Raw genomic sequence first — 284,129 nt, forward strand, 5'->3', positions numbered from 1 at the left:
TTCTGATAACAGTGCATGCAGTACCACAGTTGGCCTTGAACTTCAATGGCTTTAATTATTTTTTTATTTAACTGGAGAAGTCAGTTAAGAACAAATTCTTATTTACAATGACGGCCTACACCGGCCAAACCTGGGCCAATTGTGCGCTGCCCTATGGGACTCCCAATCATCGCCGGTTGTGATACAGCCTGGAGTTGAACCAGGGTGTCTGTAGTGACACCTCGAGTGCTGCGGTGCAGTGCCTTAGACTGCTGTACCACTCGGGAGCCCTCAATGAGAGGGGGCAGTAGTTCTCCCCTGGAACCTGTTTCCCTCATCCATCCCCCACCTTGGCCTTTCAGCAGTGATTGTAAGTGGATGATTTGTAGAGCTCGAGGATGTCGTAGTACATCATCCTCGCACGTGAGAGTGGAGGAAGAATTCAATTTGATTTGATTTTGAGTGGAAAAGGGGTGGAGAAGGTAAAAGTGGTCGTGGACCTAGTACAATATGTTTCCAAGCTTTTTCCTGCATGTGCTCGCCGGGCTAGCTAAAGTTGCCTCCTCTACACTCCCGCAGGCAACTCTCATCCCATTTATGCATATGTGCTTGCCCTTGACATTATCATCAGCAGATGTGCTGAGGCCCTGAGGTAAGGTTGAAATACTGCTGAGGCTTTCGAGAACGAGTGACCTGCTTCAGAGTGTCCGAGGGCTAAATACGCGCCGAGAGACGGAGGAGATGAGGAGAGGGAAGAGAGGAAGAAGGAAAAGCTCAGTAACCGAAACCAGCAGAACGACCCCTCTGGGGACGGCAGTAATTAAACAGTGATTAAATTAAGGGGCGATGCAGGCAAAACGCTGGCTGATTGACAGGCAGCCTGTATGGCTGTTCCTCTACTCTACTCTCTGTAGGGTTAGGTTCTGTAGAGGTGGCGGAGCAACTTACCAATGACTATTTAAGCATTTGTTTCCATTGACCTCCAATTACTCTTTCAAAAATCTATTCTCGAAAACAGTTTTCTTTAACTGTGTCGGGTCAACAGATTAGTGTATGTATATCTGCTGAGACTGCTGTGTCGTGGAGAACTGAGAGTACATTGAAAACAAAATATTCACTCAAATAGACTGTATACAGGCATTGCGTCTGCAATGCGATCAGTGCTCTTTCAGATAAACTCACAAACTACACAGACCAATCACTTGGAAGAATGCCTTTATAGACTTTGCCCAGAGAATACAATTAGTGTATACTTCAGATAAACTCACAAAGTACAATCCCAAGCCACCAGTGCACTCACTCCACCGGTCTACTTGCTTTCTCTGCAGTCTGGAGTAGGTCAGCTTTAGAAACACCTTTATAAACACTCTCCTCCAAGGAGTAAATGCCATAAATTACCTTTGTCAACCGAAAGCAAATACATACAGGAGCTGGAGAAAAACACTAATAAAAACCGATTTTACAAAACAATCAGACAAATCTAAACACTGAAATTGCCTTTGGGTGGGAGAACTAGGTGGGAAAACTAGGATTCTCCACACGTCCTCTTTCACCTGTTACCAGGCCGCCTCAGGACCTCAGGCTGTATTGTATAGATTTTAATAAAGCAGGTCTTGTGCTTATGAAACTGCGTACTGAAGGTCCTTAAACAATCCTTTAAGTCATCTTACGGTAAAAGAAGATCCTCTTAGCGTCTAATGCAAATTCAAATAACCCTATGGTGATGGATTATGGGGCAGACTCAGAATGGTGGGCTACTTTGGAGGATGACATGGACATGACGGCTATTGATGAAGTGCTCAATGAGAGGTGCGCGTGCGAGAGGCCAGCCAGCACACAGCTCATGAAGGAATCATACACACACAAGGCTCAGCAAACAGACAGAGAGCCTGGCTGTAGCAGCTCCCTTATGTAATGTTGCGAAGGCACGTTTACTGTCTTGTATGTGCCATAGTGAGGTCAAACACGTCTTGTTCTTATTTTCCTGTGTCCTTTCTTTGAAGTAACTTGTCGTTTTATGCTTGCTGACCGCACAAGTTGAAGTTGCACAATATTGTAGGCTACTCTAGGCCCTTTAGTGAATTTTTAGAAGACAATACCATACTGCCATACAAAGAACGTGTTTTCTGAATGTGTTTTGTCGACTTAGTTTCAGAAGTACTCGTCTAACCACAAAGTAAAAAGTTTTGAACAACATTCCAAAGCCTAAGTTCTTTGCTCATTGATTTAACAACAGCACAGTGGGGCACCTGGCCCTTACCTACTCCCGACGCTGGCAGCAGGGCGATGAGGGAGGATGTTCTCAAAGATAACATGTGTATCTAATTTCCCGGTGAAACACAGCGGGGTTCGGAGGAGCAAGTCTCTAAAGCATGCGTTACTGGGTCTTACTGCGTTTTGTCAGAGTTTGTGATGATGCCATGCGAAGACGACTGCTGCCGTAATGGCAACAGCGCTGCCAGCCTGACCGACCTCATCATCCTTGACATTTACCACAGCGCTGAGCCTGCACTCCCTCAGTCTCTCTCTGTCTCTCCCTCTCTGTCTCGCTCTCTTTTCTCAGTAAACAAACGCTGATTTACCACAGCGGTGAGCTGCACGCTCTCTCTGTCTCTCGCTGTCTCTCCTCGCTCTCTCTCGCTCATCACAGTAAACAAACGCTTTTACCCTGATTCATATCAGTTGTGTAACAGGGCCCCAGAAGTAGAACCTAAGAGCCGAGGAGGACTTTCTTTCAGGGAGGAGGGGAAACAGCGGGAAAACTGATCTGTGCAGACTGCCATCTAACAAGGGTATCGGAGACTAATCTCAAAGGAAAGCTGTCTGATGAAACCAAGCTGTAAATGCTTGATAAAGCTTTCATATTTTGTGCAATTGCTGGGGCTAATAGCCATTGCTAAAACCTGGCTCAGCCCTCATTATCCGTAAGCTGTTGCTGCAAAGGGTGAAGGGGAATAAGTAAAATCCCTACATTAGCTTTCGAAGACTTACAGCCCTCTTTGATCAGGTGCTCGTGAATCAGTCAGATTTTCAAAACAAAACATAGGTTAAGCTACTGTGTTGTGCTGAGTAAATCTTTAAGTAAAGAGATGTTCATCTCATTTCATCTAAAAGGTTCATCTCGTGTTTAGCTCAGGTTAAATGTAAAAAAAAAAACAACAACCTACATTTTCTTTCAAGCATAATGATCTACACAGACTAGCTATGAAGATAACGGATAGTGAAGATGTAGGATTATTTGCATAGCAAAGTTGAGCAAAACTTGCAAGGATCTGGAACATTTGTCCAATGTGGGAAAGAAGGGGAAAATGCTTTCAATATGCAATTTCTCGTACAGGAATAGCATTGATAAAGGCGCTATGTGACTTGATTACCTCTTGACATTTCTATTCATGAGTAAAGGCGGTGCTAGATAAGGCAATCATCACATTGACACAATGTAAATATATAAATATGTATAAATATGCTTATTTATCCCTGGGCTCCAGATAAAAGCAAGGGAAATGCCTGAATGGACAATGTCTCCACATCTCTGCACAGGGGCTTGCCTGCTGGTAAGAACCTGACAGCAACATCAACGTAACCTTCATTATCACCGAGTAATGTTCATCGCAACGGCTGTATTTATCCATAAACCCAAAGTCACACACACAATGAAGAAATGGGGGAGATAAGGTGCGGGAGACCATTTCTCTTGACATTCACGACAGAAAACTCATCAGTCATGTTGTCAGAGGCAGTGGTCTGGACTAGTTTGGGATTTATGAGGAATAATGAGGGGTTGGAAATAGCTGTAAGGCTGTGCCTTTACTTTGGTACAGAGCTGTTGGGAGTGTTGTGTATTGAGGCACATGCTCTGCATAAAAACCTATTTCTTTTGTCAGTGACCCTTGCACTGATTTCTCATCCAATCTTTCTCCATGTTTTGGGGTTTGGATGTTCTCTGTTGGAGTTGTGGCTGTAAAAAAAAAAGAAGAAATTTCCGCCTCACATGATAAAGTAGTTGAGTGCTTCTCATATGTATATTTCAAATAGAAGGGGGAGAAAATTGCATACTTTATGCTTTCCTTTGATGTATTTTATGTTTGTGTATTTTTATCTTCCATTTATTGTCTATCAAATAGATGCTTGATGTTGGTAACCATTGACACGTTCTCCATTTTTGTGACAGAAACACCGACAGGATCTCACGCATTCTGATAACAGCTTTTGTCAAGTTGTCAAGTTCTTCCTTCAAGAACGTGAACGTCAATGACAGACGGCCCCAGTGAAATTGTAAACGTTGGACAAACTAAAACTACCGTCTATGTAACAATTAGCCATTGTGATAATATGAATATGGTCAAAATACAATATTTACTGCAATGCCATTTGAAAGTGGATTTCAGTATTGTTGTAAGAGGGGGATAATATGGCCAAACTGTACAAATGGCACAACTATATAAACGTAAAATATTTTATTGAAGAGGCCCCTAATGGGGTCCCTATGGAACCCTACAGCGGGGATGTCCTCCAGCACCACATTATTAGTCAATTTCACGATACTGAATTATCAGGTTTGTTAATTACTATTCTTAATATATCTTCCAAGTGTGCCAGAAGATATAGCCCAACTACCTATTACATCCTAATGAAGTGTTCGACATACATTTGTATCCTATATATAACTGGTTTACCGGATTGCCTGAAAGCATGTCTGAGGTTTTATGTGGTATTTTACAGTGGCTACATTAGTGGGCAGAGAGGTTGGGGCCATTTCAAATTGAGTGCATTAGTGAGGCCCCTTGAAGCTCTGCGGCGCTTTGATTAGAGGAGAAATTCAGCCAAATGTTTGTCACAGAGGAGAAGAGATGGTGGATAGACAGTGACATTATTACCTTACAACGCAGGTGAACACTTGATCACTTCTGTCTCGTGCTGCTCTGGGAGATAGAAAGGCAGTAATAGCAAGTAACGCATTAAGGATCAGAGGGAAAGGCAGAGTAATTGTCAATCATGGGCTACTATATGAAGATACTTTTGAGATAGTGTTTAGTCAAATAGAAATAAGTGCTTCTGTAGGGTTTTGGTTCATGGAGAGCTATTCAAACCAAAGTCACATTTAAGAGGCTGAGCATATTAATATTTGTTTGAAGCCTTATTTTTCCATGTAAATTATTTTTAAAAATCAAAGACTGCCTCATTGTTATGTTTTGTCTGCATTTACCCTCATACTTTGACTAACTCATATATGCATATTACTCTCTGTGCTGTACATGTAAAAGTTTGAGCAATTTTTATACAATAACAGGCGTGGCATTTTCCTTCAATTCATTGTTGACGATACACCGGTCAAATGTACCTGAATGCACTGCTGTGAGAACCCTCTAAAAGCCCATATGTTTTATTTTTGCTGTTGCTTTCCTCCAGCCGTTTAGCGCCCGGGTTCAGCGACACCATATTGCTTTGTCACAGTGCTAACATTAATGTAGACAAATCTCAGCGCTGCGAGCGCACACACACAACCAACCCGTTGCTTTTTTCAGCAGGAAGTACACAGGAGAGCAAGGCATTTTTCCAATGCATTTAGATGAGACCTTTTAACAAAGGTCTCTAATGCAGATATCAATGATCCCGGAGAGAAGCTATCGGAGCGAAATTGGCTGTCGGGTAGACGTCACCCTGTGCATGAAAAATGACGGATCCCATTTGTAAAGCCGTGCTCTTCCAGCCCCCATCGTTGGGCTTTCAACAGAGGTCTGCCAGTGGTCATTAAAACAGGAAGTGACCCAATGACTTTGCCGGCAAAATAACAAGTGAACCAGTTAAATTGGCACTTTAGCCCTGCCATTCCATCTGGTTGTCAGGGAATTCACAGAGGACTTGGAGAATTCAATGAATTCAACACAGATTAATATCATGCCCTTTGTTTTTCATCTACCATTCATTTGTTGTATTCCCCAAAGGAGAAAAAAACAAAACAATATGCATCAGCACCAAAGGCAGACAAGACTGCAGACTTTCAAGGATCCTTGACAAGATGGTGCGTTTAGAGTTTGACGGTTTAGGGGTGCCATTGACACTACTGTAGTGTTTGTCCTTTGTTATGATGACTGTAATAGAGCAAACATCCTAAACCAACACACTACATAAATACAATACTACACGATCCATAGGGCCAGAAGACATTTTGTATTACAGTACAGAACATACTGTCCTTCAGAATATCAAACTAGCCAAAGCTCCAACTAGTAGTGCAGTTCTTTATGTTTGTTATTGGTTATTTGGTTGACATAACACATTTATCATAGAGTTAAGCCATTGGGAATTGAGAGTCAAACTCATTAGTGCTACTGTAGCCACACGTCCAAAACAATATTGCTGAGGCCTTGGAAATGTTCCTCAAACTTCATTTCCAATGTCCAACAGCAGCTCTTCTACACATGCTGACACTGCGGTTTGTATGATGGAGACTTTGGGAAGCATCTTGGTCTGCTACTGTTAAACGTTGTGCCCTTGAGGGGAAGAGGTACATTTGCTAAGTTAATCACATAATGAGGCCAATTAAACATTGGAGAACTCAGGTGAAATGAGAGCCACCTCAGAGCCTGCAGCTAAATGAGCCTGATTGCCCCCCTCTGGCCAGGGGGTGGAGTAGACTGCCCAATCTCAGCTGCTACAACCTCCACTAATCACAGCTAAACTAAAACGATCAAATATGCCGACATGGATACTGACATACTGTTGATCTTAATAATAACGCATGTATCCTGTATTATATTTGCTGTTGCCATAGTTTACAGGCATAAATGTAAACATTATTATTGTGGCTGATACAGATTATCGGCCCCCAATATTTAAGAGCTGTCATAAAAACCTTGACCCCTTCTTGACCTTTGAACAAACGCTTAAATCCATAATCGTTATCGGCACTTTATCGAGACGTGTCATAAACAACCACTTGGTTAAATCCTTATCCAGAGAGACACTATTTACTCCTTCTAATGTATACCCTCCCTAATATAATTTGGGGTGTGTGCTGACAAGAGTGTCTCTCTGCTGGAGTGCACTCGGATAGCCTACAGGTGCATAAATCTCTTCAGCTTCATTTATGGGCTTAAGTGGTCTCATACCTGCAGGTACAGTGAGTGATCTCAGCACATACCTTTGACGAGAAGGACTCTGGAATGGCCGAGGGGAGAGACGGTCAGGGTTATAAACTGAAGGAGAAGATATATCATCTATTTATATTCTCCTGCTGACAGCCACTCCTCTTGGATAGAAGAGCACTAAAACAAACTGGAAACTGGAGTGGATGAAGAGGGAGACAGCCATTTTGAATCCACTTCTGCCCTGTCCCTATCATTTTGACAACACCTCCATAAGAGGCAATTAAGGAAGTGAGGACAGCATTACATTAAAATATGAATAGACCAAAGAGATATAGGGCTATAATGAAAGGATATTTCATCACCATTATCAGAGCTTTATAAAATACCTACTGCCCAGTCTGTCTACCAGTAATCTGGATAGTAGAGTAAGATGGACAAGGAAAATGACACGGGATACATTTTACCAGATCATATTGCAATGATTTGTTAATCAAATGCACAATGACAACGGGAAATGTAATGCAGGGACTAAACCATTGCCGTGATTTAAACTTAATCCGTCATTATCCCGCCTTTGAAGTAACCTCGCCGGGCATGTTCCCATGGTGACCCAGAAGCACTCTCACCGTTTGCTCATTAACCAGGATGAAATAGTGCCGGTGCGTGGCGTGCTGCACAACTTTGATGCCTACACACGTCCAGCATTCAGCCCAGGCGAAAACATGATGGTTTTTAATCAATTATGGCACTCACCTTTGTGGCAGTACCTTTATTAGATCTGATAGGAAGAGCTAAGGAACGACATTCTGATCGCGTGCTGATATTGAAATGAAGGTTGTGGTGGTTGGGGTTAAGCATTCTAGACAAAGATGTCAATATCACAGAGCATAGCATATTGTAAAAATCCTCACTTTAAGAGCCAGGTTATAATTCCCACCAAGTGGATTAACCCTATTGGCGCGATGCGTAGGATGCTCGCCTTTCACCCCGGAGACCCGTGGTTCACAATAATATGGCCGCTTGGGCCTGACTGAATTTACAGTTGAAGTCGAAAGTTTACATACACTTAGGTTGGAGTCAATAACATTTGTTTTTGATAAATGTCTTGATAACAAACTATAGTTTTGGCAAGTCGGTTAGGACATTACTTTGTGCATGACATAAGTAATTTCTCCAACACACTTAATTCATTGTATCACAATTCCAGTGGGTCAGAAGTTTACATACACTAAGGTGACTGTGCCTTTAAACAGCCTGGAAAATTCCAGAAAATTATATAATAGCTTTAGAAGCTTCTGATTGATTGCTAATTGACATCATTTGAGTCAATTGGGGGTGTACCTGTGGATGTATTTCAAGGCCGAGCTTCAAACTAAGTGCCTCTTTAGTTGACATCATGGGAAAATCTAAAGACATCAGCCAAGACCTCAGAAAACAAATTGTAAACCTCCATCATTGGGAGAAATTGCCAAACTCCTGAAGGTACCATGTTCATCTGTACAAACAATAGTACGCTAGTATAAACACCATGGGACCACGCAGCCGTCATACCGGTCAGGAAGGAGATGTGTTCTGTCTCCTAGAGATTAACATACTTTGGTGCGAAAAGTGCAAATCAAACCCAGAACAACAGCAAAGGACCTTGTGAAGATGCTGGAGGAAACAGGTACAAAAGTATCTATATCCACAGGAAAACGAGTCCTATATCGACATAACCTGAAAGGCCGCTCAGCAAGGAAGAAGTCACTGCTCCAAAACCGCCATAACAAAGCCAGACTATGGTTTGCAACTGCACATGGGGACAAAGATCGTACTTTTTGGAGAAATGTCCTCTGGTCTGATGAATCAAAAATAGAACTGTTTGGCCATAATGATCATCATTACGTTTGGAGGAAAAAGGGGGAGGCTTGCAAGCCGAAGAACACCATCCCAACTGTGACGCACGGGGGTGGCAGCATCATGTTATGGGGTGCTTTGCTGCAGGAGGGACTGGTGCACTTCACAAAAAAGATGCCATCATGAGGTTGGAAAATCATGTGGATATATTGAAGCAAAATCTCAAGTTGGGTGAGTCAGGAAGTTAAAGCTTGGTTGCAAATGGGTCTTCCAAATGGACAATGACCCCAAGCATACCTCCAAAGTTGTGGCAAAATGGCTTAAGGACAACATAGTCAAGGTATTGGAGTGGCCATCACAAAGCCCTGAACTGACAGAACTGAAAAAGCGTGCGTGAGCAAGGAGGCCTACAAACTTGACTCAGGTACACCAGCTCCTCAGGAGGAATGGGCCAAAATTCACCCAACTTATTCTGGGAAGTTTGTGGAAGGCTACCCAAAACATTTGACTCAATTTAAACAATTTAAAGACAATGCTACCAAATGCTAATTGAGTGTATGTAAACTTCTGACCTTCTGACTGGGATTAAAAGCCACATCTTTGATTTATTTAATACTATTCCATTTACTCCACTCCAGCTATTATTATGAGCCATCCTCAGCAGCCTCCATTGGAACACACATAAGGCATGACAAAATGTGTAGAATTGCATGTAATTAGCTTAAAACTGCAACAGTGTCTCTCCACCCCATGTGAAAATGTGTAGAGTTGTAGGAAAAGATCCTGGTTAACGGCAACATTTTCTTTACGCCAACAAGAGGGGTGTGAACAGTTTTGGGTCGCATGTGACGGTTTGTTACTATGCCGATAAATGAAAAATATCCATCCGGACCTTTCCCACCTCGGAAATCCTTCTCAAATTGTAGAGTCCCTGCTGTATAGTACCAACTCTACTATCTTGCCATATCACTTACTGAACCACTAGGAGTTTGAGAACAGGATTACCCCCCAAAAGGAGTGATCACTCTTGCAGTTAGTAACACTACACAGATGCAATGATGTGGTAGACTAAGGTTACTGTACTCTCCCCAGGCTCAGCAATGTAATCAGCTCTGAGAAGCAGGCATAATTTGAATATGGTTGCGTTTACACAGGTAGCCCAATTCAGATTGTTTTCTTCACTAATTGACATTTTGACCAATCAAGTCAGATCTTTTCACATCAGCTCTTTTCACATCAGATCTTTTTCAGAGCTGATCTGAAGATCAGAATTGGGCTACCTGTGTAAATGCAGCCTATGAGTTTTTTCCATTTTTGATGGTATGGCAGTATTTGACGGTATTCTACATGTTTGCCCTCAGAAAATCCTCAATTCATCAGGGCATGGACTGTACAAGGTGTTGAGTGTTCCAAAGGGATGTTGACTCCAATGCTTCACACAGTTGTGTCCAGTTGGCTAGATGACGTTACACCAATAAACACTTTACCTTGATGAAAGCCCCCAACCTAAAGATGTTGGAAGTGTATTTCTTCTGGAACCAAGTTACATATTCCTCAGTATACAAACACGCACACAACAAAAACAAGCCATACGGACGGTGCTGGGCCCAGTCAGGTCTTTGACACATTCACCCATTCCCCCACTGAAAGATTAGCCACAAAATATTGGCACCATTGTAACAGGTTGTAATCAAGCCCTGGTCTCCAGCATGGGAACAGAAGAGGAATACCTGGTAATCCAAATCATCTTGGCTCTGACAGACACACAAGCTTCACAGGTCTATCAACCCATTTAAATACCTCTCACAACCTACAATAACCGGTGGATCATGAGAGAACCCTCATAAATCAGCAGAACATTAATAACCTATTTATTGACATTTTATGTAGTGTCCTGTAATATATCGTTTGAAGTAAGACACCTTCGGCCATTCATAACACAGCCATAAAGACTCTATATTGCATGATACATTACGTAATTTAAAGTCAGATACCGTTGGTCAATCATAACACATGCATAAATGCCTTATATCATATGACGCTGTACTTACTATAAAGTAAGACACCTTTAGTCATTCATGACACATACACTACTGTTCAAAAGTTTGGGGTCACTTAGAAATGTCCTTGTTTTTGAAAGAAAAGCAAAAAAATTTGTCCATTTAAAATAACATCATATTGATGGGAAATACAGTGTAGACACTGTTAATGTTGTAAATGACTATTGTAGCTGGAAACGGCAGATTTTTTAATGGAATATCAACATAGGCGTATAGAGGCCCATTATCAGCAACCGTCACTCCTGTGTTCCAATGGCACATTGTGTTAGCTAACCCAAGGTTATAATTTTAAAAGGCAAATTGACCATTAGAAAACTCTTTTGCAATTATGTTTGCACAGCTGGAAACTGTTTTACTGATTAAAGAAGCAATACAACTGTCCTTTAGAACATGGGACGGCAGGGTAGCCGAGTGGTTAGAGCGTTGGACTAGTAACCAAAAGGTTGCAAGTTCAAATCCCCGAGCTGACAAGGTACAAATCTGTCGTTCTGCCCCTGGACAGGCAGTTAACCCACTGTTCCTAGGCCGTCATTGAAAATAAGAATTTGTTATTAACTGACTTGCCTAGGAAAATAAAGGTAAAATAAAAAAAATTGTTGAGTACTTCCAGGTCATGGAATTTTAAAACTTTTCAAAATAAAAGTCGCAATAGTATAAAATTATCAACAACCTGTATTTATTAATTATATATGAAAAATAATTGTCTAAACATTAACATTCATTCCATATTTAGTTCATATTTAAGTGACATTTGCGTTAACTGTGGGTTGTAAAAAAAATCCAAGGTCATATAAATGGCCCCATTGCTAATCACTGCTATCAATGCCCCAGTAAAAGTATTGAAGGGTGTACTCCATAGGGTCTGTAGAATGTATATATGGTGTCACTTCATGGGACTCTGAATAATAAGGAGTGGCTTTTTACTCCACCCAATCCATTGGCAGCCACAATGTGAATCACTGTATGGAACACATAATCATCAAATGTGCAATTACTGCGCTACAGAAAACCCACTAACCAAACAACAGTGCAGGGCATGCTTACTGAATTAAAGGGCAACTACACTAAAATATATATATATATATATATTTAGAATATATAGAAAAACATTCACAGGCCTCAAAAGTCATCCCCTGATGTGGTTTAAGCATGATTGTGAACACAGAAAATCAAACGTTGTATTTCTATCAGAAAAAGTGTGAGACAAAAAAATAAAATGATCCGCCATGTTGGAGTCAACAAAAATCAGAAATAGCATTATAAATATTCCCTTACCTTTGATGATCTTCATCAGAATGCACTCCCAGGAATCCTAGTTAAATGTTTAATAAATGTTTGATTTGTTCGATAATGTCCATTATTTATGTCCAAGTAGCTACTTTTGTTAGGGCGATTAGTACACAAATCCAAACGTTTGTGCAGGTCCAGCCGAACGTCGGACGAAAAGTTCAAAAACTTATATTACAGGTTGTAGAAACATTTCAAACTAAGTATAGAATCAATCTTTAGGATGATTTTATCATAAATCTTCAGTAACGTTCCAACCGGAGAATTCCATTGTCTGTAGAAAAGCCATGGAGCGCAGGTCGCTCTCATGTGAAATGCGCGTGACCAGGACCTGACTCTCTGCCAGACCACTGACTCAAAGAGCTCTCATCTGGCCCCACATCACAGTAGAAGCCTCGTTCAAGTTTCTAAAGAGGGTTGACATCTAGTGGAAGCCCTAGGAAGTGTAACTCGAACCATATCCCACTGTGTATTTGATAGGGCTGAGTTCATAAACTACAAACCTCAGATTTCCCACTTCCTGTTTGGATTTTTTCTCAGGTTTTTGCCTGCCATATGAGTTCTGTTATACTCTTAGACATCATTCAAACAGTTTTAGAAACTTCAGAGTGTTTTCTATCCAAATGTACTAATAATATGCATATATTAGCAACTGAGGAGCAGGCCATTTACTCTGGGTACCTCTGGGCACCTTATTCATCCAAGCTACTCAATACTGCCCCTGCAGCCATAAGAAGTGTTAAACAAAACTATAAACACCTATACAGTACAACAATTACATATTACAAAAGAAACACAAAAGTCTTGACTAAAAACAGCTGTCCTAAAGATAATTACACTCTTCTATGATATATACATCGATCAATTGTTTAAAATTCACCAACGAAACTAGATCATAAAATTTTTAAATGTTCAGGAGAGAATTCCAGGACCACGGAGCTAAGTAACTAAAACTATTCTACCATGACCTGTTCTAATTTTTGGTACTGTTAGAAGCAAATGAGAATGGGACTGTAATTGATATTTATTTACCAACATGACTAAAAAAGAACAGAGAAAATTCTATTTTACCCAATATGGCCTTATAAATCAGTGAATACCAGTGTTTAAGCCTACACAGGGTCAATGACGACCAGCCAACAGCGCTGTAATGTAATGTACACCGTACCAGCTCCTTGCTGGCCTCCAAAGAAAAACAAGCCTTATGCCGGTAATAAAAACCTATTCTCAGCTTGAGCTTCCTTATCAAATTCTCTACATGCACAGTGAAGCTCAGCTTATCATCAGCCCACACACCCAAATATGTGTACACTTTAACTTGCTCTATAGTATGTCCAGTCAATGTAGCAGTGACATGATTAGTAACATGCCTAGCATTTGAAAATACCATGCATTTTGTTTTACCCCGAATTTAGAACCAGCTTTAAATCATACAGATTCTGTTGTATGACGTTAAACGCTCTTTGGGCATTTTCAAAAGCTAAAGATAAACTCCTACCACTTGAATAAAGAAGAGTATCATCTGCATAAAAATTAACATTCACTCTTTCATACAAAATGAACAATAGTGGGCACAAAATAGAACCTTGTGGAACACCCGCCATTACACATTCTGTATGATTTGATAGTTAATTTATAAACCAATCTAAAGCATGACCAGTAATTCCACAACATTTTAGACATTGCACTAACACAGCATGGTCCACAGCCTTTGACAAATCAATAAAGACAGACACATAAGGAAACTTCTTATCAAGATAGTGGATCATAGTGGATCACAATCATGGTTTCATCAGACCAGAGAATCCAAGATTCTCATGGCCTGAGAGTCTTTAGGTGCCTTTTGGCAAACTCCAAGCGAGCTGTCATGTGCCTTGTACTGAAGAGTGGCTTCCGTCTGGCCAATCTACCTGATTGATGGAGTGCTGCAGAGATGGTTGTCCTTCTGGAAGGTTCACCAATCTCCACAGAGGAACTCTAGAGCTCTGTCAGAGTGACCATCGAGTTCTTGGTCACATTTGACCAAGGCCCTTCTCCCCCAATTGCTCAGTTTGGCTGAGTGGCCAGCTCTAGGAAGAGTCTTGGTGGTTCCTAACTTCTTCTATTTTAGAATGATGGCCACTGTGTTCTTTAGGATGTTCAATAATGCAGAAATGTTTTGGTACCCTTCCCCAGATCTGTGCCTCGACACAATCCTGTCTCAGAGCTCTACGGACAATTCCTTCAACTTCATGGCTTGGTTTTAACTCTTACATACATTGTCAACTTTGAGACCTTATATAGACAGGTGTGTGCCTTTCCAAATCATGTTGAATCAATTGAATTTACCACAGGTGGACTCCAATTAAGTTGTAGAAACATCTCAAGGATAATCAACCTAAACAAGATGCACCTGAGCTCAATTTCGAGTCTCATAGCAAAGGGTCTGAAGACGTAGGTAAATAACGTATTTGCACACATTTCTAAAAAACGGTTTTCGCTTTGTCATTATGGGGTATTGTGTGTAGATTGCTGAGGATTGTTTAAAAAAATCCATTTTAGTATAAAGCTGTAATGTAACAAAATGTGGAAAAAGTCAAGGGGTCTGAATACTTTCCGAATGCACTGTATACCTTGATTTGTCTCTATTTTTGCTATTGTCCTGGCTAGAAGAAGGTTCAGTGAATGGGGAGGTGCAGCGTGAGGTCACATAGTAGGGGGAGAGCTTCTCTAATGTAATGTTTTATTCATTCTCCGCACTCTCGGCCTCACAAAAATGCACTCAAAGAATGTCCTCTGAGAATGCACTCGGAGCATGAGAGTGTGAAGCACGGTAGTATGGATTAGAGGTCGGCCGATTAATCGGAATAACCGATTAATTAGGGCCATTTTCAGGTTTTCATAACAATCGGAAATCGGTATTTTTGGGCGCCGATTTGCCGATTTTGTTTTATTTTATTTTTATTTTATTTTTTAAATTTACACCTTTTATTTAACTAGGCAAGTCAGTTAAGAACACATTCTTATTTTCAATGACGGCCTAGGAACGGTGGGTTAACTGCCTTGTTCAGGGGCAGAATGACAGATTTTCACCTTGTCAGCTCGGGGGAACCAATCTTGCAACCTTACAGTTAACTAGTCCAACGCAATAACGACCTGCCTCTCTCTTGTTGCACTCCACAAGGAGACTGCATGTTTCACGAATGCAGTAAGCCAAGGTAAGTTGCTAGCTAGCATTAAACTTATCTTATAAAAAACAATCAATCATAATCACTAGTTAACTACACATGGTTGATGATTTTACTAGATATTATCTAGCGTGTCCTGCGTTGCATATGGTATGACTGAGCATACAAGCATACAAGTATCTAAGTATCTGACTGAGCGGTGGTAGGCAGAAGCAGGCCCGTAAACATTCATTCAAACAGCACTTTCGTGCATTTTGCCAGCAGCTCTTCGTTGTGCGTCAAGCATTGCGTCAAGCATTGCGTTGTTTATGACTTCAAGCCTATCAACTCCCGAGATGAGGCTGGTGTAACCGAAGTGAAATGGCTAGCTAGTTAGCGCACGCTAATTGCGTTTCAAACGTCACTTGCTCTGAGCCTTCAAGTAGTTGTTCCCCTTGCTCTGCATGGGTAACGCTGCTTCGATGGTGGCCTTTATTGTTGGGTAGCACTCCAGAGGGACATCAGAGACTGTAACATTCTTTGCTTCACGGAAACATGGCTCACTCGAGAGATGCTAAAGGAATCGGTGCAGCCAGCTGGTTTCTTCACGCATCGCGCCGACAGAAACAAACATCTTTCTGGTAAGAAGAGGGGCTGGGGCATATGCCTCATGATTAACGACACGTGGTGTGACCACAACAACATACAGGATCTCAAGTCCTTCTGTTCACCTGACTTAGAATTCCTCACAATCAAATGTGGTCCACATTATCTACCAAGGGAATTCTCTTCAATTATAATCACAGGCGTATATATTACCCCCCAAGCAGACACATCGATGGCCCTGAACGAACTTTATTTGACTCTTTGCACTGGAAACCACATATCCTGAGGCTGCATTCATTGTAGCTGGGGATTTTAACAAGGCTAATCTGAAAACAAGACTCCCTAAATTGTATCAGCATATCGATTGCGCAACCAGGGCTGGTAAAACCTTGGATCATTGCTATTCTAACTTCCCCGACGCATATAAGGCCCTCGCCTGCCCTCCTTTCGGAAAAGCTGACCACGACTCCATTTTGTTGCTTCCTGCCTACAGACAGAAACTAAAACAAGAAGCTCCTGCGCTCAGGTCTGTTCAACGCTGGTCCGAGCAATCTGATTCCACGCGTCAAGACTGCTTCGATCACGCGGACTGGGATATGTTCCGAATTGCGTCCAACAACAACATTGACGAATACGCTGATTCGGTGAGCGAGTTCATTAGAAAGTGCATTGATGATGTCGTTCCCATAGCAACGATTAAAACATTCCCAAACCAGAAACGGTGGATTGAAGGCAGCATTCACATGAAACTGAAAGCTCGAACCACTGCTTTTAACCAGGGAAAGGTGACCGGAAACATGACCGACTACAAACAGTGTAGCTATTCCCTCCTCAATCAAAAAAGCTAAGCGTCAGTATAGAGACAAAGTAGAGTCACAATTCAACGGCTCAGACACAAGAGGTATGTGGCAGGGTCTACAGTCAATCACGAATTACGAAAAGAAAACCAGCCCCGTCACGGACCAGGATGTCTTGCTCCAAGGCAGACGAAATAACTTTTTTGCCTGCTTTGAGGACAATACAGTGCCAATGGCACGGCCCGCAACCAAAACCTGCAGACTCTCCTTCACTGCAGCCGAAGTGAGGGTAGGTAACAACATCTCCACCCCGCTGATCCTCAACACTGGGGCCCCATAAGGGTGCGTTCTGAGCCCTCTCCTGTACTCCTTGTTCACCCATGACTGAGTGGCCATGCACGCCTCCAACTCAATCATCAAGTTTGCGGACGACACTACAGTGGTAGGCTTGATTACCAACAACGACGAGACGGCCTACAGGGAGGAGGTGAGGGCCCTCGGAGTGTGGTGTCAGGAAAATAACCTCACACTCAGCGTCAACAAAACAAAGGAGATGATTGTGGACTTCAGGAAACAGCAGAGGGAGTACCCCACCTATCCACATCGATGGGACAGTAGTGGAGAGGGTAGTAAGTTTTAAGTTCCTAGGCGTACACATCACTGACAAACGGAATTGGTCCACCCACACAGACAGCGTCGTGAAGAAATCGCAGCAGCGCCTCTTCAACCTCAGGAGGCTGAATAAATTCAGCTTGTCACCAAAAGCACTCACAAACTTCTACAGATGCACAATTGAGAACATCCTGTTTGGCTGTATCCCCGCCTGGTACGGCAACTGCTCCGCCCACAACCGTAAGGCTCTCCAGAGGGTAGTGAGGTCTGCACAACGCATCACCGGGGGCAAACTACCTGCCCTCCAGGACACCTACACCACTAGATGTCACAGGAAGGCCATAAAGATCGTCAAGGACAACAACCACCCGAGCCACTGCCTGTTCACCCCGCTATCATCCAGAAGGTGAGGTCAGTACAGGTGCATCAAAGCAGGGACCGAGAGACTGAAAAACAGCTTCTATCTCAATGCCATCAGACTGTTTAACAGCCACCACTAACATTGAGTGGCTGCTGTCAACACACTGACTCAACTCCAGCCACTTTCAAAATGGGAATTGATGGAAATTGATGTAAAATATATCACTATCCACTTTAAACAATGCTACTTAATATAACGTTTACATACTATACATTACTCATCTCATATGTATATACTGTACCCTATATCATCTACTGCATCTTTATGTAATACATGTATCACTAGCCACTTTAAACTATGGCACTTTGTTTGTTACCATCTACTACATCTTGCCTATGCCGTTCTGTACCATCACTCATTCATATATCTTTATGTACATATTCTTTATCCCTTTACACCTGTGTGTATAAGGTAGTTGTTTTGGAATTGTTAGGTTCGATTACTCGTTGGTTATTACTGCATTGTCGGAACTAGAAGCGCAAGCATTTCGCTACACTCGTATTAGATCTGCTAACCATGTGTATGTGAAAAATAAATTTGATTTGATTTGTTGTGCTGCTGGTTTGAGCCCAGGTAGTGGCAAGGAGGCGGACGGAAGCTATACTGTTACACTGGCAATACAAAAGTGCCTATAAGAACATCCAATAGTCAAAGGTTAATGAAATACAAATGGTATAGAGGGAAATAGTATAATTTCTATAATAACTACAACCTAAAACTTCTTACCTGCGTATATTGAAGACCACCAGCTTCCATATGAAAGAAATGGCCGGCCTCCTGGGCTTTTCACGCACGACATTATCTAAGGTTTACAGAGAATGGCACACGTTAGGTCCCTTGATACCAATTGAGCAACATTTGAACTTGTAGAATACATGCCCCGAATAATTCAGGTTGTTCTGGAGGCAAAGGGGGTGTCTGACCCAGTACTACTGTAGATGGATGTACCTAATACACTCTGTTTATCTACTGCTTGAATAGTTCCATCTGAGCCACTGGTTGAATCCCATTATTTAACTTTTATTTTTTGTTGAGTGGAAGAATCAAACCTGTGTAAAAACCTGTGCCTTAGTCTTGCTTTTATTCCAGTTTGTCTACAAATTAATAATTGGTATGTTGGATTCACGTCAACATCTCAACCAAAAATGTTAAAGTTAAAGAATAGAACTAAATCAAATCAAATAGTTTATCATTAATCAAAACGTAAGCTAATTTATGGGATTTGAAGATTTAAAACTTTAGTTTAGCCTATTCATATTGATAGTGATCACCCTCTCACTCTCTGACCGGACGAGTCACAACTCACGAGCATTGGGGTCACGAGTCACCTCACCTGAACTTGAAGGCTAATTGGAAGGGCTTGTTACAGGTGAAAATTCTAAAGGTTCATCAACAACTTAGGGTTACTGTCGTATTGATATATGATGTATTTACTGTGATGTATATTTGTCGCCAACAGTTCGAAAATTATTATTTTTCTTTAAAAACAAATTGGGTGTGGGGAAAGGCCCCTAGAGCCCAGTAGACCACTGGATCTCGGTAGTCAACTAGACCTGGGTAGGCCCATAGTGTGTCAGTCCTGCACACTATCTGTGGACGGGTGGCCTCTCCTCATGCTATTAACTAGCCTTACTAGCACCCGTTTAATCTTCTAACATATTTCTCTAAGGTCAAGTCATTTAAGGAGGCAGAGAAGTTGTCATCCCCCACACTCTCCTCCCTCCAATTGCTCTACAGTCACCATTGTCAGCAATCTGGGGATGATATCATCTAGCCTTTTCCAGTTCCTCATCACAGAGTAATCAGTACATAAGCATTTCACGGTAAGGGGAATACCTGTTGTATTCGGCGCAGGTGACAAATAAAACTTGATTTGATTTGACATACAGTTGAAGTCAGAAGTTTACATACACCTTTGCCAAATACATTTAAACTCAGATACATAAAAATAAAAAATAAACATTTAAACTCAATTCCTGATATTTAATCCTAAAGTAAAAAATCCCTGTTTTAGGTCAGTTAGGATCTCCACTTTATTTTAAGAATGTGAAATGTCAGAATAATAATAGAGAGAATGATTTATTTCAGCTTTAATTTCTTTCATCACATTTGCAGTGGGTCAGACGTTTAAATACACTCAATTAGTATTTGGGAGTTTTGCCGTTAAATTGTTTAACTTGGGTCAAATGTTTCGCGTAGCTTTCCACAAGCTTCCCACAATAACTTGGGTGAATATTGGCCCATTCCTCCTGACAGAGCTGGTGTAACTGAGTCAGGTTTGTAGGCCTTTTTGCTCGCACACGCCTTTTCAGCTCTGCCCACAAATTATGGGATTGAGGTCAGGGCATTGTGATTGCCACTCCAATACCTTGACTTTGTTGTCCTTAAGCCATTTTGCCACAACTTTGGAAGTATGCTTGGAGTCATTGTCCATTTGGAAGACTCATTTGCGACCAATCTTTAACTTCCTGACGGATGTCTTGAGATTTTGCTTCAATATATCCACATAATTTTCCTACATCATGATGGCATCTATTTTGTGATGTGCACCAGTCCCTCCTGCAACAAATCACCCCCACAACATGATGTTGCCACCCCGTGCTTCACGTTTGGGATGGTGTTCTTCGGCTAGCAAGCCTCCCCCTTTTTCCTCCAAACATAATGATGGTCATTATGGCCAAACAGTTATATTTTTGTTTCATCAGACCAGAGGACATTTCTCCAAAAAGTATGATCTTTGTCCCCATGTGCAGTTGCAAACCGTAGTCTGGCTTTTTTATAACGGTTTTGGAACAGTGGCTTCTTCCTTGCTGAGCGGTCAGGTTATGTCGATATAGGACTCGTTTTATTGTGGATATAGATACTTTTTTACCTGTTTCCTCCAGCATCTTCACAAGGTCCTTTGCTGTTGTTCTGGGATTAATTTGCACTTTTCGCACCAAAGTAGGTTCATCTCTAGAACACAGAACGCTTCTCCTTCCTGAGCGGTGTGACGGCTGCGTGGTCCCAAGGTGTTTATTCTTGCATTCTGTTGTTTGTACAGATGAAAGTGGTACCTTCAGGCATTTGGAAATTGCTCCCATGGATGAACCAGACCTGTGAAGGTGTACAATTTAGGCCTTGGCTGATTTCTTTAGATTTTCCCATGATGTCAAGCAAAGAGGCACTGAGCTTGAAGGTAGACCTTGAAATACATCCACAGGTACACATCCAATCGACTCAAAAAATGTCAATTAGCCTATCAGAAGCTTCTCAAGCCTTGACATCATCAAGTGAAATATTCTGTCTGAAAACAATTGTTGGAAAAATTACTTAGTAGATGTCCTAACCGACTTGCCAAAACTATAGTTTGTTGACAAGAAATGTGTGGAGTGTATGTAAACTTCCAACTTCAACTGTATCTGGCCCAATGATACAGTCTCCCTCTCGCTCTGTCTTTGACTCACATCTATTCACACTGGGGGCTTTTAGCTGAGCCTCCAGCCATTAGCAGTAGCTCGCCGACCGGAAGAGAGCGAGGGGAAAAAATAAGTGGCTCCTGGTAGCTCTGGATGATGTCAGTGTTGACCGGGATTGTAAGACTTCCTGCTAGGAGGACCACTTTAGGCCTTTCAGCAGCTGGTACATAGGCAGCATACCGGTTCACATACACTCTCTCACAAATACACACACACACACACACACACACACACACACACACACATACTACAACTATATCTTGATCCATCATTTATGTAAATCTTGATGCTGGTTGCATTTTAAAATGTCACCGCGGCTAGTGGACCTAAGCATTGACTGAAGCCAGAGAAAGTAGGATCAGTCACCCAGTGATCTGTTTCAGTAAAAGCCTTGGTTATGTGTTGACTTTTACCAATCTGTGATCCTTTGCTTTCTTCTACTATTGTATTTCTTTTTAGCCTGTTCCAGAATCTCTTTCAATGTTAGACAAATATTCTGTCAGGATGTCTTCAAACTGTCAAAGAGTAGCTGGTTGTTCAAAAACACACAAACGAAGTGGATAGCTAGGTGATGTCTTGCATGTCTAAATGTCTTGCATGTCTGTAGGCTATAAGACCACTGACACATCATTGACAGACTGGGTATAGGAGAGTTAAGCCAGACCAAACACTGCTGGACACACTCAAGTCATCCTCACATTGATCCTGATCAATTATTCAGCTATTTGTGCTGGTCTTGCAAAAAGCAGCTGGACTGGATTTCGTAAGTGCGAGACTGCAATGCATTTTGCAGGAGCCATTTGATCCATTACTCTGAGTTTGAACCTATTGTCGTGCCAAGCTACTGTCCACACGGCAATATCTTGTCTTGGGTAGACTGCATGGCACTGAGTATTACAGGTCAGCTGTCAACATGATTATTGTTGTAGTTATAGAAGATAGCCTATAAAGTTGCACTTATGTCGCAACATGAGATAACTGTGGAAAGGGGCTCTAAAAACAGCTATTGACCTCCATTATAGGCCAAAGTGGCTTCCATTTTTTTTCACACAATGACATGCTAATGGGTGTTAAAGGAGACGTTGGGTGGCCTCTCCCATGCAGTTCACCAAAAAAAATAGTAAAATAGATAATGTCTTACAACCATTGTGGAACAGTGGAAGTAGGTAATGGAGCAACCCCTGTACAGTAGATAGGCCATTATTCATTTGTGGGGAGGAAATAGTTTTTGGGTAAAACAATCACTGTCAATGAGTCAATTTAACAATCAGAGAGCCTCCACTGGAGGCTTCATTTCACAGATATATAGATATAATCTACAGCTTTCGCCGCATTAGTGTTGGAGGAAAAAGTGAATAATTGGTTTCCTTTCTCTCTCCTTGATTGCTAAGTATCTCCCAGGATTGTGTCAGGAAATAAATGGTATTTACAACTAAGAGAAACTGCTTTTCTAGGGAGTTTTTCCTAGCCACCATGCTTCTACACGTGCATTGCTTGCTGTTTGGGGTTTTAGGCTGGGTTTTTGAACAGCACTTTGTGACATCAGCTGATGTAGGAAGGGCTTTATAAATACATTTGATTGATTGATTAGTTCTGAATTTTTCTCTAACCAGAGTACCCCTAAAGTACCCCCTCATGTGCATTTTACCAGTAGGCCAATGGTCTCATGAGTCTTCTCAAGTACCCCTTGTGAATTTAAAAAAAAAAATTATTTCACCTTTATTTAACCAGGTAGGCAAGTTGAGAAAGTTCTCATTTACAATTGCGACCTGGCAATAGGAATAGGCCAAGTACTCCCAGGGGGTCCTAGTACCCCTGGTTGGGAACCACTGACATAGAGTCCTCTGCGCTCAGGCAAACAACAGAAGGTCAATGCCAACAGATCTTATTCTTCCCATCACAGCGCCTCTGTATTTTCATAGCATTGACTGTGAGAGGAGTGAATCATTTGTTTGATCCACCTCAATATCATTTTGTTATTTGTTGATTCCACCGAATTTGAATCAGCATAGTAATTCCTCTCCCCGGGAGGACAAGTCTCTCTCAGCAGTGGTTACACTGTCCACTATGCCCGCTGATGAGGTACCAGCCCCAAAATAATTCATCAGGAAAACCTCCAAATATAATTTATCAAAAGTGCTTCTGTGAAACCCACCCAGGATCTTTGCTTCTTAATAATTAAACTTTGCAATTAGGCATCTTACCATGCGCTCAGTGTGAGGCACCATGCAATATTCATAGCCATACATAATTATGCAATATAGTCCCTGGAATAAGAGGCCATATATCTTCGGTGGGGCTGCCAAGACGAAGACATTTTTATTTGGTTTATAACACGTTTAATCCCGTACATGGGGGCCTCACAAAGGAGAAGGGTGCATTGTCCTCAACTGTTTATGCTACTATAGGACTCCCTGGCTCTGGTTCTTTCTGTGTAGAGAAAGAGAGAACAGAGATGCTAATGCATTCGGAACCACAGGGTCCACCCATGTCAAAGTGCATCCAACAACACAACAAAGCCATACCTCGTTGCAATAGGTTGACCACACAGTCTGTCAACGGGAGAAATTAAAAATGGCATTCAATTAAAATGAAGGAACAGAGATGTCACTGCTGTCATATATGCATGGTATGATAAATTATACATAATGCTCATCGCAGCATGCCCTTGATGGTGCAAAGAGCAAACAAAGAACTGGAGGAGTAGCTACAACGGATGGACACACTGGACAAGGACGGCTTTCATCTCGAGATGCAGTCCAAAGCGGACCGCGGCCAGTGCAACTGGCAATCAAAGCTAATGTGCAACTGGCCAGTGTTGCACTTCACAGGGGCACGTCATCACAATGGCAGCTGAGATCACACGCAGACATCCCCTCTCTTCTCCTCACATCACAATGGCAAATTCTTTGGAACTTATTATTTTTCCATGGCGGAAACATATTGCTAGTGGAGTTGCTTTGAAAGGCTCTTTCATGCCATGTAACTGATGAATGAGAAGAATACATTTTCACCCATAGTTAATGAAATGGGTTTTTTTTTCCCCTCAAGTGTTCAATTCCATAGGGATATTATTTGCTCTGAGCATAAACCAGTACTCAACTTGAGTATGAAAAGGAGTATCATGAAATTAACTGTGTGCTCAAATATCCATGGAACATGCAATTACCAATGTGAAAAATATCATGACATTCCACTTTTATAAATACCAAGAGTGGGAGATTATGTTAAACTATGGGTGCATTTCAAATTAGGGAGGTGTTAATGAATTTACCTGCAAAAAAGCAGAGAACCATTAACACAGACCCAATACCTGTATTTTAGTTACAGGGTCTGTGAGAATGCGGGAATCATAATTAGATCTTTAGGTGGCTTTTAATTTGCCATGTTTTTTACCCTCTACCCCTCACAACCTACCTCTGACTGAAAAAATGGTATGTTGGTCTAGAAGCTGGTCACTTTTAGCTTTTCTCTGTAAAAAATTTTTTTTATAAAAAAGACTAAGTTACAAACATTGGAGCATTGCATCGCCAGGGTTGTGGGTTCGATTCCCACGGGGGACCAGTATGCTGGGGGGGGGTATGAAAATGTATGCACTTAAGTCCCTCTGGACAAAAGCGTCTGATAAATTACTTTCTTTTTTTTGTTACTGTAAATTACTTAACAGAAGACTTATGGTAAAATGAAAAACAACATGTTTTTGACTTAAACAGTACCATCATGACCTTTTGATAAATATGACAGCCTGTAACATCAGAACAATCAGTCATGATGCTTTACAACTTCTGTCAGCAGCCCTATCATTCACTGTACATTACCAGGCCATTGTTCATGTTGCCAATAACTTTTGAGGGAGAATCTCCAGCAAACTGAACACTGTATTGTCTACTGTTAAACAAGGACACCCAGGACAGAATGCCCTAGTATAGAGGCAATACCTAATCCAACCTGAACGCAAATATGAAGAAAAACCTTTTTGAAGGTAGATTTACATTTGCTGAACTGAAGAAGGTTTCCTATTTTGACCAATTGGAAAAATCCCATTGAGGATAAAGACTGGCACAGACAGATGTAGCATAACCCGGCGGTGTTGAGTTCCCTTACTGTTAGAGTAGATCCCATGAATTTCCTGTATTTCAAAATCCCCCTTCACTTCAGCTCTGAAGTGGTTGTGGCATAGATGATCTATGCTTCTGAACAGATGTGTAGATGTTGTGTGATTGAATATGGGGCATATACACCAAGTCATTAAGTCTCGTTGACAAATAATGACAATTAACAGCAATGTGCATACAAATAGAAAGGACAAGTCTAGAGTTCACAATGCCAATGATGAGAAGTCAGGATTCCCTAATGGGAATATCTCTATTCCACACAAAGCAAAGGACTTAACGGACAATATTTCTATCCATTTGCTAAAATTTCCCATCTCTGTCATCATGCCAGAGCTCCAGTCCAGTCAATATAAAGCAAATGTGAATATAAAGAAAATATGGGTGAGACATGGAGATGAGACGGGTTCTGTAAATTGCCTCCTGTTAGCAACACAGGATGTAGTTATTATGCTGCGCCACCTCAGATCAGGGACAGTAAATAACCACATGGAAGGCCCTGGTCTGTCATTATTCACTAATGGAATTCTCACGGGACAATGGAAAATGCTGGAACACCTCTGGATCACTGAATGGCCTTGCTCCTACAGACTATGATTTGTGGCCAATTAGAGAAAATTGTTTGAGCTAGGTGTGAGGCACATCCTCCGACATAGAAGAGTCTCTTTCTGTCATGGTATATCATTCTAATCATTGTGCTCATCTACACATGATTTGAAGTCATATTCAAGAATCTGACATTTACATTTTTGATAGTCATACATACTATTCAACCCATTTTAAAATACTGTATCCAAAATGAAATACTTTAGAAGATACAAGCAATCTAAACTAAGACCATATACAATATCCAAGATTCTCCCCAAATAATCTAAGAGATGTGTTATCATATTAACACATTTTTTTGCTCTAGATTGAAGGAAATTGCAGATACAGGTGTTCGAAAATCTCTGAGTCCTATAAGGGGGGCAATGGCCCCCTCCGGGACTCTCCCCTAGCCATACTCAGCAGCACCACCATGATTACATGAGGAAAATAAAGGTGAATAACCCACAGTACAGGACATACTGTATGGGGCATTTTGTGAAGTGCAGGTGTGTTTAATACTAAATAATAAGTCATTTGAGATCAGGGAATGTGACTTCAACCTCTCGACCAGATGGTAAACATAAAGTACGTTAGCTCTCCCAGATGTGTGGAGCTGCGGTTGGGGATCCGGTGACATGCGAAGGGGGAAACCGGGTAACGCTGAGTGTATTAGCGGTCTCTTTATGGTCTGTTATGGGCGCATTATGTTCAATTGTGTTGTGGAGGAAACGCGGGGCTACTAGCTTGCGGTGCTACTATGCTTTGATGAACCTACCCTTGAAGAACTTGGAGATCCGTGACCTTTATTCCGCACAGCTTTGAGGACGACACCGCCTCCACCTCCTCTTTAGTCTCCTGGAACGAAGGCACATAAATCATATCTCATATCATCATCCAGCCAGATTCAATGCATATGGGCCCGATTCACAAAATCCGTCTCCTCCAAATGATCTATTTGATTCCTAATACTGCGGTGCATATGCGATAAATCTCTAGCTCGCTCTGTTTCTTAATCTGGCATTCCAAGACTTGTGGAGGAGATGTAAAAAAACAGAGACATATCAAGTGGGAATCCCAGAGTGTCTCCTTTGTACTCCTACAGTATCTCAAAACAGGAAACCAGGATAAACAGCATGTGTTTTTCCTCCCTGGTCCAACGGCCCTTTGAGGAATAGCAGAACATCTCAGTCTGATTAATGGCTGTACACTGTCTAATGAACAGTAATTGAATGGTACAATGCAGTAGGCCCTCCAAGCCCCAGAGGAATTGCCTGGTTGCTGCAGAAGCCAGTGACATTGTCTGGGGTTGATTATAGTTGACCTTGCACGAGAGGAGAAGCTTTAGAAACAGCGAACCTAAGCTAGGGAATAGTAGCCAGGAAAACAGGACAAGACAAATGAAAAGGAATTGCATTGGCAAAGAATAGGGGAGGTCGATGGCACAAACGATAACTCTTTGATTTCTTATCACAAAATTCTGAGGAAGAAGATTGATAAAACGCCTAGTCCTATTGGCATTTCTAGTGATATTAATTAAGATAAATGGCAAATCATCTGATATCATTAACACAACAAACGATTGTTAAAAACAGAAAATTACAACTCTACCCTTGTTTAACATCCAGGAACATTCAGCTAACCTTTACCATTTCTACATTGTTTCTAGGCTAAAGGAAAACAGTATATTGCTGAGTTAGGGAGAACATAACTAAAGGTGTGACGTTCCAAAAGACCCATCTGGAAACAACTACTGTCAATTCAACTCAATGGTCATGTTTGAGACCGACTGCATTGCAGTCGGCATCTGCACAATGACTGATCTACTAATCACCTTGCATTCTAAATTACTACTCACTATTATTTGTAGGTCAGTCTGTGATCAGGTCGAACTCTCAAACAAGGCCAAAATGGACCAACTCTTTAGATGATTGCCCTGTTCCAGCCACCTTTGCATCAGTCTATTGCAGTCATATGCTGTCATACCTATGAGGGATACCCACCAGACATTGTGTGTCCCCATTTGGCAGACATACATGCTGAATCTAATAACTCTTTATGTTGTTTAGTGGAACTATTCACTATTTGAATTCACTGCAATGTATAATTTAAGCTGAAGGGAAGAGGGTTTGGCTGAGAATGCAACCATGTAATTGAATTTGGTCATCAATATATACGGCATGAGGGGTATTTCACAAGCGTGGCCAGACTAGGATGCAATCTATTTCAAACTCAGCTCACCTAGGGGTAATAGACATATTCTCGTATTATCATTCACTAGATGATGAAGATGGAAATATTTTGCTCGTCTTCATATGCTGTAGATGACTGGGAAAGAGTTGGTGAGAGAATTGACTAATTGTAATAGATTGTTTAGCCTGAATATTAGCTTCAAGTTTTACCTGCCATCAAAGCTACAATAAATAATGTTAATATTATCATCTCCAATAAAAATTTCAGCTCATAAAATGTAGCAAAACAAAACACATTAAATATATTCACTTGGGATGACTTTAATATGCTTCAGGTATTCTCGAATTACAACAATAAACTTCAGGAAGTCAAACTTTGCTGTTAAAGCAGCAATTCCCTGTTCTAACACTAATAAATAGTCATTTTTATACACAAAGTTAATTTCATCAACCGTATTTCACCAACTGTACTTCAAACCACTTAAATGTAGATACAGTGGGGCAGAATGTCATGTCTTGTTATGTCTGTTCCTGTCCTTTCTCTTCACTCTGTCTCTCTCTGCTGGTCTTTTTAGGTTACCTTCTCTGTCTCTCATTCTTCAGCTGTTCTACATCTCCCCTAACTAGCTCATTCACTCTTTCCCACCTGTTCTCTCTTCCCCCTCTGATTAGGTCTCTATTTCTCTCTCTGTTCCTGCTACTTTCAGTGTCTGATTCTTGTTTGTGTTTTTGATGCCAGAAGCAAGCTGTCGTCTCGTTTGCTTCCACCTTGTCCTATCCTGTCGGAGTCTGCCTGGCAGGTGCATCCTGCATTATACTAACGTTATTTTTGTTCCATTGACTACGTTGGAAGAGGATTTATGCCATTCCTGTTTTTCATTAAAGAACTCTGTTTTCTGTTAAAACCGCTTTTGGGTCTTCACTCAAGTACATAACAGAAGAATCAGACCAAGAATGGACCCAGCGGCTCCGGACCCTTTTCACTCCGCCGTCGAGATCCAGGGAGCGATGCTAGGCAGACACGAGGAGGAATTGTCTGCTGCTCGACATGCCGTTGAGACCCTGGCCGTCCAAGTCTCCGACCTCACAAGACAGGTTCACCAACTCCACCTCGATCCACCGCCCACTTCCAGGGTTTCCGAGTCTCCGGAGCCCAGGATCAACAACACGCCGTGTTACTCTGGGGAGCCCACTGAGTGCCGCTCATTCCTCACTCAGTGTGATGTGGTGTTCTCTCTCCAGCCCAACACTTACTCCAGGAGCGCAGCCCGCATCGCCTACGTCATTTCTCTCCTTACCGGACGGGCGCGTGAGTGGGGCACGGCAATCTGGGAGGCGAGGGCTGAGTGTATTAACCAGTATCAGGACTTTAAGGAGGAGATGATACGGGTTTTTGACCGTTCTGTTTTTGGGGAGGAGGCTTCCAGGGCCCTGTCTTCCCTATGTCAGGGGAATCGATCCATAACGGATTATTCTATTGAGTTTCGCACTCTCGCTGCCTCTAGTGACTGGAACGAGCCGGCTTTGCTCGCTCGTTTTCTGGAGGGTCTCCTCGTCGAGGTTAAGGATGAGATCCTCTCCCGGGAGGTTCCTTCCAGTCTGGACTCCTTAATAGCTCTCGCTATTCGCATAGAGCGACGGTTTGATCTTCGTCGCCGAGCTCGTGGAAAGGAGCTCGCGTTCTCCGTTGCTCCCCTCTCCACATCACTGCCACCTGCCGCATCACTGCCACCCTCCTCCGCCGGCTCGGATGCTGAGCCTATGCAGCTGGGGGGTATCCGCATCTCGGCCAAGGAGAAGGAACGGAGAATCACCAATCGCCTCTGTCTCTACTGCGGCTCCGCTGGTCATTTTGTCACCTCATGTCCAGTAAAAGCCAGAGCTCATCAGTAAGAGGAGGGCTACTGGTGAGCGCAACTACTCAGGCCTCTCCTTCTGGATCACGCACTACCTTTCCGGTCCATCTCCGCTGGCCCGGTTCATCTGCTTCCTGCAGTGCCTTGATAGACTCTGGGGCGGAGGGCTGTTTTATGGACGAGACCTGGGCTCGGGAACATGACATTCCTCTCAGACAGTTAGGGGAGCCCACGGCCTTGTTCGCTTTAGATGGTAGTTCTCTCCCCAAGATTCAGCGTGAGACGCTGCCTTTAACCCTCACTGTCTCTGGTAATCATAGCGAAACCATTTCTTTTTTAATTTTTCGTTCACCTTTTACACCTGTTGTTTTGGGTCATCCCTGGCTAGTGCGCCATAACCCTTCTATTAATTGGTCTAGTAATACTATCCTATCCTGGAATGTTTCTTGTCATGTGACCTGTTTAATGTCTGCTATCCCTCCTGTTTCCTCTGTCTCTTCTTCACAGGAGGAGCCTGGCGATTTGACAGGGGTGCCGGAGGAGTATCACGATCTGCGCACGGTGTTCAGTCGTTCCAAGGCCACTTCTCTCCCTCCACACCGGTCGTATGACTGTAGTATTGATCTCCTTCCGGGAACTACTCCCCCCGGGGTAGATTATACTCTCTGTCGGCTCCCGAACGTAAGGCTCTCGAGGATTATTTGTCGGTTTCGCTCGACGCCGGTACCATAGTCTCCTCCTCCTCTCCCGCCGGAGCGGGGTTTTTTTTTGTTCAGAAGAAGGACGGGTCCCTGCGCCCATGCGTGGATTATCGAGGGCTGAATGACATAACAGTTAAGAATCGTTATCCGCTTCCTCTTATGTCTTCAGCCTTCGAGATCCTGCAGGGAGCCAGGTTTTTCACCAAATTGGACCTTCGTAACGCCTACCATCTCGTGCGCATCAGGGAGGGGGACGAGTGGAAGACGGCGTTTAACACTCCGTTAGGGCACTTTGAATACCGGGTTCTTCCTTTCGGCCTCGTTAACGCTCCAGCTGTCTTTCAGGCACTAGTTAACGACGTCCTGAGAGACATGCTGAACATTTTTGTTTTCGTTTACATGGACGATATCCTGATTTTTTCACCGTCTCTCTCGATTCATGTTCAGCACGTGCGACGCGTCCTCCAGCGCCTTTTGGAGAACTGTCTTTATGTGAAGGCTGAGAAGTGCACTTTTCATGCCGCCTCTGTCCCTTTTCTCGGTTCCATTATTTCCGCTGAGGGCATTAAGATGGATCCCGCTAAGGTCCAGGCTGTCATTGATTGGCCCGTTCCTAAGTCACGCGTCGAGCTGCAGCGCTTTCTGGGCTTCGCTAATTTCTATCGTCGTTTCATCCGTAATTTCGGTCAGGTGGCAGCTCCCCTCACAGCCCTTACTTCTGTTAAGACGTCCTTTAAGTGGTCCGTTTCCGCCCAGGGAGCTTTTGATCTTCTTAAGAATCGTTTTACATCCGCACCTATTCTTGTTACACCTGACATCTCTAGTCAGTTTGTTGTTGAGGTTGACGCGTCAGAGGTGGGCGTGGGAGCCATTCTTTCTCAGCGCTCTCTCTCTGACGGCAAGGTCCATCCTTGCGCGTTTTCTCTCATCGCTTATCGCCGTCAGAACGTAACTATGATGTTGGTAATCGCGAACTGCTCGCCATCCGCTTAGCCCTAGGCGAATGGCGACAGTGGTTGGAGGGGGCGACCGTTCCTTTTGTCGTTTGGACTGACCATAGGAACCTTGAGTACATCCGTTCAGCCAAACGACTTAATGCGCGTCAGGCTCGTTGGGCTCTGTTTTTCGCTCGTTTCGAGTTTGTTATTTCTTATCGTCCGGGCTCAAAGAACACCAAGCCTGATGCTTTATCTCGTCTCTTCAGTTCTTCTGAGGTCTCCACCGACCCCGAGGGGATTCTCCTGACGGGCGTGTTGTCGGGTTGACTGTCTGGGGAATTGAGAGGCAGGTAAAGCAAGCACTCGCTCACACTCCGTCGCCGCGAGCTTGTCCTAGGAACCTTCTGTTCGTTCCCGTTCCTACTCGTCCGGCCGTTCTTCAGTGGGCCCACTCTGCCAAGTTAGCCGGCCACCCCGGCGTTCGGGGTACGCTCGCTTCCATTCGCCAGCGTTTCTGGTGGCCCACTCGGGAACGTGACGCGCGTCGATTTGTCGCCGCTTGTTCGGTCTGCGCGCAGACTAAATCTGGGAACTCTCCTCCTGCCGGCCGTCTCAGACCGCTTCCCATTCCCTCTCGACCGTGGTCTCACATCGCTTTAGATTTTATCACCGGACTGCCTTCATCAGCGGGGAAGACAGTTATTCTTACGGTTGTCGATAGATTCTCTAAGGCGGCTCATTTCATTCCTCTCGCTAAGCTCCCTTCTGCTAAGGAGACGGCTCAGATCATTATCGAGAATGTTTTCCGAATTCATGGCCTTCCGTCTGACGTCGTTTCCGACAGAGGCCCGCAGTTCACGTCTCAATTTTGGAGGGAGTTTTGCCGTTTGATTGGGGCTTCCGTCAGTCTCTCGTCCGGCTTTCATCCCCAGTCTAACGGTCAAGCCGAATGGGCCAATCAGACTGTTGGTCGCATTTTAAGCAGTCTTTCTTTTCGTAACCCTGCGTCTTGGTCAGAACAGCTCCCCTGGGCAGAGTACGCCCACAACTCGCTTCCCTCGTCTGCTACCGGTCTATCTCCTTTTCAGAGTAGCCTCGGGTACCAGCCTCCGCTGTTCTCATCTCAGCTCGCCGAGTCCTGCGTCCCCTCCGCTCAGGCTTTTGTCCAGCGTTGCGAGCGCACCTGGAAGGGGGTCAGGTCGGCACTTTGCCGTAATAGGGCGCAGACTGTGAGGGCCGCTAATAAGCGTAGGACCAAGAGTCCTAGATATTGTTGCGGTCAGAGAGTATGGCTCTCCACTCAGAACCTTCCCCTTAAGACAGCTTCTCGCAAGTTGGCCCCGCGGTTCATTGGTCCGTTCCGTATTTCTCAGGTCATTAATCCTGTCGCAGTGCGACTTCTTCTCCCGCGCTATCTTCGTCGCGTTCACCCGGTCTTCCATGTCTCCTGTGTTAAGCCCGTTCTTCGCGCCCCTGCTCGTCCCTCCCCCCCCATCCTTGTCGAGGGCGCACCCATCTACAGGGTTCGTAAGATTTTGGACATGCGCCCTCGGGGCCGTGGTCATCAGTACCTAGTGGATTGGGAGGGGTACGGTCCTGAGGAGAGGAGTTGGGTTCCCTCTCGGGACGTGCTGGACCGTTCGCTGATCGATGATTTCCTCCGTTGCCGCCAGGTTTCCTCCTCGAGTGCGCCAGGAGGCGCTCGGTGAGTGGGGGGGGGTACTGTCATGTCTTGTTATGTCTGTTCCTGTCCTTTCTCTTCACTCTGTCTCTCTCTGCTGGTCTTTTTAGGTTACCTTCTCTGTCTCTCATTCTTCAGCTGTTCTACATCTCCCCTAACTAGCTCATTCACTCTTTCCCACCTGTTCTCTCTTCCCCCTCTGATTAGGTCTCTATTTCTCTCTCTGTTCCTGCTACTTTCAGTGTCTGATTCTTGTTTGTGTTTTTGATGCCAGAAGCAAGCTGTCGTCTCGTTTGCTTCCACCTTGTCCTATCCTGTCGGAGTCTGCCTGGCAGGTGCATCCTGCATTATACTAACGTTCTTTTTGTTCCATTGACTACGTTGGAAGAGGATTTATGCCATTCCTGTTTTTCATTAAAGAACTCTGTTTTCTGTTAAAACCGCTTTTGGGTCTTCACTCAAGTACATAACACAGAAAAGTATTTAGTCAGCCACCAATTGTGAAAGTTCTCCCACTTTAAAAGATGAGAGAGGCCTGTAATTTTCATCATAGGTACACTTCAACTATGACAGACAAAATTAGAAGAAAATAAATCCAGAAAATCACATTGTAGGATTTTTAATTAATTTATTTACAAATTATGGTGGAAAAAAAGTATTTGGTCACCTACAAACAGGCAAAATTTCTGGCTCTCACAGACCTGTAACTTCTTCTTTAAGAGGCTCCTCTGTCCTCCACTCGTTACCTGTATTAATGGCACCATTTGAACTTGTTATCAGTATAAAAGACACCTGTCCACAACCTCAAACAGTCACACTCCAAACTCCACTATGGCCAAGACCATAGACCAGAAACAAAATTGTACACCTGTACCAGGCTGGGAAGACTGAATCTGCAATAAGTAAGTAGCTTGGTGTGAAGAAATCAACTGTGGGAGTAATTATTAGGAAATGGAAGACATACAAAGACCACTGATAATCTCCCTCGTTCTGGGGCTCCACGCAAGATCTCACCCCGTGGGGTCAAAATGATCACAAGAACGGTGAGCAAAAATCCCATTATCCACACGGGGGGACTTAGTGAATGACCTGCAGAGAGCTGGGACCAAAGTAACAAAGCCTACCATCAGTAACACACAGACATGTCCCCCTGCTTAAGCTAGTACATGTCCAGGCCCGTCTGAAGTTTGCTAGAGAGCATTTGGATGATCCAGAAGAAGATTGGGAGAATGTCATATGGTCAGATGAAACCAAAAATATAACTTTTTGGTAAAAACTCAACTCGTGTTTGAAGGACAAAGAATACTGAGTTGCATCCAAAGAACACCATACCTACTGTGAAGCATGAGAGTGGAAACATCATGCTTTGGGGCTGTTTTTCTGCAAAGGGACCAGGACGACTGATCGGTGTAAAGGAAAGAATGAATGGGGCCATGTATCGTGAGATTTTGAGTGAAAACCTCCTTCCATCAGCAAGGGCATTGAAGATGAAAGGTGGCTGTGTCTTTCAGCATGACAATGATCCCAAACACACCACCCGGGCAACGAAGGAGTGGCTTCGTAAGAAGCATTTCAAGGTCCTGGAGTGGCCTAGCCAGTCTCCAGATCTCAACCCCATAGAAAATCTTTGGAGGGAGTTGAAAGTCCGTGTTACCCAGCAACAGCCCCAAAACATCACTGCTCTAGAGGAGATCTGCATGGAAGAATGGGCCAAAATACCAGCAACAGTGTGTGAAAACCTTGTGAAGACTTACAGAAAAAGTTTGACCTCTTTCATTGCCAACAAAGGGTCTATAACAAAGTATTGAGATAATCTTTTGTTATTGACCAAATACTTATTTTCCACCATAATTTGCAAAAAAATTCATTAAACATCCTACAATGTGATTTTCTGGATTTTTTTTTTCATTTTGTCTGTCATAGTTGAAGTGTACCTATGATGAAAATGACAGGCCTCTCTCATCTTTTTAAGTGGGAGAACTTGCACAATTGGTGGCTGACTAAATATTTTTTTGCCCCACTGTATCTGTATATGTTATGACTTCCGCCGAAGTCGGTCCCTCTCCTTGTTCGGGCGGCGTTCGGCGGTCGACGTCACCTGTCTTCTAGCCATCGCCAATCCAACTTTCGTTTTCCATTTGTTTTGTCTGGTTTTCCCACACACCTGGTATTCATTCCTTCATTACATGCAGTGTATTTAACCCCCATGTCTGTGTGTGTGTAATTGTTTATTGTTGAGGTGGGCACACTCCCGGCTGGTTTGCGCCCGGTTTATTTTATTACTGTGCTTTGTGGCAGCCTGTACTTTGTACTTGTGTGTTTTGTACTTTGTGCTGCTTTACTGGTTCGTTGGGCATTTGTTTTGTGACGCAGTTGCGTTCTGTGCAAATGAGTGCCTTAGTAAAGTGCTTTCTCCACTCATCTCTGCTCTCCTGGGCCTGACTTCGATGCACCAGCTACACTCACCTCTTGACAGTACAGGACAGAAGTGTGAATAACACAATTACAATTGCACTACTTCTTGTTAGCTGCTGCAAATCAAACATTGTTTGGTGCATTGGTGCTGAGATGATTCCACAAATTAGCTGAGTCAGGATTGTGGAATATCATTATTCCCCATTGTCTACTGGTCATTGACGGAATCTATAGCCATTCTGACTCAGCAATATTAATTTCTGAGTAAATGCGATAAGTAATAAATAAAGCTATTGATGAGGTCCTTAGCAGGGTCATAACTACCCCCCGAAGTCAATAATGATTTAGATAAGAAAATAAGAACATCTTTATTACAAAAGTGCATACCACACCAAAACATCCCCCTATGCCATAATTGCCATTGGCTGAAATTATAGTTTTCATTAAACAAAATGTTCACTTGTTATTGATTGCTTAAATAAGACTCTATCTTCTAATTTCCAAAGCTGGCTTCAATTACATGGAATAGTAATATCGCCCAACTATTGTGTACGTTCATCACTGTTATGAAGCTCCCCATTCTAATTCCTTTGAGAATTATTATACCAGAATAAGTGTATTTAAATTAGTGCAATTTCTAGAAACCACACATCCATGCAGAAACATCTGTATACACAGCGCTCTAACCATTCTTCATGACATACATAATAACTAGAATAAGAGAGAGATGGGGATCTAGCACAAGTAAATGTGGTGGTTACGGTATTCTACACTAATAAGATGGGCCCATGTTGTATTTCCCCAGTCTAGTAGCCATCACTCTGTTCATTCTGCTAGCTGGAGATAAACTGTGTGTGTGTGTGTGTGTGTGTGTGTGTGTGTGTGTGTGTGTGTGTGTGTGTGTGTGTGTGTGTGTGTGTGTGTGTGTGTGTGTGTGTGTGTGTGGCTCAGGTTCCAAAGGTGCCTGTAGTCCTCCGTCTCTGGGGCTGGTCAGACCAGTGCCTCTACCTGACTCTCCGAAACCTGACAAGGGGGCCGAGGACAGGAACACGCACACAGGCACACATACCAGGGGGTGGAACTGAAATTACTGTATTTTCCAACCATTTCATTCTGAAACAAAAACAAAAAATGTTTGTTCCGGTCCACTGTTTTGACCAGCTTTTGGAAACCAAACAAAGTATTGGTTTATATCGTTCCTTTCTGTTCCTTTTCAAACCTCTGAAACATATATTTTTTACATTTAGCTCAACATTAAATTACTTCACAAATCAGTGCAGATAGAGCAGATTGCGATTTAATCATTTAATCTGTATAGGAATGTCGTTAAGAGCAAATTGTATTTTGCCATAACAGCATGGTTTAATCATAATGAAAGACAAACACACACACACACTGTGCTGCCAGTACAGTGTAGGGAGCGAGATGCAACATAAATGTTGAGGGTTAGGAGAGAGTGAGAGAGGATGGAGGCAATGTGTGGCCATCCTACATTTCAGAGGAGCCAGCAAGAATAGTGCACTCTATATGTGCTTTGGGTCATTAGACACCATTAGACAGACATGCACGTGTCTGGGGAGTGGACATGACTGTTTATTTCTGTAACAGTGCTATGGCCTAATATTTACTGTTGCTATGGTTACGCCAATTGAGAATATTCCAGAACATGTGTGTTCATTTCAGAGGAGTTAGCAGGATGACATGTCTGTTTATTTTTGAACTATTGCTAAGGCTCTCATGTTTCCATGCCCTAATATGAAGCCAAACTAAAAAATTAGTGCAAGGCAAAAAGATAACGGTAGCTAAATGCCAGAGGGGATGAATTATTAACATAAAAAGGAGTTACTATGTGTGTGATGTAAGGAGGAAAAATGTATTAGAAGTGTGTGCCAAGGTTGAAAAGGCAGTTTTCATGAACCAGCTCGGCTTTTATTATAGTGTAATAAAAGTCTATTTGAACTCACAGGCTCCGGTATTTGAGAAATATTATTGACTGAATATTTCCACGACACCGAACTTCAAGCACAATTTCCCCTCTAACGGATCAATACAGTATCATTCAATTAAATGTATCCATCCATTCATTCATTCACAAATGCACTGCACTGTCTACATGGCAGTCCAGCCTAATGACTTTCCTGAAGCCTGCAGACACAGGCCTCTGGACAACATTAGATGCATCAGAGCCTTGGAGGAAAACTTTGTAAGGACTGCTCGGCCAAGAATACCCCTCGTCATACTGCTCCTCCTCATCTACTACCATGGTCTCAACCTGGGGAGAAAGAAAGGGAAACCCTCTGAGTTTATTACCGGACAGCATACAGTAGCCCTGCATCATTTGTCTTGTACACATGTTTGTTGATGGTCAGTTACAGCTAGCCTGGTTCCAGATCTGTCTGTTTGACCATAGAAGTTGGCAAGACAGCATCAACAGATCTGGGACAAGGCTACAGCACAACCACTTCGGGTAGTCCTTTCATATGTTTTATGACCATGTAGTGGAGGTCATCAAGGCCGAACAGAGTTGATTTTTAATTTGTCAATTGGCAAGTCCACCTCACTCTGTAATCCTCTTGGACCTCATTCGCTCCCACTGTTTCCCTTTTGTCTTCGGCTCAGAACACACTGCCTTCTGTTAAAGTGATTGATCACAATTCTCGCTACTCTCTCTCCTGCTCTTTCTTTCTTGCTCTCTCTTTTTCCTCCTTAACTTCAGAAGTGATCAATGTTCATGTTAAACTATTAATGTATTTAGAGTGCACACAAAGACCTAAAGGTTACTGTAAGCCAATACTTCTCTGCCACCCTGCGTGAGGTTATGTTCCGATGTTAGTTTCTGACAGTTTACAGTTTACTCTTGATGCATTTCAGAAATGTACATCACTCTGTCCTTTGACAAAAATCCCCAAAATCTAATCGAAGTTTATTGATTGCGTACACAGTTTAACAGATGTTAGGGTGAGTACCGCAAAATGCTTATGTTACTAATGAAGATGGCGCCGTACTGGATGGCTGGCATTTTGGAAGCTCTGACACTACTTTGCTATTTTGTGATTTATTTTGTATTTATTTAGTTTATTTTCACTTTATTTTCACAAAATGTATCCTCTAACATTTCTTAAAACCAACAAGAACTTTGAACATCAGATCGGCAGTTACTTACTTCAATTCCAAATTCAACTTCGACTTTGTGTCATGTGATTTGGGTGGGCATTTTATGTCCTTTATTTCTATGTTTTGTGTTTCTATGTGTTGGCCGGGTATGTTTCTCAATCAGGGACAGCTGTCTATCGTTGTCTCTGATTGGGAATCATACTTAGGTAGCCCTTTTTCCCTCCTTCAGTGTGGGTAGGTAACGTTTGTGGCACTTAGTCATGTAAGCTTCACGGTCGTTTTGTATTGTTTATTGTTGGCGACATTTATCTAATAAAAAGAAAATGTACGCTCACAACGCTACACTTTGGTCTACTTCCAACGACACCCGTGACACTTCGACATCTTTCCTGCGCTCTTTCTGTAATTCGGACCAAATTTTTGGGCTACCCAAGAGGAAACGCCAACGAGAGGGGGGGATCTTGGCGCGATTAAGGACAAGGGCAAACCGGCCACCTCTTCCATCCATTCTACAGGCCAATCACTTGATAATAAAATGGATTATCTCCGATCACAGATTTGTTACCAATGGGACTCTTGAAACTGCATTCTCTGCTTTTCTGAGACTAGATTCCGACCATGGCTGTCTAACTCAATGTATTCTCCATTCACCGTGCATACAGGACAGTGGAGTCGGGGAAATCGAGAGGGGGGAGGGGTTTGCCACCTCATCAACAACAACTGGTGTGCTGGCTCGAGTGTGTATGGAAGTGTCGAGCCAATGTTCCCCCATCTTTGAATACCTGATGGGAAAATGCTGACCTTTCTTCTTCCCGAGGGAGTTTCCAGCTGCTATCGTGACTGTTGTGTACATTCCCCCTCAGGACAAGAAAAATAAGCTGGCACTTAACAAACTGTACGAGGCTAAAAACAAGCAGGAACACTTACATCCATACGCGATTTGAATTCTGCTTCATTAAGACATTTGATGTCCAGCTTCATCTGAAGAGGAGAGGCGAGAAGGATCGGAGGACCAAAATGCGACGTGGTATGTGTTCATCTTGAATTTTAATAAAGAAAACACTGAACACTGAAACACTATACAAAAACAATAAACGACATAACGACCGTGAAGCTAATGAAAACTGGGCTGACACAAGCAATCAACAGAGACACGGAAACAAACACCCACAAACAAACAGTGAAACCCAGGCTACCTAAGTATGATTCTTAATCAGAGACAACTAATTACACCTGCCTCTGATTGAGAACCATACTAGGCCGAAACATACAAATCCCCAAATCATAGAAAAACAAAGACTGCCCACCCCAACGCACGCCCTGACCATACTACTACAGACGCCCCCCCCCCCCAATGGTGCGGACTCCGGCCGCAAAACCTTAACCTATAGGGGAGGGTCTGGGTGGGCGTCTGTCCGCGGTCGCGGCTCTGGCGTGGGATGTGACAGTCTTCCTCGCCACGAGGAAGTGGCCTCGCCTAGACCACTGTAATTCCACTGTAATTCCACTGTAATTCTCCCCACAAGCAAGCATACAAGGCCCTCCCTTGTCCCTCATCCCCCATTCGGCAAATCAGAACAGGAATCCGTACTCCTGTTTACAAGCAGAAGTACCCGTTGAGAGATGTTCACCAGAATCAGGAATACAAAGGAAGACCCAGCTGTGATCTGCCCAATGATGCCTCTATACCAGACGAATGCAACGCATTTTATGCACACTTTGACAATAACAACATTGTACCAGGTGTGAGGGCCGCCACTGACCCAGAAGATTAGGTAATCTCGTTCTCCGAGGCCGAAGTGAGTAAAGTCTTTAATCAGGTCAACACCCGCAAGGCCGCGGAGCCCGATGGTATTCCAGGGCGCGTTCTCAGAGCATGCTAAGAACAGCTGGCAGGCATATTCATGGTAACTTTCTTCCTCTCTTTGTCCCAGTCTGTTATCCCCACATGTATTATTATTTTGTATTTATTTTACCCCCGTTTTCTCCCCAATTTCAATCTTGTCTCGTCACTGCAACTCCCCAACGGGATCGGGAGAGGCGAAGGTTGAGTCATGCATCCTCTGAAATATGACCAAGCTGTGCTTCTTAACACCCACTCGCTTAACCCGGAAGCCAGCAGCACCAATGTGTCGGTGCTGCTCCCATAACCCAGACGATGCTGGGCCAATTGTAACACACCCTGGAATCAAACACCAGGCTGTAGTTACGCCACAACACTGCGATGCAGTGCCTTAGACTGCTGTGCCACTCGGGAGACCCATCCACACATGTTTTAAGATGACCACCATCATTCCTGTTGCCAATAACTCTAAAGCTTCATGCCACAATGACTACTGCCCTGTAGCACTCACATATGTAATCATGAAGTGCTTTGAGAGGCTGGTTATGGCACACATCAACTCCATCATCCCAGACACCCTAGATCCACTCCAATTTGCATACCGCCCCAACAGATCCATAGACGACGCAATCTCAATTGCACTCCACACTGCCCTCACCCACCTAGATACGAGGAATACCTATGTGAGAATGCTGTTCATTGGCTACAGCTCAGCGTTCAACACCAATTTCACCTCCAAGCTCATCACCAAGCTTAGGACCCTGGGACTGAAGACCTCCCTTTGCAACTGGATCCTGGACTTCCTGATGGGCCGACCTCAGGTGGTGCAGGTAGACAACATCACCTCAACCACACTGACCCTCAACATAGGGGCCCCACAGGGGTGTGTGCTTAGTACCCTTCTGTACTCCCGGTTCATCCATGACTGTGTGGCCAAACACGACTCCAACCCCATCATCAACTTTGCTGACGACACGACGGTGGTAGGCCTCATCCCCGGGAAAGATAAGACGGGGGTGAGGTCGGTGACCTGACGTGCGTTGCCAGAACAACAACCTCTACCTCAAAGTCAGTATGATCAAGGAGCTGATCGTGGACCACAGGAAGCGAGGTGCTGCAGTGGAGTTGGTTGAGGGCTTCAAGTTCCTCGTGTCCAAATCACTAAAGACTTAAAATGGTCCACACACATGCAGTCGTGAAGAAACCCCTCAGGAGGTTGAAAAGGTTTGGTATGGGCCCTCCAATCCTCAAAACATTATACAGCTCTACCATTGAGAGCATCTTGACTGGCTGCATCACTGCTTAGTATGGCAATAGCACCGCCCTCAATCTCATGGCGCTACAGAGGTTAGTGTGGACAGCCCAGCGAAGCTCCCTGCCACCCAGAACGTCTATATTAGGCGGTGTGAAAGGAAGGCCAAGAAAATTGTTAAAGGCTCCAACCACTTATGACATAGACTGTTCTCTCTGCCTCCGCATGGCAAGCGGTACCGGTGCATCAAGTGTGACACCAACAGGCTTCTGAACAGTTTCTATCCCCAATGCCATAAGACTGCTAAATAGCTAACAAAATGGCTACATTGACTATCTGAGTTGTCTCTATGCACACTCACAGGGCCCTACACACACATGCTGACACTCCAACACACACTAGCACTCACTTCATAATTTGCTCACACACACATAATATGTACATACATTTATGCTGACTCTACACATGCACACCCACTCACTTACAATCATCATGTACGCTGCTGCTACATTGCTATTTATATCCTGATACCTTACCCCTATACATACACTATCTACCTCTATCTGTCCTGTAACCCTGCAAATTGTAAATATGGTACTGGAATTGACCCTGTATATAGTATGCGTAATTACTTTATTGTGTTCTTATTTGTTGTTTTTTGTTGTTTTTCTCATGTGTATTTGTTCTACCTTGCTATTTTTAGTATTACATTGTTATTGATTACTGCATTGTTGGGTTTAGAGCTTGCAATAACTTGAAATGTGACATTAAAATGTTCATCTTGAACTCGTAACAATGCAGTACTTTACACAAGATATACTATGAATCATATATAGAGCAGTAAATAGGGCTGTGAAGACCAGATGAAGTAGATAGGACTGTGAAGACCAGATGAAGTAGATAGGGCTGTGAAGACCAGATGAAGTAGATAGGGCTGTGAAGACTGGACGAAGTAGATAGGACTGTGAAGACCAGATGAAGTAGATAGGACTGTGAAGACCAGATAAAGTAGATAGGACTGTGAAGACCGGATAAAGTAGATAGGACTGTGAAGACCAGATGAAGTAGATAGGACTGTGAAGACCAGATGAAGTAGATAGGGCTGTGAAGACCAGATGAAGTAGATAGGGCTGTGAAGACCAGATGAAGTAGATAGGACTGTGAAGACTGGACGAAGTAGATAGGGCTGTGAAGACCAGATGAAGTAGATAGGGCTGTGAAGACCAGATGAAGTAGATAGGGCTGTGAAGACCAGATGAAGTAGATAGGGCTGTGAAGACCAGATGAAGTAGATAGGACTGTGAAGACCGGACGAAGTAGATAGGACTGTGAAGACCGGACGAAGTAGATAGGACTGTGAAGACCAGATGAAGTAGATAGGACTGTGAAGACCAGATGAAGTAGATAGGACTGTGAAGACCAGATGAAGTAGATAGGACTGTGAAGACCGGACGAAGTAGATAGGACTGTGAAGACCGGACGAAGTAGATAGGACTGTGAAGACCGGGCGTAGTAGATAGGGCTGTGAAGACCGGATGAAGTAGATAGGACTGTGAAGACCAGATGAAGTAGATAGGACTGTGAAGACCAGATGAAGTAGATAGGGCTGTGAAGACCAGATAAAGTAGATAGGACTGTGAAGACCGGACGAAGTAGATAGGGCTGTGAAGACCGGATGAAGTAGATAGGGCTGTGAAGACCGGATGAAGTAGATAGGGCTGTGAAGACCAGATGAAGTAGATAGGACTGTGAAGACCAGATGAAGTAGATAGGGCTGTGAAGACCAGATGAAGTAGATAGGGCTGTGAAGACCAGATGAAGTAGATAGGACTGTGAAGACCAGATGAAGTAGATAGGACTGTGAAGACCGGACGAAGTAGATAGGACTGTGAAGACCGGACGGGGTAGATAGGACTGTGAAGACCAGATGAAGTAGATAGGGCTGTGAAGACCAGATAAAGTAGATAGGACTGTGAAGACCAGATGAAGTAGATAGGACTGTGAAGACCGGACGAAGTAGATAGGACTGTGAAGACCGGACGAAGTAGATAGGACTGTGAAGACCGGGCGTAGTAGATAGGGCTGTGAAGACCAGATGAAGTAGATAGGGCTGTAAAGACCGGATGAAGACCGCCATGAAAATAAAATAACTGTCAAAGCCATTGAAATAGGCCTACATTCATTTTTGATTAATTATTTATTTTTATTAACTTCATTTTCATGTCGATAAACTATACCAAATAGCAGGAGTGTTTATTAATGATTATAAGCAATTGTTTTGCTAACAGTCTGTCTACCTCTCCTCCTCTTTCCGACTGTCATTTGATGCTCGAGCAGCTAACGTTAATCTGTTAGCCTATAGGCCTATAGGTTATGACACTTCAGTAAAAAACTGATGTGTGGACATTCTTTTATATAAATCGGTCTTCTTTTAAAACAGGTTGGATGTGTCTGCCTATTCATTAATTATTCAAAAGAGGTTGACAAGGTCGTTCTGGCTCTGAGGCCTGTAATGCTCTAATATTGAGTCAAATGGATGCTATCCAGCCTGGCATGGTATAATTTGATATGGAATATTTTAATTTATAGACTACTAATAAACACTGATAAATAGGCTATGGACATGTTGCGTGTATTTGTTTCTATTTGAATGATTGTCAGTTTCATCATCATGCTATAGCATAGCTGTCTCTCTCCCATTCATAATTGTCTTGTCAATTCATTGTCTTATAGCCTACTTTCGGGAAGGTCAACCTAGATTTTTAAATACATTTTAAGGAAAGGATAAATATTTGCTTGTGTCTAACATACGCTGGCGGCTTTGATTCACGTGTCTTTTTATGCTGTGTGCGTGAGTTCGTGACTCCATTCACACCAGTTGTGAAATATAGTACTGCCACAATCCGTCAATAATTTATTCAGAACTGGTTCGATTCTTTCATCTTCTCGCATGCAATGGCTGACATTTTACATGCTTCTAACCAACTCAGCTATTTAAAATAAAAAAATATTGATGACCTACAATCAAGACTATCCTACCAACGGGACATTAAAAACTGTAATATCTTGTGTTTCACCAAGTCGTGGCTGAAAAACGACATGGATAATATAGAGCTGGCAGGATTTTCCATGCACCGGCAGAACAGAGTAGCTACGTCTGTCTATTTGTCAATAACAGCTGTCTAATATTAAAGAAGTCTCAAGGTATTGCTCGCCTGAGGTAGAGTACCTTATGATAAGATGTAGACCACACTACAGTATCTACCAAGAGAGTTCTCATCTATATTATTCGTAGCCGTCTATTTACCACAGACCAATGTTGGCATTAAGACCGCACTCAACCAACTCTATAAGGCCATGTCTCATATTAAAGAAGTCTTGAGGTATTGCTCGCCTGAGGTAGAGTACCTTATGATAAGCTGTAGACCACACTACAGTATCTACCAAGAGAGTTCTCATCTATATTCATTGTAGCCGTCTATTTACCACCACAGACCAATGCTGGCATTAAGACCGCACTCAACCAACTCTATAAGGCCATAAGCAAACTAGAAAATGCTCATCCGGAAGTGGCGCTCCTAGTGGCCGGGGACTTTAATGCAGGCAAACTTAAATCCGTTTGACCTCATTTCTACCAGCATGTCAAATGTGCAACCAGATGGGAAAAAACTCTAGACCACCTTTACTCCACACACAGAGATGCATGCAAAGCTCTCCCTCTCCCTCCATTTGGCAAATCTGACCATAATTCTATGCTCCTGATTCCTGCTTACAAGTAAAAACTAAAGCAGGAAGTACCAGTGACTCGTTCAATACGGAAGTGGTCAGAAGACGCGGATGCTACGCTATGGGACTGTTTTGCTAGCACAGACTGGAATATGTTCTGAGATTCATCCAATGTCATTGAGGAGTTTACCACCTCAGTTATCAGCTTCATCAATAAGTGCATCGACGACGTCGTCCTCACAGTGACCGTACGTACATATCCCAACCAAAGCCATGGATTACAGGCACCATCCGCATCGAGCTAAAGGCTAGAGCTGCTGCTTTCATTTGGCAGGACAATAATCTGGACGCTTATAATAAATCCCGCTATGCCCTCAGACGACCCATCAAACAAGCAAGTGTCAATACAAGACTAAGATTGAATCTTACTACACTGATGCTTGCCGGATGTGGCAGGGCTTGAAAACTATTACGGACTACAAAGGGAAACCCAGACGAGAGCTGCCCAGTGACGCGAGCCTATCAGGCGAGCGAAATGCATTTTATGATCGCCTCAAGGCAAGCAACACTGAAGCATACACGAGAGCACCAGCTGTTCTGCACGACTGTATGATAACGCTCTCGGTAGCCGATGTGAGCAAGACCTTTAAACAGGTCAACATTTACAAAGCCGCGGGGCCATGGGAATTAACAGGACATGTACACAAAGCATGCACGGACCAACTGGCAAGTGTCTTCACTGACATTTTCAACCTCTCCCTGACCGAGTCTGTAATACCTACATGTTTCAAGCAGGCCACCATAGTCCCTGTGCCCAAGGAAGTGAAGGTAACCTGCCTAAATGATTACCACCCCGTAGCATCGACAGCCATGAAGTGCTTTGAAAGGCTGGTCATGGCTCACATCAACAGCATCCTCCCGGATACCCTAGACCAGGTATTCCCAAACTGGGTTACGGGGGTACGCCAAATACAAATGTGATTCATATTTTCAAAAACAGTACATTTATTTTTTCCAAGGGAGCTACACATTTGGGTGAGGTTTCTTTCTCACCTGAGTAGCCTCGTTTCACTGCCAAAAATAAAATGAAACCATCTAGTGTTCAGCGAAATAACAACACAATGTCAAATACAGGTAGTCTAGTCAAATAATTAACATCCAGTCACATTAACCGTAACTCTCTCGCGGGAAACCTTCACAAATTTTGCTCTGTTTTGGAAATGGCAAATAAAACGTGTAAACTGCTTGACACATTAATGTTACTTACCTTACAGATCAAAAGGTCAACTAATTTCCATGCCATTCATATGCAAATTCATTTGAATGATGCACTAGCTTGTCTGGCTGGCATGTTATTTCAGTAGTCCTCTATTATGACGGATTGTTTTCTATCTCGCATAGCTCATTAGTACACCCGTGTGGTTGAATATACACTACTGGTCAAAGGTTTGGGGTCACTTAGAAATGTCCTCTGTCCATTAGAAATGTCCTTTGTCCATTAAAATAACATAAAATTGATCAGAAAAACAGTGTAGACATTGTTAATGTTGTAAATGACTATTGTAGCTGGAAATGGCTGATTTGTAATGGAATATCTACATAGGCGTACAGATGCCTATTATCAGCAACCATCATTCCTGTGTTCCAATGGCATACTCTAATGTACTTGTCCTCTTGCTCAGTTGTGCACCGGGGCCTCCCGCTCCTCTTTCTTTTCTGGTTAGCGGCAGTTTGCGCTGTTCTGTGACGGGAGGTAGTACACAGCGTTGTATGAGATCTTCAGTTTCTTGACAATTTCTCACATGGAATAGCCTTCATTTCTCAGAACAAGAATAGACTGACGAGTTTCAGAAGAAAGTGATTTGTTTCTGGCCATTTTGAGCCTGTAATGCTCCAGATACTCAACGTGTCTAAAGAATGCCAATTTCATTGCTTCTTTAATCAGAACAACAGTTTTCAGCTGTGCTAACATAATTGCAAAAGGGTTTTCGAATGATCAATTAGCCTTTTAAAATGATAAACTTGGAATAGCTATCACAATGTGCCATTGGAACACAGGAGTGATGGTTGCTAATAATGGGCATCTGTACGCCTATGTAGATATTCCATTAAATAATGTGTGGAACTAACAAATACCATCAAGGGATACCTTACAATGAACACCTTGTGAAACAGCTGTGAAACCCAACCTGGCGATATTTAAGATTGAAATATATAAACTTTGATTTGGTACAGTTTTATCATTAATTTATTTTCACCGTTTTTTGTAGACTCACTTGGCAATCATATACTGAATTTTGGTGTGTGGAATAGTGAGTAGGTAGTCAGTCTCAGAAGGGGGACTTGAAGAGGGAGACTACAAAGTCCAGGCACTGCTGCTCTCTTTGTTCTGAGTGTTTGCAGAGCTAGTGTTTTTAGTTGATCTGTGTATATCACATATTATGTGCCCAATATGATAGGGCAAGAACACTTTCTTAGCAGATAATGACAACATGACATTAACAGTAGCTGTAGATGATGTAATGAAAAGTTGGAGGGTGGTTGGTAATGGAGGACATCAGGTGGATCCACATCTGCGTCTTTGTATTTATTATGGATCCCCATTAGCCAAGGCAGCAGCTAATCTTCCTGGGGTCCAGCTAAATTAAGGCAGTTATACAATTGTAAAAAACATTACAATACATTCACAACAGATTTCACAACACATTCATGTGAACCCCTAGGTACTGGAGAACAGGAGCAGAGTTAAAGTGATCAGGGTAGGGGATAGAGACGTAAACAAGCAAACGCACAGGTTACACTTTACTGTGAGAAAATCTGACGGATTATTGCAATGTTATAAATGGACGATGTGTACTTTTCAACAGTTTTTAAAGGTATAGCTTACCTCAAGCTGGTCCCCCTTTGACTTCACTGGTCCCCCTCCAACTTCACTTCACTGGCTCTCGTGAATAGGATACTTCCTGGATGACTCAGACAGTCAATGGTCCTAAAGTCATCTGGAGAGGTAAATTGAAGAAGTACATTTTTATTAACTAAGCATAACTACCATTTTTTACTTTCTCAAATGTCAACCAAAGCTTAACATACTTTGTCTATTGTGCTTCACTGAAGTGTAGGGCCTCAGGGCTTTCAGTGGTCGACCGTATAACTGCTCCAACTGGAGAAGGTTCTTGTTTTCTCCGAAGTAACCATAGACAAAGATTTTTTTTTAAACTAAAACTAGCTTCAGGTTATTTTGTGTGCAAATGCAAGTAGTTATTATCTGAGATTTTTTGGGGGTTCTGCTCTAGACAACTTCCACCTCATCAGGTGTGACTTCAGTGATCTGAAAGTACGTAATACAAAAATAGCAATAGACAAACAACAACACAAAGTCAATCACAAATGTTAAAGACTACATTATATGCAATAATTGTATATACATTTGCATTGTTTACCTCAGTCAACAGCTCCCACTGCCGTCCTTGCAGCAGGTGATAGGGCGAGAACTCGGTGGAGGCCTGTACGCTGCTGTTGTGTGCAAAGAGAATTACCTTCAGCTTGTCCTCCCACCGTTCCTGGCACCCATCAAGGGACTTTCCCAAGTCAGTCTTGAGGGTCTGGTTGGTCCGTTCATCCAAACCTGGAGGAGGGGGTAGGAAAGGGATATCTATTGACAATGTAAGATATTGAAATATGTCTGATTATGTACTATGGAACAGTAAAAAAAAATGAAATACATTGGTGACAGAATATAACCTATAACATCTGTACCTTGTTCCAGAGTTCACGACCTCGGTCACTCAAGATGACCTCAGGAGAACCGTGGGTGTTGAAGATGTCCATCATCGCCTTGGAGGTGGCCTCGCCAGTCTCATCTCTAATGGGTATCGCCAGTTTCATCCTTGATTGGTTTCATACAACACAATTATAAATGTTTGGTTCCAAGCACACTTTTTAATGAGTTACTGAAGGGAATTTAGAGTTAAGCACTTTCTCTTTCTTTACTGACCTTAATGGGTATTGATTGCCTCCACCCACTTGGTAAAGTAATCGTTCGCCGTCAGACACCAGCTGTTGCCATTCCTGTATTTCGTGAAGGGTCCGAGGTTCACCCCTAACATTTCAAGTGTAGAAAGAAGGTTACGTTATTTGTAAGGATACTGACACACAGAAATGATATAATATTGAACACTACTGTGGTCAAATAAAGCAACCATTACAAAATAAGTTATCAGTGCAACATTTTTATTGTGACACTTAGCAATCATGTGAAACAACTGATGGGCTTCAACTCCGGCGACAGTCTTCACACTCTCAAACTTCTGGCAGGCTAGACAGGTACTGACCTTTAAGTAAAAAGTTACAAATTGAAACATTGTGTGCTCTCTGAAATGACATTCATTGAAATCATAATAATTTCAGATATAATAGAATGTGATTGATTAACAAAAGGTTATTCCACTTTCCCAGCTGCCCACATCCTTGACAATCCCACGGCAGAAGAAGTGTAGGTTGATTTTGGCAATCATGTGCTTCACTCCGAAATGGCCAGCATGCATCTCGGTCAGCACGGCATCCTTCTCCTCAGTGAAAATCACCCTCCTATGTGGCTGGCCATCCTTCCACCGTAGGTACATGTGATTGCCTAACAATTTGGAGGCGAAATACTCAAGTCTAAGTGCATTTACACGGCTGGCTGGCTGGCTCTGGCTCTCTCTCTCTCTGGCTCTCTCTCTCTCTCTCGAAGACACCTAGTTAAGTGCAGTTGTAATTACCATAATTGCTTACACCTTTCCATTTGATTTATCATGTTTAACTTATACCTATATACCTCAATATGACAGACATATAACTACATGTATAGCTATCAACAAACTAGCTAGATGGAAAATAGTTGTTGAAAAATGGTTGTACATAGCTAAATCCTTCCAGTTATCTAATATAAGTTAACTGCTTAACCTCTGCCCCATACAAATGCTGTGCCTCTTGTCAAGATCAGTAGTGCCTTCATAGTACTTCGTCTGGTTGGAAAAAGAAGAAAATGTCTTTGAAGGATGCCATTGAAGTGCAAGCTACATACAAATAGAAAGATACAAAACAGTTAGCCAGCTAGCTAACATTAGCTAAATAAAGCTATGGCTGGCTATCTAGCTAACTAGGCAGGCTGAGGTAAATAAGTACAGTAGCTAGCAATGTCTATCTAAAAACAGCTTCAATTATTTATTCCTACTTAACAACATTTTCTTATATAATGACAAATACAATATAGGGTAAAGAAAGAGCATTCTCGTTACAGTCTTTTCGGTCCTCTGAAGCAGTAAGTAGTCAGTAGATAGTCAATGTCAAAAAACATCATCCTTGGAGAGCAATTCTGAGGTAATAATTTCGCACAGACTGAGCGTACACTTATGAGGTGAAATAGAACTAAAACTGCCCACATCCTCCGTCCTCCGCGAAAGCTACAAGTAAAATAGAGCCAAGCAACCAGCATAGCAATAAACACTTTGGTTCATTAGGTAGGGCGGTCAGAATTTTGGAAGTTTTAGCAACAGCCCTAGCAACAGAAGCCAGAACTCATTGAATCCTATTGTGACGCAGGGGGGACACTTTTTGGCATGACAGGCCCATTCTGGTTGCCGTTGCAGAGTCGTACTCTCCTCCCAGTGGGGATCCCCTACTAGTTGTGCCCGGAGTTCGACTGTCTGCTGCCCTGGAACCTTCAACCACGAAGTCTCCACCTGCCTCGCCTGCTCCTGGCCCGGAGCCAAAGCCGGATGGAGCCTGCAGCTACTGCAAATGTCAAGTGCAGCCAGGACGTTGGAGCCAGTACCGTGCTAGCCAGTACCGTGCTAGTTCCATCCCCGAGGGTCCTGATACCTCTAGACCTTCCAGACATTGCCTTAGGGAACCCGCCAGACATTGCCTTAGGGGACCCACCAGAAGACACCTCTGATGTCCCCCTTGGCATAGATGTTGAGTTCCCTTCCTTCTCAGTAGGGTCAGAGTTTCAAGTTGGTAGGCAGTTGCCTAGACCGCCAGGCTGAGAGCATCCTGCCCTGCTAGTCCAGAAGTTGCCTGTGCTAGGTTCTGCCATCAGTCCCTATCAATAGGTCCTCATTCTCCAGCTGTAATAGGTAGCCTAGCGGTTAGAGCATTGGGCCAGTAACCGAAAAGATGAAAAATATGTCGATGTGCCCTTGAGCAAGGTACTTAAACCCTAATTTGCAGCAGGGGTGCCAAACTACTATGGTTGACTATGTAAAACAACACATTTTACTGCACCTATCTGGTGTATGTGACAATAAAACATCATTATAAATTGTTTTACTAGGTCTGCAGCACTAGACCTCAGTCCCTAACCCAGGTAGGATATTTTTTAGAAACGCAATCCTTTACCGTTGCTAGTTAGTTACCTGTCCAAAATTGTAATCAGTAACGTAACTTTTGGATTACCAAAACTCAGAAAAGTAATCTGATTAATTTAAATTACTTTTAGATTACTTTCCCTTTAAGAGGTGCAGGTTAATAGCTGGCGAAGCCCCAAAGTCATAAAATCTGATTTTAAACCTAACTGTAACCTTAACCACACTGCTAACCCTAATCCCTAACTTTAAATAACCCTAACCTTAATCATACTTCTAACCCTAATGCCTAACCCTAACTGTAAATTAAGACCAAAGAGCACATTTTTGTTCTCATTTATTTTTTACAATATAGCACATTTTGACTTTGCAGCTGGCCTATTTAGAGGAATTCATTAACTTCTACCTCAAGAACAATACTCATCCCAATAAACGTCAACCTGGTTAAGAGGCATTAGAAGAAGACAAAAATGGATATTACCAAATGAACATCCATTGCACGATAAATCAATGTCAGAGTTTACATAGCTGGCCATAAATGGATGTTGTATTTTACAATTGGCTCATTCATCCCCCTCTCTCCTGTAACTATTCCTCAGGTCATTGCTGTAAATGAGAATGGGTTCTCCGTCAACTTACCTGGTAAAATCAAATAAAAATACAATAAAAATGTACTTTACGGGTTGGTTATGTAGACTTCTTTTAACCCATTGATTCTACTACAGGTAATAGGGTACGAGGAGTAACTAACCCCTCCTAAGAACAGTGTCTAATTGCTGAGACAAAAAAAGCAACATTTAGGAAAAAAATGAGTATGTGGATGAAGGTCATGCTTAGGTGAATATACTATCAAGGGAAATACATGGCTACAGTTTATACTTTTTTAGTTATTTCATGGAAAGGGGCGATTTTTTAAGTCCCAGGGTAACTGTCCCCCCTCATGGCCCCGGGAAGATTTTGGCATAGGGTTTCACACAAGTGTGTTAAAATTAATTTAATCAGTTTATTTAGTAAGTAATACTTTAAAGCTAAGTCTTAGTTGTCTTATTTGAATTATTTAAATAAATATGGGGGGGAAATGGTGTTGCACATGTCGCCATTAATATCCACACTATGAGGAGACTTGATGTAAAGTCCTTCACCTGCACATTACTTTTGTAATGTCAGGCTAAGAATCAGTTTTCTTGTCAAGTCCAGAGTCAGTCTCCCTGTCAGGTCCAGAGCCAGTTTCCCTGTCAGGTGCAGAGTCGTTCTCCTTGTCAGGTCCTGAGTCGTTCTCCCTCTTAGGTCTAGAGTGACTTTCCCTGTCAGACCCAATGTTATCAGCACTAGGCTCCCAGCCCTCAGCTGTTCTAGTTTCTCTGTCTCCAGCTCTAGTTGGCCCTCAGTCCACTGCTCCGCCAGGCTATAGGTTATCTCTAGATGTGCAGTCCCTGCAGCTAGCCAGTCCCCCAGCCTCAGCCTGCACTAGTGTTAGGCTACGAGCCTGCTGTCTCCAGTTCTACAGGGCTGCACACCTTCAAAACTGAACGACCCTCTGTCCCTAGTACCTGGGGGACCACCCGACTTCGTCTTCAGGGCCCAGCCTGCCTCAGCCTCCGGATCACTGATGGGAACCATCACCTCCACTCCACCATGGGAACCATCGCCTCCAGCAGGTGAGCGAGCTGCCAAAGACAGTTGCGGCCGGTGTACCACATTCCTCCACCGCAGTATGCGAGCCACCTCCTCCAGCCGTGGCCAGCCTCCGGCACAATACATAGCATCCAAGGATGGGCCCCAGCTGCCCTGCACCAGCTGAGTCAGAGGATCCTCCGCCCACCCATGGCCCAGGACTGTCCCTGTGTCTCCGTGCATCTCCCTCATGGGGCGGCCCCTCAGCCCCTTGCGTGCACCGGAGCTGGCACCCTACTGGTCCCCATGGTTCTCTAAAGTCTTCAGTAATCAGCTGCCCCTCTAGTTCAGCCAGATGGACACTCGGACTGGACACCACCTTGTCTGGTCCCTTCTCTGCTCTGCCCTTCTGTCCTGCCCGTCCTGCCAAATAGGACTAGACCCTTTCAGGACTTCCAATTGAGGTCTTTTAAGATGTTTTAAGATTTCGAACAGAAATCCAGGGGCGCCTGTAGAAAAGGTTGGCCCTCTCAATCTGATTGGCCTTCAGATCTGTGAATCACCCACCTATTCCAACCAATAGGATGCTTGGATGCACTCCAGGGCCCTGCCCCTGACATCTCACATTAGTGCATGTGTGCGTTCAATGAACTAAGATTGTGATGGTTAGCTTACCGTGTAATGTAACTTGTAGATAGGTTTTAGAGTAATACGTTGCTAGCTCTGAGCTAATGCTAGCACTGCCTGTTTCTATGTACCCTGAGCATGCTACCTCGTCCAGTTTATATTGTTTATTCATTGCTACAAGCATGTTAATTGAGTACAACTAGCCTATTCATGATTAAGTGTATTAGCAATGGTTATATGCTACCGCTGAATAGTATAGCCTCTCTCGTGTGCCCACTCAGGCACAGTTACTAAGTGCTTCTGTTGCCAGGCTAGAGGGCCATGAATCTTAAAGGAATGCCCTTTATCTACTATCCCAACGTCAGATGAACTTATGGATACCATTTCTGTCTCTGTGTCCAGTATGAAGGAAGTTAAGAGGTAGTTTTGCGAGCCAATGCTAACTAGCATTAGCGCAATGACTGGAAGTCTACTGTATAGGTATCTGCTAAGCAAGCTAGTTGATACCAATAGACTTCCATTCATTGCTTTAATGCTAGTTAGCATTGGCTCCCTCTCAATATGTTTACATGACTGATGTATGAATGAATATCCCTGTGTTGGCCTGTATTATTATTGCAATCGTTAATGTGCTTTTATCAGGGCATATGTTTACATATCCTGGTGTCCATTTATAGTTTGCATGTCTATTTTTCTTAGTATTGTAAATTGATCCTAATGGTTGTATTGTTTCCCCCTTTTAGAACCACAACAATATAAATAACCTCTAATGGAATCAGCTGCATCATGTTCTGACCGGACAGCACCATAATGGGCAGATCTTTGTGAATCAGTTCAAGTTTACTAGCGGGTGAAGGCATTCACAGCCGAACACTCAGACGAGCTCCAGCTAGACGTTTTTTCCTGGTCCTAGTTCTCGCCGGATTTAGCAACCCCATAGATTTTTTCGATGACCGCTGATCTAATATCCTAAAGTTATTTTCATCTGTAGATAATTATACTACAGACGTTCTGAGCAAATAATGTAAGAAATAACACTTCCCAAAAATACTGCAAAGTTGGCTAGGAGCTAGAAAGAGGGTGACCGTTTCTGTCGGCGCCATCTTGAATAGTTGGTAGTAAATAAATATAATTGGTCTGTGGTTAAAGTAACATATGGACCTAGAACCATTTAAACTGTGTTCAGTTACTGTGTGTTTGCTCACATACAGTGTGATTGTCTATTACAATCTCAGTTAACCCAGAACTAAAGTCTTGCGTAATTGGTCAGATGCTTGTTAAGTTCATGTCCATATATGTTAAGAGAAGTCATAGAATGAGGATCGGAACCAGAACAAAGAGCTTCACCCTCTCTCTTTTGTAAGTTACGGGCAAGTCTATGGGCCAAATGTCCCCTCACCTTCCGAAATTTAAAAGATGCTAACAACTGCGAAGTTGTGATTTATCCAAATAACCAGTGACGAAAAACCCAAGCACCGGACCTAATGCTGCTCGTTATCTCACGCATCCCATTGTATCATGACAGATCTATAGTACCATTTATGTTTAAGTAGTCTGTCCACAAGAGATTAATGTGTGAGCAAGTAGTGAAACGAAAGGTCAGACATTGCCACCAACTTGGACGCCACCAAATGTAAGTATGTCACATGGTTTGCACTGCGGATCAATCCTTCGATATCAAGTTCAGAAGAAAAATCTGTAATGAAAATCTGCTACCAAAACCTTTGCCTCCTCTCCTGTGATAGATAGCGGATGCTTGCCAACAGCACTGCGAGTCACTATGTGCCTGATAGGACCTGATTGTCCCTACGCGGCTAGAGTGATGTGTGTGTGTGTGTGCGCAGTCAGATTGATGTCGTTCAGAGAAAGCCTAGGTATTTTTCCTGTTTTTCTCCTAAACCATTAGTAATGACTTTATGAGGAGTGGGGTTCTTGTCACCAGGGTCATCACCAGATGATCAAGTGGCCAAAAAGTGGCCAGAGACTTGGGAGAGGAGCACTCTCATAACCGGGACTGCAGGGGCTGTAGACAGCCAGTTTGGCGCTACTGCACTGTCCCAATGTGAGTGGATGAAAGGATTCAACTCCATGACATAGGATGCTGCTGGATCAGCTGCAATGGGTGATGTGAAATTATGGAAGGGTGCTCAAACAGTGTCATGGTATATCTCAGGTCCGGAAGCATTTAAGTAATAATTTCGCAGGTCCAGAAGCTTTTAAGTAATAATTTCTCAGGTCCGGAATCATTTAAGTAATCACTTCACTGTTTGTCTACATACAAAGCATGTGATGAATAAAAAAATTTGACCCGGAGGTCAATTTGTTTGGGGAGCGGCATTATGTTTGTCTGTGTGTATGCGTACACACTAAAGAGACACAGGCGTAATAACTATTGGATGGTTGAGCATCTCCGGCCATCGTTGCAGTTACTATGTATTGTATAGGATATATATCCCACGATCAAAATGTGTAATTGCTGCAATGCTAAATACCATTCATCTAACAGACGATTGTGTCAGCATTATGATCTCTCCCCTGCATTATTGTGATGAATAACTCATGATCATTTTGAGTCCCCCATTAGGAGAAAATTAGCATTTTGTTTTCCTGACACAGTTATCCAGGCTTTTCTGGATACATATGAAACAAAATGGCCTGATTGAATTCATCTATGATTTAGAGCGCTGGATGGTGTTTGAAGTATTGTACTGTATATATTCACGGCGTAAAGAGATAATTCTTTCTGAGGCTGCAAACCTGTTCTGTTCCCCTGACATATGAAAGTCGAGTGGAGAGCAGGGTGAGAATTCAAAGGAAGCGCTTCAGTCTTTGACATGCCTCTGCTGTCTCCATACACACATGCACAAACCGAGTGCTAAGAAAACCTTCCCTTTAACAAAAGCAAAAGGGCCGATTCATTTTGCAGAGAGCGGGGAAAAGAGAGGGGGGTGTAGCGAAACAGTGAAACGCATGAAACATTGGAAGACATTTCTATAGGAATTACTCCACTTACTGCCTGTTGTGTAAAGAAGTGGGATTCTGGACACCTGCTTCTGTTGCTGGGCTTGATCTTTCCCTCTCACTAGCTTGGCGGAGAAGAAAAACTCTGTGGACTTCTTGGGATGGCCCCTGGCTGTGTGCTCAAGGTCCTCTCCAAAGCCTGTGTGCGCAAGCTACACAAAATGAAGACCATGGATCGAATCTGAACTGAAGTGTTTTTTGAAATTGAGAAGTATCTATTTCTTGTTGTTTTCAAAGACTCAAAAATGTTGGATTATATCTAATGTGCTTTAAAAACGTGTTCCTCCTTTCTTTCTTCCCCTTGTTTTGTTTTTTTTGTACATTTTCCATTGACCTACATTTTTTCATGAGTTGATATGCTTTGTGGCTCCCCAGTGACTCCCACTGTATTGAATTCATCTGGTTCCAATACATCCTGTGCAGAACCTATCAATCACTGGGGAGCACAGAAAACTAATAATTTATTGATGAAACGAGGCAGCCATGAATTTCTAACTGCTTTCCTCATATTTATCAAGCCAGATCAAACAATGAAAACCCAAACAAGCTTAAAGGGAAAGGGAGTTGCAGGGAATAACTTATTCTTAGAGCAGTCGGAAGAAGGGGCTGGGGAGCTGGGATGGGGGAGAGAGAGAGAGAGCAGTGGGAAGATGAGTTCAGAGTGATGCTTGAGACAGCACGGTACACATTTGAATGAATGCTTCCACAAAAGGCAATTTCATCCTCGCAGGCTGCTCAGGCTCACTGTAGGTAGCAAGGTGAGCTCTGTCTCCCTCTGAGGAGAAGGAAGAGCACTTAAATGTTGTTTTTCTCTTCAGCCTGGATCCCAAGGCTGACTGGAGGGCCAGTATACTGATCTCAAGCTTCCACACAAGAACACACTCCGGGCAATGGTGTTTGCGAGCCCGCTAACATGGGGTCTGGGGAATAGTGTGTCTGTGTTTCTTCTACTTGTTTGCTTTCTTTAATGCAAAGGCAGACTTTGTGTTGATGTTCTTTTGAATTTATACAGCCGTTGGAGGACTGGAGAGGAAAATAAAACAACAAGAAAAGACTGAAGTTTGCCTTGGATATTCAGTTAGGGAAAGTTCAATCTGAGTTCACATGCTGGTGTCCACATAACAATATCAAAGATAAAAGTACTGGACACACTGTAACAACACTTTGTTGTTATCATTTGGTGTGATGTAATGTATAATGTTTTGATATAATTTGGTGTGATTTAATGTATAATGTTTTGAAATGAAATCGTACAACCCATCTGAAATATCAAAAGAGTAAACACATCTTTAAAGTCTTGTGGCGAAACTGCTAATTCTTAAAATCAACAGAAAAACTGCCCTTCTCAGAGAGCGAGAGAAAGTGGAGGGACAGTTAGAGCTCTGGGAGCGCAGTACAGTACAACTGCAAAATACAGCAATGGAAAAAGATGAAGTCATTGCTGCTGCTTCTCGTTCTGCTGGCATTACACATCTGCTATGTCCTGTGGGGCGGCAGTGTCTACCGGCCCCGCCGAGACCAGAGTCGTCTGGAATCAGTGTGAGAAGGAGCGGCTCGTAATCTCTTGCCCTCTCAAGTGGCAGAGTGGAGGAGTCAACCAGAGGACTGTGCGATATAATAGCTGGACCGGCTGAGAAAGAGCCAGCAGCAGCCAACCTCCAACCACTGTGCAATATCACAGAGACACTCCCAGTGCCTGGTCCTCAGTGGGCAGACAGATAGATGGTGACTAGGGTGTAGTGCTTTCCGCTGGGCATCAACACTTCCTATCAATGAGATCACATGGTATGGGAACAGTCGAGTCGGAAAGGGGTGATGTCAAGGTGATGGAAGCATTCTGGTTCCTTGCTCCCAGAGTCGTTCGTTGAGTTCTTCTCATATGACCAGGTGACTGCGCCTACTGGCGCCTGTGTGGTGTCACATGCTACCATGCTCAATGGAGCTCAAATGCAGGAGATGAATCACTCTGGCCAATCCCCTTTCCCGCTCATCATCACACATAGACACATAGCTCAGCATCTAGACTGCCAACGGGAATGTACTGTACTGTCAATACCACATACTGCAAGCAAAGCCTTCTGTGCAGACCTAGGTGACTACTCAGTGCTCCAGCTGCCCCTATACAGTACTAAGTGATCTATACGCTTTGTTGGGGAATACAGACACCATGCTCCATGCTCACACAGCAAGGTTGCAGAGCCCAAAGAAGGTTACATTTTACACCAGCCCACAAAAGGGATGTTACAGAGATTTTACAGGCATTTTACATCAGATCGTTTTTCGCTTTGTGAGGTCAAACCAAAATTAATGAGGGATACGGCCCTATAAACATTTGTGTAATTCGTAAGCTAAACAGCTGACAGATCTAACGACAATGGACAATTTCCCTGCCTTGTTTATGAAATGTCCTCAATAGCTGGTCAAATCGTATTTAGGAATTCATGATCGGTAAGGCGAGGAGAGAGCCTGAAAGTATGGCAGCGTTTCCAGTCAATGAGTAATAGTGGATCAGTTTACCGAGGGAGCGTACATAACACTGTCTCTGTCTCCCCCTTCTGGCAACAAATAAAATGACACTCCCTCTGTGCAGGTCAATGTAGTGTTCAGTAGAAGCACACACTAAAAAACAATAATACATACAGTAAGAGCGCTTGTTGGTGGAATTACGACTACATAAACCATGCAAACTGCTCTTTGTGGATTTGATCCTGCATTGCAAAACTTGCATAATCATGCATGAGCAATTCTGCTATTTCTAAAACAAAAATGCACAAAAGTGCTTTTGTAACTGAATTCACATATCTGCTGATACTGTACATTTTTTTTCTTGCCATTTCCATCATGTTGATAAAGCATAATCAAATAGTTTGAAGACAAGACAGCACTTCAAGTGTTAAAGAAAAAGCTCTTCTTTCTTTATCAGAAAAAAACGGACAAGTCATGATGTGACTGTCGTCTTTCATGGTTAGAAACAAAAGCGTCTGTCAGATATCTCACAATACGTCCGCTGAGTGTGCATGTTCATTCTTCACTTGTTTGTATGTACGTGGTGCTCATCTTGGGCCCTGTGCAATTATCATACGACTGCAATGCATTTCACTGTCTACTTAATCACAATACAAATTGCACCGGTTCTGGAGGAATGAGGATTTTTTTTTTTTTCATTCAGCACGGCCCCCTGGTGAATCTGCTCACTCTATGAGACTCGCTGCTACTTGATCAAGCGGGCCAGGCTCGTTCCATTGGGATTACCTATCAAAGTGGAAGGCAATGGTAACTCAATGCCTCACCCAGACAGTGATTGATGATAGTACTGTCTCGTAACAAATCGCAGACGGAAAGGCTCACGCACAAAACGTGCTGGAAATGTTAATTGAAATGCAGTAGGCATACTTTTACAGTGTTCACTGTTCTAGGTGTGAAGACAATGTACATTACAAACTGTAAAGTATCTCCTTGAAAGAAAATGATTGTAGGATCAAACTCTGATCACAGCTGTTTCCTACTACCGGGTTGTAAAACATTATCTTATTTCAATGGGAAGCTTTAAAAAGGTCTTTGTTTCTTACTTTTCCTGGAACGAGAGGTTCGTCATAACGAGGAGACCAAGGCGCAGCGTGAGATGAATACATTCTTCTTTATTTAAAGGAAGAACACTAAACAAAATAACAAAACGAACATGAAGCTATAAACACGAGTGCTGACATGCAACTACCCATAGACAATAACCCACAAAAGGCTCTGGACTGCGGATCCTCGCTGTAGGCCCCGGGCTGGGAACCCTCGCTGCATGGCCCGTCGCTGGAGGCCCCGGACTGTGGCCCGTCGCTGGAGGCCCCGGACTGTGGCCCGTCGCTGGAGGCCCCGGACTGTGGCCCGTCGCTGGAGGCCCCGGACTGTGGCCCGTCGCCGGACGCTCCGGACTGCGTACTGTCGCCGGACGCTCCGGACTGGGTACTGTCGCCGGATGCTCTGGTGGCACTGGTGGTACCGGGCTGGGGACACGCACATCAGGGCGAGTGCGAGGAGCAGGAACAGGGCGTACTGGACCCTGGAGGCGCACTGGAGGCCTGATGCGTGGTGCCGAGCTGGGGACACGCACATCAGGGCGAGTGCGGGGAAGAGGAACAGGGCGTACTGGACCCTGGAGGCGCACTGGAGGCCTGGTGCGTGGTGCCGGAACTGGTGGTACCGGGCTGGGGACACACAACTCAGGTCGAGTGCGGGGAGGAGGAGCAGGGCGTACTGGGCTCTGGAGGCGCACAGGAAGCCTGGTGCGTGGTGCTGGCACTGGTGGTACTGGGCTGGTGACACGCACCTCAGGGTGAGTGCGGGGAGGAGGCACAGGATACACTGGACCGTGGAGACGCATTGGAGATCAAGAACCTAGAGCTCGCTCAATACGTCCTGACTGGATTCCCATTCTAGCCCGGCAAATGCCAGGAGCTGGAATAGAGCGCACCGGGGCTAGAATAGCGCACTGGAGACACAGTGCACATCTCTGCATAACATGGTGCCTGACCAGTTACACGCTCCCAACGGTAAGCACGAGGAGTTGGGTCAGGTCTCCTACCTGACTCATGCAATCTTCTCGTGTGCCCCCCCAAAAAATGTCTTGGGGCTGCCTCTCGAACTTCCATGCTAGCCATGTCCCTTCATATCGTTGCTGTTCCTCTATTCTCCGGTATTTATCCTTGTAGTATCGCTGTTCCGCTTTCGCTGCCTCTAACTCCTCCTTAGGACAGCGATACTCCCCCGGCTGTGTCCAGGGTCCTGCTCTATCTAATATCTCCTCCCAAGTCCATTTCCCCATTAAGTGCTGTTCCTTCTTTTCACGCTGCTTGGTCCTGTTTTGGTGGGTTATTCTGTCACGTTCGTCATAACGAGGAGACCAAGGCGCAGCGTGAGATGAATAAATTAGTGTTCTTTATTTAAACAAAGAACACTAAACAAAAACTAACAAAATAACAACATGAATGTGAAGCTATAAACACGAGTGCTGACATGCAACTAGACAATAACCCACAAAACCAAAATGGAAATGGCAACCTAAATAGGATCCCCAATCAGAGACAACGATAAACAGCTGTCTCTGATTTGGAACCAATTCAGGCCACCATAGACCTACATTTACCTAGATAATCCCAAACCCTATAGATATACAAAAAAAACCTAGACAAGCCCAAAACACACATACCACCCTCGTCACACCCTGACCTAACCAAAATCATAAAGAAAACAAAGATAACTAAGGTCAGGGCGTGACAAAGTAGCAGAGGCCGATTTCTTAAGTCTTTCCACAGATTTTTTATGGGATTCAAGTCTGGGCTTTGACTGGGCCACTCAATTACTTTCATGTTATTGTTCTAGTCTGGAGTCTCTCCCATAAAGCCCAGATTGATGAAGTGCTGTAGAGAATGTTTTTCTTCTAGCAGGTTCTCCCATCTCAGCCAAGGAACTCTATAGTTTTGTCAGAGTGGTCATTGGGTTCTTGGTCACCTACCTGACCAAGGTCCTTCCAGCCTGGTTGCTCAGTTTGGCCGGACGACCAGCACCAGGCACCAGAGTCTGGGTAGTTCCATATTTTTTCCATTTCCCAATGATGGAGACCACTATGTTCTAGGAAACATTCAACACTAGAAATAATTTTTTTAACACTTCCTCAGATATATGCCTCATCACAATTCCATCTCGGAAATCTACTGACAGTTCCTTGGATTTCATGGTATGGTGATGCCGAAACGTTGGTAAATACCCATTAAATTGCTGGAAGATCATTCATGGGGTGTGCGACTTTCTTTATTTTGATAGTTTATAGTTTATTCGCCGTTGGACAGCACCCACCTCCACACAAACTATTGTTCTGGGTGTGCGCCAGCTCATGTTTTTTTTATGCTTTCTGCCCTGACATGCATTGTCAACTGTGGAAACTTATATAGAAAGGTGTCTTTCTTTCTAAATCATGTCCAAATAATTGAATTGGCCACAGGAGGACTCCAATCAAGTTGTAGTCACATCTTAAGGATGATCAAAGGAAATTTGGTGCAACTGAACTCAATTTGAAGTGCCATAGCTAAGGGATGTGAATACTTGCAGTTGAAGTCGGAAGTTTACATACACTTAGGTTGGAGTCAATAAAACCTTTCAACCACTCCACAAATGTATTGTTTAACAAACTATCATTTTGGCAAGTTGGTTAGGATATCTACTTTGTGCATGACAAGTAATTTTTCCCACAATTGTTTACTACCTCACTGTATCACAATTCCAGTGGGTCAGAAGGTTACATACACTAAATTGACAGTGCCTTTAACCTCTAACATCTATGGGGGCGCTATTTCATTTTTGGATGAAAAACGTTCCCGTTTTAAACAAGATATTTTGTCACAAAAAGATGCTCGACTATGCATATAATTGATACCATTCGAAAGAAAACACTCTGACGTGTTCAGAAATACCAAGATATTCTCTGTGCGTGCCCTAGAACGTGAGCTTCAGGAAAAACCAAGATGAGATGGCATCCAGGAAATGACAAGGATTTTTGAGGCTCTGTTTTCCATTGTCTCCTTATATGGCTGTGAATGCGAGAGGAGTGAGTCAACCCTTTCTGTCGTTTCCCCAAGGTGTCTGCAGCATTGTGACGTATTTGTGGGCAGATCATTGGAAGATTGACCATAAGAGACCACATTTACCAGGTGTCCGCCCGGTGTCCTGCACCGAAATTGGTGCGCAAAAGTCACCTGCCAGTATTTTTCCATGCGATACAGAGAGGAAAGCAAGCTTCCACGAACTGCATATCAATTACATTTACATTACATTTAAGTCATTTAGCAGACGCTCTTATCCAGAGCGACTTACAAATTGGTGAACTCACCTTCTGACATCCAGTGGAACAGCCACTTTACAATAGTGCATCTAAATCATTTAAGGGTTGAGGGGGGGGGGGGGGGGGTGTGAAGGATTACTTATCCTATCCTAGGTATTCCTTGAAGAGGTGGGGTTTCAGGTGTCTCCGGAAGGTGGTGATTGACTCCGCTGTCCTGGCGTCGTGAGGGAGTTTGTTCCACCATTGGGGGGCCAGAGCAGCGAACAGTTTTGACTGGGCTGAGCGGGAACTGTACTTCCTCAGTGGTAGGGAGGCGAGCAGGCCAGAGGTGGATGAACGCAGTGCCCTTGTTTGGGTGTAGGGCCTGATCAGAGCCTGGAGGTACTGCGATCAGAGCCTGGAGGTACTGCGGTGCCGTTCCCCTCACAGCTCCGTAGGCAAGCACCATGGTCTTGTAGCGGATGCGAGCTTCAACTGGAAGCCAGTGGAGAGAGCGGAGGAGCGGGGTGACGTGAGAGAACTTGGGAAGGTTGAACACCAGACGGGCTGCGGCGTTCTGGATGAGTTGTAGGGGTTTAATGGCACAGGCAGGGAGCCCAGCCAACAGTGAGTTGCAGTAATCCAGACGGGAGATGACAAGTGCCTGGATTAGGACCTGCGCCGCTTCCTGTGTGAGGCAGGGTCGTACTCTGCGGATGTTGTAGAGCATGAACCTACAGGAACGGGCCACCGCCATGATGTTGGTTGAGAACGACAGGGTGTTGTCCAGGATCACGCCAAGGTTCTTAGCGCTCTGGGAGGAGGACACAATGGAGTTGTCAACCGTGATGGCGAGATCATGGAACGGGCAGTCCTTCCCCGGGAGGAAGAGCAGCTCCGTCTTGCCGAGGTTCAGCTTGAGGTGGTGATCCGTCATCCACACTGATATGTCTGCCAGACATGCAGAGATGCGATTCGCCACCTGGTCATCAGAAGGGGGAAAGGAGAAGATTAATTGTGTGTCGTCTGCATAGCAATGATAGGAGAGACCATGTGAGGTTATGACAGAGCCAAGTGACTTGGTGTATAGCGAGAATAGGAGAGGGCCTAGAACAGAGCCCTGGGGGACACCAGTGGTGAGAGCGCGTGGCGAGGAGACAGATTCTCGCCACGCCACCTGGTAGGAGTGACCTGTCAGGTAGGACGCAATCCAAGCGTGGGCCGCACCGGAGATGCCCAACTCAGAGAGGGTGGAGAGGAGGATCTGATGGTTCACAGTATCGAAGGCAGCCGATAGGTCTAGAAGGATGAGAGCAGAGGAGAGAGAGTTAGCTTTAGCAGTGCGGAGCGCCTCCGTGATACAGAGAAGAGCAGTCTCAGTTGAATGACTAGTCTTGAAACCTGACTGATTTGGATCAAGAAGGTCATTCTGAGAGAGATAGCGGGAGAGCTGGCCAAGGACGGCACGTTCAAGAGTTTTGGAGAGAAAAGAAAGAAGGGATACTGGTCTGTAGTTGTTGACATCGGAGGGATCGAGTGTAGGTTTTTTCAGAAGGGGTGCAACTCTCGCTCTCTTGAAGACGGAAGGGACGTAGCCAGCGGTCAGGGATGAGTTGATGAGCGAGGTGAGGTAAGGGAGAAGGTCTCCGGAAATGGTCTGGAGAAGAGAGGAGGGGATAGGGTCAAGCGGGCAGGTTGTTGGGCGGCCGGCCGTCACAAGAAGCGAGATTTCATCTGGAGAGAGAGGGAGAAAGAGGTCAGAGCACAGGGTAGGGCAGTGTGAGCAGAACCAGCGGTGTCGTTTGACTTAGCAAACGAGGATCGGATGTCGTCGACCTTCTTTTCAAAATGGTTGACGAAGTCATCTGCAGAGAGGGAGGAGGGGGGGGGGAGGGGGAGGAGGATTCAGGAGGGAGGAGAAGGTGGCAAAGAGCTTCCTAGGGTTAGAGGCAGATGCTTGGAATTTAGAGTGGTAGAAAGTGGCTTTAGCAGCAGAGACAGAGGAGGAAAATGTAGAGAGGAGGGAGTGAAAGGATGCCAGGTCCGCAGGGAGGCGAGTTTTCCTCCATTTCCGCTCGGCTGCCCGGAGCTCTGTTCTGTGAGCTTGCAATGAGTCGTCGAGCCACGGAGCGGGAGGGGAGGACCGAGCCGGCCTGGAGGATAGGGGACATAGAGAGTCAAAGGATGCAGAAAGGGAAGAGAGGAGGGTTGAGGAGGCAGAATCAGGAGATAGGTTGGAGAAGGTATGAGCAGAGGGAAGAGATGATAGGATGGAAGAGGAGAGAGTAGCGGGGGAGAGAGAGCGAAGGTTGGGACGGCGCGATACCATCCGAGTAGGGGCAGTGTGGGAAGTGTTGGATGAGAGCGAGAGGGAAAAGGATACAAGGTAGTGGTCGGAGACTTGGAGGGGAGTTGCAATGAGGTTAGTGGAAGAACAGCATCTAGTAAAGATGAGGTCGAGCGTATTGCCTGCCTTGTGAGTAGGGGGGAAGGTGAGAGGATGAGGTCAAAAGAGGAGAGGAGTGGAAAGAAGGAGGCAGAGAGGAATGAGTCAAAGGTAGACGTGGGGAGGTTAAAGTCGCCCAGGACTGTGAGAGGTGAGCCGTCCTCAGGAAAGGAGCTTATCAAGGCATCAAGCTCATTGATGAACTCTCCGAGGAACCTGGAGGGCGATAAATGATAAGGATGTTAAGCTTGAAAGGGCTGGTAACTGTGACAGCATGGAATTCAAAGGAGGCGATAGACAGATGGGTAAGGGGAGAAAGAGAGAATGACCACTTGGGAGAGATGAGGATCCCGGTGCCACCACCCCGCTGACCAGAAGCTCTCGGGGTGTGCGAGAACACGTGGGCGGACGAAGAGAGAGCAGTAGGAGTAGCAGTGTTATCTGTGGTGATCCATGTTTCCGTCAGTGCCAAGAAGCCGAGGGACTGGAGGGAGGCATAGGCTGAGATGAACTCTGCCTTGTTGGCCGCAGATCGGCAGTTCCAGAGGCTACCGGAGACCTGGAACTCCACGTGGGTCGTGCGCGCTGGGACCACCAGATTAGGTGGCCGCGGCCACGCGGTGTGGAGCGTTTGTATGGTCTGTGCAGAGAGGAGAGAACAGGGATAGATAGACACATAGTTGACAGGCTACAGAAGAGGCTACGCTAATGCAAAGGAGATTGGAATGACAAGTGGACTACACGTCTCGAATGTTCAGAAAGTTAAGCTTACGTAGCAAGAATCTTATTGACTAAAATGATTGAAATGATACAGTACTGCTGGAGTAGGCTAGCTGGCAGTGGCTGCGTTGTTGACTTTGTAGGCTAGCTGGCAGTGGCTGCGATGTTGACACTACACTAATCAAGTCGTTCCGTCGAGTGTAATAGTTTCTACAGTGCTGCTATTCGGGGGCTAGCTGGCTAGAAGAGATATGTGAAAAAACACCTTGAGGATTGATTCCAAACAACGTTTGCCATGTTTCGGTCGATATTATGTAGTTAATCCGGAAAAAGTTTTACGTTGTAGGTGACTGAATTTTCGGTTCGTTTCGGTAGCCAGACGCAATGTAGAAAACGGAACGATTTCTCCTACACACAGACGCTTTCAGGAAAAACTGCGCATTTGGTATGTAACTGAGAGTCTCCTCATTGAAAACATCAGAAGCTCTTCAAAGGTAAATGATTTTATTTATTTGGTTATCTGGTTTTTGTGAAAATGTTGCGTGCTAAATGCTACTCAAAATGCTATGCTAGCTTTGCATACTCTTACACAAATTAGTCAATTTCTATGGTTCAAAAGCATATTTTGAAAATCTGAGATGACAGTGTTGTTAGGAAAAGGCTAAGCTTGAGAGCAGACGCATTATTTTCATTTTATTTGCGATTTTCAGAAATCGTTAACGTTGCGTTATGCTAATGAGCCTGAGGCTTTAGTCACAAACCCGGATCCGGGATGGGGAGTTTCAAGAAGTTAAACAGCTTTGAAAATTCCAGAAAATTATGTCATGGCTTCTGATAGGCTAATTGACATCATTTGAGTCAATTGGAGGTGTACCTGTGGATGTATTTCAAGGCCTACCTTCAAACTCAATGCCTCTTTGCTTGACATCATGGGAAAAGACCTCAGAAAAAAGAATTGTAGATCTCCACAAGTCTGGTTCATCCTTGGGAGCAATTTCCAAACACCTGAAGATTCCACATTCATCTGTACAAACAATAGTACGCAAGTATAAACACAATGGAATAACGCAGCCGTCATACCGCTCGGGAAGGAGACACATTCTGTCTCCTAGAGGTAAATGTACTTTGGTGCGAAAAGTGCAAATCAATCCCAGAACAACAGCAAAGGACCTTGTGAAGATGTTAGAGGGAACGGGTACAAAATGATCTAAATCCACAATAAAACGAGTCCTATATCGACATAACATGAAAGGCCGCTCAGCAAGGAAGAAGCCACTGCTCCAAAACCGCCATAAAAAAGCCAGACTACGGTATGCAACTGCACATGGGGACAAAGATCGTACTTTTTGGAGAAATGTCTTCCGGTCTGATGAAACAAAAATAGAACTGTTTGGCCATAATTACCATCGTTATGTTTGGAGGAAAAAGGGGGAGGCTTGCAAGCCGAAGAACACCATCTCAACCATGAAGCACGGGGTGGCCGCATCATGATGTGGGGGTGCTTTGCTGCAGGAGGGACTGGTGCACTTCACAACATAAATGGCATAGTGAGGTAGGACAATTATGTGGATATATTGAAGCAACATCTCAAGACATCAGTCAAGTTAAAGCTTGGTCGCAAATGAGTCTTCCAAATGGACAATGACCCCAAACACACTTCCAAAGTTGTGGCAAAATGGCTTAAGGACAACAAAGTCAAGGTATTGGAGTGGCCATCACAAAGCCCTGACCTCAATCCTATAGAAAATGTGTGGGCAGAACTGAAAAAGCATGTGCGAGCAAGGAGGCCTACAAACCTGACTCAGTCACATCAGCTCTGTCAGGAGGAATGGGCCAAAATTCACCCAACTTATTGTGGGAAGGTTGTGGAAGGCTACCTGAAACATTTGACCCAAGTTAAACAATTTAAAGGCAATGCTACCAAATACTAATTGAGTGTATGTAAACTTCTGACCCACTGGGAATGTGATGAAAGAAATAAAAGCTGAAATAAATCACTCTCTACTGTTATTCTGACAGTTCACATTCTTAAAATAAAGTGGCGATCCTAACTGACCTAAAAGAGGGAATTTTTACTAGGATTAAATGTCAGGAATTGTGAGTATAAATGTATTTGGCTAAGGTGTATGTAAACCTCAGAATTCAACTGCATGTAAATTAGATACTTCTGTATTTCATTTAATACATTTGCAAAAATGTTTAAAAACACATTTTCACTTTGTCATTATGGAGTATTGTGTGTGGATGGGTGAAAAATAATAATATTTAATACTTTTTGAATTCAGGCAGTAGCAACAAAATGTGGATTAATGTTGGGGCAAGGCGTTCCCCTCAGGGAACTCCACCCCCCCTCCAAGATTCAGGGGAGAAGGTCCTTGGTCAGGGAGGTGACCAAGAACCTGATGCTCAATCTGACAGAGCTGCAGAGTTCCTCTGTGGAGAACCTTCCAGAAGGACGACCAACTCTGCAGCACTCCACCAATCAGGCCTTTATTGTAGAGTGGCCAGACGGAAGCCACACCTCAGTTAAAGGCATATGACAGCCTGCTTGGATTCTCAGACCATGAGAAACACTATTCTCTGGTTGGACTATTTGGCCTGAATGCCAAGCATCACGTCTGGAGGAAATCAGGCACCGCTCATAACTTGGCTAATACCATCCCTACAGTGAAGCACGGTGGTGGAAGCATCATGCTGTGGGGATGTTTTTCAGCGGCAGGGACTGGGAGACTAGTTAGGCACGAGGGAAAGATGAATGAAGCACAGTACAGAGAGATCCTTGATGAAAACCTGCTCCAGAGCGCTCAGGACCTCAGGCTGGGGAAAAGGTTCACCTTCCAACAGGACAATGACCCTAAGCACACAGCCAAGACAATGCAGGAGTGGCTTCGAGACAAGTCTGAATGTCCTTGAGTGGCCCATGTAGAGCCTGGACTTGAACCCGATCTAACATCTCTGGAGAGACCTGAAAATAGTCATGCAGCAATGCTCTCCATCCAACCTGACAGAGCTTGAGAGGATCTGCACAGAAGAATGTGAGAAACTCCCCAAATACAGGTGTGCCAAGCTTGTAGAGTGATACCCAAGAAGACTCAATCTGAATGCTTATGTAAATTGGATATTTCAGGTTTTTTTATTTGTATAAATATGCTAAAATTGATCACAACCTGTTTTTGCTTTGTCATTATGGGGTATAATGTGTAGATTTATTTAATTCATTTTAGAATAAGGCTGTAACATAAAATGTAGAAAGAGTGAAGGTTGTCTGAATACTTTCCTTATGCATTGTATCTGATGCTGTCTGGTCAAAAAGAGTATGACACTGTTGTCGCCTGTAGCATTGAATGCAAGGGAAGCCAGTGAGCATTTGACCTCCCTTGATTAAAAAAAGTATAAAATAATAGCCAATCAGCGTTGAGCTAAACTGAATGAGCTCAGCTATGAATGGTCCTGGAGCACTAAAACAATGTCAAGGGAAGCCAATTTGAAATTGGCTTCACACCAATCACATCAGAAGACAAACGTCATTGACAGAAAAAAAAACTTGAATTGTTGTATCTGGTTGTGTAGTTGTCCTCCGGTGGCTTGATAGCTAGTTAAAATCCCCAGTTTCCTAAATCAAATCATATTTTATTTGTCACATGAGCTGAAGACAGTGACCTTACAGTGAAATGCTTTCTTACAAGGCCTTATCCAACAATGTAGTTTTAAGAAAATATTTTTAAAAAGTAAGATAAGAATAACAAATGATTAAAGAGCAGCAGTAAATAACAATAGCGGGGCTATATACAGGGGGTACCGGTACAGAGTCAATGTGCGGAGGCACCGGTGTCGAGGTAATATGTACATGTAGGTAGAGTTATTAAAGTGGCTATGCATAGATAATAACAGAGTAGCAGCAGCGTTCCAGAGGGGGGAAATGCAAATAGTCTGGGTAGCCATTTGACTAGGTGTTCAGGAGTCTTATGACTTGGGGGTAAAAACTACTTAGGAGCCTCTTGGACCAAGACTTGGCGCTCCGTGTACCGCTTGCCGTGCGGTAGCAGAGAGAACAGTCTATGACTAGGATGGCTTGAGTCTTTGACAATTTGTAGGGCCTTCCTCTGACACCGCGTGGTATAAAGGAATAGGTTTTGTGTTGCCCCTTCACGACTGTCTTGGTGTGCTTGGACCATGTTCATTTGTTGGTGATGTGGACGCCAAGGAACTTGAAGCGCTCAAACTGCTCCTCTACAGCCCCGTCGATGGGAATGGGGGGCGTGCTCGGTCCTCCTTTTCCTGTAGTCCACAATCATCTCCTTTGTCTTGATCGACGTTGAGGGAGAGGTTTCTGTCCTTGCACCATACGGTCAGGTCTCTGACCTCCTCCCTATAGACAGTCTCATCATTGTCAGTGATCAGGCCTACCATTGTTGTCAAATTAGCCATGGATGGAGAAAGGGATTTGGACTTGTGGTTTTACTTAATTCTCCGTACTGGCCTATGATTATAACGGTGATTCTGATCCAACCTTAAAGTCATACATTGTTCCCCTGGCCTGAGTGGATGGAAGTTCAACATGTAGTAGGGTAATGTTAACTAGCTGACCTAGCATATTGTTGCTCATGAAAGGATGTTAGGCTCGCCAGCAAGCATTTTTGCCAGGTAGCCTCGGACAACAAAAACAAAAAGCGTGTACAGTGTGACAGAGTCATAGACCGTTTAGGTAACATGAAAGAGGATGGCATTGGTGTTGCTCTACAAGTAAGGATGTTTTTCCTCAGTTCCATAGATGGCACACACAAAAATCAGTGACATGGACAGCCACATCATATTTAGCTAACGTTGATTGGACCAAATCATTTTTGGTATGTTTTAGTCACTTGTGAATTTTTGCACCCAAATAACCTGGCAATAACCCCCCCACAAAAAGTAACATTCATTCAATAATGATCCTTCTCTCCCAGCATACTACCAGAGAGACACAGGACCACGAAATTAAGGTATGAACCCAGCATTTATTTTCCACAGGTTGGAACTCAACAATTAATCAGGTGCTGATTGGCAGAACTCCAAACCCCGTTACAGTCAAAAAGGAATAGAAATTACAAACATACTAATCTACTAAATACCAACATCTCACCCCTCCTATTCCTCAATCAGATTAAAATCCACATAAGGCCTTGAAAAGAACCATAGAGGAACATTCCCCAGTGCCACAGATGGTCCTATAACCAGATCCCTGCGACCCTACTTAGCTATCCTTTTTCCAATCACCCAGTCAAAACCCCTCTGAAACAATACCACATTTAAGGCCTCAACGGGTACAGTCTTAAAGGCACTATTACACATCTCAAGTGCACTCTATTAGAGCCTATCAAGTTGCTACCGCACGAGCATTTCCACAAAGCATCCTTAATCATCAATTGATGACCTGCACAGAGTTGGCAAGGAATCTCCCTTTAAATAAATAGACCTATTTGATTCCGAGCCGGTGTATGCGACAAAAAAGGAAAAATGCCAAGGGGATGAATACTTTTGCCTAGGCACTATATGTAACTATGTTAGTGGTTTGAGGGTTAAAAATCAGTTCACTTCAAGATACAATATATACCTCACATAAACATGATGAGAAAGACAAAAAAAAGTTCTCTTCAAAAAGGCAGATTCCAAGTAGATTAAGAGATCAGGGTAGAAATTGCTGTATCCATTAAATGCAATTTTTTATAAAAACAGCATCCATTCAAGTCAAACATTCAAGTCAAAAAGGAAGAAAACTGGAACTACTGAGAAGAAACACCATGTCTTTACACAACTGTTGTTGCATGTCAGTACTCAATCTTTTATACTGTACAATGATATTTAGCACTGCTGGGTGATTACATTTAAATGCAGCGGTGTCAAAATAATTCTACATACTGAACAACATCTGTAGAACTCTATAAAAGGCTTCTCTATAATTCACTACCACTTTCAAACAAATGCTCCTCAGCCACTGTCCTTGTCAAACTCACAGACAAAGTACATGGTGGAGTGGCAGGCCACATCGGTCCAGTGCCCCACCGCCACCATTTCAGCACAGTCCTCGTCATCGTAGGCATTGTTGGGTTCCCCTTCCCTCCACTTGCTGAAGGTGCTCATTGGGGAGTTATCCACGTAGGTGAAATGGCCCTCGCGGTCTATGTCGTTGATACCAATGTACACCCGGCTCAGGCCCGCCTCTGTGATGTACCCAGCGATGGCCGCATTGGCCCCCTCGTCCTTGGGCATGGCCAGGTGTCCACCCCTCCCCTGACAATAGACCTCTGCATCGGTGTAGCGTTTCTCCTCCTTGACCAGCAGATAGACCTTGCTGTCGGTCTCTTTGATGCCGGCAACAGCTGCAGGGGAGGGCAGTGCTGAAAAATGAGCACTTGTATTTCTATAATCACACCGACATATAAACCCAGCATTTACTTTGTGAATGGAAGAAAACAAAGCAAAATGGTCTAAGATACGAGCATTTAAACTAATACTGAAAAGAAACGGATAGCTCTATATGTCTTTACATTATTCATTGGAAATTCCGAATTTAACATTCAACCAGACATCCTGAAAGCGTACCATTTTTTAGGAACTTCAGCTCATTGGATAACTGTGTCACTAGGATGTCCATCTCACCAATAATTTTCCTCAGGGGTGTGCATTCACATGGAACACCTGGTGAGACAAAACAAAACATGGCTTGGGCTTATTGTTAACTAGACCTAGAATGTTTCTCCAAACAAATACATGTTGTACCTGGATCACCATTTGGGCCCATTGATCCTGCATCACCCATATCTCCTTTTACACCTGAGAGTAGAGACATTGTTAAAGTACATGGAAAATATAGCACTGCATCCCTAAACAGAAGTGTAAATGCAAGTTGTTCTGTTCTTTTTTCCTACCTTTGACTCCACTGGGGCCAATCTTCCCATAATGTCCCATTATACCCTTCTGCCCTTTAACTCCCAGATGTCCTGTAGAGAAACATGTTTTACAGTTACTAGAAGTGTGTTACTGATTTCAGAATCAAAGGAATACGTGGGTTAAATAACAAAGCCTCTGCATCTCATGTAAATGAGAATGTGTTCTCAGTCAACTTACCTGGTTAAATAAATAAATAAAAAATATGTTTTTTAGATAGACATTGTCTGAGAGCCATCTCCATTTTGAAGTAGTGAATTTTATTCTTCTACTAGTTCTATGACAAAAACTGAAAGGGTGCATACTGCAATTTACTGCCAATTGCAGTTATGGAATGTTTATTCACGGGTAAACCCATTGGCTGCTCCCACCTGGTGACCTGGATGGAATTATGTGATCCTTCCTTAACCCATAGGAAGTCCCACCCAGTTGACTACTTCAAAATGGTGAAAGTCCTCAATGGTGCTGCCCATGCTAAAAATCGGCTTTTGGACACTAGGGTACTCCATCTAGCTCTATGACCAGTCCTCATTAACAGCTGCTGTAAACAATTGTCAGTGATTCAGGGGATTCTGGGTAAGGTTTCTCACACAACCTCTGACCTAAAGTAAACATTCTGTTGCTCTGGACTGCCTAGCAGTGATGTAACCAGCGCACAACATCCTCTAGGAGAAATGATTGTCAGTACATGCTGTGATCTTTACTCTAGTTCCTGCAATAATGGTCCAATTAAATAAATACCCCATAGAATCATGTTGTTAAAGGAAATATGATTTTAAACCATTCTGGAAAAATATCTGTATGGTTCTAGTCTATTATCAAATAAATAAGTCCACAAATGTAGTGAGACACCCTAGTGATAGGCCAAAGGGTTATCCAAAGACCTTTTCCGAAGGGAAATCAGTAGGCGTGTCCAAAAAGCTTTTCATGACAACCAAATTCTCTAGCAGATAACTACTCCCAACATCCTACAATGCTGAAAAACATACCACGCCCAAGTTTCCCAAGTCCAGCCTCCATAGAGTCAAAACTTTGTGATATTGTGAGGGATATCATCAAAGCATAGCACCTGTACAGAGAGAATGCTGAACGTTGTTTTTGCTTCTGTTTTTAAAGATAGAGGCTTACCTATCTCCCCTGGTGGACCCATTCTTCCTGGTCTCCCAGGTGCTCCTTTCACTCCCTTTTCTCCTTCCTCTCCTGTCAAATGGAGAGAAAGCTTCATGAATCAAAACACAAACTGCACAACTCTGAAATGTTATTACTGTTGATAAATAGTGCACACTGAAATCCTATGAGTCCTATATGATTTCTGAGCGTGTTTTAGACTCTTTAATTTTTGATGAAAGCGTGAGTGTATGCCTTTGAGTCCTGGGACGAGAATTTGGACAGAGCAGGGTTCGTCTGACATGTGCTGTCCATGAGCTGACTCCATCAGGGTCAGCCCCAGTAGAGTGATAAGTACACAAGGCATCAGCTTCTCTCCTCTCATCCTGCAACATGGATGGGTTGATGGACTGGAAGAAATTGTATGAGATATACACTGACAAACACACACACAGATACAAGTAACTGCCAAAATAAAATAAAAAAACACCAACAAAGTATCTTAATAGGGCCTATGGGCCACCAACGAGCCACCAGAACAACTTCAATGCACCTTAGCGTAGATTCTGCAAGTGTCTGGAAATCTATTGGAGGGATGCGACACCATTCTTCAACGAGAAATTCCATAATTTGGTGTTTTGTTGATGGTGTTGGAAAACGCTGTTTCGTGCGTTGCTCCAGAATCTCCAATAATGTTAAATTAGGTTGATATCTGGTGACTGAGACGGCCATGGTATATGGTTTACAACATTTTGGGTGGGTTGTCATCCTATGGGGCATAGACATGGTAATAATGGCCTGCCCAGCATTTTTATACATGACCCTAAGCATGATGGGATATTATTTGCTAAATTAAATTCAGGAACCACACCTGTGTGGAAGCACCTGCTTTAAAAATACTTTGTATCCCCCCCATTTAATGTTTCCATTATTTTGTCAGTTACATGTACATCTGAAGAGCAGAGTTAAGACTGTTTTGCAGTAAATTGAGAAAAGACAACATCATGGTACAATTAATCGTGGTACAATTAAGTCTGATATGAGTAATGATTACACAGTACTATGTGATTGTGTGCTTTTACACAGTCCATCACAACAACTGATTGGAGACCTCAAACCAACCCTTTCACATCACTCAATATAACAACAACAACAAATTGGTGAAACTTGCAGTAGCCTAGGCCAGAATGTATCTGACCTAAGACCAAAATTCCTTATCTGGCTTTGAGGTAAATTCCCTTGAAAAGTGCCTTGGCACATGCCAGATGAAACAATAGAGTGCTGTGACAAATCACATACAGCTAAACAACATCCAAAGATAAACCAACCAAGGTTGCTTCATCATGACATACACAGGATACTGTTATATGGGTCTCAGGTCACATCAATATTTCTAAATGTAACCTACCTTTTGTGGAGTTTTCCAGACCCACAAAGCAGCAAGTAGCTTCAGCTTGGGATTTTTTTCTCCAAATGATCCACATGAGTTAACATGGGGTTGCACACTGGTGGTTTTTCCAGGGATTTCATGTTTCCTGCTCAGGACCCTAGAATGTGTGTGATAGGTCGTTTCACAGATAAAGCCAAAGGCAGCTGGGGCTTCAAAGATAATTGGATGGGAAAGCATGGGGGTCATTGACAACATCCACTTCTGATAACACACAAACTAAATTAAAGGGGATTAAAAACTATAAGGTCCATTCTTGATTTTCACACGAATACTGAAATATATGTTCTGTGAATAGGTTATGATGTAGCTAGTACAAAACAACAACCTAATAGAGTTGCAATGTCAGTTCTCAGTTTACACAAAAACATTTAAGTACTTTTCTGCTCGTCTGAGTACCAGTCGCTTTAGCTAACGTTCTACTCGTTATTGCCAAACAATCTTCAAATATGAACATTCTATCATTAATGAGCTCGAGGTTATCCTGATTCCATAACCAATCACAATGTATACGCAAATTAGACTGATAGGAAGACGTTTACTTAATTCAATAATTTTATTGGGTTGACCATAGTCCTACTATATAGCTACTTCTGGGACACGCATTGGCCTAGGCTACTGGTTCCAGGGCTATAAGAGGAATACAGAGGATGAAAGCCAGAGGCCAGGGAAATAAAATCAACAAATACCCTACCATCTAACCCTACACGCATTAAAAACCCACCACCCTACTCCACTATTTAAAACTATCTAGTCCTACCTCAGGCCTGAAAGGACAGGACACAACCACAACAAACCCTGTAACTCTTCTGACGTCAAATCTCACACACCCAAATACTTCTCTGCAGCTGCCACCACAAACTCCATTTTCTGTGATTTACGTTCAATCCTTGCAGTACAGTTTATAACCATTGCTATGAATGCTAAAAAGCCAATCTTACTGAAGCATATATTACTCGTTGGCCTATCCCTCTGTATTGATACAGATCGACACTACTCACACGAATCCTCCTTGACCCATCTTCCTCAACTTCCGCTGCCTCAGCTCTATGCTCTACTCTAAGTAATCTCAACCTGCCTCTCTTGCACCAGACATTTCTGATTCCCACCCAGCCCCATGGGCACCCATACAATTAACACACACCGCTTCTTACCCCAATGCTACACACTCCTTGGTCTCGTGCCCGTCTGCACACTTCTCACATCTAGGAACCTCCCTTCTACAGACTGCTGCCACATGTCCATAAACTTGACACCTGTAACGTCTTAAATTTATTTGGCATATAAACTTGTACGGGATAAATGGAATATCCTAACATCAATCACAATGTCAGGCAGAGACTCAATATCAAAAGCTATGCAAGCCAGAGACAAAACATTTTTTTTTGTCTGACGCAAATTTTGTGCCAATGAATTGAAGTTGAAAATGCGTTAATTTAATTAAATGTGAGGGGATAAAAGCATAGTGCCTAAGTCTATTTAATGAATCCCAACAGATCGCAAAGCAGTGAATCCCCATTCCCCACTGAGTTAATTTTTGGAAGTGTCAAATTCACGTTCTCATCCATAAATGCATATCAAGTACAAGCGTGCTGCCCAGCAGCTCATATCAGCAGGATGGATGGGCGTCTAACGTGGATCGCTAGAATAATGATTATGATCACATTTCCTCAATTTAAATATTAGGCCTATGGGGACACCTATACATTTGGAAGCCAAGCACGAGTGATCACTGTAGCCTTAATATCGTCTAGGCATGATGTTAAAATATAATTACGCCTAGAATAAAAAACACCAGGCTTCTGCAATAGACTTAATTTAATGGAGAAGGTAAAGAATTACAGGGGGTAGTTTTGAAAAATGAATCCCGTGCAAATCTTTCTCAGGAATAAGGCACATGCTTGGATAATAATTACATAACCAACTTCTCTAGTACAGTGGTTGAAACACTACCCAATTGTCATACTTGAGTAAAAGTAAAGATACTTTAATATAAAATGACTCAAGTAAAAGTTAAAGTCATCCAGTAAAATACTACTTGAGTAAAAGTTTTAAAGTATTAGATTTTTTTTTGAAACACGTAAGTATCGAAAGTAAATGTAATTGCTAAAATATACTTAAGTATCAAAAGTAAAAATAATTTTAAAAATCTTATATTAAGCAAACCAAACGCCATAATGTTCTTGTTTTTTTTAAATGTATGGATAGCTAGGGGTACACCCCAACACTTCGACATAATTTACAAATAAATCATGAGTGTTTAAATAGTCCACCAGTTCAGAGGCAGTAGGGATGACCAGGGATGTTCTCTTGATAAGTGCATGAATTTGGGCCATTTTCCTTCATGCTTAGCAATCAGGGAAATGTATGGAGTAAAAATCACATTAGGAATGTAGTGAAGTAAAAGTAAAAGTTGTCAAAAATATAAATAGTAAAGTAAACTACTTAAGTACTAAAAATACTTGAATGTACTGTTTAAGTAGTTTTTGGGTTTATCTGTACTTTACGATTTATATTTTTGACATTCCTAAAGAAAATAATATAATTATTACTCCATAAACCTTCCCTGACACCCAAAAGTCCTCGTTACATTTTGAACGCTTAGCAGGACAGGAAATGGTACCAAGATAACATCCCTGGTCCTCCCAACTGCCTACTGCCTCTGATCTGGCGGACTCACTAAACACAAAATGCTTCGTTTGTAATAACCTCTTTTGAGTTTTGTAGTGTCCCTGGCTATCTGTAAATAAATACACACACAAAAAAAGACAATTGTGCCGTATGGTTTGCCTAATATAATGAATTTGACATTATTTATACTTTTACTTTTGATACTTAACTATATTTGGGCGCTCATTGTTACAATGTGATGAACAGGCATCTGAGGCGCTGATTGGCTCAGCCTCCAATCAATGTTGAATGTTCACATTTGGACGACACCACGGATAGGTGGCTATAGGTGGGCGTGCGAATCATTTCGGTAATCTTCAGTATTGCAGACATGTTCTGGGAAAAACAAGGCTAGTATTTTGCTAGATTAATGAAAAGTTACATTAACCAACCATAATAGCCGTGTATGCAATCCGTTCAAATCAAGCTTGCGAGCGAACTGATTAGCTGGCTAAATTAGCTACGACATTTACGTTAGCTAACTATCACGGTTTGTTTATCCAGTTCAGAAGAATGTTTTGCGTTTCAATCCACACAACATTCGTCTACTCTCAAACAGTTTAGTTAATATTGCTAAGAGAGTGGTTGTTATTTTTTTGTGTGTGAAAATAACTAACGTTAACATAGTACCGAATGAAAGAAGAAAGCTAGCTAAAGATAACCCTTGCAAGTTGGACCTCGGTGACAGTGAAAAATATAGATGTTTTTCCAATGAATATATGTTTATCTTACTTTGGTAGCAATGCAGTTCTCATGCTTAGTGTTGTGGGTAGGCTAATTAATGGATGGGTGACTAATGGATTTGCATTTCCTCAATTTGATATGTTATTTTCCAACAGTTTTACCTGCACTGCTGACTGACAAATGAAAAAACGTAGTGCAAATCAACCTTTGAAAAGATCTCTCAAAGGAAATGCCATTGGACTCCATATGTTGGGAATTGGCAAGATGCCTAGGTATGTGTTTTATATGAAGTTTAGTTTGCTTAGCTACAATCAATTATCTTTTGCTTTTGAAAATCCACATATTTTAAAACTCACTTTTTTTTTGTCACCACAGCTCTCAAACTGAAGCAGTGCATTTCAGCACAGTCCTCAACGGCAGTGACTACTTCTTTCTGAGCCAGGTACCCTCTCCAGGAGTGGTTGTCCAAGGCAGCATCTTCCAACATGCGTTTACCCCTGCTTTCGTGCTTCAGAATAATGCCCAAAGGTGTGGTATCCCTTATTTAAAAGGTCATGAAGGATTTTAAACATTTGTCACTCATGTCTGGAATGCATTATAGGATTGACGGGACAGTATGTCTTCAAGCAGAAGAATCGCCCAAGAAAAATCCTTCTCTCCTACAACCTGCAGGTAAATTGTTATTCACTTGACTGCCATTTCATAAGAAGCCTACTGTACAGAGTAAATCCAACCCTTGACATAATGCTTATTGTTTTTATGTAATTGTGTTGTCAGGTGATGGCAAGGAAGAAACCTCAGTCTGTTCTGGTACGCCAAAGTCAGGGAAAAGTCACTCATCACCAACGCCCTCTGGTGGCAGTTTAGAGACAGTCGCTGATGACAATGACGATGACTTCACAAGCAATTACTTTACCAACTCCAAAACCAGACGACCAAGGAAGAAGCGAATGAAAGACCCGGTATCAGAAACACTCAATGCTGTGTAGCCGTAACACTCAATGCTGTGTAGCCGTAGTCTGTCAGTCATCAAAGGTCAATTGGATTCTTGATAAGAATCTTGACTGGTAAAATGACTTAGTCAAGGGACATGTCACATTTGAGTGACCTATCTGTACACACCAAATACAACCCTAATGTATGTGATTTTGTTTATACCTATTAACACCATCTGTTATGTCACATTTTTTACCATTTTTAATGCTTCCCTTCAAAGTTTGGAAAGTTGGTCCCAGACAAACCCACCACAAAACGGCGAAGAGTCAAACAGAATCATCCCATATCACCTCCTCCTAAAAAGACATCTGCTGACATTTCTGAGGGGATTGATGTGTTCTGCAGATGTGTGAGAGTGGGGACAATGCGCAGGACACCTTCCAAGCATGTCACCGTAAGCTTATTATCATTTCAGTATAATATTGAAAACAGTACAGTATTCCAAAATGAACTCTTTACTAGTTGAGAACACAACACTGATATTCCAGTATTCCTCTGACTCAGGTTATTTGACTCTGTTTCAGTTTACAGCAGAGTACATCCAGATCGATGAACAAGGTAAGAAAGAAAGCCCTTCAGTTTGAATTTGTGCCGTTTTGGGATAAACCACAGGAGGTTGGTGGCACCGTAATGGGGAGGACAGGCTCGCTGGTATTGGCTGTAGTGGAATTAGATGGAATGCTATCAACTACATCAAACACATGGTTTCCATGTGTTTGATGCCATTCCATTTACTCCATTCCAGCAATTATTATGAGCCAACCTCCCCTCAGCAGCCTCCACTGGGATGAACATATGAGCAGCAAAGAGCTGAAGCTGTTAAAAGTGAGTCATAAAACTGAGGTATGTAGCACACAGACGGTATGTAAAGGCCTTAATAAATTTTTCCATCCCTAATCTGTTAATGTTAGTGCGGCTGTGGTCGTATAGTCTGGCCAGCTGTGCGTGGTGCCATGCCCGAAACTTGCCTGCCCTTTTCCTCAAGACCACCTCAGGGGAGTCCCAGCGCCTCCGCCTTCTCCTCAAGATGTCCCGAGCCAACGGGGGTGCCTGGTATGACAGTAAGGGCCAACGTGAGTATTACAGAACACTTCTCAAAGAACTGACCAAGGGAACTCTTAATACTATAGATTTTCGTCTATAGACTCCCCAGTTTCCCCAATGTAAATTCAGTGTGCTGACTTCATCAAACTTAATCCCTCGGTCTATATATCTGAAGTTTGTCGTCTTTCGGCAGATCTCGGCGAGAACTACATAATCTTAGTGTTTGAGAATATGCTGTCTGACCTGGAGAAAGTTGAACTGGAGAAAATCTTCAGAGAAATTGGCAGAGCAAATAAAGCTCCTGAGGATTTCACATTACAGTTGCCATTTGTGGAGGCCAACAGAATACTGATGCATTCCTCCCATCCAACCCCAGAGAAGGTAAGCATGCTGAACATGTAATGTTACTGATGGGGCATGGTGGAAAGTTTAATAAATGAAAATCCATTTACTTATGCACTCTGGGTTGTAGGCATTTAATGGAGCATCATCCACAATTACATAACCCGATGAAGCATCTATGGATTTTATGTGTCCTCTGTTTTCCTCTCTGCAGCAAATTTCAGAGCCCTTTGCATGCCCACCTAAATCTCCTCCTCGCCCAGCTTCATCATTTCTGCACAAGGTATCCCAGGCCATTTCAGGTCCATCTAAACCTCCGACCTCTGATGCGTTTGATCAGCAGTTTTTGGATTCCATTTGTGGCTCCAGTAAACAGACACCATCTTCCAAGCCTCTTGCCCCAAGATGGATTGCACCTGCCCCACAACTGATCTCTCTTGCCCCACCACGGATCTCTCTTGCCCCACCACAAATCTATTTTGCCCTACCACGGATCTCTCCTCCCCCAGCATGCCTGTCTCCTCCCCCAGCATGCCTGTCTCCTCCCCCAGCATGCCTGTCTCCTCCCCCAGCATGCCTGTCTCCTCCCCCAGCATGCCTGTCTCCTCCCCCAATACAAGTATTGGATGATGATGAAATAATGGAGATTGAATCCACCTTCAAAGGGCCAGTCAAAAGGTGAATGACAATTCCCTTTGTGCTCTTGTTATAGTGAAAAATTGACTACTTCTGCTAACCCCATTGTGATGTTTGGGTTGTCGTCTTGCTAGGATAATACTGTACCCCCCTCATCCAGCCAGAGGTGGGATCTCTGTCACCAATGAAGACCTGCACTGTCTCAACGAGGGAGAGTTCTTGAATGATGTCATCATTGACTTTTACCTGAAGTGAGTGAAGTCTGTAAGATCTGCTTTTACATTGCTCACAGTGGGTATTGTAGTGGGTTAATATAGGTGTATGTTCAGTATCCACATTCCTATGGAATTAAGTTGCTTAATTTTGCTTTACGTTATACTTCATTGTTTGTCAAGGTACTTGGTCTCTGCAATGCTGAAAGAGGAGGATGCCAACAGGAGTCACATGTTCAGCTCCTTCTTTTACAAGCGCCTCACTCAGACAGAGCCGAGAAAGACCCCATGCTCTGAGGACCTACCGTAAGTACTGTAGTATGCCGACTGTACTTAACCAATGCCCAATAGGTTCCAGCTCTGTGGGACAATTAAACTGAACCTCAACCGTTCATTCCAGTGTGAAGAAAAGGAGACACAACCGAGTGAGAACATGGACCAGGAATGTTGACCTCTTCCAGAAAGACTTCATCTTTGTCCCCATAAATGAATCGTGAGTCCATCCTCTCGTGCATACTATTACAGTATATACTCGGTCATAAATTGTCATGATATTGCTTTGCATCTTATTTAAGGTATGCTTTCCTCCAAAATGTCAAAGTTCCCATATATGGTTTAGTTTACCTGAGTCACCTTCTCAACTCTTCTTTCCATCTATGTCAAAACACACTCTTCTCCCCAGGGCACACTGGTTCCTGGCGGTCATCTGCTTCCCTGGCCTAGAGGACCTCCAGCAGGAGCCCCTGTCTCCAGACTCCCCATTCCCAGCCTGGCTGGAGGAAGCAGAGAGCAGCTTGGACAAGTGCTTCCTGATGGACTGCACCTCCCCCAACCCCATGTCCCTGTTCTTCAGCCCCCCGGGCAGCAGCACCAGGGGTCAGCCAGGCCCAGAAGCCCCAGACTGCGACCTCACCATAGGGGTGAGGCTGTGTGTGTGCTCAAACGGTGGGGGCGGAGAGGAGCTGGAGTCGGTCATGAAGGAGCTCAGTGTGAGCCCCACCACCACAGGTCTGATAAAGAAGCAGCTCCTCTCAGGTGAGTGAGAAGAGAATACAGTCTAGTTGATCGTTAACTGCATTATAAATGGAATTGCATTTAGTCATGACCGCTCAACTGCTGAATTGGGAGCATGTGAACTATGTTTTAGATGATTGCAACGGATATGAAATAGAAAAGGATATCTTTGCCTTTTCTCCTGTTCAGGATTCAAATCAGGTAATGGATCTGTATATATATTTTGTGTGGCACCATATTCTATGTTTTTGACATTAGTTTTTTTGACAGTATACTACTATCAAAAGGGGTGATTAGAGAAAGTGTCTTTCAGGCCATTCTATCAAGTATGTTAAGTCAGAATTTGACACTAAAAATCTTTCTCGATATCAAGGACCAGTGCAATGAGAGTGAACAGCAGGACAGTGTCGATGTCTCCTCCCAGCCCACTACCTGTAAACAGTAAGTTCCATGGGCTGGGGTTTTAACCTGCTCCTTTACCTTACAGCTGCCTTGTAGACTATTGTAGTTCTCACACTAGTTGAACATTTATTATTCCTACAAGAAAATGTTATTCACTCATGTCACTAGATGGCACCAGAATCATTCTTTGTATGTACCATAAACTGATAAGATTTACAATGTCCTCATGGTGAGCCATACCTTGAATTATCACAGACTGTCTGATCATATCAAATCTTTTGCTTTTTCCTCAAACAGACCTTGTATCCTGATCATGGATTCCCTAGGAGGCCATGTGAGATCGGGGGTCGTGAAGATCCTGCAAGAGTAAGATTTTATCTACTATTTATCCACCTATCAGGTTAGCAACACCGACTGTAGTACGGACTGATTTTGGAAATGTGTGTGAATGCAGATACTTGGAGGTGGAGTGGGAGGTGAGGAAAGGCAGTCTGAGGAGTTTCTCTAAAGATTCGATGAGAGGCTCAAACCCCCAGGTCCCTCAGCAGGACAACTACAGCGACTGTGGTGTTTACCTGCTTCAATATGTGGAGAGCTTTTTCCAGGTGAGGACATAAATTGTTGAGTTCAGTACATAAAAATCAATTGGTTACTGTAGGATGAATCAGGTCAGATTTTTTTTTTTTTTTTTTTTGACCGTGATATGATCAGGAAATAAATACTGGTTAGATAACTCCTGGCCCCATGAATGAGACTTGTACCATGCTAATATTTCAGAGATTTCTAAAGAAGTCTTTATTTTTTACATTTATTTTTTGGGATTTAGAATCCCCCAAAAGATTTTGAGCCGCCCATGGACCTGAAGGAATGGTTTCCACTGATGCTGGTGAAGCGCAAGCGAGCAGATATCAGGAAACTTGTCCTCAAAATTCAACATCAACAAGAGGACACACATGACTCATAACCTCCATTTTAAATGGAAATAGTATTCAATACGATGAAATTCACCATTTGATTTGGTGGGGTTATTTAGTTACCCTTGGTCCAATGGACCTGGCTCAGTGACTGTACATTTAGTTCCTTTACCTTACTCTGTATCACATTGTTACTGTGTATGTATATATACATACCTCACCTTTTTAATTTTAAGGCATAAGCTTTTTTCATGGCTTCACTTGTGACTAAGTATCTGTGTTTTGCAATGTTTATTGGTTGATAGGATGGTGATATGATTCTTCCCTTAGTTGTCGCATCACAGATTAAAATAGCATAAATTGAGAATTTCTGTGAAAATGTAGCTTTGTTCTATAAAGGGTTCCAGTTTATTCTTAATGTCCTGTTATGCTTGAAAATGTAATGTCAGAGACATGAGATTGTTGTAATACATTGTTTTGTACATTTTTGAATGTCTCTAAGTTCTCATAGCACTTGCATTATTTGTGAGGGGCACTTTGTTGGATTGACCATCTGTTAAGCGAGCAGCCTAGCATTGTTCAATTTCATTTGAAGTAGAAGAAAGTGAAAAATAAAGTAAATGTTTAAGTACCAATTCTTGTTTGGTGGTCCTTTTTATAAAGCAGTTATTTTAAGGCCCGGGTAGTTGCCTATGCAAAAACGAGACTAAAAAAATATTAACAGCCCTATCGACCAACCCACTTTAGGAGAGATGTTGATTTAACTGCAGTTTCATAATGTGCTTTGCCTTGTTCCTTGTTTACGCCCATCTCCGGATGTGGGATTCCTCTTGCATGGTGGTCTGTTGGCTCAACAGAGGTGACGGGAGCTCAGCCTCAGATGTACTGCTCTATTAATCGGATTTAAATTGTCCTCTATTCCATTGGCTCAGCCTCAGCTCTCCAGTTGTCATAGTCCCTCCCTGAAAGACAAAGCTTTCCTATCCTTCTATCCTCAGTCTCAAATTGGCTCATTTGACTCATCCACTCTTCCTCGGGTTGTCAATGAGATGTTCTCACTGATCCCAATCAATTATATGGTTGGATAAAGGTTAATTCCTCCAATGGTTCACCCTTGTGGTCAGTTACCCAGCAAACTACTGCTTGACTGGCATTGTGTGCAGTTGCGGTCTTTGACATGTGAACTGGACATGGAGGACAGGATTATAACATGAACAAAGAAAGTAAATGTAATGTCACGTTTACATGCGTTCTCCCTGTGGGAAATGTGATACAATGGGTATCATATGTCCTAATTAAATCTACAAACCCATTCTAGGCTTCAATGAGGAATATGTTGTCTTCAGGTGATGTCTTAAAGTGTTAGGGTAGTGAGGTCTGCACAACGCATCACCGGGGGCAAACTACCTGCCCTCCAGGACACCTACACCACCCGATGTCACAGGAAGGCCATAAAGATCAAGGACAACAACCACCCGAACCACTGCCTGTTCACCCCGCTATCATCCAGAAGGCGAGGTTAGAACAGGTGCATCAAAGCTGGGACCGAGAGACTGAAAAACAGCTTCTATCTCAAGGCCATCAGACTGTTAAACAGCCACCACTAACATTGAGTGGCTGCTGCCAACACACTGACTCAACTCCAGCCACTTTCATAATGGGAATTGATGTAAAATATATCACTAGCCACTTTAAACAATGGTACTTATTTAATGTTTACATACCCTACATTATTCATCTCATATGTATATACTGTACTCTATATCATCTACTGCATCTTTATGTAATACATGTATCACTAGCCACTTTAACTATGCCACTTTGTTTACATACTCATCTCATATGTATATACTGTACTCGATACCTTCTACTGCATCTTGCCTATGCCGCTCTGTACCATCACTCATTCATATATCTTTATGTACATATTATTTATCCCTTTACACTTGTGTATAAGGTAGTAGTTTTGGAATTGTTAGTTAGATTACTCGTTGGTTATTACTGCATTGTCGGAACTAGAAGCACAAGCATTTCGCTACACTCGCATTAACATCTGTTAACCATGTGTATGTGACAAATAAATTTGATTTTGATTTTATTTGATTACCAGCCTCTCAAATTTTTATGAGCCTGAAGTAGCATTTTACACACATTTATTGAAGCCATTGTGATGTATGTTAATTTGCTGTACTTTTCCCCGTGATCATCTGGGGGGAAAGGGGGAAACAATATAATTTAAAAGCAATCCTATAGCTATAAAACATTAAAACAAGGACAAATGCATTACTTTTATCTGTATCAAGTGAGAATCAATATCCTTCGACAATATAGTACATACGAATGCAGATTATCAAGTTACGCTGCAACTAATACAACTTCTCGACCTTTATGCTACAGGTATCATTATGATTACGTTTACTGTTCTTTGGAAAGAAGCGCATTCCCAGTGACGTCATCTCTGCCTCCCAGGTGGACTTCAGTCCGCTCAGCTGTGGGTAGGCTGCTGCTGAATTACCGGTCGACAGAGTACCAAAATAAGAGTTCGGATATTGTCAATTATATTTTGTATGCGGGAATTTTAACCGAGCCACGTCAAGAATACAGACGTATCGTTTAAGGGACACATTGATGTAAGTTCCTCTTTAGTATTCTTGCAAACCATTTAGCGAGGTAGCTAGATATAAGCTATAGGCTACACTTGTTAGCTCGTGGCTAGCTAACTGGGAGTGGTTAGCTAGCTATGTGATGATGGTGGAGCGAGCGCAGTTTGCAAATACCAACGAGATAGACTATTCGTCAAAATACTGATATAGCTAGGTAGCTGAAATTATCCGCATTAATTTTAATTTTGCGTTGTATTATGTCTCTAAAATGTCTAAGTGGAATTGTCTCACAATGCTGTAGCTGCAGAAGCTGCCTAAGCATAACATTTGCAAATGTTATTATACGGTTCTTGTTTGCTCATAACGGTATTACTATCTATCTCGAGCCTGCCTGCTTTTGTTCGGTAAATGTAGCCATTGTCTTGATTGATACTCTATATTTAGCGAGGTAAATATGTCGACATGTGACTTAAGCTGTCAGGTAAGAATGTAAGTATATGCATGTGACATTTTTATTAGACAATATCTAGTTAATAGTTTTATCCAATGATTGTTTGACAAAGCTATGAAGTAGCTCTTACTGTAACTGTTTATTGAAGTGATGTGCATGCCATGTTTCTTCAAATGCCATGAAATCAGCATCACAAAAATATTAGTGGCGTAATTCTGGCTTGTTATCAACAGCGGAGTTTAACCATCAAAGTAGCTATGTTCTGAAGGTACATCCAATGCACTAAGCCAGGAATCATCAACTAGATTCAACCGCAGGGTTATTTTGTTCCTGAACGGATCCTCATGGTGCCGAAACATAATTACAAATAATTTGTAGACTACAAATTGTTCGTAAGAAGCCCAAACAGATATAATATTTGACTAATCATTTCAAACCCGCTGTCTGCTAGTTGGGTCACCCTGCATTAGGCTTATTGATAATGTGCTTAATCAATGCTGTCTGTTCTGAATAATAATAATAGATTTTGCTAGAATACCCGCTAAGAAAAAAGACCAAGTTACTCTCTGACAAGCCCCGAATGACCTCCTTTAGGTTGGAGGCTAATGATGCATTGATCACTGACTCACCAGCACCACTGCACTCTTCCCTACATCCTGTCAGGCTACAGCAGATATCCCAAGGTATTTTCCATATCCTCTCTTCCATAGAGGGAACAGGAAGCTTGAGGCAGGCAGGAGGTTCGGTGTGTATGTGTGTTCCAGGAAACCCTCCTTAACCTATGAACCTTGGTCTCCCCATTACTGCACTGGTGTCTGCTTCACCCCACATACTTTTTTTTAAATTTATGGGCTGACTGGGAACCACACCGGTACGTACTTCAACAGGCCTGATAAATATCTCACTTCCATTCAGTTTTAGGAGCCATAAGAGGATTTACATGTAGACTCAAAGCTACCCATGATGGGACCTGTATTAGGTGGATGGTTTATTAATGTGATGTAGTCAACTATCAAGATGTAATATGCAATGTTATAATGCTGTAGCATAGCATTTCTGATGTTTATTTATTTATTTATTTAAACTTTATTTTACTAGGCAAGTCAGTTAAGAACAAATTCTTATTTTCAATGATCGCCTAGGAACAGTGGGTTAACTGCCTGTTCGGGGGCAGAAAGACAGATTTGTACCTTGTCACATTGTGCCCATTTTGTGTTTTAAAAAATGCATACGTTATGCTCCGTCTGCTGCTTTGGTATTGACAAAATTCTTGCAGACTTCAATCTTTAAACATCAGCAAGGGTGTTAGTTATGTGATTTCTTTGTAGTTATTGGTTATATTTCCAGTTGAGACCATCAAACATGGAAGCAGTGGACTGCTTATTGGAGCTTGTTTGCTGGTGTTTTATGTCCCCCCCCCCCCACGTCGGCTACGGAGAGCATGATCACACAGTCGTCCGGAACAGCTGATGCTCTCATGCATGCCTCAGTGTTGCTTGCCTCAAAGCGAGCATACAAGTGATTTAGCTCGTCTGGTAGGCTCGTGTCGCTGGGCAGCTCGCGGCGGTGCTTCCCTTTGTAGTCTAATAGTTTGCAAGCCCTGCCACATAAGACGAGCGTCGGAGCACTATGATTCAATCTTAGCCCTGAATTGACGCTTTGCCTGCTTGATGATCATTCGCAGGGCATAGCAGGATTTCTTATAAATAATGAATTGGTTGCGCCAATGTCATCCATGTTTTCAGGGGGGTGGTTATTGATTTGGGTTTAAAAACACTCCAGGCCACTTTTGAACGTCTAAAACTATACTAAACAAAAATATAAACCCAACATGTAAAGTGTTGGTCCCATCTTCCATGAGCAGAAAGAAAATATCCCAGAAATGTTCCATTACGCACGAAAAGCATATTTATCTTGAATTTTGTGCACAAATGTGTTTACATCCCTGTTATCTAGCATTTCTCCTTTGCCAAGATAATCAGCATGATAATTACACAGGTGCACCTTGTGCTAGGGACAAAAGGCCACTCTAAAATGTGCAGTATTGTCACACGACACAATGCCACTGATGTCTCAAGTTTTGCATGACTGCAGGAAGGTCCACCAGAGCTGTTGCCAGCGAATTTAATGTTCATTTCATAAGATACCTTTAACGTCATTTTGGAGAATTTGGCAGTACGTTCATTCAGCCTCACAACTGCAGATCATACGTATAACCACACCAGCCCAGGAACTTCACATCTGGCTTCTTCACCTGCGGGATCGTCTGAGACCAGCCACCCGGACAGTTGAAGAAACTGTGGGTTTGCACCTGTACCCGTCTTCAAATCAAATTATATTTGCCACATACGCCGAATACAACAGGTGTAGACTAGAGGTTGACCAATTATGATTTTTCAATGTCGATACCGATTATTGGAGGACCAAAAAAAAGCCAATACCGATTAATCGGCCGATTTAAAATATATATATATATATATATATTTGTAATAATGACAATTACAACAATACTGAATGAACACTTATTTTAACTTAATATAATACGTCAATAAAATAAATTTAGCCTCAAATAAATAATGAAACCTGTTCAATTTGGTTTAAATAATGCAAAAACAAAGTGTTAGTGAAGAAAGTAAAAGTGCAATATGTGCCATGTAAGAAAGCTAACGTTTAAGTTCCTTGCTCAGAACATGAGAATATATGAAGGCTGGTGCTTCCTTTTAACATGAGTCTTCAATATTCCCAGGTAAGAAGTTTTAGGTTGTAATTATTATAGGAATTATAGGACTATTTCTCTTTGCAATCTCTGCCCTCCGACATTTTACCTCAATCTCACAAACTAATTGGATAGCTGAGCCAAGGGTTAGTTCTGTATGGGAACCCTACACCATAGGATTACCAATTAATGGTTGGTAAAGTGTACGGTACAGCTATCAGCACTATCGTATGTGTTGGGTGTACTTGTTGATGATTTGCATGGAGTATGAATGTCGAAGTCATTCCATGTTTGGATGTTTTATTTCATTTATATTTTTGACGAATGGCTCTGGTGCACACAGTTGTTTCTTAACTCTAGCATTGGAAAATAATTGTAAGCCTCTGCATGGTGACACTGCCAAATGATGACACACAGTAGCCCTATGTTAGGAACAAAATCATTTTTGCCTGTGTCAAACCAACTACAGAACTGACCTAATACGGTCCACGTACTCATAGGACCTACATTCGTAGATTTACTGTAGGCCTAAACTTAGTCTGCTTTTGAGTTCATCTCCATGCCCAAGCTAACAGGCATTGTTGATCTAATCACTAAGTGATTGGCCAAGCGTAAGCTGAATAATTAACAAGTGCACTGGAAGAATCTCCCAGGCCTCCATGCTGTATCTGGGTCACCACCAAACACCCAGCAAGCCCTCTGTGTCCTGAGAAAACACACACACACACTGTCTGGTCTGGGAAGCTGTTGGCTAGGAGAACAATCACTGAGTGATGCTGTACAATGGAACTCTCCAGTCACCCCTCACACAGTGACAGATCAAACCTCTAGGGGCTGGTGTGACGGGGTGTATTTCACGCTCCTGTTCTGACTGCTGCTGTTGGGAGTCATTGTTACGCCACCATCAACAGCTGGTACATGCTTGGCTCCCTCAGTTCACCCATTAAAATAATTTTTGAAATATAATTGGTCTCAAAATAGGCCAAATAGTAACTATTCGTAACTAACTTTAGGTGACCAGAAATGACTAGCTAAGTGTTTAGCGTTAGTCCTTGTTATACAGTGTAATTGCACCATTGTTAGCAGCACTCAATAACTATTTTTCCAAGCAAAAACTGCACTTCATTCTTGATTGTACACTTTCAGTTTGTGAGAGCCCAAGTTTTACTGAAGTCCCCTCTGAAGTCACCACCTTTGGCTCCCTTCTGGTGTCAAAATGACTCAAGCTCTGCTCTCAAGTGGAGAGTCTCTCTGGAGATATACCTTTGTCCTGTTCCCTCTATATGGCAAATCCACTTTTACAATCAAGGGAATAACAAGATAATGGAATGGAAAACAAGCACAAGCTAGGGTTGCACACACTTACATGGTTGGATGAATGTTGCCATACAATTTTGTATATGTCTATACTTGTTTATCCAAATGAAGTATGGAGCATGGCATGTTTATTCAATCAGGGATGTACAGAAGGTAGACTTGTAGATAGATGAATAGCTTCATACTTTATTAAACTACCCCACAAGGGGAAATTCAGTAGTATTTTGTTGTTGGCATGCATATCATCAGGCTTCTACCTCCTGACTCTTCTCCTCTTTCCATGTTGTGCAGAGCCCACAGGGTAGCTGTAGTTAGCCATGGAGGATGGGAAACCAGTGTGGGCGCCCCACCCCACCGATGGGTTTCAACTGGGCATGATCGTGGACATTGGAGCTGGCGCCCTCACCATCGAACCATTCAACCGGAAGGGCAAGGTTTGTCAGACTCGACACAGTTTAGAACACGCATAAAACCCATTCCATGGAGGGCCGAGTGTATGCAGGTTTTAGCTTTTAGGAACTCCCCTCACCTGGTTGTCTTAATTGGACACAAATTGAAAGGAAATAACAAAAAACAGCATATACTCGGACTCAGCCCTCCATGGAATGAGTTTTACACCTGTGATTTAGAATGAGTATCCTTATGTTCTGTTTTACATACACAATCACTCCAACCTGTATTTTATTTATTAATATTTTTTTGTATTACTTTTTTACCCCTTTTTCTCTCCAATTTCGTGATATCCAATTGGTAGTTAGTCTTCTCCCACCGCTGCATCTCCCATAAGGACTCGGGAGAGGCGAAGGTCGAGAGCCATGTGTCTTCTGAAACACGACCCCGCCAAGCCGCACTGCTTCTTTGACACACTGCTTGCTTAACCCGGAAGCCAGCTGCACCAATGTGTCGGAGGAAACACCGTACAGTTGGCGACCGTAGTCAGCGTGCATGCGCCTGGCCCACCACGAGTCGCTAGAGCACGATGGAACGAGGATATCCCGGTCGACCAAACCCTCCCCTATCCCGGACAACGCTGGGTCAATTGTGCACCGCCTCATGGGTCTCCCGGTCGTGCCACACAGCCTGTGCTCGAACCAGGTTCTATAGTGATGCCTCTAGCACTACGATGCAGTGCCTTAGACCGCTGCACCACTCAGGAGGGCCCAATCATTGTTATTGGGTTACTAGGTGAATAACGTAATGTTGTAATTAGGGCTGTGAAGACACCAGTATCGCAATATTTTTTACAAGGCAAAAATTAAAACACGAAGCAGACCAAACTCTTTGGTCCTTTAAAAACCTGCTGTATGTCAAATATTGTGTGCTAAAGCTTGGAAAATAAACAAAATGTGACTGATTTCAACATGTTTGTTTTCAACATTAAGGCTGTTTTCCAAAGAAGTTATATCAACTTTATTTCTTGTTTCCTTGCCACGATACTAACGAGTATCATGATGCTGGTATCGTCCGGGCCCTAATCGAAAACCTAAACTCTGTTGACCCTAGCTTTGTTTCAAGAGCTGAATTTGCTACCACATGATGGTATCAGTGTGGGTTAGATTCTTGGCTGGTACACTGCAGCATGTTCCCCTTTCAGAAAGCGCTTGACCTGAATGACAGAGATGTTTGAACAGATAATATGATAAATGTAAGAGTATGTAAAACAGTCCTGCGCTATATCAGTGTCACTAACAGAGGCAATCAATAAGTAATGGGAGCAACAGTAGCAGAAGTTGTGGTGATTGTGTTACCTGGCGGGAAAGTTCATTAGAGGAAAAAGAGCCACCTCATGCACTATACCTTATGTCACTCCCCAGTGCATTGCTTTCACTGAATGAGTTCACCAAAGCCTGAGTGTATATACAGTTGAAGGCAGAAGTTTACATACACCTTAGCCAAATTGCCTTTAAATTGTTTAACTTGGGTCAAACGTTTCGGGTAGCCTTCCACAAGCTTCCCATAATAAGTTGGGTGAATTTTGGCCCATTCCTCCTGACAGAGCTTGTGTAACTGAGTCAGGTTTGCAGGCCTCCTTGCTCACACACGCTTTTTCAGTTCTGCCCACATATTTTCTATAGGGTGGAGGTTAGGGTTTGTGATGACCACTGCCATTTTGCCACAACTTTGGAAGAATGCTTGGGGTCATTGTCCATTTGGAAGATCCATTTGCGACCAAGCTTTAACTTCCTGACTGATGTCTTGAGATGTTGCTTCAATATATGCACATAATGTTCCTACCTCATGATGTCATCTATTTTGTGAAGTGCACCAGTCCCTCCTGCAGCAAAGCACCCCCACAACATAATGCTGCCACCCCCGTGCTTCATTGTTGGGATGGTGTTCTTCAGCTTGCAATCCTCCCCCTTTTTCCTCCAAACATAACGATGGTCATTATGGCCAAACAGTTCTATTTTTGTTTCATCAGACCATTGGACATTTCTCCCAAAATTACGATCTTTGTCCCCATGTGCAGTTGCATACGGTAGTCTGGCTTTTTTTATGGCGGTTTTGGAGCACTGGCTTCTTTCTTGCTGAGAGGCCTTTCAGATTATTTAAACATTTTTTTTATTTTACTAGAAAAGTCAGTGAAGAACAAATTCTTATTTTCCATGACGGCCTAGGAACAGTGTGTTAACTGCCTTGTTCAGGGGCAGAACGACAGATTTTTACCTTGTCAGCTCGGACATTTGATCTTGCAACCTTTCGGTTACTAGTCCAATGCTCTAACCGCTAGACTACCTGCCACCCTAATATGTCGATTTAGGACTCGTTTTACTGTGGATATAGATACTTTTGTACCTGTTTCCTCCATCATCTTCACAAGGTCCTGTTCTGGGATTGATTTGCACTTTTCGCACCACAGTATGTTCATCTCTCTGAGACAGAACGTGTCTCCTTCCTGAGCGGTATGACAGCTGCGTGGTCCCATGTTATTTACACATGCGCACTATTGTTTGTACCGATGAATGTGGTACCTTCAGGCGTTTGGAAATTTCTCCCAAGGATGAACCAGACTTGTGGAGGTCTACAGTTGTTTTTCTGAGGCCTTGGCTGATTTCTTTTGATTTTCCGATGATGTCAATCAAAGAGGCACTGAGTTTGAAGGTAGGCCTTGAAATACATCCACAGGTACACCTCCAATTGACTCAAATGATGTCAATTAGCCCATCAGAAGCTTCTAAATCCATGACATAATTTTCTGGAATTTTCCAAGTTTTTTAAAAGCACAGTTAACTTCTGACCCACTGGAATTGTGATACAGGGAATTATATGTGAAATAATCTGTTTTTAAACAATTGTTGGAAAAATTACTTGTGTCAAGCACAAAGTAGATGTCCCAACCGAATTGCCAAAACTATAGTTTGTTAGCAAGAAATTTGTGGAGTGGTTGAGAAACGAGTTTTAATGACTCCAACTTAAGTGTATGTAAACTTCCGAATTCAACTGTAGCTAGCTGACAGCGTGGTTAGTTAGCTAACTCTCGGTCATGTAACTTGTCTGAAAGGTCCAATCTGATTTATTTTCCCTCAAGTGGTTTTTAGTCTAATATTTGGCATATCTTGTTGCTCGCTAGCGACTCTGACAGTTTTGAGAAGAACATGTGGTAGCCAACTAGCTTGTTAATTGTGTACAAATAAATGACTGAACGTGCAAACTAAACATTTGACTGCTGTGGCTAGAAAAAAAATGACTTGTTTATAATGTTGGATCTTCTTATGCGTTGAGTCTTTAAAAGTGTTCTTACACTATGATTTTGAACATTCAAAGCTTGGAAACGGCCATGGAAGGCATTGTTGTCACTTTAGCTTGCTACATAACTTCTGAGTGATAGGATGCACGAGCACCACCACCAATCAGGCTAAACCACTGTACACACACCCGTTGTTACTATGACAACTAGCATAGCCATGTCGCAAATGAGTGCTGTCTGAAAACACACACACACACACATCTGATTTGATCACTTCTAACATATAGTTTGGACAGTCAGTATTCCAGTATTTTCAACGGTAAAGGAAAGGTTCACCCATTCTTAATATTATATTGTTTTCGTGCATCTCTGAATGATGATCTATCGATTCCCTGTGTAATTTCATGTTATGTGTATCTGATAGTCCCAAAATAATATCAAAGGAAGTTTGTTCTGAAGTGTCTCTCCTATATCTGAGATATAAGAAAGATCAGGAAACATGTGTGTTTTTTTTTTTTACAGGTATTTAACCCTATATGTTTGGCAACAGGCTCCATATACAGTGCATTCTGAAAGTATTCAGACCCTTCACGTTTTCCACGTTTTGTTACAGCTTTTTTCTAAAATGTATGAAATCGTTTTTTCCCTCATCTACACAAAATACCCCATAATGACAAAGCAAAAACGGTTGTTTTTTAAAAAGATATTTGCTAATGTATTTAAAATGTCAAACTAAAATATCACATTTACATAAGTATTCAGACCCTATACTCAGAACTTTGTTGAAGCAGCTTTTGGCAGCGATTACAGCCTTGTCTTCTTGGGTATGACGTTTCAAGCTTAGTACACCTGTATTTGGGGAGTTTCTCCCATTCTTCTCTGTAGAGCCTCTCAAGCTCTGTGAGGTTGGATGGGAAGTGTCACTGCACAGCTATTTTCAGGTCTCTCCAGAGATGTTTGATCGGGTTCAAGTCCGGGCTCTGGCTGGGCCACTCGAGGACATTCAGACTTATCGCAAAGCCACTCCTGCATTGTCTTGGCTGTGTGCTTAGGGTTGTTGTGCTGTTGGAAGGATTAACCTTTGCCCCAGTCTGAGGTCCTGATTGCTCTGGAGCAGGTTTTCTTCAAGGATCTCTGTACTTTGCTCCATTCATCTTTCCCTCGATCCTGACTAGTCTCCCAGTCCCTGCTGCTGAAAAACGTCCCAACAGCATGATGCTGCGACCACCATGCTTCGGTTCAGACTCTACAGACAGACGATGGCAGATCGTCTGTACAGACATCAGACGAGTCTCCTGACACTTATGGAGGTCATAGAGCAAAAAAAAACACCATTGTTTTTGTGACAGTAATAGAGGGGTTTGTAGGCCATCGTTTGTAGCCAAACCGTTTGGACGCTGCAGACAGTTTTGTGAGAACAGCGATTTTCGGGATGTCTCGTGGGTTGATTAACACCGCTCTACCCCTGTCACATTTCACTGCAGATCCGGAAGTGCGACATAGGCGGAGCGGGGGATTGAGATGAATCCAATGCAAAAATAACATATCTCTATTTTAAACTAACAGATTTTTATGGGGATTTTTTTATTAGCAAATTAGAATTCCACAGGGTTGTGATTTTAAGGGCTGCATTATGAACAAGGCTTTATTACCCTCCCTGTTTACTTTTTATCCTTAACCAGAAACCATTATGAACTGTTTAACAGCAAAACAGGCCCAGCACCAGTCATTAAGGGATACAGGGCCTAATTGAACAACTTTCACTGCTCACTTCTGCTCATTAAATCACAGCTCTGCCTATGACCCTCTGTCAGCCCGGGGCTAGAGCATCCTGGCTATGTCTTGTTAGCGGGGAGTAATGCTCCCATTGTTGTTGGGGTTGGCAGCTCTTTATTTGCCGCTGCACACAAAGCTTATTCTGTTTTTGCTTACATCCTGTTTGTGCCAGTGGGGTAAGCAGCTTAGACATACACATACACACACAGACGCGCACATACCTATACATACGTAGAGCTCATAAAATGATCTGGGCAGGAGTGGGTTTAGGCCTGTCACAGTGTGTATAAGGTGTCGTAAATATGTAAATACACGGCTGTGTTCCCACAGTAACAGTACAGAATTAAGTCTGAGCTCATATCGCTAGCCAGGACACACACAGCTCATATCCTGTTTCCCTCCCACTAAATTATTCATCAGCCTGCCATGTCCCTGGCCTTGTTTCTCGTACAAGCAGCTTGTTCCTTTCAATTTACAGTGCTTTCAGAAAGTGTTCATATCCCTTGACTTATTCCACATTTTGTTGTTACAGTCTGAGTTCAAAATGGATTAAATGGGATATATTTTCTTATCCATCTACACACAATACCCAATAATGACAAAGTGAAAACATGTTTTACATTTTTTTGCACATTTATTGAACATTTAAATACAGATCAGATATTCTAAACAGTGCACCTGATAGCGCATGACAGAGATGGGGAATCTAAAGATGCAACTACTAGGATGGGTTGCTAATATGGCTAGTATTGTGCCTTTGGCTTCTGAACAACAAAAGAAAGTTCATATAAAATCCAATAGAACAAGAGAGAAATGACATGGGTCCATGTAAATGTAAATACATTTGCCAGAATTATATAATTACAACTGTCTATGAAAATAATTCAAAATACTTTAGCTCATTTAAGTAAAAAAAAACAACAACGCTGTTGTTTGTTTCAAATTGCAAGCTCGTAGGCCTATGCCTGTTTTGGAAGTTCGCAATTTTTGCAGTGCGCGTGGCAGTAGGCCTAGCTGATTAAATGGTAACTGTCAGTGAAAAGCATCTAAAATATGTGTGAAGATAATGTTTCTTGAGTATAATATAAAATGTTAAGAAAAGAAGGGGAGGGGTGTGTGGCGAAGATATAGCTGAGTCTCTCCAGAATGGCTCAGCTGTCTCCCGCCAATTCTTACGCATTCATTGTGTGAATTGTTTGGACTTTGATAGATATTTTTTTAATCAATTCCCCTTATACAGTATGTCACTAATAGTAAATGTACTGTTAATCCCCTTCATTTGGTTACATTATTTTCTGTTAATACATATATTAATTACAGTCATTTACCGTTCTCAGTCTCTGAGTGGAAACATTGTTTGCACAGTTCACAACCTGCTACACTTGTGAGAAACAAGTTTTGGTTTATTTTATTACCATAATTTTTACGAGATTTGGCAATTTGTTGTATTTTGTTTGGAGTGCTCCATATGAGCAATTAGCATCTTTGGTTTCTCTGTCCTGATAATGTTGAGGGAGTGCACACACCTAGCATTACATCCATTATCAATGAAAATATAGTAAAACTATAGTTCCTCATAGTAGACTATTTGAAAAATCTTTCCAACAATTTTGTTTTTTACTTTACCTTCTAACGGTATTTTAATGGTTGGTTTGTTAAATGTGATACGCCTTGTGTAACGTCCATTTTTATAGTTTACTCTGCTACTTGAGCCATCCCTCTCAGCCCCCTCTCTCTCTCCTTGCCGCTTTCCACACAGACCTAGTCCCACTTCCTGTCACAGGAGCGCATTTGTTGTTGCTTGACCACGAGACACTTTCGTTCAGTCTGCATGGTCAATGCAGCACATGCAACAATGTTGATGACAACGATGTTGTTTCCACTTTTATCTTAATATAAATCCACAAGCGTTCTATAATTACAATATTAGTTTGTTTCTTACATCTGCAAACAACTAGTTTGTATTTTCTTAGCAAGTTAACCTTTCTAGGGCAGGCGTTCTGCTCGCGGAACCCCTCGACAACATTCCGCTGAAATAGCAGCGCGCAAAATTAAAAAATATTATTTAGAAATATGTAACTTTCACACATTAACAAGTCCAATGTAGCAAATGAAAGATAAACATATTGTTAATCTACCCATCGTGGCCGATTTCAAAAATGCTTTACAGCGAAAGCACAACATATGATTATGTTAGGTCATAGCCAAGTCAAAAAAAACAGCCATTTTTCCAGCCAAAGATAGGAGTCACAAAAAGCAGAAATATAGATAAAATGAATCACTAACCTTTGATGATCTTCATCAGATGACACTCATAGGACATCATGTTACACAATACATGTATGTTTTGTTTGATACCGTGCATACTTATATCCAAAAATCTCAGTTTACATTGGCGCGTTACGTGCAGTAATGTTTTGATACCAAAACATCCAGTGATTTTGCAGAAATACTCATAATAAACATTGATAAAAGATACAACTGTTATTCACAGAATTAAAGACAGACTTCTCCTTAAACTAATTTGTGTTAGCCACTAATGCTAATTGCTAGTTAGTACTTTTAATTAGCTAGCCATCTGAGTCAGAGCAAACGGAGCTAGCTAATACAGCCTGATACCAGTACTGGTGGATGCATCAGCATGTTGTTTGTGCAACAGTATCTTCTAAATCAAAGAGAAATAGGCGAAGCATGAATATGTTGGCTATATGAATAAAGATTTAATGTTTCAAAGATTATAAGGTCCCCTAGGAAACACTGAACATCACTTTGGTTCCTACCCAGTCACAATAACTGTCCATGTCATTTTCATTCATTGTCATGTCAAGCAACACTGTATTCAAATTTCCCACTATTATTTATATTCTAACTATAAAATTAGAATAAACATTTATATTTCCATCACCCAAGTGATTTGATCTAAATTGCAATTGCAACATTTGCTTAAAAATAAGGCCTAGTTTATCGTGGCAGTGTGGACGTTATCTCAAATGAGTGCAGGAAATGCAGAAATTGATGGAATTACAGCAAGTTATTTTAGGTTGAAGTTGAATTGAACAGTATAAAACAATCAGAATGGAGAAACACCAATTGAAACCATTTGAAACCAGAAAATATGTGTTGCCATCCATGGGTCACGCACTACACTTAAAGCAAACGTAGAAAAAAGAAAAATACCATGATATTTTGGCCATATCACCCAGCCCTACTGCTGCATTGGCATATAAGGCTATGAATTCCATACACTCATTTCTTTAGCATCTAATGGATCACAGCGTATCAACGTGTCTACAGTGGGGCAAAAAAAGTATTTAGTCAGCCACCAATTGTGCAAGTTCTCCCACTTAAGATTAGAGAGGCCTGTAATTTTCATCATAGGTACACTTCAACTATGACAGACAAAATGAGAAAAAAAATCCAGAAAATCACATTGTAGGATTTTTAATGAATATATTTGCAAATTATGGTGGAAAATAAGTATTTGGTCAATAACAAAAGTTTATCTCAATACTTTGTTATATACCCTTTGTTGGCAATGACAGAAAAACAGCCCCAAAGTATGATGTTTCCACCCCCATGCTTCACAGTAGGTATGGTGTTCTTTGGATGCAACTCAGCATTCTTTGTCCTCCAAACACGACGAGTTGAGTTTTTACCAAAAAGTTCTATTTTGGTTTCATCTGACCATATGACATTCTCCCAATCTTCTTCTGGATCATCCAAATGCTCTCTAGCAAACTTTAGACATGCCTGGACATGTACTGGCTTATGCAGGGGGACACGTCTGGCACTGCAGGATTTGAGTCCCTGGCGGCGTAGTGTGTTACTGATGGTAGGCTTTGTTACTTTGGTCCCAGCTCTCTGCAGGTCATTCACTCGGTCCCCCCGTGTGGTTCTGGGAATTTATGCTCAACGTTCTTGTGATCATTTTGACCCCACGGGGTGAGATCTTGCGTGGAGCCCCAGATCGAGGGAGATTATCAGTGATCTTGTATGTCTTCCATTTCCTAATAATTGCTCTCACAGTTGATTTCTTCAAACCAAGGTGCTTACCTATTGCAGATTCAGTCTTCCCAGCCTGGTGCAGGTGTACAATTTTGTTTCTGGTGTCCTTTGACAGCTCTTTGGTCTTGGCCATAGTGGAGTTTGGAGTGTGACTGTTTGAGGTTGTGGACATGTGTCTTTTATACTGATAACAAGTTCAAACAGGTGCCATTAATACAGGTAACGAGTGGAGGACAGAGGAGCCTCTTAACCAGTTGGATTTAGGGGGCGATATCTTAATTTTTGGATGAAAAACGTTCCCGTTTTAAACAAGATATTTTGTCACGAATAGATGCTCGACTATGCATATAATTGACAGCATTGGAAAGAAGACACTGACGTTTCCAAAACTGCAAAGATATTGTCTGTGAGTGCCACAGAACTGATGTTACAGGCGAAACCCAGATAAAAATCCAACCAGGAAGGGCCGCATTTTTTGAAACAGCCTCATGCCAATGACACCATATATGGCTTTGAATGAGCTTTGAATGAGCTTACGTTTTCCACGTTTTCCCCAAGGTGTCGACAGCATTGTGCCGTCTTTTTAGCCATTTTTAGGCAGCCATTCTTCAAGGGACCATAGGTTGACTCAAGACATTTCAGCTTTAAATGTATAAAAAAAAATCCACAAACAATATTACACTTTGACATTATGGGGTATTTTGTGTAGATTGATGAGGGAGGGGGAGGGGCATTGAATCAATTTTAGAATAAGGCTGTAACAAACTGTGGAAAAAGTGAAAGTCTGACTACTTTCCAAATGCACTGTATATATGTGAAAAATAATATATATAATAAAAATTTAAACATCTCTTTTTCAGGACCCTGTCTTTCAAAGATACAGTGGGGAGAACAAGTATCTGATACACTGCCGATTTTGCACGTTTTCCCACTTACAAAGCATGTAGAGGTCTGTAATTTTTATCATAGGTACACTTCAACTGTGAGAGATGGAATCTAAAACAAAAATCCAGAAAATCACATGTATGATTTGTAAGTAATTAATTTGCATTTTATTGCATAACATAAGTATTTGATACATCAGAAAAGCAGAACTTAATATTTGGTACAGAAACCTTTGTTTGCAATTACAGAGATCATACGTTTCCTGTCGTTCTTGACCAGGTTTGCACACACTGCAGCAGGGATTTTGGCCCACTCCTCCATACAGACCTTCTCCAGATCCTTCATGTTCCGGGGCTGCCGCTGGGCAATACGGACTTTCAGCTCCCTCCAAAGATTTTCTATTGGGTTCAGGTCTGGAGACTGGCTAGGCCACTCCAGGACCTTAAGATGCTTCTTACGGAGCCACTCCTTAGTTGCCCTGGCTCTGTGTTTCGGGTCGTTGTCATGCAGGAAGACCCAGCCACGACCCATCTTCAATGCTCTTACTGAGGGAAGGAGGTTGTTGGCCAAGATCTCGCGATACATGGCCCCATCCATCCTCCTCTCAATATGGTGTAGTCGTCCTGTCCCCTTTGCAGAAAAGCATCCCCAAAGAATGATGTTTCCACCTCCATGCTTCACAGTTGGGATGGTGTTATTGGAGTTGTACTCATCCTTCTTCTTCCTCCAAACACGGCGAGTGGAGTTTAGACCAAAAAACTCTTTCTGTCTCATCAGACCACATGACCTTCTCCCATTCCTCCACTGGATCATCCAGATGGTCATTGGCAAACTTCAGACGGGCCTGGACATGCGCTGGCTTGAGCAGGGGGACCTTGCGTGCTCAGCAGGATTTTAATCCATGACAGCGTAGTATGTTGCTCATGGTTTTCTTTGAGACTGGGGTCCCGGCTCTCTTCAGGTCATTGACCAGGTCCTGCCGTGTAGTTTTGGGCTGATCCCTCACCTTCCTCATGATCATTGATGCCCCACGAGGTGAGATCTTGCATGGAGCCCCAGACAGAGCTTGATTGACTGTCATCTTGAACTTCTTCCATTTTCTAATAATTGTGCCAACAGTTGTTGCCTATTGTCCTGTAGCCCATCCCAGCCTTGTGCAGGTCTACAATTTTATCCCTGATGTCCTTACACCTCTCTCTGGTCTTGGCCATTGTGGAGAGGTTGGAGTCTGTTTGATTGAGTGTGTGGACAGGTGTCTTTTATACAGGTAACGAGTTCAAACGGGTGAAGTAAATACAGGTAATGAGTGGAGAACAGGAGGGCTTCTTAAAGAAAAACTAACAGGTCTGTGAGAGCTGGAATTCTTACTGGTTGGTAGGTGATCAAATACTTATGCCATGCAATAAAATGCAAATTAATTACTTAAAAATCATACAATGTGATTTTATGGATTTTTTTAGTTTCCGTCTCTCACAGTTGAAGTGTACATATGCAAAAAAATGCACCTGTGGAACGGTCGTTAAGACACAGCTTACAGACGGTAGGCAATTAAGGTCACAGTTAAGAACACTTACAACACTAAAGAGGCCTTTCTACTGACTCTGAAAAACCCCAAAAGAAAGATACCCAGGATCCCTGCACATCTGCTTGAACGTGCCTTAGGCATGCTAAAAGGAGGCATGAGGACTGCAGATGTGGCCAGGGCAATAAATTGCAATGTCCATACTGTAAGACACCTAAGATAGCACTACAGGGAGACAGGATGAACAGCTGATCGTCCTCGCAGTGGCAGACCACGTGTGACAACACCTGCACAGGATCGGTACATTCGAACATCAAACCTGCGGGACAGATAGGGCTGGCAAAAAGTGCTCTTCACTGTAGACGTCGACCGATTATGATTTTTCAATGCCGATACCGATTATCGGAGGACCAAAAAAAAACGATACGGATTAGTCGGCCGATTTAAAAAAAAAAAAATAATAATAATAATAATTAAAAAAAGAGGGAAAAAATTATTTCTTTGTAATAATGACAATTACAACAATACTGAATGAACACTTATTTTAACTTAATATAATACATCAATAAAACCAATTTAGCCTCAAATAACTGGTTTAAATAATGCTAATACAAAGTGTTGGAGAAGAAAGTAAAAGTGCAATATGTGCCATGTAAGAAAGCTAAAGTTTAAGTTCCTTGCTCAGAACATGAGAACATATGAAAACTGGTGGTTCCTTTGACCATGAGTCTTCAATATTCCCAGGTAAGAAGTTTTAGGTTGTAGTTATTATAGGAATTTTACGAACATTTCCCTCTATACGATTTGTATTTCATATACCTTTCACTATTGGATGTTCTTATAGGCACTTTAGTATTGCCAGTGTAACAGTATAGCTCCCATCCCTCTCCTCGCTCGAACCAGGAACACATCGACAACAGCCACCCTCGAAGCAGCGTTACCCATGCTGAGCAAGGGGAACAACCACTCCAAGTCTCAGAGCGAGTGACGTTTGAAACGCTATTAGCGCGCACTCCGCTAACTAGCTAGCCATTTCATATCGATTACACCAGCCTAATCTCGGGAGTTGATAGGCTTGAAGTCATAAACAGTGCAATGCTTGAAGCACAGCGAAGAGCTACTTGCAAAACGCAAGAAAGTGCTGTTTGAATGAATGCTTACGAGCCTGCTGCTGCCTACCACCACTCAGTCAGACTGCTCTATCAAATCATAGACATAATTATAACATAATAACACACAGAAATACGAGCCTTAGGTCATTAATCTGGTTGAATCCGGAAACTACAATTTCGAAAACAAAACGTTAATTATTTCAGTGAAATACAGAATCGTTCCGTATATTATCTAACAGGTGGCATCCCTAAGTCTAAATATTGCTGTTACATTGCACAACCTTCAATGTTATGTCATAATTACGTACAATTCTGGCAAATTAGTTCGCAATGAGCCAGGCGGCCCAAACTGTTGCATATACCCTGACTCTGCGTGCAATGAACGCAAGAGAAGTAACACAAATTCACCTGGTTAATATTACCTACTAACCTGGATTTCTTTTAGCTAAATATGATGGTTTAAAAATATATACTTCTGTGTATTGATTTTAAGAAAGGCATTGATGTTTAAGGTTAGGTACACGTTGGAGCAACGACAGTCCTTTTTCGCGAATGCGCACCGCATCGATTATATGCATCGCAGGACACGCTAGATAAACTAGTAATATCATCAACCATGTGTAGTTATAACTAGTGATTTTGATTGTTTTTTATAAGTTAAGTTTAATGCTAGCCAGCAACTTACCCTGGCTTCTTACTGCATTCGCGTAACAGGCAGGCTCCTCGTGAGGCAGGTGGTTAGAGCGTTGGACTAGTTAACCGTAAGGTTGCAAGATTGAATCCCTGTGACAAGGCAAAAATCTGTCGTTTTGCCCCTGAACAAGGCAGTTAGCCCACCATTCCTAGGCCATCATTGAAAGTAAGAATGTGTTTTCAACTGACTTGCCTATTTAAATAAAGGTGTAAAAAAAGAAAAGATTACAGATTTCCGATTGTTATGAAAACTTGAAATCGCCCCTAATTAATCGGCCATTCCGATTAATTGGTTGACCTCTAATTACAACCTGTATTTTAAATGGATTTTATTTGGATTTCATGTAATGGACATACACAAAATAGTCCAAATTGGTGAAGTGAAATGAAAAAAATGACTTATTCAAATAAATAAATAACGCAAAAGTGCACCATGATGACCAAGGAGCTCTCCAAACAGGGCTGGGACAAAGTTGTGGAGAAGTACGGATCAGGGTTGGGTTCTAAAAAAATATCAGAAACTTTGAACATCCCACGGAGCACCATTAACCTCTCTAGGGTATGTGGGACTTTAGCGGCAACAAAATAGGAAAAATAGCCAAGGAGGGTGAATACTTTTGCAAGCCACAGTATTTTATAAACTGTCAGCAGAGTAGCTAGCAAGCAACAAGTTATACCAAATAAATCAGATTTGTCCCATGGCCAGGAATCAGATTTGTATCTTATTTCAAACCACCTACGAAGGTGGCTTGAAATATCTGATTCTATTTGTTTTTTGACCGTTCAGACTGGAAAAAATAAAGAAAAAAGATTTGAATCAGATGTGCACTTCAAACTGCCAATGTGAACAAGGCTTAAGACTTAGCTAACTAACCACGCTGTTAGCTATATATATACATATATTACACACACAGTTGAAGTCGGAAGTTTACATACACTTAGGTTGGAGTCGTTAACTAGTTTTTCAATCTCCACAAATTTCTTGTTAACAAACTATAGTTTTGCCAAGTCGGTTAGGATATCTACTTTGTGCATGACACAAGTAATTTTTCCATCAATTGTTTACAGACAGATTATTTCACTTATAATTCACTGTATCACAATTCCGGTGGGTCAAAAGTTTACATACACTAAGTTGACTGTGCCTTTAAACAGCTTGTAAAATTCACAAAAATGATGTCATGGCTTTAGAAGCTTTTCATTTGAGTCAATTGGAAGTGTACCTGTGGATGTATTTCAATGCCTACCTTCAAACTCAGTGCCTCTTTGCTTGACATCATGGGAAAATCAAAAGAAATCAGCCAAGACCTCAGAAATCAAATTGGAAACCTCCACAAGTCTGGTTCATCCTTGGGAGCAATTTCTAAATGCCTGAAGGTACCATGTTCATCTATACAAACAATAGTGCGCAAGTATAAACACCATGGGACCACGAAGTCGACGCATTCTCTCTCCTAGAGATGAATGTACTTTGGTGCAAAAAGCGCAAATCAATCCCAGAACAACAACAAAAGACCTTGTGAAGATGCTGGAGGAAACAGGTACAAAAGTATCAATATCCACAGTGAAACGAGTACTATATCGACATATCCTGAAATGCCGATCAGCAAGGAAGAAGCCACTGCTCCAAATCTGTCATAAAAAAGCGGCACATCGGGTCAAAGATTGTTATTTTTGGATGAAAAGGGGGAGGCTTGCAAGCCAAAGAACACCATCCCAACCGTGAAGCACAGGGGTGGCAGCATCATGTTGTGGTCGGTGCTTTGCTGCAGGAGGGACTGGTGCACTTCACAAAATAGATTGCATCATGAGGTAGGAAAATTATGTGCATATATTGAAGCAACATCTCAGGACATCAGTCAGGAAGTTAAAGTTTGGTTGCAAATGGGTCTTCCAAATGGACAATGACCCCAAGCATACTTACAAAGTTGTGGCAAAATGGTATTGGAGTGGCCATCACAAAGCCCTGACCTCAATTCTATAGAATATTTGTGGCAGAACTGGAAAAGTTTGTGTGAGCAAGGAGGCCTACAGCCTGACTCAGTTACACCAGCTCTGTCAGGAGGAATGGGCCAAAATTCACCCAACTTATTGTGGGAAGCTTGTGGAAGGCTACCCAAAACGTTTGACCCAAGTTAAACAATTTAAAGGCAATGCTACCAAATACTAATTGAGTGTGTGTAATCTTCTGTCATGTATGTGATGAAATAAATAAAAGCTGAAATAAATAATTCTCTCTACTATTATATTGAAATTTCAAATCAAATCATCAAATCAAATTTTATTTGTCACATACACATGGTTAGCAGATGTTAATGCGAGTGTAGCGAAATGCTTGTGCTTCTAGTTCCGACAATGCAGTAATAACCAACAAGTAATCTAACTAACAATTTCCAAACTACTGTCTTATACACAGTGTAAGGGGATAAAGAATATGTACATAAGGATATATGAATGAGTGATGGTACAGAGCAGCATAGGCAAGATACAGTAGATGGTATCGAGTACAGTATATACATATGAGATGAGTATGTAAACAAAGTGGCATAGTTAAAGTGGCTAGTGATACATGTATTACATAAGGATGCAGTCGATGATATAGAGTACAGTATATACGTATGCATATGAGATGAATAATGTAGGGTAAGTAACATTATATAAGGTAGCATTGTTTAAAGTGGCTAGTGATATATTTACATCATTTCCCATCAATTCCCATTTTTAAAGTGGCTGGAGTTGAGTCAGTGTCAGTGTGTTGGCAGCAGCCACTCAATGTTAGTGGTGGCTGTTTAACAGTTTGATGGCCTTGAGATAGAAGCTGTTTTTCAGTCTCTCGGTCCCAGCTTTGATGCACCTGTACTGACCTCGCCTTCTGGATGATAGCGGGGTGAACAGGCAGTGGCTCGGGTGGTTGATGTCCTTGATGATCTTTATGGCCTTCCTGTAACATCGGGTGGTGCAGGTGTCCTGGAGGGCAGGTAGTTTGCCCCCGGTGATGCGTTGTGCAGACCTCACTACCCTCTGGAGAGCCTTACGGTTGAGGGCGGAGCAGTTGCCGTACCAGGCGGTGATACAGCCCGCCAGGATGCTCTCGATTGTGCATCTGTAGAAGTTTGTGAGTGCTTTTGGTGACAAGCCGAATTTCTTCAGCCTCCTGAGGTTGAAGAGGCGCTGCTGCACCTTCTTCACGATGCTGTCTGTGTGAGTGGACCAATTCAGTTTGTCTGTGATGTGTATGCCGAGGAACTTAAAACTTGCTACTCTCTCCACTACTGTTCCATCGATGTGGATAGGGGGTGTTCCCTCTGCTGTTTCCTGAAGTCCACAATCATCTCCTTAGTTTTGTTGACGTTGAGTGTGAGGTTATTTTCCTGACACCACACTCCGAGGGCCCTCACCTCCTCCCTGTAGGCCGTCTCGTCGTTGTTGGTAATCAAGCCTACCACTGTTGTGTCGTCCGCAAACTTGATGATTGAGTTGGAGGCGTGCGTGGCCACGCAGTCGTGGGTGAACAGGGAGTACAGGAGAGGGCTCAGAACGCACCCTTGTGGGGCCCCAGTGTTGAGGATCAGCGGGGAGGAGATGTTGTTACCTACCCTCACCAACTGGGGGCGGCCCGTCAGGAAGTCCAGTACCCAGTTGCACAGGGCGGGTCGAGACCCAGGGTCTCGAGCTTGATGACGAGCTTGGAGGGTACTATGGTGTTGAATGCCGAGCTGTAGTCGATGAACAGCATTCTCACATAGGTATTCCTCTTGTCCAGATGGGTTGGGCAGTGTGCAGTGTGGTTGAGATTGCATCGTCTGTGGACCTATTTGAGCGGTAAGCAAATTGGAGTGGGTCTAGGGTGTCAGGTAGGTTGGAGGTGATATGGTCCTTGACTAGTCTCTCAAAGCACTTCATGATGACGGAAGTGAGTGCTACGGGGCGGTAGTCGTTTAGCTCAGTTACCTTAGCTTTCTTGGGAACAGGAACAATGGTGGCCCTCTTGAAGCATGTGGGAACAGCAGACTGGTATAGGGATTGATTGAATATGTCCGTAAACACACCAGCCAGCTGGTCTGCGCATGCTCTGAGGGCGCGGCTGGGGATGCCGTCTGGGCCTGCAGCCTTGCGAGGGTTAACACGTTTAAATGTTTTACTCACCTCGGCTGCAGTGAAGGAGAGACCGCATTTTTCCGTTGCAGGCAGTGTCTTTGGCACTGTATTGTCCTCAAAGCGGGCAAAAAAGTTATTTAGTCTGCCTGGGAGCAAGACATCCTGGTCCGTGACTGGGCTGGATTTCTTCCTGTAGTCCGTGATTGACTGTAGACCCTGCCACATGCCTCTTGTGTCTGAGCCGTTGAATTGGGATTCTACTTTGTCTCTGTACTGACGCTTAGCTTGTTTGAGAGCCTTACGGAGGGAATAGCTGCATTGTTTGTATTCAGTCATGTTACCAGACACCTTGCCCTGATTGAAAGCAGTGGTTCGCGCTTTCAGTTTCACGCGAATGCTGCCATCAATCCAAGGTTTCTGGTTAGGGAATGTTTTAATCGTTGCTATGGGAACGACATCTTCAACGCACGTTCTAATGAACTCGCACACCGAATCAGCGTATTCGTCAATGTTGTTATTTGACGCAATACGAAACATGTCCCAGTCCACGTGATGGAAGCAGTCTTGGAGTGTGGAGTCAGCTTGGTCAGACCAGCGTTGGACAGACCTCAGCGTGGGAGCTTCTTTTTTTAGCTTTTGTCTGTAGGCAGGTATCAGCAAAATGGAGTCGTGGTCAGCTTTTCCGAAAGGGGGGCGGGGCAGGGCCTTATATGCGTCGCGGAAGTTAGAGTAACAGTGATCCAAGGTTTTTCCGCCCCTGGTTCCTCAATCGATATGCTGATAAAATTTAGGGAGTCTTGTTTTCAGATTAGCCTTGTTAAAATCCCCAACAACAATGAATGCAGCCTCCGGATAAATGGTTTCCAGTTTGCAAAGAGTTAAATAAAGTTCGTTCAGAGCCATCGATGTGTCTGCTTGGGGGGGGATATATACGGCTGTGATTATAATCGAAGAGAATTCTCTTGGTAGATAATGCGGTCTACATTTGATTGTGAGGAATTCTAAATCAGGTGAACAGAAGGATTTGAGTTCCTGTATGTTTCTTTCATCGCACCATGCCTCGTTAGCCATAGGGCATACACCCCCACCCCTCTTCTTACCAGAAAGGTGTTTGTTTCTGTCGGCGCGATGCGTGGAGAAACCCGTTGGCTGCACCGCTTCGGATAGCGTCTCCAGTGAGCCATGTTTCCGTGAAGCACAGAACGTTACAGTCTCTGATGTCCCTCTGGAATGCTACCCTTGCTCGGATTTCATCAACCTTGTTGTCAAGAAACTGGACATTGGCAAGAAGAATGCTAGGAAGTGGGGCACGATGTGCCCGTCTCCGTAGTCTGACCGGAAGACCGCCATGTTTCCCTCTTTTTCGGAGTCGTTTTTTTGGGTCGCTGCATGCGATCCATTCCGTTGTCCTGTTTGTAAGGCAGAACACAGGATCCGCGTCGTGAAAAACATATTCTTGGTCGTACTGATGGTGAGTTGACGCTGATCTTATATACAGTAGTTCTTCTCGACTGTATGTAAAGAAACCTAAGATGACCTGGGGTACTAATGTAAGAAATAACACGTAAAAAAAAAAAAAAACTGCATAGTTTCCTAGGAACGCGAAGCGAGGCGGCCATCTCTGTCGGCGCCGGAAGTAAAATCTAGTTCTAGTTCATGTTCTTAAAATAGTGGTGATCCTAATTGACCTTATTTGGAATGGAATTTTTACTAGGATTAAATGTCAGGAATTGTTTGTAAATTAGTTTAAATGTAATTGGCTAAGGTGTATGTAAACTTCCGACTTCAACTGTATATATATGTATATGTGTGTGATGTGTGTGTATTTATATATACAGTGCCTTGCGAAATTATTCGGCCCCCTTGAACTTTGCGACCTTTTGCCACATTTCAGGCTTCAAACATAAAGATATAAAACTGTATTTTTTTGTGAAGAATCAACAACAAGTGGGACACAATCATGAAGTGGAACGACATTTATTGGATATTTCAAACTTTTTAACAAATCAAAAACTGAAAAATTGGGCGTGCAAAATTATTCAGTCCCCTTAAGTTAATACTTTGTAGCACCACCTTTTGCTGCGATTACAGCTGTAAGTCGCTTGGGGTATGTCTCTATCAGTTTTGCACATCGAGAGACTGAAATTTTTTCCCATTCCTCCTTGCAAAACAGCTCGAGCTCAGTGAGGTTGGATGGAGAGCATTTGTGAACAGCAGTTTTCAGTTCTTTCCACAGATTCTCGATTGGATTCAGGTCTGGACTTTGACTTGGCCATTCTAACACTTGGATATGTTTATTTTTGAACCATTCCATTGTAGATGTTGCTTTATGTTTTGGATCATTGTCTTGTTGGAAGACAAATCTCCGTCCCAGTCTCAGGTCTTTTGCAGACTCCATCAGGTTTTCTTCCAGAATGGTCCTTTATTTGGCTCCATCCATCTTCCCATCAATTTTAACCATCTTCCCTGTCCCTGCTGAAGAAAAGCAGGCCCAAACCATGATGCTGCCACCACCATGTTTGACAGTGGGTATGGTGTGTTCAGGGTGATGAGCTGTGTTGCTTTTACGCCAAACATAACGTTTTGTATTGTTGCCAAAAAGTTCAATTTTGGTTTAATCTGACCAGAGCACCTTCTTCCACATGTTTGGTGTGTCTCCCAGGTGGCTTGTGGCAACCTTTAAACGACACATTTAATGGATATCTTTAAGAAATGGCTTTCTTCTTGCCACAATATACGACTGATTGTTGTCCTATGGACAGAGTCTCCCACCTCAGCTGTAGATCTCTGCAGTTCATCCAGAGTGATCATGGGCCTCTTGGCTGCATCTCTGATCAGTCTTCTCCTTGTATGAGCTGAAAGTTTAGAGGGACGGCCAGGTCTTGGTAGGTCTGATACTCCTTCCATTTCAATATTATCGCTTGCACAGTGCTCCTTGGGATGTTTAAAGCTTGGGAAATCGTTTTGTATCCAAATCCGGCTTTAAACTTCTTCACAACAGTATCTCGGACCTGCCTGGTGTGTTCCTTGTTCTTCATGATGCTCTCTGCGCTTTTAACAGACCACTGAGACTATCACAGTGCAGGTGCATTTATACGGAGACTTGATTACACACAGGTGGATTGTATTTATCATCATTAGTCATTTAGGTCAACATTGGATCATTCAGAGATCCTCACTGAACTTCTGGAGAGAGTTTGCTGCACTGAAAGTAAAGGGGCTAAATTATTTTGCATGCCCAATTTTTCAGTTTTTGATTTGTTAAAAAAGTTTGAAATATCCAATAAATGTCGTTCCACTTCATGATTGTGTCCCACTTGTTGTTGATTCTTCACAAAAAATACAGTTTTATATCTTTATGTTTGAAGCCTGAAATGTGGCAAAAGTTCGCAAAGTTCAAGGGGGCCGAATACTTTCGCAAGGCACTGTATGTGTATATTCACTACCTGTCAAAAGTTTCTTTATTTTTACTATTTTCTACATTGTTGAATAATAGTGAAGACAAACTATGAAATAACACATATGGAATCATGTAGTAGCTATAAAAGTGTTGTACAAATTCAAATATTTTTTATATTTGACATTCTTCAAATAGCCACCCTTTGCCTTGATGACAGCTTTGCACTATCTTGGCATTCCCTCAACCAGCTTCAACTGGAATGCTTTTCCAACAGTCTTGAAAGAGATCCCACATATGCTGAGCACTTGTTTGCTGCTTTTCCTTCACTCTGCGGTTCAACTCATCCCAAACCATCTGATTTTGGTTGAGGTCAGGGGATTGTGGAGGAAAGGTCATCTGATGCAGCTCTCCATCACTCCTTCTTGTTCAAATTGCCCTTACACAGCTTAGAGGTGTGTTGAGTCATTGTCCTGTTGAAAAACAAATTATATTCTCACTAAGCCCAAACCAGATGGGATGGCGTATCACTGCAGAATGCTGTGGTAGCCAGTGTCACCAGCAATGCACCGTTACACCATAATACCTCCTCCATGCTTTACGGTGGGAAATACACATGTGGAGATCATCCGTTCACCCAAACCGCATCTCACAAAGACATGGTGGTAGAAATCAAAAATCTCCAATTTTGACCAATTTTGACCGGTCTAATGTCCATTGCTCGTGTTTCTTGGTCCAAGCAAGTCTCTTATTCTTATTGGCTTTCTTTAGTAGTGGTTTCTTTGCAGCAATTTGACCATGACGGCCTGATTCACACAGTCTCCTCTAAACAGTTGATGTTGAGATGTCTGTTACTTGAACTCTGTGATGCATTTATTTGGTCTGCAATTTCTGAGGCTGGTAACTCTAATTAAAGTATCCTCTGCAGCAGTGGTAAATCGGGGTCTTCCATTCCTGTTGCGGTCCTCATTGGAGCTAGTTTCATCAAAGCGCTTGATGGTTTTTGCGACTGCACTTGAAGAAACTTTCAAAGTTCTTCAAATGTTTCATATTGACTGATAGTCATGTCTTAAAGTAATGAGGAACTGTTGTTTCTCTTTGCTTATTTGAGCTGTTCTTGCCATAATATGGACTTGGTATTTTACCAAATAGGGCTATCTTCTGTATACCCCCCTACCTTGTCAGAACACAACTGATTGGCTCAAACATATTAAGAAGGAAAGAAATTCCACATTCACTTTTAAGAAGGCATACCTGTTAATTGAAATGCATTCCAGGTGACTACCTCATGAAGCTGGTTTAGAGAATTCCAAGAGGCTGTCATCAAGACAAAGGGTGGCTATTTGAAGAATCTCAATATAAAATATATTTTGATTTAACACTTTTTTGGTTACTACATGATTCCATATGTTATTTCATTTTTTTTGATGTCTTCACTATTATTCTACAATGTAGAAAATGGTAAAAAAAAAAAAAAAGATAAACCCTTGAATGAGTAGTGTATATCTATATATATATCTCCTAAATTGAACTAGAACATGTTCAGGAGGCCCATATGAGACATAAATAAATGGTCTGGCTCTTAGTATACCGCTACTGGTGGAGGACTTCTCATTAAAATGTTTAGATGGTGTAAATGTTTATAACAGAAGTGCTTTTGATGTTGCAGACCTTTCTGGCTTCTATGAACCAAGTGTTCCCTGCTGAGGAGGATGTCAACAAACATATGGAGGACAACTGTAAGTTCACACATTACTTTTGTCTATCTTCAAGTTGGCTTGACTGGTATGGACTTTATGTTGGTTTATGTAACTTAATGTGCAGATGTTTTTAAAGACATGTTCCGGTACTTGGGTGACTAAGATTATTATTTTTAAACCTCCCGCTTTGGGCTAGAGGTGTCAGTGTGTAGTTCATACAGTGGTTGCTCCACTAAAAGTTTTTGCGATTATGCTGCAGGATTTAGAGGTCATTTGTGGTTTAGTATGGTACTCTGCTTCACCACTTCATTGCTTCATACCAGCACAACGAGGAGTTAGAGCACTGATTATGCTTTCGGGTCCTACTGTGTCTCTGACAATGAATGGGTGACATAAACCTAAATAGAAACTGATACTTGTGCATGACTTCAGTATTACTTACTAAAACTGTTGTTACACTAAGGCTTTTATTCTTATATTTTGTTAAGATTATTTTGCTCTTACTGTAGCCCACTCCTGGCCGGTCATGTTATTTATTTGTGACATTGTGGTTACAATAATGAAATGTAAGCAAGATGCTGTGTTTTTATTTACAGTAGTGGACAGCTGGTGGCATTTTGAAAACAGGTTTTCAAACACTTGTGGCCCGATTAGCAGGACAATAGACTCTTAATAGCCTGGCTACTGTAGGTGTGAACTTCCACCTGCCTGCAATGTATTCAATGATTAAGTACTTGTGACGTGTTACATTTCTAACTCAAAACAGCAGTACAGTATTTCTTCATCAATGTCTTTATGCTTTCGTTAATATAATTCTGATAAAAAATACTCTTTCAAAATGCAGATGTTTATTTAGTTATGGATCCATAACAAATTACTACGGGAATAAACATCACTGAATTACAGAAATATTAGAACAAAGTTGTCTAATGAAGATAAACAAATGGTTGCTTACTGGAAAATACTCTTTCAAACACACACAGTCACATTGTACAGCGCCATTATATATATTAGCAGGTAGCTGGAGAATAGACTTGCCTAGAAGGAGGGTAGGGGAGAATTCTATCGTCAAATGTATTTCTAAGTTAGGTTGGCTGTATCACAACCGGCCGTGATTGGTTGCAATTTCAGTTTAATCCACCAGAAAAGACCAAACAAATAATACAACAAAACCTATTATTATGTATCACATCTTACCGTGATTGGGAGGCACATAGGGCAGCACACAATAGGTCCAGCGGTTCTCTCCCTCTAAAAACAGAAATAAATGTTTTGGCCTTTACAAATACTATTTTTGCCTTTATTCAGATTACAATCGCTCACTTTCGTTTTTTTGAATATGAAATCACCTCCAAAATATTGTTATGTATTTATTATCAAGTTGATGGAACAGTCATATAGTCCGGCACCTACATAGAGCTGAGTGACTCACTCATTCATGGCTTTGGATCAAAATAAATAAGTACCAACATTCTTTCTGATAGTCTTTGGTTATCCTGAGATTTTTATTTTCACTGAATCTCTGTTTTGGTACTGGTTAGACTACAATTAGGGTGTAGAAATGTTATGCCCTTAGTGTAACCTTTATTTATCTAGGCAAGTCAGTTAAGAACAAATTCTTATTTACAAGGGCACCCTACCCCTTCCTCCCAGTTGGGGAATTGATCCCCTGTCCCACACAACACGGGGATTCTTTAGCTAAATAGCCAAGTACTGTAGCCTACTCCCAACTGTCACGTTGTACAGCACCATATTTTCCATTCCATCCTAACAGAAACCCAGAGGGTTTTTAGTTTTTCTTGGATTAGAAACCCTGTAATATTAAGCATATTAAGGAAGCAAAATGTCTTAAAATCAGTCCCATATACTATGTTCTTACAAAAAAGGTTTTAAATGTTCTAGTACAGCTGCTATTTATGGCTATCAAATGCTTCTCAAAGGTTCCCTCTGTTGGTCAAACTAGCACTAACTAGCATTAATGGTACCAGTGGTTGGCACTTAAATAACGTTCCGTAGAATTCTGCGGCACCATGCAAGCTGTGCCGCTATGCAAGCTGCACATACAGTATCTGCACATATGTGACATAGTAAGCAGTTTTTGGGGACCACTTCTGGCTCATGAGTGCTACTTTCATAACTACTGGCTAAAAAGTATTCAAAAGTACCAGAGAATCTCTTTAAAGGATGCTTTCTCATGGGTGACTGTTTTTCTCTCTTTCAGGTTCTCTTATGTACCTGAATGAAGGCACACTCTTAAACAACGTCCGAGTGCGGTATAGTAAAGACAAGATTTATGTAAGATGTCCTCATCTCATTACAAATCAATTGTAGATTAATCCTAGACCTTTAAGATAGACCATTCTCTTCCTGTAAGAGACATCTGTTGGTCATAGGCCTGGTTGTGAAATTCAGATGCTCTAGCTCTCGGGTGTCAAACTCATTCCACGGAGGGCTGAGTGTCTGTGGATGTTTGTTTTTTTCCTTTCAATTAAGCCCTAGACAATGAGGTGAGGGAAGTTCTTTACTAATTAGTGACCTTCATTTCTCAACCAAGTACAAGGAACGAGTGAAAACCCGCAGACACTCGGCCCTCCATGAAATGAGTTTGGCCACGTGTGCCCTAGCTCATGTGATGATTAAAAATGTGACTTTTTGCTACACAGACTTATGTGGCCAACATCTTGATTGCGGTGAACCCTTACTATGACATACCCAAACTGTACGCTCCAGAGACCATCAAGTCTTATCAGGGCCGGTCCCTGGGCACTCTAGCACCTCACGTCTACGCTATCGGTGAGGGCAGACATCTCTATTACATCAGTGGCTGCTATACTGCCTGGTTACTGGTCATAAATGTAGTGTGTTTAAATGTAAAGCAATGGCTACATTTGACATACATTTGAATAAAGCCTAGGTCTATGTCATGTAAAAGTGTTGCCACAAAGCATCAGATAATTACTTGATTGATTGTGTTTTCTTTGGCTTTCTGTCTTTCAGCGGACAAGGCTTACCGGGACATGAGGGTGCTGAAGATGAGCCAGTCTATCATAGTGTCTGGAGAATCTGGGGCCGGGAAGACAGAAAACACAAAGTTTGTCCTCAGGTCTGGCCTAAAATACTACTGACTACTATGATCTTGTTAGTTACTACATACAACCTTTTGAAATATTAAAGATAGACTGAGCGAGAACATTTCACGGTGTAAACAATGGGTCAATTTCCGCAACAATTAAGAGTGTTGTAGCGCGAGACTAAACTTCTCAGCTGTTTTGGTCCTGTAGCTATCACGTTGAAGCAGTATGAAGCGCACCCCTGCATGTGCACAGTAACTCTGTGTGACTCTGGGTCTCAAAAGGCTGTTATTAGTGATTTTGAACAGTCAGCATGCTATTAAATTCAGTTTTCCTGGTTTTGTTTTTCCTGGATGTAGTTTTTTTTTCAGGTTTTCGCAAGTCCACATCAATGCTTAAACTACATTAGGAGGCCATTTTTTTTACTGGTAGATATGTTAAGAAGTATTTCCTAGTACCTACTATACCGCTGTTATGCTGTGAGCTGTTCCACACGACAACCAGTTGAGAGCTGTGCACTCTTGCCCAACAGATTTTCCGCTCAAAATAGGCAATGTGTACTGTGCGTTCGTGATAAATAATCTACAGACCTAATAGCTTTAGGAATTTCTTTATTTGTTTTATCAATTATTATATAGCCTAAATTGAAAATAGCATTATTACAATATTTGTATCACTGGCACAAGTGGGCCACTGACGTGGATGATTGACAGACCCAGAGGGTTTCCTCAACCCCCCTGGGCCAGCGGGCAGCCCTGTATGTCGAGCCCTGATGTTGTGTAATGACGTTGGTCGTCAGTTAATAAGCCATGTTTTCTGTAATTTCACTGATCTACAAGTAGGGCTGTCAAACAATATATATATATTTTTATGGAGTTAATCGCAGGATTTGCTTACTAATCACGATTCAACGCAAATTATGGATTTACTCAAATTGAGCTGTAATTTAAGTATTACAAGGATGTTGACGTTAGCAAAATCAGGTAAATTGATTAACGCACACTTTCTTTAACCTCGATGTCAACTTGTTTTGACATCGCATTGTCTTTAGCTGTATAGATGATGTATTTTGGATGTTTTCAGTGTATTTTGAACACTTTCAGACAATGCGATATAAATCATGATGAAAAAATGTGTCCACTCAAATTACAAAAAGTTAACTGGAGTTGATAGCCCTAGTCCAAAGATTAACGTCATATACTGTAGCATCATTGCTATTCTTCATCCTATAGATATTTAACAACATCATACGGAACGGGTCAAGATATTGATGAGAGAATTGTTCAAGGTAGGATTTAACAAATAACTTCACCAATAACTTCCAAATCGTACTTTGGCCATCCAAAGTAGAAGAGATCCCAATACTTATTTTGTGCCTGTACATTTCAGCAAACCCCCTGCTTGAGGCGTTTGGAAACGCCAAGACAGTCAGAAATAACAACAGCAGTCGTTTTGGGAAATTTGTGGAAATCCACTTCAATGAAAAGGTTAGCCATCATTTTCTGTGGCTAATTCATTTTCAGCCTAAAAAGGAATTTCTGTATTTTGGTAAATTTCATTGTTGCTTCATTGGTGTGTGTGTGTGTGTGTGTGTTTGTGTGTGTGTGTGTGAGACAGAATAAAGTGGTGGGTGGCTTCGTATCACACTACCTGCTGGAGAAGTCAAGGATTTGCATGCAGAGTAAAGAGGAGAGGAACTACCACATCTTCTACAGGCTATGTGCCGGAGCCTCTGAGGACATCAGACAGAGGCTGCACCTTGACTCCCCTGACAGCTTCAGGGTCAGTGGCACACACACACACACTATGCATACACAAGCGGGCATACTGCACAATCTAGAGGGTGACCTGTGTATTACTGTGGAGTGTAACTAGAGAGCATATTTCCATACCAGGTTGGGAGGATGGAAGGATGAGTCCTTTCAAAGAATGCTGCAAATAGCACTCGCGTGTGAACTCCCTGTTCCCCATGCCTGACTGGGTTCTTTGCGAGAGAGATATTCTGTGTTCCTCTCCCTACCTAATGAAGCAACACACATCTTCCTGGCAAATTCTTCCACCATGATGCAAATTGTGTCAATTGGAAAATTCTATTGTATCGTTGGTGAAAATGTTCCAGTGTGTTCTGTTTTAGTCTGACATTTTCCACCAACATGTTTCCCTTTTGACATAATCTTGCTGCCAAGTGGTGTGAAAGTAGTCATAGACAACGATGAGGCTTTCGATTATGTCCACAACTGAACCAGATATAGGCATACCTCTGTTCATAAATGTAAATCTATTCTCTATATGACCACTAGATGTCATGTGTGTTATATATAATATACAAAAGCCTCTAATTTATATTGTGGAGAGATTCTGCATACCTACTTACCATTTGTTTTTCATTTCTCAGGTTCAGCTGTGCCCCCAGTAAAACTAAGCTCACCTTTGTGAACTTGGGATTTGTAATGTAATTATAATTACGATCAGTGTTCTAGAACCAACACCCACACTAAAGGTGTTAGGGGATTGCCTAAATTAGTTGGTTAATTTCACCTGCGCTCTAAACAACTCTATAATAATATACCATTTAGCTGACTCTTTTATCCAAATCGACTTAGTCATGAGTACATACATTTTATTTAAATATATTTAACCCTTTACACTCATACCCATATACGGGTTGAAAATGGCAGATTTGATAAGCGCCTAAATTGGAACACAGTGGCTGTACAGTAATGTGCTATACAGGACGTCAGAGCTCAGGGTCTCCGCTTGACAGCTCTGTATGGGTTTTGACTAACAGCTGTTCTGAACTTGAGCACCGCGTGTGACAAGAAGTTGCCCCCATCCCTCCCGCTAATTGGGAAAATTTTGCAAATATTTTGTTGTCTGAGTGAGGGAAATACTGTAAGTTACGAGGACTCTATGTATTTTGAAAGACGACGTGATGATTATAATAATTAGAACTTTGATGTTATACAAGCAAGCCAAGCACCTGTGAGTCCAAATGTGCACTTCATATTTCCATATCGTAAAACTCACATAGCATACAGTGTCAACATTTATGATCGATATGTTTGATGTACAGTTACAAGATGACATGGCATAATACCCTGGGTTGTCCTAAACAGAATGAGCCTTATTTTGTTGTATTGTGAAGAACATTGGCAACGGACCACACATCTGAATGCACTCCATTCTATGCGCACAAAAGTTACAATCTGTTTCTCGGAATTACCTTTGGAAAGCCTTGTATTTTATAATTTAGCTAGTCGTGTTGGCAACAGAACAAGCTTTCAAATTATGGCCACCTGACCCAGATTATGATTAATAATGGACTGTTTTTGGATGGCGTAAACAGCCAGAATAATTGTGTAAAGGCAGGGATGCAGGGCTGTGGTCCAAACAAAACATCTACAAGTGTGCTCGCTCTAGTTTGTCAACGGCACAGTTCGGGGAGCTGAAAAAACGCACCTTATAGTTTAAGACTTTTCTTTGAGTCAGAAAAGGGCATTAGAATTACTTAGGAACTGGCACACTTTGGAGACAGTGTGTGGCCACTTTTAAACACCAGTTAGACCTCAATACAAACCTTGTAATATTTTTGTATTATGTTGCACCTACCCAAAATTTCCCAAGAACATTCTTATCATGTTACTGAATGTATCCAGGTTATTTTCAGATTTTGTTATCAACAAATGCGGCTTAAAGTGTAGACAATTTCGACTGAACAGAAAATCAAGAGTGTAGTGTTTGGATTCAGTCTTGTTTCAGATGAACAGTTGTCCTCACCTTTAGTCAAATAATTTCCCCATAATCTCCAAACTGTTCCCTTTTTAATTACCACGATGGTTATGCATATTCTTTCGATATTTCTTCTGTAAGAAATATTTCAATTTAGCCCTATCCATATAGGCCAAGGGGGTTAAACGGAATGTTATTGAGACCAAGGCCTGATTTTCAAGGGATCCCTGCACACAGTCATACAAATTCACAATATTTACAATTCTAACGCAATCAAAACATAGTATGTATAAGCAATTTAAAAGAAGTAACTTACAAAACACGATCATAAAAAACAAACACATTCCTCAGTAAAAAAGTAAACTATCTGAACTGTCCTAGTGGCACCAAAACATCCAACCTTAGAGTTTTGGAGGTCATTCCACAAGGAAGGTGCAAAAAAAACTAAACACACATTTACCTAGCCCAGTGGAGACTGAAGGGATCTCCAGAGTTAGCCATCACTGTGATTGGGTTTGGTGACTCGTATGTCTGTAATTTAACAATGAAGTAAGGTATGGCGGAAGTTTGCACAAGAGGGCGTGATAAACAACAAGAGAGCAGTGCCTTTATCTACGAGATTTAAGAGAGGGCCAGACCACTTTCTGATACAGAATGCAGTGTGATGTGTACTGAGCCTATCGCCCATAGTAAAGTGGAGTGTCCGATGATGAACTGCGTCCAATGGCTTCAATACAGTGGCAGCTGCATTCATATGGACGATATCGCCACAGTCTAAAGCCGGAATGAATGTCGACTGAATTTTTTGTTTTCTGCTATTTAACAAAAGGCATGCCCTATCCTTTAAAGGAAGCACATTTGAATTATTCTTAACTAACTCATCAATATCCTTTTTGAAAGATAGCTTTTCGTCAATCTAGATACCCAGATATTTATAAGTGGGGACACGATCAATGTGGGCACCATCCAATGTAAATATGCATAGTTCATCCAATACATTTTTAAGCTTTTTGGAAAATAACATACAGTTGAAGTCAGAAGTTTACATACACCTTTGCCAAGTACATTTAAACTCAGTTTTTCACAATTCCTGACATTTAATCATAGTAAAAATTCCCTGTCTTAGGTCAGTTAGGATCACCATTTTATTTTAAGAATGTGAAATGTCAGAATAATAGAGTTAATTATTTCAGCTTTTATTTATTTCATCACATTCCCAGTGGGTCAGAAGTTTACATACACTCAATTAGCATTTGGTAGCATTGCCTTTAAATTGTTTAACTTGGGTCAAACATTTTGGGTAGCCTTGCACAAGTTTCCCACAATATGTTGGGTGAATTTTGTCCCATTCTTCCTAACAGAGCTGATGTAACTGAATCAGGCTGTAGGCCTCCTTGCTCGCACACACTTTTTCAGTTCTGCCGCAAATTTTCTATAGAATTGAGTTCAGGGCTTTGTGATGGCCACTCCAAAACCTTGACTTTGTTGTCCTTAAGCCATTTTGCCACAACTTTGGAAGTATGCTTGGGATCATTGTCCATTAGGAAGACCCTTTTGCGAACAAGCTTTAACTTTCCTGACTGATGTCTTGAAATGTTGCTTCAATATATCCACATCATTTTCCTACCTCATGAAGCCATCTATTTTGTGAAGTGCACCAGTCCCTCCTGCAGCAAAGCACCCCCACAACATGATGCTGCCACCCATGTGCTTCACAGTTGGGATGGTGTTCTTCGGCTTGCAAGCCTCCCTCTTTTTCCTCCAAACATAACAATGGTCTTTATGGCCAAACAGTTCTATTTTTCTTTCATCGGACCAGAGGACATTTCTCCACAAAGTACGATCTTTGTCCCCATGTGCTGTTGCAAACCGTAGTCTGGCTTTTTTATGGCGCTTTTGGAGCAGTGGCATCTTCCTTGCTGAGCGGCCTTTCAGGTTAAGACGATATAGGACTTACATTTACATTTAAGTCATTTAGCAGACGCTCTTATCCAGAGCGACTTACAAATTGGTGAATTCACCTTCTGACATCCAACTTGTTTTACTGTTGTTATAGATACTTTTGTACTTGCTTTCTTCAGCATCTTCACAAGGCCCTTTGCTGTTGTTCTGCGATTGATTTGCACTTTTCGCACCAAAGTACGTTCATCTCTAGGAAACAGAACGCATCTCCTTCCTGAGCGGTATGACGTCTGCGTGGTCCCATGGTGTTTGTACTTGCGTTCTATTGTTTGTACAGATGAACGCAGTACCTGGTTTCCTTTGATTGTCCAATGATTTCAAGCAAATAGGCACTGTGTTTGAAGGTAGGCCTTGAAATACATCTCAGGTACACCTCCAATTGACTCAATTGTCAATTGGCCTATCAAAAGCTTCTAAAGCCATGACATTTTATGGAATTTTCCAAGCTGTTTAAAGGCATAGTCAACTTAGTGTATGTAAACTTCTGACCCACTGGAATTGTGATACAGTGACTTATAAGTGAAATTATCTGTCTGTAAACAATTGTTGGAAAAAAATACTTGTCATGCATAAAGTAGATGTCCTAACCGACTTGCCAAAACTATACTTTGTTAACAAGACATTTTTGGAGTGGTTGAAAAACAAGTTGTAATGACTCCAACCTAAGGTTATGTAAACTTCCGACTTCAACTGTATACTTAGTTTTACCTACATTAAGTACCAATTTCAGTTTAACAAAGGCTTTCTGCATAGCAAAAGAGGTAGATTGTAGTTCTGAAAGAGCCTTGTGAACAGAAGGGTCAACAGAATACACAATAGTATCATCTGCATGCAAGTGGAGGTTACAATTTCTTAATTACAAACCAATATTGTTTATATACACTGAACAAAAATATAAGATTGTACTGAGTTTCAGTTCAAATAAAGGAAGTCTGTCAATTGAAATAAATGAATTAGGCCGTAATCTATGGATTTCACATGACTGGGAATACAGATATGTATCTGTTGGACACAGACACCTTTTTAAAAAGTAGGGGCGTAGATCAGAAAACCAGTCAGTATCTGGTGTGACCACCATTTGCCTCATGCAGTGCGACACGTCTCCTTCGCATAGAGTTGACCAGGCTGTTGATTGTGGCCTGTGGAATGTTGTCCCACTCCACTTCGACTGCTGTGCGAAGTTGCTGGATATTGGTGGGAACTTGAACACGCTGTTGTACATGTCGATCCAGAGCATCCCAAACATGCTCAGTGGGTGACATGTCTAGGTGAGTATGCAAGTCATGGAAGAACTTGGCCATTTTCAGCTTCCAGGAATTGTGTACACATCCTTGCGACATGACCATGCATTTTCATGCTGAAACCTGATGGCGGCGGATGAATGGCACAACAACGGGCCTCAGGATCTCATCACGGTATCTCTGTGCATTCAAATTGCCATCTGTAGCTTATGCCTGCCCATACCATAACCCCACTGCCACCATAGGGCACTATGTTCACAATGTTGACATCAGCAAACCGCTGGCCCACATGACGCCATACATGCTGTCTGCCATCTGCCCAGTACAAACCAGGATTCATCCATGAAGAGCACACTTCTCCAGTGTGCCAGTGACTATTAAAGGTTGAGCATTTGCCCACCGATGTCGGTTACGACGCCAAACTGCAGTCCGGTCAAGCTCCCTCAACTTAAGACATATGTGGTATTGTGTTGAGACAACTCCTTTACAGTGGTGCCTAGTGACTTGGATCTACAGTTGCGCTCAGCTCAACACTGGGATAGCTTTTGAGTAAGTTTGAGGGGTCATTGTAACACATGGTAATGTGTGAAACTTATTCCTCAGCATGAAGTGCCCCCCACTTGCACCAGGAAATAACAAACTTTTCATGTTGCGGTGACTAGTAAGACCTAGACACCTAATAGTCACAATGAACAGAGTATGAAGTCACCTGTCAAAATAATTATCTGAAACAGTGTTCCATCATGGCAGCAGAGCCATAGTAGTTGAGGAAAAAATATGTGACAAAAAATGTAATATTTACCATTGACAACAAGTTAAATGCAGCCCTCAATGGAGGAGTCTGAACAGCAGACAGGCTGGCCACTGGTAGATACCTTGTTAAAATATAGGGAGGGGGGGAATACAGAGACAACACTAGAGTATGGAATATAATTTCAATAAATCAGAGACGATAGTACATGTTGTTTTAGCCTGTAAGCTTTATTAATTTGACCTCCTGGTGAGAAATCCACAGACACTTCTCTGAAGCCCCCCGAGCAAAGCTGTCTACGGACCTGCATTGGACAATTCTCTCACTGTAATGATACATACGGAAGCTTGTTTTAGGAAGTCCCCTGCTGGTGACTTTCCATCTCAAAGTACTCTCAAACAGCTCAGCCGAAACCTGTAGTCAAGGGTTGATGAACCCTGGCTCTCTGGAACTTTCCTCAACCTGTTATGATTGGTTGACAAGGTCACAACTTGGGACTTTGACACTGTGTACAGTCTCTGTTACAATATGCCATGACAATTTTAATTGCCAAATATTTGAATAAAGTTACTGTTCATTAGTAGTAAAGGCTTACATTTAATGACCTGCATTTTTAGTAACACAGTATGTTTTCTACATGAACACAAAGTTCAAATGTCATATGTCTTTGCGTGTTTTGCCATTATCTGTTGTCATAATACATACCTTCTGAAAGAGGTCATACCATCTCTTCTGCCTCGGAGCTGGCCTGTTGCCCGATCGGCAGGCCAAACCCCTGTGGTGGCAAATGTTCCCAAGCGGGACATCAACTCCTTTATGGGGCTTTTTAAACGTCTGAAACCAACATGATGAGTGTGTCACACTACTGCAAGAACAATTAGCAATACATAGTAAACCTAATGTAAACAAGGCTAATACTACAGTCAGCCCACAAGAATACATGGTGGTGTTGCGAAATTTGTCAGTATTCAAGCAAGTAGGCCAATCAAGCATCATGGCAAATTAGTAAACTTAGGCTATATCAGGGAGGCTATATCATGGACTGACTGATTTTATATAGGTAATGTTAGCTATGGCTAGAGACGTTTATAACCATAGTTTGTCCCCTGGATATCAAAGCATTGACATCAAAGCATTATCTAACTTAGCTGGCATAATAATATAGCTACCTAGCTAGCTAGTCAAAAGAAAATGAGGTGACGCTAACTATGAAAGCTCCCCCCATTTGAAAAATAATGCTACAGTAACATTACCAAATGATAAACATGACCATACTGTAAGCTGTTTTCTAGATAGCTAATGAACTTAGCGAGCTGAATAGCATTTACTAAAACGGACTAACTTAACCTTGGTAACATTAGCAGATTGCATTATATTTTAGATATAACCAACTTTAATAGTTCTCACTAACCTATGAAAATGAATGCTCGAGCTACTTTACTGTACTTTACTGCTACTTTAACTTTACTGTACCATTACCATGCTAGCTAGGTAGCTTGCCACGCAGCTAAGTTAAGCAACAACTACTGATAGCTACAAGTTGGCTCTGGTTAATATTTATGGGGCGGCAGGTAGCCTAGTAGTTAGTGCCTTGGGCCAGTAACCGAAAGATTGCCGGATGGACTCTCCGACCTGACAGGGTAAACGTCGGTCGTTCTGCCCCTGAACAAGGCAGTTAACTCACTGTTCCCTGGTAGGCCGTCATTGTAAATAAGAATTTGTTCTTAACTGACTTGCCTATTTGAATGAAGGTTCAATTAAAACAATTATAATAGTAAATATCACCATTGCAGTAGCTTTCAGGTTTTTAATCTTGTGGTATGAAAAGCTGATAGTCCAGGAGAAGGTTAGTTAGTTGGCTGGCTGGCTGGCTGGCTGGCTAGCTAGCTACAGTTCTGTCTCAATCGTGTAGTGTCTGGACTTCTCTATTTTATTTCCAGGTGGTTGTCTGAGTCAACCAATAGTGTCGTACCCCCTTTCTTTCGAAAGATGGAAAGATGGAGGTGTGCGACGCTAGAGGCTGTGTCCGTCTTCCAAATAATGAGAAGTTAAACATGACTGGCTTTTGAAACATGCACAGGGAGATGATTGGACATGGTTGACAGCCTAATGTGAGTAAAATAGCACCATGTTCTACCAAGTGAGCTACAGGGGTACAACAACAATTATAGTTGTTCTTTTGGGTATTTTTCACGGTATGATTATAGCAGGTCTACACAGTGACAGTCACATCAACAGAAGCAATAAACTAAACTCAGCAAAAAAAGAAACGTCCTCTCACGGTCAACTGTGTTTATTTTCAGCAAACTTAACATGTGTAAATATTTGTATGAACATAACAAGATTGAACAACTGAGACATATACTGAACAAGTTCCACAGACATGTGACTAACAGAAATGAAATAATGAATCCCCGAACAAAGGGGGGTCAAAATCAAAAGTAACAGTCAGTATCTGATGTGGCCACCAGCTGCATTAAGTACTGCAGTGCATTTCCTCCTCATGGACCGCACCAGAGTTGCCAGTTTTTGCTGTGAGACGTTACTCCACTCTTCCACCAAGGCACCTGCAAGTTCACTGACATTTCTGGGGGGAATGGCCCTAGCCCTCAACCTCTGATCCAACAGATCCCAGACGTGCTCAATGGGATTGAGATCCGGGCTCTTCGCTGGCCATGGCAGAAGACTGTCTTGCAGGAAATCACGCACAGAACAAGCAGTATGGCTGGTGGCGTTGTCATGCTGGAGGGTCATGTCAGGATGAGCCTGCAGGAAGGGTACCACATGAGGGAGGAGGATGTCTTCCCTGTAACGCACAGCGTTGAGATTGCCTGCAATGACAAGAAGCTCAGTCCGATGATGCTGTGACATACCGCCCCAGACCATGACAGACCCTCCAACTCCAAATCGATCCCTCTCGAGGGTACAGGCCTCGGTGTAATGCTCATTCCTTCAATGATAAACGTGAATCCGACCATCACCCCTGGTGAGAAAAAAACTGTAACTCGTTAGTGAAGACACCTTTTTTCCAATCCTGTCTGGTCCTGCGACGGTGGGTTTGTGCCCATAGGCGACGTTGTTGCCGGTGATGCCTTACAACAGGCCTACAAGCCCTCAGTCCAGCCTCTCTCAGCCTATTGCAGACAGTCTGAGCACTGATGGAGGGATTGTGCATTCCTGATGTAACCTGGGCAGTTGTTGTTGCCATCCTGTATCTGTCCCGCAGGTGTGATGTTCGGATGTACCGATCCTGTGCAGGTTTTGTTACACGTGGTCTGCCACTGCGAGGACGATCAGCTGTCCGTCCTGTCTCCCTGTAGCGCTGTCTTAGGCGTCTCACAGTTCGGACATTGCAATTTATTGCCCTGGCCACATCTGCAGTCCTCATGCCTCCTTGCAGCATGCCTAAGGCATGTTCATGCAGATGAGCAGGGACCCTGGCATCTTTCTTTTTGGTGTTTTCCAGAATCAGTAGAAAGGCCTCTTTAGTGTCCTAAGTTGTCATAACTGTGACCTTAATTGCCTACCGTCTGTAAGCTGTTAGTGTCGACCGTTCCACAGGTGCATGTTCATAAATTGTTTATGGTTCATTGAACACGCTTGGGAAACAGTGTTTAAACCCTTTACAATGAAGATCTATCAAGCTATTTCGATTGTTACGAATTATCTTTGAAAGACAGGGTCCTACAAAAGGGCCGTTTCTTTTTTTTACTGAGTTTACAATGAAATTAAAGCCAAGTGAACTGTGAAGCCACGTTTGGATATTACATAGTTCATCTTTGAACATGACAAAAACAATGCCACCGTTCTTGCATGCATTGTTACCCTACAACATGTATTAATAAATATACGGGCTTATAGGTTGTGTCTACAGATGTGTCATTTCTGGAATGCTAATTGTTTGTGTATGCTCTCCTTTGTCCCTCATAGTATTTGAATCGAGGATGCACGAGATACTTTGCCAGCAAGGACACAGACAAACAGATCATGCAGAATCGCAAGAGTCCTGAGGTACTGTACCTTTCAGCTTATTGTCTTCCACCTCTCTTCAATGTAGAAAATAAATTAATAACCCTGGAACTTTGACTGGTACTAATATGTGTGTGTAATATATATATATATATATATATTATTTATTTATTTATTTATTTATTTTACCTTTATTTAACTAGGCAAGTCAGTTAATGAACAAATTCTTATTTTCAATGACGGCCTAGGAACAGTGGGTTAACTGCCTGTTCAGGGGCAGAACGACAGACTTGTCAGCTCAGGAGTCTTAAACTTGCAACCTTCCTGTTGCTTGTCCAACACTCTAACCACTAGGCTACCCTGCTTTTACTCCTTTTTTGTGATATCCAATTGGTAGTTGCAGTCTTGTCCCAACTCCAGTACGGACTTGGGAGAGGCGAAGGTCGAGAGCTATGCGTCCTTTGAAACATGGCCCTGCCAAGCCGCACAGTTTATTGACACACTGCTCGCTTTACCCGGAAGCCAGTCGCACCAATGTGCCGGAGGAAACACCGTACAACTGGCGACCGAAGTCAGCATGCATGTGCCCGGCCCGCCACAGGAGTTGCTAGTGCGCGATGGGACAAGGACATCCCGGCCGGCCAAACCCTCCCCTAACCCGGACAACGCTGGTCCAATTGTTCGCCGCCTCATGGGTCTCCCTGTTGCGGCCAGCTGTAACAGCTTGGGATAGCTGTAATAGCTTGGGATAGAACCCAGGTCTGTAGTGACGCCTCTAGCACTGAGATGCAGTGCATTAGACCGATGCACCACTCGGGTGGCTCTAAGACAAGATTTCTTTCATGGAAAAACTGTGTTACTCTAGTAAAAGGAGGATAAACTGCACTGATTCCAGCAAAAAAAAATGTGCCTAGGCTCTGAAGACTGAGTTGCCTCATGCTAGCCAGCTGGAAAACAACAACATAGGACACATTTTCAAATGTATTGGTATTTAACTATGTTGTTGTCGATTGTATGACTGTAGCCACAGAATTCTACATTCGTAAAAGGCTAATATCGGCCGATAACATCGGTCACCCAATAAATCGGCCGGGATCTAGTCATAGTATCGATATTAGTATTTTTGAGGCATCATTTCCAAATCAACCCGAAAATAGTGTTGTCTGTACGATACCAAATTTTATCTTGAAGCAGACTAAACTCTATGGTCCTTTTTAAAACTTACTTATGTAAAATATTATGTTCTATAGCTTGCAAAATAAACAAATGTGACTCTGGGTGACAAGGCTGTTTTTCCAACATTAGGACTGTTTTCTTCAAGATATGTATGTATATGTCTTTTTTTGGCTTCCTTGCGAAAGTATCTAAAATGTATTATGTCACTTATCGATGATTAGAACATACCAGTGTCTACATATATGAAAAGGGAGCGTGGTTAACAAGATAAGAAGAAAGTTCCTGAAATATGCTTCTCTGTGTGATCACAGGGTAGGAATAAAGGAAGAAAAACACAGATTTTCAAAACTTGCAACGAGTTTCTAGCCAGAGGGAGGTCACCGCTAATCCCCACGTCACCGCTAATCTCATAGTATTTCAAAATCACTGTTTTAAAATGTTTTTATTTTTTTATATTAATCGGGTATAACTTTCTTTGTAAAAATGCGCCAATTTAACATACAGTGCATTTGGAAAGTATTCAGACCCCTTGACTTTTTCCACATTTTGTTACGTTACAGCCTTCTAAAATGTATTTAAATTGGGGTTTTTCACCCTCAAATCTACTCGCAATCCTCCATAATGACAAAGCAAAAACAGGTTTTTAGAAATCATATTTACATAAGTATTCAGACCCTTTACTTAGTATTTTGTTGAAGCACACTTGGCAGCGATTACAGCCTTGAGTCTTTTTAGGTATGACGCTACAAGCTTTACATACCTGTATTTGGGGAGTTTCTCCCATTCTTCTCTGCAGATCTTCTTAAGCTCTGAAAGGTTGAATGGGGAGTGTCGCTGCCCAGCTATTTCCAGGTCTCTCCAGAGATGTTAGATCAGGTTCAAGTCCAGGCTCTGGCTGCGCCACTCAATGACATTCAGAGACTTGTCCCGAAGCCACTCCTGCGTTGTCTTGGCTGTATGCTTAGGGTCGTTGTCCTGTTGGAAGGTGAACCTTCGCCCCAGTCTGAGGTACTGAGAGCTCTGAAACAGGTTTTCTTCAAGGATCTCTTTGGACTTCCACCAATTGGAGTAAACTAATAAACAATAACACTTAGGCTTCTACCTTCAGTTTATACATCTTATACACATTTTACAGACATCTATTTTACAATAGTTATATTTAGTTTATTTTTAGTCCTTCCTCTATTTCTGATTTTTGTTTTCTATTTGTAACTGTGCTATTTCACAGTTTCTGAACCTATATACATTTTACAGACCCCGTATGGTTTACATTGGTTTTCTTGTTATTAGTCCCACCCTTCAGCTCCATTCAACCCCTCCCAGCTATCTCTCAACACCATCCATTTTGGATTTCTATTTGCCATATATTTTTCAACTGTGCTGTGATGCAGATTGTAAATTAAAGATAAACATTTTTGCAAAAATAATGATTATATTATTGATTGATTAACTATGGCTTTTCAAATCACCCAGTATTGCTATCTGCAGCGTTAGTTCTGGGCAAATATTCCTGGACCGGTCACCAAACACGAGCTACATATGGACAATACCAAAATAAATTATCTTTTAATGAATCTGCCTCCTCACAGCAAAATCTGCAGAGCTGGGAAGATTGTATTCGCCATATATATAACATTCTATTGGTTGCAAGAATTTTGTATAGTCATTTAAACTTTTGAATCTGCCGTTGTTTTGCATATCAATTCATAAACCATGTGCCATGGAATGGGTACATCGAAAATCTCTAACAACTATTTAGCAATTTATATGGCACCGCTGTCAGTTTTTTGGTCCTTAAATGAAATTGGTATATGTTTTTATATATCACACTTTTCTTTAACCATTTATGTTCTTTAATGCAGGGCCGACATACAAGTTCCTTACTTTTTTCCCCTTCGACTTGCCTCTTCCATTTTTGTGGTAACGCTGCAATTAGTTGGTTGTAATTTTGTGTAGAGCAGACATGTCCATATGTCTGTGTTAGCTGCATGTGTGACATAACTCCACCAGTACTATTTATGATATCATTCACTAAAATGATACCTTTTTTTTTTTAATTTCTTCGAAAATATGTTTTTTTTGTCAATTAGTATATTTGAGTTTAACCACAATATTTGTTGTATTATTTGTTCTGTCTTTTCAGATGGATTAAACTGAAATTGCAATCTCTTTGGGCTTTGCTCCAATCTCTTTGGGCTTTGCTCTGTTCATCTTTCCCTCGATCCTGACTAGTCTCACCATCCCTGTCGCTCAAAAACATCCCCACACCACCATGCTTCACCATAGAGATGGTGGCAGGTTTCCTCCAGACTTAATGCTTGGCATTCAGGGAATCATCAGATCAAAGAATCTTGTTTCTCATGGTCTGAGAGTCCTTTAGGTGCCTTTTGGCAAACACCAAGTGGGCTGTCATGTGCCTTTTACAGAGGAGTGGCTTTCATCTGGCCACTCTACCATAAATGCCTGATTGGTGGAGTGCTGCAGAGATGGTTGTCCTTCTGGAAGGTTCTCCCATCTCCACAGAGGAACTATGGAGCTCTTTTAGAGTTACCATCGGGTTTTTGGTCACCTCTCTGACCAAGTCCCTTCTCCCCCAATTGCTCAGTTTGGCCGTGTGGCCTGCTCTAGAAAGAGTCTTGGTGATGATGGAGGACACTGTGTTCTTGGGGACCTTCAATGCTGCAGAAATGTTTTGGTACCGTTCCCCAGATCTGTGCCTCAACACAATCCTGTCTCTGAGCTCTACGGACGATTCCTTCAACCTCATAGCTTGGTTTTTGCTCTGACATGCACTGTCAACTGTGTGACCTTATATAGACAGGTGTGTACCTTTCCAAATCATGTCCAATCAGTTGAATTTACCACAGGTGGACTCCAATCATGTTGTAGAAACATCTCAAGGATGATCAATGGAAACAGGATGCACCTGAGCTCAATTTTGAGTCTCATAGCAAAGGGTCTGAAGGCTTATGTAAATAATGGATTTCAGTTTTTCAATATGTTATACATTTGCTTAAAATAAAAAATAAAAAACAGTTTGCTTAGTCGTTATGGGGAATTGTGTTTAGAATGATGCGGGATAAAAATTATTTAATCCATTTTTTAATAATATGGAAAAAGTCAAGGGGTCTGAATACTTTCTGAATGTACTGTATGTAGACACTGGTATTGTACTGGATATGATGAAAATAAGGTTAAAAAGTGGTGGAATTGCCCTTCAAGACTAGTTAAAGTTATGTAATAGATATTCATAACAGTATATTTCCCAAATATTCAAATATCCTAAGAAGTTGTTGGCACTTTCAAAAAGAACAAGAATGAAAGTCTTATTCTATAGGCCTAGGCATCTTCTCAATCATATCTTTATGAGAGATTGAACAAATAATATTAAGATAGGAGGAGGATGCAAATAAAGTAGTTATTATCTAGTTCTGAAGACAGTCTAGACTTTTCTTCTACCTAGCCCTTGATTTATAGCCTAACTTTCTGCGGCAAGACAGCCCGTTCATCAGTTGACTGTCACTTTGCACCGTCATGTGTGTGCCACATTGACACAGACAGACACACACAAACCTCTTCCATGCTGACGCTTCACCAGAAAGGAATATTAAAAAAGGTTTGCCTGCACTTAGCCTCTGCCCAGGCTTTCAACATGATCTTTCGTCATGATTCGCCCAGTTGTTACCATGCAATTTCGCGCTATAGGCCTACGATGGTTTTTAGCAGATTTGAAAAACTCTCACATTATTACATTTGATGGGGTTGGCCAATAGGGAGCAATACCATCATATATCATGTGGTTTTGAGTACATAATCACAATAGGACATCGCCCAACCTTAGATATAGGGTATAGGAAGTATTCATGCCAAACTGTATCAAGGATTGTATTTAGAAATAAATAACTTCTGGTGCTTAGGTGAAAGTCTGGCAAATCTGTTGTAGGCTATGTGTGAATTGTTACATTCAGACAAATTTAAACAGGCCAATGTATTTACTATTTTAACAAATGAACCAAATGTACCTTTTCACAGCTTCCTGCAATGCAGTGTGTTGAGAGAGCAATGATCTCATGACAGTTGCGGTGTAACTAATAAAGCTTGCACGTCTCTTTGCCCTGCCTCGGGTCTATGTAATGCAGGATGATGAGGTGATGATGCTTTCCTTAAAGACCCTCTTTTGTTTTGCTCACTATGTAAACTCCATGCTTGAGATTGTAGTGCAAACAGGAGCTATGCAGAGCATGCTTCTTTATCATTGTGCATGGGATTTGTCTTTATCCAGCTTCTGTCAGGCTCAGAATGTCACAGTGTGATGAATTATCCGTCTAAGGAGATACTGTTACAGACACACACTCATGACTGGTCAGGGGGAAATCCAACAATTAAAATCTCACGGAAGTGAAGTAGTGTTGGAACAACATCACACTGTGACTTTCGCTTTAGTGTGCCTCTGCTTTGAAGTCTGCCAACCTTCATTCAAACCAGAAACCACAAATCCACTGTACTTATCTATGCTTCTGCTTTTATCTGTCAGTGGTGGATTTCTAATTTCTGATATTAGGGGTGAGACGTAGCATTTGACGCTAGGTCAGTCAAGGCTACTGTAGCACGGCAGTCTTGTTCATACTGTAGGAAGGTGTGATGTGTGTGTGTGTGATGGCTCTCACATGAAAAATGACAGCCTACAAGGGAGGCCGGGAGTCTTTCCTAGTCGGGTCACACGTGGCACTGGAAAGACTCTTGACTTTAGCTAGCACAGGGCCTGTATTCACAAAGATTGCTGATCTAGGATCAGGTCACCCTGTCCATAATCATATTCAGTATAATCTAAAAGGCGAAACTGATCCTAGTTCAGCACTCTTACTTTGAGACTCTCTGAGAATACGGGCCTAGGTGTAATATCCTGACTCTCCTGTCTCTCCGTCCTCCAGCATGTGAAGCTGGGCGCCCTGAAGGACCCTCTGTTGGACGACCAGGGAGACTTCAACAGGATGTGCGGGGCCATGAAGAAGATTGGCCTGGACGACACGGAGAAGCTGGACCTGTTCAGGGTGGTTGCCGGAGTGCTGCACCTGGGTAACATTGACTTTGAGGAAACCGGGAGTACATCAGGTAAATCAAGTTACATACCTAACGTATCTCTCTTAGTGTAGCTCTCTGGAGTATTAGAATGTACACACACTTACGCAGATACGTGTGTGTGTGTGGTGTGTGCACAAGCACTCATCTGCATACGCTCAATGGGGCTTATTGGTCCTTTTATTGTTCTGACAGCATTGAATCCCTTCTATAACGTGGCAGGAGGTCTACTCCCCACCCCTGGCTGACACATTATTCTCTGTAGGGTCTCACTGTCCCACTTTTGAAGTACACCCATTGAAAAGGACATGCTCTGAATCCACTCTCCTACCAGCTGCACAAGAGTGATGCAATACATCTGTCGTATAAGAAAAGTGATGATTCAAGCTTATCTTGAGATGGATGATGTAATCACCCCAAAACCAATTCTTCCTTTGGCTGCCTCTCCTTCTAGTTCTCTGCTGCCCATGACTGGAACGAACTACAAAAATCTCTGAAACTGGAAACACTTATCTACCTCAATAGCTTTAATAAGCACCAGCTGTCAGAGCAGCTCACAGATTACTGTACCTGTACATAGCCCATCTATAATTTAGTCCAAACAACTATCTCTCCCCCTACTGTATTTATTTATTTATTTTGCTCCTTTGCACCCCATTATTTCTATCTCTACATTGCACATTCTTCCACTGCAAATCTACCATTCCAGTGTTTTACTTGCTATATTGTATTTACTTCGCCAACATGGCCTTTTTTTTGCCTTTACCTCCCTTATCTCACCTCATTTGCTCACATTGTATATAGACTTATTTTTCTACTGTATTATTGACTGTATGTTTGTTTTACTCCATGTGTAACTCTGTGTTGTTGTATGTGTCGAACTGCTTTTCTTTATCTTGGCCAGGTCGCAATTGTAAGTGATAACTTGTTCTCAACTTGCCTACCTGGTTAAATAAAGGTGAAATAGATTAAAAAAAATACATAACTCGATTGCTGCCTCGAGAGCAGATATTACCTGGAACGTCGCAAGGTGCTCATTCTCCGTTGAAATGGTTACATGTTGACAGTTAATTTCCCTCAATCAGACCATCTGTCTGTCTCTGCCCTTCAAAAGTACGTTACTACTTCACTGCCTGCGACAAAGACGGTACTTCTTCCGCAGAATGTGCGGCGTGGATTCCCAGTGTGGCTGTATTCAAGCATTTGGCAGGAGAAAGAAAGTACTAAAATCCATCCCAAATCCAATTGAGGAGGCATAATGGACGCTGCTCCATTTTCTTTTTGTGCGCACCAATAATTTGTTTGGGTGTGCGCGTGGTGCGTGCGTGTGTGTGTGTGTGTGTGTGTGTTTACAGGCGGCTGCATCCTGATGAACCAGTCTAGTCAGAAGCTGGCCTACTGTGCTGACTTGCTGGGCCTAGACCAGGAGGACCTGAGAGTCAGCCTCACCACCAGGGTCATGCTCACCACAGCAGGGGGCGCCAAAGGAACAGTTATCAAGTAAGACAACCTCTAATGCTTTAGATGGTATGAGGTAGACGGTGAGAGCACGACGGTAAATGACGTTGAGGCTGGCGGTGAATGCCATCAGCCGCCACAATAGATGGGACTTGCCACCGGAGTTAAAATATTTTTACTTTTGCCGTCTGCCGTAGCGTTGTTTTCAACCGGATGTTGATTTGCACCGTTTTTTTTTTTCACTGAAATCACTATAGCAATGCATACCGTCGTGCTGGCTTACTTTTGCCATCACCATCTTTCTTGCTTTCTTGTCCCGCTATGCCGACTGATATGACGGTTTTTGCTTCCCTTGTCTGAGTGCAGCATTAACCTACCTGCTGCTGCACTTTTATACTTTTAAAGTCTAATGCCCCATTTACATTGTGGCTTATTTAATTATGCCGTACGTCATCTTCACGGAGTCTCGCCCCGCTACTGAACAATCAAGTGTAGTATTTGTAATGCAAGATGGAGGAGAGCCTGTCTCTCGTCAGAGATTGCATAAATACATTGTTTCAGGTGATAGTAAAACATGAGGCTGAACATGAATAGATTATAGATGAGAATATGGGGTGGGGAAAGTGGACAGTAATGGCACCTACAGTAACTTCAAAGGGTAAAAGGTTTGCTCTGAACCTGCTGCTTCAGCTCGATGCCTGTCCAGAAAAAAACGGAGAGCAGAATACTTTTGGAATGTTTGAATATTGACGAGTATTCCAGTCCACTCCGTCCTGCACAAAAATTGATATTTGAAACTAAAATAAACCTTAACCTTACACAACAAAATAGATTTAGGCAAAACTAACAGTTAAAAATAAGTACATTAATGTACATATCTAGTAATGGCACAGTGAAGTCACTGTGGACTGGAATACTGAGACTGAGTGCAGGACAGAGTGCTACACCATAGCTGAACTTGCTCACTTCAGAAGAACTCCACTCATAATCATCAACCCCTTTGAATAATTCTCCACCAATGGTGTTGGAGAGTGCTAGAAGAATTAGTCAGCCAGGGTTCAGGGAGTACAGTCACTTCTAATGGCTTGTCTTTTGACCTCCTTACCTACTTGTTTTAGCAAAACAATACCATCCTGTAAAAACGTACTCTTTAAGAAAGAACTCAAACTTCTTTTGCACATAAACCTGAAATGAGAAATGACTGTATTGATTAAAAAGTTTTTTAGTTTTTTTTTTTAAATTAAAGAGTAGCCCAGTTTCGGCTTCTCACTTAGTTCTTTCCACCCAGGGTACCTTTGAGGGTGGAACAGGCGAACAATGCCCGGGACGCCCTGGCCAAGGCCGTGTACAGCTGCCTCTTCGATCACGTGGTCAGGAGGGTCAACCAGTGTTTCCCCTTCAAAACCTCCTCCAACTTCATCGGGGTGCTGGATATCGCCGGCTTCGGTGAGTCGGCCTAGAGCAGTGAGTTTGTCTCACAGTTTATCTGTTTCTCTGTAAGTTTGTTTCTCTGTCTGCCTGTCAGTCTATCTAGCCATATTTCCGTTAATTTATCTTGTGGGTGTTCGTTTCCTTCATGTCCTCACATAAACTCTTTTCCTCGTCACGTTCTAAAAACTTTACGAACATAATTTGATATATTCAGTACCAGTAACTGCCTGAAGATGAGCATTATTCATTCCCACTTCAGACGTGGCAGATCATTTTCACTTTCATATTGCTTCACACACCCCTCAGAGTATTTTGAACACAACAGCTTTGAGCAGTTCTGCATCAACTACTGCAACGAGAAGCTGCAGCAGTTCTTCAACGAACGCATCCTGAAAGAGGTGAGTGAGAGTGAAGTCTGGGGGTGTAGAGGTGGCTCGCTAGTGTTGTTACGACTCCAGAATTTTGACTTTGATACCAGGTTTAGTATTTTTATTTTTTTAGGAAGCCATGTATGCATTAATGAATCAATTATATAATCATACAATCAATTTGACTTTGTTTTTACCAATCTAACTACAAAACAACAATGGTAATAATTTATTTGAAAGATAAATCTCTATTGATTAACTGGGTAAATCAAGATGTAGCCTAGGTCTATTCACAATACAGGTGAATACATATTATTCAATAGGAGTGTGTGCATTCATTGAGTTATTGAGCTTGTTTAGCTGATTTCACGAACTACAGGTGACAAACAATCCCTACCATTTAGGACTTATTTTATTGGCGACTGATAGGAGAACAGATCATTTTATTGTACTGATTAACAACATTTGCATAGAATAATTAATCTCTTATAACAGTTTGCGCTGTCTCTTTAAGAATGTAATGCCATCATTTGCGAGGCAGATGTGGCTGTGGAATCTGACTTTGTGGCTGTGGAATCTGACTTTGTGGCTATGGAATCTATTGTACACCAGATAGGTGAAAGGGAGATTGTGATGGAGACGAAGCAAATTAATAACGTTTTTGGTGAGAATCAGCTTTGAAATCAGCCTATTTTGCATTATCGTTTACAAATTATCACATAAAGTACTAGGGTAGTGAATTGATCTTGCTTCAGCTGTAAGCTAGCAAGGAAAGCTTGCCTACAAAAAGAGAAAGTGTCCTAGCCTGTATGGACATTGTTTTACAAACAATAATGAACAGTTTAAACATTTCTACATGCATTGTTGCATTATTGAAGTGTGCTAACTCAGCATGAGTGAGGAGCTAACAATGCAGCCCAGAAAGCTCTAGCGAGGGGTTAAAGTTCTCTGTCATGGATTCAGGAGAGGTCTTTTTTGAGATCAGTGTAGATCCGGTTTGGAGATGGCATAGCCTAATACAGACAGAAGCATATCTGTTCTACGAAATTCATTCCCAAATAACTGTATTCTCAAATATTTTATTTTTTTCTGTTATACTGTGTGCACTGAACTTACATGCATGATTGTTGATGACACGCCGATGTTCAGAGGACGGGAATTAAATAGTCTGTCCTCTATAATGCTCACAACAGCAGCGCTCAACTCAGACAGCGGTGTGTAACATACTGTAGCTGCTGGCAAAGTCATTCAAAGCCTGTACTATAACATTTAGGATGTAATGTTGTTAAACCAAAATCAAACAACCGCATAGTAGAATAGTTTACCTACAGCCGTATTCTAAAATGTATACCATTTTTTCCCCCTCATCAATCTACACACAATACCCCATCATGACAAAGCGAAAACAGTTTTAAAAAATAAAAACCAGATATACCTTATTTACATAAGCCTTCAGACTCTTTGCTATGAGACTCAAAATTAAGCTACGGTGCATCCTGTTTCCATTGATCATCCTTGAGATGTTTCTACAACTTGAATGGAGTCCACCTGTGGTAAAATTCAATTGTTTGGACATTTTACATTTACATTTAAGTCATTTAGCAGACGCTCTTATCCAGAGCGACTTACATGATTTGGAAAGGTACATAACTGTCTATATAAGGTCACACAGTTGACAGTGCATGTCAGAGCAAAAACTAAGCCATGAGGTTGAAGGAATTGTCCGTAGAGTTCCGAGACAAGATTGTGTTGAGGCACAGATCTGGGGAAGGGTACCAAAACATTTCTGCAGCATTGAAGGTTCCCAAGAACACAGTGTCCTCCATCATTCTTAAATGGAAGAAATTTGGAACCACCAAGACTCTTCCTAGAGCTGAACTGAGCAATTGGCAGAGAGGGGCCTTGGTCAGGGATGTGACAAAGAACATGATGGTCACTCTGACAGAGCTCCAGAGTTCCTCTGTGGAGATGGGAGAACCTTCCAGAAGGACAACCATTTCTGCAGCACTCCACCAATCACGGCCTTTAAGGTAGAGTGGCCAGATGGAAGCACATGACAGCCCGCTTGGAGTTTGCCAAAAGGCACCTAAAGGACTCTGACCATGATAAACAATATTCTCTGGTCTGATGAAACCAAGATTGAACCCTTTGGCCTGAATGCCAAGTGTCATGTCTGGAGTAAACCTGGCACTATCGCTACGGTGAGGCATGGTGGTGGTAGCATCATACTTTGGGGTTGTTTTTCAGTACTGGGAGACTAGTCAGGATTGAGGGAAAGATGAATGGAGTAAAGTACAGAGAGGTCCTTGATGAAAACCTGCTCCAGATCGCGCAGGACCTCAGACTGGGCGAAGGTTCACCTTACAACAGGACAACGACCCTAAGCACACAGCCAAGACAACGCAGTAGTAGCTTCAGGACAAGCCTCTAAATGTCCTTGAGTGGCCCAGCCAGGGCCTGGACTCGAACGTCTCTGAAGAGACCTGGAAATAGTTGTGCAACAATGCTCCCCATCCAACCTGACAGAGCTTGAGAGGATCTGCAAAGAAGAATGGGAGAAAATCCCCAAATACAGTTGTGCCAAGCTTGTAGCATCATAACCCAAGAAGACTCGAGGCTGTAATCTCTGCCATAGGTACTTCAAAAAATTACTGAGTAAAGGTTCTGAATAGTTACTTAAATGGAATATTTCAGTTATATTTGATAAATTAGCAACAAAAAAACTTTTTGCTTTGTCATTATGGGGTATTGTGTGTAGATTGAGGGGGGGAAATGATTTATTCCATTTTAGAATAAGGCTGTAATGTAACAAAATGTGGAAAAAGGTCATGGGGTCTGAATACTTTCCGAATGCACTGCATTTACCTGTTGTATGCCAAATAAATATTCCTCTCGAGGCGCATTCAAGTCCTGAGAGCCATCGGACAAGCAGTCAATACACAACTATTCTTCGTGGGAGAACACTTTTGAAAGCAGTTTTGGCCTTTGTTTAAAAAAAGAGTGTGATCCCAGTTTTACATTGCTACCACATTTATTTCTCTACTCCTTCAATTTTACAAATGCAGTAAACGGTAATTGAATAACCGTGTAACTGATGGATGAAGGCCGTCATGAAAATATAATAACTGTCAAAACCGTTTAGGCCTACATTCATTTTAGGTTTTATTTGTATTAACTTTACTTTGATGTAGGTAAACTTTACCTAATAATGGGGGTGTTTACTAATAATTGTAAGAAATTGTTTTGCTAACTTAGTCTATTAAACTTTCTACATCTCCACTTTCCAACTGATGATGTGAGGAGGTGTAGAGCACTATAGGCTATGGCACTTAATTATTTATTTTTTATAGTTTGATGTGTGGACTTTATTTTAATAAATAAATCTGTCTTTTAACCTCTAGCGTCGAGCAATCCCGTATCCGGGAGCGTAATCATCGCCTCAAGCTCATTAGCATAACGCAACGTTAACTATTCATGAAAATCGCAAATGAAATAAAATAAATATATTGGCTCACAAGCTTAGCCTTTTGTTAACAACAATGTCTCATCTCAGATTTTCAAAATATGCTTTTCAACCATAGCTACACAAGCATTTGTGTAAGAGTATTGATAGCTAGCATAGCATTAAGCCTAGCATTCAGCAGGCAACATTTTCACAAAAACAAGAAAAGCATTCAAATAAAATCATTTACCTTTGAAGAACTTCGGATGTTTTCAATGAGGAGACTCTCAGTTAGATAGCAAATGTTCAGTTTTTCCAAAAAGATTATTTGTGTCGGAGAAATCGCTCCGTTTTGTTCATCACGTTTGGCTAAGAAAAAAAAAATAAAATTCAGTCATTACAACGCCAAACTTTTTTCCAAATTAACTCCATTATATCGACAGGAACATGGCAAACGTTGTTTAGAATCAATCCTCAAGGTGTTTTTCACATATCTATTTGATGATAAATCATTTGTGGCAGTTGCCTTTCTCCTCTGAACCAAATGGAAAAGTGCACGCAGCTGGAGATTGCGCAATAATTTCGACGGAGGACACCAAGCGGACACCTGGTAAATGTAGTCTCTTATGGTCATTCTTCCAATGATATGCCTACAAATACGTCACAATGCTGCAGACACCTTGGGGAAACGACAGAAAGTGTAGGCTCATTCCTGGCGCATTCACAGCCATATAAGGTTATACATTGGAACACAGCGCATTCAAAATCTGGGCCATTTCCTGTATGAAATTTCATCTTGGTTTCGCCTGTAGCATTAGTTCTGTGGCACTCACAGACAATATCTTTGCAGTTTTGGAAACGTCAGAGTGTTTTCTTTCCAAAGCTGTCAATTATATGCATTGTCGAGCATCTTTTCGTGACAAAATATCTTGTTTAAAACAGGAACGTTTTTTTTATCCAAAAATTAAAAGAGCGCCCCCCTATATCGAAGAAGTTAAAGGTTGGATGCGTCTGACTATTGATTAATTATTCAACAGAAGTCGACAAGGTTGTTCTGGCTCTGAGGCCTACAATGTGTCGAATGGAAAATGCACCAATCCTTTTCTTAATTTATAGACTAATCAACACTGATTATACCCCTGGTCCTGACCAATATGTCACCCAAGGCGAGACAAAAAAAATGCCACCCTCCTATCCCCACAAAGTAGAATAGTAGCCTGGACTATACTGTGTCAGCCCGCGATGCAGTTTTGTGAATGCCTATGTGGTAACCTACCTTTTGTAAAACAGGCAATTTACCGTTAATCCATGTAATTTGGTTACATTCATTTCTGTTAATGCGTGTATTAATTACAGTCATTTACTGTTCTTATTCTCGGAGTGTAAATGTTATTTGCTCACAACCTGCTACACTTGTGAGAAACAAGTTTTGATTTATTTCATACCGTCATATGTGTGTGAACTGTGTGGCTGGTTTCTTTGTCCGCTTAATGTTGACAGAGCGCTTGCACCTGAGCACGCATTGAAGTACCTGCCCAGCTGGGCTTTTAAGTAATTTCTTATTCACCTCACACAGTAAGTCAAGTCTTTAAACAAAATATACAGTATATACATTCAAATTATAATAGTTCCTCACAGAATTTGAAAAATCTTCCCAACACTCTCCCCCTCGATAATCAGCGTTGCTGATAAATAGGCTGTGGACATGTTTGAATTATTGTCAGTTTCATCTTCATACTATAGCATAGCTCTCCCCTTCATACATTCCTTGTCAATTCATTATCTTATAGCCTACTTTCAGAAAGCCTAAGGTAGGCCTAGGTTTTTTAATATGTTTTAAGGAAAGGAGAAATATTTGCTCTTGTGTCTGATATTCGCTGGTGGCTTTGATTGACGGGCAGTTTTACTGCTGTGTGTGAGTTCACTGATTCATTCTACAGGCCTATATGTCCAGCCAGAAAGTTTCCTAAAGTAGTCTGTCTGGACTCCATCTCTTTAATAAGAATCAAACACTCCTGTCATGATTTAATCTGGTAAATGGCCTATTATCAATAGCTTAGGCTACATTAGCTCTCTCATTACAGCGTCTTCCCTTTGAAGAACGGTCGAATGACCTCAGCAGCAGGGTTTGTGATATGTTAATATTTTTGGGAAAATGTGAGAACCCATCAGACTTCGTTTTAATGGTTTTGTGCATTGAGATATATATATATATTAATGCAGAAAAATCAATGGATAAGGTAGGCATATCTTTAATTGGACTCGTAATGTTGTCAATGCGACAGATCTTCTTCAACCTGGCATTTCTTCATTTGTTGATGATATTTAATCACTTAAAATACCATGATAATAATGAAGTGTAATGGCTTGTTTCAAATAGGTTTTTATTAAGAAGCATATCCATTTAAACAGGTGTACAAACTGAATTGTGACCTCTCCTTTTTTGGGGGGGGGGGGCTATATGCATGATCCTTTTTTGGAGGGGGTATCTAAAAAGTACTGAAGTTTCAGTATACCGTGCAACACTAAAGAGGACTCACACACACCAAATACACTCTTCTCCCTGCAAGAGTCAGTCCACACGTTACACTCATTAGAATGGTATTCCTTCTCTCTGTGGAGATGACAGCGTTTCTCTTCTGGGAGCTCTTGTTTTATTCATTGATTTTTTTAAGGTCTCCAATTACTGACCACATTTAAAAATTAAGGGATTCCATGGTGTTTGAATCACATTGGAGTGCAGAGATATTTGTGTTGGCCTGAAATTACCCAGAGAAGCATGTTTACATTTTTTTAAATATCAATTTTGAAAAGGAGTTTGTGTACTTGATTCAGTAAGTCATGATTGTTGACAAATCTAGGAACAGATTACACACTAACCATTAGGAGGATGAAAAAAGATCTGACCTGGTAAAAGTAGTTAGGAGCAACATCTTTGTACTTTAGTGTTGACTTACCATTCTTTCTGCAGGAGCAAGAGCTATATCAGAGGGAAGGACTGGGAGTCAATGAAGTTCATTATGTCGACAACCAGGACTGCATAGGTGGGTGCCACTGCCAAACCTTTGTCACCTTACTCCACACTATGATTTTTTGACATGTCTAAAATTTTAGACATTGTGTATTTCTTCTGCAGTAGACTGTGCCCATAGATATTGCTATGTTATATTTCATTCTATGTTGGAGCTCTTTCATACGCCCAAAATATATCTTGATATTGCACCATATTTAGATGCCAGACCAGTGAAACAGGAAATTTCTCCCAGCCTCTTTCACACATTCAGTTTATCAACTTTTCATGGTGCAAAGTCAAATTCCCCAAGAAGCAGCTCTTAAACTATTTTACTTGTTTAATATGTGGGACAGCACTCTGTAAGTCTCTATGCTGTACCTGTACTGTAAGCTTCAATGTCAAACATAATGCACGGACTGGCTTTAGAAGGAAAAGATGCAATCTCTTTCTGTGTCTGACTGCTGACTAGGAGTTGCCACTAGGAACCAAACGGAGATGCAAGGAGAGGTGTGTGAGCAGAGATTGGAGTGGAAATCTCCAGCTTCTGGGTGCCTTAGAGTGACATACAGAGACATGATTAACTTGAAGCCCTGTCTTTTTAAGGCTCATACAAGACATGATGAGAGATACAGCCCTCGACAGAGCACTCTCACTTTTCAGAAAATGTGATTGCATGAAACCAGCCCCACAACATGAGTTTGCACTGACTTCCTTCGACTGCACATTTAGGGCCCTTTAAAATCTGCAGAGAACGCTGACTGTATCACGTAATCCAGACATTACATCGGAAGTCAACAAAATAATACATTTTTATTGAACTGAGTAGGAAATCAACTAAATGTATTGAATAGATTATAAAATGTATTAATTGGCCTCCCGGGTGGCACAGTGGTTAAGGGCGCTGTACTGCAGCGCCAGCTGTGCCATCAGAGACTCTGGGTTCGAGCCCAGGCTCTGTCGTAACCGGCCACGACCGGGAGGTCCGTGGGGCGACGCACAATTGGCCTAGCATCGTCCGGGTTATGGAGGGCTTGGCCGGTAGGGATGTCCTTGTTTCATCGCGCACCAGCGACTCCTGTGGCGGACCGGGCGCAGTGAACGCTAACCAAGGTTGCCAGGTGCACAGTGTTTCCTCCGACACATTGGTGCGGCTTCCGGGTTGGATGCGCGCTGTGTTAAGAAGCAGTGCGGCTTGGTTGGGTTGTATATCGGAGGACGCATGACTTTCAACCTTCGTTTCTCCTGAGCCTGTATGGGAGTTGTAGCGATGAGACAAGATAGTAGCTACTAAAACAATTGGATACCACGAAATTGGGGAGAAAAAGGGGTAAAATTAAAATATATATTTTTTTTATTAATTTGATTATTGTAAGACATTAACAAAATGTATCAGGGACTCACATTTTCCTTAAACTTTCTGAAGAGGCAATGCAGGTATGCCCCTGTCTGTGTGTCCACGTTTGTCTACCAGTTTATGTAGCAATGAAGTCAAAAACCTTCTCAATGTTAACTACAAAGTTAACATTGCCTACCTGGCAGAATGATATTGTGATTATTTGCATCAATCGAGTGGTGATTTGTTAAGCAAACTCTGAAATCACTTGTGCTACAGAAACACCACTAACCGAACAAGTCTCTTGCTGGTGTGCACTTGAATGAAAGAGGTATCTTCACCCAAAAATGAAAATCTCTTAGATTTTTCCCAGACCTTAAGTGTTTTCCTGATGTGGTTTAGGCATTGTTTTGGACTTAGAACATTCCATTTTGTTGTTTTTCTATAAACAGTTTGAGACCGAAAACCTGTAAAAAAACAGGAGGAAATCATAAACTTGGAAAAACAATACATAGAAAACAGAATTAGGCAAAAAATAATACTGATTTTATAGGGCCCTATACAATATAACTTCTCTGGAGTTAGTGGCGAAGAGGGACCACAACATGTGGCTCCTCATTAAACCAGGAAGTTGCCATTGTGTAATGAGCATTTGTGATTGTCAGTGCTCTTTTGTTCCCCTCTGCCTATGTTTTCACAACCCAAACCTCCATTGAATAGGATCAAATGTCCTGTAGGTGGCAACATGATCTATTTCGATTTGTATATCAAACAGGGTTTTGATGAGTCAGGTGCCAGGTTAACTGGCAGCCATGAATAATGTTCGTAAGACTTGCAAATTACTCGCTGGCTGTCCATTAATTCGCTCATCAATCTCCCCCCCCCCAATTTATGCCCAGGTGCCTATTCATGCAAATGTATTGGTGTGCCTCCGTCAGATGTTATTCCAAACAGAATGTCCTGTATGAATAATTCACTAGGAGAGATTATGATGAGCATCCGGATATACAAGGCATTGTGCCTCCAATTTGAACACCCAAAGCCTCAGACACAGCGCACAGTAGAAATACACAAAGGTTGTCAATGTTCCAGGAAAGGGAACATTGAGACACCGATTGCATCTTTCCAGACATTCCGACAGTTGACCGCACCTCTCTGGAATATGTTAGAATTTAACTTTATTTTCCTTATGACTTCACACAGTGACATTGAGAAATGTTCAAAACACAGACCGCATTACAACATTAGTAGCATGAGACAAATTTCCCCCTTGCACATCAATAAAGTTCTTATCTTATTCATATCTTAATAATTTGACTTGAATTGACTATGCTGCTGACTACATCTGTAATAATGTATTCATTTATCCCCATAGACCTGGTGGAAACAAAACTAGTGGGCATCCTGGACATTCTGGATGAAGAGAACCGTCTACCACAGCCCAGCGACCATCACTTTGCCAACACCATCCACAGCCAGCACAAAGACCACTTTAGACTGACGGTGAGAGCTGTGGGTGGAAGTTGCCTGCAGGCACATATCTGGGATCAGCTTACCCACCCTGGATCCTAGCTTGAACCATCTATGTTGAAAAATGCCAAACTTACCTTAGATCAACATTTAGTGAACTGATACTCTTATACTGTTACTGCCCTCTCACCACACGTTCATGCCAAGGGGTCACAATGGTATTGTAATGGACATTCTGGTACTTGGTCTATGTGAAACATTAGAGCTATGGTGAACCAGCAGCCCCAGTCCCTTTTCTTCGGGTACTTTTGTCCCGCTTTCTGTAAGCTTGACAGGCGTAAAATCCTGTTTGAAATGCAGCATTGATATAAATTCAGACCAACAGATTAGACTGGGCTGGCTACAGCTGGTTTTTAGACAATATTAATTGTCATTTTCATATGGAAATGTGGAATATTCTCTCAGATGTGTATGGTCATATAATATTAATCATGACTGCCTTACAGTATGATACTACCACAGATCATACACAATGATGAGGGTCTTAATACTTTTGCCATCACCTCTTCAGCCCGGTCTATTTTACACAAGGCAGAAATAAAGACAGACACACACACACACACACGTTACATACAGTTGAAGTCGGAAGTTTACATACACTTAGGTTGGAGTCATTAAAACTCGTTTTTCTACCACTCCACAAGTTTCTTGTTAAACTATAGTTTTGGCAAGTCGGTTAGGACATCTACTTTATGCATGAATCAAGTAATTTTTCCAACAATTGTTTACAGACATATTATTTCGCTTATAATTCACTGTATTACAATTCCAGTGAGTCAGAAGTTTACATACACTAAGTTGACTGTGCCTTTAAACAGCTTGGAAAATACAGAACATTATGTCATGGCTTTAGAAGCTTCTGATAGGCCAATTGACATCATTTGAGTCAATTGGAGGTGTACCTGTGGATGTATATCAAGGCCTACCTTCAAACTCAGTGACTCTTTGCTTGACATCATGGGAAAATCAAAAGAAATCAGCCAAGACCCCCCAAAACATTGTAGACCTCCACAAGTCTGGTTCATCCTTGGGAGCAATTGCCAAACGCCTGAAGGTACCACATTCATCTATACAAACAATAGTACGCAAGTATGAACACCATGGGACCACACAGCCATCATACCGCTCAGGAAGGAGATGCGTTCTGTCTCCTAGAGATGAATGTACTTTGGTGCGAAAAGTGCAAATCAATCCCAGAACAACAGCAAAGGGCCTTGTGAAGATGCTGGAGGAAACAGGTCCTATATCGACATAACCTGAAAGGCTGCTCAGCAAGGAAGACGCCACTGCTCCAAAACCGCTATAAAAAAAGCCAGACTACGGTTTGCAACTGCACATGGGGACAAAGATTGTACGTTTTGGAGAAATGTCCTCTGGTCTGATGAAACAAAAAAATATAATTGTTTGGCCATAATGACCATTGTTATGTTTGGAGGAAAAGGGGGAGGCTTGCAAGCCGAAGAGCACCATCCCAACCGTGAAGTACGGGGTGGCAGCATCATGTTGTGGTGGTGCTTTGCTGCAGGAGGGACTGGTGCACTTCACAAAATAGATGGCATCATGAGGTAGGACAATTCTGTGGATATATTTTAACAACATCACAAGACATCAGTCAGGAAATTAAAGCTTGGTCGCAAATGGTGGTTGGTTGTGACAAAATGGCTTAAGGACACCAAAGTCAAGATATTGGAGTGGCCATCCCAAAGCCCTGACCTCAATCCTATAGAGAATGTGTGGGCAAAACTGAAAAAGTGTGTATGAGCAAGGAGGCCTACAAACCTGACTCAGTCACATCAGCACTGTCAGCAGGAATGGGCCCAAATTCACCCAACGTATTGTGGGAAGCTTGCGGAAGGCTAGCTGAAACATTTGACCCAAGTTAAACCATTTAAAGGCAATGCTACTAAATACTAATTGAGTGTATGTGAACTTCTGACCCACTGGGAATATGATGAAAGAAATAAAAGCTGAAATAAATCATTCTCTCTACTATTGTTCTGACGTTTCACATTCTTAAAATAAAATGGTGATCCTAACTGACCTAAGACGGGGAATTTTTACTAGAATTAAATGTCAGAAATTATGAAAAACTAAGTTCAAATGTATTTGGCTAAGGTGTATGTAAACTTCTGACTTCAGCTGTATATCAATCTAATATGTCGCTGCCATCTCTCAGGTTCCTAGGAAGTCGAAGCTGGCTGTTCACAGGAACGTCAGAGATGATGAAGGCTTCATCGTCAGACACTTTGCCGGAGCTGTGTGCTACGAGACGGTAACGATCACGCACATCTATTATATTTTGATTTGTTCTTGTGATTGCTTGTTGTTTAATCATGTATGATTGTATGATGTAACTTTGTCAGACTATATGCAGTTATATCTCAGACGTTGTGTAACTTTGCAGCAATTTTAACTATTGCTGCTGGTAATAGTTTTCTCAGCTTGTTAGTAGGGCTGGGAATTGCCAGGGACCTCACGATACTATATTGTCACAATACTTAGTTGCCGATATGATTTGAATGGTCTACATTTTTAAACATGTATTTTTCCATTTAATAGACACCATGGCTGTTCCTGAATAATAAATAAACTCATCAAAAAAATAAAAGTTCTCTCACTTTTCAGAAAACTTAACATGTGTAAATATTTGTATGAACATAGCAAGATTCAACAACTGAGACATACACTGAACAGGTTCCCGGACATTTCTGGGTGGAATGGCCCTAGCCCTCACCCTCCAATCCAACAGGTCCCAGACGTGCTCAATGGGATTGAGATCCGGGCTTTTCGCTGGCCATGGCAGAACACTGACAATGGGACCATCCACCTCCAAATCGATCCCGCTCCAGGGTACAGGCCTCGGTGTGACGCTCATTCCTTCAACGATAAACATGAATCTGACCATCACCCCATGTGAGGCAAAACAGCAACTCGTCAGTGAAGAGCACTTTTTGCCAGTCACGTCTGGTCCAGCGACGGTGGGTTTGTGCCCATAGGCGACTTTGTTGCCGGTGATGTCTGGTCAGACACCTGCCTTATGACAGGCCTACAAGCCCTCAGTCCAGCCTCTCTCAGCCTATTGCAGACAGTCTGAGCACTGATGGAGGGATTCTGCATTCCTGGTGTAACTCGGGCAGTTGATGTTGCCATCCTGTACCTGTCCCGCAGGTGTGATGTTCGGATATACCGATCCGGTGCAGGTGTTGTTACAGGAGGTCTGCCACTGCGAGGATGATCAGCTGTCTGTCCTGTCTGCCTGTAGCGCTGTCTTAGGCGTCTCACAGTTCGGACATTGCAATTTATTGCCCTGGCCACATCTGCAGTCCTCATGCCTCCTTGCAGCATGCCTAAAGCACGTTCACGCAGATGAGCAAGCACCCTGGGCATCTTTCTTTTGGTGTTTTTCCGTAGAAAGGCCTCTTTAGTGTCCTAAGTTGTCATAACTGTGACCTTAATTGCCTACCGTCTGTAAACTGTTAGTGTCTTAACATCCGTTCCACAGGTGCATGTTCATTCATTGTTTATGGTTCATTGAACAAGCATGGGAAACAGCGTTTAAACCCTTTACAATGAAGATCTATGAAGTTATTTGGATTTTTACAAATTATCTTTGAAAGGCAGGGTCCTGATAAAGTGAAGTTTCTTTTTTTGCTGAGTTTACATTTATATTGGTTGACCAAGAGTCATCTGTTCTTTCGGCTAGTCGATTGGTCCAAATTTTGAAACGTGTATTTTTCCATGCAGTGCCTTCAGAAAGTACTCACATCCATTTACTTTTTCCACATTTTGTTGTGTTACAACCTGAGTTTAAAGTGGATTGAATGTAATTTGTTTGTCACTGGCCTACACACTATACCCCATAATGTCAAAGTGGAATGATGTTTTTTGGTGGGGCGAGTTTGAGAGGGAAACAGAATAGAGCTAAGCACAGGCAAAACCCTAGTGAAAACCTGGTTCTGTCTGCTTTCCATCAGAAACTGGGCGACAAATTCATCTTTCAACAGGACAATAACCTAAAACACAAGGCCAAATATACCTGGAGTTGCTTACCAAGATGACATTGATTGATTTGTTCCTGAGTGGCCTAGTTACAGTTTTGAATTAAATTGGCTTGGAAATCTATGGCAAGACTTGAAAATGGCTGTCTAGCAATGATCAACAACCAACTTGACAGCTTAAAGAATTTAAAAATAATGTGCAAATATTGTACAATCCAGGAAAGCTCTTATCGACTTAGCAGAAAGACTCACAGCTGTAATCACTGCCAAAGGTGATTCTAACATGTATTGACTAGGGGTTGAATATTTATCTAGTAAAGATATATTAGTGTTTTATTTTTCATAATTATTTTGAAATGTTAGACCTTTTCTTCCATTTTGACAGAGTATTTTGTCTAGATCGTTGACAAAAGAATTACAATTAATTCCATTTTAATCCCACTTTGTAACACAACAAAATGTGGATAGAGTGAAGGGGGTATAAAGGGGTGTGAATACTTTCTGAAGACACCCTTTGTGTTCTAATAAAAACAACTGTGTTAACAACACACTAACGCAATATGCAACAATTTCAAAGAATTACTGAGTTACAGTTCATATACAGTTCCTAATCTATGGATTTCACATGACTGGGAATACAGATATGCATCTGTTGGTTAAAGATACCTTAACAACATGTATGGGTGTAGATCAGAAAACCAGTCAGTATCTGGTGTGACTGCCATTTTCCTCATGCAGCGCGATACATCTCCTTCACATAGAGTTGATCAGGCTGTTGATTGGCCTGTGGAATGTTGTCCCACTCCTCTTCAATGGCCGTGTGAAGTTGCTGGATATTGGCAGGAACTGGAACACGCTGTCGTACATGTCGATCCAAAGCATCCCAAACATGCTCAATGGGAATGGGTCACATTTCTGGTGAGTATGCAGGCCATGGAAGAACTGGGACATTTTCAGATTTCAGGAGTTGTGTACAGATCCTTGCGACATGGGGCTGTGCATTATAATTCTTAAACATGAGGTGATGGCGGCGTGTAGATGGCACAACAATGGGCCTCAGAATCTCATCACGGTATCTCTGTGCATTCAAATTGCCATCGATACAATGCAACTGCTGTCGTTGTCCGTAGCTTATGCCTGGCCATACCATAACCCCACTGCCACCATGGGGCACTCTGTTCGCAAGGTTGACATCACCAAACCACTTGTCTACACGACGCCATCTGCCCGATACAGTTGAAACCAGGATTAATCCGTGAAGTGCACACTTCTCCAGCATGCTAGTACCATCATAAGTGAACATTTGCCCACTGAAGTCTGTTATGAGCGCAAACTACAGTGAGGTCATGACCCTGGTGAAGATGACAAGCACACAGATGAGCTTCCTGAGAAAGTTTCTGACAGTTTTTGCAGAAATTATTTGGTTGTGCAAACCCACAGTTTCATCAGCTGTCAGGGTGGCTGGTCTCAGACCATCCCACAGGTGAAGAAGACTTAGTGGAGGACCTGGACTGCTTTGGTTACACGTGGTCTGTGGTTGTGAGGCCGGTTGGTTGTGGTCAGTAGTTGTGTGGTTGTGGTCAGAAGTTGTGTGGTTGTGGTCACTAATTGTGGTAAGCAGTTGTGTGGTAGTGGTCAGAAGTTGTGTGGTTGTGGTCAGCAGTTTGGTTGTGGTCAGTAGTTGTGTAGTTGTGGTCAGCAGTTGAGTGGTCAGCAGTTGTGTGGTTGTGGTTAATAGTTGTGTGGTTGTGGTCACTAATTGTGGTAAGCAGTTGTGTGGTAGTGGTCAGAAGTTGTGTGGTTGTGGTCAGCAGTTTGGTTGTGGTCAGTAGTTGTGTAGTTGTGGTCAGCAGTTGAGTGGTCAGTAGTTGTGTGGTCAGCAGTTGTGTGGTTGTGGTTAATAGTTGTGTGGTTGTGGTCACTAATTGTGGTAAGCAGTTGTGTGGTAGTGGTCAGAAGTTGTGTGGTTGTGGTCAGCAGTTTGGTTGTGGTCAGTAGTTGTGTAGTTGTGGTCAGCATTTGAGTGGTCAGTAGTTGTGTGGTCAGCAGTGGTGTGGTTGTGGTTAATAGTTGTGTGGTTGTGGTCACTAATTGTGGTAAGCAGTTGTGTGGTTGTTGTCAGTACTTGTGGTCAGTACTTGTGGTCAGTAGTTGTGTGGTCAGCAGTTGTGTGGTTAGTAGGTGTGTGGTCAGAAGTTGTGTGGTTGTAGTCAGTAGTTGTGTGGTTGTGGTCAGTAGTTGTGTGGTCAGAAGCTATGTGGTCAGTAGTTGTGTGGTCGTGGTCAGTAGGTGTGTGGTCGTGGTCAGTAGTTGTGTGGTTACTAACAGTAACAGTAACCACACAACTACTGACAGTAAACACACAACTGTCAGAAGTTGTGTGATTGTGGTCAAAAGTTGTGTGGCTATGGTCAGGAGTTGTGGGGTTGTGTGGTCAGTAGCTGTGTGTTTGTGGTCAGTAGTTGTGGTGTTACTGTCAGAAGTTGTGTGATTGTGGTCAGAGGTTGTGTTCAGTAGATGAGTGGTCAGAAGTTGTGTGGTTGTGGTAAGCAGTTGTCATTACTGTCAGAAGTTGTGTGGTTGTGGTCACTAACTGTGGTTAGTAGTTGTGAGGTTGTGTGGTCAGTAGATGAGTGTTCAGTAGCTGTGTGTTTGTGGTCAGTAGTTATGTTGTTACTGTCCGAAGTTGTGTGATTGTGGTCAGTGGTTGTGTTCAGTAGATGAGTGGTCGAAGTTGTGTGGTTGTGGTCAAAAGTTGTGGTAAGCAGTTGTCATTACTGTCAGAAGTTGTGTGATTGTGGTCAGTGGTTGTGTTCAGTAGATGAGTGGTCAGAAGTTCTGTGGTTGTGGTCAAAAGTTCTGTGGTTGCAGTCAGAAGTTGTGTGGTTGCGGCCATTAGTTGTGTGGTTGCGGTCAGTAGTTGTATGCTTGTGGTCAAAAGTTGTCGTAAGCAGTTGTGTGGTTACTGTCAGAAGTTCTGTGGTTGTGGTCAAAAGTTGTGGGGTTGTGGTTGTGTGGTAAGAAGTTGTTTGGTTGTGGTCAGTTGTTGTGGTCAGTTGTTGTGGTCAGTAGTTGTGTGGAGAACAAGCTATAGGATGAAAAATAGTTTTGGCTCATGTACAGCCGACTAGCACTAACTAAGACTACCAAAAAGAAAGTACTGTGTCTTTATAACATCATCCAAAATAATATTGCAATATGTAACTGTATTGATGTTTTCCCCTATCACTACTTGTTAGCACACACGGCAAAGTATGTTTATGTATTTGTCATGTTTTTTCTGTGTGCGTGCGTTTGCAGATCCAGTTTGTAGAGAAGAATAATGATGCCCTCCACATGTCTTTGGAGAGCCTTGTGTGTGAGTCCAAGGACAAGTTTGTGCGAGAGCTTTTTGAGAACTCTAACAACAGCAAGGACTCCAAGCAGAAGGCTGGCAAACTCAGTTTCATCAGTGTGGGCAATAAATTCAAGGTGAGGAAGGAGACTGTAGCAGCACCTGGCTCTGAAATGACACTTTTGAAGGCAAAACACACCACAAGTTCTTATTAGTTTGTGTAAATCTAAAATTCTTACAGCATTTGACATGGTTTCACATTCTGCTTTCGCTATTGAAGTGAATAGTGTGTTTAGTTTGTAGTCTAATGCTTTTCCTATTGCTTATTTCAGATTGTTGTTTCAGAAGTTATCTGACACATTAGAGAAAACGCTGTGCACTATTTTCCAACTTTACCTTTGAACTTCTAACGCCTCTCCCCTCCTTCCCGCTTTTCTTCCTTTCCTCTGTAGACCTCCAGTCTCCTACCTCTTTTTCCCAAGAAATCCTTGTCAGCTAGAGAGGGGGGGGCGAAAGAAAAAGTGTGGAAAAAGTCAAGAGATAGAAAGTAGCAGCCAGGCTAAAGTCGGTCACAAAGAAGTATAGTCAGCCAGGGACAGAAGGTAACTTGTCTCACTGTAGATTGTTTCAACAACACCATACTGTATCAGCAGATGCACACAGAGCACCCATCACTGACTTCCTGTCATATTTCCCCTCCACCTGTCTTTGTCTATGGTCTTTGTGTGCCATGATGCTTGAGTTGACGCTTTTAGCACTAACTCATAAGATAATATGGACACAATGACCTGGGGGTAGCGTTGCAGAGAAAAGAGCAAGGCCGGATCTTTTCAGCTTAATGACACATGTGCTTTAATAAAACATAAAATAATGATCAAAGTTAGGCATTGTGAGGCAATATATTGCAATGCTGTGAGGAAGGGTACACAGTCCAGTTTTATTTCTGTTTAAAAGATTACTATGAGCAGTGAAAGATGCGTGTATTCAGGACACTCATTCATTCATCAGTTATCGTTCACTTTTTCTGGAAAACATCCCAAAAAGTATCTACTTGGCACAGTTGCAGTCCATTTTTTATATATCTCGAGAAATCATCCAGATTCATTTAGGACTGATTTAAAGCAAATCCCATTGAGAACAGTGCAAGTGGCTTTTGCAGAATTGTCATCAGTCAAGCATGGTTTTCTTTGTCTTTCCGTGTGCTGTTATCCCTCACCTATTCACATGTTTTACTTTCTTGTCAGCATTATAATTATTGCTTTTCTTCAGTTGTAAATGTGCAATGTCAAATATAATCCCAATTTGTTTGTATGTGCTCCTTACCCCCTTTTTGTGCAGTGCGATGGGACTTAGATTAAGTATTAAGGAAGCTTTTTCTCTGCCTGCCTTCACAGACCCAGTTGAACCTACTGCTGGAGAAGCTTCGCAGCACTGTGAGTATCTGTGCCGTACCTGATGTCCTCTCTCACACACTGGTAGTTAGGAACTGGCCTCAGATTGGATGTGATCGATGGATATGTAATGGATATGATTTACCTGTCTTTCAAAGGGCTCCAGCTTCATTCGCTGTGTAAAACCCAACTTAAAGATGGTGAGCCACCAATTTGAAGGAGCCCAGATTCTGTCTCAGCTGCAGTGTTCAGGTATGGGCTTGGAGAGGAAGAACATTGTTTTGAGAGTATCATTAACACAATCACATTTTTAAAAAACAAAGTAAACTTTAGTTCATAATCAGTTATAAGGATTAGTAAAGACACACGAACACACCTCTTTAAGACATTTCCTTCCCTTTCCTCACCAGGCATGGTGTCAGTGCTGGACCTAATGCAGGGCGGCTTCCCCTCACGAGCTCCCTTCCATGAGCTCTACAACATGTACAAGCAATACATGCCTGACAAGCTCACACGACTGGACCCCAGGCTCTTCTGCAAGGTGGATGGCTCCCCCAAACACAGTATTACATTTCAAAGTTAACTTTGCTCACGTTTATACATTTTAAGAGACTGATGGTTTTGGTTCTTGCACCTCTGCAGGCTTTGTTCAAAGCACTAGGGCTGAATGAGAATGACTACAAGTTTGGGTTGACCAGAGTATTCTTCCGTCCTGGGAAGGTAAGCGCTGCTTTCTGCTCTCTTTTTAATACTCTGCAGCATTGTTTCCTAAACTCGATCCGGGGGATCCTAATAGGTACACGTTTTTGGTTTTGCCCCAGCACTACACGGCTGATTCAAATAATCAACTCATCAAGCTTTGATTATTCAAATCAGCTGTGTGTCGTGCTGGGGCAAAAAAACAAAATGTGTACCCATTAGGGTCCCCAGGACGAGCTAGAGAAAAGCTGCTGATTTACATAGGCCCAAATGACCTTGAGTGATTCTGTTGTTGTCCTGTTTCTGGGTCAGTTTGCAGAGTTTGACCAAATCATGAAGTCGGACCAGGACCACCTGGCAGAGCTGGTGAAGAAGGTCAACCAGTGGCTGGTCATCAGCTGCTGGAAGAAGGTCCAGTGGTGCACCCTCTCCGTCATCAAACGTATGCTTACTCATACTCGCACTGAGCTGGACGACATACCGTAGAACAGTAGCACTCCTGCTAGTTAAAAATAATAATGTATTCAGTTGTTAAGGACAGATACAATTAAAACATTGACGCATTGAATCATCATTAAGAGTCAGTTGCGTTGCACCATCATGCTTTAGCATTAGTCACTAGACAGGCTTAAAAATGGCAAAAAAGAAAACAAAGGAATATAACTTTTAAAACAACCCCCGTAACAAAAAAGGTTCAAAATGATTTCTGCTGAATCAGTTGCTAAACTTCCGCTTCAGGATATCTCATAGCTATATAGGCTATATGCACTGGTACGGCTGGCTGCACTTCCATTTATTTTCCTTCAAAAAACTCCAACTTAATATCCCTACAAGCTCAGTCAACAGATCATAGGGAGTGTGTGTAGCTTCATCTGTTTGTGTGAATAGGCCCAATACTATGCTGATGATTGGATCTCCCTCTTACTCACTTTCTCTTTTCTCACTTTCTCCCACTCTTTCACTTTCTGTCTTACTCACTCACTTTCTCTCTTATGCTCTCTATCTCTACCCCCCCCCCCCCCACACACACACAGTGAAGGAGAAGATGAAATATCGTGCCTCTGCCCTTATTAAGATTCAGAAGACCGTCCGCATGTGGCTCTGTAAGAGGAAACATAAGCCACGGTGGGTGTACACACACACACACATTCCCTTTTTTTGAAAGTGCTTAACACTGTGCCTTTTGATAGCTTTTACACATTGTGCAGTTAGAGGTTCAAATCAATCTTGAGAGCTCAGCCGTGACTCCTGGCACACTCTTGTCACCATATTACATTAAGAAATGTTAGTCTTACTGTATTGCTTTTGAAGATACAGTATGTCGTTGTCGTATTGCCTTTGGAAAATATATATTGCTTTTGTGAATGGGACCATCCGTGTGATGAGTTTTTTGAATTGACTGCTCAGGACCCAAGAATGTGTGTAATAGGTTGTTTGGCAGATAAAGCCAAAGGCAGCTGAGATTTCTGTACTTCATTTGAAATACATTTGCAAAACAAAATGTAAAAGCATGTTTTCACTTTCTCATTATGTGGTATGTGTAGATTGGTGAGTAAAACAAATTTGATTAAAACATTTTGAATTCAGGCTGTAACACAACAAAATGTGGAATAAATCTAGGGGTATGAATACTTTCACTGTATATGATCTGTGAATAAGTTATTATGTAGCTAGCACAAAATGTCTGTTTCACACGAACCATTTTCAAGCATAAAAACTAAAATAGGCTTTTATTCATCTCAACCAATACGATGTGTGTGTGTGTGTGTGTGTGTGTGTGTGTGTGTGTGTGTGTGTGTGTGTGTGTGTGTGTGTGTGTGTGTGTGTGTGTGTGTGTGTGTGTGTGGCACATGCGAGCTTTAGTGCTCACACTTATGTGGGTGCACGTATACTTGCATTTGCTCCTATATGTGTTTGTGTTCATATGTATATGTGTGTTGCGGCCACAGCATCGATGGCATGGTGAAGGTGCGTAACCTGAAAACGCGGATGGAGCGCTTCAACGAGGTGGTGGGCGCACTGAAGGAGGGCAAGCAGGAGATGGCCAAGCAGATCCAGGAGCTGGGGGCCTCCATCGACACCCTTATGGCCAAGATTAAGGTGAAGGGCAGCTCCGTTGGTGAAATTGCTCCTAGGCACAGATCTAGGATCAGCTTCCCCTCCCCCTATCCTAATCTGGGAATTGCAAAACTGACCCAAGATCAGCATCCAGGGGCAACTTCACCCTAAACCGAAAAGGACAGGGTGACTCACCTCTCTTACTTTTCTGATCTAATCCCGCAGATATCGTCTCTCTGTCATCTCATCAGGAAGCTATTTCCTTCGGTTGTTTTAGATGTTCCCTCAAAACAATGACAGCACTGAGCAAATTTTAGATCTGCTGAGCGCAAAGTAGGGAAAATTCTGAGGCTTTAAAATTACAGTTTTAACAGTGGCCAATAGGCTACTGTGGTTTTTGATCATAATGTAGTCCTACCAGAGTGGCCTACCATCCAAAACAATGGAGAAAATACATCCCATAATATTTTAATATAGCGATTGAAGTAGCTATTGAAACAGCTGTTCTATGATACAGCCTACAGTAGCAGCCAATGTGTGGTGTTCAATGTAGGCCTACATTCCATGAGACATTTGAAAAAATTCAGGGCATGGCAGTATCCTGTTGAGCCACTTAAACAAGGACGTGACTGAAATGTTTTGTGTGTTTGATGCAAGAAGCCACATCACAAAATAAAATAAAATTCCCTTACAATTATTATTACAGAGAATCAGACAAAAAGTATATGCTACACACTGCCTATTGGCTTCTTGGCTTATTCAAACCTGTCTCAAAATACAACACTGCCCCTTTAAGGCATAAAAAAGATCTTTACTTGACTCGTTTTACATGTTGTGTGCTCTTCTAGGAAGCAATCACCAGAAATTAGTTGTAACTGGGCGAGTAAACTCACTAACTAGCAATGCATTTGAACACTTGCACACGCGGCTATGCACTTTGATCTCAAAACAAGCGCATCTACTCGTGACCACTCGTGCCCGTCAATTCAATAGAATCTACCAACAATGCGCTTTACCTAAAACAAAATCACAGACTGTCTTGTAAAGTTAGATTTGTTTCTGTATGTTGCATTAAAAGGGGCTAATACTATCTTGATTCGATCACAATTCCCAAAGTAGAGGGAAATGTTGATAGTTTACACTAACGGGGCCAACTGTAGTAAAGTTGAGTGAAGTTCAATCTCGTGCATCTCTTTTCGAGGACTGTAATTTCGTCTGCGCTGCAGTCCTGGTGGAGTTTTGCGCGTGCACATATTTTAGAGGGAACATTGGTTGATTTGATGCGTAATCCTCTAATATGGATAAATATGGTTAGGGAACTCGCCTGTCTCCCTCTGCTAGAAACACCAGTGTTATTTGGGGCCTCTAGATGTATGGCATACACATGCTATCCAGACTCTGAAATTGATTCCCTAATTGTTTTAGTGTTGTCTGTAAGCTTTGTCTTTGTAACCCGAATGTGTGTTATTGGCAGAGGTAGCTAGCTAGAGCGCTGGTAGCGCTAGACTAGATGACTCGATGACTGGAATCCGTGCAGAACATTTTCCATGTGAGCAACTGTCTCATTCTCCCTTTCTCTCCTTCCCTACTTCCCTCCCTTACTCCCTTTCCCTACTTCCCTCCCTTACTCCCTAGTTCAGTCACCTCTGTGCGTCTGCCCAACCCTGCGCTCCTCTGTTAGCATCCGCTCTGTGTTCACTAGCGCCTGGTGATGTTCTCTAGCGCCTGATGAGGTTCTCAGCCCTATAGGAAGCTTGTAGCTTTAGCATCGCTCGCTGAATTAAACATGAGTCATAAACAATGGCTGTCATTTAGTCAATGGCATCAGACCCTGTTCCCGCATGGAAAACCCTCAAACCCATGGACAGCTTTAATTAAACATTTGTATGTGCAGAGGAAATTAGGAAAGTTGAATTAAACGAGATTCTGGGATATTGGGAATGTAATGTTACTTTTAACGTTTACCCCACAGGCTTTTTATTGTATCTCATTTGTTTAAGTATTATGAAAAACATCAGTCCTATTAAACCTACTGTATATGCTGTATGCATTTATAATAATGACCATGACACACTTTGACAACACAAGTCCTAATAATTTAACCTATACAAAATTGTGTGGCCTATGTGTTAATGCCAAAGACGTTGACCTATGACACAACTCCTTTGACCTATGCCCCCTCCTATAGGCAACAGTAATGACCCGGAAGGTGATTGACCAGGAGTACCAGGGTCTAGTGAAGCGCTCGGAGCAACTGCTCTCCTCTATGCAGAAGAAGAAGCAGGAGGAGGAGGAGATGGAGAGGCTGCGGCACATCGAGGAGGAGATGGCGCAGGAGAGGAGGCGAAGGGAGGAGGAGGACCAGCGACGCCAGAAGGAGGAAGACGATAGGAGGATGTAAGTGGAGGGGAGGGAAGGGTGAATGATGGTGGTATCGGGTACAAATGAGAACATAAATGGGCTGATAGTACTGGGGTACGCAATTTAAGTAGTGGATGGCTTCACTGTGTGCAGGCTTTTGGTTCTAGTGTGTTAGTCCTGGGCTGGAACAAAAGCCTGCACAGTGCACCAACAGCAGCCCATCATGATTGGAGTTGTCCACGTTTGCACTGTTTTAGTTGAAGTCATTGACATGAATATCAATTTTAAAGAAACCCCCCAACAGGATATGTCCGGAGTTGATGTTCAGAGATTGAGCTTATACATTATTCATGGTTTGATCGTGTCATTGAGTACATCTGTGATTTTGAAGTGACATGGTGTTTTGCCATTTAAAGGCATTAACCACCTCTGTCCTCTGTCATCCCTGTCCCCTCTCATTAGGAAATCGGAGATGGAGCATAAGAGGAAGCAAGAAGAAGAGGAAAGGAAGAGGAGGGAGGAAGAGGAGAGGATAATGCAGGTTTGTGACCCCACTGAAGTGCAAAAGGAGAGCTTTGTTTGTTTTCAAGTCAGTTAAGAACAAATTCTTATTTACAATGATGGCCTACACCGACCAAACCCGGATGGTCAATTGTGCTCCGCCCTATGGGACTCCCAATCACGGCTGGTTGTGAGACAGTCTGGATTTGAACCCGGGTGTCTGTAGTGACGCCTCCAGCACTGAGATGCAGTGCCTGCCACACTCGGGAGTTACTGACCCTTCCTTTCCCACTAGAGAGACCCTAACACTGGTCCACTTCCTCAGACATTGACCTTAATTCCTGATAGTCTCCAATGACTTTCTATGGAGCAGTAATGGATTGATTTCTTACCTGTCGTGTTTGTTGTACTAAGACCGAGGTCGTGGCATTGGTCAGATTTCCCAGTGGGCCGTCCCTTTCTTGTGATGGATCACTCCTGCTGAGTTTCTCCTTCCCCTTGCCTTCCCAGAATCACCCTCCTCCCTCCCGCTGTGCCTGTCCTCCGCTTCCCTTAATGATCATGCCCTCAATTACCGTTTGCAGTTACCTCCTTTTTTTTCTCTACCATTTCTTCCCATCCCCCTTCTGTCCTCTTCTGCCCTGTAATCCCATATGCATTTTCCTAATTTTCTCTTCCTCTGCACTCTCTTTCCACCCTCACCCCCCTTTTCTTCTGTCCCTTATTACCATATGCTGTTCTCTCTTTCTCTCCTCCTCTGCCCTCTATTCCCAGCCTCAGGCCCCCCTTTCCCGCTCTCTTTTTTTTCTCTATCCCCTCATTCCCACTACCTTCTCCAGTCATCAACCCTCCATCAAACCTCTTCCTTCCTCATCCATTGCTTATTTTCATCCGTCTCTTATTTTTCTTCACTACTGCTCTCCTTTATCCTACCCTCTTATTTTGGTAGTCTTTCATCTCTAATCCCCTACTTCCTGTGTGTGTTCTCCTCTTCTCTTCTCTCTGTAATCCCTACTTCCCTCTTTCCCCTCCATCCCATTCTCTTCCTCTCAACACACCAGTCCTCCTCTTTTCCATGCCCTCCTGTTCTCTCCTACAATGGTGTCTATCCTGGGGGTTCACCACCGTTCACTGTCTCTAATCTACCCGGGCTGGAAGCCCAGGCATGTCAAAGCACTCCTGCTACTGTAGGAGTACTAGAAGTACTGATGCTAGTTCATTTCATGGGACGCAAGCAGAGGCACCCATGTCTGCCCTCCCATCTCACCCCAGCACAGCATTGATTTTCATAGATCTTTCCCCCTGTTGCTTTTAGTAGCCTGATTCACATGCACAAAGCTGAGTTTCTGATGCATCTTTAGCCTTGGCTCATCCTACTTCAAAGCCTTAGAATAGTGGAAATGGGCTTTTTTGGGGGGGGCTGTGCTTTTCTTTCTCTCAGAGATTTGCTACTTTCACCTTGCCCTCAGTTTCCTCCTCTCCAACTTTCTTTGCTACCCTCCAACTTCCTCACAAGGCCTAAAGTTTCCTCTGACCTTCAGAGTTTCCTCTGACCTTCAGAGTACTCTCTGACCTTCCTCTCTGATTAGGCTGCCGTGTTGTTGTTGCAGTTGTCTACTGGGTGCATGTCTGCATCGTCTAGGTGCACAGTCACAGGGACAGACTCAATACCAGCTGCTTGAACCAGGTTGTATGTCTAATCAGGCCAGACAGCAGGCCCTGTAATTGCCTAAGTTCTCCTGGCATTCAGGGCCAGTCGAGATCCATCGCTCCACAGGACTAAGACAGTCTGACACAGCCCATGGTCCTGCTCTAATCTCTGACTCTAGGGTTGGCTGGCTTTCCCCCAAAAAAAGTGTGAGAAGAAGAACTTCTGACTTGTGTTTACAGATTAAAAGTGGCGTGTAATGTCAATCATCATGAAAATGTCAATCTATGGCGTGTAAAATGTTTTAATCTTACCAAGTTTCTGCTATTGGCTGTCTGAACGTAACTGTCTAGTGATAAAGATCATCTATTCTTTCTCTGCTGTAGTGATGTTTCACATCGATAACAGCTTCCTTACATGAAGCGCATATAAATGAACCACTCATGATGCAATGGCGGTGTTGAGAATAATGATGATGGTGTCGACAATGTGTGCATTCAGGCGGAGATGGACATCCAGATAGCGTTGGAGCGAGAGGAGGACGCCCAGCGGTCAGCCATGTTGGAGCAGGAGAAGAGGGACAGAGAGCTTGCCATGAGGATCGCCCAGAGTGAAGCCGAACTCATCACCGACGAGGCCCTGATGGACCTCAGCCTGCGCAGGTACACACGGATACAAACAAACACACACAGAAGTGGACACACAAACACACACACTGTGCCGTATATTGTTATTCATATATTGTCGTGTCTCAATACACGAGCCCTAGATTAGGTTTTTGCAGGACGTACCCAAGGTTAGGTACGTGGAAAAGGTTGTTGTTTAACCCAGAAAATGTTGTAATAAGAGCTCAAGGGAGCTTCTGGAGCAGGATTTGGTAAGGATTCAACAAGTCAAATAAAAATAGGTGTTGTGTTTCATCTAGGTCCGAAAGGAGACCACTACCTGTCCACTGCATGCATAACCTATTTTTTTTCTCCTTTTGTTCTCCCCTCTTTCAGAAATGGGTCTTTCTCAGGTCTCTATCCAGACACAATGAGATCCATGTAAGACATTAGCCATTAGTTTAGCCTCCTGCTTCCAGTAACCTAACACAACCCATTAATCACACTCCCCCGCATGCTTTAATCTCAACCTCAAATCTAATATTTCATCAATCTATATCCAGGATTATACCAGCCCATGCAAAGCCATCATAAACAATACGCAAATTCTCTAACTCTTCACGTTGGATCGAACCAAATAACACCACATTCCAGTCACAAATCAATCCGCCGTTGTGGTCCCGGCCCAGGGCATGAATCAACAGTGCCATGGGATAAGCACGTCTGTTACTAGCTCAACGTAAACAGGCAACTGTTGCGTGACAAATCTAAACAGGAATAGGAACATGCCGATCTGCTTTTGATCGGTTTCTGCTGATTCTTCTAAGTTGCAACAATCATATGCTCATATATCCTAATCATCATATCCTCTGTTTGCAGTGCTGGTGGACTTCAAAACCTCAAGGCAATCACAATGTATGTTCTTTGGGACTGTTTTATACGTTGCATTTGTTCTTATAAAGCATATGGATATGGCAAACATTGATATTCCATTCCTATTGTATTAGATCTGATAGCTTTGCACAACTATTTGATAAAACACACAAAGCCCCCTCCCCCTAACTCCTAACCAACGTTCGTGGTAGGACTAATTAGCTAACTACTTAGGACTCACACTTAACCACTCCAGTAAGGATATCAGTAGCAACCACCGTCAAAACAAATGGATGAGTTTAGCCATGGTTAGTTACAGTTGGAATAGAGTAGTACTGTATTTGGTGTACTGACACTTGGGCTACCTGTTCACTCATCAGATGCGATTATTTCTTCATGACTTGTCACTGAGGGATACATTTAAGCAGCTTCCAATTTTCACAGCTGTCAACACGCCACAAGTGTCACAACAGTGTGTGACTGTCACAACGCAGGCTGACATCAACGTATCAGATGGCTGCACACACGGTTCATAGTGGAAGCCACCCTGATCTCTGTGACCAATGGGAAATACTATTTATACTACTGATATATGGATGTGTATGAATCAGAGACATTGATGTATTATTCTGTTATAGTAATTTATGTGTGCTGGTATTAATGTGTTTATAGGGAGGAAATGGCGCTGGAAATGTCACAACTTCTGGCTTGGTGGGTAATGGAGAGAAATCATTTTTTCTCGGATCAATGATCACCTGAATCACCCAAATCGATTAATCAAATGAATCATTTCCGAAGAATTCAAATGTATTATTAAAATTTTTCAAAATCTAGTGCGCAAAGGGAAATGAAGAGATTTTACCAAGGATGTTATCTTGTTGATCAGTTTATTGAATCTTGAAATTAGACGTGTCTGCATGCGTGTGTGTATTTTGGGATGAAATCTGATTGTGTACCAGCTGTGGCATTGACCACAACTATTGCACTTTGAACACAACTAACTTCCTTAAAACTGGTTTAAGTTACTACTGCAGAAGTTACTGCAAACAACAAACACAGTTTTTTCCCCTCGGACTTCAATGTATGCTCTTTTCCCTTACTATGGATTCCATAGTAAGGTGACAGCTCACCTGACCTTTGGGGCTGGATTCCATAGTAAGGGGAATTGCATGCTATCTATAATAAGCGCTCTTTGTTAGAGCTAGTTGGCCAGCGCACTTTCAAGTCACCGTGTCTAAACTCAATCCCTGTTACCCCCGGAGCACTTTGAGGGGGGGCATGGCGACTATCCAGCGCTCAGCCCCAAAGGTCACCACCACACACAACATAGTCTCTCCCTGACATTCTTCTGTCACTCCGGTATCTGCCCAGGCTGGCCCTCCTCTTGCAGGGAGGCTTAACGTCCAAAGATTGGATTAGCACCAGAAGACCCAAGGATTCCTCTACAGCGGCCCAAAGCCTTGACCCTGCCACACAGACAGACCTGGAGGGCCACCCGTAAATAGGGCCCAAATCCTGCCTGTCGGGTTGTTAATTAGAGCTCTCAGAAGCATGCTGCGGGAGGCAGGTAAAGGGCTGCAGACTGTGCTTACCGAAGCCTAGGAACACACTGTCTAAGTTTAGGTGGGGTGGGGAAAAGGTTATAGGGTGAAATGGTCACACTAAATGGCCACACATCTGCAGTGTGAGTGTAATTGCCTGTGGGATGTCAGAGAGCAGTGACGAAGTCAGACACAGATTTTCCCCTTTTTGCCCCACTTAGCACTTGATTATTTTTCTGATTGTTACCAGTATTTTAGTCTTTGAAAATGACCACCGCATCACTATGGCGGTGCCGATTCTAGCGGGGATTCCGAGACATCCCACTGCTCTGACTTTTGAAAATTGATTCCTCTCTTCTCTCCCTTCCTTGCGGGGAATGCAGGGGTCCACAGGTGCAGGCACTCAAAGCCGCCGGCGTGAGGAAGTACGACCTGAGCAAGTGGAAGTACGCTGAGCTGCGGGATGTCATCAACACCTCGTGCGGTAAGACTTTTCCCCAAGGTGGCGAGCTCTCAGGGAAATTCATGATCCAGCTCTGTGCACCTCCATCACTCACACCATCATTAATTCAGCCCCAATGTTAATAATTGAAAATCTGTCCAGTAACGCAACCTCTTCAAATGGGTTTTCGCCCCGCTCTAGACTTTCCTGCCTAGGCATGATTTCCCCTGTAATTTTCACAGATAGCTAAAGTGGAAGGTAATTTCCAGGAAATTGCAACCAGGCCGAAATTGATAGAGGAATTCTATTTGGGTGAGGGTGTAAGATTAAGAGCCGACAGGAGAGTGTACATGCAGCTGCTAGCATTGTGGCAGAGTGGGAAATTATTATCATTTAAGGTGAATTAGTGTTTTTCCCTCTGTACCCGTTTCAATATAAAAACATGGAGGAAAGTCTTATCGCCTCAGTCTGATTCGACATGTGTGAATAGGCGAGATGAATAGGTGAGCTGTCAGTTGGGGAGCGCTTCGTACCAACACTTCCCCTAAGAGCATGCTGTGCATCAATGGCAGGCACAACACAAACACCTCAGACGATGGAAAATAGGGTCTAAGCTACAATATATGTGAGAAATTGACATTAAAGGGAAAAAAGTGACAATGTGTATTTGAAAGAACTTGACAATGTTTATTCAAATAAATTATTAAATTGTTTGATAGCCCTGTTTTTAGGCTTTTAAATTATATCAAATTCAACCGTGTATTTTTTCCAGTGATGAAGACATGGTTGTTTCATGGTAGGGTGGGGCATGCAAAATGGGTCAACTTTGAGCACCTCTATCTCCTAAATGTTTTGTCATTCAGTTCCAAAAAGTTACTTTCTGACCACTTCTGCTATTGGAAAATACACTACATGACAAAAGGTATGTGGACACCTGCTCGCCAAACATCTCAGTCCAAAATCATGGGCATTAGTATGGAGTTGGTCCGCCCTTTGCTGCTATATTTGCCTCCACTCTTCTGGGATGGCTTTCCACTTGATGTCGGAACATTGCTGCTGGGATTTGCTTCCATTCAGCCACAAGCGTTAGTGAGGTTGGGCTCTGATGTTGGGCGATTAGGCCTGGCTCGCGGTTGGTGTTTTTATCCCAAAGGTGTTCGATGGGGTTAAGGTCAAGGCTCTGTGCAGGCCAGTCAAGTTCTTCCACACCTATTTAAACAAACCATTTCTGTATGTACCTCGCTTTGTGCACGGGGGCATTGTCATGCTGAAACAGGAGAGGGGCATCCCCAAACTGTTGCCACAAAGTTGGAAGCACAGAATCGTCTAGAATGTAGCGTTAAGAATTCTCTTAACTGGAACTGCATAGCCCGAACCATGAAAAACAGCCCCAGACCACCCCCACCAAACTTTACAATTGGTACTATGCATTCAGGCAGGTAGTGTTGTACTGGCATCCATGTTACGATAATTAATTATCTCAGGTTCCCAGAACATTCCCTTTAATGTAAAGAATTCACGTGTTTAATTAAAACTCAGAAAATAAAACTTCTAATATTCCATGTGCGTGTACCCCTTTAAGATATCATCTCTAGGAAACATGGAAATCTCCTCAAACCCAAAGGCTAAAATCAAACAAAACATTTCCAGGCCTTCTCAATTTGGTAGAAACATGCCTCTATCTCACTCGTTCCCTTCAAGATTACAGCCCCCAGAAAACATTCCCAAGAGAGACAATTAAGCACCCCCCTCCCCACACACACAAACACACACAAAAAAAAACACTTGGTCAGCATTCATTATACTACCCTGATAATTCCATTGTACTCCCTCTAATCATTCATTTTACACTTCCTCAATAGTTATATGTACTTAATTGAACATGCGCTACCCTTGGATACAATACTGTACTTTAAATCTATGAAATTCCCCTACTACTTGAGCCCAAGCTTGCTTTAGAACATTAAAACCCATTCAGTATGTATGCAAACAGTCTCTTAAAATGCTTGATAGGAATACCCTGATTGATAGGTATTCCTTGATAGGAATACCCTTGATAGGAATATTAATCACAAATGTGATTAATGTGCACCGTCCCTGTAAAATAAAATTAACTCAACCTGCAATCCACTTTACTGACCTGACATTGTTCCACGTAATGGAAACAGATTATAATGTTAGAATACCTTAACTTCCTGTTCCAATTCACTGGTGTTACCTAAACAATCTACAACATTCCCTTCTTCTCTTTCGGCTTCACCCTTATGAATTGGGCATTAGATTTACCTCTCCATTTTGGGCATTAGATTTACCTCTCATCCCCGGTTAATTCCGGGACCTCCTTTGAGGATTTACTACTCACGTTTAGTAAAACCTTGTAGTTACTATGCTTATTCTCACAATCTATGTGTATGTATTTCTATGATCTATGTATGTGCTCTTTTTCCCGTTATCCAATTACTATAATTGGGAACTGTACATGATACAGACAACATCTTGGTGTCATTATACTCCTTATAGTTTGCTTTAATATATGGAGTCCCTAGATTCTAAAATAAAATATTTCACATTTATTTATTCATCATTACAAATATTAATGTGAATATCTCAAAACTACCCTTTTTTTAATGTTGCTCATTTTTATGGAACAATATACTCTTCACACATAACATTTCCAGAGTGGGCTCTCTGGTACTTTTAATGATATTACCCATTTTATACATAGAAATTGACATTATAGGTCAATTAACCAATCACAGCCCTCCTTTAAGATTGCACATTCAGCAAGTCACCGGCAAAGGGAGTTCCGTTTGAATCCATTTACCGTTCTCTGTGTTGGTGGTGTTCATAAAATGTATCATAACTTCATAATTAGCAGGGAGCTCACTCTGGAAATGTTATGTACTTGTAGAGTACTGTACATTGTTCCAAAAAATGTCTTAAAATCAGTGTTAGAAAAAGTACTGAATTGTCATACTTGAGAAAAAGTAAAGATACCTTAATAGTCATTCTGCTACTGAGCAAGGCAGTTAACCCACTGATACAGTGCCTTGCGAAAGTATTCGGCCCCCTTGAACTTTGCGACCTTTTGCCACATTTCAGGCTTCAAACATAAAGATATAAAACTGTATTTTTTTGTGAAGAATCAACAACAAGTGGGACACAATCATGGAGTGGAACAACATTTATTGGATATTTCAAACTTTTTAATAATTTTAATAATTTTACACGCCCAATTTTTCAGTTTTTGATTTGTTAAAAAAGTTTGAAATATCCAATAAATGTCGTTCCACTTCATGATTGTGTCCCACTTGTTGTTGATTCTTCACAAAAAAATACAGTTTTATATCTTTATGTTTGAAGCCTGAAATGTGGCAAAAGGTCTCAAAATTCAAGGGGGCCGAATACTTTCGCAAGGCACTGTAGGTGCGTGAATTGGACCATATTGCTGTCCTGCCAGAGCATTCGACATGAAATTACTTTTGGTTGTCAGGGAAAATGTATGCAAGGATATTTTCTTTAGGAATGTAGTAAAGTACAGTAGTAAACCCCAGAAACTACTTAGGTACAATAAGATGTTGTACGGTTCACTGATCAGTCTTACAGGACCTAAAATGGACAATTTCATGATTTTCTCAAAAATGGTTTGTGATACAAATGTAAGAATTTCCAGAATAATTTGAGATGCCATTAATATTTTCAGCTCGCTCTCGCCTGGAATCGCCCTAATATTATCTGTACCAAAGTTTTTTTTAAACAGAAATTACATTAATTGAGGCCAGTGGAGGCTGGTGACTTTAAAAATGAAGCAGGATGGGAGACCCACGGTACAGGCGCGGAACACACAGAGGCGACAAAGTGTGTTTTTAAAAATCGTCAAAGACTAATTCTTTTAACCGAACACCAAGCCCAAACAAGACACTTGCGTGTGCCATCGTGCACAAATTGATTTTGTCCCCCCCACACTAAGCGCTCTCACACCACTCGTGATTGAAATATCAAAACAAACTATGAACCAATTATAATAATTTGGGGACAGGTCGAAAAGCATTAAACATTTATGGTAATTTAGCTAGCAACTGCAAGCTAGCTAGCTAAATTGCCATAAATGTTTAATACTTGCTGTTGCTAGCTAATTTGACCTGGGATATGAACATCAACCACATAATTTCTAGTAATCTCTCCTCCTTTTCTTCTTTGGACTTTATATGGCGATTGGCATCTAACTTTCATAATAAGGTGTATTACCATGACCGACCTCAGTTCATTTTTCAATCACCCACGTGGGTATAACCAATGAAGAGATGTCATGTGGATATATGCTTCTATAAACCAATTAGGAGATGGGAGAGGCAGGACTTGGCACCGCGTTCAGCGTCACAAATAGACCTGACTTCTATTTTAGCTCTTGGCAACGCAGACGCTCATTGGCTCACACGAGCAGTGTGGGTGCAATGACTGAATAACATGTACGTGTACATTTATTTTGCAACGCGAGCGGTGTGGTCAGCATGTGAAGCATTTAATAAAGTTGTTTATAGTACAATATTATGAGGAATGGGAATGAGAGGGCTACTTACACCGTGTTGGAAAGGGATCACGGCAGTGATTGAATGAGGGTATGAGGCATGAATTGATGTTCAGAGACTTGACCAGTGCAGGACAGGATTTGACTGGGAAGACAAAAAACAGTAACACAACACACTACACTTAGACAAAAGAGCTAAGAATGAGTTGGTCCAAGCAAGGAGTAAAATCATTGATGTAATAATGTGATTGACTCGACATACAGTAATGAGATACATTTTATATATGTCCTCACAGTACTTGGAGGGGAAACATTCAATGTGCCAGTGGATGAGCAGGCACATGAGACGTGGCTTCAGTTCATGTCAGGAGAAAGTTGACAATGGTAGTGGAGTGGAGTAGTCATCACCTCTTAATCAGGGAACAGGAGTGGATTTAGCTGTAAATATAAATAGCAGATACATTCCATTTTAGCTGCGCCATCCTAGGTTTGGACAAGGAGTTTCTCTATGAAGTTAAACTCAGACATCTCAAAATTCATAAAGTCAAACTCAAATTGCACATCTAGCCCACTTGACACATCAAAGTAGCCCAAGAAACGTTCCTGAATAAAGCCCTGGTCATCCACATACCTGACGATAACTGACAACTGCAAGCAGACTGGTTGCAGCATAGGTCCCAGGGTGCGGGAGCAATTTAACCCCATGGGGCCTGGAAAACTAGGAAAACTCTGGACCCTATAAGGTATGACAGGGATTAATCAGTTGTAAAAAGGTTTTATATGGGCTATGTGGGACCAGTTTTTACTAATCAGGTCACATGGGGAGGATTAAAACCCTGTCAAAACTGCATCTACCTTATACAGTATTTGTTTATATAAATGATATTTAGACTAGATTAGGTGGGGGATATCCTCTACCCAGACACATAGACAACAACTAGACAATATAACTCACATAGCTTGCTTTATGCATGTTTGCATCATGCAGGCCTATGCAACTAGGTCTTATAAAACATTTTAATAGTTTTTAAAAAACTTATGTTTATTGATTTATTCCAGTTAATAATTTGGGATAAAAAATGTATAGGCTGCCTAGCCACCCCAATTTTGAAAATAAACTAAATTTGATCACATTCACATTTCAGCATAGGCTGTATGCAGCTGCTCTTATTAGTAGCCTATAGTTCAGCAAGTAAAGCATCATAACGTGCAATTACCTCTGCAAGCTCCTTGTAGTTTCCCTTGTTGGTGGAACTTTCCCTCTCATCGTGTCCTCTAAAAGCAAATGCTTGCATGCCCAACAGTGGTGTTGATAAGCCGCTTGAAAAACATCCCTGTATCTTCTTACTTTATTGTTGTGTTGCGCAGTTTGAATACACAGACCTTTGTCCTAATTGATGCAGCTTTTTCCAGGCAGAGTTCGACCCTCAGTTTTAAGTCACACCTTTTCCGTGTACCCCAGAGAATGAAAGTGGTTCTTCAACAAAAAGTCCTCCACATTTTCGGCAGCGTTGGCCATTCTACCATTCTGGCGGAGAAAACTACACACTAGTGCTGGTAGCTAGCTAGCTACTGAAGTTAGCAAGGCAAATTGTATTTAATTGCAATAACTGGACACAAAAATAAAGTTCTAAACCAAGAAAACAATTTATAATATACCTCCTCCATCTCCTATAATTTGAATTGAATAATGTCCAAAATGCTCTTTTCTCTTAATCTCGATCCAATAATGTCACCAAGCTTCTCAACACATAGAACCCCCATAATGCTCTGTGGCACAATCCCAATACAACACACTAGGTTCATTCTCTGATCCTAATTCTATGATTGGATAGACAACATGTCACTTCATAATGCAAAAGCTTTGATTGGTTGGAGGACGTCCTCCGGAAGTGGTCATAATTACTACATATGTCTATGTAGGGGGGTGAGGCCTACAAGCCTCCTACGTTTTTTATTGAAGTCAATGTAGCCAGAGGAGGACGGAAGCTAGTTACACCATGGTGCTACCCTAGACAGTGCTGTTGAAGTTACTGTTGACCTTCATTGCAAAAGAGTGTATTTTAATCAATTATTTGGTGACATATTAATATATTTAGTATAGTTTTATCTAAATATCTAAAAATGATTACTTTTGTAATGTTTCACAATATTTTTTTAATGAAATTTCACTTGAGGAATGGTCCTCCCTTTCCTCCTCTGAAGAGCCTCCACTGATGGAGGCATAAAAGATAAAGACTTACTCCCATAACGTTAATGGATGAGTAAGTTACAGTATTTCAGAAGCTAGCAGATTCATTACTTAACAGCAACAGCTGCAAATCCCAATAAAACTACATGATGTTTTGAAGTTCACTTTCCTTGCTTTGTCTAACAAAACTATCATGAATCTAGCAAAGACGTTTTGTGGGTGCAGTATTTATTGAGTTTCAAAGCACTAATGTTTGCTATCAAGTCTCTCACACTGGCTTTAGCTGGGGCTTTCCAGGCAAGTCTGGGGGTTGCCTAGCAACACGTGCCTCGCAGGTAGGCAATGTCTAGATGGCACGTGAAATTCCCATGATTTGTGAAAATGTATGGCCCAACCAGCGAGCGCAACAGCTAAAAATGAATTTAAATATATATATATATTTCAGCTAATAAGGAGAAGTAACTAACAAACTACATTATGGCATTCATTAATCATAAAACTATTTATATATAATAGAAATTTGGCTACATATTTGGGAGAAAAAAAAATTATGCTCATTCACTCTCAACTGGTTCTGTTGTTCTCAAAGTTCTGTTGATGTCATCCCTGTGTAGATATTGAGCTGCTGGCGGCATGCAGGGAGGAGTTCCATCGTCGTCTAAAGGTCTACCACGCCTGGAAGTCCAAGAACAAGAAACGTGACACAGCCACGGAGCAGAGGGCCCCCAAATCTATCACTGACTACGGTGAGATACCCCATCCTGGGCTATTATGCTACTGTAGGCTACCCTCCTCAACCCAGGATTGTGTTCAGACATTAACACGTTTTGTCTTAACCCCGCTATTACCATTTCCTGTGTCCATTGCAGACATGTTTTCAACAGTAACATCCTTTTTTCATCTGTTTTCTTTCTGTGACCATATTTGACCATGAAAGTTGTGTTACAGGTAACTGACAAAATAAAGGAAACACCAACATAAACTGTCTTAATAGGGCGTTGGGCCACCACAAGCCAGAAAAGCTTCAATGCACTTTAACATTGAATTGTCTGGAACTCTAATGGACGGATGCGACACCACTCTTACACGAGAAATTCCTTAATGTGGTGTTTTGTTGATTGTGGTGGAAAACGTTGTCTCCGGCACCGCTCCAGAAACTCCCATAAGTGTTCAGCCGGGTTCGTGATCTGGTGACTGAGACGGCCATGGCATATGGTTTACATCGTTTTCATGCCCATCAACCGATTCAGCGACCATTCGTGCTCTACGGATGGGGGCATTGTCATCCTATGTGGGTATATCCATGATAGCCAAAATAATGGCCTGCCCAGCATTTTTATACATGACCCTAAGCATGATGGGATGTTAATTGCTTAATTTACTCAGGAACCACACCTGTGTGGAAGCACCTTCTTTCAATATACTTTGCATTCCTCATTTACTCAAGTCTTTACATTATTTTGGCAGTTACTTGTACGTCCACACAGAGTACCTCATTTGCTAGCACGGTACTCATTTGCCCACTCGTCAATGTACTTTCCCAGAGGGAAAAAGTCTCACAATTGCATTCATGTCGGATTAACATGGAGGGCAAAAACCCAAGAAGAAGCAGCAATGCTTCAGTGAGCCCTCGGTGGGTTACATGAGGTAAAAAACAGTGGGGTTTGTCTTCACAGCTTCACCGTCTCTTCTCCTGATAATAATGGAGGAGGATTAATGTCCACTTTATAAATTGCCTTCCTGTTATTCCCGACATTCAATTAGTGTTCTTAAAAGCCTGGCCCCAAAACCTAGCTCCCATCTCCGTCAAAAGTATTTGTTCCAATTAGACTCAGCTGCCACAACACATCATCGGGTTTAGCTGTGTGCTACCATGACCGCTTGCTCTATCCAGTCAAGCATGATGTATTCAACTCAGACAACAGGGGAGGTTGGAAATCATGTTTCAAGAAAGTATTATTTAGTTACATGAAAGCTACCCAGAACAGATGTTGCTTTCACTGCATTTTCATTTCTTGATGTGAAAGCTTCTGAAAGGCATGTTGAGCCCATTTTATATGCCTTTTGTTTGGCTGCAGTTCTCTCTTCTCTCGCTAATGGAAGCATGTCTTGGCAAGTCTGCCATGTAAGAGGGGAGATAGCAGCTTACCTGGCTTTTCAACCATAGCATTGTTTGTATTTTATGCCATCTTTGATGTCCCATATTTTCAGAGTTTCATGTTTTTGCTTCCTTCCATCACCCTATGATTTAATCATTCAACTAAGTCATGTTCTAGCATTTAGCAAATAAATTGCTTCAAACACAGCTGTGTAAATACAGTATTGTTCCTCTTACAAAAAATAATAAAAGAATTCCACATTTATTTGCCTCAGTAATCACACAATGTCATAATAAAGCAGTATGGTGGCAGTAACAAGAACATCAAACCCACCACACACAGCCCAACAGAATCCGGCTCCAGCCGTGGCCGCCCAGCAGCAGGAGATAGCCATGAACCGCCAGCAGCGCTACTTCCGCATCCCCTTCATCCATCCCGGTGACCAGTACAAGGACCCCCAGAACAAGAAGAAGGGCTGGTGGTACGCCCACTTTGATGGGCCCTGGATCGCCAGGCAGATGGAGCTACACCCAGACAAGCAGCCCATCCTACTGGTGGCAGGTGGGTCCCTCGGGATAGATCAGCTTCATGTGTTCTTTATATGTACATTGATGTGTTTGTAATATGAAACTGTGCTCTATGTCATAGTGCATGTTGTGAATGTGGTTATCCCATCCTAAAAAATAATCCCTATTCAATCATATTTCCTGTGTGTGTATTAAATCCTGTTTTTGACTGTCAGTGTCCCTCCTCTCTCACCGTCTTCTCCCCCCCCCCCCACATCCTTAGGAAAAGATGACATGGAGATGTGTGAGCTAAGCCTGGAGGAGACGGGCCTGACCACGAAGAGGGGGGCTGAGATCCTCCCACGGCAATTTGAGGAGGTCTGGGAACGCTGCAACGGGATCATGTACCTGCGAAACGCCATCGAAAGCAGACAGGCCAGGCCCACGTACGCCACAGCTATGCTGCAGAACCTCCTCCAGTGAACCAGAGGAGCACCAATGTCCATGGGCTCAAAAGGAATGCAGTAAATGAAGGGAAGAAAGCAGAAGCACTCCCTATTATAGCAGTCTGAGGCTAACGGTTATCTCACTGAGGTCATTTAAACATTTTACTTAGATATGTTGGTTTTGTTTCTTTGTTAGTTTGTGGGGGATATACATACCAATTTACATCTCGTCCTCAAGCAATGACCTATGATTGAATTAAATTTTTACTACGAGGCCTTAACTATTTTATTGGTATTAATGAGAAGTTTCAGATCAGCCTTTCCTCAAAAGTCTTAATTGTATATTACTGTTTAGTTCAATTTAAGCACTGTTGGAACTATTGTATTTGATTGAATAAATTGTTGCAAATATTTGGCTTTATGACAGAGCTCTAGGAATAAATAGTTTTTTTTCCACACATTTTCAGGATAATGCAGCTGCAATGTTCCTGTCTGTAGGGCTGGTATTTCCATAATGCTGGGGGCAGGTTCTATCCTTGATGTTGAATTTGTTGCTGTTAGCTTATTTTACATTTTGTATTTTCATGACAATGAAAGTGCACCAGCTCACATCTTTTAACAACAGGACTTTTGCAATGATAGATGATTCATAGGAAGGCAGATTACATAATATATTTCTCAAAAATATCTTGTTTACGACTTTGTCGAAGACTGTATTTTGAATGTCATTGTTAACCATACAGGAGGTTAATTAGAGCACAAGCCTCTTTGGGACATAGTGAAAATATACACTTTCCGAATATGGCATAGTGAAAGAAATCAGTCACTATTTATATTCCATAGTGACAGATTAGATAAATACAATAACTCCTTTTTAAAAGAAATTGTAGAATTTGTAAACGTCTTTTCATAGAGGGAACTCCCAAGTGCTTTCTGTTCACCACTAATATAAAACACTAAAAACCGAATTGTCCAACTATTTTAATAACATTGTTTCTAGGTGTGATTTGTATTGGTCTTTCAATCTAGATTGCTTGACTTTTGCCTATCCTTGACGTGCTGACATGAGTAATTCATCTCATTGTGAACCCCCAATTATAATTTGATAATGAGTGATCTAATTGTTTGTATTATTTTCTGTATATTAAAATTGTTTTGCAATTTCAGATTCAACTTCAATTGTATGCTGAGTATTGCACTGCAATATAGGAAATAAATGCATTCAACCTTTTATCATTGTGTAGACTCTAGTTAATAGCAAGACTTGCCCATTAAGTCAGGTCTTCTGTTAGTACCTCACAAAACGGCTTAGACTAGCTAATTGATTACAGTATCTAACAAGATGACTGATTAAGAATGAATGATGAAAGAATTGTGGTCCTCATGTTGTATTACTGATCCAAATGAAGCCATGAAGGGCAGTAAAAACACGAACTCGACTTTGAATGGATCTTCTAATAATCATGATAAAATAACAGAATCCGATGATGGAAAAACAATTGAAATGCATTGTGATTGTTAGCAATTCAATGAAATAACCAATTGATCCCCCAAAACTTTGTAGGAAAATACTTTATTTTTTACTATCAAATGTAAGAGTGTACAAAAAAAATCTTTACACATCCTCCAAGTGTGTTTTGATCCTGTACTCAAAACACAAGTAATTGGTGGAAATGTATTGACCAGTAGTATAGGACTGACTTTCTTCACACAGATGTATTGCTACATTTGTCACCTACACAACACTAGGCTATAATCATATACAAGACTGGAGTCAAAGTTCACATTCATTTTCTTTTTCGGGGACACTGAACACAAGTTAGAATAACATTGAAACAACCATCTCATCTATGGTCATGATACCACCATGTGTATCAATGTGTAAATAAATTCCTCATTGTGAGGAAAGAAAACAACCTTTGTGAAGGATATACAGTATCTGAAAAACATTCCTAGCCTTCAATATATAACCTAGCCATTAATATGTACAGTTTAACACAACCCTCTAGTCCAGCATTTCATATCCACACAGCTGTCTGAAATTATGCATCCTATCCTAGGTACATTTCACCATGTAATTCCAGTAATAGAGGAGTCCACTGCCATGACATGAATATACAGCTCAAGTTCAAAGCAACCAAGACTTATGTTGCTATTAAAGTCTGTGTAGACTGACAAGAGATGAGCCATCAAAGAACAATTACCTCAAAGCATTCGTTATCTGAAGCCCTTAACAGGCAACAAGTTCAGTATTCATTTGGTGGTCGCCACAACTGAAAAGGGGACAAGTGAAAAAGGGTATACCAAATGTTATTCCATGTCACAAGTTGCATATAACATTTGTAATCATATTGAAATGTGAAATAATATATTCCAAAATAGTGGTAAATACATAAATATACCCCAATTAAAATAGTTAAATGATACATGCTTAACGGTATGTCATTATTAAACACCCACTTAAAATAAATTAATTTGTGCTAAATGTCAAGGAGAAATTATCCCTTAATGACTAAAACAGTTGATTATAGCATGCCAGACTAATTTACATACACTAACGTTCAAACGTTTGGGGTCACTAAGAAATGTCCTTGTTTTTAAAAGAAAAGCACATTTTCTCCATTAAAATAACATCAAATTGATCAGAAACACAGTGTAGACATTGTTAATGTTGTAAATTACTATTGTAGCTGGAAACTGCTAATTTTTAATGGAATATCTACATAGACGTACAGAGGCCCATTATCAGCAACCATCACTCCTGTGTTCCAATGGCACGTTGTGTTAACTAATCCAAGTGTATCATTTTAAAAGGCTACTTGATCACTGGAAAACCCTTTTGCAATTATATTAGCACAGCTGAAAACTGTAGTGCTGATTAAAGAAACAATACAACTGTCCTTTAGACTAGTTGAGTATCTGGAGCATCAGCATTTGCAGGTTCAATTACAGGCCAGAAACAAAGACTTTCTCCTCAACTTCGTCAGTCTCTTCTTGTTCTGAGGAATGAAGGCTATTCTATGCGAGAAATTGCCAAGAAACTGAAGGTCTCGTACAACGCTCTGTTCTTTTGCCCATCTTAATATTTTCTTTTTATTGGCCAGTCTGAGATATGCTTTTTTCTTTGCAACTCTGCCTAGAAGGCCAACATCCCGGAGTCGTCTCTTCACTGTTGACGTTGAGACTGGTGTTTTGCGGGTACTATTTAATGAACCTGCCAGTTGAGGACTTGTGAGGCATATGTTTCTCATACTAGACACTAATGTACTTGTCCTCTTGCTCAGTTGTGCACCGGGGCCTCCCACTCCTCATTCTATTCTGGTTAGAGACAGTTTGCACTGTTCTGTGGAGGGAGATCTTCAGTTTCTTGGCATCTTCAGTTTCTTCTCACAAGGAATAGCCTTCATTTCTCAGAACAAGAATAGAAAGACGAGTTGCAGAAGAAAGGTCTTTGTTTCTGGCCATATTGAGCCTGTAATCGAACCCACAAATGCTGATGCTCCAGATACTCAACTAGTCTAAAGAAGGACAGTTGTGCTGATTAAAGAATCATTACAACAGTGTTCAGCTGTGCTAATATAATTTCAAACGGGTTTTCCAATTATCAATTAGCCTTTTAAAATGATAAACTTGGATTAGTTAACACAACGTGCCATTGGAACACAAGAGTGATGGTTGCTGATAATGGGCCTCTGTACGCCTATGTAGATATTAACATGAGCATAATTACTTACGAGTAGCAATTCTTTTAAAATGGATGTGAATGATAATTGCAAAATTACTGCAAATTATTCACCAAATGATTGTCCTCAAAGTAACCTAAAAACAACCATAATGTATATTGTTTGTAATATACACTGCCTTCAAAAGTTTGGGCTCACTTAGAAATGTACTAGTTTTTGAAAGAAACTCAATTTTTGGTCCATTAAAATAACATCAAATTGATCCGAAATACAGTGTAGGCATTGTTAATGTTGTAAATGTCTATTGTAGCTGGAAACGGCAGATTTTTAATGGAAAATGTCAGAACCAGTAATTTACTTCTACATTTTCTGAATCATACTTTTTTATTTGAAGAAATACAATGGAAAGCTCAAAAATATGATTTGGTTAAGAAATAAATCTGAATCAACCTTATCAATTCATGGCTTACCTTTTAATGATTTTAAATGCTTTTCCAAGGAAGTATTTAAAGTCATATATAAACATATTTGCACATGGTACAATATGACTCATTCAAACTGAGCCCAAGATCAGATTTTTGGCCTTACCTTGTTGTGTGGTATACGGTGATGTAAATCTGCCATATCAGAGACTAGCTTGTCGTGTCTGGTTGTGTCGCGCTGTCTGGGGATCTATGTCAAAGCATAAGAAAAACACAGCTTTACACTGTTCATAGTTCAAAAGGAACTCACTAGAAGCGTTTTAGAAGGCTGAGCAAACGGGTAAGCAGGCAAGCGTTTGGCACTAAATATAATTTCAAGGGGAGACATCATTGAGGGTGGGGGTTGGGAAATATTGTTCTGCATTGATGATAAATGAGTATTACACCGGACATCTACAAGTGCATGGCTCTATTACTACAGGTAATCTAGCCTTTAAGAGGTTTGGGCAGGTAAATGAAAGGTTGCTGGTTCGAACCCCCAACAACTGTCCCCCCCATTGCGCCAATGACATGGACGTCAATTAAGGTAGCCCCCCGCACCGCTCTGATTCAGAGGGGTTGGGTTAAATGCAGAAGACACATTTAGGTTGAATGCATTCAATTGTGCCACTGACTAGGTATCCCTTCCTTTGCCTTCCCAGCATGGTTCGGCATAGAATATTTTCTTGAAACTGCACCACATCTACCGTAGTAGTCGAAAACTGTCTGACCTCAAATCAACCAGGGCTTGGATGTTTTTGGGTACACTGACCATGACCACAAATGATCTCAAGTAAAAATCCCTGCAATACAATAGATATATAATCTGGCCAATAAGTGCAGGGGAATTGAAATGTATGCACATGATTTAGATATTTTACAAATTGATATATAGACAGACATTTCATCTCTAGATAGTATCATTGAGTGTTCAACCAATTTCATGGACACTGTATCATGAGGATATTTTTTGTATGGGTTTAGTGTATGAAAGTATATCTCATGGTACAATGAAGCAGTAAAGTGTTCCTTCAGAGTTTGTTGAAGGAACTAACCACCCCAAATGTTTGTTGAAGTCATAAGAGAGTGGAAAGAAAAGGAGGGCAAAAGAGCAGATCATGCAAAATACGAGGAAAGAGAGCTCCTTTGAAAAAAGAGATTTAATGAAGGAAAGTACTCAGTGCTTTATCTTCAAAAAATAAAACGTATCACATAACAAACACTCAGAGAGCACGCACCGCGTCTCAACCTATTGGTCTTCCTCGGGTAATACGTTGCGTGCTCACTGAGTGTTTTCTTAAGCCTTTCTTATGTAATCTGTTCTGGATATTTTTAAGATATACCACAGAACATTTTTGTTGTGAGTACTTTACTTCCTTAAAGCTTTACTTTAAATCTCAAAGATTTAAGCTCTTCTTTTTTCGTCAACCCTATTCTTACTATAGAAAGGATACTAAGTTGTTTCCTGGGGCTCGTAATGATAATTTGCCATAAGCAGAGTCAGTAGATATTAGGTGATTGCTTAAGGTTTGAATTAGTAGTATTCGTTTATTTAGAACATGGGGCCAATTGAGCTATATAGATTAGCTCAATACTTAGATGTATATTTTCAATTGAGTGAAAAGCTTCTTGCTCTGTTTGGGAAGAACCAGCACCACTACTCCATGTTGATGGGGTACTTATGCTGGATACTTGAGTCAAGACACCATTTTCATTTTCAAAAAAAGGATTCACTCTCAATGTGTTCTCAAAGGCATAGGGAGCAAGAGTGTGCCTATAATATGAAGCAGATACGGCAGTAATAACAAAGCTGTAAAACAACAACTGGTAGAGCTATCGGAGCAAAACTCTCGAAAACAAATAAAGGTTCAAAAGGCCTGCTTACACCAAAGTCACGGTCTTTCGGGTCCCGATACATTTCTTGTTTATGAATACCAAAATGCCTATGATGGCACAAACCAAGGTAAGGCTTCCCACCAGGAAGGCTATGGAAATGGTTGGGTCTACAGGCAGCAACACGAGCTCATTGCAGCGCACTCCGTGATAGTGCCAGTATTTCCCGACAGGACATCTAAATGTTAAAGAGAAAACAGGATTATAGTCAAGCCTATCAGCTGTTGGTCTTCTACTATGGTAACAATGCATCAAAAAGCCTTTCAGATTGAACAATGCCTCTAGGCACTTTTTTTTTTTTTTTTTACTGCTAGACAACATCAAGAAGAGCTGTTGTCAGGGTTTCAATTTGTAAATGGTGAGTATCACAGGAGGTTGGTGGCATCTTAATTGGGGAGGACAGGTTCATGGTAATGGCTGGAGTGGTATGAGTGGAATGGTACCAAATACATCAAACATGGTTTGATGCCTCTCCATTCGCTCCATTCCAGCCATTATTATGAGCCGTCCTCCCCTCGGCAGCCTCCACTGGTTAGGACCATAGCCATCTCTGTTTGCTTGATCCTTTAGCTCGGTGGTACCTGCAGGTGGCTCCATGGCCCTGGATGATGTCACAAAGGCCCCCGTTGAAGCAGTAGTGTGGCTCCAGGTTACAAATACTCTGGCAGGGCAGGCCATCCGTAGTGCTGTACCCAGGGTCACACAAACACTCAGCCTCCTGGGTCCAACTGTTTACCACACATTGGGAAAACTCATTGCAGGCCAAGAACTTGCAGGGAGTTGCTTGGTCAGCTGAATTGAGTAAGAAGATAAATCATTTGCATTAATTAAATGCTGTCCGCCTGTCTCTCCCTGTTTTGTTCCTTCATTGTCCTCACATGCAAAGGACAAACTAGAGGACACATTGATTGATGTGAAGGAAGGTGTCTGCTTTAAATAAGGTGCAGGTGATTCGGTTTCAGCCGGAGAAGTGCTTGTGATGCTTTATTGGAGAATAATTTTTGACATGATTCGCAGAGGACAAAGCTGTGGCATGCATTCTTCTGACCTTTCCAGATTGAGCGTTCTAGAAGTACAGTATAATTAAGACATGGGACCTCTGGTACGCCATAACTTAGATAGGAGCTGATTCTGTCTATGATATCCCCCATCACATAGGAGAGTGAGGACTTTGAGGCCAATATAGAGAGATATCTTACCAGGTTCTATGTCCAGGTAGCGACTGTCAATCTCAATGTCTAGTCGTTTAGATGCAGTGTTGCAGAAGTCTTCGAGCACACAGTGCACGGCCTGTGTCACGTTATGTGGCACATCTTTGTCTAATTTCATCTTGCTGTTCACCACAACACTACCATTCCTGAAGTTGAGGATTTCCAGTTGCTTAAATCCTGTCAAATTAGATTGCAGATATGGGAGAATCTGGAAAAGAGGGGAAAGAACAAATGTTGTATGTATAGAGCACACATTTAATGTTTCCTCAATTTTCTTTTCGTCATTTGTCTTTCCACTCTATCATGGTAATTTGACTACTATTTCTGTTGACATTCAAAACTCTGATTTGATTCGCTTTTAGTTTCAATAAAAAATGATTATGGTAATTTTGGACACGGTATGACAATTTGACATACAGTATTTTACATGAAGGTCATCTTAAAATCATCACCAATGCCATCTCCACGAAGGACTAGTGAATTAATCTGGCTCCTGGGAGCATAAAAGTTCAATTTAATGTTTTATTAAAAAGTTCCACTTTTGTCTCTCATTTGACCTTTTCAGTTTCAAACAAAACTGCACATCTGTTTCCTCCCAGGACCAAGATTTGGAGAACATTATCTGGAACACGTCAAAAGCTATAGAGGAACACACAGTCTGTCAGTTCTACATCTATACAGGTTGTAACTGAGCAGTTGTATTCAGGTCAGGGTTTTTTTTACTGATAAAATGCATGTATATATAATCTCATTCATCACAATAATTCAATCCTGCAAATTACAAGGAAATGATCAACATTACCAAATGTAGCACAAAACCCAGCATTAGTTAGCAACTATTATGTAAGGTGTTATGGACATTCAAGCAGTGTTCGTTCCACATTAAAAGAGAAAAAAAGGTTCAAATATAAGAAACCGAGAATGCAAGGCCATTGAGACCTTGTACGACAACCAATCTGTCCAAGAAACAAAATACAAAAACCAGGAATACAACAGTTCAAGTCCACCAGAACAATCTCAAATCCGTCAAACTCTGTATTTTAGCCAAATCTATGGAATCTCCATTTATCATGTCCATTTCTAAAACGTGATTTTTTTTAAATGTCCCTGACTGCCAGCGAGAATAAGACTGAGCATTGCTATTATAGCTGCTCTCTCAGTCTTCAAGAGTAAGGCACCTGCGTTTAGACAAGTAACTGCAGGGAAAACCAATTACTGTGAGGAGAGAACACGGTGCCTTAACTCAACTGTTCCATGCCTGTATACAAAGAGATACGAGGCATTAAGGAGCTCTATCTGATCTGGTTACTCCACTTATCACTGGCAGGCAGAGGCCAGGTCACCATGGGCCTCATACAACCTAACTTACCACACAAACAGAGCACCATGCTCCATACTATAGTAAGGCCTCCAGCAAATGGACTGCGAGACAGGTGCACTTCTCAGACACTGTGCATCCATTTGTCTCAACATTTCAGAACAACAAGTTAGCCATCCTCGCTGTGCTTTCGTCTTAACATCCTGCTTTGCTCAAGCTCGGTCCGTACAGCAATAACCTTGTTTGTTTGAGAAAATGACTGAAAACTGTAGAGTACAATGTCACTAAAATAATGTTTTTCTAAATATCAAATTATGTACACAAACCTACAGAATATAATCGCATGCGGTCTATGACAAACCCGCCCTTACTTGTTCAAATGTTACACTTGTATCTACTGGTTCTCCCCCCCCACGTTAAACACGTGGAACACGTTAAACTTTTCCAATCAATCAAATAGGTAGTGTTTTTTGTATGAAGTTACTGAAACCTCCATAATCCAGTGTTATTGGTTGTTACACAAACCAGTAGAGACGGGAGTAAAATAAATCGTATGACAAAAGGGAAGCAAGGGGCTCTAGGATACATCACAAATGGGTGTAGGGTATGTTTACCCCATATTACTCATCTCATATGTATATACTGTACTCGATACCATCTACTGCATCTTGCCTGTGCCGCTCTGTACCATCACTCATTCATACATCTTTATGTACATATTATTTATCCCTTTACACTTGTGTATAAGGTAGTCGTTTTGGAACTGTTAGGTTAGATTACTCGTTGGTTACTACTGCATTGTCGGAACTAGAAGCACAAGCATTTCGCTACACTCGCATTAACATCTGCTAACCATGTGTATGTGACAAATAAAATTTGATTCTGTATACTACCCCTACCTTGTCACAACACAACTGATTGTCTCAAACACACTAAAGGAAAGAAATTCCACAAAGGAACTTTTAACAAGGCACACCCTTTAATTGAAAGAGAATGCCAAGAGCGCACAAAAGCTGTAATCAAGGCAAAGGGTGGCTACTTTGAAGAATCTCAAATATATTTTGATTTGTTTAACACCTTTGGGTTACTACATTTCTGAGTTTTATGACTTCACCATTATTCTACAAACCCTTGAATGAGTAGGTATGTACAAAATGTTGACTTGTACTAATATGAATAATGGTGTGTATAGACATTATGGACAGTATATAAATAGAAAAGGTGTGTAAAGCAATAGTTATATAGGATGAGCCATGACTACAATTACACCTCACTCAGTATATGAAACATTAAGAACACCCGCACTTTCCTTGACATAAAAACTGACCAGGTGAATCCAGGTAAAAGATATGATCCCTTATTTATGTCACTGTCATCCAGAAAGCGAGGTCAGTACAGGTGCATCAAAGCAGGGACCGAGAGACTGAAAAACAGCTTCTATCTCAAAGCTATCAGACTGTTAAACAGCCACCACTAACATTGAGTGGCTGCTGCCAACACACTGACTCAACTCCAGCCACTTAAATAATGGAAATTAATGGAAATTGATGTAAAAATATATCACTAGCCACTTTAAACAATACTACTTAATATAATGTTTACATACCTGACATTACTCATCTCATATGTATATGTATATGCTGTACTCTATATCATCTACTGCATCTTTATGTAACACATGTATCACTAGCCACTTTAAACTATGCCACTTTGTTTACATACCCTACATTACTCATCTCATATGTATATACTGTACTCGATACCATCTACTGCATCTTGCCTATGCCGTTCTGTACCATCACTCATTCATATATCTTTCTGTACATATTCTTTATCCCTTTACACTTGTGTGTATAAGGTAGTCGTTTTGGAACTGTTAGGTTAGATTACTTGTTGGTTATTACTGCATTGTCAGAACTAGAAGCACAAGCATTTCGATACATTCACATTAACATCTGCTAACCATGTGTATGTGACAAATAAAATTTGATTTGTTAAATCCACTTCAGTCAGTATAGATGAAGGGGAGGAGACAGGTTAATGAAGGCTTTTTAAGCCTTCAGACAATTGAGACAAGGATTGTGTATGAGTGCCATTCAGAGGGTGAATGGGCAAGGCATATTTTTTTTGTCCCTTTCAACGGGGTATCGTAGTAGGTGCCAGGCGCACTGGTTTGTGTGAAGAACTGCAACGCTGCCGGGTTTTTGACATCAAACAGTTTCCGTGTGTATCCAGAATGGTCCAGCACCCAAAGGGCATCCAGCCAACTTGACACAACTGTGGAAAGCATTGGAGTCAACATGGGCCATCAACCCTGTGGAACACTTTCAACACCTTGATGAGTCCATGCCCAAACTAATTGAGGCTGTTCTGAGGGCAATATCAGGAAGGTGCTCCTATTGTTTGGTATACTCAGTGTACATCCCAAGTTCAAGGCTGACGACTTTACATAACACGAAGTTAAGGCACTACTGCAGAATACAAGTATATTTCCCAGTGTCAAACTAAATACAAACATCAACAGATATTACTTTCACTGATGTATATCGATGAGTGCAGGTTGGAAGAATCCAAAGATTCAAATTGCAATTGGTATGAATTCACAACTCTAAAAGAGAGCAGAGTTTGTCTTTCATGGGTTTAAGTGATTATAGTTTGTACTAGGTAGGGCTGTCAAACATAACAATGGTAGAGCTGACTAGGCAGACGTATATCAAATCAAATTTATTTATATAGCCCTTTGTACATCAGCTGACATCTCAAAGTGCTGTACAGAAACCCAGCCTGAAACCCCAAACAGCAAGCAATGCAGGTGTAGAAGCACGGTGGCTAGGAAAAACTCCCTAGAAAGGCCAAAACCTAGGAAGAAACCAGGCTATGTGGGGTGGCCAGTCCTCTTCTGCCTGTGCCGGGTGGAGATTATAACAGAACATGGCCAAGATGTTCAAATGTTCATAAATGACCAGCATGGTCCAATAATAATAAGGCAGAACAGTTGAAACTGGAGCAGCAGCACAGTCAGGTGGACTGAGGACAGCAAGGAGTCATCATGTCAGGTAGTCCTGGGGCATGGTCCTAGGGCTCAGGTCCTCCGAGATACATATACAGTGTGACGACATACCAATTCATTACAACCTACTTGTATTGGGAGAAAAGCTCACTCCCTAAGCACTTGTGCACTTGAACCAATTGATTTACCCATGCCATTAGCTGTAACCCTGCCTATATCCTCAAAAGATGTACCTAAAATCTCATGCATGCATGTTCGTGCACACTAAAAACACACACAATTGACTGATCTTGAACTAAGCGGATTGAGACCACTAAAAAAGAGAACTCATGTAGAACATGTGTTGTGCTAACCAGAATTACCTAAAGCCTCTTACTCAGTCAGAAACCCCCTTAGGCAAACATTGCCTATAGTATTGGGACCCCTGATTCAGACCACCCAGGGCTGTCCACATACAGTTAGCTATAAGGGAGTTTAATAAAGCTCACTCCCATCATGGAACAAAAGATGGAGACTTTCCTGCTTTTGCAATATTAGGCACTTATTCAGTTCATCAAACCATAGGCACAATTAATTCACTACTAGAGTCCTACTCACACGTATGCACACATACTGTAAGAAGCCAACATACGACAATAATAATTTCCTTGACCACAGCGCCGCTTTCAAATGTATGTAGCAAACTAAAGCAAGCATGCACACTAGTCAGAATGTATTACAAACACTGTGGAATACAAAGCAAAAGAGCACAAGATAAATAATTATTCCCAGCAAAATTCTAAGCTGTCAAAAATAGTTGGATGTACCTAAAAAAACAAAACAAAAATCCAGCAAATTTTTGGTTCGGACAGTTTTTACACTTTTTAAAGCTGAAATCCACAGCGATGAAACTGCCACGTCCATTTGAGATATTACAACAAAGACGCTACTGCAATCAACGAACACAGTTTTTTCCCCTCGGTCATCACTGAATGCGAGATAAAAGAGTGTTAAAAAAATGTACCACGATGCTGGATGCTAATTTCCTCAAAACAAAAACAATAACAAATGGACCTGCGACGGCCAGTGGTACAAGGTCCTTTGCTGTTGTTCTGGGATTGATCTGCACTTTTCGCACCAAAGTACGTTCATCTCTAGGAGACAGAACGCATCTCCTTCCTGAGCGGTATGACAGCTGCGTTGTCCCATGGTGTTTATACTTGCGTACTATTGTTGGTACAGATGAATGTGGTACCTTCAGGCATTTGGCAATTGCTTCCAAGGATGAACCAGACTTGTGGAAGTCTCCAATTTTCTCTGAGGGCTTGGCTGACTTCTTTTGATTGTCCCATGATGTCAGCTTGTCAAGCAAAGAGGCACTGGGTTTGAAGGTAGGCCTTGAAAAACATCCACAGGTATACCTCCAATTGACTCAAATGATGTCAGTTAGCCTATCAGAAGCTTCTAAAGTCATGACATAATTTTCTGGAATTTTCCAAGCTGTTTAAAGGCGCAGTCAACTTAGTGTATGTAAACTTCTGACCCACTGGAATTATGATAAAGTGAAATAAGTGAAATAATGTGTCTCTAAACAATTTTTGGAAAAATTAAAGTAGATGTACTAACCGACTTGCCAAAACTATAGTTTGTTAACAAGAAATATGTGGAGTGTTAAAAAATGAGTTTTAATGACTCCAACCTAAGTGTATGTAAACTTCCAACTTCAACTGTATGTACAGAAAATATAGAAAATAGATAGGTCATGCTCTCTCTGAGGCTTGGAAGATGTAGTTCCAATATGGAAATACTGATATTGAAGCTAACGTTCTCTGTCTTCCAGTCCCCGATTATTGGCTCCAGGATTTGGTGAGTGTCTGGGCTCAGAGAAATGGTTCGAAGTAAAACAAAATGTAGCCAGATTTTATATGGACAGGACTTCTGATGAACTGTGAGAACTTCCACCAATGCATTAAGATATAGCACCAGTGAGGATAAAGCTAACCGTGTGCGTGTTACGGTTTTCTATGTGCGAAGGAGAGTCGGACCAAAATGCGGCGTGGCTATTGAGATTCATGTTTAATGAAAAAACACACTAAACACAAACACTACAAAACAATAAACGTAATGAAAACGAAACAGCCTATACTGGTGTAAACTAACACAGAACAGGAACAAAAGGACAGGAAAAGGACAATCACCCACGAAACACTCAAAGAATATGCCTGCCTAAATATGGTTCCCAATCAGAGACAACGATAAACACCTGCCTCTGATTGAGAACCACTTCAGACAGCCTTAGATTCACCTAGAACACCCCACTAAGCTACCATCCCAATACATGTGAAAAAACCCAAGACAAACACACCACATACAAAAACCCATGTCACACCCTGGCCTGACCAAATGGATAAAGAAAACACAAAATACTAAGACCAGGGCGTGACAGAACCCCCCCCCAGGGTGCGTACTCCTGGCCGCACACCAAAACCCATAGGGGAGGGTCCGGGTGGGCGTCTGTCCACAGTGGCGGCTCCGGCGCGGGACGTGGACCCCACTCTAACAAAGTCTTAATCCGTCTTCCTCTCGTCCTTAGATAGGCGACCCTCGCCGCCGACCTTGGCCTAGTAGTCCTCACCCAGGACCCCACTGGACTGAGGGGCAGCTCGGGACTGAGGGGCAGCTCGGGACTGAGGGGAAGCACAGCTCTGAGAGGAAGCTCAGGCAGGTAGTTGGCTCTGGCAGATCCTGGCTGGCTGGCGGTTCTGGCAGAGTCTGGCTGACTGGCGGATCTGGAAGAGTCTGGCTGCTCCATGCTGACTGGCGGCTCTGGCTGCTCCATGCTGACTGGCGGCTCTGGCTGCTCCATGCTGACTGACGGCTCTGGCTGCTCCATGCTGACTGACGGCTCTGGCTGCTCCATGCAGACTGGCAGCTCTGGCGGCTTCTTGCAGACTGGCAGCTCTGGCGGCTTCTTGCAGACTGGCAGCTCTGGCAGCTCCATGCAGACTGGCAGCTCGTTGCAGACTGGCTGCTCCTTGCAGACTGGCAGCTCTGGCTGCTCCATGTAGTCTGGCAGCGCTGAACAGGCAGGAGACTCCAGCAGCGCTGTAGAGGAGGAAGGCTCTGGCAGCGCTAAACAGGCGGGAGACTCCGGCAGCGCAGGAGAGGAGGAAGGCTCTGGCAGCGCTGGAGAGGCGAGGCGCACTGTAGGCCTGATGCGTGGTGCTGGTGGTACTGGGCCGAGGACACGCACAGGAAGCCTGGTGCGGGGAGCTGCCACCGGAGGGCTGGTGCGTGGAGGTGGTACTGGGTAGACCGGACCGTGCAGGCACACTGGAGCTCTTGAGCACCGAGCCTGCCCAACCTTACCTGGTTGAATACTCCCGATCGCTCTGTCAGTGCGGCAAGGTGGAATAGCCCGCACTGGGCTATGCAGGCGAACCGGGGACACCGTGCGCAAGGCTGGTGCCATGTAAGCCGGCCCAAGGAGACGCACTGGGGACCAGATGCGTAGAGCCGGCTTCATGGCATTTGGCTCGACGCTCACTCTAGCCCGGCCGATACGCGGAGCTGGAATGTACCGCACCGGGCTATTTAATTTAAATTTAATTTTACCTTTATTTAACCAGGCAAGTCAGTTAAGAACAAATTCTTATTTTCAATGACGGCCTGGGAACAGTGGGTTAACTGCCTGTTCAGGGGCAGAACGACAGATTTGTACCTTGTCAGCTCTGGGGTTTGAACTCACAACCTTCCGGTTACTAGTCCGACGCTCTAACCACTAGGCTACCCTGCCGGGCTGCTATGCACCCGCACTGGGGACACCGTGCGCACCACAGCATAACACGGTGCCTGCCCGGTCTCTCTAGCCCCCCGGTAAGCACAGGAAGTTGGCATAGGTCTCCTACCTAGCGTCGCCATACTCCCTGTGGGCCCCAGTGGTAGCTGAAGTCTACGCCCATTCATCATGATTGGTCAACAGTAGACAATCTTCAATTAAGTGTTTGTTGTCATTCAATGAGAGAGACGATAAGATTTGAGGACTACAGTTCCGGTCCAGGAAGAAGATGGCAGAATTGGATGCTGAGTTTGAATCAAGCAGCGGGTCAAGCAAAGTTGGTGAAGACTAATGTTCTCAATGGACAACAGTGGTTGCAAAAACTGGAACAAAAAGGAAATTGTTACACATATCCTCTACTCTAAAATGGGAGTGGAGGATATGTGTATGATTGATAATGAATCGCTTCTTGTTGGGATGTGTTTGTCGAGTAAAGATGGATATGTGGGAAACCCATTTCAGGTGTCGAAAATGCTGAAGTATGCGCTGGGAAAAGTGGAGTCTGTCAGAGTGACCAGTCTTATTTTGATGAAGAAAACTTCCTGGTGTGGTTGGTGCCCGGTGTCTGACCCGCTGGGTGAATGGAGAAAAATAATCAAGTCTGTCAGTCCTGTTGTTTTTTGATAAAGAGCAAATACCTAAGCATGTGAAGCATGGTTTCGTCGTATACGCTGTAAGAGCTTTCGTTCCCAAACCATTGTAGTGTAAGAATTGTGAAAGATTTGGCCACGTTTCAAGTGTGTGCAGACAGACAGAGTATATTGAAGAACGGTGTGTAAAAGCAATTGTGGCGGGGATCATGATTCCGAGTTCCCGGAGTGCCCTGTAAGGATGAAGGAGATTGAGGTGGAAAAAGTTAGAGCGGTCAATTGAATCTCCTTTTCAATTGAACCTTTATTTAACTTGGCAAGTAAGTTAAGAACAAATTCTTATTTTACAGTGATGGCCTACACCGGCCAAACCCTCCCATAGCGACGCTGGGCCAATTGTGTGCCGCCCTATGGGACTACCGATCACGACCGGTTGTGATACAGCCCAGGATCGAACCAGGGTCTGTAGTAACGCCTCGAGCACTCAGGAGGCCATCTCCTATGTGGAGGCGATTAAAATAATTGAAAAAACAAGTGATGCTAGTGAAGATATGGTAGTGGTTGCATCACAGCCTGTATTAAATGTTTGCTGCCTGTCAAAAGATATCCTGTGTGATAAAAAGGTGGATTTTGTGGCATTCATTGCCACAGTTATAAACTGTACGGCACAAGTCTCAAAGAGGTCTAAGAAACTGGACATTATTGTGGCAGAAAAGTTGTTGGGACTTAAGGATTTGACATCTGAAGACTTGTAAGGGGTACTGTCGCCGGAAGACCCGCCCTCCCAGGTTCCCCTTGAACCTGTGTCGGGATCAGATCTGGTTTATTTTTTAACAGAAACGTTGTTTTATTTAGTTTATTTATTTATTTTTGGGTAGTTTGGAAGTTTTTGGGGGGATTTATGTTACATTTTTGGGACTCCTGTTTCCGTCCCGCACAGTATGTAGAAAATATATACCATAGAGGAAGAGTTTTCATGCAATTTGTTTCACTTGAGAAGTACTGCACCAAACATCTTAGTTAGATGTTAAACTGTGCAACTAACTTCAACATTAATTACAGAATTTTTGATTTTTTTTTAAATAGTTCAGGCTATTTTGAGGAACTGTTATGGCTATGTTGTTGTACGGCGTCTCTTGAGGGACAAACAGCAATTTGTATTTTCAAGGGAGTATGCAAGGCATAGACGTTCGCTTCGCCTAGCCGAGTTCTGCTAGGAGCAAACCGAACCTAGTATGCAGACGAGAGGTTGACCGATTGCAGACATAGCTGATTAATTAGGGCAGATTTCAAGTTTTAATAACAATCAGTAATCGGACTTTTTGGACACCAATTATGGCCGATTACATTGCAATCCATGAGGAAACTGCGTGGCAGGCTGACCACCTGTTACGCAAGTGCAGCGTCAAAAGGACCTTGTGGCTGCAATGAGCCAAGGTAAGTTGCTGGCTGCATTAAACTTATCTTATAAAAAAACATCAATCTTCACATAATCACAAGTTAACTACACATGGTTGATGATATTACTAGGTTAACTAGCTTGTCCTGCGTTGCATACAATCAATGCAGTGCCTGTTAATTTATCATCGAATCACAGCCTAATTCAACTTTGCAAAACGGGTGATGATTTAACAAAAGCGCATTCGCTGCACAAATGTACCTAACCATAAACATCAATGCCTTTCTTAAATCAATACACAGAAGTATATTTTTTTAAACCTGCATATTTAGTTAAAATAAATGCATGTTAGCAGGCAATATTAACTAGGGAAATTGTGTCACTTCTCTTGCATTCAGTGCAAGCAGAGTCAGGGTATATGCAACAGTTTAGGCCGTCTGGCTCATTGCGAACTGTGTTTCTTCCTAACAAAGACCGTAATTAGTTTACCAGAATGTTAATTATAATAATTATATAATAATTATAATAATAATTAACATAATTATGACATAACATTGAAGGTTGTGCAATGTAACAGCAATATTTACACTTAGGGTTGCCACCCATTCGACAAAATACGGAGTTTTTTCATATTTCCCTGAAAGAATAAACGTCATGTTTTCTAAATGATAGTTTCCGGGTTTGACCATATTAATGACCAAAGGCTCGTATTTCTGTGTGTTTATTATAATTAAGTCTATGATTTGATATTTGATAGGGCAGTCTGACTGAGCGATGGTAGGCAGCAGCAGGCTTGTAAGCATTCATTCAAACAACAATTTACTGTGTTTGCGAGCAGCTCTTAGTAATGCTTGAGGCACAGAGCTGTTTATGACTTGAAGCCTATCAACTCCCGAGATTAGGCTGGCAATACTAAAGTGCCTATAATAACATCCAATAGTCAAAGGTATATGAAATAGAAATGCTATAGAGAGAAATAGTCAAAGCTTCACAATTCCTATAATAACTACAACCTAAAACTTCTTAACTGGCAATATTGAAGAACTGGGAATATTGAACCACCATCTTTCATATGTTCTCATGTTCTGAGCGAGAAACTTAAACGTTAGCTTTTTTACATGGCACATATTGCACTTTTACTTTCTTCTCCAACACTGTGTTTTTGCATTATTTAAACCAAATTGAACATGTTTCATTATTTATTTGAGAGTAATTAGATTTTATTTATGTATTATATTGAGGTAAAATAAAAGGGTTAATTCCGTATTTTACTAGGTAAGTCAGTTAAAGAACAAATTCTTATTTTCAATGACAGCCTTGTTCAGGGGCAGATTGACAGATGTGTACCTTGTCAGCTCGGGGATTTGATCTTGCAACCTTTCGGTTACTAGTCCAATGCTCTAACCACTAGGCTATGCTGCCGCCAAATTGCTATACTTGTCATTATTACAAATATACACGGCTCAAAAAAATAAAAGGGAACACTTAAGCAACACAATATAACTCCAAGTCAATCACACTTCTGTGAAATCAAACTGTCCACTTAGGAAGCAACACTGATTGACAATACATTTCACATGCTGTTGTGCAAATGGAATAGACAACAGGTGGAAATTATAGGCAATTTGCAAGACACCCCCAATAAAGGAGTGGTTCTGAAGGTGGTGACCACAGACCACTTCTCAGTTCCTATGCTTCCTGGCTGATGTTTTGGTTACTTTTGAATGCTGGCGGTGCTTTCACTCTAGTGGCATGAGACGGAGTCTACAACCCACACAAGTGGCTCAGGTAGTGCAGCTCATCCAGGATGGCACATCAATGCGAGCTATAGCAAGAAGGTTTGCTGTGTCTGTCAGCGTAGTGTCCAGAACATGGAGGCGATGCCAGGAGACAGGCCAGTACATTAGGAGACGTGGAGGAGGCCGTAGGAGGGCAACAACCCAGGAGCAGGACCGCTACCTCCGCCTTTCTGCAAGGAGGAGCAGGAGGAGCAATGCCAGAGCCCTGCAAAATGACCTCCAGATGTGCATGTGTCTGCTCAAATGGTCAGAAACAGACTCCATGAGGGTGGTATGAGGGCCCGAAGTCCACAGGTGGGGGTTGTGCTTACGGCCCAACACTGTGCAGGACATTTGGCATTTGCTAGAGAACACCAAGATTAGCAAATTCGCCACTGGCACACTGTGCTCTTCACAGATGAAAGCAGGTTCACACTGAGCACATGTGACCGACGTGAGAGTCTGGAGATGCCGTGGAGAACGTTCTGCTGCCTGCAACATCCTCCAGCATGACCGGTTTAGCGGTGGGTCAGTCATGGTGTGGGGTGGCATTTCTTTGGGGGGCCGCACAGCCCTCCATGTGCTCTCCAGAGGTAGCCTGACTGCCATTAGTTACCGAGATGAGATCCTCAGACCCCTTGTGAGACCATATGCTGGTGGGGTTGGCCCTGGGTTCCTCCTAATGCAAGACAATGCTAGACCTCATGTGGCTGGAGTGTGTCAGCAGTTCCTGCAAGAGGAAGGCATTGATGCTATGGACTGGCCCGCCCGTTCCCCAGACCTGAATCCAATTGAGCACATCTGGGACATCATGTCTCGCTCCATCCACCAACGCCACGTTGCACCACAAACTGTGCAGGAGTTGGCGGATGCTTTAGTCCAGGTCTGGGAGGAGATCCCTCAGGAGACCATCTGCCACCTCATCAGGAGAATGCCCAGGCATTGTAGGGAGGTCATACAGGCACGTGGAGGCCATACACACTACTGAGCCTCATTTTGACTTGTTTTAAGGACATTACATCAGCCTGTAGTGTGGTTTTCCAATTTAATTTTGAGTGTGACTCCAAATCCAGACCTCCATGGGTTGATAAATTTGATTTCCATTGATAATTTTTGTGTGATTTTGTTGTCAGCACATTCAACTATGTAAAGAAAAAAATATTTAATAAGAATATTTCATTCATTCAGATCTAGGATGTGTTATTTTAGTGTTCCCTTTATTTTTTTGAGCAGTGTATATAAAAATCGTCTATTTTTGGTATCGGCATTGAAAATTCATAATCGGTTGCAGACGCCTTAAGGCTTACATCACTTGCCTATGTTAAAATATAGCCTCTTGTCACTTGGGGCTACTCAAATCTTTAGTTCTTACTGAGGTGTCACTTCAGACCACATCCAATCATTACTTACTGCACAATTAGATTATCAAACAGTTTGGAGCTAAAAATACAGGTATGACAACAAGTCATGCAGAAACATAATATCGAGCACAAAATTGTATCTACCTACCAGCTCAAGAAAAGTATTCTCCAATGACCTGTACTCAGGAGAGCTCTTGTTGGACAGATCCTCGGAAAACATCATGTTAGTGACTCGCAAACTAAAGAAAACCACCATCTCTTTGTCCTTTTCAGTAGTGGCCATTAAAGGGGTGCTCATGTGTCTGAGTCTGGGGGCTGCAGTGGACTCAAATGGACCTTCCAATCCACTGCCAAACTCATCCAGCGTATCGGCGGCTTCTGTACCGTCCGTTTCTACCTTTTCTATGTCCTCCTGCATGTCAGAGTCATCAGTAGAGATATCCAAGGCCGTCTTAAGTGGGTCCTGTTCTCGGGTGGGGTCCCCTCCTTCTGAAGGTCCATGGGCTATAGGGGGAAAAGATGCTGAGGGGATTTCCTCAGGCTCTGCTTGGATGATGTCATCCTCCGATGAAGGCATGGTTTGTGATTTTGTAGCAGTGGTGAATGTTCTGATGGATGCAGGTTCTACGTCTAGAGATGCTGTAGTGGTGATAATTAGATTTTCTCTGTCCAGTTGCTCCTCTAAAGCCGCCTCAGTAGTTGTGGGTCCTTTTAAAGAAAATCAAAAATATCAGAAAATGACATTCAAATCCATTTCAATCAAAAAGATTGAAATTAAAATTAAAAAATGCTCCCATAAATGTTGTCACTCGCGTTATAAGAGGAATGTTACCTTCATTTTCCTCAGGTTCAACAGTTGGGAGGGTTTCCTCATCTACAACATCTTTCTCAGGAGGAAAGGGAGTAATCCATTTTGTGGTAGGCTGTTCCATAACAGACGTTCTTGTAACTGGTGGCCAAACCCAAAGGTAGACTTCTGTCGCAGCCACAGTTTCCTCTACATCAAGTGTCTCCTCAGTGGCAGGCTGTTCCGTAATGGCCGCCATTGTTGCTACTGGTGGCCAAACCCAAAGGTAGTCTTCTTCTGTCGCATCCACAGTCTCCTCTATATCAAGTGTCTCCTCTGTGGCATCCTCTGCAGGCTTCATGTTAATTGTCTCCTCAGTGGCATCCACAGTTTCCTCTACCTCAATCATCTCCCCTGTAACATCCACTGGAGGCTCCTCTATGCCAAGTGTCCCATCTGTAGCCTCTTCATCAACTGTCTCATCTCTAGCACCCACTACAGTCTCCTCTACTGCTTCTACTGAGGGAGAACCCTCACTAATATCGGCGGGGGGTGTATCTGGGGCTGAGGCAGTGGTAGCCTCAGCAGGAAGAACAATAACTGAGTCACTGAAAGGGACAATGATGTATTCCTCAGGCATGTCTGTAAAAGCCTCAAGATAGTCCTCTCCGACAGCAACAGTTGGGAAAAAACCTTCAGTGTTCCCGACACCCTCCTCTGGCAAGGTTAACAAGGTTGTCGCTTCCAACTCCTCTCTTAGAGAAACAGTGGGATCTGAAGGGGGAAAATGAAAAGTTAGCATTCTCCTCAATGATTATATCCCAATTGACTTGAGCTTTAAATGAAGCTTACCAGGTTCAAAACTGAGTGTATGTATTTCCACAGGCAGGGACGTCTCCACGCTTAAGGCCTTGGAAACCATATCTTTCAGTTTGTGTCCATTTGTGTAAACAACTGTCCTTGTTCTTGTGCCTGGTTCTATAGTGGAAACAGATTCTTCTTCACGGTCTTCTCCATTTGTCTCAAACACCACAGCATAGCGGACTGACACATCATCAGATCTGTCAACAAAGCAGAGCTTATATTGGAGAAATAGTATGACTTTCTCACAGTATTTCCTATCTTAGTATTTTAGCAAATATATCAAAGACCAAAGTTTGAAATACCTCTGGCTAATATATCACTGCTTTGTTTTTCCTTTGCTAATGACATATACAGTACACTCTCTGAGCAGTGATGCTATGACTAATGGAGCCTGTTCAATTAAATGAAAGATTTGGCTCACTTCCTAGTACTTTCACATTTCCCTGAACAACCTACCGAAATTCAACCAACCGAAATCCCAAAACACGAAGATTTTTGAAACCAGGAAGTTTGTCAAAAACGTGAACCATCTGTGGAAAAGAGAGATCTGATGGTTATGTTTAGCATTCTCTCTGGGGCAGTAATCACTCTATACAAAATAACATCACGCAATTGGAAACGATGTAGACAACACAGAGAAAAAGCAAACACAAATAAGTGGCCTGCAGTATAACGTACACTGAGTGTACAAAACATTAAGAACACCTTCCTAATATTGAGTTGCACCCCCTCCTTTTTTTGCTCTCAGAAGAGCCTCAAGTTGCAGGGGCATGGTCGACAAGGTGTCAAAAGCGTTCCACAAGGATGCTGGCCCATGTTGTCTCCAAATCTTCCCACAGTTGTGTCAAGTAGGCTGGATGTCCTTTGGGTGGTGGACCATTCTTCACAAACAAGGGAAATTGTTGAGTGTGAAAAACTCAGCAGCATTGCAGATCTTGACGCACTCGAACTGTTGTGCCTGGCACCTACTAACATAACCCCTACAAATGCAATAAAATATTTTCACTTGCCCATTCATTCTCTGAATGACACATACACAATCCTTGTCTCAATTGTCTCAAGGTTTAAAAATCCTTCTTTAACCTGTCTCCTCCCCTTCATCTACACTGATTGAAGTTGATTTAACAAGTGACATCAATAAGGGATCATAGCTTTAACCTGGATTCACCTCGTCAGTCTATGTCATGGAAAGAGCAGGTGTTCCTAATGTTTTGTGTACTCAGTATAGATTTGTCACTGTAGAATCCTCTATGCGCTGTCAGGCTTTTGTGAATTTCTTCTTTATCCAGAAGGGGTGCATTTTCTCTAGGAATCATTCATGAGGTTTACACACTTTATCTTTTTGGGGTTACAAATCTAATGCAGTCTTTTGATGTTGCCCAATACATTGCTGGCTTTACCCTTTGTCTACCTTTTATCATAAGCTCCTTTAAAGCACAAGCTCATTTGGGATGTTACTGCACATTTCCACTGAGAATTTACCTCAGTGTTTTACCCTAAAGGCTCAGACTTTTCTATTTCCATCAAACCCGGCCTGGACCCGTGTCTCACTGGGCCATGACTCCGACGGATCTGCTCTGACTTGGAGCCAAACACTGGCAAGTCTAGATGGAAAATCACCATTAGTATTGCTAGCCTAGCAAAAGGCAGTCATTCAACCTGGACTCAAGGGTAGACGTAACATAGTAAACGGAAATCCATGACACTCCAAATAGTATAGGTTATGTTTCGTATGGCATGTATTCATTTGTGGATATCCATTATCCATTTTGTATGATATGTTAGCTAGATAGCTAATTCTAACGTTAGCTAGGTGGTTAACATTAGCTAGCCTAGGTGGTTAACATTACCTGGTTAACGTTGGTTAAATGCTAAAGTTGTCCATAATGAGATTTAAACACGCAACGTTTGGGTTTCTAGATGTTCGCAGTTACAGTTGAAGTCGGAAGTTTACATACACTTAGGTTGGAGTCATTAAAACTCGTTTTTCAACCAATCCACAAATTTCTTGTTAACAAGCTATAGTTTTGGCAAGTCAGTTAGGACATCTACTTTGTGCATGACACAAGTCATTTTTCCAACAATTGTTTACAGACAGATTATTTCACTTATAACTCACTGTATCACAATTCCAGTGGGTAAGAAGTTTACATACACTAAGTTGACTGTGCCTTTAAACAGCTTGGAAAATTCTAGAAAATTACGTCATGGCTGTAGAAGCTTCTGATAAGCTAATTGACATCATTTGAGTCAATTGGGGTGTACCTGTGGATGTTTTTCAAGGACTACCTTCAAACTCTTTGCCTCTTTGCTTGACATCATGGGACAATCTAAAGAAATCAGCCAAAATAAATTGTAGACCTCCACAAGTCTGGCCCATCCTTGGGAGCAATTTCCAAACGCCTGAAGGTAACACGTTCATCTGTACAAACAATAGTATGCAAGTATAAACACCATGGGACAACGCAGCCGTCATACCACTCAGGGAGTAGACGAGTTCTGTCTCCTAGAGATGAACGTACTTTGGTGTGAAAAGTGCAGATCAATCCCAGAACAACAGCAAAGGACCTTGTGAAGATGCTGGAGGAAATTATATCTATATCCACAGGAAAACGAGTCCTATATCAACATAACCTGAAAGGCCGCTCAGCAAGGAAGAAGCCACTGCTCCAAAACTGTCAGGAAGAAAACAGACTATGGTTTGGAACTGGACATGAGGACAAAGATCGTACCTTTTGGAGAAATGTCCAATGGTCTGATGAAACAAAATAGTACTGTTTGGCCATAATGACCATCGTTATGTTTGGAGGGAAAAGGGGGAGGCTTGCAAGCCGAAGAACACCATCCCAAAAGTGAAGCATGGGGGTGTCAGCATCATGTTGTGGAGGTGCTTTGCTGCAGGAGGGACTGGTGCACTTCACAAAATAGATGGCATCATGAAGTAGGGAAAATTATGTGGATATATTGAAGCAACATCTCACGACATCAGTCAGTATGTTAAAGCTTGGTCGCCAACAGCAAATGGGTCTTCCAAATGGACAATGACCCCAAGCATACTTCCAAAGTTGTGGCAAAAATGGCGTAAGGACAACAAAGTCAAGGTATTGGAGTGGCCATCACAAAGCCCTGACCTCAATCCTATAGAAAGTTGTGGGCAGAACTGAAAAAGCGTGTGCGAGCAAGGAGGCCTTCAAACCTGACTCAGTTACACCAGCTCTGTCAGGAGGAATGGGACAAAATTCACCCAATTTATTGTGGGAAGCTTGTGGAAGGCTAACTGAAATGTTTGACCGAAGTTAAACAATTTAAAGGCGATTCTGCCAAATACTAACTGAGTGTATGTAAACCTCTGACCCACTGGGAATGTGATGAAATAAATAAAAGCTGAAATAAATCATTCTCTCTACAGTTATTCTGACATTTCACATTCTTAAATAAAGTGGTGATCCTGACTGAGCTAAGAAAGGGACTTTTTACTAGCTTAAATGTCAGGAATTGTGAAAAACGGAGTTTAAATATAATTGGCTAAGGTGTATGTAGACTTCTGTCTTCAATTGTATATATTTTGTTTTATTTATTTAACTAGGCAAGTCAGTTAAAAACTTCTTAAGGCTAGGGGTCAGTATTTTGACGTCCGGATGAAAAGCATGCCCAAAGTAAACTGCCTATTACTCAGGCCCAGAAGCTAGGATGTGCATATAACTGGTAGATTTGGATAGAAAACACTCTAACGTTTCTAAAACTGATATAATAATGTCTGAGTATAGCAGAATTGATTTGGCAGGCGAATCCCCGAGGACAATCTATCAAGGGGGGGAAAAATTTGAGGTCATTGGATTTTCCAATGCATTTCTATGGGAAACCCGATTTATTAGGACTCAAATTGCAGGTCCTATGGCTTCCACTAGATGTCAACAGTCTTTAGAAATTGTTCAATGTTTTTCTTTTGAGAAATTAAGAAGTAGTCCTATTCTTTCCATGTGTCACTCAGAAGGACTCCCGTCTTTTGGTGCGCGTGAACAGGAGCACCCTCCGTGTTGTTCTTCTCCGGTATTGGAAACCGATTATTCTGTCTTCAATTATATCGATTATTTACATTTTTGGGTACCTGAGGTTGGATTAGAAACGTTGTTTGAAATGTTTGGGCCAAGTTTACAGGTAACTTATTAGATACTTTGTAGTAATATTTGACGCGTTGGAACTGGTGTACTTTTGAATTAAATGCTCCAAATAAATTGACATTTTTGGGACATAAAGAAGGACTTTATCGAACAAAACGACCATTCATTGTGTAACTGAGACATTTGGGATTGCAAAAAGATGAAGATCTTCAAAGGTAAGCAATTTAATTTATTGCTATTTCTGACTTTCGTTATGCATCTGTTTGGTTGGCAAATGTTTTTCATGGTTTTGTATGCGGGGCGCTGTCCTCAGATAATCTTATGGTATGCTTTCGCCATAAAACCTTTTTTAAATCTGACAAAGCGGCTGGATTAACAAGAAGTTTCTTTTAAATGGTGTAAGACACTTGTATCGTCATGAATGTTTAATATTACTTAGTTAGTATTTTTGAATTTCGAGCTTTGCAATTTACCGGATGTTGTCAGATCTATCCCGTTGTCAGATCTATCCCGTTAATATCATCTTGATATCTTGATATAATATGATAGCAAGTAGGGACCTCAAACTTTTTCATAGACTGACACTGTTACATAAAAGCTGACAGTATTTCAACCATATAAATGCATCCAAGAGCGACTGAAATCTTATCAGAAACATGCTTTTAATTTCCTTAAAACTGGTCAAACTGATGTCATTTCAACATTTTCTATGGGAAGAATGTTGCGTTTTCTCCCTGGGCCCCTAAACATCCTCGTTCCGTGAGAGAAGTGTCAGGACCCGGTTACGAACCTGGGTCTCCGGAGTGAGAAACAGTCACTTAACCAACTGAGCCACGAATAGTCAGCAGAACCCAGAAGATGAGGCAGACACAGCAGTACTTAAGACGGTGTATTTAATAAAGTAAAAAGGAGAAGTCCTTCAATACAAAAAATGGCAAATCCAAAAGGTGGTAGGAATAGCACAAAAAGCCTCAAGAGATACTCAAAAACAAAAACAGAATTCCACAAGAGCATCCACCGGAATCGACAAGAATACACAGAACACTAGGGCTGGGTGCTAACATACAAACACAGAGCACAGAACTGAGGGAAACTAAGGGTTTAAATACAATCAGGGGAAACGAGGCACAGGTGCAAATAATAATGGGGAACAAGGGACAAAACATAAGGTCAAAAAGCACAATGGGGGCATCTAGTGACCAAAACCCGGAACAACCCTGGCCAAATCCTGACAAGAAGCAGAAATAATTGTCCCTGACTTCAGAGTCAAATTCTTACACGTGAATGGAATGTCTTCATAATCTAACACATCAGGCACGAAACCCGATTCATCTCTGAGACACAAGATCTATGTTAGCCCATTGAGCTAAAGCCTAGGCATTATGAGTTGACAGGTGCGAATGTAGTTCACTAAATCCATCTCTGAAATAAAAGCTCATTTACTTCAACATTCTCAAAAGGTCTAATACAGTTTTTTTATCTCAATATAAAATCATGTCTGGGTAACAATTAAGTACCTTACTGTGATTGTTTTCAATTAAAAAGGTAAAAAACAAACAAAAAGCTTCTCAGCAAAAAGCCATTTCTCAAGCAAGAATTTAGCTAGGGCAGCTTGGGAGTGGTCTTAAAACTGAAAACGGGCTGAAAACGGGCTGTTATAGGTAGATAGGTTTGGAACTGTTTCTTATTGGTCTAAATACTAATTTACCACCTGGTGATTTCACCAGGCAGACCTAAACTCCATCCCACCAAAAACAGGCAGAAATTCCATGCCGTCTTTTCAAACAGCTCTTACACTGTCCCATTTATACCCGCTCCCCCTCTCCGGCACTTGACATTGCCAGTTGTCTCATCATTACGCACACCTGCCACCATCGTTATGTGCACCTGTGCCTCATGACACTCACCTGGACTCCTTCACCTTCCTGATTACCTCCCCTATATCTGTCACTCCCCTTGGTTCTTTCCTCAGGCGTTATTGATTCTGTTTCTGTTTCATGTCTGTACCCTTTTTTGTTTCTTGTTTTGTACTATGTTCTATTTATTATTACATTTGCACTCCCTGTACTTGCTTCCCGACTCCCAGTGTTCACGTTACATACACTGAAACTACATACACTGAAGCATTATCATAATTTTCGCAATTTCACAGCATTTATCCAACCTTGTATGGAAATATGTATAAAACACATGAAAATCAAGTCTTTGACTGCACTGGGCCTTTAAGACTTTTCCTCTATGTTCTCCTCACCGTATCATGGAGATCTTGTGTGATGTCATGGTACTGGGGAGCTGCAGGGTCACTCAGAACAAGTTCACTGTAGCCAGAGTCTGCTATGGTGACACTGAACTCCACTATCTGCTCCTCAATAATCGCCTCCTCTGGTACAATATTAGGAATGTCTGTTATCTGTGGAAAGCAAAAGCAGCAATGTCATTTTCAATGGCCATCAATGTCAATGTTCAGTCAAGATTATAAAGCCAAGGCAAGGTAGACCTCAGAAAATATGATTAAACGTACCTCCTTTGCTTCAGTCGGAATGATAAACTGTTCTGATGGAGTTTTCGAGCCTACAAAGTGAGCATTGTGCATTCATTCAGGAATTTTGTATTATTACTTTGAGCATACTGCCTTGATGAATGTGGAGTACTTACATTTCTCAATCTCAGTTCCTCCAGCTGTTGATACCTCAACCCTGGAAATCAAAAATACATGTTTTGCAACAATTCAAATGTCAAGTTTTAAAGTCTCACACACAAGTTCAATGAAATGCCTTCTTGCAAGCTCTAAACCCAACAATGCAAAAATCAATAACAGTGTAATACAAAAAAATAACATAAAGGTAGAACAAAAACATATTCGTAACACTTAAATAAGAAATAAGAAGAACACCAGAAAGTAAGTGCAGGGTCAGTCAGTTCCAGTACCATATTTACAATGTGCAGGGATACTGGAGTGATAGAGGTAGGTAGATGCAGTGCCTTCAGAAAGTATTTATACCCCATTACTTATTCCAAATTTTGTTGTGTTACAGACTGAATTTGGTATTTGGTAAGGGTAGGATTAAACAATACTGGATTAAACAATACCCCATAATGACAAAGTGAAAAAACTTTTTATGCTTGCCATAACAAAAGGGTTGAGTACTTTTTGACTCAAGACATTTCAGATTTAAATTAAAAAATGTGTTTTAACATTTTGAAAAACACAATTCCACTTTGACATTATGGGGTATTGTGTGTAGGCCTATGAAGAAATGTAATACATTTTAAAATCAGGCTGCAACACAACAAAATGTGGAAAAAGTCCAGGGGTGTTTATACTTTCTGAAGGCACTGTATGGAAAGAGTAATTTATTACAAAACACCAAAAAGTGTAATGACATTCAGCGATTGTCATTAGGTCTACACTTGATCAATGCGTATCGCTGATAAAATTTATTTTTATGTAGGAAAAAAAAGAAGTTGAGAGAAGGGGCTGAAATACGGGATTGTACAGGGATGACAAGCACAGTCACATTATTATATATATTTTTAAACCATGACACAGAGGTGAGGGTGTTCGTTTAATTTAGAATAAGCTTTTATTTTCATATTTAACACTGTAGCAGTACAAATTGCACTCTAAACAAATAGGAGAGTGGTTAAATTAGCATTATTTAGAGAGCACTCCCTCCCTCACTACCCCCCTCCCCCCTCCTTCCAACATGGTTGTATGTTAAATCAGGCCACCAGATGTACAGACTCCATCAGTTTAGGGAGATGAGGAGGCTCATTTGAGTTTATCTGTTTATCTTGCCCTCTACCAATTGTGCTTGCTGAAACAGCAAGTGAGAGTGTTGTTGGTCTTGATGACATGTTACCATTAGAATTTAAACCTTTATGAACAGCTCTTTTGAAAGGCTTGTCTAGTCTCTGGAGTTGTAGATGGTCGCCAGCCATTTTAGAATTTTGTAGTCAAATCAAAAATATCTGTGGGGTATGAAACATTCATTAGAATTGTTTTTGTGCCATCTATTTTGTTTTCAAACACCATATTAAATTATAATTAAAGTGATAGAAAGAGGTCGTTGGTTGAACATTTATGAGGGAAGGGGGTTGAACACCCGTTTCAATGAAACGTTGCAGGCCTACTTCTTGTAATCTCTATAAACAATATTTAACATTTCTTCCATCTTTTACCTACCTACCTTTGTTGCTGGATCTTCTCCTGTTCAGCAACTCTCTGAAAACCAAACAAACATACAAATTCAAAAAATATCATAAAATGTTATTACATCTCTATGACTTATCACAGCCAATCTTTGTGCTATTACCCCTCAATGTTGCCCTTATTACTATGGTGCATGCAGGTTTTAGTACTCACTGTGGCCACCATGTCAATGTGTTCCTGAGTACTGCTGAAGTTTCTTGCCACCTCATCCAGACAGAGAGAGTCATGCTGGCAGGCATAAGTCCAATGCTTGTACTCATCTGAGTTAGGAACCCTATCCAGGAAGATGCGGAAGGCTTCCCATATCGCCTCCTGGCAAACTAAATAAATATTAAAACATGTCAGAATTGCTGAATAAAGATGTGTGTGTGTGTCTGTGTGGGAACAACTCTAAGCTTATAGAGTAAATGGCAATTCAATGTAATGTATTCACAATCTTGTTACTTTATGCATGTAAGACAATACACAGAAATTGATTCATTATGGTCGAGGTTTGAACAAACTTTTTTTTCCAAATCAAATCAAATTGTATTTGCCACATGCGCCGATAACAACGGGTGTAGTAGACCTTACAGTGAAATGCTTACTTACAAGCCCTTAACCAACCAATGCATTTTAAGAAAATACCTTAAAAAAGTTATATGTACATGTTGTTGGGGGGGGCAATGCAAATAGTCTGGGTAGCCATTTGATTAGATGTTCAGGAGTCTTATGGCTTGGGGGTAGAAGCTGTTTAGAAGCATCTTGGACCCAGACTTGGTGCTCCGGTCCCGCTTGCCGTGCGGTAGCAGAGAGAACAGTCTATGACTAGGGTGTATAGTCTTTGGACTATTTTTGGGCCTTCCTCTGACACCACCTGGTGTAGAAGTCCTGGATGGCAGGAAGCTTGGCCCCAGTGATGTACTGGGATGTACGCACTACCCTCTGTAGTGCCTTGCAGTCGGAGGCCGAGCAGTTGCCATACCAGGCAGTGATGCAACCCGTCAGGATGCTCTCGATGGTGCAGCTGTAGAACCTTTTGAGGATCTGAGGACCCATGCCAAATCTTTTCAGTGTCCTGAGGGGGAATAGGTTTTGTTGAGCCCTCTTCACGACTGTCTTGGTGTGCTTGGACAGTTTGTTGGTGATGTGGATGTACAGCCACGTCGATGAGAATGGGGTGTGCTCGGTTCTCCTTTTCCTGTAGTCCACAATCATCTCCTTTGTCTTGATCACGTTGAGGGAGAGGTTGTTGTCCTTGCACCACACGGTCAGGTCTCACACCTCCTCCCTATAGGCTGTCTCGTTGTTGCCTACCATTGTTGTGTCATCGGCAAACGTAATAGTGGTGTTGGAGTAGTGCCTAGCCATGCAGTCATGAGTGAACAGGGAGTACAGGAGGGGACTGAGCACGCACCACTGAGGGGCCCCCGTGTTCAGGATCAGCGTGGCGGCTGTGTTGTTACCTACCCTTACCACCTGGGGACGGCCCGTCAGGAAGTCCAGGATCTATTTGCAGAGGGAGGTGTTTAGTCCCAGGGTTCTTAGCTTAGTGATGAGCTTTGAGGGCACTATGGGGTTGACTGCTGAGCTGTAGTCAATGAATAGCATTCTCACATAGGTGTTCCTTTTGTCCATGTGGGAAAGGGAAGTGTGGAGTGCAATAGAGATTGCATCAACTGTGGATCTGTTGGGCTGTATGCAAATTGGAGAGGGTCTGGTGTTTTTAAGGTAATAGTGTTGATGTGAGCCATGACCAGCCTTTCAAAGCACTTCATGGCTACAGATGTGAGTGCTACAGGTAGGTAGTCATTTAGGCAGGTTACCTTAGTGTTCTTGGGCACAGGGACTACAATGGTCTGCTTGAAACATGTTGGTATTACAGACTCAAGACAGGGAGATGTTGAAAATGTCAGTGAAGACACTTGCCAGTTGGTCAGCACATGCTCGGAGTACACGTCCTGGTAATCCGTCTGGCACTGCGGCCTTGTGAATTTTGACCTGTTTAAAGGTCTTACTCACATAGGTTGTGGAGAGCTTGATCACACAGTCATCCGGAACAGCGCTCATGCATGTTGCAGTGTTACTTGCCTCGAAGCGAGCATAGATGTTATTTAGCTCGCCTGGTAGGCTCGTGTCACTGGGCAGCTCTCGGCTGTGCTTCCCTTTGTAGTCTGTAATAGTTTGCAAGCCCTGCCACATCTGACGAGCGTTGGAGCCAGTGTGGTATGATTCGATCTTAATTCTGCATTTACGCTTTGCCTGTTTGAGGCCCTCTCCTTGAAAGCGGCAGCTCTACCCTTTAGCTCAGTGCGGATGTTGCCTTTAATCCATGGCTTCTGGTTGGGGTATGTACGTATAGTCACTGTGGGGACATCGTCATCAATGCACTTATTGATGAAGACAGTGACTGTTGTGGTGTACTCCTCAATGCCATCGGAAGAATCCCGGAACATATTCCATTCTGTGCTAGTCACTTTAGATATTGAAACCCAATTGCTGGTATGTAATGTACTCGTCCCTGATATGTGGGAATGTTAGAAACATGAATTAAAAAAGCCCTAACACTTTTTATGATTTATTTACCTCTGTTATGAGGAGCACTGTTGAATTATCCAATTTGTTTACGCCTAGGGAAGTTCTCTTACATTTTCATTTCATAGAGTGAATTTATTATTTCCACGGCATATTCACTGTTTGAATACCCTCCACCTGTAATGTAACTTCCAAGCCAGCAATTATTTATTAAATTGTGACAAAGATTTTCTGTTTGATGAACTGCTTTCTCTCTCTCCTGAAGGAAACAGTTCAAAGCCACTGTTTTTGGAATAGCTTAATCACCCCACTGTCTAAAGGTGTCCCATGACTTTGAATACTGTAAGGATTTACGAGCTCACAGAAAAGTGTGGCACAATAGGGTGTGTTTATATCATAGAATTGGGAATTAGAATACTAAAATGGACATGAACCTTCTTCTGACGGTATTAAGGTCAGCCATTGTGTTATTAAGGGAGTTGGTGCTCAGCCAGTGCTGTGTTTTAACCAACCAGTAGAGGCATATGTGATGCATTTCCTGCTTTTACTTACACAGGGAAATAAAAGTAAGGCATGTGATATATCAGAAATTGTGTAATGGAATTATTGCCAACCTTAAATATTGTCATATATTTATAAATATAGTTTACACTGGTTTTATACCAATTGTTTGTATAAATAGCCTCTAAAATACTGTATATGTAAACAGACCATACATGTCAAAATGTTTGTTTTCTTGGAAAGCTGTGTGTTATTACTTGATACAATATCAGTACTTGTTGCCTATCATCAACTGACTGCATTGTTTGTATGACTGTTAATAATAATAAAAAATTAACATGCCCTGCAGATAATCTTCAAATTCCTTGTTTTACACAATATCTTAAGGGCTTGTAAGTAAGCTTTTCACTGTAAGGTCTGCGCCTGTTGTATTCGGTGCATGTGACAAATACAATTTGATTTGATTTGATATGCCTCTGGATCTTTGAGGGTTTATAACATCGCCCCTCTAGTAATTTAATAGGATCTCTAAGGTTTATATGTTCCTGTTCCCAGTCGATCTTTGCCCTCATTATATGCCATTTAGCAGACACTTTAACCCAAGCAATTTACAGTGAGTGAATACATGAGAGAATACATTTTTAGTATGTGACTCCAGTGGGAATGGAAGTATTGACGTTGGCATTGCTAGGACCATGTCCTTACCTCTGAGTTTGTAGTAGGCCCGATGGCTGGAGATGACCGCCTTTACGTTCTCTTGAGGACATACTTTCACCCCACTGGTGAAGAACGTAGACCTCTTTGTCAGGTGTCTGTCCTGGTCCTGTCTCGTTTTGACATGGGCGGTGTGTTTGATTGGTCTTACACTATCCAGGAAATGTCTGTGTTTGACATCTCGGATTCCAGACAAATCTTGCACCTGTAGGTCTGCAATAAAAAGACAGATTTAAGAAATGGTTATCTTACCATATCTTTTTGTCCAAATATACCTAAATAGAGTATTACATTATTGGTCATTTTATAATATAAATGTAGAAGATGTATACTGCTTACATTCCCAAATTGTATGTAAGGTCTAACCATAGAGAATGATAGAGATATCATCTTTATATATGTTGCCTTCAGAAAGTATTCATACTCCTTGACTCATTTTGTTGTGTTTCAACCTGAAATCAAAATGTGTTAAATATATATTTCTTTCAAACCCATATACTCACAATACCCCAGAATGACAATGTGAAAACAAAATACAGAAATATCCAATTTACATAAGTATTCACATGCCTGGGTCAGTACATGTTTACAATCACCTTTGGCAGTGATTACAGCTGTGATTACAGTAGGTGTGTTATGGTGACTTTATTACCACCACACCAGCTGTCACGAGTCATGATGCCAGTCAAATCCTCGTGACTTTTTAGTCACGGTAATTAGGCTTCTCCAAGCTCTGGAGCTGCTGATGGTCATTAGTAGCCTACCAAAATATACTAGCTGCCTGATACTCAGCACTCTGTTGTCCCTCTAATCACTCTGACACCAATGCAAATGTAATTTGAAAATCTAATCAAATGCTTCATGAGAGTCCATGAGCTCATGTTGAGCAAGATTTCTATGGACTATACAATTGCGTGAGAAAACAGAGTTTTGATGGCCTCTATTAAAAAGAGGAGGCCTACTATATTAATTTCTCAACTTTCCTAATATTAATATTCTTGCTGGCAAGAAAATGAACCACAAGAAAAGCATCCTCCATTTGCTTTTTAAGTGCATAGATGACATACTATGTATTTTTTCCCCTGCCCCATTCTAAATATTTTTTTAAAATCACACATGTACAGTGCCTTGCGAAAGTATTCGGCCCCCTTGAACTTTGCGACCTTTTGCCACATTTCAGGCTTCAAACATAAAGATATAAAACTGTATTTTTTGTGAAGAATCAACAACAAATGGGACACAATCATGAAGTGGAATGACATTTATTGGATATTTCAAACTTTTTTAACATATCAAAAACTGAAAAATTGGGCGTGCAAAAGTATTCAGCCCCTTTACTTTCAGTGCAGCAAACTCAGAAGTTCAGTGAGGATCTCTGAATAATCCAATGTTGACCTAAATGACTAATGATGATAAATACAATCCACCTGTGTGTAATCAAGTCTCCGTATAAATGCACCTGCACTGTGATAGTCTCAGAGGTCCGTTAAAAGCGCAGAGAGCATCATGAAGAACAAGGAACACACCAGGCAGGTCCAAGATACTGTTGTGAAGAAGTTTAAAGCAGGATTTGGATACAAAAAGAATTCCCAAGCTTTAAACATCCCAAGGAGCACTGTGCAAGCGATAATATTGAAATGGAAGGAGTATCAGACCACTGCAAATCTACCAAGACCTGGCCGTCCCTCTAAACTTTCAGCTCATACAAGGAGAAGACTGATCAGAGATGCAGCCAAGAGGCCCATGATCACTCTGGATGAACTGCAGAGATCTACAGCTGAGGTGGGAGACTCTGTCCATAGGACAACAATCAGTCGTATATTGCACAAATCTGGCCTTTATGGAAGAGTGGCAAGAAGAAAGCCATTTCTTAAAGATATCCATAAAAAGTGTTGTTTAAAGTTTGCCACAAGCCACCTGGGAGACACACCAAACATGTGGAAGAAGGTGCTCTTGTCAGATGAAACCAAAATTGAACTTTTTAGCAACAATTCAAAACGTTATGTTTGGCGTAAAAGCAACACAGCTCATCACCCTGAACACCCTATCCCCACTGTCAAACATGGTGGTGGCAGCATCATGGTTTGGGCCTGCTTTTCTTCAGCAGGGACAGGGAATATGGTTAAAATTGATGGGAAGATGGATGGAGCCAAATAAAGGACCATTCTGGAAGAAAACCTGATGGAGTCTGCAAAAGACCTGAGACTGGGATGGAGATTTGTCTTCCAACAAGACAATGATCCAAAACATAAAGCAAAATCTACAATGGAATGGTTCAAAAATAAACATATCCAGGTGTTAGAATGGCCAAGTCAAAGTCCAGACCTGAATCCAATCGAGAATCTGTGGAAAGAACTGAAAACTGCTGTTCACAAATGCACTCCATCCAACCTCACTGAGTTCGAGCTGTTTTGCAAGGAGGAATGGGGAAAAATTTCCGTCTCTCGATGTGCAAAACTGATAGAGACATACCCCAAGCGACTTACAGCTGTAATCGCAGCAAAAGGTGGTGCTACAAAGTCTTAACTTAAGGGGGCTGAATAATTTTGCACGCCCAATTTTTCAGTTTTTATTTGTTAAAAAAGTTTGAAATATCCAATAAATGTCATTCCACTTCATGATTGTGTCCCACCTGTTGTTGATTCTTCACAAAAAAATACAGTTTTATATCTTTATGTTTGAAGCCTGAAATGTGGCAAAAGGTCGCAAAGTTCAAGGGGGCCGAATACTTTCGCAAGGCACTGTATTTACGTATACTAAGTAGTATAAGATTAGATCAAGAATAGTCTGGGTGATAATGGGTGCTAATATTCGCCTATCACTTATACGATATATTATCACTTGTGAATGATGCCCAGTTTGTGGGTCAACTTCTGATCTGTTGCGTCAGCCTCATTGCTTTTAAAAGGGATTCTCGTGGTTGTATTAATTTGGGATCTATCGCATCCCACAACTGTCCCAGACTATGATTGGAATATTTATTTCTCGCACAGAATAGGTCAACTTTTGTGCTATGGGGGATAGTAGATTGACATAGGCTAGTGTTTTTGCTGTTCATTAGGCCTACTAATCTTGTTGGCTGATGAAAAGTAAATGTGGGCAGTTCTTCCAACAACTTCAATATGCACCTTGGAATTCAACAAGGACAAAAACACATAGCCCAATATTTGTATCACAACTAAAGTTGCATATATAACTCTAAATTAAGCAAATAGAAGGACATGTGTCTTTGTTAACCGCTCAATACAGAATAGCCGCATGTACGCACTCTCTCAAATATTTTGGAGAAAATATGCTTTCTATTGTATTCAGCTATGTTCAATTGTATTCTTCATAATATAAAAAAATGCCACGGAATTCTAAGCAAACCTTGCTTGCTAAATTAACTAGTGTAGCCCACAGCCAAATGGCATAGCCAGATCAGGGCCTAACATCAGGGCCTAAGGACAACTCAGAGTATGCTATTCTGCTCTTCTGAAATAAACAACATTTTCTTCATACCATGTTTCTTTAGACCTGTCTAAAATGAATAAATTGATTTATTGTGATGGTGTAGGCTATATTACATGGATTTACTAGACCTTTTAAAATGTACATTTTCCAAAGGTCTGCATCAGTGGCTTGTAGGCTATGCATGGAAGCCAGGAAATGTGTTTATGTTAATTCACGGTTAATTACCATGAGACTGGAAGTTATTTGCGTGACAATCATCGGCTGACAAAATTTTACGACTGCCAAAGCAGTCATCAAGGCAAAGGGTGGCTATTTAAAGAATCTCAGATATAAAATATATTTTGATTTGTTTTACACTTTTTTGGTTACTACATGATTCCATATGTGTTATTTCATAGTTTTGATGCCTTCACTATTTTTCTACAATGTAGAAAATAGTAAAAAAAAATAAAGAAAAACTCTTGAATGAGTAGGTGTTCTAGAACTTTTAACCGGTAGTGTATATATAACTGTGGTAAGCATTCGAGCCAATAAGGGCCGGGGGATACGGGGATGCTATTCAAACAGTATGTAAACATAAATAAAGTTACCAGTGTTTAATGTCCTTCAGACCAGTCCTGTATTAGAGTGAAAAAAAAAAAGCTCTCTATGATCTAGCTGTTCAGGAAACACAAGACATTGACTTCCTCCATTTCACAGCCTCGGCTATCACAACAAGGTAGTGCCATGGTGTTATGAAAGACAATTAAGCCAGTGAATACAGTCAGTCCGTTCAAAGTGAGCTAATTGTTTAAGGCGTGCCTTGCAACAACCAGGTGGTAAACTTCAAAAGCTTTCTTAAGACATTAAGCCCCCACGCCTATCAGAGGCATGGGGCTTCCTCAGACCTATCTTGGCAGTAGAGGACCCACAAAGAAATCAGCTTAATGAATAAACACTGATACTTTGACCACGAGAGGTTGAGTTTCTGGCCAGAAAGTACATTTTTTGAGAGTTTCAACTTCAAAGTTAAAATGTTAAGTTTGTGTAATATGGTGAATGGGAATCACAGACTCGCAATCTGATTATTCTCCTATTAGAGAGCATATTGACAAACAAACTAGATAACATTAGAATGTGCTCAGTGAGGACCGAGGAGGTCCCCATGCACATGGGCCAGCATGAGGGCCTGCAGGGGAAATGGCCGCAAATGCAATGCACAACAGTGAGGGCCTCATAAAGCAGAGCTACATGCCAGAAAAGATTAGTGTCCAGAGCCACTGAAAGCAGAAAGCCTTTGTTTATTTTGGGATAATGAACAGACCGAAGACACAATCCGTCCAAAATCAGGACCCAACATTCAGAAGTAATCTCATGCAAAAGTTGCTGAATTTTGAAAATGCTACTTAACAATTCTGACATGGTCATAACCATGTCATATATGTCATGACAACAGACATAACTTGTCATAACCTGTTATAATATGTCCATAACACTGTCATGACACAGATATTATGACCTGTTGTGACATATATTGTGTTCGTTTATGGCTGGTTATGACCCCTACATAAATTGACCATATTAAATTATCATTGTAATTGTGCACACACCGATGTCAGACAAGCACCTACCCTAATCAAATCAAATGTATTTGTCACATACACATGGTTAGCAGATGTTATTGCGAGTGTAGCGAAATGCTTGTGCTTCTAGTTCCGACAATGCAGTAATAACCAATGAGTAATCTAACCTAACAGTTCCAAAACTACTACCTTATACACACAAGTGTAAAGGGATAAATAATATTTACATAAAGATATATGAATGAGTGATGGCACAGAATGGCATAGGCAAGATGCAGTAGATGGTATCAAGTACAGTATATACACATATGAGATGAGTAATGTAGGGTATGTAAACAAAGTGGCATAGTTTAAAGTGGCTAGTGATACATGTATTACATAAAGATGCAGTAGATGATATAGAGTACAGTATATACATATACATATGAGATGAGTAATGTAGGGTATGTAATGCTCTGTCGCTGATGACTGGAATGAACGCAGGAGCATCTAGACATTATCTTACATTTCTTTTAGACTAACTTTTCGTTTTCAACATCGGAGATTTGTATAAACCTTTCTGTCTGTCTCTCCCACATTTGCAACATCATTTCAATATTCAAATTTGATCTCCAGCTATCCCATAGTAATGAAGGTGTCGGGACGAGACAGAGGCAGGCAGGCAGCGTTTCTCAACCAGTCGACATCATGAATCAGCTTTTTATGGATATATACACTAACGATCAAAAGTTTTAGAAACCCTACTGTACTCATTCAAGGATTTGTCTTTATTTTTACTATTTTCTACATTATAAAATAGTAGTGAAGACATCAAAACTATGAAATAATACATATGGAATCATGCAGTAAGCAAAAAAGTGTTAAAACTAATATATTTTCTATTTGAGATTCTTCAAATAGCCACCCTTTGCCTTGATGACAGCTTTGCCCACTCTTGGGATTCTCTCAACCAGCTTCACCTGGAATACTTTTCCAACAGTCTTGAAGGAATTCCCACATACGCTGAGGACTTGTTGGCTGCTTTTCCTTCACTCTGCGATCCGACTCATCCCAAACCATCTCAATTTGGTTGAGGTTGGAGGATTGTGGAGGCCAGGTCATCTGATGCAGCACTCCATCACTCTACTTATTGGTAAAATAGCCCTTACACAGCCTGGAGGTGTGGTGGGTCATTGTCCTGTTGAAAAACAAATGATAGTCCCACTAAGCCCAAACCATATGGGATGGCGTATCGCGGCAGAATGCTGTGGTAGCCATGCTGGTTAAGTGTGCCTTGAATTCTAAAAGAATCACAGACATTGTCACCAGCAAAGCACCCCCACACCATCACACCTCCTCCTCCATGTTTTACGGTGGGAAATACACGTGCGGAGATTATCCGTTCACCCTCACCGAGTCTTACAAAGACACGGCGGTTGGAACCAAAAATGTCAAATTTGGACGACATATTTCCACTCGTCTATTGTCCATTGCTTGTGTTTCTTGGCCCAAGCAAGTCTCTTCTTATTATAGGTGTCCTTTAGTAGTGGTTTCTTTGCAGCAATTTGACCATGAAGGCCTGATTCACACAGTCTCCACTGAACAGTTGATGTTGAGATATGTCTGTTACTTGAACTCTGTAAAGCATTTATTTGGGCTGCAATTTCTGAGGCTGGTAACTGTAATGAAGTATCAGCAGAGGTAACTCTGGGTCTTCCATTCCTGTGGCGGTCCTCATGAGAGCCCGTTTCATCATAGTGCTTGATGGTTTTGCAACTGCACTTGAAGAAACTTTCAAAGTTTTTGAAATGTCTGTATAGACTGACCTTCATGTCTTAAAGTAATGATGGACTGTCGTTTCTCTTTGATTATTTGACCTGCTCTTGCCATAATATGGACTTGATTTTTTACCAAATAAGGCTATCTTCTGTATACCCCCTACCTAGGAAGGAAAGAAATTCCACAAATGAACTTTTAAGAAGGCACACCTGTTAATTAAAATGCATTCCAGGTTACTACCTCATGAAGCTGGTTGAGAGAATGCCAAGTGTGCAAAACTGTCATCATGGCAAAATGTAGCTATTTGAAGAATGTCAAATAGAACATATATTTCGACTTGTTTAACACTTTCTTGGTTACTACATTATTCAATATGTGTTATTTCATAGTCTTGATGTCTTCACTATTATTCTACAATGTAGAAAATAGTAAAAATAAAGAAAAACCCACGAATGAGTAGGTGTTCTAAAACGTTTGACTGGTAGTGTACAAGAAATGTTAATTGAAAAAAGGTCAAACGAAACAAAGTGCAGATAGTTTGCAGCCTTGCCAGCTTTAGTTTGAATTGATTGTGTGAGCTGTGTTGTTGGCTGAACAACAGTGTCCTGACGATTGATCAAATGTTCTATGACAGGTGAAGACGTGTCTCATTAGCTCATTGATATGGATCCATCCAAATAAATGTCACTAGAAAACAGCTTAAACAAATGTAAATGCAGCTACTTTGCTGTTAGTCTGTCTGCACGTGACTAAGTTAGCCGTAGTTGGCTAGCAAGCAAGGGATAAGAACGTTGCCAGCCAGTATGGCAATGGAACATTTAGATAGAGAATATAGAGAACAAAAAGACTACTAAACCACTGGGTCGCGTCTCTAGCAACCGAACCGATAGAACAAACAACCAGCCGGCTTGGGTAGCAACCCTAGATTTGTGCCGGGGCTATATCTTGTGGAAGGATGAAATAATATGAATAAATTCCTCAAAATAATTCTATGAAAATATGTCAATCATTATTTGAATATGTTGGTAACCCATTGTATGAAATAATGCCCTTGAAGCCTTGAAGCCAGGTGTTTGAAGGATATATTGGCACGGTATGACGTGTTATGACACTGGATGTGAAGTAAAGTGTTACCAAATGCTTTAATGGGGGGATCTACTACCTCAATAGTGGCTTTTGTAATGTGACCTAACAGTTTATTACATTTTATATGCATGTATATTCAAATCCACGCTGTAACACGTGTATTCAAGTGCAACGGGTAGGACGAGCTGATACTGTATTTAATGTCTAAAGCAGCTGTAAATACAGTTGCCTTTGATGGAGTAAGGGATAAAAGTCAAGTGGAACACACCACTCTCACAGTCCTCTTACATAATGCACCAAGCATGCCCCAACTTTTGTCAAAATACACTTTGATTTCAACATGGTTCAGTTCAGTTCTGCAGTATGAAGAAACTTTGAATCAGGGGGATTTGCGAATCAATTTGTCACAATTGCCAAACTGTCACAATGTTCTGCCTTATAATCTGGCCCATCATGAATGCGTTGTACTCAGCCATGCACACCATATCTCTCTCATTGTGAAAGAACAAAGCATAATCTCACTTCAATTAGACTGAGACAGAAAACAAACAACCAACCAGACAAGCAGCAAATGCTATTACAGGTTCCCTGGAGTGAGAGCTTACCTTTGATTCGAGTGGCTGCAAAGTTACACAGAAATAGGGTGAGGAACAGTCCCGTTCTCAAATGCATGATGGACTAGTTCAAGTCCTTTCGGAGCCCAATTTTTTTCATTTGGAAACAAAAGGAATGTACCTTTTATCTCAAGTCCATGAGGGAAAAAGTATTGTCAATGGTGACAAAGTGTCAACGAGCTAAAAGAGGGATTGTTCACTCCTTTCTCGTCTCCAGTGAGGTACTAGCAGATGGTGGTACAGTCCAGGCTGAAGTTTGATCTCTGAGTCAATAAATGATCCCTGCAGACCTGGACCAAGGATGGAAAAAGGTGTCAAGGTGGGGAGCATGTAGAAGAAGTTACTCAACTGTAAGTGTAGGTGTGACAACTGTGATGAGATTCAAAAAGCAGGTCCCGTGAATAATCTGTTTACCTTCTGCTTGCTCGTCGTAATCCCTCCCTGGCCACGTGGTGGCCTAGCCTCATCCTGTTAGGGCCCTTCTGGAGCCTCATCTGTCATTCAGTCAGCGGGGCCCACTGCCCTATGGTGTCCATTCAGTGTACCTGATCCTCAGTCTCTTAGCTCCCAGACCAAGCTAGATTCTCAGCGCACTCTCTTCAGGCTAGCTCACACCAGGTGCTCCTCAAGGCGCCAAACTCACAGGCTGCCAACCAAGGCTGCTGGGCTGTAGGACTGTACTGGATGTCCAACTCACAGACTCCCAGACCGACAAAATGTGCTTTATCTCTGCTCTGGGTGCGTGGCAGAGCTGCTCTGCTGTTATTTTTGTTGTTTCCTCCTCCCTTTTGTTAATGGGCTGTGGTGGTTTCTACTCAGCTCCCCAAGCTGACAAGAGGATTACCAGCTCTAGCCTGTTATTAAAGGGAAAGGGGGATACCTAGTCAGTTCTACAACTGAATGCATTCAACTGAAATGTGTCTTCCACATTTCACCCAACCTCTCTGAATCAGAGAGGTGGGAGGGGCTGCAATAATCAACATCCACGTCTTTGGCGCCTAGGGAACAGTGGGGTAACTGCCTTGCTCAGAGGCAGAATGACAGATTTTTTTACCTAGTCAGCTCAGGGATTCAATCCAGCAACCTTTCAGTTACTGTCCCAACGCTCTAACCACTAGGCTAATCCTGCCGTTGTAAACTGGCCCAACAGACAACTTCACTTTCATCAACACTAAATGCAAAAGGTTTTGTCTTCTCAGGAATGAATCCTCTCTCTGTGTTGCTCTCCACATGTCAATATCATCTGAATGAATGGACCAAGGCGCAGCTTACTTAGAGTTCCACATGTTTAAGAAATATGAAACTCACCAACAACAATACAGAAGAAAACGAAACGTGACGTTCTGGGCTGCTCACAGGCAGCTACACAAAAACAAGATCCCACAAAAACCCAGTGGGAAAAGGATACCTTTTGGAGTCAGATATTCTATTCTGTTCTGTTTTAATAGACATACAAACTACATAGTCTTATCACGGGTCGCATATAAAATATAGCCTACTTACTGTATCAAATATTACCCCACTATATGTTAAATAAGACAAATCCATTAAGGGTTTTCCCCAAACAAATAAGTTTGACCTTGTGGTGCTTAATAAGTCAAAATAGGTGTAAAGTCATGCTGCGTCATTTCTGATAACACACCTCAAGTACACTGTATTGAAAAGACATTAGATAGGCCTAGAGATAACTGTACCAAAATGTAATACAATTATTTTTCGGAATGTATAGAAAATGTATATACTGTATTTTTGGCCTCCCGAGCGGGGCACAGTAGTCTAAGGCACTTGATCGCGGTGCTAGCTGTGCCACTAGAGATTCTGGGTTTGAGTCCTGGCTCTGTCACAGCCAGCTGTGACAGGGAGACTCATAGGGCGGTGCACAATTGACCCAGCGTCTGTACAGTGTTTCCTCTCGACACATTGGTGCAGCTGGCTTCCCGGTTAAGTGGGCAGTGTGGCTTGGTAGTGTTTCGGAGGACGCACGGCTCTCAACCTTCGCCTCTCCTGAGTCTGTACGTGAATTGCAGCAATGAGACAAGACTGTAACTACCAATTGGATATCATGAAATTGGGGAGGAAAGGGAGAGAAAAAAAATCATATGTATAGATTTTTTAAGCAAACTGAAATCATTCATAACCAATATTACAGAGTCCTCTTCGTTCACATGTTGAGTTGTTTTGATTTTCACATGGTTTTTAACATGCCAAAAGTGTATGTTGCTTTGATGATCTGGGTGTTGACATCTTTTTCTGGATCTCCATCATCAGTGACCTTGCTGCCTAGGTAGAGGAATTCTTGAATGTTCTCCACTGCTTCTCCATATATGTTCATGTTTGTGTCTGTCTTTTATTTTTTCTTCATGAGCTTGCTTTTCTTTTCATTGATTTTCAAACCAATTTGGAGGCATGTGTTTGTCAGCTTGTTAACATTTGCATAATCAAGGTCTTCCAGAGTTGAGGTGTGTCCATCTCATGCCACTCTTTCAGTTTTTCAGGGTCATAAGCCAGTCAATGGCTATTATGACCTGGGTGGGAGAAAGAATGCCTCTTTGTTTAACACCAGCGTTGACTCTGTTGTTTACGTGTCCATTACAGACAACCTGACAGCGGAAATCACAAGGTCTTGATTACGTTGACCGGCCATTTTGGGAGGGATTCCATAGTGGCAAAGTATTTTTCATATGGATATTCGGTGGAGACTGTCGAAAGCCTTTTCAAAATATGGGGGTGTATATGGGGCTTTAGCCCAGAACCGTCTTGCCAGCCTCCTCCATTGCCTAGTTAAAAGATCTTAGGGATAGGCATTTCGCGAGCGGGACAACTTCCGGGGAAACTGGAGGGTGCGCAATTCAAATAAACAATCATAAATAATATGGATATTAAACATTTAGGTACATAGAAGTGTCTTATCTCGGCTGAAAGCTTAAATTCTTGTTACTCTAACTGCACTGTCCGATTTACAGTAGCTATTACAGCGAAAACATGCCAATCGATTGTTTGAGGACGGCGCCCCACATCAAAATATTTTTCCACCGGTACAGGTTTCATACATTCACAAGTAACAATTAGATATTCACTTACTTTTTGAAATTATTCCTCTGATTTGTCATCCAAAGGCTCCCAGCTATAACATGTAGTGGCGTTTTGTTAAATAAAATCCTTCTTTATATGCCATAAAGTCTGTTTGGTTGGCGCCATCGATTTGAGTAAACCACTCGTTCAACATGCAGAGAAAGGAATCTGAAAATCTACCCCTAAACTTTCAACAAGTTAAAATGTGTTTCTATTTACTCCTCAGATACCCTAAAATGTACTCAAACTATACTATTTCTTACGGAAAGAAGTATGTTCAATAGGAAACCGATTTTAGCAGGTGAGTACTGTCTTCATGGAGCGCGCAAACACGAATTTCCAATACTGTGTCCCTGTACTAAAACTGATATTTCGTTTTCGTTTTTGAAGTTACAAGCCTGAAACCTTGAACATACCCTTCTGACACCCTGTGGAAGCCATAGGAATTGCAACCAGGGAGCTAATTTTCAATATGACCTTTTACTAAGAGGATGGTCTCTCTATCAAAACAATTCTGGTTGGTTTTTCTTTGGATTTTGTCCTACCATATCTTATATTGTGTTATATTCTCCTACATTATTTTAACATTTCTACAAACTTCAACGTGTTTTATTTCTAATCGTATCAATTATATGAATATCTTGGCTTCGGGGCCTGAGCTACAGGCAGTTTACTTTGGGCACGTCATTCAGGCGGAAATTGAGAAAAAAGGGGCCTAGCCCTAATTAAAAGAGTAAATGGTCATCGGCACTTTCTTTTGGAGGATGTTGAATCTATTCTTTAGGGCAATGTTGAACTGATGCCTGACCTGTATTTCAACTTGGCAGAGTCAAACTGGTTGTTATTTTTCTCACCCAGTTTAGCTTTCCTCAACTTCAGAGACAAATTCCTGATCAGCAGGCTGTGGTCACTGCCTATATCTGGCACTATTTTGGTCCTTACATCTTTAAGGAATCGTCTTCATTTTCCATTGATGAAGATGTGGTACATTTCGTTCTCAGTTCTTTCGTCAGGTGATTTCCAGGTAATATTGTGTATGGTTTTATGTAGGAAGATCGTCCCTCCTATTACCAGGTTGTATTGAAATCACCAAGAATCAGGAGTAGGTCGTGTTTTGGAACTTGCTCTCGGGATGATCGTAGGCTTTCATAGAAAATGTCTTCGTGGTCTTTGTCTGGGTCATTTTTAGGGGGGTAGCAGATTATTACTGACAGTTTGGTGAATTTTGAGTTGAACCTTGCATCGAGCAGTCGTTCTTTGATTGGTTTCCACTTTTTTGTGTTTCTTTTGGATGATGAGAGCTCTTTATCGTGGTCATTCCTTCCTGACCAAAGAATGGTGTCTCGTGGTCAAGTTGCTCCTCCCATTTCCAGTCATGCCTCACTGATGCCCAGAATGGCTAGAACATATGTGTGCATCTCTTGGATGACTTGTGCAAGTCTTCCAGTTTGATGCAGGGTCCTTACATTCCAGCTTCCAACGTCGATATTCATTTTGGGTGTTAGGAGATCCATTTTCAGGGTGAGGGCTTCCTTGCAGGTTAACCCACATCTGTCATTAATCCAGGTTCATTAGTCCATTAGAAAACCACAACAACGTTTTCTCTATTCGGTTTTCCAGAGTACGGACGCTAGCCCTAAATCCAACCCTTTTCTTTTGTCCGGGCTTGAAACCGGCAGGACTCCATCTCTAAAGATGAGATCGTGCTTCGTCTGGAACCTCCCCCTGGACCTTTCCGTCATGGATGACCTTACCAGGAGTAAACATACTCCAGAGGGCATTGCTCTAGGGAAGTTTGGCACTCATTGTAAGGTGCCTCACTAGGACGAGGTGGGTGCAAGAGTCAGGAGCAGGAGAGCACAGACGTCCAAATAGAAAATATTTATTTGGAAGTCCCAAAACACAACAAAACTGGACAGGAAACAAACCTGACAAAGGAAAGGCGCCCAGCAAAACAGGAATTCGAAGTGACAACAGGAGGAAAAACAATCTACTCCTAAATAAATCACAATGGCACAAACGACCATGAGAATAGCCTGTGGCGCAATCTAGCACACGCACCAAACGAACACAGAGATAATCCCGCGCAAAATACCAGCAGGCAACGAGGTTAATAAACCCACAGAAATTAACTCAATAGAACACAGGTGTAAGAAACAGACAGAACCATACGAAAAAGAAAAATGGATCGGTGGTAGCTAGTAGGCCGGAGACGACGACCGCCGAGCACCTCCCGAACAGGGAGAGGAACCACCCTCGGTGGAAGTCGTGACACTCATAGGTATCTCCAACATGGCAAGGTGGTGACCCACAGAGAAGGTTATGAGTTACCAACTATTTAATACAGTTACAAGCCATTTATAGAAGATTCACATAATAATGAAAAAAATGTAAATCAGGATATGCTACCAAAAAACAATTTCACATATTTTACACATTTATTTACAAATAATAATTCATTGTACATGCTTTATTACATATCTTGCAACCATCCAATTGACTCTGCATCAAAACTATGACATTTCTGTACACTGAACATCATTTGAATATTCCCAGGTACCATAGGTACCATAGGTCCTTGGAAGTTGGACCATGGACCATAGGTCCTTGGAAGTTGTGGGAATGTATATTTTTGGTTTTACATTAGTTGTGGGAAGGAAACCATACGTTTCTAGACCAGTAAAACTTAACATTTTTTTAAACGTTCTGAGAACAGAAGTGAAAAGGTTGCCTGTTCTGGGAAAGTTTATTTTTGGGTTGCAATGAGGTTCTGAGAATGTTTTACTCTGGCTCCTTGAAAGTTATTTGGAGCTTTTCCTTAAAACTTTAACTGAATGTTTCAATAAGACTTCTAATAACACTGGACATTAAAACAAGTTTCCTTGGGCATTAATCATGCAAACACATTTGTTTCATTATGACACAGCATCAGTGAGATTTGAAACCAAAATCTTCTGTTCTCTATCTATAGATACAGTCTACTGCACCACCAAGATGGAGCTAGGATGTCATATTTTTTCATTTTAGTCTATTCTAACAGACCCCATTTCAAGGGCGACAAATTAAGATCAGGTGTTGCCAATTAGTGAGCGAGACCAACACAACTCAACACACTTAACAAGATAGATAGAGTTTTGTTGATGCTGAGAACGGAATATATGTTTTTAAATAACATTCTTAGAACGTTCTCTGAACATTACTACATTTTTCAAAGTGCTTTTTATGGAAAGTTCAGTTTCTGAGAAGGGAATGTATGTTTTTAAATAATGTTCTTAGAACATTCTCTGGATGTTACTAAAAGATTTATTGTGGTTTTAAATGTGGAAAAAAAATGTGAGGCGGAGCACAATTGACCCAGCGTCGTCCGGATTAGGGGAGGGTTTGGCCGGCCGGGATGTCCTTATCCCATCGCCCTCTAGTGACTCCTGTGGCGGGCCGGGCACATGCATGCTGATGCAGTCGCCAGTTGTACGGTGTTTCCTCCGATGTATTGGTGTGGCTGGCTTCCTCCGATGGATTGGTGCGGCTTGTTTGCGGGTTAAGCGAGCAGTGTGTCAATAAGCAGGTTCGTGTTTCGGAGGATGCATGGCTCTCAACCTTCCCCTCTCCCGAGTCCATACGGGAGTTGCAGAGATCAGACAAGACTGTAAATACCAATTGCATATCACAAAATAGGGGTAAAGAAATACAGTACCAGTCAAAAGTTTGGACACACCTACTCATTCAAGGGTTTTTCTTTATTTTGATTATTTTCTTCATTGTAGAATAATAGTGAAGACATCAAAACTATGAATTAACACATGGAATCATGTAGTAACCAAAAACTGTTCAACAAATCAAAATATATTTTAGATTTTAGATTCTTCAAAGTAGCCACCCTTTGCCTTGATTACCAAGAAAATAACATGTTTTTTTTTGTCAAGTTTCTTAAATGTGTTGAGAATGTTTCAAAGCCAAGCAACTACACCTCACCATTCCCAGAAGTTGTTTTGAAGTTTGTATGCAAAATAACCATAGGACAACCACAGTCTTTGTAAGGCTCATCGGAGGAAGTGGACAAAGGTGCAGCGTGGTAAGTGTTCATACTTTATTTCAACTGAACACTAAACAAAACAACAAAAAGAACACCGAATGTCACGTTCTGAAGGCTACACAGAGCTAACAAGAAACAACATCCCACAACCTCAGGTGGCAAAACAGGCTGCCTAAGTATGATTCCCAATCAGAGACAACGATAGACAGCTGTCCCTGATTGAGAACCATATCTGGTTAAACATAGAAACACAAAACCTAGAAATAAAGAACATAGAACATGCCCACCTAAATCACACCCTGACCAAACCCTGACAAAACCAAAATAGAGACATAAAAAGCTATAAGTTCAGGGCGTGACACTCTTACCAAGCTCTAAAAAAGATATTGTTCTCAGAACGTTATGTACGAGCTGGGTTCATTAAAATTAATTAGAAAATTGTTTCATGCTACACATTTAATGTTCTGAAATAAATTGCAACAACGTATATTGACTTTCTATCTTGATCGAAAATTACTTGAGAGTTTGGTATTCAGGCTTAGGCAGGGACTTACAATATACTGAACATTTTCCTATCTTTTTCTTTGCTTGGGCTTTCATTCAAATTGTAATGATTGCTAATAAGCAATTTGGAGGATAATGTTCACATGAAGACAATACAATCTTGGCATTGTTGCACTTGTGTGACATAGCATGCCAAGTCATATAGTTAAGATCAGGTTGAAGATTAGGTTTAGGGTTAGGATTAAGGTCAAGGTTAGGTTTGTTGGGTTAGGGTCCATGTTTATTTGTGCCTAACCCAAAACCCTTTCCGGAGGAACAGACATGTTGAAGTATGTATGAAGACATGAAATTGCTTCCGGTGCCGACAGAGATGGCCACCTCGCTTCGCGTTCCTAGGAAACTATGCAGTTTTTTGTTTTTTTACGTGTTATTTCATACATTAGTACCCCAGGTCATCTTAGGTTTCATTACATACAGTCGAGAAGAACTACTGAATATAAGAGCAGCATCAACTCACCATCAGTACGACCAAGAATATGACTTTCGCGAAGCGGATCCTGTGTTCTGCCTTTCACCCAGGACAACGGAGTGGATCCCAGCCGGGGTCGACCCAAAAAAACGACTTCGTAAAAGAGGGAAACGAAGCGGTCTTCTGGTCAGACTCCGGAGACGGGCACATCGTGCACCCCTCCCTAGTATACTTCTCGCCAATGTCCAGTCTCTTGACAACAAGGTTGATGAAATCCGAGCAAGGGTAGCATTCCAGAGGGACATCAGAGACTGTAACGTTCTTTGCTTCACGGAAACATGGCTCACTGGAGAGACGCTATCGGAGTCGGTGCAGCCAGCTGGTTTCTCCACGCATCGCGCCGACAGAAACAAACATCTTTCTGGTAAGAAGAGGGGCGGAGGCATATGCCTTATGGCTAACGAGACGTGGTGTGGTCAAAAAAACATACAGGATCTCAAGTCCTTCTGTTCACCTGATTTAGAATTCCTCACAATCAAATGTCGACCGCATTATCTACCAAGGGAATTCTCTTCGATTATAATCACAGCTGTATATATTCCCCCCAAGCAGACACATCGATGGCTCTGAACGAACTTTATTTGACTCTTTGCAAACTGGAATCCATACATCCTGAGGCTGCATTCATTGTAGCTGGGGATTTTAACAAGGCTAATCTGAAAACAAGACTCCCTAAATTGTATCAGCATATTGATTGCGCAACCAGGACTGGCAAAACCTTGATTCATTGCTATTCTAACTTCCGCGACGCATATAAGGCCCTGCCCCGCCCTCCTTTCGGAAAAGCTGACCACGACTCCATTTTGTTGATCCCTGCCTACAGACAGAAACTAAAACAAGAAGCTCCCACGCTGAGGTCTGTCCAACGCTGGTCCGACCAATCTGATTCCACACTCCAAGACTGCTTCCATCACGTGGACTGAGATATGTTTCGTATTGCGTCAGACAACAACATTGACGAATACGCTGATTCGGTGTGTGAGTTCATTAGAACGTGCATTGAAGATGTCGTTCCCATAGCAACGATTAAAACATTCCCAAACCAGAAACCGTGGATTGATGGCAGCATTCGCGTGAAACTGAAAGCGCGAACCACTGCTTTTAATCAGGGCAAGTTGACCGGAAACATGACCGAATACAAACAGTGTAGCTATTCCCTCCGCAAGGCAATCAAACAAGCTAAGCGTCAGTATAGAGACATAGTAGAATCTCAATTCAACGGCTCAGACACAAGAGGTATGTGGCAGGGTCAATCGCGGATTACAAAAAGAAAACCAGCCCCGTCACGGACCAGGATGTCTTGCTCCCAGGCAGACTAAATCACTTTTTTGCCCGCTTTGAGGACAATACAGTGCCACTGACACGGCCTGCAACCAAAACATGCGGACTCTCCTTCACTGCAGCCGAGGTGAGTAAAACATTTAAACGTGTTAACCCTCGCAAGGCTGCAGGCCCAGACGGCATCCCCAGCCGCGCCCTCAGAGCATGCGCAGACCAGCTGGCTGGTGTGTTTACGGACGTATTCAATCAGTCCCTATCCCAGTCTGCTGTTCCCACATGCTTCAAGTGGGCCACCATTGTTCCTGTTCCCAAGAAAGCTAAGGTAACTGAGCTAAACGACTTCCGCCCCGTAGCACTCACTTCCGTCATCATGAAATGATTGGAGAGACTAGTCAAGGACCATATCACCTCCACCCTAGACCCACTCCAATTTGCTTACCGCCCAAATAGGTCCACAGACGATGCAATCTTAACCACACTGCACACTGCCCTAACCCATCTGGACAAGAGGAATACCTATGTGAGAATGCTGTTCATCGACTACAGCTCGGCATTTAACACCATAGTACCCTCCAAGCTCGTCATCAAGCTCGAGACCCTGGGTCTCGACGCCGCCCAGTGCAACTGGGTACCGGACTTCCTGACTGCTTGATTACTAACAACGACAGGACAGCCTACAGGGAGGAGGTGAGGGCCCTCAGAGTGTGGTGTCAGGAAAATAACCTCACGCTCAACGTCAACAAAACTAGGGAGATGATTGTGGACTTCAGGAAACAGCAGAGGAAACACCCCCCTATCCACATCGATGGAACATTAGTGGAGAGGGTAGTAAGTTTTAAGTTCCTCGGCATACACATCACAGACAAACTGAATTGGTCCACCCACACAGACAGCATCGTGAAGAAGGTGCAACAGCGCCACTTCAACCTCAGGAGGCTGAAGAAATTCGGCTTGTCACCAAAAGCACTCACAAACTTCTACAGATGCACAATCGAGAGCATCCTGGCGGGCTTTATCACCGCCTGGTACGGCAACTGCTCCGCCCACAACCGTAAGGCTCTCCAGAGGGTAGTGAGGTCTGCACAACGCATCCCCGGGGGCAAACTACCTGCCATCCAGGACACCTACACCACCCTATGTTACAGGAAGGCCATAAAGATCATCAAGGACAACAACCACCCGAGCCACTGCCTGTTCACCCCGTTATCATCCAGAAGGCGAGGTCAGTACAGGTGCATCAAAGCTGGGACCGAGAGACTGAAAAACAGCTTCTATCTCAAGGCCATCAGACTGTTAAACAGCCACCACTAACATTGAGTGGCTGCTGCCAACACACTGACTCAACTCCAGCCACTTTAATAATGGGAATTGATGGGAAATGATGTAAAATATACTAGTAGCCACTTTAAACAATGCTACCTAATATAATGTTTACATACCCTACATTATTCATCTCATATGTATATGTATATACTGTACTCTATATCATCTACTGCATCTTTATGTAATATATGTATCACTAACCACTTTAACTAGGCCACTATGTTTACATACTCATCTCATATGTATATACTGTACTCGATACCATCTACTGTATCTTGCCTATGCCGTTCTGTACCATCACTCATTCATATATCTTTATGTACATATTCTTTATCCCCCTACACTTGTGTGTATAAGACAGTAGTTTTGGAATTGTTAGTTAGATTACTTGTTGTTTATTACTGCATTGTCGGAACTAGAAGCACAATCATTTCGCTACACTCGCATTAACATCTGCTAACCGTGTGTATGTGACAAATAAAATTTGATTTGATTTGATTTGATTTGATAACGCCCATGAACTTTCAGCTCTATCTATCACCAGACACAATTACTTTTTGTGAGGCCGCTGGCACTACAATAAGGGAATGGCTGACCAACCATACCGCACATTAATCCTGTCTGTGTCCTGCTATGTGTGTGTATGCATGCTTGTATTTGTGTGCACACGTGCATGCACGCATTCGTTTGTTTGTCGTGCTTGTGTGTGTGTTTGTGTGTCGACAGAGAAAGGAACTGGACCAGATAGGAACTCTACAGTGAACTCAAACGAAAGGAACACTCTCTCACACTGATGCTCTGAAGCAGTTCCTTTCAAGAACGTAGATGATCAGCTAAGCATTAGCAGCTAAACATTTGAATGGATCCCAGGGAGAGAGTGTGGAGTGAAAATGAATCATACCAACATGGCACCCATTCATACTTAATCTTGTTTGTTGAAGTAAAGGCTATTTCTCTACCATAAACCTTCTTGACAATGGGTTTGTTTTGCTCATTAAAGCTATTAAAGAACATGATTTTATTTGAAGCCTTGTCAATATGTCTATCATGGTGAGAAATCATTTGAATGTTGTTTCTGTTAACTTACCGGTATACAATAATCAAGGCCTATAGTTGCAACTGCCCTTTATTCTTCAATGCCTTCAGTAGGCCAAGTTCTGCAGTCATTACAGTGATTCCTTCCACCACTAATTCCAGAGGAGATTTCACAATTTAATGTAACGAGTACTTTTGGCTGTCAGGGAAAATGTATGGAGTAAAAATTATATAATTATCTTTCGGAATGTAGTGAAGTAAAAGTAAAGGTTGTCAAAAAAAAATAGTAATGTAAAGTAAAGATACCCCGAAAAACTACTTAAGTAGTACTTTAAAGTATTTTTACTGAAGTACTTTACACCACTGTTCACCAGTCAGTGTGGATAGAGATGCTTGCTGTGGAATGGGTAAGCGATTTAATCAGTATAGGAAAGTCTTTCAGAGCAAATCGTTTTTTTGCCTTAACAGCATTGTTTAATCATAATGAAAGACAAACACACACATTGTGCTGCCAGTCAAAGTGTAAGGCGCGAGATGCAACTGAAAGTTTGAGGAGGAGAGAGCGAGCAAGGATGGAGGAAGCTTGCCTTGAAGTGCTGTTCATCTTGTTATGACATGCATTATCTGAATAAGGCCCACAGAATTATATCTACGGAGGAGTGGCATCTATGGAGCAACTTTGAATGTCTTTGAACTTCTTAAAACCTGTTCGGCTAACCCTGCAAACAAAAGTTTGTCGTTAGGGTGTCCCTGGAAAGTCACGAAATGTTCGCCTCAAGTTGTAAGGATGTTGTGTAATGGTCCTTTGGAGGTTTTGTCTAGTTCCTGGTTAGTTCCCGGGACGTCCCCCAAGGATGATTTTAGGATGTCCTCGGGATGTTGTATCTTGATCCTGTGGAGGATTTGTCTAGTAGAGTGGGTAAGTTAAGCCAAAGGGTTAGTTGTGCCACCCCTTGTTTCTAGGAAACCATACACGTAATTAATCATGTGACCAGATTTTTAGGAAGAGGTCATCATTTCATGGAGTCTATGAAGGAAGAAACCAGATGGAAAAAGTGGTAAGCAAGTTGCGTCCCAAAAATAATATGTATTGTGTTATAGGTTTCATGATGCTTGCATCTAAACCAAAGTAGATTGTTTTAAGATTGTTTTATACATCAGTTGGGGTCTTTATAAGCTACAATATGAGGTCCTAAACCTAGAATGAAAGTCCATCCTTGTAGCTTTGTGGACTAATATATGGTCAAACTGTTTGCCTTGGGGTAAGTTGAGCCAATGGCCACCAGACACCATACAAATTAGGATTTGTCCATTTTATGCACAATATGCATAGTATCTTTCCAATGTGTCATGCATATGAACTCAAGATGCATTTGTATTATTACAGGGCAGACATCATCATGCCCTGTGTATACAAATGTAAAACAAGCAGGGGTTTAGCTCCCTTTGAGGTTCTTGAGAAAGCAGCCAAGGAAGTGAGAGAATGGAATCCATTCGAGCAGCAGAAAGGGATGAAAATGTACTGAATGACACTGAAGAGCAGGGTTGGGGAGTAACATGTAATCTGATTTAACTGTAATCACTTATATTACCAGAATAAATATTGTAATCAGATTGCAGATACTTTTGAAAAACTAGATTGCTTATTGGATTACTTTTTAAATTCAAAAAGGATGTTTGTGAGAGAAAAAATACATTATGACACCTTTCTGTTTTCTCATGACATTCAATTCAGCATTGAAAAAAAGGTGTTTTGATGCATAAATGTTGTCTTCTAATGCCTCTTAAGGGGAAAGTAATCAGATTATGTTACTGAGTTTGGAAAATCCAAAAGTTTGGACAAGTAACTAGTAACTGTAACAGATTATATTTAGAATGTAACCTACCCAAACCTGTGAACAAAGTAGCCTATACCTGGAATATGGAGGATAAATAACTAAACCTAGTTTCTGATCCCCTACTTTTGACATCATGACCCACAACAGATCTTGAAAAAGTTCTACAGCTGCACCATTGAGAGCATCTTGACTGGCTGCATGACTGCTTGGTATGGCAACTGCTTGACATCCAACTGCAAGGCGCTACAGAGGGTAATGAGTACGGACCAGTACATCACTGGGGCCAAGCTCCCTGCCATCCAGGACCTCTATACCAGGCAGTGTCAGACGAAGGCCCTAAATATTGTCAAGGACTCCAGCCACCCAAGTCATAGACTGTTCTCTCTGCTATCGCACTGCAAGCGGTTCCCGGAGCACCAAGTCTGGGACCAAAAGGCTCCTGAACAGCTTCTACCTTCAAGCCATAAGACTGCTGAACAGTTAATCAAATGTCTACAGGGACCATTTGCATTGACCTCCTATTTTTTCCATTTTTTTCTCTTGCTTTGGCTCCATGCACACTCATTAGATTCTACCCACACGTTCACACATACTACACTGACAGTCCAACACACACTCTTCACTCTTCACATACGCTGCTGCTTTCCTGTTCCTTTTTGTCTTTTTTTTTCTTAGTGTTTAACTCTGTATAGTTGGGAAAGGGCTCGTAAGTAAGCATTTCACGGTAAAGTCTACACCTGTTGTATTCGGCGCATGTGAAAAATATAAATGTATTTGACTACCATTCTCTGAGTGTAATGCACATGTAAAGCTTCTTTGTATCAGGCTGTAGGTACAAAATACAATGATTCCTCCCATTGACCTACTGAGCGCCTCTCAGACTCAGTATATGAATCCTTTGAAGTTGATGAAGTCTTTGATCACATCAACACTAATAAAACAAGAGAATCCACCATTATGTTCTTAAGTACTCTCTCTGAGCCTTCAGTCTCGGTATAGATAATTAATTCATTTGATGTCTCTTTTGTAGAGGCCTATATTGCGCCAAAATATACAAATTTATGTCAATGTATTATGTATGTCTATCAAATCTAAAAACTTTAACAAGAGCAAGGTATTGTGTTTAGTTTGAAAACAGCATTACATTTTATAAAAGTATAATACTGCAGGTCATCCCTGAGTGTACAAAACATTATGAACACCTGCTCTTTCCATGACATAGACTGACCAGGTGAATCCAGGTGAAAGCTATGATCCCTTATTGATGTCACTTGTTAATTCCACTTCAATCAGGAGACAGGTTAAAGAAGGATTTTTAGGCCTTGAGACAAATGAAACATGGATTGTGTATGTGTGCCAATCAGAGGGTAAAAATTATTTAAGTGCCTTAAATTAGAACGGGGAATGGTAGTAGATGCCGGGTGCCCCAGTTTGTGTCAATACTGCAAAGCTGCTGGGTTTTTCACGCTCAGAGTAGGCTGGTGGGAGGAGCTATAGGAGGACTGGCTTATTATCATGGCTGGAATGGAATTAATGGAATGGTACCAAACACACTAAACACATGGAAAAAATGTGTGTTGGCTCACACCCATTGATTCCATTCCTGCCATTACAATGAGCCCGTCCTCCTATAGCTCCTCCCACCAGCCTCCTCTGGTGTGTATCAAGAATGGTCCACCACCCAAAGGACATCCAGCCAACTTGACTCAACTGTGGGAAGCATTGGAGTCAACCTGGGCCAGAATCCGTGTGGAACGCTTTCGACACATTGTGGATTCCATGCCCTGACGAATTGAAAAGGGGGGAGGAAGGTGTTCTTAATGTTTTGTACACTGTGCATCAGGTAACCTTGAGATGTCTCAAAGGTTGTCTCAAAAGTCTCAAAACTCAGGTCCCCATAGGGAACATGTCTGTTTTATGTAGCGGAGAAACAATTACATTTGATTACTGCACCAAACATCTATCTGTCCAGAAAATGTACGGTATGACAATTGTAAGCATTGTAAATTGCTTTGGATAAGGGCAGCTGCTCTGTAAATGAGCAACATAATGTATTCTGTCAGGCACAGAGCTCTAGTTGACGCTGTGACATGGAAATGAAGCATGAGAGTGCTGTGGGTGTGAAATTCCCCTCCTTGCCGTTGCTGTCTGGGCCACCTGCATACACCTCCACGAATGCTGATGTCCATTGGGTCGTTTAAAGTGAAAATGTACCAAGGCCCCGGCCACTGTCTATGGGATGAAGAGAGGAGGACTTTAGGACGGTACTCTCAATCTGATTAGCAGCTGTTACATGTCTGCCATTGTTTGGTTTAGTAAACAAAACCAGTCCCATGGGTACATCTCAGTAATTGGTCTAGATTCGTTTTCTGTGTCCATCAGGTCTGTCATGACATTTTTTATTTATTTGTGTGTTTACCCCTTTTTCCTTCCCAATTTCATGGTATCCAATTGTTGTCCCTTTGCTGCAACTCCCGTACGGACTCAGGAGAGGCGAAGGTCGAGAGCGTGCATCTCTCTGAAACACAACCAAGCCACACTGCCCACTTAACCGGGAAGCCAGCTGCACCTTCGCCTCTGTACGCCTGGCAGACACGCGATGGGACAAGGACATCCCTGCCGGCCAAACCCTCCCCTAACCCGGATGAAGCTGGGGCAATTGTGCGGCAGAAGCTTGAATGATGTTTCTCTCAAATTGTACAAATTTGTTTACATCCATGTTTCTTTTGTTGTTGTTGTTTTTTCTCCCCAATTGGTAGTAGTTACAGTCTTATCTCATCACTGCAACTCCCAAATGGGAGAGGTGAAGGTCAAGAGCCAGGCGTCCTCCGAAACACAACCCAACCTAGTGCTTCTTGACACAATGCACACCTGGAAGCCAGCCACACCAATGTGTCATAAGAAACACCATACACCTGGCGACCTGGTAAGCATGCACTGCGCCCAGCCCGACACAGAAGTCACTAGTGCCTAATGAGACAAGGATATCCCTGCCAGCCAAACCCACCCTAACCCGGACAGCGCTGGGCCAATTGTGCGCCACCCCATGGGCCTCCCGGTCGCGACAGGGCCCAGAATCGCTGGTGGCACAGCTAGCACTGCAATGCAGTACCTTAGACCACCGCGCCACCCGGGAGGCCCTTGTTTACATCCATGTTACTGAGCATTTCTCATTTGCCAAGATAATCCATCCACCTGACATGTGTGGCATATCAAGAAGCTGATTAAACAGCATGATCAATACACAGGTGCACCTTGTGCTGGGAAAATAAAAGGCCACTCTAAAATGTGCCGTTTTGTTACACAATGCAATGCCACAGACGTCTCAAGTTTTGAGGGAGAATGCAATTGGCATGTTGACTGCAGGAATGTACACCAGAGCTGTTGCCAGATAATTTAATGTTAATTTCTCTACCATAAGCCGCCTCTAACATTGTTTTAGAGAATTTGGCAGTACGTCCAATTGGCCTCACAACCGCAGACCATGCCAGCCCAGGACGTCCACATCCGGCTTCTTTACCTGCGGGAGGGACAGTTGATGAAACTGTGGGTTTGGCCAACTGAAGAATATCTGCACAAACTGTCAGAAACCGTCTCTGGGAAGCTCATCTGTGTGCTCGTCGTCCTCCCCAGGGTCGTGACCTGACTACAGTTTGGCATCGTAACCGACTTCAATGGGAAAATGTACACCTTCAATGGCCACTGGGAGAGTGTGGCGCTGGTAACCCAGCAAAACGGAGCCTATTTATCATTTTCCCCACAGGCAGGACTCATTTTCCCAGCAGGTAGGGTGAGGCAGGTGCCAGGCGGCTGACAGCCCATTCTGTGTCTCTCCCCGTGGACAGAGCTGCTTCTGGGCACTGGGGCTCGACAGCTTCAGACCAGCTTCAACCCACAGGAGAGTGCAAAATCAGAGAGGCACAACTGCTTTACTGTATATCTGCAGCCTAAAGTATATCTTGGCTACTTGGCTGCTTCAGAATAGAGAACACTCAGAAATGCTCTTTGGGGCATGGAACTTTATTCCAGGCTTTTGCATTTTTCTCTCTTCATATTCTGACCCTGAACTTATGGAATGGGGAAAAGTCTGTTTTTCCAAGGTATGCATTTTGGGTGGAGATAAAAGAAACGGAGGTGTGGCGGAGGTGTCTTCAGATAAGCCATATTCTGACCTTGACTTAATTCCTGAATAATTCCACCACTTTTACTTTGGAGGAAACCATGAATACTGTCGAGCACCTGTCGGTTCCGATATTTCTATGATAGAAATAACACCATTCTCCATGCACTGTAACTTATACATTGAGAGCTATTGATAAGAGCTAGGTAAATGAGTAATCCTTCCGTTTGGAGAAGGGGATTGTAAATACTACGATGACCAGTCATATGGAAGCAAACTGAAAATCATATCAACATGAGATGTATTGCGGCCCCTTTTCCACAGTGAAGTAGGCTATAAATAGCGCTGCCTTTATTCAGAATTTTTATTGTGTGTCCTCATCATTTGCGGGGATGACATTTGGAGAACCAATCATATAGGCTTCTGTAGCGCCCAACATACCAAGTTGATTTATGCACTATAGAATATTTTAATTATATGCCCCGGCTTTTCTCCATTTTATTTTTTATTTTACAATTTGTATTGTGTTAAATTAGCTACTATTGGGAGCCACTGTCAGTAATACCCATTAATTTATAACTGTCACTTTAATGTTAGCCTCGTTCAATTTGTAGCCTACATTTTGCATCACTCCATTCCATTCCATGTACCTTTCTTTCCTCTGTCACCTTCCGTGTAGTTGTTACTGAGGGTCGCGAGCAATAGTGGATCATATTAGGCTAACGTTGTGCAATAATATGGGACGTGTAGCCTATTTGAATCCTTGTGGTACTCTGACCATATGTAGCGGTTTATACCTGGAGCCTGGTGTGCGGTTCACGGCGACTGAACGTTGTCGTACAGTTCCATGATTAGTGAGGATGTTTTACAGGACTATTGTTCAACACCTATTGTACACTTTTCTCACCTTCCAATTTTTCCAGCGATTGAACATGAATATGGCAATCACTGCATTTTGTATTAAACAATATATTTATTGTGGAAAGGCTCTCCAAACCTGTTTTTTTTTTAAATAATTTATAAACACTTCACTAACCCTAAATCATCTACAAGATCTGAATAGTTTTAAATCTCCCAATTGGCGCTGAAACGGAGATGAATATGCATACATCTAGATGGCTTTCTTTTATTGATCCCTAATAATGGATGACCCATTCTCTCAATATATTCTAGTCAGTTTGTTGACAAAATTCAAACTTAAAAGGTACACAGTATTTAAAGGGATGGCTTGAAACCCCTATTGATGGAAAACTCCATGAGAAAATCTGTTGGCCAGCAAGTGGGAGAGTTTTCAGCAGTTGAATAACATATTCAGTGTGCGCATGGTAGCCACACCCATAGGGTGCATTACGTGACCGCATAAGGTAAGTCTGAATACCAACTACTGGGAAGTGTCTAGGAAAGATGTTTCTGAAGTCTGAATCGGCCCCTTATACAGGTGTGAGACTTTCCTTCTCGTTTAGCCTTCATCCCTCACTAGGTGCTGATGAAGTTACATGTGATTATTCAATGGGGTTCACTCGAGGTAGGAGAGATGTTCAGGGTTGCTTGGGAAACATTCAGGGACTTGTTAGCTAGCTTCCTGAAGCATGATCTTGAATGGAAGACAGTCGACAGAAATGGCATAGCTTCTTAACCCTGAACTGAGCTCGGTAGTGGAAGTACTCTGGCCAATTGACGCTTAACATTGTGTGTGTGTGTGTGTGTATGGATATGAGGAGGAATGGGGGCTCTGACTGATTAAAGTAATGATGACCAGACTTTGATCAATATGAACATTTATTGACAGATCAAGTAGTGACAACAGGTGATCGACTTTGGGACTGGCATATTAAGAACTTGTCTCATCGAATGGGGAAAGGATAGTGGCTTTGGGACTGACATATTAAGAGTTTGCTTGAGGGAATGGGGAAAGGATAGTGGCAGTGTGACAGCAGCTCAACCAAGCCAAGTCATATGTTGAGCACACATCGTGACAGACATTTTTCTCATCATGTTCATATCGTGCCCAAGGACTGCAATCATTTATGTTATTAGTCTAAACTGTCATATCTTGATAATCCTAGTTACTCGTGTTGTGTTAAGTCAGTAGTGAACACATTTTAGTTGGAAATCTGGCTGATTAGTTAAGACTAGCCTTTTGATTAACTGTCACACCGCATAACTGTACACATCCATTATGGAAGCTGGAGTTGCCAGGGATTAGTTTATGTTTACAATTGTAGCAATAACAAAGCAGACACCACACCTATGTTTTGGTAAAAAGCTGAGGGATGGGCCTAGAGAAATGGAACCACTGTAAACTTCATAGACAGAGATATGGATACACGGACTGACCATTCATGACTTCAAAATGATCGTTTTAACCATGTTTTGAGGTATAACAGTGTTTGTTTACATTTAAGTTAAACAAGCTTATATTTTGAGTTCTGCTGGGATCTCGAGACCACATATTGAGTGACTCGGTCTTGTCTCTTGTCTCGGTGTCGGACATTTGTACTTAGTCCAGTGGTGAACCTATAGGTCTTCAGTGTGTGACAGGTTAGTACAGTGGTGAACCTATAGGTCTTCAGTGTGACAGGTTAGTATAGTGGTGAACCTATAGGTCTTCAGTGTGACAGGTTAGTACAGTGGTGAACCTATAGGTCTTCAGTGTGACAGGTTAGTATAGTGGTGAACCTATAGGTCTTCAGTGTGTGACAGGTTAGCACAGTGGTGAACCTATAGGTCTTCAGTGTGTGACAGGTTAGTACAGTGGTGAACCTATAGGTCTTCAGTGTGTGACAGGTTAGTACAGTGGTGAACCTATAGGTCTTCAGTGTGTGACAGGTTAGTACAGTGGTGAACCTATAGGTCTTCAGTGTGACAGGTTAGTACAGTGGTGAACCTATAGGTCTTCAGTGTGTGACAGGTTAGTACAGTGGTGAACCTATAGGCCTTCAGTGTGTGACAGGTTAGTACAGTGGTGAACCTAGAGGTCTTCAGTGTGTGACAGGTTAGTACAGTGTTGAACCTATAGGTCTTCAGTGTGTGACAGGTTAGTACAGTGTTGAACCTATAGGTCTTCAGTGTGTGACAGGTTAGTACAGTGGTGAACCTATAGGTCTTCAGTGTGTGAAAGGTTAGTACAGTGGTGAACCTATAGGTCTTCAGTGTGTGAAAGGTTAGTACAGTGGTGAACCTATAGGTCTTCAGTGTGTGACAGGTTAGTACAGTGGTGAACCTATAGGTCTTCAGTGTGTGACAGGTTCGTGATTCTGAAATGGCAGCAACCGTAATACCAGCGCACTCATGTAGGAGAGTGCACTTTCTGTAAAACAATAAGTGCCAGTGGTGTAGTGGAGGGTAGGCTATACGCAGGTATAAGCCGTACACCCACATATTGTTCAGTGGGCATTATGTACCTAGGTCTTCAGTGTGTGGCTCATTAGTACAGTGGTGAACTAATAGGTCTTCAGTGTGACAGTTAGTCTTCAGTGTGACAGGTTAGTACAGTGGTGAACCTATAGGTCTGTGACAGGTTAGTACAGTGGTGAACCTACTGGTCTTCAGTGGTGTGGTCTTCACAGGTTAGTGGTGAACCTATAGGTCTTCAGTGTGACAGCACTTCTGAATCCGTACTGATGCATATCAAAGTAGTGTAGTGGAGGTATACGATTTATCAATTATGTAGTACAATAGAGAAATCATACACAAAGTAGCCTACACAATCGCAAAGCACATGGAATATATTCACATGCGCTCCGCACAAATAGCCTAGATTCAGTGCAATATCATCTGCAGGCAGCAAGTGTACAATCTCAACTGGTTTGACATGGAGCAGATCACAGAAGAATTAACATCGGTAGCTGGTAGGGTAGGAAAGATATTTAAATTTATACCAGTAAATGCTAACCAAGGCAACAATGGGTATGTAAACCAGGTATTGTAAAAGTTTAGTCCGAAGTGTTGGTTAGTAGGCTATTTGTGATGCACAATTGTCATCATGTTCTGTTTGCATCAGGGGTGTCGACATGGATGGGCCTGGCTGGACAGAGGCCAAACCACTGGGGAGCCAGGCTCTGACAGGCCCACCCAATCAGATTGATGTGGTTTAAGTACTGTTGTGGACGTAGGCCATTAAAATATTAGCATTATTTGTTTTACTGTCATTTTGAGAGTGAAAATCTGAAAAATCTAATTTAAAAAGCATAGGAAATCATAGGATTTTCAACACAGGATCCCTTTCCTTTGCTGGGTGGGCCGTTTGGAAACTTCTGGGCAAAATGTGGATATACCCACTTCTCCAGGCACCACTACACCACTGCATAGGGCCGATGGAAAGACAGCAGTCACACACAGCATGATGTTAAAGGATAAGCAGTCCATAAACTCTGACACAATCAGCCAGTAGGTCTCAATCATAAGAATACAAAAACACAACCATTAAGCATTTCCCATTCGAAATGTACAGTTATACTGCACTCTGGCTGCAATCTTTTTTTATTAGTGTGCCAGAGCGCAGAACAACTGATGAATTTACGAACGCGCAACGCCTGATGAATATGACCGATGTCAGTAAACGTAGACAAAAAAGGTAACAGTTAGTCAAGAATGCTCTACAAAAAATGTAAACAGCTCTGCTACGAGTAAAATGGTCAGAGTGAGGTGTTCTCTCGTTTGTGTCTGGAAGTAGCTAGCAAGCTAGCCAACTTTAGCCAGTTAACTTGGGTGCTTGGTTGGGATAAGCAGGCAAGCTGTAGAAGTACGAGGAGGCGACAATTCCCAATCGTTTATCAGTGCAATTGTGACGGCCAACTAGCTGGAAAATCTTTGAGAGGGTTTATCTAATGTTCCTTCGTTAGATTTTATCTCATCTTGCTCTGGCTAGCATTAGTTGTTGCTCTTGATGTTGTTGATGTGCATAACTGAGGGAGAAAGATCTTACCTTTTCATGGTTGTTTGATCAATAGAACTGTAAAGTTCCCAAACGTAAGAGGACTGCCGTTTTGTTTACATAAGTGCAGAAATCCATTCAGGTGTATTTTGTGGCTTTTGGCGAATGCGTTTTAATGATCTGTAAACACACAGTCCAGTTCAACTTGAATGATGGCAGGCCAGTGTGCCAAATGGCTTGTTTGAAAAAAGACCTGCTGTAGCTCTGATTAGCTATAGCGCACCGGTGTCACGCCCTGACCTTAGTATTCTTTGTTTTCTCTATTTTTTTGGTTAGGTCAGGGTTTGACAAGGGTGATAAATCAAATCAAATCAAATTTTATTTGTCACATACACATGGTTATTTTTTTGGTTAGGTCAGGGTTTGACAAGGGTGATATGTGTTTTTGTACTGCCTAGGGGTTTTGTATGTTTATGGGGTTGTTTACTATCTAGGTGTTTTGTATGTCTATGTTTGCCGAGATTGGTTTCAATCAGAGGCAGCTGTTTATCGTTGTCTCTGATTGGGAACCATATTTAGGCAGCCATATTCTTTGGGTAATTCATGGGTTATTGTCTATGTGTTGGTTACCTGTGTCTGCACTCATCATATATAGCGTCACGTTCGTTTTGTATAGTTTGTTTAGTGTCCGTCTTCATTAAAAGTAACATGTATTCACATCACGCTGCGCCTTGGTCTCCTCCATTCAACGTACGTGACAACCGGTCTGTGTCGACTCCGGTCCTGGACAAGACAGATGTTTTTATTTTGTTTTATTTACTGCAGTGTGTATTAATTGTCCAAACGCATGGCCGCTTTCCCACTCTATATTGCTATAACAATTTCACAAATGCCTTAGTATACGTAACTCCCAAACATTCTAGGAATTTATGAAAATGTGAAAATGACCATATCTAAGTGGTCGCTTGTCAGAAAATGTTAAACAATTATTCCTGGGGATATATATGAACAGATTTGAATAAGATGTCATGTTGCTAAAATGTGGTCAATTCCAATTTAAATGCAACAATGTTTCACACACATGTTATTTTCAAAGAGATGCAATATAAAACACAGTTCCACTAACTAGATGATGCTCATTTGAATCTTAACTTCTTGTTGAAAGTTATTCTTGAAACGGGGAAGCTAACAAATTAGCAACAACATCCTCTTGGATAACACCTGCTGCTGCCACTGCAAACTAGCCAACATCAAAAGCTAGCTAGCTAGCTAGACCATGAGAAAACTATTGCTCGCTATTGCGCAGTGACCTGTTGACCTTCAAGAATGCAGAATTTTCCATTCGTTTTTGTAAAAACGATCCCACCCATTAAGTCAAAATGTGATTGGTTGATTCCAATGTCACTCCAAAATGTTGCCTTAAATGTTGAATGGCAGATGCCTTTATCTAGCTTCTGATGGTCTAGCCAATGGCTGACTTAGCTAGCTAGATTTATCTCCCCAGAGACCAGCAAAGAACAATCCTGATTGGATCTATTTTCTCTTCAGTGTTAAACCTTTCCTTTCAAACAAAAACTAAGGAGAATATCAGAACATCAAATATGAACACATAAATACGGGACATTGTGAACTCTTATTATGGTGATTTGTCAAAATTACAATCATGGTCTTGAATTGGACTCTTGAATTGGCATTTTTCTGGTCTCGTGTTGACTCAGTCTCGGATGCCTTGTCCCCCTCCCGGTCTCGGTGTTGACTTGGTCCCGTCTCGGTCTTGACTTGGTCTCTATTTGCTCCGGTCCTGGTCTTGAATCAGTCTCGCTTTAGGTGGTCTCAAACACAACACTGGCACAGTTGAACTAAGCTCATGAGGCATTAATAAGTTATATTCTCCAGGAATCAATGGGTATATATCATTAATTTCTGCATGCAAAAATGGATGTAGCAACTAAGGATTCCAGCTTTAATCAACAATGCATCTGCAATGAAGTATGTAATTCCACATATCTTCATATAAAGTATGACAATTTTTCACACACACTATGGTAATGATGGTAATGAATGAAAGCAGCACTATCAATATGCCATTTGGAAGATAGCAAATAGAGTATAACCTTTTTTAATTAAAATTAGTCCCCTCTCCACCTAAAAAGGGTCAACTTAAGTTTTCTCTGTGGCTGAGTCTGCTCTAATAGCTTCTGTGACATTTGTGTTATTACAGGTGGATGCCAAGGGAAGCCAGGCTTCCCCAAAACATGTACCAACGTCTCTCTGTGCATTTTAGCTAGTTAACCGAGGACAACAAAAAATACAAGCATGTACTGTATGAGTCATAGACAGTTTCATCAACATGAAAGAGAGGAGGATGGCATTGGCATTTCTCTATAAGTAGAATGTGGTGGGGAAAGTGAAATGTAAAGATACCTTAACAGAAAATGTCTCATGTAAAAGTGAAAGTCATCCACTAAAATACTATTTGAGTAAAAGTCTAAAAGTATTTGGTTTTAAATATACTTAAGTACCAACACAGACATTACTTACAAACGAAAATAAACATTTGTGTTTTGTAAGTCTGCCAGGGATGTTCTCTTGATTTGTGTGTGAAATGGACGATTTTCCTGTCCTGCTCAACATTCGAAATGTAACAAGTACTTTTGGGTGTAAAAAGTACATTATTTTCTTAAAGAATGTAGTGGAGTAAAAGTAAAAATAAAAAAGCAAAAATATAAATAGTAAAGTAAAGTACAGAGACTCCAAAAAGTAGTACTTTAAAGTATTTTAACTTAAGTACTTTACACCACTGCAAGTAAGGTGAGTCAACATGATGTTGTTTAAACTACACACACACACACAAATCAGAACCATGGGCAGCCACATCATATTTAGCTTATGTTGATTGGACTAAATAGTTTTTAGTATCTCTTTGATGTTACTGTAGGATTAGGTGATTTGATGACATTGAAATGTTGAAGTTGAAATGGTGCTGGAATAGTGGAGGAAGCTCCTGTTTTCTTTGCGACTTGTGGCAACTCTCTGTGGTTCGAAATCAAAATTTCGGAACCATTAACTTGCTTGATCATGCTGTAGGTCTTGTAACTCTTTGTTACATGCTTTGTGGACTTCCTCAGACAGAGGTTGCTTTCCGGTTTTGTGATGAAACTAATGTGTGGTTGAATGTATTCTGTCACTGTCTTCTCATTGTCTCTGCCTTAGGCCTATGTATCACGGTCACAAGGCAAATTAACTAACATTAAAGAGCAAACAACACAATTATCACAACACATAGGTTGTAATATGGCTTTTTATTCTGGCTTGACTTCCCGGTTGATTTTACTCATGCACCACTATTGTTTAATGCCACCGCTTGAAATGAGAGCATTACAACCGTGCAAGACAGGTTCCTGGGTTAAGACGGTTTCTCTGGTTTGATGTCAAAGGGTTAATAGACATATGTAAATCATCACCGATGTGGAGAAAACGCTCGTTTAAATTCCTCATGGTTCTCAATAGCTAGGTTTCCATGTAATTTGTGACAGATTATCATGCCAATATTCTGAAATCCGCATAAAAACAATATGAGCACTTTCCCACCGGAGATGGGTTTCCATCAAATTGACTTGTTGCAGATAAAAGACTGTCCGTGATGACGTAACGCACATAAGAATACATTATGCTGTTAAATTCCCATGTACCGAATAAAAAATACAAGTTAAATGAGTTTTCATGCATTTTTTACTTTAATTATGTTTTTCTCACAAAATGTTTTGCATTCTATAGCTTGTGTGCCCACTCGGGTATTGGCACGTGCTGTGTAGACATCAGCGCGTAGATACAAGCGTGCGCTGTTTAGCTAGAGTCCACATAAACCTACATGATAAGATTATTATGGACTAAAGAGCGAGATTGTTTTAATTGTTAAACGGCAGCCAAGGATCGATGATCATGTCAGAAGAATTATTGGAAAGGAGCATCAAGCTTTCACCTCCTTGTGAAGTTCATCATCATTTATTGAATCTGTCGCCTAACATACTACGTGCTTTCCTTATGGGTTGTTGTGGGAGGACCACAAAGCATGTCATTGTGTGACTCCAAATTTGCTTTGATATGATGGTTATTATATAAAAATGTGCAAATAGTAGTATTTCCATGACATTTCTCCAGTAATTAACCCAGGGACAAACCCTCCCTTATCCCGGACGACGCTGGGTTTATTGTGTGCCACCCTATGGGATGAACAGGCACGAACCCGGATATGTACTGAAACCTTAAGCACCGCAATGCAGTGCCTTAGACCGCTGCGCCACTCGGGAGACCCTGTCTTGACATTTTTTTATCTGATGTATGAAAAGGTTGGCTGGAAAGTTGGTTAGTGATCCAAAATATCATCATGGTCTAAGTGTGTTTGGGGTTTCTTCAATGTTGTGCTGTGTGTGATGAGGCTGGATCCAAACTGCTGAGCTGTGCAGTGTCAGTGTGTGAACCAGCACTGAACATGGAAGGGCACTCAATATGTCGACTAGCTGCATTTCAAATCTAAACCACAGCTCCACCGACTGCCTCATATCACATTTATCAGGATTAAAGTGAGACATTCATGCCGGAGAGTGTAGGCTATACATGACGTCAGCTACCTAAAAATGGGCAATTTTCTGACATTTTCAGTTGAAAAATAAACTGTAGAATAAGCTGATTGAGGAGTAAGGAGAAAAGTCTGCTTCACTTCCTCAATGTGAACATTGAAAGCTTGGGGAGGTTTGTGGGCTCAACCATCCGTGATTCTTTTCGTATTTCATTGGTCAGGCTATAATACTGTATAATACCGCATAATTGAAACATTATCAAGGTGATTAAAACTATAAAAGATTATTTAAGATTTCTTATATGCTATATTAAGATACCAACAGAGCACAGAGATAATAATCACCCTAAAGATGTGCACTTCATGTAGGACTACAATATATGCATGTCATCTTTTCAAGGGAATGAAAGGGTTGGGTTTCACAGTTCTCGTAGGCTTTGATTAATGTCTAAGCACCCTATCCATATTTATCACCATCAGGAGCTTATGAAAGGGTCATTTGAATTAATTAGGGTCATTTTACAGCTGCTTCTAGTTGACTGAGGGGGCACAAAGTACGCGAGGATGCTTGACTGGGTATTTTGCATTTTTTAAACACCTGGAATAGCCTTTTCTTGCAAACAAGAGTCATAATCATTATTCTTAATTCTATGTCAGAAATATGTTTATTTTTCCTTCCTGACTTGTGTTTTTTTTTTAAAGACACTAAATATGCTTCTCTGCATCTCTCCTAAAAATCTGGGTAAAAGATTGAAATGAATGTGAGTCTTATTCGGTACATTTAGCAATTGCATGCGTTTCTAAAGTCTACCAACCTTGCCAGCAAGCATGCCAGCTAAGATAGTTAGACTAGCTAGCTACTCTAGCTCAATTGATAGACTGAAATGGCTTCTTGGTAGATAGTTATGAGGTTGGGAGATTAGGAACCTATCTGGGCTAGCTAAAGCCAAGTTCATAAAATTGCTAGGGGGCTGGCAATATTACAGAGAAACAACAACAAAAAATGTCAAATTCTAATAAGAATAATTATTATTAAACAGGACAAATCTGAAGTGGCATGACACCTCTGAATGAGAAAGAAAGTCTGAAAGGACACCAGGAGTCCATTTGTCACTATTTGGTTGAGAATTTGGTTGAGAAAGAAACACAATTTGCCATAATATGAGTTTTTTGCATTCGTTTTCTGGTTTCTCCTGGGTAGAAAAGGGGAAAGAAATAAGCCCATAATTGGAGTCACCAGCATCACGCCCTGCTATTGATGCTGTGTAATAGATGTGCTATTCCCTTGCGAGATCAAAGCAATTGATTACTCATGCAGTTTATGTGACTGAACGGGGTCCCGAACAAGTCACACATATTTTGATGTCCTTCGAATCACTCCATAGAACATTATGTCTAGAACATTGTTTTGTTGTAATGCCTTTCATGTGATATACTTTATGTTGTCATGCTTTGTTATTGCCATTTAGAGATTGCATGACAAGTATAATTTTTTAGAGAGAGAAACCACATTATTAACCCCGTATTCCCTGCATTAATGTCATGCCTAAATTATTTGCTAGTTTTAGTCACGGTCAATCATGGTTATTAGAGGCACAAGTTAATTTGGTGACAACAATCAGGAGCTTCGCAAGGCCATTGTGGGCTGATGATTGCCTAAGCCTCAGAGGACAAAGAGGGTGAATCGATAAACTGTTGCTAAAGCTGCATACAAGATGATAATATTTTATGGCTTAATTTCAACCTCGTCTTCATTGATCATTCTACTGTAACCTTCATGCAACTTACTAGTTTTCTATTGAAGCGCTGAAGCAGAACACTGAGCTATAGAACATAAATGATAACATATAATTAGCTGTATCGCATTTGTTCCCAATAACAAGCTGATGTATGTGTTGCTTTGTAAAATACATTTGCATGTGTAAGTATAACATACCGTATCTTTATACCTTCCATCTTACTCACTTGACAACAAGAATATTGCATCAGCGCTTCAGCCAATGCTTTCTAGGTCAACCATGTCCTTCAGGTTTCATTATCCCTAGTCAGTATTATGAGCTTTGTGCCAAGCAATGTTATAATTTGTTTGAATTAATGTTCACTCTGAATATATTCCTAGGGTGTAAAATGGATTAACATGGGTTTCCATGCACAAGTTTGCTGGTTCGAATCCCGCACCAAACTTAAACAGTATATTTTCTTGCCTGAACTTAACTAATCAAATTTGTTTCTGTCCTCGAGTCAGAGCTGCCCTTAAGAGGAATGAGGGAAACTCCTTTCTGTAGTGTTTCAGGGGATTGAGTTGAAACATGAATGAAGACTCGACTGCCCAAGAGAACATTTGTCTTTCTGGCTTGAAAAACCTTGGCCTCAGGCCTTGTAAGTCATCCTATTCATGTCACCTTGGCAGTACATAGATGATCCTGGTTTTACTGCCCAGAGACTCCTCAATTTGAACAGTTGTGACCCACTCCTGTTGATGTCACTGCCAACTCAGCAGAAACATTTGATATTTCTCAAGGGCACACTACATATTGCATGGCACATCATTATAATTTTAGCCCACCGTTAGCCCAAACCAGCATTGTATTGGCAGACAACATGCCCATTTAGTCAACCTGAAATCATTACAACCCACATAATGTAGATCCATATTGAATTTCCCATTGACAGCGTGAACCCTATAGGAAAACATTTGCATTGAACCATAAGGGGACATATTTGCAATCAGAGCTTATCATTGCAGGACACATTCATCGGTCATGCATGATGAATCTGGTGAAAATCCATGAGTGCTCTGCTGTGTTGCTCTGCTGTGTTTGGCTATTGGTGCATGACAGATGAAGGACCAGTGGTGCACATCCTCTGACAGTGGTGCAGGTCTGCACAGTGGCAGCTCAGGTGTTTGGTAGACGCGTGAGGTCAGAGGTCAAAGTGTGTGTGTGTATGTACATGTATTCACACCTCGATAACAGCTGATCTCATTATGCGTGTGCTGTAATAAAACCTGCGAAGAGGTGTGGGGTAGGTTGTGATGGATAACTAATGTCAAGCAATTATATGTTTGGGGCTTTCAGAGTGAGCCAATATATGCAGCGTTTATCATGAATGTAGTCTCCCCTAAAGTTGGAACATTACCTTTAAATTTCCATCAGGCTGTAAAGCCGAACTTCTGCAATGTAGATTGAATAGAGCCCTTGGTCTTCAGAACAGGTTACTATATTTTCAAATAAAGATTTCAACTTCTTCCACCAGTCCTACAGCAATTTTTATATAATGGATTGAAATCATACATGGAGTTAGTTGATTAATACTGGTAGTTGCTTCTCTTGGTCTTTTCTTGAGTACATTTCTTTGTACCATTTTCCATTATTTTAGCATCATGCTTTATTCATGCTTGTGGGCTCTGTGATGCCACAAGGGGGAGTGCAACCTACTTTGTCCCACACATTTTACATAATAGTAACTGACATACAGTTTTATGGGTACCTCATCACCAATGACAGGGATCAACACATCAAATGATGGACTCTACACTATAACACCATATGACACTTCATATTTGTAGATCCCATTAAACAATACATTTTACTTTCATGGAGCAGTATTTCATTGCAGAAGTTTTTATTTTACAGCATTTCCTATTGTAAAAAATGATGTCCACAAATTCACATGTATGGCAAGCCCTCGGACATGATGTAGAACACAATGTTTCGCATATCAATGCCGAGAGATGAGTTTGATATACATTGTCTGTATCTTGATAGGCTAACTTATTGTGTAATTCTCTGTATCTTGATAGGCTAACGTATTATGTCATTCAGGGCAGTAAATGAAATTGAAGCAGATGCTAGCCGGAACATACAGAAACATGAATACACTTAAATGTATGAACATACAGTTCAAACACCCACTCATACACTGTTAAATACTACATGTTTGTTCAGTAAAAGTGAAGGTATTCATCAGGTGTTATGTCTATTGGATAAATATCACCCACAATAAAACCAGTATGAGTCTGTGTTTGAAATTCAGGTTGTATGAATCCTGGCCTTCTCTCTTGAAACCCCGATAAAAAGTTTCCACACCCAGTTAAGAATTGAACTTTGTGACTATCCCAGGGATTCAGCTTTTACAGGCACATTTAACATTTCTAGAGAAAATTGGTCATTGTGTAGCTCAAGAGTTGTTCATGATCCAGGTAGTGAACAAAAACCAAAACAGTTTGACCATAATTTAATTCTGCACTGTAAAAAAAAGTAGTTGTTTATTAAACTAAATATTGTTAAGTAACTGATTCCACAGCCTTTTAAAGTTTACTCAACTTTTCGATTAAAAAAGTTACCAGCACTTAACATTTTTATTTGGCCCAAACTTAGCAACAACTGGCGAAAACTTTGGCAAAAATTAAGTCAACTTACAATTACGTGCTTGCTCAACTTGTCTCAAATGTTTATTCAACTAGAAATTATTATTTGGGCATAATCACAAAAAAAGGCTGTGGAACAAGTTACACACATAATGCTTTTGACATAAAATGTTTTCAACGTGCATACAGTGCATTCGGAAAGTATTCACATCCCTTCCCTTTTTCCACATTTTGTTACAGCCTTATTCTAAAATGGATTAAATTGTTGTTGTTTTTTATCATCAATCTACACACAATACCCCATAATGACGAAGCAAAAAACAGGTTTAGTCAATTTTACAAATTTATAAAAAATAAACAACACAAATACCACATTTACATAAGTATTCAGACCCTTTACTCAGTACTTTGTTGAAGCAGCTTTGGCAGCGATTACAGCCTTGAGTCTTCTTAGATATGATGTTACAAGCTTGGCACACCTGTATTTGGGATGTTATTCCCATTCTTCTCTGCAGATCCTCTCAAGCTCTGTCAGGTTGGATGGGGAGCGTCCCTGCACAGTTATTTGCAGGTCTCTCCAGAGATGTTTGATCGGGTTCAAGTCCGGGCTCTCGCTGGGCCACTCAACGACATTCAGAGACATGTCCCGAAGCTACTCCTTCATTGTCTTGACTGTGTGCTTAGGGTCGTTGTCCTGTTGGAAGGTGAACCTTCTCCCCAGTCTGAGGTCCTGAGCGCTCTGGAGCAGGTTTTCATCAAGGATCTCTCTGTACTTTGCTCCGTTCATCTTTCCCTCGATCCTGACAAGTCTCCCAGTCCCTGCCACTGAAAAACATCTCCACAGCATGATGCTGCCACCACCATGCTTCACCATAGGGATGGTGACATATTTCCTCCAGATGTGACACTTGGCATTCAGGCCAAAAAGTTCAATCTTGGTTTCATCCGACCAGGAAATCTTGTTTCTTATGGTCTGAGAGTCTTTAGGTGCCTTTTGGAAAAATCCAAGCGGGCTGTCATGTGCCTTTTACTGAGAAGTGGCTTCCGTCTGGCCGCTCTACCATAAAGGCCTGATTGGTGGAGTGCTGCATAGATGGTTGTCCTTCTGGAAGGTTCTCTCATCTCCACAGAGGAACTCTGGAGCTCTGTCAGAGTGACCATCGGGCTGTTGGTCACCTCCCTGACAAATGCCCTTCCCTCCCGATTGCTCAGTTTGGCCAGGCAGCCAGCTCTAGGAAGAGTCTTGTTGGTTCCAAACTCCTCCCATTTAAGAATGATGGAGGCCACTGTGTTCTTGGGGACCTTCAATGCTGCAGACATTTTTTGGTAACTTTCCCCAGATCTGTGCCTCGACACAATCTTGTCTCGAGCTCTATGGACAATTCCCAGCAACCTCATGGCTTGGATTTTGCTCTGACATGCACTGTCAACTGTGGGACCATAAATAGAGAGGTGTGTGGCTTTCCAAACCATGTTCAATCAATTGAATTTACTACAGATGGACTCCAATCAAGTTGTAGAAACATTTCAAGGATGATCAATGGAAACAGGATGCACCTGAGCTCAATTTTGAGTCTCATAGCAAAGGGTCTGAATACTTATGCAAATAAGGTATTTCTGTTTTTTATTTGCTATAAATGTGCTACCATTTCTAAAAAAAACTGTTTTTGGCTTGTCATTATCTGGTATTATGTGTAGATTGATGAGGAAAAAACGATTTAATCCATTTTAGAATAAGGCTGTAACGTAGCAAAATGTGGAAAAAGTGAAGAGGTCTGGATAATTTACAGTAATTATTTTTCAACATGTTCTCGCCTTGAATTTCAAATCACAATCTCTTGGTTCACGGCATACCGCACTTCCTGCTACTCCACCATGTCTGTGTCAATGACTGATTTCACACATTGTACTTCAAAGTAAATCTCAGCTCTGTTGAAAGTACATTCCAGTAAAACTATTATATTTATCATAGTTATTATTAAGTAACATTAAAACAGTAATATGCTCCACCAACATCAGGGAACAATACAGAAAACCCTACAATTGATGAAATAAGTACATCACATAAATGATAAGAGAACAGTCCGATTAACTGATGATTGACACAGATATGGTGATGTAGACGGGAGATTGGAATGCTTTGAACCCGAAAAGTTGTGAGTTTAAATCCCAGGTGAGGACATGTTCCAGTTAAATAATAACTACTGTAAAAATGAACATGCACAATGTCAACCTGTGTTAAATATGAACACTATGGGTCAAAAGTTTTAGAACACCTACTCATTCAAGGGTTTTTCTTTATTCATACTATTTTCTACATTGTAGAGTAATAGTGAAGACAGGAAAACTATGAAATAACACATGGAATCATGTAGTAACCAAAAAGGTGTTAAAGAAAACTAAATATATTTGAGATTTGAGATTCTTCAAATAGCCACATTTTGCCTTGATGACAGCTTTGCACACTCTTGGCATTCTCTCAACCAGCTTCATGAGGTAGTCACCTGGAATGCATTTCAATTAACAGGTGTGCCTTTTTAAAAGTTAATTTGTGGAATTTCTTTCCTTCTTAATGCATAAGAGCCAATCAGTTGTGTTGTGACTAGGTAGGGGTGTTCAACAGAAGAGCCATGTTTGGTAAAAGACTAAGTCCATATTATGGCAAGAGCCACTCAAATAAGCAAAGAGAAATGACAGTCCATCATTACTTTAAGACATGAAGGTCAGTCAATACGGAAATTTCTAAAACTTTAAAAGTGTCTTCAAGTGCAGTTGCAAAAACCATCAATCTCTATGATGAAACTGGCTCCCATGAGGACCACCTCAGGAATGGAAGACCGAGTTAGCTCTGCTGCATAGGATACAGTGGCTTGCAAAAGTATTCACCCCTTTTGGTATTTTTCATATTTTGTTGCCTTACAACCTGGAATTAAAATTGATTATTTTGGGGGCTTTGTATTATTTGATTTACACAACATGCCTACCACTTTGAAGATCAATAATATGTTTTATTGTGAAATAAACAAGAAATAAGACCCAATTTCTTTTCACTTGAGCGTGCATAACTATTCACCCCCCAAAGTGAATACGTTGTAGAGCCACGTTTTGCAGCAATTACAGCTGCAAGTCTCTTGGGGTATGTCTCTATAAGCTTGGCACATCACAGGAATCTTTAAGTCATACCACAGACTCTCAATTGGATTGAGGTCTGGGCTTTGACTAGGCCATTCCATGACATTTAAATGTTTCCCCTGAAACCACTCAAGTGTTGCTTTAGCAGTATGCTTAGGGTCATTGTCCTGCTGGAAGGTGAACCTCCGCCCCAGTCTCAAATCTCTGGAAGACTGAAACAGATTTCCCTCAAGAATTTCCTTGTATTTAGTGCCATCCATCATTCCTTCAATTCTGACCAGTTTGAAAGTCCCTGACGATGAATAACATCCCCACAGAATGATGCTGCCACCACCATGCTTCACTGTGTGGATGGTGTTCTCGGGGTGATGTGAGGTGTTGGGTTTACGCCAGGCATAGCGTTTTCCTTCCCACATGCCTTTTGGCAAACACCAAACGCGTTTGCCCAGCTCTGTGGAGTGTATGACTTAAAGTGGTCCTATGGACAGATACTCCAATCTCCGCTGTGGAGCTTTGCAGCTCCTTCGGGGTTATTTTTGGTCTCTTTGCTGCCTCTCTGAATAATGCCCTCCTTGTCTGGTCTGTAAGTTTTGGTGGGCGGCTCACTCTTGGCAGGTTTGTTGTGGTGCCATATTTTTTCTTTTTATATATTGGATTTAATGGTGCTCCGTGGGCTGTTCAAAGTTTCTGATATTTTTTTATAACCCAACCCTGATCTGTACTTCTCCACAAATTTGTCCCTGACCTATTTCGAGAGCTCCTTGGTCTTCATGGTGCCGCTTGCTTGGTGGTGCCCCTTGCTTAGTGGTGTTGCAGACTCTGGGGCCTTTCAGAACAGGTGTAGATATACTGAGATCATGTGACACTTAGATTGCACACAGGTGGACTTTATTTAACTAATTATTTGACTTCTGAAGGTAATTGGTTGCACCAGATCTTATTTGGGGTCTTCATAGAAAAAGGTGTGAATACATATCCACGCACCACTTTTTTATTTTTTTATTTCACAGTTATTTTTTAAATTTCACTTCACTAATTCGGACTATTTTGTGTATGTCCATTACATGAAATACAAATTCAAATCAATTTCAATGACAGGTTGTAATGCAACAAAATAGGAAAAACGCCAAGGGGGATGAATAGTTTTGCAAGGCACTGTAAGTTCATTAGAGATACCAGCCTCAGAGATTGCAGCCCAAATCAATTCTTAAGAGAGTTCAACAGACACATCTCAACATCAACTGTTCAGAGGAGACTGTGTGAATCAGGCCGTTGTGGTGGAATTGCTGCAAAGAAACCACTACTAAAGGACCAATAATAAGAAGAGACTTGCTTGTACCAAGAAGCACGAGCAAAAGACATTAGACCAGTGGAAATGTGTCCTTTGGTCTGGAGTCCAAATTGGAGATTTTTGGTTCTAACCACTGTCTTTGTGAGACGCGGTGTGGGTGAACGGATGATCTCTGTATGTGTATTTCCCACCGTAAAGCATGGAGCAGGAGGTGTGATGGTGTGGGGGTGCTTAGAATTCAAGGCACACTTATCCAGCATGGCTACGACAGCGTTCTGCAGCTATACGCCATCCCATTTGGTTGGCGTTTAGTAGGTCTATCATTTGTTTTTCAACAGGACAATGACCCACCACACCTCCAGGCTGTGTAAGGGCTATTTGACCAATAAGGAGAGTGATGGAGCGTTGACCTGGCCTCTACAATCTCCCGCTCTCAACCTGAGATGTTTTGGGATGAGTCGGACCTCAGAGTGAAGGAAAAGCAGCCAACAAGTGCTCAGCATATGTGGGAACTCCTTCAAGACTGTTGGAAAAGCATTCCAGGTGAAGCTGGTTGAGAGAATGCCAAGTGTGCAAAGCTGTCATCAAGGCAAAGGGTGGCTATTTGAAGACAAACACATCATTTGATGTTTACTGATTTTTTTTCTAAAGTTGGCGCTAGGTTTGGGCTAACAAAACATTTTAAATTCAGTTAACACTTTAACCGAAAAGGTTAGTAAACTAAAATAGGCTGTGGAACCAGTTACTTAATAATAATTAGTTGAAACAACTGTATATTTTTTTACGGTGTGTCCATCAACTATAAATAGAATAGAGTAAGATCCTTATCTCCGTGTAACAGTTTCACAATGAAAAAGAAACGTACATTCTGTACACACTAGTGTATGCAAAACAAAAACATTAAAAAAAACACATCATCATGTTAGGAAATAATAATAGATTATTGATATGATTGGGCAAAAACTGGTTGAATCAACTTTGTGTCCATGTCATTTCAACCCCAAAAATCTGTTAGATGGCGTCGAATCAACATGGAACAGATTGGATTTGCAAAAAGTCCTCAAGGTAAGGGCATTATGCACCCCCCATTTTTAACCTAAATCCAGAGTGACATGGTGAAATGTTTTGTTGATGTCATGTTGAATTCACGGTGGTTGACAACTCAACCAATGTAAATCCAAACTAGACGCTTAACTGACGTCTGTGCCCAGTGGATAATGTCATAGCCAGCCAATGTACAGAAGTAATGGTTTCAGTCGAGTCTGGTTTGGATAGCTCTTACTAATGGTGTTGCGGATCTGAAATGCAACGGTCAGTCGCGAAGGGAATAACGCGCAATGCTCCGCGAGCCACCATAATCCCCAAATGGGAGCCCTTGCGAAACACAAATAACAAATCAGCTGTATTCACAATTTATTATAATCGGCTTAAGTATATATGACATATTAAACCTGAATTTGAGTATTGCGCAACGTTAGCTACTGTGTAAAAATTGTGTGTCCTATACGGTGTCCCCATAATACCATCATTACATAAAGGTTTATCGTGCCTTAAATTGCATCATATGAATGCATTTACACATATAACACCACACAAGGGTATCTGTATTGTATGATGTATTGTATAGAGCAATAATGCAAACAAAATAGGACATGGAAGACATATGTTCAGGATATGCAAAATCTGAAGCGTAAGAGTTTATGGAAAGCTTTTTTAAAGTCTTCATTGGACATGGTATATATAATTGGATTGATTAACGAGTTGAGATAACCAAGCCAGGTGAAAAAGTCAAACATCTCGGGGTAAAAACAAGTTTCACAGGCGGCCACCACTAGGGTGTATATGAAAAAGGGCAACCAGCATATAATATAGGCGCCTAATATTATTCCCAATGTTTTGGTCGCTTTCCTCTCTCTAGCAGCTGAGATCTTTTTCTTCTCCAAAAGTGCGTCGGACACGGTTACTTTCACATGGTTCTTACTTGCCAAGGACCCCGTGTCACTGAAGTGGGTATCGTGTATTTTACACTGAGAAGATGATGTCGATGCCACAGATCCAGGGGAGTTGGTGATCAGGTGCACTGAAGTGAGTCTTTTCCCTACCTTTTTGGGTGACTGTTTCAAAATGATCTTACGTGCTTCTAAGTATATCCTTCCATAAAGCACAATAAGCAGCAGAGTAGGGATGTAGAATGCTCCAAACGTGGAGTAAATAGTGTAGAAAATGTGATCCGTGTTGACATTGCATTCAGTTAACTCCTCCGCTTTCACCTGGCGCCAGAAAAGCGGGGGCAGGGAGATGGAGATAGCGATGACCCAGGCGGTCACGATCATTCCCGCAGCGCGCGCTGGCGTGCGCTTTTTGGAGTACTCAACGGCGTCTGTTATTGCCCAGTATCGATCCAAAGCGATTACGCATAAGTGAAGGATAGAAGCAGTGCAACATGTTATATCTGAGGATAACCAAATGTCACATGTAACTTGTCCCAAAGTCCAGGTGTGACTCACCGTGTACAGGACGCATATGGGCATCACCAGAATGGACACCAAGAGGTCGGTGACAGCTAGAGACGCTATGAGAAAGTTTGCTGGAGTGTGCAATTTCTTAGACTGATAAATCGTTGCAATGACAAATGCGTTGGATAAAGTAGTAGCGAGTGTGACAACGAAGAGAATCACTGCCAACCCGGTTTGATAAGCCAAACTCTCATCATTTTCATCAAGCTCTGGAGATTCTGTCCCATTGGTATCGTTTGTGATATTCATAATTTGTCCATATAATGCAGGCTGGAGTTGACTTGAACGCTCCATCCCCTTAGTCGTCTTTCTCCATCACTGATTGATTCCTCATTTTGAAACAGTGTGGTCAGTCCAAAGAGAAAGGATATTCTTCTTATGTTGCCAAGTCTCTAACATCCATTTTTTCTTAATGAATTTCAATCAATCTAGTCAAGTATTTTGGGACAGGAAAACATTGTTGTCCGTTTCTTCTTCATTTTTTTTCCATTGCAGAAGCGACCCTATGATAATTGTTGATGTAAAAAAAAGGATTTTGAAGTAAATATCCATTATGTTCTCTGGAGAATGTATAGCAACGTCTGTCCTCAACTGTTTTAACAGTTTAGCTATCTAAACAAAATAAATAGTATGTATATAGAAAGTTTATCAAAATAAACATTGAGACTGATGAAAGACCAATGACTTGCAGCCATTTGACAAATGTTGCAACTGCAAGCTTACCATTTGCATTGTAATCCTTGTCTCCTGGAGTTGTTTTACAGGCTGCTTCAGTTGAATGGTGAGGAGACCTCCACTCTTGGTTTTATACAGCTGCTGCAGCCTGCCTCTGACAGCAAACATTAACATGCAGCATTGATCACAGGGATTCTTCTGGAGAGGTGAGCACATCTCCACTGGGTCATAGTGCCCTGCTATTTATACCTGTCACCATGAGTCATGTATTTGCCCTTTATCATTAATATCCATGTTTACTAGACCTATATTGAACCTGAACAACACATAAACGATAGACTACTAGAAATAAAACAATTTCAACATAGAATAGATCCATCACTTCCTACATCTGTCAAATCATTGGCCACTCATGGTCTGAGTAAATACATTACCAGAGGCATTGTATACCTTTACTGCATTTAGACAATAGGCCTACATATCACATCAAATCATTAATTTAATTTCCAACACATATAGTAGGCTACAATGTTCTTAAACATCATAAAAGTCAACACCAGCCAACTCCTCCATTATATGAACAAATAATGAATATCACAAACGATACCAATGTGAGGATTGCTGGGCGATAGTTTGCAGGGGGCTATGCACCCCATCAAGAAGTTGGAGAATTTAGCATTTTCCAAACACCTGAAACAGCTTTTCCTTCAATCTAGAGCCATAATCATTATGCTTAATTCTATGTAAAAAAAATACATGTATTTTTCTGCATACAGTTATCTAAGCATACCTCTTGAGCTGTCTGCATACTCCTGACTGGTGTTTTTTTTTTAAGAAACTAAATATGCTTCTCTTCATCTCTGCTTAAATCTGGGTAAAATACCAACATGTACATGTTTGTGAGAGTATCATCTTTCCATGGAGTGGTCATACTTGTTTGTAGAACATTCGGACACTACAGACGTTTTTTGAGAAGACCGATTTTCGGGATTTTATCCTGGTCTGACAGACACCGCTGTAGATCGACCACCTTCCACTGAGATGCGAAAGGTCAACATTGGCGGATGCTGTGAATTGAGACAGTTACAGTATCTCTGGCTTAAACAGACAGATTTTGATGAGGATTTCTTTATTATGCTATGTACATTTCCGTGGGGCCCGGAAATCAGCTTTAGGGCGTTTTAAGGAAACTAAATATGCTTCTCTGCATCTCTGCCCCAATCTGGATAAAATATTGAAAGGAATGTGAGTTTTATTCAGTACATTTGGTAAATGCTTGCTTTTCTAAAGTATTTTCTAGACAAGCTAGCTACTTTGACTTTATTGATAGTTAGTTATGAGGTTGGAAGATTAGGAACCTATCTTGGCTAGCTAAAGCCAACTCCATAAAATTGCTAGGTGGCTGGTAGTGTCTTGGTCAGTTTCTCCATAATTCAAAAGTTTTGGTGTAATAACAATGTTCATGCTGGTAATAATAAACATGCCCAAGGATCGCTGTGCCCTTTTGGTGCAGATACAATGGATTTATATGGCAATTTAGTTATTCGGTTTCATAATTTGCAGAGACTGAAAACGTCATGTCATGTAAAAAAAGGTCTGGAAGCAAACATTCCAGCATTATTATTTTTTATATTACATTTCTTCCAATACGATATGGACCATTGGGCCTGCAACAAATGTTTATAGTACATGTAATATATTTGTGAAAGGGGGCACACCAAAAGCATAACTTATTGACTTTTTTCAACTAACGTGATGTCACACCCTGACCATAGGTTGCTTTGTATGTTTCTATGTTTTGTTTGGTCAGGGTGTGATCTGAGTGGGCATTCTATGTTACATGTCTAGTTTGTCTATTTCTATGTTTGGCCTGATATGGTTCTCAATCAGAGGCAGGTGTTAGTCATTGTCTCTGATTGGGAACCATATTTAGGTAGCCTGTTTGGTGTTGGGTTTTGTGGGTGATTGTTCCTGTCTCTGTGTTTGCACCAGATAGGGCTGTTTTTTTTTCTTCACATTTCTTGTTTTGTTAGTTTATTCATGTATAGTGTCTATATTAAAGAACCATGAATAACCACCACTCTGCGTTTTGGTCCGCCTCTCCTTCACCTCAAGAAAACCGTTACACGTGAATTCAAAGTAAAAATCAACAACAAATGTCACCATGTCATTGGATTTAGGTTTAAAGTGGGGTGAAAAAAATACGAAATGCCCTAACGTTGAAATGTTTTTGCAAATCTAATCAGTTTTCAACATCATATCAATTTTTGGGGGTTGAAATTACATGGAAACAACGTGGATTCAACAGGTTTTTGCCCAGTGGGTTATTAAAGAGACATTATTGATATTTCTCACATCCCACTGCCAGTGCAGTAGACGAGGATCTGAAGATCAATTCCATCCAGCACATGTATGACCCATGAAGTATATGAACCAGTCATGCCACAGGAGAGATGGAGAGACTGCCTTTCATCACCTTAGATAAAGGCACAAGAGGCATCATGTCAGCCATATTGTGTATATATATAGCAGAAAAGTGTTCAAATAGTATGTATTTTCTTTCAAATACTTTAGCTGCGCTTTGTTGAGCCTGACTTACGAAATGGAAGCAATGGAATAGTCCCAGAAGTGCAAACCTGTTACCCCAACTATCTGGCACTCCATGCAGGCTCAGTCAAACTTTGCTGATTGACATGTTGATTGTAGACCAAGTTTGAAGTGTACTGGGTAGCTCAAATATTCAAATGACAATAGAATGGATTGAGCTGCTCTTTCAAGCAGTCTTATTTAACAAGGCAAATTTCTCTGTTCTGAACTAATATATGTCAAGGGGGAAATTACTTTTCAATTTCTTCACATTTGGTTCAAAGGTTCAGAGCTCCCTTTGATTTCCTTTAGTCGTCTGTTCAAACTCTGGTTTGACCTCTAACAAAAGCATAATATATTATGGTGGCAAACAAGCCAATGGGAACTTTTTCAAAATTGTTCAGGAATGACAAAGTGGTGCCAAATACATCATAGTTTGTCCACTGGGCACAGACGTCAATTCAACGTCTATTCCAAGTTGGTTCAGCGTAATTTCATTGAAATTATGTGGAATCCGCGCTGATTCAACCAGTGTGTGCAGAGCGGATAGTTATCTAATTTCAAGGAGGAACCATAAACGTCTTGACACTGGCTTAGTGCGGAGAATTTAACGTAAGATTCATCACACTTTTTGGACTGTCTGCAGTGCATCATAACTGTGAGTACAATTGTAAACTGTACTACATCTAAGCTACATTTTTGTGACACTAGGGGCATGTTAATACAAATACAACTCATAAAACAGGTCGCCACAACTTGAACCGACTCACTGGCTGTAACTGTGGCTTAGACGTAGTACAGTGTGTGAGGGCACACACAATGAATTAGCAGCAGGGCAAGAAATAATAGCAAGTATTCGAGACTTAATCCTTGCACTTACTAAAAAATATACATTATATGGGGGATTGGAAATGATGCAGACAATTACATTGATGCAAGCCACAATTTATCTGCGAAAAGAAAGCTGATCTACCCCCTAAAAATACAGTTCATTTGCTAAGGTGAACTAGACAGAATACCAAACCCTACCTGCCTACCACAAGGCACACAAACAAATACTACAGTAAGAGCAGCGATAAGCCGCTTCTCTCCAAAACAGTGTTGAAGACGTTGCAAACGTTTGATGAACTGCCACAACCACAGCCCGCGGGTATGGACAAAGAGTGTGCACCCTTCCTTCTTTTTCTTCCTCTTCTTCTTCTTCTTCTTCTTCTTCTTCAAGGCTTTATTGAGATTTATGGGGTATCACACTGTAGAAGGAGCACTGAGTAGCCTTTCAAAGTCATCAAAGGTATTACCAAGAGTGGTGTCTCCTTGAGTGGAAAACCAAAGACTTACCATATTGTTGTCCTCTAAGAGACATGGCTATTCCGGAAAACATATCTAAATGCTCTTGATTAATTATGGCATTAAGAGTTTCATTGATGGAGTTTATGTCAGTAGCATTTAGAAGAAGTTGTGGCTTCAAAAAATGTATGGCCCCTTGTTCTGGGTGTTGTATTATTGCCTTTTTTACACTGTACTCTTTTACACTGTAGTTTTAACAACTGGTTTCAGCCAGGATCAAATTGTTTCCACCCATGAAGCCTACCATTATTATCATGGTTTCAATCCTCGTTCACGTCAAATGTAGGGGGTCCAGCCAGTGACTGTACCCTGGACATGACTGAGAGTTCTTGCAGACAAATGTCAATTTGACGTTGAGAGAGGGACCTTAACTCATCCCCATGGACGAAGCGAGATGGGTTTGTCATTACTATGCTCTCTGCTGGGTAGTCTATGGGGCAACGTCACAACTGTTACTTAGGTATCTCTTCCTACTCTGTGACAGAAAGGGATGATACAATCAAAATTCTCCCTTTGTTCCTCTTTGTCGTTTTTAATAAGCGTCTGAAAGATAGGATTTTCACCACTCGTCCATGACAGATGTGTCTCAATCTAAAGAGATTGCTGTGAAAGATAGGGACAGATCTCGAGTAGACAGCCATACCCTCTGCCCGAGATAATAATGGGAAGCCGGGGTCCAGTGGTGGTCTGCCTGTTGTCGATACCTGGGGGTGGTCGTAAGAAGAGCAGACCGGGCTCTTTTCCAGGTTTGGCGACAGTGGCGTACAAACATCTGGGCCGAAGGTATGCTGACCTCTTCCTCTTGCTCAGGTTAGAATGGGGACTGATAACCTATTGAACACTTGAATGGCGAGAGACCAGTGGCTAAGCAGGGAAGGGTGTTACAGTCATATTCCACCCACACAAGTTGCTGGCTCCAGGTGGTGGGGTTGGCGGAGATGAGGCAACGAAGTGTTGTCTCCAGGTCCTGATTGGCTCGCTCCGACTGGCCGTTAGACTGGGGGTGAAACCTGGAGGACAGGCTGGCTGATGACCCAATGAGTGTGCAGAACGCCTTCCAGAACCGGGATGAGAACTGAGAACCGTTGTCAGAGACCATGTCACCGGAAGTCCATGGATCCGGGAGACGTGCTGCACCATGAGCTGGGCCGTCTCCTTGGCTGAGGGTAGCTTGGGGAGGGGAATGAAATGGGCGGCTTTGGAAAATCTGGCCATTACCATAAGAATAGTGGTGTTGCCATCATACGGAGCGAGACCAGTGACGAAGTCCAGGGATATTTGTGACCAGGGACGGTGAGGGACAGAAAGTGGTTGAAGGAGGCCAGCCGGAGCTTGCCGAGGAGTCTTATTCTGAGCACACACAGTGCAGGTGGCGACGAACACGGAGACATCAGGAACCATGGTGGGCCACCAAAAGCGTTGTCGCACAAAGACCATGGTCCGACGGGTGCCAGGGTGGCAGGCAAACCTGGAGAAATGAGCCCATTCCAGAACCAGGGAATGGGCAGCGTCTGGGACAAACATCCGGTTAGCCGGCCCCACCCCAAGACCTGGTACTCTATTCCCCAGATGAGTTGAATAGAGTGAAAATCAGCTCCCATCAAGCTTGGAGTTTAGATGCTTGGCAGTGTGGAGATATTCCAGGTTCTTGTGATCCGTCCACACAATGAATGGATGTTCTGCCCCCTCTAACCAGTGCCTCCACTCCTCCAATGCCATCTTCACTGCGAGTAGTTATCGATTTCCCACATCATAATTCTCTATGGCATTAAGATGATAGGATAAGAAGGGACCTCGATGTAGCTTTAGGTCCAAGGCAGAATGCTGAGACAAGACTGCCCCCACTCCAATGTCCGAAGCATCGACCTCCACTTGGAATTGACGGGAGGGGTCCAGATAGATTAATATGGGAGCTGTGGTGAAGCAATGCTTTAGGTCCAGGAACGCCCGGTCAGTAGCTGGGGACCATCTGAATGGGACCTTGGGAGAGGTGAGTGCTGAAAGGGGGGAAGCCAGGGTGTTCCAAAATGGCGATAGAAATGGGAAAATCCCAGGAAGTGTTGCAGCTGCATTCTGGATGTGGGTTGAGGCCAATCCACCACGGCTCTCACCTTTCCGGGATCCATCTGCACATTACCAAGGTCAGTAATCCAGGGAAGTGTCAGATAGATACAAAATGGCAGGCATGCTCAGGGTCAGGGCAGGCAGAAAGGTAAAAACCCGAAAAACTAGAAAACAGGGATGAGAGAACAGGAGTGCGGGAAAAAATAGTCTGGTAGGCTTGATGAGACAAGACGAACTGGCAACAGACAAACAGAAAACATAAGGAATAAATGCACACCTGAAGGGGGGTGGAGACAAGCACAAGACAGGTAAAACAGATCAGGGTGTGACAGGCACACTACGTCACCGCAGAATCTACAGGGAGCGCTAGGCAGTTCAAGACCCCTTGGGTGCTGCCATAGATGTACAGTGCCTTTGGAAAGTATTCAAGACCCCTTGAATTTTTCCACATTCTGTAATTTACAGCCTTATTCTACGATTAATAAAAATAAATACAATTATTTTGGAATCTACACACAATACCAAAGTAAAAATAGGTTTGTAGAAATGTTTTCAAATGTATTAAACATAAAAAACATGAATATTATTTCTACTTAAGTATTCAGACCCTTTGCTATGAGACTCGAAATAAATTGAGCTCAGGTGCATCCTGTTTCCATTGATCATCCTTGATATGTTTCTACAACTTGATGTCCACCTGTGGTAAATTAAATTGATGGACATGATTTGGAAATCCACACATCTGTCTATATAAGGTCCCGCAGTTGACAGTGCATTTCAGAGCAAAAACCAAGCCTTGAGGTTGAAGGAATTGTCCGTAGAGCTCTGAGACAGGATTGTGTCAAGGCACAGATCTGGTGAAAGGTACCAAAACATTTCTGCAGCATCGATGGTCACCAAAAACAGTGGCCTCCACAGTGGCCTCCATCATCCTTAAGTTGAAGAAGTTTGAAACCACCAAGACTCTTCCTAGAGCTGGCCGCCCTGCCAAACTGAGCAATCGGAGGAGAAGGGCCTTGGTCAGGGAGGTGATTGGATAGGGTCTTTTTTTATATACAGTGGGGAGAACAAGTATTTGATACACTGCCGATTTTGCAGGTTTTCCTACTTACAAAGCATGTAGAGGTCTGTAATTTTTATCATAGGTGCACTTCAACTTTGAGAGATGGAATCAAAAATCCAGAAAATCACATTGTATGATTTTTAAGTAATTAATTTGCATTTTATTGCATGACATAAGTATTTGATCACCTACCAACCAGTAAGAATTCCGGCTCTCACAGACCTGTTATTTTTTCTTTAAGAAGCCCTCCTGTTCTCCACTCATTACCTGTTTGAACTCGTTACCTGTATAAAAGACACCTGTCCACACACTCAATCAAACAGACTCCAACCTCTCCACAATGGCCAAGACCAGAGTGGGTGTAAGGACATCAGGGATAAAATTGTTGACCTGCACAAGACTGGGATGGGCTACATGACAATAGGCAAGCAGCTTGGTGAGAAGGCAACAACTGTTGGCGCAATTATTAGAAAATGGAAGAAGTTCAAGATGACGGTCAATCACCCTCGGTCTGGGGCTCCATGCAAGATCTCACCTCGTGGGGCATCAAGGATCATGAGGAAGGTGAGAGATCAGGCCAGAACTACAAGGCAGGACCTGGTCAATGACCTGAAGAGAGCTGGGACCACAGTCTCAAAGAAAACCATTAGTAACACACTGCGCCGTCATGGATTAAAATCCTGCTGAGCATGCAAGGTCCCCCTGCTCAAGCCAGCGCATGTCCAGGCCCGTCTGAAGTTTGCCAATGACCATCTGGATGATCCAGAGGAGGAATGGGAGAAGGTCATGTGGTCTGATGAGACAAAAATAGAGTTTTTTGGTCTAAACTCCACTTGCTGTGTTTGGAGGAAGAAGAAGGATGAGTACAACCCCAAGAACACCATCCCAACCGTGAAGTGTGGAGGTGGAAACATCATTCTTTGGGGATGCGTTTCTGCAAAGGGGACAGGACGACTGCACCGTATTGAGGGGAGGATGGATGGGGCCATGTATCGCGAGATCTTGGCCAACAACCTCCTTCCCTCAGTAAGAGCATTGAAGATGGGTCGATGGCTGGGTCTTCCAGCATGACAACGTCCCGAAACACACAGGCAGGGCAACTAAGTGGCTCCGTAAGAAGCATCTCAAGTTCCTGGAGTGGCCTAGCCAGTCTCCAGACCTGAACCCAATAGAAAATCTTTGGAGGGAACTAAAAGTCCGTATTGCCCAGCGACAGCCCCGAAACCTGAAGGATCTGGAGAAGGTCTGTATGGAGGAGTGGGCCAAAATCCCTGCTGCAGTGTGTGCAAACCTGGTCAAGAACTACAGGAAACGTATGATCTCTGTAATTGTAAACAAAGGTTTCTGTACCAAAAATTAAGTTCTGCTTTTCTGGTGTATCAAATACTTATGTCATGCAATAAAATGCAAATTAATTACTTAAAAATCATACAATTTGATTTTCTGGATTTTTGGTTTAGATTCCGTCTCTCACAGTTGAAGTGTACCTATGATAAAAAATTACAGACTTCTACATGTTTTGTAAGTAGGGAAAACTGCAAAATCGGCAGTGTATCAAATACTTGTTCTCCCCACTGTATATTTTTTTAATTAACCCTTATTTAACTAGGCAAGTCAGTTAAGCACAAATTCTTATTTACATTGACGGCCTACCCCGGACAACACTGGGCCAATTGGGCTATAGGACTCCCAATCACGGCTGGTTGTGATACAGTATGGAATCAAACCAGGGTATGTAGTGACGCCTCCAGCACTGAGATGCAGTGCATTAGACCGCTGTGCCATTCGGGAGCCCTTTCCAAGCTTAAAAGGATAAACATTCACACGCAACCCCATGGGCCAGAAAGGTTGAATGCATTGGCCATGCTGTCAATCCAGCATGACTTCTGCCACGTTCAAAACAACTGGAAACTTGGAACTGGGAAATCTCAGACTTCAGTGAGTTCAAGACAACTGGGAACTCTGAAAAAACAAGCTCTGACTGGGAAAATACATTTTCAACGGTCGATCTCCAGCCTCTTTCTAAAGTTTTGACCTGAAGATCTCTGTCATGATTCAACCTTGATGACGAGAAAAGCATCTGGACATCAGAACTGGGATTACTCACCTCAAATTGAACGAGGAGTCCTTCTTCAATGAGTCGGACTCAAGGGATACTACAGACATCCAACCAGGCCCAGATTCATTGGAAAAGGAAACTTAGGTTTTGCAGAAAGAGATAAGGATGCCTTGACAGGATCAGGCGACAAGTGGCTAATCTGCCCTTGCCTTCTGTTATGCTAGCTAACGTTCAATCGCTGGAAAATAAATGGGACGAACTGAAAGCACGTATATCCAACGGGTCATTAAAAACTGTAATATATTATGTTTCACTGTGTCGTGGCTGAACGACAACATTAAGAACATACAGCTGGCAGGCTATACACTCTATCGGCAGGACAGAACAGCAGCCTCTGGTAAGACATGGTGGGGGGCCTATTTGTAAACAATAGCTGGTGCACGATATCTAAGGAAGTCTCAGGGTTTTTCTCGCCCGTGGTAGAGTATCTCATAATAAGCTGTAGACCACACTATGTACCTAGAGAGTTTTCATGTGTATTTTTTCGTAGCTGTCGACATACCACCACAGACCAAGGCTGGCACTAAAACTGCACTCAAAGAGCTGTATTCCGCCGTAGGCAAATAGGACAACGCTCATCCAGGGGCGGCACTCCTAGTGGCCGGGGACTTTAATGTAGGGAAACTTAAATCAGTTTTACCTCATTTCTATCAGCATGTTAAATGTGCAACCAGGAGGAAAGAAATTCTAGATCACCTTCACACCACACACAGAGACGCGTACAAAGCTCTCCCTCACCCTCCATTTGGCAAGTCTGACCATAACTCTATCCTCCTGATTCCTGCTTACAAGTAAAAATTAAAGAAGGACAATACACTGACTTGGTCTATAAAAAAGTGATCAGATGAAGCAGATGCTAAACTACAGGACTGTTTTGCTAGCACAGACTGGAATATGTTCCGGGATTCTTCCGATGGCAATGAGGAGTACACCGCATCAGTCACTGGCTTTATCAATAAGTGCACAGAGGACGTCATCCCCACAGTGACTGTACGTACATACCCCAACCAGAATCCATGGAATACAGGCAACATTCGCACTGGGCTAATGGTTAGAGCAACTGGCAAGTGTCTGCACTGACATTTTCAACCTCTCCTTGTCTGAGTCTGTAATACCAACATGTTTCAAGCAGACCACCATAGTCCCTGTGCCCAAGAACACTGAGGTAACCTGCCTATATGACTACCAACCCGCAGCACTCCCGTCTGTAGCCATGAAATGCTTTGAAAGGTTGGTCATGGCTCACATCAACTCCATTATCCAAGAAACCCCAGACCCACTCCAATATGCATACCGTACCAACAGATCCACAGATGAAGCAATCTCTATTGCACTCCACACCACATAGTGCCCTCAAAGCTCATCACTAAGCTAAGGACCCTGGGACTAAACACCTCCCTCTGCAACTTGAAGATGGACTTCCTGACGGGCCGCCCCCAGGTGGAAAGGGTAGGCAACAACACATCCTCAACACGGGGGTCCCTCAAGGGTGCGTGCTCAGTCACCTCCTATACTCCCTGTTCACTCCTGACTGCAGAGCCAAGCACGACACCAACACCATCATTACGTTTGCCGAATACACAACAGTGGTAGGCCTGATCACCAACAACGATGAGACAGTCTTCGGGAGAAGGTCAGAGACCTCACCGTGTGGTGCAAGGACAACAACCTTTCCCTCAACGTGATCAAGATAAAGGAGATGATTGTGGACTACAGGAAAAGGAGGACAGAGCACACCCACATTGTCATCGACAAGGCTGTAGTGGAGCAGGTTGAAAGCTTCAAGTTCCTTGGAGTCCACATCACCAACAAACTAACGTGGTCCAAGCACACCAAGACAGTCATGAAGAGGGCACGACAAAATCTATTCCCCCTTAGGAGACTGAAAAGATTTGGCATGGGTCCTCAGATCCTCAAAAGGTTTTACAGCTCAACCATCGAGAGCATCCTGACAGGTTGCATCACTGCCTGGTATGGCAACTGCTCGGCCGCCGACTGCAAGGAACTACAAAGGGTAGTGCGTACGGCACAGTATATCAAAGGGGCAAAGCTACCTGCCATCCAGGACCTCTATACCAGGCAGTGTAAAAGGAAGGCACTAAAAATGGTCAAAAACTCCAGTCACCCTAGTCATAGACTGTTCTCTCTGCTACCAGAGCACTAAGTCTAAGTCCAAGAGGCTTCTGAACAGCTTCTACCCCCAAGCCATAACAGGCCGACTACACCGCTCGCATTGCGTGCTCGAGCGTTGCAAAATAAATTTAGAATAAAAAAATAAATGTTCCATATTGCAGGCACGCCGGGAGACCGGGCTTAACTGATTCCATATGTGTTATTTCATAGTTGTGATGTCTTCACTATTATTCCACAATGTAGAAAATAGTAAAAATATAGAAGTATGAGTATGTGTGTCCAATCTTTTGACTGGTACTTGCTTAATTAATTCAATTAATATTATGGTGTTTCTATTCCATGAAAAACAAAAACTCTCTGGGTTTCTGTTAGGATGGAATGGAAAATATGGTGCTGTACAACATGACGGTCGGCAGTACAGTACTGGGCTATTTAGCTAAAGTATCCCTGTGTCGTGTGGACAGAAGACCGGGGTTCAATCACCTGATGGGGAGGAAGGAGTAGGCTGTCCTTGTAAATAAGAATCTGTTCTTAACTGATTCCATATGTATCATTTTCATAGTTGTGATGTCTTCACTATTATTCTACAATGTAGAAAATAGTCAAAATAAAGAAAATTCCTGGAATGAGTAGGTGTGTCTAAACGTTTGACTGGTACTTGCTTAATTAATTTGAATAATATTATGGTGTTTCTATTTCCTGAAAAACGGAAAACCCGCTGGGTAAATTCAGACTGTTTGGCTCCCGGAGAGCACACTGGACGTTCGGGCCGAGGAGTAGGGTTGATTTGAGTGTTCTGGCCTTACAATGGCAGTCAAGCACCCAAGCTAACGTTGCTAGCTTGCTAGTGAGACCACTCTGACCATTTTACTCGCCCTAGCAGAGCTGGGTGAGACATGGGCTATAATACTTTTCAAATACGCCCTCCTTCTCCCTTCCTATATAACCTCCTGTTCCAAGGATGTGGTGACGACGGTCCGATGTCAGAATGGTTCAGATAATAACTACAGAACGAAGCCAACATCAGCGTGCGCTTTGGTTGAGAATGGTATGAACTTTGAACTCTTATTCACTACAGAAGTGATACCTCCTAGCCGTTGAGTTAGCAACAGCTGCTGCCAACGAGGGCTAGGAAGGAACAGACGGAGTATCCCGTCTATCACACAACAACGTTACTACAACGTATCCAATTGACCACCCGAGACATTCTTCAAAGGACAAAGGACTCGGTTTGGCAACACGGCCTTCCATCTACCACCAACCTACCGAAGCGCAGCTCAGAGTAAATATTTATTGCATTTTCCTTTTCCAAATGGGCAGTAATTTAGAATGCATAAGATACTGTATTTACAATAGCACAGAGCTTCTTCCTTTGTTACTCAGTCTTCCCGCTCTTTCACTCAAACCCAGCCCCTTTTCTTTTGTGTAACAAACTGTCATATCTGTTCCGCCCGCTAGGGACTTTTTCTTTATGACGTAATTTTGAATCAAGTTATGATTTAATTATGTGTATGTGTAATTCTGTGTGATTAGTTAGGTATTTAGTAAATAAATAATTAAACCCAATTTTGTATTGCTGATTCAATTTAATATTGACTGCTATTGATGTTTTCAATGATGTATGAAATTGGAGTTGTTCTTCATCAACTGGCAATGCATAAATAAGGTTAATAGGTTAAACATTCCACTTTTAATTCCAACGCTTTTTTTCAAGACACAACATCTTTGGCAGTATAGATGGATTTTCAAGGAAGGTAAGTATATTATTTTGTATGCATATTGAACAACCACAATAACAGCCTGGTGTTAAGCTTTCTGTGCTTTTTTGACGTATCCTGAAATAGACATCTGCTTCTTTAGATTGAATGGTTATTTCTCAGTTATTGTTTTCATATCTACAAAAAAAGAAGCTATTTTCTTTTCTTTCAGAGTGCGAGCTGATCAAGGAGTCGAAAATGTAGATATTGCCAGATGTACTATGTTCACTGTCTGAGGAACAGGCCATGGAAGCTTTATTGCTGGCGAAAGTGTCCATAACCAGAGGTAATTAAACTGTTCTGTGTTCTTTTTTTCTCTTCCTCTCTGCCTGTCTTGTTGTACATGGAACCTGTCTCACAGGCATTAATTTAAAAAACCTTAAGATTTCAGCTGCTAATTTTAAGATTTACACCACATAAACACTCAGCTATTTTCACTGGACTATCAAGCCCCTGTTGCTGCCAAATGTATTGTCACTAATACAGATTTGTTTTCTTTTGAGCATTCCAGATTCAGCAGGTGGAGGATCTGCTTTATCAGGAAGATAATCAGGAATCTGGAAACACTGACAATCGGGTCAGTGTTCCTGACATCCCATGCCTGTCACACCCTGACCATAGAGAGCCTTTGTTTCTTTATGGTATAGTAGATCAGGGTGTGACGAAAGGGAGGTTTCTAGTTTAACAGTTCTATGTTGGTGTTTTGGTTTGGTTCCCAATTAGAGGCAGCTGGTAATAGTTGCCTCTAATTGGGGGTCATATTTAAGTAGCTGTTTTTCCCACGTGTGTTTGTGAGATATTATTTTGTGCATGTGCACCACATAGTCACGTTTCGTTGTTAGTTGATTGATTTATTGTTTTTGCTAAGTTTCACTTTATAATAAATACGTGGAACTCTCCATCCGCTGCGCCTTGGTCCATCTCTCGTCACGTACGTGACAATGCTCCCTGTCTACTGAGCATCTTGCTGTGCTGCAACGTCAAGTGAACCCTACCACTGACTCCTCATCTTTTGGTCAGGACATATACACGCATGCTCTTCGATTAGTTATGAGTCTCCAGTCTTTTTAGGTGCAGTCCTCCCACACTATGTCAGATATTGTTTTAGCCCCAGTGCCACTCTTGATAATGGCAAACATTTGTATTTTTTGGAGGAGGGTGAAAGGATAGCAGGCCATGCTGTCAAAGTGAGAGAGTAGGCTATTCTGGATAGAGCAGGTTTTTGCCTTAGCACTACCCAGCTGATTCAAATGATCAAGTCATCATCAAGCTTCAAGTGGTATTGATATATTCATTTGTGACACTATCCTTGATATGATCCTGCTATTGTCACATGCTACAGAAGCACTTATATTATACAGGAAGTATTAATAAAGAGATGCTTTACATTGAAATACAGATAGAGATGTAGTAGTACCAGAGTTAATGATCCAAGGTCAGTTTTGCATTTCACCTCCTGATGATGAAGACTGACCGTGTTAGCATGATTAAGCTTTGTTTTTTAAAATTCTATCTCTCTATCCATCTGTCTCTCGTCTGCAGGTATGTTTTGATGTGAGAGAGGAAGCCAGTCCCGTCATCGCCACCTTCGGGCTGACTGTGAACCCAAGGCTGGTTAGAAGACACCGCAAGAGACACTATGTAATTGTGATGAAGTGAGAGAATATTAGAGTAACACTGTAATTCATGAATCATATGCTGTCTTCCCTGCTCCTCTGTTTGACCTCTATCCTATTCTGTCTTCTACCCCTCTCTGCCCACATCCTCTTTCTTCCTCTTTTTTTATAATGCACACCATATGTGCATTGAAGTACAGAATGAACTTGTACTTAGAATATTACAATTATAATATTTATAATGCATGTATTATATATTTATAACACCTGGATAATGAACTTTCAATAAAGCATTTCACATTCTCCACTGGTTGAAATGAAGTATCTCTCTATTTTTGTCTCTATATTAACTAACATATTCCTCTCAAGTGTACATTTTTTGCTTGACTCGTTATGATGTTATAACTACTTACATTTGCTTCCACCATAATGTTTTGCCAGTCGTCTTTGCTGAAGAAAGTCACCAGGGACGGGTGGCTCATGTCAAATTCGTCATTGGAACCACTCGATATGATTAGTCATATAAAAACCTCGGGACCCAAATGCATAATGAGTGCTCTTAACTCCCCCTGGCGGTGGTCTGGCGCAATGAGGTCGTGTCGCTGGGTACCTCTAAATCCCATGGTGTAAGCTCGCAACTTTTAAAGGCGGAACCACTGTAAGTGTTAATGATATAAGAATAAGCATTATGAATTTACTGAACATACTGAACATGTAATAATGTTTGTGTATGGTTCAAAAGTCAAAACTCATTTTGCAGTTTGTTATTGTTGAAGGAGATTGCGGTTCTTATCGACTTACACAAATTCACAAGGAGTCAGTAGTAACCATATTTGTTTAAGCAAGGCAGCCATATCAGCTATGGTTTTTAAAACAGGCTGTAAATATGGCTGAATTAACTGTTTCACTGCCAGACAAGGGTCCGCTGATAGCCAGGTGATGTGGTGGTAATGATTCCTTCCATGGTACTGAAAGGAAAGCCCTGCTGTTGAACAGCTTTATGTAGGCACGAACAGTTTGTGGGCACCGTTTGCCACCGTTATAGTGCAATTAATGTATTGTTTAGTCTTGTGCAGTTGCTTTGCTGGCATGCATCTAAAAAATATTTTTTGGTTTGCCCCACCAACATTTACATGCTAAAATCGCCACTGGTTTCAATATAGGTAATTGCTCAGTACATTTCAGACAAATTCACTTGTCAATGGCATCAATGGATGTGATTTGGTTTCCTAGAAAACATCAAAGAAAAATTGTTTTCCTTGCAGTCATTTGACATTTTGCATTTGAAGGAGGAATACAGTGTAATTTTTCTCCCCACTCTAATTGGCTTTACAACACATAATGATATATTCACGAGGAGAAGACTGGCTTTTAACCCATAAGAGTCTTACGTTACAGCCTTATTCTAAAATGGATTAAATCAAATTTTCTCCTCATCAATCTACACATAATACCCCATAATGACAAAGGAAAAACAGGTTTGTAGAATCTTTTGCAAATGTATAAGAAATGTAAAACTGAAATATCACATTTACATAAGTATTCAGAGCCTTTACTCAGTACTTTGTTGAAACACCTTTGGCAGCGATTACAGTCTATAATCAATCAATCAAATGTATTTATGAAGCCCTTCTTACATCAGCTGATGTCACAAAGTGCTGCACAGAAATCCAGCCTAAAACCCTAAACAGCAAGCAATGCAGGTGTAGAAGCACAGTGGCTAGGAAAAACTCCCTAGAAATGCCAGAACCCAGGAAGAACCCTAGAGAGGAACAAGGCTATGAGGGGTGACCAGTCCTCTTCTGGCTGTGCAGGGTGGAGATTATAATAGAACATGGCCAAGATGTTCAAATGTTCATAGATGACCAGCAGGGTCAAATAATAACAGTCACAGTGGTTGTAGAGGGTGCAACAGGTCAGCACCTCAGGAGTAAATGTCAGTTGGCTTTTCATAGCTGATCATTCAGAGTATCTCTACCGCTCCTGCTGTCTCTAGAGAGTTGAAAACAGCAGTTCTGGGACAAGATAGCACGTCCAGTGAACAGGCCAGGGTTCCATAGCCGCAGGCAGAACAGATAAAACTGGAGCAGCAGCACGACCAGGTGGACTGGGGACAACAATGAGTCATCAGGTCAGGTAGTCCTGAGACATGGTCCTAGGGCTCAGGTCCTCAGAGAGAAAGAAAGAGAGAGAGAATTAGAGAAAGAGAATTAAGAGAGAGCATACTTAAATTCACACAGGACACCGGATAAGACAGCCTTGAGTCTTCTTGGGTATGATACTACAAGCTTGGCACACCTGTACTTGGGGAGTTTCTCCCCTTCTTCTCTGAAGATCCTCTCAAGCTCTGTCAGGTTGGATGGGGAGCGTCACTGCACAGCTATTTTCAGGCCTCTCCAGAGATGTTAGATCAGATTTGAGTCCAGGCTCTGGCTGGGCCACTCAAGGACATTCAGAGACTTGTCCCGAAGCCACTTCTACTCTGTCTTGGCACAGATCTGGGGTAAGTCCTCACTAGCATGAAAACTAAATACAGGCACAGACTGTGTGTATAAAATGTTTTAAGACTGAGATTCTTTCCAATACAACCCTATATTGCAGAGTTATGTGCATCCTTTCAAGCACACCCTTCTCATTAAACTGTGGTGAGTTATTCACAATTTTCGATGAACAAATAAGGTTTTATATGTAAGATGGTTAAATAAAGAGATAAATTATTGATTATTATTATGTTATTATTTATGCCCTGGTCCTATAAAAGCTTTTTGTCACTTCCCACGAGCCGGGTTGTGATAAAAACTAATTCTTATGTTTAATAAATGTAGCGTATGTGTGTGTGTGGCAGGCTTACAATGATGGCAAAAAAAAAATTTGAGAGTGGGCTGACCCTGGTGCTAGAGGGGGTACTCAGCTGGAGGTTGAATGTTTGAACTATAAAACGTTTGGGAACCACTTTTTTAGAGGATAATATATACAGAAACATTTTCAGAAACACCATGACATCCCCTCTCTAGTAATTTAATAGGATCTCTATGGTCCAGTTGGTGTCCTGTACCTTGGACACGACAGAGAGCTCATACAGACAAATGTCAATTTGACGTTGAGAGGGACCTTATCTCTTCCCCATGGAGGAAGTGAGATGAGTCTGTCATGGCTATGCCCTCTGGGTGCTCTATGGAGTACCGTCACAAATGTTCCCCGGGCATCTCTTTCTACTCTGCGACAAAGGGTTTTGATACGATCAATATTCTCCCTTTGTTCCTCTAGTGCTGTCACATTTGTGTCTCAATCAAAGGACACGGCTAAGAAATTAATTGTGTTTAGGACTGAAAAGGGTTTTCCTAAAAGGCGAGAATTAAATAGATGTCAGTTGGACTTCTGAGAAACTAGCATGTTGTTCCAATGTAGGTCAATATAGGTCCGGGAGGGACAGAAAAGGCCCAAGCATCCTCCTACGAAGCCAGAAACTGGACACCTAGCCATGGCCCGGGACTGGAAGATGCTTGTCGATATTGGCCAGAAACTCATTTTTCCACCTGAGATTGCTTCTACCAACCTTAGGCCAGACATGATACTCTGGTCCCCTTCACGAAAGGCTGTGTACATCATAGAGCTCACAGTCCCATGGGAAAACTCTGTTGAAGAGGCCTACGAGCGTAAGAAACTGCGTTACACAGAGTTGGCAGCAGACCCAACTCAGGTTGGCTGGAATGCAAAAGTCTGGTCAGTTGAAGTGGGATGCAGAGGATTCGTGGCTTCTTCCACCATCAGGTTGCTGAAAGAACTTGGAATCCATGGACAGGCTCTGCGGCAGACCGTCACAGCAGTTTCTCAAGCAGCTGAAAGAGGCAGCCAGTGGCTATAACTCCATGACCCCCCACCCCACCTGAGAACCCAATTCAGATCCCTCCAACTCGAGGAGGGCATATGAGGTATGCGGTCAGCTGTAGGGCTGGCTCAGGGAAGAGGACGCCCCTGCCTTGCATAGTCCCGTGGGAAATCTTAATTGGGCATGGAACACAAGCTAAGGCTTGATCACCCTTTCGCTGGCCACCTTTGATGAGGGTGTTTAGTGATTAAAGGCCGAAACACCCACTGATTCGAAGGCACACTTACTGAGGATGTGTCCCAAAATTGACATCTTAACCCAGTCTAAGAAATAAACCTCCCATGCCACTCTGTCAACATCACGGCAAATCTCATGTGAGTGCATACCATCTATTGGCACAATGGACAGTTTTAACATCTCGTCCCGTGTTTTATGATTCTGATTTGTGCAATAAGTTTCAACTACAAATTCTGTTTGTAAATGGCATCAATGGAAGTGATTTGATTTCCTAGAAAACATAAAAGAAAAATGTTTTTTTCTTGCAATCATGTGATGTGACAGTATGCATCTGAAGTAAGAATACAGTGTCATTTTTCTCCCCACTGTCATTGGCTTTACAACCCGTAATGATGAAGGGAAGACTGGCTTTTAAGATATAATCATTGATCATTAACCAGGATTATTTCCAAGGCAATATGTTACCTACCCTGAAGGAAATGTTGCATTATCTGGTTAAACAAAGGTGAGCCATGTGTTGGCAAAAATGCATGTCCTGAACCTAATAGCGATGGAATTTAGGCTTACAAGTGTTTTAACGGTGCAGCTTCCCCAAAACGGATGTATATGTAACATGCGTTTCCCAAAACACCACAGTGCATCGTTGGCGCATGTGTCGAAACTGATAATATTCTAAGAAAGGCAGCACTGCTCTCTGATCAGCTTTCTCCATTCAAATCTTACCTTAACCTTATAAGCATTCCACAATACTGACGATGGATCAGCTCCTAAAGAGATATCACATAATGGAAGCAAATATTGAGGCATCTTATTCTAATGCTTACCCTATAGTAATGCACTCAATCACAGTTTTATTTGGCACATCATTGCGCATGTTGTTACACATCATGAAATATATTGAGGCAAAAATTACAGACAGTGTAGCCTACAAATAGAACTCAATTGATTGAACATGACATTTATTTAAATATGATTGAAATATATAGGCCTACTGTATTTATTTTTCATGCAGTCATCTCGGTTTTCATTTTAAGCACATTTTTATCCTTCGCTTGTTCAATTGCAAAGACAGTGGCAACTTTGTATTTGTAGTCAACTTCGTTATGGTGGGTCGCAGAGAGACAAAAAAACAGATAGATTACATGTTTAGCTGAGATCGTCTGTGTATAAAGTGATGCGGAAGGGCAAAAAAGCATCTAATGACGCACTAAGCTGTTCTATGAGTTGTCTGAGGCAATCGATAAATAACGTTAGCGTTTTCAAGTGCAACTTGAAAAATAATAAATAATAAATAAATAGCGTTTTCAAGTGCAACTTTATTAACAATGGTTTTGGGAAACAGCTCAGAGATTTAGCGATGCTCCTATGAAGGTTCTAAGGATGAACTTTGCCTTAAGATGCTTTTGGGTAACCTGGGCCCAAGTCAAGGACGCTAACATATAGAATTGTTTTAAGATGGTCACACCATGGATCGTTTAGCTACTTGATTTTGATTTAGTAATCTTAGGGTATCTTTAAAAAAACAAACATTTTTATATAAAATATTGAATTTGGCTTTTATTACTCGAGCCCATAGAAACACATTGAATAACACATTCATGAATGGCAAAAGAGAGTCAAAAAATAAATCATAAGGATTAAGGCTTTGAAGAGTCTGTTATATATCTAGTTGATTTTTGTTGTCACAAAACTACCTCCATACTTCCATTCATTAGTATGGGTTACATTCAGATGAGTCCCATAACACTTGTATTCATAGAACATAAGAAGATCACCATCGGAAAACACCATTGTATTCGTGAGAGTTTCCCCTTTCCATAGAGTGGTCATAATAGTTCGTAGGCCAAAATGCTACAGACATTTTCGTGAGAAGACCGATTTTCGGGATGTCTCATGTTCTGACAAATAGTGTGTAGCTCGACCACCTTCCACCGCAAACTGATATCTCTAGTTTAAACTGACGGATTACAGGGATTTTTTTTGTTTTATGTTACTCAGATTAGATTAAAGATATGAATTAAGTTTGAACAAAAAGAAAAACAAAATAAAATGTATCTAAACCACATTGTCATGACTGTTCTTTCTCATTTGACTCCCCTGCCAGCCTGAACCCGATCCCTTCCCCCAAATCCCTTCCTCTCATTTCCCACTGTGTGCGTGGGACTCATCGTTGTGAACTCATAGCCTCCAGATCTGCAAGGAAGCTTGAAGCCTGTGAAGAACTAAAAGGTCCCACAAGCTGTAATTCACAGCCTCAGTCAGCCACGTCATAGGACACATACTGTAGGTATACATTTTATTCAATCTCTGTCCCCACTAAAAGCCTGACAGTATGTAAACAAAGTTGTAACAACAAAATTGTCTCCACTGTCCTAGCATCCTTCCATTTCAATATTATCGCTTGCACAGTGCTCCTTGGGATGTTTAAAGCTTGGGAAATCTTTTTGTATCCAAATCCGGCTTTAAACTTCTTCACAACAGTATCTCGGACCTGCCTGGTGTGTTCCTTGTTCTTCATGATGCTCTCTGCGCTTTTAACGGACCTCTGAGACTATCACAGTGCAGGTGCATTTATACGGAGACTTGATTATACACAGGTGGATTGTATTTATCATCATTAGTCATTTAGTTCCACATTGGATCATTCAGAGATCCCCACTGAACTTCTGGGGAGAGTTTTCTGCACTGAAAGTAAAGGGGCTGAATAATTTTGCACGCCCAATTTTTCAGTTTTTGATTTGTTAAAAAAGTTTGAAATAACCAAAAAATGTCGTTCCACTTCATGATTGTGTCCCACTTGTTGTTGATTCTTCACAAAAAAATACAGTTTTATATCTTTATGTTTGAAGCCTGAAATGTGGCAAAAGGTCGCAAAGTTCAAGGGGGCCGAATACTTTCGCAAGGCACTGTATATTCAAATGCTTCCTCATCAGCCTGGCCTCAAACTTAACCCCTAACCCTAACCAGCGTTAGCCACCTAGCTGTTATCCAAAAGGAATTCATTTGTAAAAATGTTAGAAAATCTTTTTATTTAACTAGGCAAGTCAGTTAAGAATAAATTCTTATTTACAATGACAGCCTACGCCGGCCAAATCCCTAACCCGGACGACACTGGGCCGATTGTGCGCCACCCTATGGGACTCCCAATCACACCTGGTTGGGATACAGCCTGGAATCAAACCAGGGTCTGTAGTGAGACCTCTAGTACTGAGATGCTTTGCCTTAGACCTCTGCGCCACTTGGGAGTCCATTACCATACTAATGGAGGATTGACATTAACAAATGAATACATACCATATGAAAATAAATCTATCATACTACACTGAACAAAAATATAAACGCAACATGTGTTGGTCCCATGTTTCATGCCAAGATAATCCATCCACCTGACAGGTGTGGCATATCAAGAATCTGATTAAACAGCATGGTCATTACACAGGTGCACATTGTGCTTTGGACAATAAAAGGCCACTCTGAAATGTTTTGTCACACCACAATGCCAAAATGTCTCAAGTTTTGAAGGAGCATGCAATTGGCATGCTGACTGCAGGAATGTCCACCAGAGCTGTTGCCAGAGACTTGCCAGAGACTTGAATGTTAATTTCTCTACCACACTACCATAAGCTCCCTCCAACATCGTTTTAGAGAATTTGGCAATACGTACAACCGGCCTCACAACCGCAAACCATGTGTAACCACGCCAGCCCACAGCTGGCTTCTTCACCTGCGGAATCGTCTGAGACCAGCCACCCGGACAGCTGATGAAACTGTGGGTTTGCACATCCAAATAATTTCTGCACAAACTGTCAGGGAAGCTCATCTGCGTGCTCGTCGTCCTCACCAGGGTCTTGACCTGACTGCAGTTTGGCGTTGTGACCAACTTCAGTGGGAAAATGCTCACCTTCGATGGCCACTGGCACGCTGGAGAAGTGTGCTCTTCACGGATGAATCGCAGTTTCAACTGTACCGGGCAGATGGCAGACATGGCGTTGTGTGGGCGAGCGGTATGCTGATAACAACGTTGTGAACAGAGTGCCCCATGGTGGCGGTGGGGTTATGGTGTGGGCAGGCATAAGCTGCGGACTATATTTTGCATTTTATCGATGGAAATTTGAATGCACAGAGATACCGTGGCCCATTGTCGTGCCATTCATCCACAGCCATCACCTTATGTTTCAGCATTATAATGAACGTCCTCATGTAGCAAGGACCTGTACACAATTCCTGGAAGCTGAAAATGTCCCAGTTCTTCCATGGTCTGCATACTCACCAGACATGTCACCCATTGAGTATGGGATGCTCTGGATTGACGTGTATGACAGCATGTCCCAGTTTACACCAATATCCAGCAATAAGTGGGAGAACATTCCACAGGCCACAATCAACAACCTGATCAACACTATGTGAAGGTATCTGTGACCAACAGATGTATATCTGTATTCCCAGTCATGTGAAATCCATAGATTAGGGCCTAATGAATTTATTTCAATTGACTGATTTCCTTATATGAACTGTAACTTAGTAAAATCTTAGAAAATGTTGCATGATGGGTTTATATTTTTGTTCAATGTAAATGGTGGGAGACAGATTTACATTTACTATTTTGGGTCTACCCCCGAGTCAAGGTTGACAGGTCAGTAATGTCTGGGGTCACATTACATAGCTCACTCAAAAGACTGGATGCACACAGTATAGGGAGACAGTGAGTGGTCTCTGTAGCTGACCGAAAGTCATTGGGAACTTTGTTTCACCTTTGCAGTCTTGATTTCAATTTCAAGTTCGAACAATCATATACTTGTCAGATACTTAACCCGGAAGGCATGCAAAAACATTGCAGAGAGGATCAAATATAGGCCATATGATGAGTTTCAGATCCATGTGACTGGTTGAAGTCTTAGTTGTGTGAGGATGACATATTGTATGGTGCTGGCTACGCCAGTCAAATCCTTCTCCGAAGGGAGAAGGAGACTATTTTCAACTGGTTCCTTTTGAAGTTTCCTAAAACTAATGACCAGACTGGGGAGTTGAAGCTGCCCAGTTTGAGACTGCTATGTCATTTTATGCAGCCCTACATGGT

The 284,129-nt window shown here is 41.9% G+C and overlaps 4 protein-coding genes across 11 annotated transcripts; 1 reads left to right on the plus strand and 3 right to left on the minus strand.

Moving 5' to 3' along the window:
* Nucleotides 1-72,265: 72,265 nt before the first annotated feature.
* LOC135526065 (collectin-11-like) lies at nt 72,266-76,859 on the minus strand. Of its 4 annotated transcripts, none has more exons than XM_064954127.1 (7): nt 76,731-76,859; nt 75,578-75,708; nt 75,344-75,415; nt 74,197-74,268; nt 74,048-74,101; nt 73,871-73,966; nt 72,266-73,665 (listed from the first exon to the last, which is right to left on the minus strand). In XM_064954127.1, exons 2-7 carry the CDS (start codon nt 75,705-75,707, stop codon nt 73,256-73,258), a joined length of 834 nt encoding a protein of 277 aa, XP_064810199.1. In that variant the 5' UTR covers nt 75,708; nt 76,731-76,859; the 3' UTR covers nt 72,266-73,255. The 4 variants fall into 4 exon arrangements, with proteins under 4 accessions (XP_064810199.1, XP_064810201.1, XP_064810200.1 ...); XM_064954129.1 differs by having other exon boundaries at nt 72,266-73,647; nt 73,928-73,966; nt 75,578-75,732; XM_064954128.1 differs by having other exon boundaries at nt 72,266-73,647; nt 75,578-75,732.
* An 11,280-nt stretch (nt 76,860-88,139) lies between these two features.
* Nucleotides 88,140-179,651, plus strand: LOC135526066 (unconventional myosin-VI-like). Of its 5 annotated transcripts, XM_064954131.1 has the most exons (35): nt 88,141-88,313; nt 93,062-93,204; nt 115,616-115,685; nt 117,868-117,941; nt 118,310-118,439; nt 118,644-118,749; nt 119,950-120,005; nt 120,107-120,204; nt 120,335-120,499; nt 130,331-130,411; nt 136,477-136,657; nt 137,980-138,124; nt 139,371-139,528; nt 139,820-139,911; nt 146,295-146,367; nt 149,045-149,172; nt 151,376-151,471; nt 156,498-156,668; nt 157,926-157,964; nt 158,081-158,174; nt 158,333-158,463; nt 158,565-158,642; nt 158,934-159,063; nt 159,656-159,746; nt 160,571-160,721; nt 162,868-163,076; nt 163,503-163,581; nt 165,691-165,851; nt 166,191-166,235; nt 166,674-166,709; nt 167,340-167,378; nt 168,592-168,692; nt 175,984-176,115; nt 177,811-178,029; nt 178,258-179,651. In XM_064954131.1, exons 2-35 carry the CDS (start codon nt 93,088-93,090, stop codon nt 178,455-178,457), a joined length of 3,876 nt encoding a protein of 1,291 aa, XP_064810203.1. In that variant the 5' UTR covers nt 88,141-88,313; nt 93,062-93,087; the 3' UTR covers nt 178,458-179,651. The 5 variants fall into 5 exon arrangements, 4 of the variants coding, with proteins under 4 accessions (XP_064810203.1, XP_064810204.1, XP_064810205.1 ...); XM_064954132.1 differs by lacking the exon at nt 166,674-166,709; XM_064954133.1 differs by lacking the exons at nt 166,674-166,709; nt 167,340-167,378.
* A 1,015-nt stretch (nt 179,652-180,666) lies between these two features.
* On the minus strand, nt 180,667-221,186 carry LOC135527203 (interphotoreceptor matrix proteoglycan 1-like). Its single transcript, XM_064955817.1, is given in 16 exon segments — nt 180,667-180,693; nt 182,692-182,775; nt 184,140-184,338; nt 184,450-184,635; nt 185,039-185,249; nt 185,657-185,876; nt 191,784-191,824; nt 191,827-191,854; nt 199,090-199,649; nt 199,774-200,789; nt 201,064-201,122; nt 206,965-207,123; nt 208,903-208,938; nt 209,080-209,246; nt 212,647-212,868; nt 221,120-221,186. Coding segments are annotated over 16 exon segments (3,282 nt in total).
* A 37,551-nt stretch (nt 221,187-258,737) lies between these two features.
* Nucleotides 258,738-260,373, minus strand: LOC135526988 (5-hydroxytryptamine receptor 1B-like). Its single transcript, XM_064955660.1, has one exon. It carries the CDS (start codon nt 259,918-259,920, stop codon nt 258,778-258,780), a length of 1,143 nt encoding a protein of 380 aa, XP_064811732.1. The 5' UTR covers nt 259,921-260,373; the 3' UTR covers nt 258,738-258,777.
* Between the last annotated feature and the right edge of the window lie 23,756 nt (nt 260,374-284,129).

Source organism: Oncorhynchus masou, chromosome 32 (assembly GCF_036934945.1).
Source record: "Oncorhynchus masou masou isolate Uvic2021 chromosome 32, UVic_Omas_1.1, whole genome shotgun sequence".
Classification (NCBI taxonomy): Eukaryota; Metazoa; Chordata; class Actinopteri; order Salmoniformes; family Salmonidae; genus Oncorhynchus; species Oncorhynchus masou.

Coding starts and splice junctions, on each gene's coding strand:
- LOC135526066 (XM_064954131.1), top strand. CDS start 93,088: ATGGAGGATGGGAAACCAGTGTGGGCGCCCCACCCCACCGATGGGTTT. Junction 139,912..146,294: donor ACGAACGCATCCTGAAAGAG/GTGAGTGAGAGT, acceptor TTCTTTCTGCAG/GAGCAAGAGCTATATCAGAG. Junction 159,747..160,570: donor AAGAGGAAACATAAGCCACG/GTGGGTGTACAC, acceptor TTGCGGCCACAG/CATCGATGGCATGGTGAAGG.
- LOC135526988 (XM_064955660.1), bottom strand. CDS start 259,920: ATGGAGCGTTCAAGTCAACTCCAGCCTGCATTATATGGACAAATTATG.
- LOC135526065 (XM_064954127.1), bottom strand. CDS start 75,707: ATGAGAGGAGAGAAGCTGATGCCTTGTGTACTTATCACTCTACTGGGG. Junction 75,416..75,577: donor TCTCGTCCCAGGACTCAAAG/GCATACACTCAC, acceptor TCCATTTGACAG/GAGAGGAAGGAGAAAAGGGA. Junction 73,967..74,047: donor GGGCCCAAATGGTGATCCAG/GTACAACATGTA, acceptor TTGTCTCACCAG/GTGTTCCATGTGAATGCACA.